Raw genomic sequence first — 288,358 nt, forward strand, 5'->3', positions numbered from 1 at the left:
GCTTAATGTAAAATGTTCACTTTCTTTAGTGTTAACCTTATAAACTAATATAGGAGATAGTTTTACTGTTAGCTGACATAGTCTGTCCATGTTATAGCATCGACTGCCTATATTACCTTTCAACAGATGTATTCTCAGTAATCTGGCAATCTACTAGAAACAGGGTGCTTTTAAATCACCAAAATACTGGGGACAACCCCGTTTGGTGTGCTCCTCAATGCTTTTAGCATTGGGGGCTAACACTAATGTTACTTTTACTTTATGACAAGTGTGTTCTGACTGACCTGTCACCTCACGTTCTCTGTCAGTCATTTCTAACTAGTATGTTATATGGCTAGCTAACTAGCTTGTTAGCTGTCCATTGTCCTTCTATTTACTTCACTAAAACAATAAGATTGACATCCACTGAACCAGAGTGCTTATGTTATCAGTAGTTAGCTTGTACTGGTTTCCTATCTGCGTCCAAGTTATAGCAGCTTAGCTGGGAGCTTCACCCACCTACAGTTAATGTTATAAGGCGGCATAAGGCGGTCCTTTTTATAGTGTCAACTTCCTATATTACCATCTAACAGATGTATTCACAGTAACGGGCCAATATGCTAGAAACAGAGTGCTTTTAAATCACTAAATTAGTCGTGACAGCCCCGTTTGGCCTACTTCTCAATTCTGTTAGCATCATTGCTGTTAACTGTAAACATCTTAGGTTAGCTAATGTTGTATTTTGGTTTCTCCCTTGTAACTAGGGCTGAACGATTTTTGAAAATAATCTAATTGCGAGTTTTTCAAAAATATTGCAATTCAATATGCGATTATTTTTTAAGCTCTTTGTCTTCTGTATTATTCAACAAAGACAAGCAATGAATCATTGTATAGTATGAACAATACAAGATTCTTGTTCTTTCCTGGAGGCCTGTATGTGATGATGAAATTAGGTGATGCAGGAATTTATATGAATGACATCTTTTATTTAACTACTTCAGTCCCAGTAGTATACTGAGCACTGACCAAGCTTGGTGGAAACATTCATTTGAAAGTCAGAAACAAATCACACAAACTAAAGGGCAGATTGGAGAAATATAAAAACAAATATGTGGCTTTACCACACTTAGTAGTATTCACATTCAATTATCATTTACTGTAATAAACATATGTAAATATGTGGATTGCACTTTTTAAACACTGTCTTTGAACTCTACTAGACAGTTAAATAAGTAAAAATATAGTATATACAGTATATACAATGGTGTATTTTTTTACAGAGCACACAGAGGAGCTGCCTCCAGCCCCACCCTCCCCTCATGAAGTGGCGTGCAGCGTGCATGACAGCGTCAACGTTGCACTCACACTCAGAGACAGAGAGGCTATCGTTACGTTAGCAGTAGCATGCTGCTGCTGGTCTTGTCGTGGGATTAACTGTACTAATAAAAGCGTTGAAACAACGCGGCCACGCTGCTGTGATAGGTCCCCGAACGGCATTTATCAGAGTCTGGTTGTTACCCCTCCCCGTGGTAGTCTCAACCACTCCATATCTTTGTAACGGAGCTAGCTAACTGGATCTAACCGCTAATCGGAGCTAATCATTGCTAACCGAGCCTTCAGTTCTGCGTGCCTGTATCCATTAACTGCATGTATGGACTCGATCCAGAATAAAACCCTTCATTTTATTAAAATGGCTGTAAAAGTTTTAAACTACAACTCAGAGTTGTTTGAATGACAGAAATCTGCTTAAGGTACGGCGTAGCGTTAGCGTGCTAAGTTGGTGCTTTCTCTGTGGGTACAGACTGATTTGCTCTTGCGAGTCACGTGACCAAATCGCAGCCTTAACATATCGCAATATTATTGCAAATGCAATTAATCGTTCAGCCCTACTTGTAACATATGCCAAAAACAGTAACAGATGAAGTAACATGAAGTCAAGTACATGTACATATAGTGTACTGTAATTGTAACCTGTACTGGATACAGTATTTTATGTTTGTCTGTTTGCTGAGCTAACAGTGTTATACACACTACTGTAGTAGCTGTATGAAAACTGGGTCATGTTTTGTGGCGATTCTCCATGTTGACATGTTGACTGATTTGGCTATATGGAGAGAAATTTATTCTATTTTCCTCAGTCTGCAGCATTGTGCTTGTATAGTGTAGGGAACTTATTGTATATTTGCTTTCTCTGTGTACTTCATTTACAGTACTATAATCACGAGAAGTAGAATTGCTAAAAGTGTTTCAGATAGCAACAGCAGTGGATAACTGGTTCAAACAGAATTAAGACATATGTTTTCTGATAATTGGGTGTGTGTTTTTGCTAATGATATGTAGCATTTTGAAAGAACTGGTCCTTGTTTTTAAAATAGTACTTAAGCAATCGAAAAGAAGAAGAAGACTGCAATTGTAACATACTGCTGTTTATACTGTTTAAACCTCTGGATTAAACAGATTCTCTTCTTAAAAACAGAAAATGTAAAGTCCCAAGTCTATCAGAAGGCTTACAACTTGCCACCCCTGAACCAGGTGATCAACTTACAGGAGGAGAAAAGTTGACATTTAATTGCCCCCCGGCCTGCAGACTAAGCGTGAAAGCAGTGGATGACTGTTTAGCAGGCGGTCAATGGAGTGACTCCTTTCCAACATGTGGAGGTAAATCAAGGCTCTTCTTTTCCCCTTGCTCTTTATCTAGATGTTTCTCACAGAGCACCGTAATCTCACAACGCATGATTTGCACTATTTAGCCTGTTCTACATTTTACAAATCATGTTTGTGATGTGCTACTTTTTCTTCTTCTAGTACACATTAATAATACTTACCGTTTCTGGTATTAACATTAATCCAACTTAAAGTTAAATAAAGTTTGAATTAACACATCTTTAAAGGGGTTTGAACAAGACCTGAACATTAAAACCTTCATGTATAGTGTGTATAGCAGAGCGACTGTATAAGACTATTGGTTTTAGCTTTTTCTATGAAATAACTTATTTTTTTATTTTTTTTGTGGGGGTGACTGGGTATGGGTGATCACAAGCACAAGGGTGTGTGAACAGTAAAGTAGCATTCAATCGTGTGTGACCTAATCTAAGTCTGGTATAGACCAGTTCTTCCCTTATGTTTAAACTCAGAGCAGTACCCCTTTTCCAGGGCACATTCTTCAGTATTTTATGATAGCACATGATTACTTTCTTTTGTGCTAACCTTATAAACCAATAGGGGGATAGTTTTTATTGTTAGCTGCCATCGTCCGTCATTGCTACAGTGTTGACTTCCTATATTACCTTCTAACAGCTGTATTCTCAGTAATGGGCATGTTTTGATGTGATTCTCCATGTTGACTGATTTGGGTATATGGAGAGAAATTAATTATATTTTCTTTTTATTCTAGCCTTATAAACCAATACGGTAGATAGTTACGTGTAAACATCCTAGGTTAACTAATATTGTATTAGTTCTCTACCCGTGTAACATATGCCAAAAACAGTAACAGATGAAGTCAAGTACATGTACATTTTAGTGCTTGTAAGGAATTGATACCTGTATGGTATATTAGCACTTCACAGAGGAAAATCCCACCCATTCCATGTGTAAAGGGTTGTAGGACTGTTTATAAAATAAGAAGACATTTGGTTTTCGGTTTTGTTGTGTGTTAGGATGTTGTATTTTAGACGGTGACGTTCATGTTTTAAACTGTACCCATTTATGTTTTTAGCTCACCTGCAAAGTTTGTCATTCCTTCACCTCAGGTATGTTTATACAAGCACTGTCGCTGTTTAAACAAGGCATTAGCTGATGAGTTGCTGATGGCATGAATAGTTTGAAAGTTACCAACGCATAAAAATAAAAGTGGTTGTACTCTGAGGTAACCTGGAGGGGGGGTTCAATTTTAATTTATTATTATTATTATTATTATTATTATTATTATTATTGATTGTGTTAAGATAGTTTAACTAGTTTGTTTTTGACAAATAGATTACTTCTGATCGTAAGCGGATGCTATTTCGCAAATTCACCACTTGGTTGTTTACTTCTAGCTAGTTAAAAGTAATATTGGAACTGAATCCTTACTAAAACAGATCACTGTTCTAACATGTGTTTAACTATCTAGAGGTGACTGCTATGTTTATAGTAGTTCTTCTTGAAATTACACCTACCAGGGACTTTTATTGTAAGATATTGATAACTCGTGTGAAAACATCAACACGGTCTATTTAGTAATGTATCACGACTGCAGATAATCAGCTCTTTACCTTGATTGCTGATTTGCTAGGTGTATGGGGCAATAGTAAAACCTAAAACTGTAATATAACTGAAAGAACACAAGAAACTGGATTGTTTGTGTCAGTTTAGGCCATGTTATGTGTTGTTCATCAGAATTTAGTCTTCATTCCTCCATATAACATAAGTCTAAAAATGATGGAATCATATCAGTCTGTATAAAACGTAAGTACAATTTCACTCCTATAATAAAAACAGATCTAGAAATGATATGATCCTTAAATAGTAGTTTTAATGAATACAAAGCAAACTGAACAGAAAAACGTATTTTCTTTTCTTTCAGTTGCGGCTGAAGGGCTCGACCAATGCTACAACATAGCAGCACAGTGTCTTATCATCAACCCATGAAAGCTAGAAGTCACGCTGCTGCTCTTCCATACTGCATCAGGTGCTATATTATTTTTCTGTTTTGTTATATTAGTAGGCTACAGACAACACTAAAAATCATTACTTAATCACAGTATATATTATTTCTGGTGTACACTGTTGACTTGACTCATGGCTATTGATTATACGTCACTTTAGCTTTGCTACTACCTCATTTAATTCAATTATTCTTAACTTGTGTTGCAATACCTGAATTATCCCTATTGTGAACCCTAAACTTATCTTTTATTTTAGTTCATATCATAACCCTGCTCACAAACTCACATGTACATGAGTCATCTGTTTGCCAATATCAATGTTCCTGCTACAGTAAATCCTACAGGCAAAGTGTACTGCTTCACAGGAGTATGAACCATACGCTTTTTAGGTTTTGTCTCAAATATTGTGCAGTTTGTTATGAATTACTCATTGGTTTTGACAAGGTAAATTAAATATGTTAAACAACCTGCAAGTGTCCACTCTGGTAAATTTAATTGGACTGTTTTTTATATTAGATTATATAAGATTACAGAACATGAAAAACCTAAATGCCTTGATAAGGGTTTTTAATTTGTTGCAAATATGACCATGACTTTAATAATCTCTTATTGCTCTGAAAAACTACAATCAATTCAATAAATGTTTATAAGCATCACTTATGATATGAACTAAAATAAAAGATAAGTTTAGGGTTCACAATAGGGATAATTCAGGTATTGCAACACAAGTTAAGAATAATTGAATTAAATGAGGTAGTAGCAAAGCTAAAGTGACGTATAATCAATAGCCATGAGTCAAGTCAACAGTGTACACCAGAAATAATATATACTGTGATTAAGTAATGATTTTTAGTGTTGTCTGTAGCCTACTAATATAACAAAACAGAAAAATAATATAGCACCTGATGCAGTATGGAAGAGCAGCAGCGTGACTTCTAGCTTTCATGGGTTGATGATAAGACACTGTGCTGCTATGTTGTAGCATTGGTCGAGCCCTTCAGCCGCAACTGAAAGAAAAGAAAATACGTTTTTCTGTTCAGTTTGCTTTGTATTCATTAAAACTACTATTTAAGGATCATATCATTTCTAGATCTGTTTTTATTATAGGAGTGAAATTGTACTTACGTTTTATACAGACTGATATGATTCCATCATTTTTAGACTTATGTTATATGGAGGAATGAAGACTAAATTCTGATGAACAACACATAACATGGCCTAAACTGACACAAACAATCCAGTTTCTTGTGTTCTTTCAGTTATATTACAGTTTTAGGTTTTACTATTGCCCCATACACCTAGCAAATCAGCAATCAAGGTAAAGAGCTGATTATCTGCAGTCGTGATACATTACTAAATAGACCGTGTTGATGTTTTCACACGAGTTATCAATATCTTACAATAAAAGTCCCTGGTAGGTGTAATTTCAAGAAGAACTACTATAAACATAGCAGTCACCTCTAGATAGTTAAACACATGTTAGAACAGTGATCTGTTTTAGTAAGGATTCAGTTCCAATATTACTTTTAACTAGCTAGAAGTAAACAACCAAGTGGTGAATTTGCGAAATAGCATCCGCTTACGATCAGAAGTAATCTATTTGTCAAAAACAAACTAGTTAAACTATCTTAACACAATCAATAATAATAATAATAATAATAATAATAATAATAATAAATTAAAATTGAACCCCCCCTCCAGGTTACCTCAGAGTACAACCACTTTTATTTTTATGCGTTGGTAACTTTCAAACTATTCATGCCATCAGCAACTCATCAGCTAATGCCTTGTTTAAACAGCGACAGTGCTTGTATAAACATACCTGAGGTGAAGGAATGACAAACTTTGCAGGTGAGCTAAAAACATAAATGGGTACAGTTTAAAAAAAAAAAAAAAAAAAAACATGAACGTCACCGTCTAAAATACAACATCCTAACACACAACAAAACCGAAAACCAAATGTCTTCTTATTTTATAAACAGTCCTACAACCCTTTACACATGGAATGGGTGGGATTTTCCTCTGTGAAGTGCTAATATACCATACAGGTATCAATTCCTTACAAGCACTAAAATGTACATGTACTTGACTTCATCTGTTACTGTTTTTGGCATATGTTACACGGGTAGAGAACTAATACAATATTAGTTAACCTAGGATGTTTACACGTAACTATCTACCGTATTGGTTTATAAGGCTAGAATAAAAAGAAAATATAATTAATTTCTCTCCATATACCCAAATCAGTCAACATGGAGAATCACATCAAAACATGCCCATTACTGAGAATACAGCTGTTAGAAGGTAATATAGGAAGTCAACACTGTAGCAATGACGGACGATGGCAGCTAACAATAAAAACTATCCCCCTATTGGTTTATAAGGTTAGCACAAAAGAAAGTAATCATGTGCTATCATAAAATACTGAAGAATGTGCCCTGGAAAAGGGGTACTGCTCTGAGTTTAAACATAAGGGAAGAACTGGTCTATACCAGACTTAGATTAGGTCACACACGATTGAATGCTACTTTACTGTTCACACACCCTTGTGCTTGTGATCACCCATACCCAGTCACCCCCACAAAAAAAATAAAAAAATAAGTTATTTCATAGAAAAAGCTAAAACCAATAGTCTTATACAGTCGCTCTGCTATACACACTATACATGAAGGTTTTAATGTTCAGGTCTTGTTCAAACCCCTTTAAAGATGTGTTAATTCAAACTTTATTTAACTTTAAGTTGGATTAATGTTAATACCAGAAACGGTAAGTATTATTAATGTGTACTAGAAGAAGAAAAAGTAGCACATCACAAACATGATTTGTAAAATGTAGAACAGGCTAAATAGTGCAAATCATGCGTTGTGAGATTACGGTGCTCTGTGAGAAACATCTAGATAAAGAGCAAGGGGAAAAGAAGAGCCTTGATTTACCTCCACATGTTGGAAAGGAGTCACTCCATTGACCGCCTGCTAAACAGTCATCCACTGCTTTCACGCTTAGTCTGCAGGCCGGGGGGCAATTAAATGTCAACTTTTCTCCTCCTGTAAGTTGATCACCTGGTTCAGGGGTGGCAAGTTGTAAGCCTTCTGATAGACTTGGGACTTTACATTTTCTGTTTTTAAGAAGAGAATCTGTTTAATCCAGAGGTTTAAACAGTATAAACAGCAGTATGTTACAATTGCAGTCTTCTTCTTCTTTTCGATTGCTTAAGTACTATTTTAAAAACAAGGACCAGTTCTTTCAAAATGCTACATATCATTAGCAAAAACACACACCCAATTATCAGAAAACATATGTCTTAATTCTGTTTGAACCAGTTATCCACTGCTGTTGCTATCTGAAACACTTTTAGCAATTCTACTTCTCGTGATTATAGTACTGTAAATGAAGTACACAGAGAAAGCAAATATACAATAAGTTCCCTACACTATACAAGCACAATGCTGCAGACTGAGGAAAATAGAATAAATTTCTCTCCATATAGCCAAATCAGTCAACATGTCAACATGGAGAATCGCCACAAAACATGACCCAGTTTTCATACAGCTACTACAGTAGTGTGTATAACACTGTTAGCTCAGCAAACAGACAAACATAAAATACTGTATCCAGTACAGGTTACAATTACAGTACACTATATGTACATGTACTTGACTTCATGTTACTTCATCTGTTACTGTTTTTGGCATATGTTACAAGTAGGGCTGAACGATTAATTGCATTTGCAATAATATTGCGATATGTTAAGGCTGCGATTTGGTCACGTGACTCGCAAGAGCAAATCAGTCTGTACCCACAGAGAAAGCACCAACTTAGCACGCTAACGCTACGCCGTACCTTAAGCAGATTTCTGTCATTCAAACAACTCTGAGTTGTAGTTTAAAACTTTTACAGCCATTTTAATAAAATGAAGGGTTTTATTCTGGATCGAGTCCATACATGCAGTTAATGGATACAGGCACGCAGAACTGAAGGCTCGGTTAGCAATGATTAGCTCCGATTAGCGGTTAGATCCAGTTAGCTAGCTCCGTTACAAAGATATGGAGTGGTTGAGACTACCACGGGGAGGGGTAACAACCAGACTCTGATAAATGCCGTTCGGGGACCTATCACAGCAGCGTGGCCGCGTTGTTTCAACGCTTTTATTAGTACAGTTAATCCCACGACAAGACCAGCAGCAGCATGCTACTGCTAACGTAACGATAGCCTCTCTGTCTCTGAGTGTGAGTGCAACGTTGACGCTGTCATGCACGCTGCACGCCACTTCATGAGGGGAGGGTGGGGCTGGAGGCAGCTCCTCTGTGTGCTCTGTAAAAAAATACACCATTGTATATACTGTATATACTATATTTTTACTTATTTAACTGTCTAGTAGAGTTCAAAGACAGTGTTTAAAAAGTGCAATCCACATATTTACATATGTTTATTACAGTAAATGATAATTGAATGTGAATACTACTAAGTGTGGTAAAGCCACATATTTGTTTTTATATTTCTCCAATCTGCCCTTTAGTTTGTGTGATTTGTTTCTGACTTTCAAATGAATGTTTCCACCAAACTTGGTCAGTGCTCAGTATACTACTGGGACTGAAGTAGTTAAATAAAAGATGTCATTCATATAAATTCCTGCATCACCTAATTTCATCATCACATACAGGCCTCCAGGAAAGAACAAGAATCTTGTATTGTTCATACTATACAATGATTCATTGCTTGTCTTTGTTGAATAATACAGAAGACAAAGAGCTTAAAAAATAATCGCATATTGAATTGCAATATTTTTGAAAAACTCGCAATTAGATTATTTTCAAAAATCGTTCAGCCCTAGTTACAAGGGAGAAACCAAAATACAACATTAGCTAACCTAAGATGTTTACAGTTAACAGCAATGATGCTAACAGAATTGAGAAGTAGGCCAAACGGGGCTGTCACGACTAATTTAGTGATTTAAAAGCACTCTGTTTCTAGCATATTGGCCCGTTACTGTGAATACATCTGTTAGATGGTAATATAGGAAGTTGACACTATAAAAAGGACCGCCTTATGCCGCCTTATAACATTAACTGTAGGTGGGTGAAGCTCCCAGCTAAGCTGCTATAACTTGGACGCAGATAGGAAACCAGTACAAGCTAACTACTGATAACATAAGCACTCTGGTTCAGTGGATGTCAATCTTATTGTTTTAGTGAAGTAAATAGAAGGACAATGGACAGCTAACAAGCTAGTTAGCTAGCCATATAACATACTAGTTAGAAATGACTGACAGAGAACGTGAGGTGACAGGTCAGTCAGAACACACTTGTCATAAAGTAAAAGTAACATTAGTGTTAGCCCCCAATGCTAAAAGCATTGAGGAGCACACCAAACGGGGTTGTCCCCAGTATTTTGGTGATTTAAAAGCACCCTGTTTCTAGTAGATTGCCAGATTACTGAGAATACATCTGTTGAAAGGTAATATAGGCAGTCGATGCTATAACATGGACAGACTATGTCAGCTAACAGTAAAACTATCTCCTATATTAGTTTATAAGGTTAACACTAAAGAAAGTGAACATTTTACATTAAGCTACATTAAGATTTTGTTAAACCTGATCATGATAGAAATGGATCATATGGCGAGAGCTTATGTGTTAAAGCAGCTTGTGATAAAGGTTTAGTCACAAACCAACCGTTTAGATAATGTTATAGCTGTAGCTTCGTCTTAAATCTACTGGACATTACCTATTGAAACCAATAAATGCCCCTACAACATGATCTTTTAGTCTTAAAACTGATATAAATTAGTTAAACAGCCACAATGCCTTGCATCTCTCACTCCCGTAACTTATTGTTACACACACACACACACACACACACACACACACACACACACCAGTATATATATGTTAAGTTAGCTAAAAACACATGGATAAGGACCTAATGATGCAGACTATCTAGATAAACATATATGCCACAAAAACGTTTTAATTCATGAATGAATGAATGAATGAAATATCTTAGAATAGGCTTAAACATAACATTTTGCTTTTTAATTTACTTACCCTGTGTAGGCATGGCTGGAAGACCTTTTGCTTTCCCCAAAAGAATTAAAGAAAAAGCACCGTTGATTGTTGAGAAGAGCCGTGTTGTGGAGGAAAAATAGCGACAAACGAGCTAACAAGATAGCTAGCAATGCTAGCTAAAAAATAGCAGGGAAAAGCAGACAGACAGGCTGAGACACTGCTTTTTAAAACACTACAAACCACACCATGTATGACAGTTGGACACCCTTTCCCTACCCCCCTAACTTTTTAACCGTTAACCATTGGTATAAACATACGTTTTAACTACAAAAATCTAAATAAGACCACTCAGAAGCTAATGAACTAACAAGCTAACCCACGCCAGACTCCCTTTCAGGAATACATGATTTTAAAACTTCACCACACTGTAACAGGCCACTCCGGGCAGTCATGGTTCTGGTTCTCACGGGCTTCCCTTCCCCTCAGCGGGCACAACAAACCGGGCACTATCAATTTCTTTTTTTTCAACGTTTTTTTTTTTTTTGTTGTTGTTTTTTTCGACCAATCAGAACGCTAGAAAGAGATGCACACACACCCCCTACCCCCCAAACCTGTGCAGTATATACTACTCATACCTAAATCATACAGTAGAAACATGCAATGACTAATGAAAAAGTGCTGTCTACAGTCTTTTTTGTGTGCCAAAAGGCCTAACTTTTCTCTGCATGACACGGTGGCAGAGTTATTATGTGTTGTAACCTGAAAATAAAGATGTCTACCGGCGGTCACTGGGACCTTTGAAAGTGTTCAACATTTAGTACTTTTGTAGCTTCTAACTGAATCTCTTACTGCTGAATAGCCAACATTTCCTGATTTTGCTGATCATACCAAAAGCTTTTTTTTTTTTAATTTTTTTTATAATATACTCAACTGTTATGTCTGATATGTTGTCTGTATGTTTATCTGTCTTGTATGTCTGGGTGAGCCAAAGAAAAATTTCCACCCTGGTGGACAATAAAGATTTATTCTATTCTATTATTCTATTCTAATAACAAAATAACGGGGGACTTTTATTGTGAAGAATTTATTTGACCACCTCCGTCGGCTTCTAAATAGAAACGGCAGACATTGCGACGTAAGAACAGGAACGTCTGTAGCAATTTCCTACATATTCGTGAGTGTGGTCCGAGTGATCGGGTCTCAATGCGTCCTAGGTGCATTCACACCTGTACTTGGAGCTTTCCACTTGTGATCGGATCACACAGGTCTGAATGGGGACTTACATTCCTGTGTCTCCTTTCCATTTTTCTTTCATCCTTCTGCTGGTCTCGCCAGCATGTTTCCTTTGATTAGGGTGGCACCTAAATCATGGTTGCAGCTGTCCCGGCGATCCTGCTCTGCTCCCTGCTATGCCCTGTTACACCCTGCTACGCTCTGCAGTGCCCTGCTACGTCCTGCTACGCCCTGCTAAGCTCTGCTGTGTCCTGCTATGCCCTGCTAAGCTCTGCTGTGTCCTGCTACGCCCTGCTAAGCTCTGCTGTGCCCTGCTACGTCCTGCTAAGTTCTGCTGTGCCCTGCTACGCTCTGCTGTGCCCTGCTACGTCCTGCCACGCCCTGCTAAGTTCTGCTGTGCCCTGCTACGCCCTGCTAAGCTCTGCTGTGCCCTGCTACGTCCTGCTAAGTTCTGCTGTGCCCTGCTACGCTCTGCTGTGCCCTGCTACGTCCTGCCACGCCCTGCTAAGTTCTGTTGTGCCCTGCTACGCTCTGCTGTGCCCTGCTACGTCCTGCCACGCCCTGCTAAGTTCTGTTGTGCCCTGCTACGCCCTGCTACGCTCTGCTGTGCCCTGCTACGTCCTGTAACGCCCTGCAGTGCCCTGCTACGTCCTGCTAAGCTCTGCTGTGCCCTGCTACGTCCTGTAACGCCCTGCAGTGCCCTGCTATGCCATGAACTACTACAACTACTATTTCTAGTCATAGTTCCATTATATTTATTGTGATTATTATTGCCACTGTTCATCACACCCCCAACCGGCACCGTCACACACCGTCTACCAAGAGCCTGGGTCTGTCCCAGGTTTCTCCCTAAAAGGGAGTTCTTCCTCGCCAATGTCGCACTAAATGCTTGCTCTTGGGGGAATTACTGGAATTGTTGGGTCTTTGTAAATTATAGAGTGTGGTCTAGGCCTACTTTATCTGTACAGTGTCTTGAGATAACTCTTGTTATGATTTGATACTATAAATAAAATTGAATTTGCTCCCCGTCACTCCTCCCCTCTTACCTGCCTCTGCAGTCTTTTTTCTCCTTCTTCCTCCCCCTCACCTTTCTGTATTAATCCCCTCTTCTCTCATTGCCCTCTAGTCTCATTTTATCTCCTCTCATCTACATCTTTTCTCTACTTCCTCCCTCTCTTTTGCGTTCTCTCTCTCCTTAAACTGCTCTTTTCTATTCTGTCCTTCGTCCCCTCCCTTATTCCACTCTTACCAGTATCTTCCATAGAGACATCTGGCTGTAGTTAACGTCTGAGCTGGAGGAGGGCGGTGGGATGGGACCGTCTCACTGTGGCCCATCTGAATCCAAACATTCCTGCTTTGCTGAGACGGGTCAGCTGAGGCAGGGAAAAATGCTCACAACCAGCAGGGGATGTAAAGGACAAACCCTGCCATCTACTCTCAATTAATCCTGCTTCCAGTTAGTTATTCTGTAATCTAGAGCCTCCCCAAAAATTTGCAAAGAAAACTACGACAACTGCTTGGTACATATGCACCAGAAAGACAGAAAAAGACCCCGTTCAGCCCCCATCACCTCATCCTAACATGTAAATACAGAAATAAGTTCTACTTTGCAAAGACAAGGGGGTGATTGAGAAAAATGCTACTACCACTTAATGTTCAACCAAATCACCGGGCTATTTTTGTAGAATGCAAGAACCAACCCGTTTGGAAACATTTGACCTATGCTGTTGGAATATCTTGTATCGCTTATTTTCCTGATCCGTTGGGTTTAGAACTTTAAATTCTGTTGTTGCCTGTGATTTTTTTGGAAATAAGAATCCATTGATGAATCAGACAAAAGTTCCGACTTTGCTCGACCAAACACACCTCTCCATCCTGCTCAAGGTTTTCCAGTCACTACCTTCTAACTTTCAGTTGGAGTTTAAACATTTAGCCTACATCTTGGGGAGAAAAAAAAACACATGACCTGGTGTATTATTGAAACTGTGACAAGGACAAAAGTTTTTTAATCATTAAACCATTACCCAACGTCAAATAGCAGACACCAGAGCAAGTCACAGACAAACCACAGCTCTTAATGAAGCATGAGTGGCAGGAGAGGAGCAATGGTGACGACAATAACGGAAACACCACCGCCACGGCATGTGTGCACAGCATGGACCATAAACCAAAATCTTTCTCCTCTTAAACTTGAAATTGGTGCTCCACATGATTCCAATACAGCAGGATAATAATGGCTTGAAGTTGGAAGCTACAACAGGGAACATTTTATTAAGTTATTAGTGAAGACAGACGGCTTAAAGGGAGGATATAATAGTGTGTTCTAATTGTACTCAGATTTTTAAGTCAGATGTTTCCAAGGCCAAAGTCGGAAACGCGCCCCCTGACCTCGGATTTCCGAGCTCAGAACTCAGACAGCCTCGCAGTACCTCGAGCTAAAAATCCAACATGGCTGCTTTGTGCATCAACAGCAGTAAAAGCTGTAGTAATATAGAATTTATTAGCACTTCTGTCTTATTTGTGTCTCACTAAATCAGTCGTACATACAGTCCTGTCCAGCTTCTATCTGCGGACATGTTGCTACACTGTTTGTATGCACAAAAACACAGCCTAATGCATTGTTATCAACTGGTATTGCTAACAATGGCTAACCTGGCTAGAGCTAACCCCACAATGAAAAATCGGACTTGTTAAATGGATCGCATTCCCAGCTCCGACTTCTGAGTACCGATGGTGAATGGATCGCACTATAGCCTACTTCTGGAGACAACGACAACTTCTGTCAGTGTTCGTTGCAGGTATACTATCTGCATATTGAATTTAAGACTATTTGAAATGCAAAGGCAAAGTGAATCAATGACATGCAAGACCAAAATAAATGTGAGAGCATCATGGGGTGACCTCTAGCTCACCCAGTAAGAGCGTTCGCCCCATGTTGGCTGAGTCCTTTGCAGCGGCGCAGGGATCGAATCCGACCTGCTGCCCTTTGCTGTGTGTCATCCCCCATCTCTCTCCCCCTTTCGTGTCTATCCACTTTCAAATAAAGGGAAAAGCCCCAAAAAAATAATCTTTAAATAAATGTGAGAGCATCAGGCTCAAAAAGTGAGACAGACAGTCTTATCTGGTGTTCCACACAAGCGAGTCAGCAGTTTGTATTTTAAGACCTTGAATAGAGATTGTTTTGTTCAAAGTGTTTGGACATGGACATGGAAATAAGGCTTTGTCAAATTTGAGAGCTTTTCTGAAATGTCATGCGTGTTTTCAAACTCAGGTTGACGGGTAGAGAAAGACCTGTGAGGAGATATGAGAGGGCTACAGACACTAAATCAGTCTTATCTTGTTGGAGCCCCACACTCGGAGGTCAGGGGCCGGCTCTCTTATCTCCTGCTCCGGCAGACAGATGGGGAGGCAGAGAGTCGTAAATCAATCGCACCCCTGCTCTGATTCAGACAACACAATACAGGGCTCCCACACAGTTTTCTTTCAAAGCACAGGGCTTTCTTCACCCACAGCAAGGTTAAAGGCCGTTTAGCATCAAGCAATGATTTGGAGAACACAGTCTTTTCCCTAGCTTTCTGGGAGACTTTTGTGCGCATATTTCCTCAAGAAAAAGTGACGTTTTTCAATTGAAAAAAATGCGATGTCCCTATACATTTTGTGTCTCTTTGTGGGTTTTTGTGTCTCCTTGTAACCGTGTTGTGTCTCTTTTTTTGGTCATTTTTGTTTCTTTGGGGTTGTTTTGGGTCTCTGTTGGCATTTGGCATCTCTTTTTAGTCAGTTTGTGTCTCTTCGTGGTAGTTTTGCATCTCTTTTTCCACATCGTTTTCGACCATTATTATTCCCTAAAACGTTGAAAAAGCTAGAGCAGATAAGAAATAAACAACGCCCAAAAAGCTTAAAAACCAAACATGCTGACACTACAATCACTAGATCTGAAAAAAGTCTTTTTGTTCCACTCATTCTGGTTAGGTGCAGCCCAAAACGGCTCGGGTGCTGCACCTAAACCTTATAATGGCGGGGAAACCCTGGAACATGACAGGGCATTGTGGGAATAGTACTTAACAAGAAGTGGTAATCAGTGCAGTCTCCGGCCTACAACTACAGGTAATTGTTGCAGAGGAGTCATCAAATCAGCAAGGAAAACGTTCTTCTCTTTGCTGGAGCCGTTGCGTCAACATTTTAAGTAAATGTTCGTCATTTCACCAGTGTGAACGTACATCATACTCAAAACATGGCTAGAATTAGTATTTTGTACGCCGTAGCGACACAATGACTTGTTTAAGTCAGACCCACTGCCCAAGGTGACGTGTTCAAATTGTTAATTTTGTACAAGTCGTCCAAAACTCACAGATTTTGAACTTTTTATTGATAAAATACTTTTTTTTTTTTTTTTTTAAAACAGCAAATACTCATATTTTAGAGGCTGAAACCAGCAAAAGTTTGGCATTTTTTGCAAGAAAAATGGCTCAAACGAAAATAGTTGTGGATGAATTTTCTCCCTAACGATAAATCGCCCCGTTGTTTCAGAGATCTGCCACAAAGTGTAAGGAGCACAATGAGAATCCACACACTGGACAAATGGACTTCCTGCAGTTTGTTGGTCACGTCCCTCACAGTGTAGATGCACAGTGAGACAATGGAAGTGGACTACACAGATTTTCTGTTGGCTTTAACAGGCTGGACACAATTGAGTGTTGTTCCTGCTGAGTGAATAGGAGGAGGAGATGCAGAAATCAACAACAGAGAATGCCTGTTAAAAAAAGAAAACCTGTGTGCATGTTATTCCAATGATTTGGGACACTTTAATCAGTTTTTTTTTTTTTAAGTGGCCATATTATGTTCATTTTCAGGTTCATAATTGTAATTTGAGATTGTATCAGAATAGGTTTACATGGTTTAATTTTCAGAAAAAAACATATTTTTGTTGTACTGCACATTGCTGCAGCTCCTCTTTTCACCCTGTGTTGAGCTCTCTGTTTTAGCTACAGAGTGAGACCTCTCACTGCTGTAACATCTTTGTTGGGAGTCGCACATGCTCAGTAGGTAGGTAAGACCACATGCTCAGTAGGTAGGTAAGATCACATGCTCGGTAGCTAGGTAAGACCACATGCTCGGTAGCTAGGTAAGACCACATGCTCGGTAGCTAGGTAAGACCACATGCTCGGTAGCTAGGTAAGACCACATGCTCGGTAGCTAGGTAAGACCACATGCTCGGTAGCTAGGTAAGATCACATGCTCGGTAGCTAGGTAAGATCACATGCTCAGTAGCTAGGTAAGATCACATGCTCAGTAGCTAGGTAAGATCACATGCTCAGTAGCTAGGTAAGATCACATGCTCAGTAGCTAGGTAAGATCACATGCTCAGTAGCTAGGTAAGACCACATGCTCAGTAGCTAGGTAAGACCACATGCTCAGTAGCTAGGTAAGACCACATGCTCAGTAGCTAGGTAAGACCACATGCTCGGTAGCTAGGTAAGACCACATGCTCGGTAGCTAGGTAAGACCACATGCTCGGTAGCTAGGTAAGATCACATGCTCGGTAGCTAGGTAAGATCACATGCTCGGTAGCTAGGTAAGATCACATGCTCAGTAGCTAGGTAAGATCACATGAGCTAGCTAGCTGTTTCTCCAACTTCAGTAGTACAAGGAAGGATTAGCCGGGAGACTTCTTCTAAATCAGGGCTCACTTCCAACTTTGTGTGGAATACCTGCAGAACAGGGACATGGAAGTAGTTCTATTCAATTTATTTTGTAGGTTAGGGTGAATTTGTGTGTTGTAGCAGTGTTTTGCCATTAAGAACGAGCTAGCATGCTAACGGTTAGCCCCCTAACCCCCTCGTCTCGGCTAGTGACGTAGAAAGCCGTGCAAATTTTGATCAGCTCACCCGGAGACTGAAGGCAGGACACGTTCAGAAACTGTATCTCACTCTAAACAGCACGGATGGGTTTTTATCAAAGTTTGTATGTGTGTGGAAGCACCAGAGACACAAAATAACACCCCAAATCCCAGAAAAAGTGATTTTTTCATAATATGGGCACTTTAACTTGGCCAAAGTTGAGGAAGTGGTGAAAGTTTGTTTTTGTTAACATGCTAATTTGCTGAATGTTTCCCTCTGAATGTCCCCATGTTAACGTCCCAACAAGTGTTAGAATTTAGCTTTAAGTAAAGCTGAGTCAAAGCAAAAACTACTGTCTTAATCGATTAATCTGTCGTCTATTTTCACTGTTAATCATTTTTTGGCCTATAAAATGTCAGAAAATAGTGAAAAAAATGTCCATCACAATTAGCTCAAGTTGATGTATTTAAATTGCTTGTTTTGTCTGACCAAAAGTCCAAAACCCAAAGATATTCAGTTTACTATCATAGAAGACTAAGCACTGCACACTGCCTGCGTGGCGTGAGCGTGTCAGCTGCGTGGCGTGTCCGTTTATATTTCGGCTCCCATGGTAACAGGTTAGAGCGTGCACACTGCCTGCGTGACACGCACATCTCAGGCGCGGCTCAACCCGCGCCGAAAACGCGTGCATGCTAGAAACAGAACCGACGCCTATTTTTCACGCGACACGCAAGAGTGTTGGAAGTGTTTCCAGTCAACATAGAATAGGAAAAGATGTTAATGTCATTTTGACACGAATACATTTAATAAATGACATGTTGATGTTTGAAAGTCTCTAGGTTTTGACATAAATGCAGATATAAATGTAATAAAAAAATAATAAATAATTATCGATTTTCAAATATTGCACCTGTCAATACAGAATGAAATATTCTGTAGCCTATTTTGCCGTCAATACTGCCGACGTTGTCTTTGCTGTAATCAGATCAGTCTATATTCATGTTTAACATGGTATTTCATTTTATCAATAGGAAACATCCATGTGTCCAGACAAGGCTAGCAGCAGCAGTGCTGCGTCAGACACCTTTCTGGTGTGGAAAGACATAGAAAACGCCACGCAGCTGACACACAACAGAAACGCCACGCTCACGCCACGCAGCTAATGTGTAGCCGGCCTAAGAAACATGGCAAATACATTTGACAAGCAGGAACCAATGAACTTTGCCATTATTGGTGAAACTACGACTTAATTGATTATCAAAATTGTTGTTGTATTTTCTGTTGATCTGGCCTCTACATTTTTTATCCATCTTTTATGCTGTGTATTAAACCGTAGCATCACAGGACTGTCAGTTGGCTGTAGAACTGCGGACTTTCAGCCTTGTTGTAAACACAATGAGCTTGATTTCACAGCAGTGCAAGCATTAAAGAGTCAACAAATGTGCTCATACAGCTCAACAGCTGCGGCTGTTGGCTTCTGTCACTGTATCCTCTGGGTCAACCGCACATTAATTGGTAAAGATGCAGCCTCAGAGGGCAGTGATCCTGTATCAAGGGTTGCCACATGGCACATCAATAGACTGTGCTGTGAGATGCTGGTGGGTATGCAGAGACAAATGCTGGAAAACGTGGCATAGGAAACTGCAGTATTTCATTTAAATACATTTTTTGTGTTGTAGTTTGTTTATATTCAGTTATTACAGGAACTGAATTGCCAGTGACGTTTAGTGTTCAAAATATATACACTGTTTTCTTAGACTTGGTTGCCAGTTTATTCATGCGTACCAAAGACGTCACTGTAGCCTAGCTACATAGAGCTAGGCTACAGATACACAAGTTTTTAGATACAGGCATGGCAACAACGCATCTAAACAGAAACAAGACAGAAAGACATCAGATATTGGTTCTGATTCATATTTATTACCTCCAATTGTATTTTGTCCCTTAAAGGATAACTACCGTTTTTTTCAACCTATGTTCCTATGTGTTTGTGTCTAAGTGACTGATGGGAACAACAATCTTTGACATTGGTCCAGTATTAAGAGAGATCGCTGCAGTTGACAGTGGAGAAACAAGCTACAATGTAAGTTAATATGACAATTGTCCAGCTTGTATTTACCTTCACAAAAGTGCTCGTTTTACCACTGACAGACTCATATAGATTAATATATTATTAATAATATTAATATTAAGTGTCTGACAACATTATGGAAAGGATCCCTTCAGAGATAGACCTTTAAATCCTCTTTAAGACCTTTCTGTTTAACCAGAAACAGCTCTGAAGTCACTAGCGCTAAACCCACCGTTTAAAAAAGCAATACTTTCAGCGTGTATAGAACCAACATATTTTCACATGTAAATTGGTAAACTATGTGTTTATTTCAACCAAAACTAGAGTTGTGATGGTTGGAAAAGTGGAAAGATGTTGTCAGACACTTAGAATATTAATCTGAGCCTGTCAGCAGCAAAACAAGCACTTTTGTGAAGGTAAATACAAGCTGGACAATTGTCATATTAACTTACATTGTAGCTTGTTTCTCCACTGCCGACTGCAGCGATCTCGCTTAAAGGTGCCGTAGGTAGGATTGTGAAGATCCAGGACTTAGCCAAAAAATTTGAACATCAACAACTTCTCAGTCCCTCCCCCCTTTCTGCTAAAGCCCAAAACGGTCTCCTAAGCCCCTCCCCCCACAAGGGAGAATGAATGTGTGTGCATGAGCAGTGATTGACACGCAGTTAGACACCCCGCTGTTGCAGGATAGGTAAAACGACACCAAGATATGGCCCAAGAAGAAAAAAATATTATATGCGATAACAGGACATCAACCGTGTAATGTCGGGGACGAAGTACTGTGACGTCAGGTGGTCCCTATGAATTACTTGTATTACTTATAATGTTTAAAAAATACTAATATTAAATTACTTATAATATTCATTATCAACTTTTGTTGATGCTGTTTTAGAGGTGTTGATTCAACTTGATGGACTTTTGGAGACTCTAGTTTGAGATGCTGTTGAAATAACTAAAAGGTGTTTCTATGTTCCACATATCCTCTTCAGTGTCTTTACTTTGACCCACCTGTTTGAGTAGAGGGCTCCTTCCCAAAAATGTTTGTCTATTGTGTGTCTGTAAAAGTGGCAATGGGCCAATATATAGGCTATTGTGTTTTTACTCTACTAGACTCACCCTGCTGCTCTATAACGCTCATGCATTTACTGGCCTGCTAAAATGGGCGTGTGATCATCCCAGGTTGATCATCATTGTTGCTAGTGTTTCCGAATATGCAAATAAAGGAACCTGTTGTGAAACATCACAAGAGGAACTTTCTCAGTTTCTTTTGTTGAAATCATGAGGAATTATCTTTGCCAACTTCCCTTTCTCTGCTACTGCATTTCAAATTCCATTTCTTTTCCTTTTTTTAACACTTTGACGACATGTAATATGGTTTTACTGTACCTCCCAGCGGCCGTAGGTCATGAAGAACAGGGAGAAGGGGATGGCGGTGCCCGACATGGCGTGTGTGGACGGCATGCTGTACTCAGAGTTGTAAAACATCTCCACTTTGACCACAGGTGGGGAAGCAGGCCGGGACCACCCGACCACATCCTTGGTGCACTGCCCCAGGTACATGACCCAGACCCACACCATGATCAGCCTCCTGCCCACAAAGGCGTCCACGTTCCACACGACGAAGGGGAAGAAGGTGATGTAAAAGAGCTCGTTTCCCAGCTCGGTTCCGAAAGTGAACATGTAGTACAAGAACCGGTTCTCGATGAGGAACTCCTGCCCGGCGTCGCCCGTCAGAGAGTTTTTGCGTAGGGGTTTCACTGTGCTGCTCTTCTCCGTTTCCCTCTCCTCTGTTTCGGTTGCCTCTGAAAAGTCCGGCCGGACCCCGCTGTGACCGCCCTGACCCGCGGCGGTGGCCCCGGCGAGGCTCCGGCCGTTACTGCCCACACCAACCGTTTCTCCCTTGGCGGTCGAAGCGGACACAAGTGCCCCGTTCTGGGGAGCATTTTCACTCTCCTCTCCTCTGTTTTTCGGAACATTTGAATCGGTGATCCTCTTTCGAACACCCACTGCTGCCGTTTGTACTTTCTCCCCTTCCCCAGCTCCTATAACGGACAAGTTTTCACTCTCATTTTCTTCGGTGATGTGATGATGGCAAGCACCGTTGTTGTGCGAGTAAGTCCGGTCTGCTTCCTTGCTGCTGCTGCTGCTGCTGCTGCTGGTAACGTTACTACCAGCGCAGACGGTTCTCGAAAATGAACCGCGCACTCCACAAAAGCGCTGAAAGCGGGCGACAAGGTGGGGGTCCTGCAGATAGCGGTACAGTTCTACAAAACGGTTACTTTTCTCCATATTTACTCCGGTTCACTCACCCCCCACACGGCTGAAAGAAAGAACACGGACTCCGCTACTTTCCCCCAAACAGTGGACGATGAACGCTAGCTGCTCTCGGCTAACGTTAGCTAGTTAACCCGTGCATCCTGGCAGAGAGAACTCTGAATCATTTTTAAACTACAACAAGTTATAACGGCGGGTAGTATTATTTAAAAAAAGAAAAGAAATGATGTTTCCGGTAAGACGATAACGGACAAACCGAACGGATCGGTTCTTGTTCGACAGCGTCCAGATGCGTTCAGTGACCCGCTATCTGAGTAGTATCCTGAATCTGACAGATCTGCGGAGCACGCAAGGGAGCGAGCCTTCCCTGGTGCCTTCTGATGCTGTCGGAAATTTAACAATTCTTTACTCACTTAAAACCAAACGGACACAGATTCTGGTATTACCTTCTTGTTCTGAAAGTGTTTTCGTTTAACAAATTATGTCAAACTCTAAAATGATTAAGTTAGAGAAGTTTCCTGACTTAAATCGGGAAATATATAATATAAGTCCAAGACCCAAGCCTGACTGAACGGAATAGATACATATAAAAATGCTGTATAATAAAAACCTTTCGAGGTGAGCTGCATCGGAGAGACTTGGGCTCATGACCTCAGTAGGCCTATTTGGAAAAACTATAGCCCTGCATGTACACTGTATTCAAACTTCCTTCCTTTTACTTTGTCTTCTTTAGTGGTGACTTTGAAGTTCAGTGTTTATTATGATGGGCTATTAAAAACACATTTTATTATCAAAGCTACATTTGTAGGCTTTGTTTGAAAACTGTGGACATTTTGTTTTTGTCATAAACTTTTGAATGCGAAGATGCAAGAAAACAACGAAATGTAAACAAAAATATAAACATGGTATAATAACAATATCGTACGATAAAGAATGAAGACTTTTCTGTGACAAATCAACATTATTATCAACATTTAGTTTTTTTTTATCTATCTGTATACTTAGCTGGGCATTTAGGATTTGAGAATCTAAATTTTGAGTTTGGTAGGAGCACTTGAAGGCAACATTTGCGGCGCGCACGCTCATAGATGTGTTCAAGACGTCACGACGTAACGTGACCGCGCTTAGCGTATCGTTTGATGTAGCCTTCACTTTTTATATTAATATGAACAAACAGACGTTTGAAACTAAATAAAGTAGATAGATAGATAGATTGACTACTTCTGCTGCTACACAATGCATCACAACCACAACACATCAAAACATTGTCACTTCACATACTTTATTTGATAATCAATCACCTGAAAAAAGTCTACTTGCCCTTTTTCAAAATAGTTTATCTTAAATATGGACTATACATTTTCATCAAAATATAAATTATTGTTTTAAAATATCAAGCTTCTCTTTAGTAGTTGCCTGCAGTTTGTTGTTGTTGTTGTTTTCCATTGTAGTGATTGTTATCAAGATGCACATTTTCAAACCCAGTGAAACTCTCCAAACACATAAGAGGATGAGAAGGATGACTCATTAATCTGCGTTGTCATACAGCAGATTAGTCAGCTTTATAAAGCACGCACTGTGCCACATGAAATTATAAAATATCTTCTGACGACTTAGCAAAACTCAGTCTCTGTGACAACACTGCACCTGCTGCTACAACCAGGGGCCCATTTCACAAAGCAGAGGCCTGCACTACGAAGCAAGATTTGGCGTTACCGAGGTAACTTCAGGTTCAACCCAGGGTTTTGTGTATCACGACGCTGAACACCTAACCTTTATGGTTATGTTGGAGAATAGAGATCAACCGGTGTAAGGCACTGACACCCCAACCCAATTATCGGCCGTAGGACAGTCTGGCGAGGTCGGGGACCCGAGTCTGTTCGGTGTGTTCCGTGCTGACGTCAGTCTGAGGAGCCGTCAGCCTTCATTTGGGCCGATTTGACTTGTTGAATCGGCCAGTGGGCAGTCGGACTCAACGACCAATCTGATTGGTGGAGAGCTAACCCGGAAATGATGAGCAGGATGAGTGTGACGGACGCCTCTCAAAATCTGACGAAAATCTTTCAAACTGACCTTTGTTGATCTGAAATGAAGATTCAGCAGCTGCATGGCCTATTTCTCTCTTCAAATGTTTTCAGAAACACGGTTCGATGAACTATTTTCATATTATGGTCTGTTTTGAAATTCAGGAGAAGCCAGACCCATGTGACGCGTTCCTCCACTCAGCTGCCGGTTTTCATTTTTTGGACGACAATACAGATTAGCGCCATCTGCTGTTATGGAGACGTATTACGTCTCACGCACGCACAGAACATACACTCAAGTCAGCGTCTCTTCAGTGTGTTCCGAGGTACTTTTTGGACCAACTCGGGGAGGCTGATCAGTCCGACTGGCTTTTCTGCCGACAGTCGGCCGTCAGGTTGGAGTGTCAGAGCTTTAAAGCACCGCCTACTGACCAATCAACACTCGGCTGATAACGGCGTCACCGTTCTTAGAAGATCCGGTGGAGTTCGGTGGGCGGTTAGAGAGAGATGCACTCTTAAAAGTTAAAACATTTAGAGACCGACAACCCCGTTAACATTCCCTGATGGGTATTTTATGAAAGATATAGATTTTCAGCGGAGGGAATTACGTTGTGTGTTGCCAATGCACACATCGGTTTGAATTATGTTTTTATATATTTTATTTGTTCTCACGATCGCTTCCACTGCCAAGGTGGCAACTGAAATAATAGGCTAAAGCAACAACAGTTTATGGAAAGCACAAGTGTAATTATGGTCAGATCTTGTGCCTGACTGATGGGGAAGTGATATTGATAAGCGTTGTAATTTACGCATTTACAGCGTTGGCTTTTTTTGCCAGCTTTCCTTCCTGGGTTAGGAAGCAGCGACTGTTTTGCGTTTTGCCTGTAAAACCGTGTCTGTGTTCTTCATATTTATGTAGAATTATAATTTGCTTTTCTTATGTAAAATATGTGGCTCTGGTAGATGTTTGTGATTGGTCATGCTGTGCAAACTCCACCTCTATGTGAACGTGCGTCGCTGGATTGGGAAACCCTGGGTTGATTGAACTAGTTGTTAACCACCGTCGTGACACAGCTTATGCAGGACCGCGGTTGTTTGGTTAGGTGAAGCCGGGTAACTGAAAGAAATCCAGGGCATGTTGATCTGGATTCATAGTACAGGTTTAGTGAGAACTCTGAGTTAGTTAACCCTGAAATGAGGGGAACAGAAAGAGAGGTTAATCTAACCTGAGAGAGGGGGAACTCCAGGCTGTTTCAGAAAGAGAGGTACTTAACCTCAGAGTCAGTTACTATGGCAACTTAACCTCAGAGTCAGTTACTATGGTAACTGAGCCTGTGAACTTAACCTGGTCGGGAGCAGGTTTTCTTCTCTCAGTCTCCTCCCTCTGACACAGCACTCTTTCATTTCCTCATTCATTCATTCAGTCTGTATCAGGCGCATTTTAGACCAGTTTGTTATCTGCATGAATAAAAAAACAGGGTTGGTTTTCTCAGGGAGTTAAACATACGTCTGGAGATGATATTGAGGCCCTGACTATAGATGCATTTTCATTTCCAGATACTAGCCTACCTATTTGAGTGGTATCGTTTTTCTTCCCAGTCTATCTTTTATGTAGCCTACATAACCTTATCCGTCCTCATATCACTAACGTCACCCATCGTGAACATGCTCTACATCCCAGCACATTCTTTGTGTTGCATTACGTTTTTCTGCAAACGGCAGTATTCTTTATAACATTGGTGAGGCGGAGCATTTTAGTAAAGCCACTGTAGCAAAGAGCCGTCAGAAGAGTGGGACTCACTCTGAAACGTTTTTTAAAAGTTTTTGTAGTGTTCTGGACACAAACCGGTGAGAGCCATTAAAAAGAATGAAATGATTATAAATTATATTTCTGTTAATGACATGGTGCTGCAGCCTCAGAATGGGATTAGTAGTCTGCAGGATTGCACCTAAATGAAATTATAGGTGTAGCCTAGGCTACTACCATTCCAGTTTTCACCAGTAATATTATAGGTTACCTGTGATTAAATATGAAATGAATACACTATATTAGAGCTTACGCATTGACCCGAGCAGCAATTTTTTCCCCCATCGATTCTCGCTATTTTGCAGCAGCAGCCGTGTTGCTATTTTTAACAAAAATATATATTCAAACTCGCTGTATGTGAGCATGAGTAGTTCCAGTTCCAGAGGGGAAAAGTATGCCGACCGATTTGTTTGTGGTTGTTGCCATGGTGAATCGTAGTATTCATGCTGCCTTTTTATAGTGGTGGTGCACGCGCTTAACTCTGAGTGAACCTACTCGGAGTTGATTGAACCAACTCAAATCAGCTGTTCTGGAACCGAAAACTCAGAGTTTCCATCTCAGGGTAAATCAACTCAGAGATCAGGGTTAGACTCAGAGTTTGGTAAACCTCCTTCCTGAAACAGACCCCAGGACTGATAGTAAAAAATATGGAATATAATATCAATCTAAAGACATTCTGCGCTCTGAAATTCAGCTTCAAAACACCATGGGGCTGAAAATCGATCACGTACAAATGATTTGGTAGCAGACAAAAAAAGTTGTTTTTTTTACTTCTTAGAGCTCAAGAGAATGAGAAGAGATGCCAGTTTCCCTCAAAACATGACTTCTATCACCTAAAAAGGGAAAACAAATAAGAAACATGATTCCCCTTTTCTGTAACACTTCACTTTAAGCCCCTCCTATTTAGTATTACAAGCACTTTATAAACCTTTAATAAACGGGTTAAAACACAGTTGTACGCAGATATAAGGGCACTTTAAGTATTTCTTAATGTATAGTATTTGTTGACAATTGTAACTTCTCCTATGAAGACATCTTATAGTATTATATCTGCGTTTTACGATATTGTCAATCATTTTAATACAGCAGCCTCCATTTATGGGTGCCTAGAGGAGGAGTTCGGTTAATAACACATATCTGCATACAACTGAATTATAATGTGTTACAAACCATTCATATATTGCTTATAAATGCTAAACAAGGGGACTTAAAGTAAAATGTTACCGTCTTTTCTTTTCATCCACTTGCATTGTAAGATTTGAACACATAAAGGGCTTCAAGTTGAATTATTTCACCAGCAGATGGCAGCCAAGTAATGCAAAACACAGGACATCAAATACAGAGAAAACAACTGTAAATGTAAATGCATCTCTCAGAGAACGGAGTACCATGAGATAGCATGACGATTCACACAGTCCAGGGAATGTTACACAGAGAATATTTCATAAATCACACAGTAGCATAAAGCATAACAGCGCATATTCATATTCTCCACGCAAGTCAAGGTGCATCAAAAGAAGTAGCCTGCAGTCTGTAAATCCCTGAATAGGCTCACGGTTCACATGAGCAACGATAACAATAAGAATCAATTACACAACATCAACAGCCGGCTTCGAGTCTCTCACATTTGCACGTACGATAAAATGGCAGTGACGCTGCGACAGAGTTTGACATCAACCATCACAGACCAACCCACGTTGATCCCGAAGCAGAAGGAGAATCTGGGTTGTTTTTTTTCTCAAATCCACTGCTGCCTCTTAGCAAAGTGAAGAGAGGAGGTGACATCCTGGCAAACCCCCACGGCACATTTTCCTTTTAAAGGTTGTACGTGGGAAAACAACGGCAGCTTTCCTCCTGGCGATTATGAACAAACAGTACATGTCCACATGCCCGTATCATGAACCTACCCTGCATTTCTAAAAACTTTGAAAAGAGGCAGCGAGGTGTGGACAGTCAGCCGTTGTCGTCCAGGTTGTAGAGAAGGACCTGGTGGTTGGGCGCGAGGCCCGGGCAGGTACCCAGGCTGTACAGGGCTGATGGGTAACAGGGCACCAGCCGGTAATGCTGCAGCTCCTCCAGGCCAAACGCTGGTGAGCAGCAGTCCATCACCAGCACCTTCACCCTCTTCCTGTCCGGGTACAACAGCTTCCGCTGCCCCCTCTCTCCCATCACCACCTCCTCTTCTCCTACTTCTTCTTCCTCTTCTTCTACCTCATCTTCTTCCTCCTCCTCCTCCTCCTCCTCTTCGGCCTCCAGCTCCTCCTCCTCATGGTGGATCTTCCTCAGCAGGTTGTTGATGAGGACGGAGCGCCGGAGGTAGGCCTCGGGGTCCTCCAGGAACCTCAGCTTCTCCAGGGACAGCTTCAGGATGCAGCTGCGGTCCTCCTGCAGTATCAGGTGCTGCACACGACAAACACAAAGGCCGTTAAAGTTACAGTAAGTGATGTTAATCCAATACACTTTTTGTCAAATTCAATTCAACCTCCTCACAGTCACCGAGCTCTCTATTTTCTGTGTGCGATAAAAAAAAAATCTTGTGTTAAAGTGAACCTAGGGGTTAATAACACATAGAAACTGGAAAATAACAATGGCTCACCTGGCTAGAGCTAATGAAAACAATGAACACAGTGACACATTCAGCTCGGGTGTGACGTCATTCCCAGCTTTGGTTTCCGAGTTCCGAGGAAAATGGAACGCACTATTATCTGTCCATGAATCTGAGGGTCTTCTGAAGGGGGGGGGGGGGGGGGGGGGTTTTTGTTTGGCAGTTGAGTTCAAATATCAACAATCTTTGCGCAGCATGGCTCACTGCACCTTTAACCGTCATCTTAAGCACTTTAGAAGGAGGATATCAGCGTACATTTTTAGCTCATTCATGCACATAACTACGGAGCCCCCCTGGTCCCACTTTGTAAAAAAAATTTAATTATAACTATCTCGTGGCCTCAAGATAGTATCTCGTGGCCTCAAGATAAGTGTATATAAAAGGAGAATGCACAATGGAGCAGCTTTTCTCCCCAAAGCAGAGAGTGCAGAGAGTTTCTCCTAAAAACCCAACCTCTGCCATCCCGTTATTGTGGCGCGTCCCCCGCGGCTGTCTCCTGGCGCGTAAGGCGCCCTTCCCCGTTAGGTTTCTCCTAAACCCAACCTCCGCCATCCCGTTATTGTGGCGCGTCCCCAGCGGGCCGCCTTGCGGCCGCCTCCCAGCTTACAAAGCATCATTTTCGGCCGTTTCCCAGCCGTCTCCCGGCGTCCTTTACCCGAGAAAATAACGTGACATTTACACGAACTGCCTTGAGACTGCATATCCATAGTCCATTATAATTCTTCTTCATATTTTATAGCCTATATTTATACTTTTTACATGTATATACTTGTTTATTTACCAACTTCTATTATTATTTATATTCCTTTAAATGTCTTGATGCACTCTCTGCTTTGGGGAGAAAAGCTGCTCCATTGTGCATTCTCCTTTTATATACACTTATCTTGAGGCCACGAGTTACTATCTTGAGGCCACGAGATACTATCTTGAGGCCACGAGTTACTATCTTGAGGCCACGAGATACTATCTTGAGGCCACGAGATAGTATCTTGAGGCCACAAGTTACTATCTTGAGGCCACGAGTTACTATCTTGAGGCCACGAGATACTATCTTGAGGCCACGAGTTACTATCTTGAGGCCACGAGATACTATCTTGAGGCCACGAGTGACTATCTTGAGGCCACGAGATACTATCTTGAGGCCACGAGTTACTATCTTGAGGCCACGAGATACTATCTTGAGGCCACGAGTTACTATCTTGAGGCCACGAGTGACTATCTTGAGGCCACGAGATACTATCTTGAGGCCACGAGATACTATCTTGAGGCCACGAGATACTATCTTGAGGCCACGAGTTACTATCTTGAGGCCACGAGATACTATCTTGAGGCCACGAGTTACTATCTTGAGGCCACGAGTTACTATCTTGAGGCCACGAGTTACTATCTTGAGGCCACGAGATACTATCTTGAGGCCACGAGTTACTATCTTTAGGCCACGAGTTACTATCTTTAGGCCACGAGATAGTTATAATTAATTTTTTTTTTACAAAGTGGGACCAGGGGGGCTCCGTACATAACAGTCTCAGGGTCAATGCTAAAACATTCATGTGCTTGGTGTTGTTTTCTTTTGCAGACGTCAGCAGGTAATCAGAAAAAGCAAACATGGCAACATGTTGTAGCACTTGTTTGTCCTTACTAACTCTTGAGCCAGACGTTCTAAATTTTATGAAACAACCACAAACTTTGAAGGATGTAAATGATGATTAACTCCATGGGAAACGATTCAAAGGAGACATGAAAAAGACACAGGAAGTCTCCAAGCTGCAACACACAACCTTTAAATCTTGAAGTCGTTTGTAGTCCATAGCCGAGAATTCAAAAAAGAAGCAGTGTGTGGGTCTTTTTTTGTCTTTCATTGATTGTTTGGAACATATGTTTTACAGTCAGCTCTGACAATGTGAGTGTGTTTTTAACTTTTCTGGACATTATCAATGAATGTAGAGAGAGAGTGTGAAGATGCTAAATTTGCATAAAGTTGAACATATATCATGAGGGTTCCACTTCAATTCCTAGATAAGAGATAAATCTGGTTGGGGGAACTGGAAGAGCACCACTAGGGGATCTACTAAATCTACTCTAGTTGAAATTAAGCCTCTAAGGATGAAAGATGCACTGGCATCCAATCGATGTTTGACACAAATCCTACTCAAAAAGCGATATTTCAAAATTTCATTTCGGAAATTTTAATATGAACCACATGGGGATCAGTTTTATGCAAATACCTTAAAAAGGTCAATTTAAGTAGATGTGTGAAAATGCCCTTAGACCTCAGAGGGTTCAAAAGGTTATTCAGTGTCACACACACAACATTTCTAATTCTCTTTTCTGTTTCTCCAAAAGGGGAACCAGCCATTCAAGAGAGCAAAACCGTTGCTATTACAGGATTGTGTTATTATTGTGATTAACATGACGTCATCTTGCTAATCTTAATATCTGATCTGGATATCAATGTGAAGTGAATTCTGACATAAACATAAACGTATCATCTGCATAGACGCGGAGAAAGAGTGGAGTCGTATTATCGACTCCTGTGTATGTAGTCATTGAAAGCTGAAGGACAACATATAGAGTAAAACAAATGTAATGGGAAACAGGCACCGCTGGAGTTGAAGGTGAGGGTAAGGGATGACAAACATGAGGCAGAAACACACAGAAATAGGTAAAAACCTGCACACAACGCAAAAGTCAATACACATTGAGATGGGTCATGGTTTCTCAACACGTAGCAAAATCAAATTACACGATTGGCCTGAAGATCGGCTTAATGGTGAAAAGAAAATGTGGACGATAAGAGGGACAGAAGAGATTCATACTTTTTGAAAATATCCATGTAGGCCTCCGTGTAAATCCTCCTCCTCCGCATATTTCCTCTTGAAGTAAGCAACTTTCGACGTTGTTGAATGGTTTGGTCTCTCTCACAGGAAAGGGGCTGCTGTAGGCAACAAACAAAAGATTACACCCTTATTTCACCCTATATTCACCCTACACCACCATTCGAAGGGACTAAAGTCAATGTTTTTTAATATGAAATGCTGAGTTTTAAAACATTAACAGTGAGCATTGAGAAAATTTGAGGACACGTACACTTGTGTGAGTGTCTCTTACAGTTTTTTTGCAAAACTAATGTACTATATAGTATGTATTCCATTTTACATTCAATCAACTCAGGAAGCTAATGAGTAAACAATGAATCAAATCATATAATTAGATGGCTGATACTGATACCTATATTTCTGGATTAATGGTGCTGAGGAACAATCATTTATTTACCAAAATGTCCTATTTTTATTCTTTTTCTTTTGTTATATTGTTAACTGTACTCTTTATACGCCTCTAAAAGGACATCTAGATTGTTAAGTGTGAAAGTTAACTCTTGACCTTTGAAACAGTAGTTTGATACAAAAAATATTTAAAATTCAGAGTTCTAGCTCTCAATCGCAAACCCAAAATGTCAAACTATTCCTTTAAAATGTTAAAGGTTCTGTCATCCAGCAGTATTAAGTAAAGAGGTATAAATATATAATAAACCAGAGTATGTTTACACCTTGTCTAGGCAAGTTCCTTTATCATTTCAAAGGGCTAATTTTGAAGCTGCAAAGAAAACTCCTGCACATTGTCTAACTTTAAAAAAAAAAAGATAATGTTTAATAGTAGGCCATCTTCAGGCAAATCAAGAACAATGTCATAGTTTAAAAGAACTTGTTGCACTGCCCACAAGTGGCCAAAGAAATAAATGAACACAGACAGGTTCAACGCTACATGCGAAGTGGTGTAAAGTCATTGGGGGTAAATGAGGAAACAGATGGGATTACCTGCTGCTGATGTTCCACAGCCAGCACTCAGCTCTCTGAATCAGTGAGTGGATCTGAGCCTCCACATTGCCCTCAGACTCCTGCAGGGAAGACACAGGTGAGGAGGAGGAAGAGGAGGATAGAAAGACAGCACCAAAACATCCGAGCATGAAACTACACATCTGCCAGAGCAGCCAACCTAACTTGGATTTATTTTCTGAATCCATAATCACATTTGTGCAACCTGGATACATTAATGTCCCACTTTTATTTAAAGTAGGACATTTGAAATACAATTTTTATTTACAACTAATGGTCTCTGACAAAAGTGCTGACATGTTTTGGTGTTAGGGCTTCTGAGAGCTTACAGGCAGCAGACAGCATCTCTGTTTGTGAAGGAACATCTAATCATCACACACCAGCCACAGGAAAAAGGTAGGCTAAAAGATGAAATCAAATGAAAATAAAGATCAATGGAATAAACTTAAATAAATGAAAAAAGGCAACTAAATAAAATAGAATAAAACTATTTTATTTTATTTATTTGTATAAAATATAATGTATAAATTAGGCTAACTCTTATTCACATCAATACAGCTGCATTTTATTTCATATATTTCCATATCAAAGCACTCACAAACTGTATGTTCACTGCTGTACAATATCCTGATTTGACCCTTAAATGTTGTGATTATCATATCTTTGCATAATATTTATAGAGCTGCCTTTTCCAAAAAAGCTGCTGTGCCTAGAAGCTCATTTAAATTCAAGAAAGAGGAAGAGGAGGATAGATAAGAGGACGGCGTGTGTGTGTGTGTGTGTGTGTGTCTGTTTGTTATTTATAACGTCAAAAATCAATCATAAACACAGAGTGGGACGCTTTATCGTTGCGAAAACATTCACCCCGGCTCCCCTGAAGCTGCTGCAGTGATTCACACAGTTTTTAACATCTGACTGCAGCCCAAATTTTTACACTGTGGGAGAATGATGCTATGATGCATGAGCAGAGAGAGAGGCTGCGTGGGAAGTGTGTGTGCGTGTGTGTGTGTGTGTGTGTGTGCGTGCGTGTGTGTAGCAAATATTTCCACTTGAAGCAGAAGGCTGTGTGCACAGGAGGTTGTGTTTCCTCCCTTAAAACCACCTTGTATTGCATTAAGATTGGTGGGAAAATGTGCCTAAACTAACAAAACTAACAGAAAAATCACCAAAACATAAACTGTTTGCCCTGTGATGGTGCATTGTTTTTGTAATCTCTTCTATTATTCAAAGTATTACCTATAGGGTTATAAGGATCATCTTATTAACCCATATAGGAACTTCAGTTTATCTTAAAGATTCAAGACCATCTCATTTGGAGTACTGCCATATTCACTGGACATCATCATGTGTTGTTTTAATTTAGTTAGAGACCATCTTTTTGTCGAATTTACATTTTATTTTGTCTAATTCTAATTCTTTTTCTCCGTTTTATTATGTTCTATCCTGTCTCCAGCAGCTAATGCAGTTTAGAAAACTGCTGTTTGAAATACAAAACTAACGTTACCACCTATAAATCCGTTAAATGTCCGTTAAAGCGTCTTACCTTTAAAAATGTCTGTCCAGCAGCGGGTCAGTAAATCCCAGTTACGCCCTCTCTTTCTGGTGATAAGCTCTGCTCCTTGTCGCCACATCTACCGTCCTCACACCGATTCAGCGACGCTCCAGCTCGGCCTGAAGTCAGAGCCTCCCTCGGTTCCCGCAGACACACACACTCACAGACAGCTCCAGCTCCTCCGGGGTGAGACGCTCGCTGCTCTCCAGCCTCCTAAAATATCCCGTTCACAGCAACAGGAGACAACACACACCGCTCTCCGCGAGCCCTCATTGGTCCTCGCGGAGGCAGATGTTTCCTGTTGCTAGGAGACTGAGTAAGCAAGGCGATGACGCTCCAGCATCAATCCTCATCTTCCCGCATGCAACGCTGCGTGCTGTGTGTTCTCCTTTACCAACACAGAGCCCCACTGAGGCCCACACAAACAGGCTACTGTTCACAAAAAAGAGGCTGTGCAGGTTTCCATGCAGGCTACTTATTGACTGCACATTTTCTTTACAAAAATGATAGGAAAACATGATTTATTATTCTTTTTTATCTCAATATCCTGCTATTTAGGGCCCGAGCACCGATAACGTCGGTTGGCAAAGGCGGCCCTATTGAAATTGATAGGATTATTATTATTCTACTTTTTTGAGGAGTGAAACGTAGCCTACATGTACTTTTACCGGACCGTTTCGGTACAGGACTCTCGGAACGGTACACAGCTTGCAATCTTTTTTTTTTTTTTTCTTTCTTTTTTTCCAAAACTCTGTTTATTAGCATTTTTTCAAGAACAACAATTTGCAGTGCAATTGTGATTTGTGTATAGGACAAAAATAAAAATAAAAAATAAAAGTAATAATTAAAATAAAATAAAAAAGGGGACAATGAAGCATGTATATATGCTAAGACGAGTCTAAGTATGTGCATGGCTACATATATACACATACATATATCCACACACACACAGACCTAAATACACTCATATAGTCACTGCACTTATACAAAAATATTATTGTATGAAACAGATGGATATAACGAACATAACATGGTCTTCATCGTTTCTTATATAACAGGGATGACTACATTAGTGCCACAGTCCAGTCACAGCTTGCAATCTTTAACAGAAATGATTAGGCTTGTTTTGCGTGTGGAACATACTTCAATTCTGAGTTCCCACACGAACATATTAACCAAAAGTTTGTTTAGTCTCCGCCCTGCACTTTGAGCAGTTTGTTAAGTTAGCTGAAGCATTAACTTGACGTCAAAGTATAAGCGCAGCGTCTGTTTTCTTTACTTATTTATTCCACACATGCGCACGGCTCATCTGTTCATCCGTCTCCATCATTGCATACAAGTGAACTGGCGTAGGGCATATACCATATACATGGCATACAGGCAGGTATGAGAAAACGTAATACCTAACGTAAACGTAAAACCGTAATACCTCAAATATAGCAACTAACACTATTCCCGTAATGTAGGCTATTGATACGAGCGTTATCCAAATATGATATTTAACACAATTCATTTAAAAGTTAGTTCGAAAAACTGTAAACTGATTGTTATTTCCATAAGTGAATAATAAACAACAAGCACATTGTGTATTGCTTCTTTAATTGTTTTTTCCCTTACTGTACCGAAAATCAACCGAACCATGACTACAAAACCGAAATCTTTTGTTGTGTACCATTACACCCCAAGGGGCTAAACGTGCATGAAAAACGCGTCAATATTTGCACTGCACTGCAACGTCTGGGTCTCGTGCTTGGGTGTAAAAACAAATGGCTCAATAGCGCCCCCTACACGATTTCAAAAAAGTAGCCCCTGCTGTGTGTTTGAACTCTAGTAGGCAGATGTATCATGACCAGACTTACAAGAAAGCCTCTTGGAGCCATACCCTAAACCCAACAGGAAGTCAGCCATTTTTATTTTTTGTAAGTTTTTGACCATTTGCAGGCATTTGACTTTAACAACCTCCTCCTACAGTTTAACCCGATAGACCTTTTTCATGGCAGACATGTTGACATGTCATAGTAGATAAAGCACAGGTGTATTCCAAACCATTAATGATGGCTGCATTCCACTTAGGAGAGGTCCTGGTATTGAGCATGCTGACTCACTGAAATAGGTCCGTGTACTTGGTGGCCAACGGATTTTCGTTTTGAAAGGAAAAAAACAAAAACGAAAAACGGCCAGTTTCCCAATTACCATTAGTAAATAGGAAAACAAAAAACGGAAAACAACCCATTATTCGTTTTTTGTTTTGATATTAAAAAACGGAAAACAAAAAACAATCTCGTTATCCGATTTTCTTTGATGTATTTGTAGATGGAACTCGGAAATTAAAATATGTGTGTATAAGTCGTATTCCTTAATTTTGCATTGGTATTTTTTTCGTGACCCGGAAGTTACTCCCGCCACGCCAAGACCCGCCCTTCAATAGCATTTATTGGCCAGTACCGCCTGTAAGATCCGTTCTGTGGATGCGCATAATTACGTAGTAGAAAACTAACAATGTCCCTGTGCGATTTGTAACTGTCGGTACACGATCCGTTCTGCCTGCACGATAGACTGTATATAAGTAACATGTGTCAACACTTTATGACCAAACATTACAACTTTTTTATTAAATCTTTTTTTATTAAATCTTTATTATACAATAGTCATAGCTACAAACATTTGAAACTTGTCACTGATCCAAAACCGTGTAGCGACATCGTTGTTGTGTTGTTTACGTTAATGTTTTTACCTTTAATACTTCGTCTTGACTAATAACCATAGACTGTCTATTATTAATGTGATGAAGTGTAAACGTACATAAGTGTCCTTTTGAAGATGGGATGACAGCTCTCCCAGCCACCACTGCTGTATACCACTATAGTAGCTACAGGCAGTAAACACTATAGTAACTACATGCTAACGGTCATCTTAGCTGGCAATGTTGTTAAATTCTCCCCAATTCCGGGTCACATTCCTGCTGAAACATGTCCGATTGTGTAGTGTTTGGTCTGCGATTTTTGACGTTAGAAAGTGCTGCTTCGTTCCACTACAATCTAACGTTAGCATACTCATAGCTAACTATTGTAGCTGCATGCTAACGCGACATAGCAGAGCATATATAGCTAGCTATGTACGTATATAGCAGGACTTTGTACCGTAAAAAATCACCAATAAAGGCTTCTAAACCAAATACTAAACAAATACAAATACAGTAAAGTGACTGGAATTAGGGGTGAAATGTCCAGCATTGAGCTACATAATAGTTAGCTAGGAGTTAGCTGGTCTCTCACAGAGATCTCATTTGTAGCCCTGTTTTACCCGATACTTTCATAAAAGTACAAACACATGAAGTGAGAGGTATACACATGCTTAAACTTTATTTAAAACATGGTTAACCTGAAGCAGGACGGAGTCATGACTTATAACACCAAAGCAAGGCTTCTAGCTCAGGCTAGCTAGCGTTAGCAAATTACCTTCAAAGTTGTAAAGAAATGACGAAACGTAAAATTTGAAGCCTTTATTTAATTTGCTACATGGTATTGTACTGGATGGCCAGACGACCCTCCGTATATCATTAACAGATACTTTAGGCAACTCCAGCAAACACCTTGTAAACTTCATCTCTGCCATCATAACGGTCTACTGTCACTGTCTAATGTTTTCTTCCGGTAACCGGGAATGTCCAAACATCCTTATGCCAATGCGTGCATAGAGCTGTGAAGTTTGCCGGTGTAGCGTAGAACTGATCAGGCAGTGCACAGAACGGATTTTACAGGCGGTACAGATCGGGTACTGACAAAGGAATAAGATTTATACACACATTTTAATTTCCGAGTTCCATCTACAAATACATCAAAGAAAATCGGATAACGAGATTGTTTTTCGTTTTCCGTTTTTTAATATCAAAACAAAAAACGAATAATGGGTTGTTTTCCGTTTTTTGTTTTCCTATTTACTAATGGTAATTGGGAAACTGGCCGTTTTTCATTTTTGTTTTTTTCTTTTCAAAACGAAAATCCGTTGGCCACCAAGTACACGGACCGAAATAGCTCACTGGGACACTTGATTGAACTGAACCATCGTTAAGGTTATCAATTTCAGCTGTGCTGTTCCTACTATGACAAGTCAACATGTCTGCTGTGAAAAAGGTCAATTAACTTCAAATTGGTCAGCCAATCTTAAGATCTTGGCAAAGCTAAATTAAATCAAAGCTTTCCCCACACGGCGTGGCTAGGCGTTGCATTTCCATGTAACACCATGATACAGGAAGTGGTTTGTAACTAGAGCTGTTGAAATTCATCAAATAATCGATGCATCACAATGCTGACACGGACGATGCTGTATCGATGCAGTGGCCGACCGTAATCGATTATAATGCAATGATGTCACTCGTATATTTTCCGGCCGCGGCATAAACATTGAAATGAAAAATAACATTCTCAGTAGCCTAACCCGTTTCATCTAGACCTATGATTGACTTTAGTCCAGGGCTGCTTTTGCAGCTGAACTAGCAAAGCTTCAGATGTCCGTGCTCTGCATCAGTCGTTGTTGGATTTCTCTGTGTGGTGTTTAGTATTGTAGTGGCGATTCAAATTATAATCCTTCAACACAGCGATCTGTTCTCCGCAAACTAAGCACACAGCTGTACTTTTGACTTCAGTAAATAAATACTTAAAGGTCCATGTTTGGTTAAAAACTCAGTGCTCTGTATCGACCTTCTCTCTTTCCCATGAGCTGACATTTTTTAGGGATAACAGCTCATTCATGTTAGAGTTTAGATTCTCTGCCCGAGCCCGAGCCTGAACTGGACCCGACCTGACCCTTAGGCCAGGCCGGGCCGATATTTTCCGCCGCTATCCTCAGGCTGGGCCAGGCCCTTGATCAAGCATTTGTGTTTTTTTAATCATGACTTTATTAGCCTTATTGGGTGGGGAGAAAGCTCTGCCTCTCCAGCTTCTCCCGTAGCTCTGGGTGGATGTCCTGACCTGATTTGAGTGTGAGGTAAACTGTGCTGTGTCTCCCCCCTCTGCAGCACTGTTCACGGCCAGTGCATCAGCATGCAGACCGTGGTGAAGGACAGTATTAATTAGGTGATGGAGACCAGAAAGTCTCCTATATGGTTCCAGGGCTTTGATTATGTTGCTGCCTTGATCTGTTACCCTCACTATTCGGCTGAGGGAGCTATGGGTCGAGGTTTTTTTTTACGTTTCTTCATTCGGATCCATTTGCATTCCATTCTATTCTGAATAAAGAAACAGCGTAGTTTACATGCTTCGTCCTTGTTGTATTAGCCTACCTGTATTTATTAAGATAATTCTAAACAGATTTCTATAGTTCAAACAACTCAGAATTGTAGTTGAGAACGTCAGTTATAACAGCCCATGTATTAAAAAATTGTCGGGTTTAAATCGGGCTTGGGCTCATAATTCCAGTTAATGTGTCGGGCCGGGCCGGGCTCGGACACAACGTGCACAGGCTCGGGCTTCATTTTTTGGGCCCGATCTAAGCTCTAATTCATGTCCATGCACTTTTTTGACTTCGGGGAGCCGAATGATCAGTCCGACTGCCTTTTCTGCCGACGGTCGGCCGTCGGGTTGGTGTGTCAGAGCCTTTAATACATCTGTCAGTACCCAATGTGAGTCGAGTGCAGATGTGAGTTGCGCATGCTAACGAGAGACTTCTGTAATGTCAATCCAATAAAAATGGACCTACATAACGAAGTTGGTTCACTGCTGGCTACAAGTTAGCAATCACACACAACAAAGGCTGCCACTTGAATGGCGTTTTGAGCTAACGTAAGCAATCAAACAATCATAGATCGAATTGAATCGAATCGCTGACAGATGAAGGTGAAGATTCACACCTCTATTTGTAACTACATTGTCCGATCTGCCCCAAATTTGTTGACAAGACTCACGGCCTGAATACGTTACCATGCCAATATAGAGTTATAGTCATGCTGTCGTTATACTTTGATGTCGTCTTCTTAGCGGGTTGACCGAATCCTCCTCCAAAGTGTTCAGGAAAGCCTTAAGACCTTGATGTGGCGCCATGGCAAATTTTGATGTTGCGACATGAAACAGGAAGTTGTTGTAACTTGAATGTACATTGTCTGATCTGCCCCAAATCTTTCATACATGATGACAGTTCAGGCCTGAGGACATCTACAGGGGTCTTGGGCTTGGGTGTGGTGAAGTGGCTCAATAGCACCATGAAGGCATACGTATCATGTCCAGACGTACAAAAAGGCCTCTTGGAGCCATACCCTAAACCCAACACAAAGTCAGCCATTTTCAATTGAAAATGCATTTCTTGGACGTTTTTGACCATTTGCAGGCGATGTAGGCTACTTTAACGAACTCCTCTCTACAGATTTAACACGATTGACTTCAAATTGGTCAGTACAATCTAAACACCTTGGCAAAGCTGAGTTGCGAAGATTTTGTTCTTTCATCGAAGGGCGTGGGTGTGGCAAGGCGTCACAGATTCATGTAACAAAGCGAAACAGGAAGTGGTTTGTAACTAGACTGTACATTGTCCAATCTGCCCCAAAATTCTCATACATGATGAGACTCCAGGCCTGAGGACATCTTCATGCCAAAATTTACTCATACTCATAGCGCCACCTACTGGCAACAGGAAGTCAGACTCATGTGACGAACGTCCGATTTACATAAAATTTACAATGTGTGGTCCACACTTTATATAGAGCAACATAATGGATGTTTCTGTAAAAATGAAATATATCAGACTTTTTACAGGACAAAAAGAATGAAGTCCTGGACTTAACTCCATCGTTGTCTCTGTTGTTTTCTATCCATCGACCTTCATCAAGAGGCATTAAATGTCTGACATCAAGAAATATGAGATATTAAAACTAAAAACTAAATAATACATTCCCTCCAAAGTACCAGCACTGTTAGCACATACAGCAATTCTTAACCATCTTGAATCTATAAGGATTTAAGCTTCAACACTGGCTCTTGCGTTATAATCTTTTATTATTTACAATATTGTTAGTAATAATCTATAATCATTTGGAAGACTTTTAGTTTAAAAGCATGCCGCCAAGCAGATACAGTATCATGCTGAAATACTCTAAATCTTATTATAGAAGTATTATTGGAATAGTACATGGTATATTGGAGATTAAAACCGAGATTAGTATTTCCTGGCTATTCATTTTCATTTACATGTCCTTGCACAGTACTTTAGGAAAATCATTTGTAGATTACAGTGAACCAACGGCAGATCATTGAAGTCAGGAACATAAAGGAGGTTTCTGCTGTTGTGTTTAAAATACAAATGTGGCCATACCACCAAACAGTATTAACTTTGAGAATGAATACATGTTAATTGAACACTTGATAGTATACAGCTAATAAACAGCAACATAAACAAGCTGCATGTTTGTAGGCTAACTCTAAATACCAAAGCATCTGCTGTCAATGATTAAACTCTCTAATCTAATCTGTAATCTGTAATGGAAATCTTTACTACCAATCACAGGGGGATGACCTGTGTTTTTGTTTTTGCTGTAACTGTGGTAACGAAAGCCCCATACTCCGAGTTAAGACATCTGAACAGGACGGAGAGACGGACCAAAGGAAACAGATGGCGGACAGACGATCCCACAGCAGGGATCTTCTGGCTTTTATTGGCAACGACAAAACTTGGTACAAAAAGTGCTTTCTGGGTACCGCAAGGGCTCAGCATGCACGGCCCAGACCAGACCAGACCAGACCAGGACTGCAGGACTAACAGTCTCTACTGAGTCGGTGTCTCATTTCTCTGTAGAACAGTTACAGGTTCCACTTTGGAATGAGGTGGAAAGTTAAGCCAACTCCATTTTCAATATATATTTTTGAAAATGGACTTAAAAAATAACTGTACATATGGTTACATTTATGTTGAAAATAAGCTCTGTTTGACACAGGCTTACGATATCTTAAGGAACAGTGCCACATTTTTGGGAAATGCTTATTTGCTTTCTTTCGAGAGTGAAGAAGATCAACACTACTACAGAGGTACAGAGCTGGAACCAGGAGGGGATTAGCCTAGCTTAGCATAAAGATGGAAAGATGACGGTTTTTTACGAGTAGTTACGTGTGACAAATGTTTAAAGTGGAATCTCTACAAAGACAGTACTGATTTAGTTCCCTAGATTTGGTTATGTGGGGAAAAAATGAACTTTTAACAAGTTTAAGAGAAGTTCTGTTTGCTGTATTTAGCGTTTCAGTTGGCTTTGGTCTTCGGTTTGACTTCCTGTAGGCCTGGTGTTGAAGTGAACCTGACTGAATGTGGTCTGACTTGGTCTTGGACCTCAGTCCTGGTCCAGGCCTTGACATTAAGGCCCTGTGGTCACCTTCCATTAGCATGCAGTCCTACAGCAGCATTCACAGGGAAGAACAGGAAGGCTTCATGCAAATTTGGATCATCTCTTTTTTTTTTTTACCATGGTGGATATGTTTCATCTTAAAAATGTTACAGGCACTTCATCATCAGAGTATTACAACGGTATCACATCTGCAGCACAATCTGATTGTCCCACATCTGGAAAACAACCTGGGATCTCAAACGGAGCATGCTGACGTGTGAATACAAATAGAACTCCTGGGAAATACTAATAAGAACATTAAACATTTACTATGTTAAAAAATAGAAATTAGATATTATAGATTCTGTACAACAACTCGACATGCATAAACTATATCTGGGCACTAAATATAGTTCATGTTCAAACTCACATGTATGAAGCCTTTTACTTTATGGTGGTGGTGATGATGATGATGATGATGATGATGATGATGATGATGATGATGAATGTGGTGAGTTTGGTAGTAAAAAAACAACAGTTTAGGATCACGTGTGTGTGCTTCATGAGGTTCAGGGTTGTACTTTTCAACAATTGAACATTTGTATGATGGATTTATGACATGTGTACACATGTGATTGTGTCTTGTAGCTATATTATATCTCATAGGTGTTCATTTGTCCAGTGGGTTCACTTTCCAAAATGAATTACAGACTGCCATCTCCTTAATCCCATACAATCTGGTGTTTTTGAGCAATTATTTGCAGTTTCCTCCAATCACAATCATCAAACTGAGCTGCAGTTCCATCATTTCTAAAGAACGCTTTGTTGTCACCTGCCTGAAGAAAACAAACGCATCTCCTGCTACCCCATCCCCCAGAGTGGTTTGGAGCTACAGTATCTGTCTACACAAACAAATGTAATCCCCCCCCCCGCCCCCCCTTCCGGGCTGAACTGCTGCCTTATGAATTAACGATGCTCAGCGGCATTACCGTCATCACACTGTACACAATTCTACAACTGGAACTACCAATTACCACAGAGCGAGTGTGTTTGGGGGGGGGAGGTGATTCACTGCATGTTATTAACAGCTGCAGTGAGATATTTAAAGCCTCTTTTTCAGCCCAGCGTTGATGGATGTTGAAATGAGCTTTGCCCTGTGAAGAGGTGCTCTCATCCCGACTCCAGCTGCTGCCACTTCCTGCCTGTAGTAGCACACGTGTCGGGAGAATATGAATGAGTGCTGAATATGAATGAGACGCCTTCCTCCTCCACTTGAATCATTAAACATCTTCACTTCTACTCTCGTGTTTGTTTCCGTCTCAGTATTTTATGGCCACGTCATCCTCCAGTGGTAACGCGAATGCTAGTGAGGTTTTCATCCAACTGTAGCTCAAATCTGAACCAAATGTTCAGAAAGATGATCAGCAAAAGAAAATGCAAATGTGTGCACATTTCAGTCCAATACTGAGAATATATGGAGTTGGTGCATTGAGTTTAACAGTTGATGGATGTAGGCCTAATTCTCCAGCAGGTGCCATTAAAACCATTGTGAAAGAAGAGAGACACAATGAGATGATGGCGTTACAAAGAGCTCCAGACAAGCTCAAATGGTTGAAAAACGGGATGAAAATATGTCATTTCTGTTTGTTACATTTGTTAATGTGAGGAAGGTTACAGTCTCCTCACCGCTGCAGTTTCTAGGAGATAGGGTTGAATTGATCCACCTCAGCCAGGCAAGATTTGCTTAATTTTGTTCAGACCGTTGGTGCAAAAAGGCTTTAGAACTAACGAGTTAGATGAACTACTTGAGTTTGGATTTGGTTTGTCATACAGCATGTCGACTATATTAGATTAAAACTCTGATGGGAAACCAGACTCATGACATTTTAGAGTCACGTTCTCTGATGTCCATTACAGGTCCACAAATGACCATCACACTACAAGTCAGATGAATGAGTTTATAGAGAACTAACTATTGGTGGTTAGGAAAGTGAAGTTACAGGTGTGGCTAGATCACAGAGCCAGTGCTATGTGAGAGATGACTTGTGCTTGAAGAAACAGATGGCTGATACATGTGAGGACTGGCAAATGTTACCGACCATATGTTACTCCCTTACTGGACTCACTGATTGGTTTGATACCATCATCACCATCATATATAGTTTCCACCATTCTCAGTTTGTTTGTGTTCAGTCTGAGACAAAACTGTGTTTCTGAGAGGAAGCGACAATAATATTTTCAATATTACGTCTTCAGGACGTTGCATCTTTCTGGTTCCTGTCTGCATGAGTTTACCAACTGAACGTCTTGCTGTGCACTTTCCTTTGCCTCTTCATTCATTTGGCAGCCAGTAAAAGCAAGATTTAGAAATAACAAGTCACACCCACACATCCACACACACACACACACACACACACACACACACACACACCTCTAATCTGTGTGTGCTTTCTAACACAGCATTTCACTAGAAAAACTAAACTGCAGCGGCCTCGACTCACAACTGAGCTGCTTTAAGCTTTAACTGAAAGGACAAATTCTCAGCTGCTCTTGGAGGCCGATGGATCTTCTACAAAGGGTTGTTTTTGTTATTGAGAAGAAGTGAATTTCAGCAAGAAAAACCTTCGCTTTTAAAAAGGTTTTACATGCCAAAGAAATAGTTGTCGTAGTAACGGACTTGGCTCTCAACTAACCTTGTTGAAGGCTTTCTTCTTTCTTTATTCACCGACAGAAATATTAACGGGTTAACTTGTGTCGGCCTCCGAAAGCAGATGAAGTTGTTCCTCGTGTTGACATCAAATAGGCAGCCAGGTTTGACGTTGATGTTACGGTAGTGGCCAGTGTGCTCTGACAAAAGCTAAGTCCTTGAATCCATCGCCCCTCCGAAGCCACATGCATCATTCTGTCAGCGGATCACATCAATCACTCAGTCCTCAGTCCTCAGTCTGGGAGGCGTTACGCCTCCAGCAGGACGTGCCAGCGGCAGACCTGCTGTCCTCGACTATCCTTCATGTCCTGCCAGTGGAGCTGCTCCTCCTCTCCGCTGCTGTTCTGGCCCAGAGCCACCCAGCCCACCATCTCCTTGCGCTTCATGCTGCGCCGGTTGTAGACGGAGACCAGCAGCGTGACGTCCGACAGCTGGAACAGCGCCACCTGGAAGACGAAGGTCTCCTTGTAGACGGGGTTGGGCTGGCCGCGGCGCACCGACGTCTTACAGCGAGAGATCTCCTGACCCACCGAGTTCAGCAGAGTCAGACGCCCGTAGGTGTCTGGGCCAGAGGGGGTGGGGGGTAGGAAGAGGTGAGAGGAAGATGGAAAAACAAAACAGAAATATCAACCTTTTTCGGTCATGTTAAAACCACATGCTAGCTCCATCTGTGGGTTTAGCAATACTCAGCGTCCATAGCAAGCAGTCTATCTACGGATCGAGTCATAAAAATGAACATTGTGATTAATAGTGGACGGGTTGTTGGTGAAATAATGTATAATTAATGAGAAAGTGAGTACTGTGAACAGAACAGAGAGCAGAACAGAGCTGCTGTCGGCTGCTGCTCCTGTGCACATTTACGCATTGTGATCATTAGATGCGTTGCATGTCTCACAGAAAAAAAATCAACGCACAGTGCGTACGGGATCAGGGCAGCCGGCGCCACTGCCTGTGAGTGAGTGAGTGTCGGTACAGTGTTTGTGTGCTCAGTGCAGACCTGGTGGTCTGTTGATGGCCAGGTTTCTGAAGTGGCTGCCCTTGATGAGCTCCACAGACATGCGGCCCGTGGTGGCGTTGTAGGTGAGACCCAGCAGCAGCTCGGGGACGCCGCCGTGGGTCAGAGACTGAGTGGACGAGGCGCTGTCGCTCTGAGACACGGCCGACAGGCTCAGCTGGGAGTCCACGCTCTGACACACACACACACACACACACACACACACACACACACACACACAGTGTCCACAGTGAAGCAACGCAGCAGGTTTTTACACAGAGACAATTCAGTGGGATGGCTGATCAGTGGTGGAATGTAACTAAGTACATTTAGTACTGTACTTAACTACACATGTTGAGGTACTTGTACTTGAGTGTTTTCTTTTCATGCCACTTTCTACTTCTATTCCACTACATTTGATTTTTTGCACACAGAACACATGTAGTTTATAAAATCTGATGTTTTATTATAAATTAAACTACCCGACAATATAACAGCCAGTTTCCAGTTTCTAAAATGTGAGGGGTTTTCTGCATTAAGTACTTTGACTTTAATTACTTTAAGTACATTTTCCTGATGATACTTACATAACTGTAAGTAAGTAACATTTTCAATGCAGGACTTTTACTTTTACAGTGTGGAATTAGTACTTTTACTTAAGTAAATGATCTGAATCCTTCTTCCACCACTGTTTGCTGATAGACCTATAACTATGTCTAAGACATGGAGTACACTTCACCTTGAGGTTATTGCGAGGCTCCAGAACCAGGGTCGTCTCCATGGTCCCTCCGTCCGGGTCCAGCCCACCTAAACGCAGCACCTTCTCACCCATCATCCGCTCGCGGGACATCCGAGAGGCTCCGAGCGCATACAGCCTGAACCTGACGGCCGACATGTGCAGCTCCGACGCCTCCAGGCGCGAGAAGCGAAATGTTTCGTTGAAGTGCGGCAGCGAGCCTTTCTGCACCGCCGTCTTGTGGCGTTGCTTCTTGGAGGGGAGCAGGACCATGTGCACCTGCCAGGAGTCCATGCCGCTGCGGGCCTTGTCCGGGATGTCCCGGGCCGCAATCACCGAGACCAGCAGCTTCTCCGTGTCGGGGCGGTACTCCAGAGAGAGGACCAGGTCTCCACATTTAGAGATGGGGGGTCGGGGGGAAGAGCTCGTTGGCAGAGGCGAGCCATCATCCTGGGGAGGCTGCTCCTGCTGAGAGGAAGAAAACCAATCAAGCTTATTCCTCATTCATTTGGCCTTCTCCCTGCTTCTCTTCACAGTTGTCAGATTCTTTGCAGGCTGGCTCAGGTTTACTTTGGACCAGCTCTCAGTTAAGCTGCTATTGTTTTAGACTGCCGGGGGACTTCCTATGACACACTGAGCTCATCTCTTTCGATCTTTGTGCATTCATGTCCCAGTAATGCTTGTTTCTTACTGAGCTCCGGGGAATTTATTCGCCTCGCAGACTTGGATTGTGGTGGCACCAGGATTGTGGTTGCAGCTTCTGCCGTGGTCCTGCTCAATGCCCTGCGACGCCCTGCACTGCTACTACTATTATTTGTAGTTATGGTTCTATTGTCTTTATTGTTACTATAATTACCACTGTCCATCATACCAACTGCTATAATTATTATGAATCATATTTCTCTATATCTGTATATCAGTGTCTCTGTGTCCCAACCGGCAGCGGCAGATAGCCGCCCACCAAGAGCCTGGGGCTGTCTGAGGTTTTTCCTCACCACTGTCACACCAAATGCTTGCTCTTGGGGGGGGGGGGGGGGCGAGACCTACTCTATCTGTAAAGTGTCCTGAAATAACTACTATTATGATTTGACACTAAAAATACAACTGAATTTGTGCTAAATAAAGTAATAAATCATCAAAATAATTTTGTATTCATGCTAAATGAAGAAAGAGATAAATAAATCAGATAAATACAGTACAAGGAGAAGTCCTCAAAGGCATTTTTATTCTAAGGTTAGACAATCTCATTTCTAACTACATCTGAACTGACGATCTCTCTGCTGCAGTCTATTAATAACTTAGCACACTATCGGCTGAGATATGAATAGAAAGGCAACAGGAGAAGAAGGGCACACAAAAGAATCGTTTAGACAGTGATTCCTTCCGGCCGCCCTGATTCCCGGCATGATGATAATCTCATCAGCTGAGCGAACAGATCCACTCTCTTCTTCAGGATCCAGGAAGTAACGTAAAGTTGACCCAAATGCAGTATGTATCTGTTGCGTATCAAACACTCCTCCTGTAGATTTGCAATGTGGTTTCAAAACATTTTCACCTTGCTGTACGGCAGCTGGAACTTGGATTCATGCAGCGGTTAAAGGAATAAGTGATTTTCAAACCACTCCTGCAGCATAATTCACTTCTGTATGATCGATTTACACCATATAATTGTATATTTTGCATTTAATTTCTGCACTACTTCAACTATGTCCACCTCACACATATATGTATACATAGGCATATATATATATATAAACAGTAAAATATCCGCTGACTGTTTATTGTTATTGTTTATAAGCATGGTCTATTGTTGATAAGTATTGTATATTATTTTGCTCTTTATCTTTATCTCTAAAGGACTAAATAAATACATGAATGAATATGGCAGATGGCTGCACTAGAACCCAGACCAATCACACTTGATACTACAAAATGGACTTTTACTGCTGCTCATGTTTTGCTAGTTATTGTATTATAAATCATATTGCTTGGATTCTGTACTTTTTATTGCTGCTATTTATTGTAAATAGTGTGTTTGTGAATACCTTAATAACACGCACCATTTGAGGCTGACGCAATTGCAACTTTGTAGTGCTTGCATAATGAAAATAAAGTTCTACAACGTGTTGGAAACGGGTGAAATAATAGTTATTAGTGGTACAAAGAAAAAGAGAAATGGATTAGTTTGCGACGTAAAAACGATAACAGATAATAATTGACAAAGTAGCTTGTTCAGTGTAAAACTGGAAAGATTTTTGATTCTCTTGTAAAGACTCCCAATCACCGAATGATTCTCCAAAAGCTATTTTCAAATGTTCAGAGACACAAAGTGAGCAGTAAACCCTGCCATGAAGGAGAAATAAACCCCCTCCTCTTCCTCCCCCTCCTCCTTGTTCTTCTCTATGCAGCCAGCCTCAGCCTCCCGTACAGTCAGCAAACACATTATTTATTATGTCGAGTGTTGACAGAGCGGGGCTGCGTGTTGCCGTCGACATGGCAACCGCAGAGACAGAGAAGATAATCAGAGAGCCACGGCTCAAGTCTATTGAACATGCAGGTCAGGAGGTCGACACATGAAGACGGAAACACAGACTCACCTGAGAAACATTTACTACTTCTTCCTCTGCAGGCGGTAGAAGTACTAAGCATTAGGCTACTGCTAGTTAGAGGACACACTGCAAAACTAGGGTGATGGGCACTTACTGGCTGACGGGCGCCTTGCTGTATCTGGGCCTTAAAGCGTAACTCTCGCCAAAATGCAACCTAGGGTCTTTTTGTGAATGTACCCGAGTCAAACTTTCGTTTAAAAGCATATTTAGGACGGAAGCGCCACTTTAAAGATCTACCATATTCTCATTTTTCGGTCAAATGGTCTTTTGAATGGGAGTGCTAGGGGCACTTTTATGCTAGCCTCAAAATAGCTATTTTTAAAACACTAAGAAGGCTTAACACAACATGAGACTTTGCTCGAAGTATCACCAGGGGCTCTACACCTTAATGAAAGCATTGAGAACACTGTTTGTGTACCCAGAGTTTACTAAAAAGAAAGGTTTTGAGCAACTCACGTTAGCTGTTGTTTTTCCGGTCTCCGTCTATCGAGCCAGTCAGAAATAATCGAAGGAGGAGAGTAAAGATGGAAAGCTCCTAAAGCTTAGTTCCATATAAATGCACGGATAATTCATTGTTTTGTCGTTAGTGAAACACAATATTGACCTTTTAGTTGAAAAAGGAGCCTCATATATGACTGACATTTCCTCCTATGGAGTCCGTTCATTCGCATTCTGAGATTGCCTATTTTGGACTGGGAAAATGGCGGATAGCGTAAACAACAACTGCTAACGTGAGTTGCTCAAAACCTTTTTTAGTAACTCTGTGTACACAAACAATGTTGTCAATGCTGGAGTTCATGTGTAGAGCCCCTGGTGATACTTCAAGCAAAGTTTCATGTTGTGTCGAGCCTTCTTAGTGTTTTAAAAATAGCTGTTTTGAGGCTAGCATAAAAGTGCCCCTAGCACTCCCATCCAAAAGACCATTTGACCGAAAAACAAGAATACGGTAAATCTTAAAAGTGACGCTTCCGTCCTAAATATGCTTTTAAACGAAAGTTTGACTCGGGTACATTCACAAAAAGACCCTAGGTTGCATTTTGGCGAGAGTTACGCTTTAAGGCCCAGATACACCAAGGCGCCCGTCGGCCAGTAAGTGCCCTTCACCCGAGTTTTGCGGTGTGTCCTGCATGAAAAGCCAATGTGCTCACAATTCGCCATGTGAATTGTGGCGGATTGTGAGCCCATTGGCTTTCCATACATTTGTCTGCCTTTTTTTGGCTAATTCAACATGTTAAATTGACGTGGGTCAAATAGTTTCCCCCCTATATTCATTCCTAGACGGAGCACTGCTGTGAATCCATGAACAAGGCAACTGTCTGTGGTTAGTAGGGTTGGCTATCGTTTGGGTTTTTCCCGATACCGGTGCTAAAGCCATACTTTTAAAACGGTGCCGGTGCCTGAACTGATACTTTTTAAAAGAAAGAAGGAAAAAAAGGGCACTAAACGACAGTCAGCGACAACGGCTTGTTTATTGCTAAGGCCATATGGTCAAAATTAAATGATTTATTAATAATGTAATAACAATAATTTATAACAATAACTTACTGCAGACTGTTGTACGTCCCAGTGTTGGAATCCTCTCCAGTGAAATACAGTCACTCTTAACACCGTTTAGCTGTCAGCATTTTAACCGTGTTTAATCCAGCTACTAGCTAGCGGTAGGCTAACGTTACCTGCTGTTAAGTGTAGTGTTGACTAGCGTCTCGTGCAGCAATGCTTCTGTTGCATCGTAACGTCTGTTTAGGAGCATTAGAGAGGAGTGCAGGCATTTCAGTGAAACCGAAACGAGGCACCAAAATGCACGTTGCTATTCGGTCCGGTAGATACCGGTTGTTTAGGCACCGGTGCCATATTAGCACCGGGTTTCGATACCCAACCCTAGTGGTTAGTTCACGTTTGTAACAGCAGGCCAGTCGAGTGTGTTATCTAAACCAGTACTTCCCCACCTTGGTCTAAAGTACCCTGTCAGATGAACTCACGTACCTCTTTATCGATTCACAATGTATGTTATAAAAACAATATTCATTATATAAAACGATAATATATTTTTTAATACAACTGAATGGTCCATATTTAGGTTGGTTTGGTCACCAATCGTACTACTACAACTTGAGAAGCTGAATCTTTCAACCATTAATCCATTACTTTTAGCTAAATATTTCGCCCGCTTATGCAATTCTTTTAGCTAACTATGTCAACTGTTTTATCACAAGTGACGATTCCCTGACCAATCAGTGCAGTGTTTTTACTCCACTTTCTTGTATCGGCTCAGCTCGCTCAGATACAACATTTAAAGAAAATGTAAGTAACAATAACATCAAATCAAGTTTAAAATAAATTTAAAAAGATTGGCTGAAATCATTTTACGGTACTGCCTGCCAACCTTAGCAGTGTTTGCTGTAATATTTGTTCACAGCAACAGTCCTTGAAATTATAGTAGCATTGCACCACTCCTGAGGCAGTAGTACTATTAGCAGCGGCAGTACTAGCTTAAGCATGAGCATTGGCAGAGCTGTTATATAACTGTATAAATAAACTGCTACAACATGGCTCCACTGATCCAAAAGTCATTAGTTATTTATGAAGCGTTTCTAGATGTGTCAGTGTCGCCCTGTGTGTGTGTGTATGTGTGTGTGTGTGTGTGTGTGTGTGTGTGTGTGTGTGTGTCTGTGTGTGTCTGTGTGGGAGGTGTTTACTGCACAGATTGCTCCCAATTTCAAAGTGTGATTCAGTGACTGAGAGGTTGATACAGTAGATTCTACATTCCCACTTTCCTACATGTACAAACAGAAATACATGTTAGTAGCTGTGTGCAAGTATTTCTGCATTATTTGTACACACACACACACACACACACACGTCTGTTAGCCAGCGCAGCGTGGAGAGCGAAGGAAATATCAACTATTTATACAAAACCTCGAGGCCTCAGTGAGCCGTGTTTGGTTTGTTTCTTCCAAAATGAACCTGAGAGGATAACATGGCAGAGTGGTAATCCTCTCACAGCTGAATGACGATGATGATACCTCTGCCAAGCATGATGGGTAACAGCAGGGCTGTGGTCAGCTCACTGACCCCGTTAAGTAATCCCTGCCTTGGTTATTTATTTATTTTCTTCAATTTTTGGGGAGATTATTGTGAACTGAGAAAGTGTGAAATGTTGTTGAAGTTTCATCAGGATTGGTCTGTAAGTTTGTGAGGTACACTTATAGAATATAAACAGAAATAAAATAATTGCAAATGACTTCTTAATTTACTTTAAATATCAATGATTGAAATTGAAAACACACTTTAATGGATTTTTGATTTAGAATAATAATCCACACCCCTCTTTATTATCTAAAGCAGATGTCTTCAACAGGGGGTCTGGGGCCCCTAGGGGGTCCTCAGAGTAACTAAATTATTGTCAATTTTTGAAAGTTTTTTCAAAAGTTAAAATGTCTTAACATAATTTCAACATATTATTAGCAAATATAAATCCCCACTGATGATAGGCTTACTGGCCTATATTGTAGGTAAGGTAGTCACTAAGCTAGCCACACACATATACAGTAAATTGTAAAGATTCAATGTGCCACATGTATGTGTAAGATTAAATGATGATTTATAAAATCATGCCGACAATTATTATTTGAATAGCTTAGTATTCTAAGCAAAAAGGTATAAAGGCTTGAAGCCGCCCTACACGTTATTGTAGGCCCAGTTTAATATGCAACTTCATGTTATACAATATATGTAGCAGGGGGGTCCCTGCTCCGTCTCTCTTTCAGTTAAGGGGTCCTTGGTTTAAAAAACGTTGAAGACCGTTGATCTAAAGCAGCGAACAGGGACAGAGAGTGTGTGCTAAACCGCAGTACCTCGGGGCTCCAGGTGGAGGAGCTGTCCTCAGCATCGTTTGTTTTGGAATCCGCAGCCTTCTCCGTGTCCTCCCTGCCATCTGCGGCCTGCCGGTTCATACTCGGGGTGGGACTGCCTTTGGCGCCCGATGCTTGCAGTGAAGCAGGTTTGTTCGGAGAGGCCGCCGCCCCCCTCTCGCTCTCCTCTACTGCTGCAGACAGCGGGTCCTGGAAACCCTGCTGCTGGCTCTGAGCCTCCATTTCTGCGTGAGGGAGGCAACAGAGGAGGGAAAGTCAGCATTAGGCTTCTCTGGTGGTGAACAGCTTGAAATCTGTAGGTGTGAGGACAGAAGCTTGGACCAATTTCACCAATTTTAGATGATATTGTGTAATCCTTCAAACGTTGGCCTTTTCCTGAGACAGACACACTCAGAGAACAGGCCATACCTCAGACCAATCAATAGCAGTTATTTCCAATTCAGCATCATTAAGGTCGGTCTGACTGTTATATCAATGGCTGCACAGAGCGTTGACCATGGCAACAGGCTGAGGTGAGTCATTTGCCTGTGTGTGTGTGTGTGTGTGTGTGTGTGTGTGTGTGTGTGTGTTACCTTGTTCATGTTCGTTAAAGATGGAAAATAAATACCAGTGGAGACAGAGTGACCGACGATGTCACTACCACCCACCACCCACCAGCTGCTGGTTTAAAAAGGAGGCAGTTTAGGTTTGTATTTGCTTGTTGGGACGATAATTAATGTGATGCTTTTTGGTGAGCTGCGGAGCAACTAGCTGTGAGGCGAAGCTCTCGTGAAACAATCATATTTTCCTGTTTAAATTGTTTTTTCGGACGTTTCATAACCTTTTTTACCCGTTATTCGTTCAGACTCTGTCGAGGTCTGATTGAACTGACATGCATTTAGGCCTTTAGCTTAGCACAGCGCTATTGCAACCATAGATACACTGGCATGGAGGATCTTCTACGTCGTCAAGAAGAGCTTAATTTCCTACTCTCCAGGTTGAAGCCTGCAGGGATCTCTCATTCACCTGTTGGCGAGACAGTCCAATACACCACCCCATGGCTTCTCGCATCGAGAGGGAAGGTAAGTGGAAAAAACAAACTTTCTCTTCCCCTCTTCGATCCCTTGGGGAAGGAGGATGGGGCTTTGCGACTAGATAATCGATTTGCCCCTCTGGCCAACCCTGAATCTAGCCGGGAAATCATCACGACACCTGACTCCAGAATCATATATCCAACAATGTCCAGGAAATCGAGGAAACGCTCCTCCTGCCATTTCTCTAGCCCCTCGCGGCCTGGATCTCCCTCGTCGCTGCCGTCCGGGTCCAGCACACCAAGGAACAAGCGATCCTGGCGGTCGATTCCGCCTGCTGCTGCCTCCAGGGAACTCCGGGTCTTTCCCGCCCCTTCTTCGACCGGGTCCGAGTGTGAGCGTGGGTTCCCACTGGCTGGAGTCTCTCTGGCACCTACTCTCTCTACAAAGTCTACATCCAGTGAACGTGCAGTGCCTGGGTCGAGGCCACAGCGCGCCGGATCGCCTGGGCCCAGCAGCTGTAATCTCCAGAATAGCCAAAGTTCAACAATTGCCTCCGTCCACAGTGACCCTCAGGGCATCCTCTTGCCTCCAGGAAGCCAAGACGCGGATAGCTATGCCAACAGCATCGCGGCTAGCCAGCCGCTTCCCTCACGCTACTCACTGAATTTTAATGGCTGTAATGGTTCAGCCCCACAGATTCTATGTATCGGTGACTCTATTGTCAGATTCGTCACCCTTCCTCGTGCCTTCACTTACAGTCTTCCCGGTGGGAAAGTGGAAAACTTTATCAAACTAATTCCACTGCTTATTCAACGATATCCATCAGTGCACACAGTGATAGTCCATGCGGGCACGTGTGACGTCATGTCCCGACAATCAATTAAACTGCAGGAGGATTTTGAACGTCTGACCTCTACCATCGAGAACCTAGGCAGATCATGCATTCTGTCTTGTCCCATTCCAACTCTAAAACATGGCAATGAACGTTTCAGCCGACTTTTCAGCCTAAATCAGTGGCTTCTAAATTTCTCTACTGCAACCGGCCAGGGTTATGTTAACAACTTTGATTCATTCTGGAAAAAATTGGGGTTGTATAATTCAGATGGTCTCCACCCTAACATGAGCGGGACCGGTCAGCTGATAACAAACCTTATACAGTTTGTCGCGTATGAGGTACCACCCAAGTATGATTGACTATCCTTCCCAGGAGCCAGCTACACCTACAGCTGTAGTCCCCCCCTCTCATCAGCTCAATCACTTTCTATCCCAGTAATAACTGCATGCAGGAGGACCAACGCATGCTCAGGACGAAGGAGTCGGTCATCTCTTCTATCTGTCCCTATCCAAAAGCATAATGCCACGCCCCACTCTTTCCATACTACAGCGCCCGGCGATTCCCCTAAGTCCCCAACTCCCCTTAAGATTGCACTACTAAATATAAGGTCGCTTTCAAGTAAGACCTTTTACATTAATGACTTGGTCTCCCAGCATGAACTGAACTTTCTCATTTTAACTGAATGCTGGTTAAGCGCTGGTGCGGTTGCAACTCTAGTAGAAGCCTCCCCTCCAGATTACAATTTTCTGTTCTCTGCTAGGCAAGGGAAAAAAGGAGGCGGGATTGCGACTATTCATTCCAACTTTTTTAATTGCACTAAATTAAATTTAGGACATTTCACAACCTTCGAATACTTAGCCGTGGTCATTAGATCGCACCAACAACGACCTACTCTTATTTTATCTGTTTATCGACCACCCAAGCATAATAATGAGTTTCTATCTGAGTTTGCAGGTCTTTTATCCATAGCAGTGACTAAATACGATAGTATACTTTTAGTAGGTGATTTTAATTTTCATGTTAATGACCTCTCTGACAATAGAGCTTCAGCGTTTGTTGATCTGGCTGACAGTCTAGGTTTCGCATTACTTGCTACTGATACTACACACATCCATGGGAACACGTTAGATTTAATTTTCACAAGAGGTATTGACGCTCAGCTCTTGTCAGTAGAAATGGTTCCTGTGTCGGATCATTTTTGTATTTTTTTCAACGTCTCTCTTCACACCCCAAATAAGAGCTTTAATCCTGATACCTACACTTACCGCTGCATTGACAGTAAGGCAAAGGCTGTTATGGCTGATCAACTACAAGACTTACTTCAGTCTTGCCAGGATGGCCCAAATTTAGACATTTTAACAGAAAACTTGAATAGTGTTCTTACCAGGACGCTTGACACTGTTGCGCCTCAGCTGACACGGAGGCGCTCCCGTGCTAAATCAGCCCCTTGGTTCAGTGACACCACTCGTGTGTTTAAAAGAACATGTAGATCATTGGAACATAAGTGGCGAGTGACGAAACGAGACGAGGACCGCCTGACATGGGTAATGAGTTTTAAAAATTATAAACGATCTCTTTCGACCGCAAGAACAGCTTATTTTTCTAATTTGATAAATTCCAACAAGAATAATCCTCGGTTTCTTTTTAACACTGTTAGAAAGCTTACACAGGTTGTTGACACCTCCCCTAGTTCAGCTTTCACTGCAAATGATTTTATGACGTTTTTCATATCAAAGGTTAAGGTTAGGTCTGCCCATTAGCCGCTTCTCATGCAGAGGAAGGGGATGTAGACTCCCCCCACTTCCGCATTTTCTCACAGTTCAATATCATCACTTCTGATGTATTAATGAAATTAGTCTCTGCTTCAAAGCCCACCACATGCCAACTGGACCCAATACCATCCGGTCTCCTTAAGGAATTATTTCCCATTCTCTGTAACCATGTTCTTTTTATTATTAATATGTCACTCACACAAGGTATGGTTCCAGCAGTATTCAAATTAGCAGTCATAAAACCACTACTTAAAAAACCCAATTTAGACCCTTATGTTTTACAAAACTATAGACCTGTATCCAATCTACCATTCATGTCCAAAATTCTGGAGAGGGCTGTTGTGGAACAACTTACTGCCCACTTATCTAACAACAGCCTATTTGAGAAATTTCAATCTGATTTCCGATCTGGTCATTCCACGGAAACTGCCCTGACGAGAGTCATAAATGATCTTCTGCTTTCATGTGATAGTGGCCATGCATCGTTTCTAGTACTCCTCGATCTGAGCGCAGCTTTCGATACAATAGACCACACTTTACTTCGCGCCCGGCTTGAGAAACATGTTGGGATTAAAGGGACAGTACTTTCTTGGTTTAATTCTTACTTATCCAATAGATCTCAGCGTGTCATTTTTAATGAATCTACTTCTGAACTGTGCAAGGTAGGCTGTGGTATACCACAAGGGTCAGTACTGGGCCCTATGCTGTTTCCATCTATATGCTCCCTCTTGGTTCTATCATTAGCAGCGTTGATGTTCAGTTTCATTGTTATGCAGATGACACACAGTTATATGTCCCTCTATTACAAAATAACCATTCACAGATTCTGAAATTACAGGCATGCCTGGCAGAAATTCAAAACTGGATGGGCAAGAATGCCTTGCTGCTTAATGCAGACAAAACAGAGCTGCTCATAGTGAGGCCAACCAAATATAGCATCCCAGTGGAGAAACAAATTTTAAATTTTAACAACTGTGTGATCACAGAGAGTGACACTGTTAAAAACCTAGGTGTCACCTTTGACAAAACTTTAACTTTCCGCCCACATATAAAGGCTATCACTAGGACTGCTTTTTACCATCTAGGCAACATTTCTCAAATAAGACCAATGCTATCAATGCATGATGCAGAAATACTAATTCATGCATTTGTCTCATCAAGACTCGATTACTGCAACGCACTGTTCTCAGCCCTCCCTGCCTGTACGACTAAAAGTCTCCAGCTCGTACAAAATGCGGCAGCCCAAGTCTTGACTAAGACAAAAAAATGTAGCCACATTTCACCAGTTCTGGCTGCGCTACACTGGTTACCTGTGCAAGCCAGGGCTGATTTTAAGGTTCTTCTATTGACTTATAAAGCCTTAAAGGGACTTGCGCCTGCCTACTTAAGTGAGCTACTTACACCATATATCCCAACACGCCCCCTTCGTTCTATGGATGCTGGTCTTCTGATCGTTCCAAATATAAAAAAAAGATCAGCTGGTCACCGGGCCTTTGCCTTTCGCGCACCCTCCCTCTGGAATGGTCTCCCATCCAACGTTAGGGAGGCAGGCTCAGTGGATATTTTTAAATCAAGACTTAAAACATTTCTTTATTCAAAGTATTATGGACATGTTTAAAATCCATAATTTTTGAACCATTGTTTTCATTCGTTGTCTTATTTCATGTTTTAACAATTTTAACCTGTGATATTCCATTTATATTCCTTTTTGTGTTGTTGATTTTATATTTTATATTTAATTCCGCCTTTTATATTGATTAATTTGTACATTTTCAGTTTCTGTTGTGAAGTGTTCTGAGACCATGGTCCATGGTGATAATTAACTATAAATAACAATAAATTGAAATTGAATTGGCTTAGCCACGTCACCCTCCCCAGCTCCACCCTTGTGTTCAAATATGGTCACTTCTGGCTCCAAAATACCAAGATGGCGACGTCCAAAATGCAAACTCCTGGCTTCAAAACCAAGTCCACAAACCAGTGGGTGAGGTCGACGATGCTACGTCCATTATTGTTTACAGTCTATGCTCTTAATCGGTGAGACTGAGGTTTCTGTATAGGTTTGCTCTGAAGTGTTAAGGTCTTTTCAGACGGTGAGCGATAGGCGTGCCTAGGCAGGTACGGGGCGCAGGCAATTTGACAGGCGGAGCAAGAAGCGGGCGCAATCTCGTAAAACTGCCGTGTCACACACACGCCCGCCTGCTGTCGGAGATGAATTGTCTTTAAACCTTTCCTACGTGATGCGACGCGCAAATCAGTGGACGAGAATCTGACTCTTGCTGTTTGTGAGTTCCCTAAAATGAATAACTGTTTGCTAAGCAGTTATCAGGAGATTAGTCTATATCCACGATGTTCCACCTGCAGGGATTGCTCTGTTTCTGACGGAAATTCCGCCAGATTTCACTCTTTTCGGCCAGATGTCCGTTACCTTCTGCTTTCTTTGTGTTGGCGTTCTAACCTCGGGTGGATTTGTGAGGACTATGTTTAACTGCTCCTCAGATCTCTGCAGGGTAAATCCAGACAGCTAGCTAGACTATCTGTCCAATCTGAGTTTTCTGTTGCACGACTAAAACTACTTTTGAACGTACACATGTTCCACCAAAACAAGTTCCTTCCTGAGACTATTTAGCAGAGGCACTGTGGCTCCGTCCAGTGCTTAGCACCGCCCAAGACAATTGTGATTGGTTTAAAGAAATGCCAATAAACCAGAGCACGTTTTTCTCCCATCCCACAATGCTGTGTGTCCACAGCGCTGTGGAGGAGGGTCTGGCAATGCGAGAGGAGATAAACAGTTGGGCTTTTGCATGGCAGTGCATCAACATAAGACTGGATGTTTCAGGTAACGTTACATACATTTTAAACTTACATTAGGCTATAAAGTTAGGACTATGCTAATTTGGATAACATTAGCTATCATTAATAATCCAAGCCGGTCCGCAGGCAAAGTGTTGCTTACCGTCTGAAAAGATCTTTACTCTTTTATATTTACGTACATTTATACATGTGGAGAATGTGCTTTGATTTGCAGGGTGGGAAAATGTAACCGGTGCTGCATGATCCAGGCTCAGTTGATAATCCAGATTATGTTTTGGAGGATGTTGGGATTATCATTAATCACAATTTTTAGGAAGAACATTTTAGGAACATTACTTTAACTTTTGGCAATCTATGTGTAATACTTGACTACAGAAATTGATAAATTCAGATGACATGCGACTGTATAATGGTGCTGTGTTCCTTCTCTAAATATCACAACTCTTTGGGTAAAACAATAAATCGAGCATGGCCTCCAAAAATAACATAAATAGCAAAAATGACTTGTGTTTTTGTATCTTGCCTTTTGGTTTTCCTAGTCCTTTGAGATTATCTTAATCTTATTAATTAGTTATCAAACCTACAAATAACACTTAAACAACAAACAAGTCCATTCGACACAAGTGAAAGAAGACTAAAAATTGTCCTGTTTTTTGCTTGTTGCCTTCCAGGTCGCTCTCCAAAACACCAGAAACCAGCTGACTACAAACAAGTGTCCTAATTAATGCTGCTGTCTGGGCACCCTCTCATCCAGCCACAGCAGTCCAATCCCACTGAGCCTCCCTGAGCTCTTTACAGCCTCTAATCTGCAGTAAAAACCTTATCTGGGGCCTTTTGGCTCATTGACACTGGGATGGATTAGTGGTGGATCCTGCTGCTTTTCTGAGTTTCAGATCTCTAGAGGCTTGACAGAGGTGCAAACAACAATCTGCTCTCCCTGAAGCCTCTCATAGAAATGTTTTAGTAAAAAAGAATCAGTTTTGACCCAGGCAAGCTCATGTTGCACTTTTTCTACTCAATGTGCAATTCTAATTAGTGAATTCTTTGCTAACAGGTTAGCTACAAGCACCTTAATGAATTCAAGAATTCTTCATGTAATTCGCTGCCCTCGAACACCCGGTTTAATTGCTGGAGATGTAGTCTATATCGACAACGTTTCACTTCTAGGATTGTTCAGGTGCCGCCAGAAATTCCGTCGGACCTCTCTCATTTTCGGCCTGATGTCCCTCTTCCTTTGTGTTGGTGTTCTAACCTCCGGTGGATTTGTGAGGACTATGGTTAACTGTTCCTCAGATCTCTGCAGGGTAAATCCAGACAGCTAGCTAGACTATCTGTTCAATCTGAGTTTTCTGTTGCATGACTAAAGCTACTTTTGAACGTACACATGTTCCACCAAAACAAGTTCCTTCCCGAGACTATTTAGCAGAGGCACCGTGGCTCCGTCTGGTGCTTAGCACCGCCCAAGATGATTGTGATTGGTTTAAAGAAATGCCAATAAACCAGAGCAGGTTTTTTTCCCATCCCAGAATGCTGTGTGGACTAGCCAGACCCTCCTCCACAGCGCTGTGGAGGAAGGTCTGGCAATGCGAGACTACGGGAGATGTGATAGGATGCCGTTTATTGTGAACTGAACCTGTGAAAATGTGACACGTGCCAATAAACAGAAGACCGTCGCGGTCAACAGCTTCCTCTTTTCCTGATGGAACTTTAACGAGCTACTGGGACTTGAATAACAAATATGATGCATGGAAACTCATTGTTCTAAAAAACAAGCAGACAGGAATATTTATCATAGACTAAAAATAGACTATAAAGATGGACGCTGCGTCTCCACTTCCTCCCGCTGTACAAAGTGAGGCCAAAATCTCCCAGATACAGACGCCGCCATCTTGTAATCTTGGAGCCAGAGTCAGCACAGTAGTGATCGGGCGACAGAGCTGCGGTCCCGCCCAAAAGTCCCGCCCATACACCCGCCCGACCAATCAGTCAATCATCGAGTCAATCCCAGCTGTCAATCATTCATAGCACTTCAGCCCGTTTTTATAGCATCAAATAACTAATCCAACCAAACTGATCAGAATAATGAACACGTGAACAAACATCAGAAACCATCTTTAGGCAAAATATATTTGACGTGTACTTTGATTTTTTTTGTTTGGCCCGTGTCCCATCTGCTAACATGGAGGGGGCGGGGCTTATGACCTATACTGCAGCCAGCCACCATGGGGCCATCCAGATGTTTTGGCTTCACTTAAACAGTCTATGCATCTACCCCTTGTATAAATGGTATGGCCAGATCGCTGACATCTTACAAATGCATATGGATACATAGATCCTAATATCCCCCACTGTTACCATAATGTGTGCAGATGAATACAGTGTGTTAAGGGAGATTTTGGCAGCACACCTTCACAGTCTGACGGCTCGGTGCTGCCCTCCTCCTGGTCCGACAGTCGGGTGAATTTGTGGCGTCGGCCCACCGACGGCTGCGTCTGCTGCGGCTGCTGCTCGCTGCTGTTTGCTGCTGCTGGGGTACGAAAAGTCTGCGAACGCGACACCGAGATCTCAAACTGCTTCAGGACCTCAGCTTCGCTGTCAGAAGAGCTGCTGCCTTCGTCATCATCATCATCGTCACCGTAGCTGCTCACTGGAGGGAGAGAAACACAGGGAAACACAGGGGGTGATGAAGGAGAGAAGCTGGGAGAGGAGAGGAGGAGACAAGAGGAGAGTAAGAGAGGAGAGGGAGAGATGATAGGAAGAGACAAGAGGAAAGGAAGAGAGGAAAGGGAAGAGAGGAGAGGAAAAGACAAGAGGAAAGGAAGAGAGGAGAGGAAGAGGAGAGCAAGAGACAAGAGGAAAGGAAGAGAGGAAAGGGAAGAGAGGAGAGGAAGAGACAATAGGAAAGGAAAAGAGGAAAGGGAGAGATGAGAGGGGAGGAAGAGAGAAAGAGAGGAAGAGAGGAGAGGGGAGGAAGAGAGGAGAGGAAGAGACAAGAGGAGAGGAGAGGAAGAGACAAGAGGAGAGGAGAGGAAGAGACAAGAGGAGAGGAGAGGAAGAGACAAGAGGAGAAGAGAGGAGGATACAAGAGAGGAGGATACAAGGATGAAAAGAGAGGAAGAAACAAAGAAGAAAGGAGAGGAGAGGATGAAACAAGGAAGAAAGAAAAAGAGATCCAGATTGAAGAAAGCATAAAACCACTTCAGTGAATTGGAGAATCACTTTGACGCTCCATTTCAGGTGGCGTCTGTCCTGGCCGGTCTCAGCCTGTTAGAGCTGGATTCTCTGACTTCAGACCAGCCGAAACAAAGACCTTAAACAAACAACGAACTAAGGAGAAGGTTTTAACTGAAGCAAACAGGTTAGGTGTGATAGTCTCTGTCCTGAAACATCCAGCGTTCTCAAACCTAGTCTTTATGTGCTCTGGTTTGTTAGTGGAGGAGTTCTTAAACTTGTTATGTTTTCTCTTCAGGTCGTTGTCTTTTCACAAAGAAAAAAATGAGACCAAGCTGACCAAAATCCATCACTAAAAGCTACATGAGAATGTTTAATTTCATTCTCTGACTAGCCACCAGCATCCCAGCATGCAAAGCACCTGGCTACAGGAGCCGCTTAGCTTAAACCATAGAACTAAACTAGATAGAAAGGCCATTGAACTGTATGCCGTGGTCATTTGATTAGTACAAAACAAAATGGTGATTGTTGTAAGTGGTGGAAGAAGTATTCAGATCCTTTACTTAAGTAAAAGTACTAATACCACACTGTAAAAAATACTCTGTTACAAGTAAAAGCCCTGCTTTGAAAATCTTAGTTAAGTAAAAATATGTAAGGGTCATCATGTAATTGTACTTAAAGTATTAAAAGTATAAGTACTCAATGCTGAAAAATCCTCCCAATTTAGAAACTGGAAACGATCCAAACACTGCCAACCAACTAAGTGTTTAACCGACTAATCATTTCAGCTGGAGACTACTTGTAGGCCGATATATTGTTAACTTAGAATAAAACATCATGTTTTGTGTGCAAAAACCTAAATTTATAAAGTAACTAAAGCTGTCAGATGAATGTAGCAGAGTAAAAAGTACAATATTTCTCTCTGAAATGTAGCAGAGTAGAAGTAGAAAGGGGCATGAAAAGAAAAGACTCAAGTAAAGTAGGCTATCTCAAAATGTCTAGGCTACTTAAGTACAGTACTTGAAAATAGTACTTAGTTACATTCCACCACTGTTGTTAGTTGTCATGGTGTAAAGTGTGACGCAGCTCAAGAGACGGAGCGGCGGAGTGAGGAGGAGGGACCGTCAGACCCAGCGGTAGACACCTAAAAACATCTATATTGGTTTAAGTGGACTCTATATTTAGAATATTTCCAGCGCTCTACCTTGCTGTCAGACGGCTCTTTACGACTGAACTGAAGCCGTTATCTCTGCTCTCTTCAAAGCCACCAGACTCCTTTGACCAAAACAGACATTTTAACTCGCAGTCGGATTAATGTAGTGGAGTAAAAAGTAAGCTATACAATGTACCTTTGAGATGAAGCTGAGTAGAAGTATACAGTAGTATAAAAAGGAACTACTCAAGTAAAGTACCTCAAATTTGTACGCAAGTACAGTAGGCCTACTCGAGTAAATGTGGACATGACACATGATCTTTTCATTGCTGTTTGTATAAATGGAACTATTTAAATCAGGCTTAGAGTGTTCATGTTAAAAGTACGTTATATATGACTATAGGATAACGTAAACATAACGTAAGCATGCATAAATGATAAGGAGCCCCTACCTCGTCCGTTGAGTCCAAACAGGATGTGTTGTTTGCTCAGGAAGTACCAGAGGCTCCACCTGCTGCAGGTGTTTGCTCACTGTTTGACTCACAGGCTCCACCTGGACTCAACCATCCTGCTGCGGGGAATGGGACTTTTTTCTTTCTTCCATTTTTGATCTAATTATAAAGCACCAACATTCTGAGCCATGCTCTGTTTGCTTCAGCTAGCCAGTGTTTGATCTGTGTTTGAGTTCTGCCATTCTTTGAGTTAAAATGACTCACAGGCAGAATTAGTGTGCAGGGTTTACCCTCTTCAGCCCACGTGGAGGAAGCTCTCACTGTAACACTGTCAACTTATCACAGCATTTTTTTAAGCATTACGGTATACGTTTTTTGTTTTGTACAGTTCAACACTGAAGTAATACTTTACTCAAACTGTTTATAGTATTTAAAACATAGTTTGGAAATGTGCCTATTCGCTTCTCTTTTGCAGAGAGTTAGATGAAAAGATTGACATATGTCTTGATATCTGTCAGGTAAAACTGAAGCTATGTCTAGCAGCTGGTTAGCTTAGCATATCTTAGCATAAAGACTTGAAACGGGAGGAAACAAAGATACCAAAATACACCTACTAGCATCTTCAAAACTCTAAATAACATGGCATATCTTGTTTGTTGTCAGTAGAAAAAGTGAAAACACAATTCACCATTTTACGGGGCAGTATGTGTGGGACCTTTCTTTGGTTGTTTAAAGGTTGTAGATTCCTCCTTTTATATTTTTGCAATTTAAAAACACTATGGAATCAAAACTGCTGCCGCATAATAATCCCTGTTAGGGTTGGTGTTTACTAAAATATGGCTAAATTCACTGACTGTCAGTAAAATCCACAAAAGAACTGGTGAGTTCATCTTGCCAACGTCCATCCATCCATCCATCCATCCATCTTCGTCCGCTTATCCAGGGTCGGGTCTCGGGGGTAGCAGATCCAGCAGGGGACCCCAAACTTCCCTTTCCCGAGCCACATTAACCAGCTCCTACTGGGGGATCCCGAGGCGTTCCCAGGCCACGTTGGAGATATAATCCCTCCACCTAGTCCTGGGTCTTCCCCGAGGCCTCCTCCCAGCTGGACGTGCCTGGAACACCTCCCTAGGGAGGCGCCCAGGGGGCATCCTTACCAGATGCCCAAACCACCTCAACTGGCTCCTTTCAACGCCAAAGAGCAGCGGCTCTACTCCGAGCTCCTCACGGATGACTGAGCTTCTCACCCTAAGGGAGACGCCAGCCACCCTCCTGAGGAAAATCATTTCGGCTGCTTGTACTCTGGATCTTGCCAACGTGATTCTGAAATTCATATTGTTGGCTATCAGCAAACTGTCTTAAAGGGACAGTTCACATGTTTGTTCAGTGTGGTTGTCTGAGCTACTGTCTGAGTTTGGAGAAGCAGGCAGGAGTAGCGACACAGAAGCTAAGCAATGTCCTGCTGTGGGCAGCAGCTAAATGGTTTTTTTTTTTTAATATCAGTTTAAGTTGACACTATATTTAGAATATTTTCAGTGTTTTACCCTTGCTGTCAGACAGCCTTTACGACGGGGAACTAAAGCCGTTATCTATAGCTTCCTAGGAAATTACAGAACGGCAAAACAAAGCATTAAAACTAGTTTTTGACATCGGCCCTTCTACCAGATAGGGTCTCAAGATTAGGTAACAAAACAGGACCTTGCCAGTTGATGCGTGTGATTGTGATCACAAAAAAGCAATGGATTCACTAGTGAAAGTAGGGTGTTTGGGGCAGTTCCTGGCTTTAATCCAACATGCATAATCCCCGGTATGATCCTCTAATTTAACATTTTGTTAACCTTTGCTCTGGGTGTTCGCAGTGTTTGACAAGTGGGAGGAAAGAAAGAGAGTTTTACTGGGTGACGGAAAATAGAAAATGAGATACCTTTTCTCTTTTTCTTTCTGTACTTTTTTTCTCTTTGTTGAACTTTTCTTCAAGGTTCTATAATGTTACTAGTTCCATTGGGAGCGGCTGCTGAGCTTTGTGGCAGCATGTGGCTGACTCACTCGACGCTTTCTCTCATACACACAGATACTTCGCCCACAGGAAACCACTGCACAAATACAAACTCACCCACGTTCTCTCGCTCCATTACTGAAGAGTTTAATTGGAGTCATACTGCATACAGGAATCACACATTCTCTCTCTCTCTCTCATACTGAGATGTTTCAGGTTGTATAAAAGGTGAACCTTGACTAGAGAGCGACAGCGCTCACAGATGCGCTCATACTGGCTCAACATTTTAGGAAATAGTCTTATTGCCTTTCTTTCTGAGAGAGAGAGATGGGCGGATTATCGTGTCCATACAGTATGTTAAAGGAAAACGCTGGTTTGTTACAACCTGGCATATTTCCCATAAGTGTGGCTCTGTGGCTAACTTTGCACTAACCTCCTCCATTGTGGAGATTGGGGGAAACAAGGACTCGTGTAAGGCAGTGTTTATCAGGGCAAGCTTTGCAGGCCTCCTAGAGCTTTCCAAATAAACAAAATGTTTACATGAATCATTTCAGACACTTGTTTCTGAGTCTGACCGAAAGTAAACACAGAAAAGAAGGCGTCTGAAACGGCCATCATGGTGCAGTTACCACCCACAAGATTGCCTCACCACTCGGCTGCTACGCAGACAGTGCAGGCAAAGGAGAGAACAAGTGAAAGAGAAAAGGTGGAGCAGAGATGAGAGTGCAATAGAAGGAGAAAAGCCTTGCAGGAAGTGTGTTGCAGAACTACTTCCTTCCGGAGTTTATTCCGTTTTATTTTCTGATTCCCAACTAGTATATACAGTACATTTGTACATTCTTTTGTATTTTTTTTCATCGTTATTTTTTGAATAGTTGATCTTGTATTCTATCCTATTTTGTATTTATAATTTTTTGTATGTTCTGTATGTGTGTCTGATATTTTGCTGCAGTGGCACTGAAATTTCCTAATTTGGGATCCATCCATCCATCCATCCACCCACCCATCCATCCATCCATCCATCCATCCACCCATCCACCCATCCATCGAACCATCCATCCACCCATCCATCCACCCATCCATCGAACCATCCATCCATCCACCCATCCATCCATCCACCCATCAAACCATCCATCCATCCACCCATCCATCCATCCATCCATCCACCCATCCATCCATCCACCCATCAAACCATCCATCCACCCACCCATCCATCCATCCATCCATCCATCCACCCATCCATCGAAACCATCCATCCACCCACCCATCCACCCATCCATCCATCCATCCATCCACCCATCCACCCATCAAACCATCCACCCACCCATCCATCGAAACCATCCATCCACCCATCCATCCATCTCAGTATGAGGTTGCACTGTGCTCCAACAACATCAAACTACATCAACCTTTGTTCCTAACAGTTCCACTTCACATGGCTTTGGGGCGTCCTGCTCAGGGTAACGGAAGCAGCTGTCACTCACCGAGGCCCTGGCGCACTTCCTGTCGTCCTTTCTTCCGGCGGCCATGTTGCTCCAGGCAGGGCATTCCACCGACGCGTGCGAAACACAGCTTCTTGTTGATGAAGAGAAAGAGGACGGCCAACGCCACGATGAAGACACCCACTGCCGACAGGAAGCCGATGGCCTGGGGGGGAACTGGCAGGAGGAGGGAGAGGGAGAGGGGACACACAATGACACACTGATCAGACCACACAAACAGACAGTCTGGAGACACACACACACACACACACACACACACACACACACACACACACACACACACAGTACGCATGGCACATGTGATGCACACAGACAAAACGAGTGATACTTTAGTATTTGAGTTACCCTCAGTGCCTTGCTCAAGAGCAGAGTCAGTGTAAAGCTGTGTGCAGCTGCTGGAAAGAGCCAGTTTCCCAGCTGGCTTTTCTGGGCTGAACCAGCAGCTTGGTGCCTTGCGCAAGAGCACTTGGGTGTTCTTAACAAGCAAAAACTAAAACAAGTAGTATGTCACGTTCTGCGTCACGTGTGTAACCTACAGTATGTCCTGATTTGAACCCAAACCACAATCTTTTTCTAAACTTAACTAAGTAGAACACACACACACACGCACACACACACACACACACACACACACACACACACACACACACACACCAGACGATTCAGACAAGACGCAGGACCACAGACTTGTAGATAATGTGTAAGTATTCACATTTGACAGTTTGTGACTTCCGTAACTCAGGACAGAGAATGCAGCCGCTCTCATCTAACGTTACTTTTTGACTAGAAATAGCACTTTGCGCATGTTGTAATAACTACATTATGCACATTTGAAAACATTTTAATAAATCAAATTCAGTCAATATACTATATTTCCCAGCCTGATGGTCAATTGGAGAAGCTTAGCTGGAGCTTTATATAGCCTGGGGGGCATCACTGGCTGAGAAGAAACAAAGCCTCCTCCATCATAAGCCCCTTTACAGTCTTGTATAAAGTACTTGAAAGCAATACTTAAAGAAAAGTACAAGTATGTTACCAGAAAATGACTTTGGTAGACGTTAAAGTCACCTTTTAGAATATTACTTGAGTAAAAGTCTTCAAGTATCTGACATTTACTGTACTTAAGTATCAAAAGCAATTTTCTGATATTAAATGTACTAAATTATTAGAAGTAAAAGTTAAAAAAATAACGTTGATTATGAACTTTACTGTGGCTCCCAAGTGAAAGGACCAAACACTGCAAATATGAGAGAGCTGACATCAGCAAAGAGACAAACAGAAATTACTCTAACTCTACTCTACTTTTTTTGCGTACGAAAACATTTCTTGCAAATACCGCCATAGGTGTTTAATGTTATCTTTATCACCACCCTATTCACCAAACCTGCTTTTTTACAGTCTAACAAATGTCTTCTGATTTTATTAACGAGTAATGCAGATGCTTAGGAGAAATGTAGTGGAGTACAAGTAAATGTCTCCAGAAATATAAATTACGAAGTAAAGTACAGATACGTAAAAAGTCTACTTAAGTACACTAACAAAGTATTTTTACTTTGTTACATTACAACCCTGCCCCTTTCACACATGCACTGCAGCCCTGAACGTATTTAGAGCTGTACGTGAGAACATGAATGAAACCTGTCCTATCAATTAAAAGGTAAAAAATTATCTTAAAAAAAACAAACAAAAAAACATAACATATGTGTAATAAGCCATAATTTAACAGATTAATTTACTTCCATCATCTTTTAGTTCAGTTAGACACAACTTGCATTAGGGATGTAAATACAGAAAATATATACATAGATTTTCCATTTACATCTACTGTGCGTGATCACGGAAGGCTTGTATCATGTGGACGCGCCGACAGTGTAGTTGTCATTACTTTGAATTCCTCATGGGGGGAGACAGAAACTACACACTATAGCTTTAAACATTCAACCAGTCACTTAAATACTTGCATATTGTCAATTACAAAAAATAATCAGTAATGCTCCATCATGAGACTCCGACCTGTCTGCAGCATGCACTTGTTTATACAGGGCCGACACAACGGACTGATTATTGACTTTTCTGCATTGTGCCGAGCCATAATAATAAATAATAACGATCGATTTTTTTTCTCCTGTTGTGTGCTACATGTGAGAAAGGGAAACTTCAGAACATGTCAGCACCTGATTCTCATAGTTCATATGAAAAGAAGTGCTTTAGTTAAAAGTAAGTGGTGACTCAGGTTTAATTTGTATTTGAGCTTGGCTTGTGAAAGTAGTTCTGGATTCTATTTTTTTATCCAGTAATGGGTTGATTGGCAAGCATTACAGAAAGAAATTAGTGAGAGAAAATAGACATAGAAAGGAAGGATGGAAAGAGCAAGTGGAGACAGTAAACAACAGATACAGAAAAAAAGAGGAGAAAACATTAAGCAGAGGAGAGAGGCAGAAAAACACCTGGACGGAAATAGAAAGAGGAAAGTTGCAGTGAGGAAACAGATGAGTGAAAAACCAAAATAGAGAGTAAATAAAAGAGTGAGAGAGACGAGGTGATACGATGTGTACTACTCTGCTCTCAATGAGGCGCCTGAGACTCAATACAGAGCAACAGAAATGCACAACGGGGGGAGGGGGGGGGGTCACCATCTCCCGTTTCCACGGCAACGTCTCAGAGAGCAGAGAACTGAATCGATGGGAGCAAACAGAGACGAGTGCACATCCTGCTGAGAGCCGACGCCAAAGAAAGGACTCAACAGCATAGGGGGGTGTGTGTGTGTGTGTGTGTGTGTGTGTGTGTGTGTGTGTGTGTGTGTGTGTGTGTGTGTGTGTGTGTGTGTGAGGGTGTACTACTGTTATGTTGTGTTTATTTCATACACCATCTTTTGTTTTTTCACTATTCATGTCGCTCTCTGGCTTTTTTATGGAATCAAATCTCCCACGCTGTACAGATGTACCTTTTTAATCTGCACCGAAAACATCACCAAGCAACACTGTATGTGTATGTGTGTGTGTGTGTGTGTGTGGTGGCAAAATAATGAGCAACGACAGCAGCTTTTTACTCCATCCTTCCACATACACCAGTATTTGAACCAGTGTTGGAAGAAGTACAGTATAGAAAGCAAAAGTCCTGCATTCAAAAGTTTACTTAGTACAAAAGTATTAGCATCAAAATGTACTTAAAGTGCCAAAGAAAAAGTACTCCTTTTGCAGAATGGTCCATTTTTGGATTACAATCATTAATAGATAAATTCAGTTTAATGTTGCAGCTGGTAAAAAATGTAATGCCATTCTGCTGTGTACCTTAATCTATAATAATATATATTGTATCTGTTGATCACATTTTGTGTTAATAATCTGAATCTGTAAAGTAACTATCAAATAAATGTAGTGGAGTAAAAAGTACAGTATTTCCCTCTGAGCTGTGGTGGAGTATAGAAGCATAAAGTGACATAAAATGGAAATACTCAAGTTAAGATAACAGAAAGGAGAACATGACGTCTAAAAGCTGCAGACACCCCCCGCATCAACATGAATTAGTTTTAAATTAGGCCTGAGCGATTCATGGAATTTTGTTTTCAATTACGATTTTGGCTGCCAACGGTTATGAAAACAAGATATTGCGCCGCATTTTGTTTCACAACAGAGAGGCCCTCTGCTTCCGGTGGATCCCATGGGGCCAATATTTCGTAAAAACTATGCGCGGTAGTGAACAAATACATTTTTTGATCCCATTTGAACTGAGCAATGAATTACGCATATGTTTGTCAATATATCAAAGGTCCTATGACATGCTGCTTTTTGGATGCTTTTATATAGGCCTTAGTGGTCCTCTAATACTGTATCTGAAGTCTCTTTTATATAGGCCTTAGTGGTCCCCTAATACTGTATCTGAAGTCTCTTTATATAGACCTTAGTGGTCCCCTAATACTGTATCTGAAGTCTCTTTTATATAGACCTTAGTGGTCCCCTAATACTGTATCTGAAGTCTCTTTTATATAGACCTTAGTGGTCCCCTAATACTGTATCTGAAGTCTCTTTTATATAGACCTTAGTGGTCCCCTAATACTGTATCTGAAGTCTCTTTTATATAGACCTTAGTGGTCCCCTAATACTGTATCTGAAGTCTCTTTTATATAGGTCTTAGTGGTCCCCTAATACTGTATCTGAAGTCTCTTTTATATAGGTCTTAGTGGTCCCCTAATACTGTATCTGAAGTCTCTTTTATATAGGCCTTAGTGGTCCCCTAATACTGTATCTGAAGTCTCTTTTATATAGACCTTAGTGGTCCCCTAATACTGTATCTGAAGTCTCTTTTATATAGACCTTAGTGGTCCCCTACTACTGTATCTGAAGTCTCTTTTATATAGACCTTAGTGGTCCCCTAATACTGTATCTGAAGTCTCTTTTATATAGACCTTAGTGGTCCCCTAATACTGTATCTGAAGTCTCTTTCCCTAAATTCAGCCTTGGTGCAGAATTACAGCCACTAGAGCCAGTCCCACAATGAGCTTTCCTTAGGATGTACCATTTCTGTGTCTGTAGCTTTAAATGCTATTGAGGAGGAGAGAGGGGGGGGGCAAGATGTAGGGTGGGGGTGTGGCCTTGACCAACTGCCATGCTTTGCTCGTTTGAAAGCCATGATGTCTCTCTCTCATGGGTGGGCCAAATTCTCTGGGCGGGCAAAGCAGAGAAAAGGGAGGTAACCTTTCCTCTTATGACGTCATAAAGGGAAGATTCCAGATCGGCCCATCTGAGCTTTCATTTTCTCAAAGGCAGAGCAGGATACCCAGGGCTCGGTTTACACCTATCACCATTTCTAGCCACTGGGGGACCATAGGCAGGCTGGGGGAACTCATATTAATGTTAAAAAACCTCATAAGGTGAAATTTTCATGCCATGGGACCTTTAAAAGATAATTTAGCAAGTGAAGAAAGTCACAGTTGTCGTAGGTTTGTCGTAGTACTACTTAGTTTTGTGAGACCGCTCAGTGAACTACATCTCTCGTCTCGCACAATGCGTCACCTCGCTCGCTGCTCAGCTTGTTCGCTGGCTAGCTAGCTTAGCTTCCACAACACGTGTAACATTATCTCACCTGATGTGTTTTATGGAGTGTTTATCAGCCGAGAAGTGAAAAGAACATGCAAGACCGGCTGCTCGTGTGAGTAACGTTACACCCTGGCTCCAAACACACAGACAGATTAGATTCAGAGAGATGTCACTTAGGCACTTTCTAATTTTTCTAGTCTTTCTAATGACGCCTTCTCACAGTCTGATACTTCCACAATTTTACCACAAACTGAAACTTTCTTCACTTGCAAAAACTATCTTTAAAATTGACAAACATCATATGTCTAATTCATGAATCAGTTCACACAAACAATCATTTGTCTGTCCTCGTTCTCTCCCGTGACATCCCCAATGCTGCTCATTTTAGCCTCGTTCAGCTCCTTGTTTTGGTTTCACAGCGTATTTACCATTTTACAAAAAAATGAAATGCCCTGCTGGAATGGACACAGTGCAATGTCTGGACGGTGTGTTCGGGTGCGGCTGTAAAGTGGAGTTTCCCCTTTCAGCTGCTCTGACAGTCAAACAGACACTGAGCTCAGTGTTGGAGACTCAGAGAGCCTCCTACTGTCTGCATCCAGATGGACAGGAAGAAACCCCGGGTCAAAGTCTGGCCTCACACCTGCTGCACACACACACACAGACAAACAGACACACAGACACACACACACACACACACACACACACACACACAAACGTGGACGCACTTCATTCCAAATGCAAAGATTCCTGTTTGCTTGGCTCCCTAACACACAACACACATATTTACAATGGTAAATGCCCATCATGTCTTCAAATATCTTGTTTCGTCTATATTATATTACATATTACATTCATATGTCATGCTGTTTTATTGTATTATATATACTGTATTACATTTTAATTAGATTTCCATATTAATACAGACACTAAAGATCATCCTGTCTGAGTATCAATTAAAGCTTGTCTTGTCCAAGCAACAGCCAAAAAGACACAAACGGTATTCAATTTTCAACCGACAGAAAACAGAGAAAAGCATCCATTCCTCGCATTTGGGAGGCTAGAATTTACGTCACGGGTAAAGGATCAGGAGTCGGTAGGAGGTTAGCGAAACACTAGTCTCCCTTTGCCAGACCTTCTGGCTAGTCCACACAGCATTCTATGATAGGAGAAAAACACGCTCTGGTTTATTGGCATTTCTTTAAACCAATCACAATCATCTTGGGCGGCTCTAAGCGCCAGACGGAGCCACGGTGCCTCTGCTAAATAGTCTCAGGAAGGAACTTGTTTTGGTGGAACGTGTACGTTCAAAAGTAGTTTTAGTCGTGCAACAGAAAACTCAGATTGGACAGATAGTCTAGCTAGCTGTCTGGATTTACCCTGCAGAGATCTGAGGAGCAGTTAACCATAGTCCTCACAAATCCACCAGAGGTTAGAACGCCAACACAAAGGAAGAGGAAGGGGACGGACATCCGGCCGAAAAGAAGGACATCCGGCGGAATTTCTGGTGCACCGGAGCTATCCTGGAAGTGGAAGGTCTTGGAAAAAGTGTAGTAATAACTGACTTAAAAATTATAATAAACATTGTTATTTTCTTTTGACCGACTTATCGGTTTATTGACTTATTTGATTAACTACTTGAAAATACTTGAAATAACATTAATTGTGAAGAGGTTGCACCAGAAGAAACATCAAAACTCTCAGCCTCCAGTAGTGGAATGTAACTAAGTACATTTACTCCAGTACTGTACTTCAGTCCAAATGTTGAGGTACTTGTACTTTACTTGAGTCTTTTCTTTTCATGCCCCTTTCTACTTCTACTCCGCTACATTTCAGAGAGAAATACTGGACTTTTTACTCCACTACATTCATCTGTTACAGCTTCAGTTACTAGTTACCTTACACATTAAGATTTCTGCACACAAAACACATGTAGTTTATAAAATCTGATGTTTTATTATAAATTAAACTACCCGACAATATAACAGCCTACAAGTCCAGCTGAGATGATTAGACCATTAAATAAGAACTGGTTGGATCCAGGGACGTCACTAGGATTGAAAGACTTAGCCCCCAGGGTATTTGTAACTTGCGTTTGCAAAATCTTTGCACTCACATCTTTTGTTACTGTATTAGAGCTACACTTATGTCAACAACCAGTCAAGAAACCAATATGTTAACAAGTAAACAGTGACAGACATATCCTCTTCTTCCATTTCTACTCTGTTCCTTCTGTCTTATCCTTTAAGATAAAACAAAACCCTGATGCTAATTTCATGACTTCGAAATGCAAATTGCTCACATGAAACAACATCCAACATGTCCAAAAACTGACAAACAGAGGCCAGACAGCTAATAAACAAATATGACAGAAAGTTAAACAAATATGACAAATAGCAGTACAAGAAAAAGAAAAGAAATAGGCATAATAGGCATCACTGCATACTTTATCATGTAAGCTATTGATACGGATCCTATTTAAAGTGGCTACTGTCTAAATACAATAACCTGATGGCAGAAGGAATAAAAGATTTGGAGTAACGTTTACTGTATGTAGGATTGCTTTCATTTTATTTTCACATGTGTATCTGTGGGCATGTCCACATCTTTAGCCTAGCTTTAGGCAACATCTACATATGTATTTAATTCATCACAGCCAATGAATGAAGAAAGTTAAATTGGTTAGAATATAGCTAGCATATATAATAAATACAATGAAATAATTTAGTTTAGGCTATGCATAGTGCCTAGACCTGCCAACAAATGCTTATTGTTACAAAACAATTCTTAGACCTATAGACCACTACTGACCTCAATCACACCGGCTCCCTCAGAATCAACTGCCCTGCCAATCTCCTGCCTCTCTTTCTCTCTCTGCTGAAATATCTTCCATATCCATCTCATCTGCTCAATGAATTGAAGGATACAACGGTACAATAGCATTAACAGGGACCCGATGACATTTAGTTTTCAGTGACAACAACATGGGGATTGATATTGTTTTAGAAAATGCCTACTATAGAGATAGGTTATATTATTGGCAATAAATAAAGAGTTGTGAGTAGCTTGCTAAATTAACCATTTCTTGTATTTCCCTCGTTCACTCTAGCTAGACTTTAGTTTTCTATAGCAAACCAAAATATCCCCTTTCCTTTACCTCAAGAAAACGTAGCTAAAGGTAAGCAGGTCATCAAAAACAACTTACAATTCCACTCTGTATCACACTAGGTGTAATCAATCTTCCTTTCACCATTAGCGTGTACCGGTGTGTGTGTTTGTGGGGGGGGGGGGTGCATAGCGAGTTCAGACCAAAGAGTAGCGATGAGATGTTACTTGCAACGCGCCAGTCTGCAACGCTCTGAAATCTTCCAGTTCATACCAATGCAACGAGACGGTGCAGTGCATCATCTTGATAGCACTACTCTCTGTACTTCTGTCTATTTTTTTGTAGCTGGATATAGATCATTTGTATATATATATATAAATATAAATGAGGACACATCGAATTGTTATTGTTGTTCTTATTATTATTTAGGGGGGCTTAGGAACATTTTGGGGTAGCTTCAGCCCCCCTAAAATAGGCCTAACGACGTCCCTGCTTGGATCCTTTACACTTTCTACACTGGGAGGAGAGTTCTGCATTGAGCTAAATGGTAACATCTGCATGCTAACATGCTAATATGCTAACATGCTTAAGTTACAGTTGCAGTGCAAACATGCAGAAGTTTACCATAACGATTACCTTGCTAGTTTAGTGTGTTAGCGTGCAAACGTGCTTATTACATCAAACACAAAGTACACAAAGCTGAGGCTGATGGGAATGTCAGTAGTTTATTTTCTTATACCACTGCCATTACTTATATACTTACTGGTTACTAACTGTTTCTGTCTCAGTATATAGATTTATTTTACTACCACTTCTAGCACAGTATTGTACTTTATATTATATTCCCATATTTAAGCTGCTGCACTAGGCTATTTTATGTCTCCGAATCTAATCAGATTAATTTATAAATTTATTAGAGATGTAAGAATGTCATTGCCAACAACTGCTTCATGAAAATAAAAAACTTGAGGTTTTCTGTTTTATTACTTCAAAACTTTTGCTGAAAGTCGTCAAATATCACACGGTTCTCATTTACCCCCAAAAAACATCCTCCCACGTTCCTCAAATCTACCACGGCGAGCGATTACCCTGCTCTACTTTCCACGCTAACAGCATCAGTACTGCAGACGCAGCTTCTGATTACCCACCTAAAGTCATTGTCTGCCCTTCTGGAGCGTCGAATCTCGGATATGTCGGCTGCGCCCAATCAGCGGGGGGTTGAGGGAGGGCTACACCGACAGAAGACGGTCAGCGACAGTTTCCAAAACTCCAGAAAGACCCAAAAGGGAAGCCTTCAAGAGGGGCTGTTCAGTCCAACACAACAACACGAGCTCCCACACTACAAAACACCAACTTCCATGTCTGGAAAGGCGTTGGCCAACCAACCACATTCCCTGACTGTTCAAATAGCCTACAACCTCTATCTACAATCCGCTATCTCCACAACACTGTGGACTAAGGTCTGGCTACACCACACATACATTCTGGGATAGGAGAAAATGCATTGGTATTTCTTTAAACCAATCAAAATCGCCTACACCCCGGACACAATGACGGTGCCTCTGCTAAATAGTCTCAGGAAGGAACTTGTTTCTGTGGAACATGTGTACGTTCAAAAGTAGTTTTAGTCGTGCAACAGAAAACTCAGATTGGACAGATAGTCTAGCTAGCTGTCTGGATTTACCCTGCAGAGATCTGAGGAGCAGTTAACCATAGTCCTCACAAAGCCACGATTTTTTAGGGATTAGGGACATCCGGTGAATTTCCAGCGGCACCTGAACAAACCTCGGAAGTGGAACGTCCTAAATATAGACTACCACACCACTGACGCATGCACAAAGGGGATAGGACGCCATTAGGAGCGTTACCATATAATGACAGATTTCTCTGGGTTTGAACATTTTTCATAAATACACAACTCAACTAAATATATAACATATGGGCTAGTTCTAAAAACTGAAAGCTGCCTCGAAAATAAAAAAAAAATACAACTGAGAGAAACTTCAGAAAACCTTTTCAGCTTCAGTTCCTTCAGTTTTCCCCCCCTGCTCACTCACAGATAACCTTTACATCAGAATACATAGATTAGATTAACTTTACATAATCTCAGTGGAAGGTTAATTGCATTATAGCACCAGCAGGGAATCCGTTGGATAGCATTGATGAAACAGTTTGTTCAACGTGTTAAAGGCAAATTATAATGAACCAACGTACAAACAAGGATCAGGGAGGTGATGGGACCCAGAAGTCAGTGAGAGGCATCGGATAAGGCTAATGAGATGGAGAGATCCAACCAACGGCGATAAAAAAAAATTCACAAACGCTAATCTGTGACAGACACGGTTGTGAAAGGTTGTTTGTGTGTGTGTGTATGTGTGAATACTAAATCCTTATCCCCTGATTACTATGCAGCTGCTGACTTTTCCACCCCGTCTTTGAAGTGAGTAGCTCCAGAGGAGAAATGAGAGCACTTTGATGTGAGTGTTAGATTAGGCTGAAAAAAAGAAGAAGATGACGCACAGCGGCGGCGGCGAAGGCCACGTTGTCACCCCTCATTAAAGAGAGATCCGAAGAAGACGAACACGCCTCTTTGTAGTTTTTTCTTTCTTCTTTTTTAGCGATGAATAAAAGGAGCGCCTGCTGCTTCTTTCAGTTCGTACTAAGGTCACTCATTAATGTGGGTAATTAGTTTTAGGACTGTAGGCCTGTGTGTGTGTGTGTGTGTGTGTGTGTATCTCCCACGCTGTACCTTTTTAATCTGCACCAAAAATATTGCCAAGCAACAGTGTGTGTGTGTGTGTGTGTGTGCGTGCGCGCACGTGCGTGCGTGGGTGTGTGTGTCCTGGTCCTGGATACCACACACCTGAATGCTCTTTCCCCAGCAGTGGAGAAGTATTGAGATCTTTTCAGTACTTGAGTAAATGTAGTTAGTTACATTTCACCACTGGTCTTTAGTCTTAGTTCCATGAACTCTGGTGGGTCCAGAAAGATTACTCCTCTGTAGTAATAAGTCTGGATGTGAGTGAGACCACGTCCATGATTATTTTGAACATTTTCCTGCGCTCTGTTTTGGACTGAACCGGGCGTTTCTTCCACTCCCACAGACAAATGTGAAAATTCTCGTCTGGTGTGCAGTGGGTGTGAAAAACAAAGCTTCTCCAAAACAATGACGTATGCCTCTTCTGTTATTGCTGGTTTAAGATGACTTTATCCAATGCCATGAATTACATACAGCATCAATAGGAAGATATACAAATAATAATGAGGCTCACAGTCGGCGTTCCAGCTCATCCCAAAGCTGTTGAATGGGGTCGAGGCCAGGTTCTTCTACACCAAACTGGTGTTTAAATCCCATTACTTTTTTTTTTATCATATCCTCAATGGGCCTCATTTACCAAATGTTCTTCAGAACAAATTTGTTCTTAAACCCCCTATTTACGCAGTATCCACAAAGATTCTGGCATTCACCAATGTTTTCTTATTTGGGATGTGTTCTTAGGTAAGAACACAATCTACACACACTCGAGAGCTCTCTTACGCACTATTGAGAGCTGACATGTTTGCGCAAAACAAGTAGCTATAGTGTTTTCGTCCGTTCTAATTTAAAATGTTATATTTCTCTCCTTTATAATTTTGTAACTAATTATTTTAATTATTTTACACATAATTATATTTTTGTTTGTTTGAATACATACACACTACACTTACACTTCTGCTCATTTGTAAACAGTGTTGGCCAAGTTATTTCCAAAATGTAATACATTATTGATTACTAGATACTGTCTATTTGAGAGTAATTAGTTACAATATTATTGTCTCTGAATTGTAATGCTTTACACAACGGGATCAACAAAGTCTCATCTTCATCCACTATATACATCATCATCTATTCATATTATATTGTGTTATTAATCTGAATCTGCAAAGTAATTAAAGCTATAAAATAAATAGTTAAGTAAAACGTACAATAGCCTACTTGACTCTGAACTGTGGTGGAGTAGAAGTAGCCTAATAAGTAGGAGAAAATTAAAATACTCAATTAAAAGCACCTTACAGTTGAACTGAAGTAGCCTACGGTAGAGTTACTTTCCACTGCTGATAAAATGTAATGATATTACGTGTAGCAAACATTAATTCCTGACATGTTATCTGTCAGTTGCTCGGGCACATTGCTGTCGGCACTGACAGGACACAGATGTCCCTAGCTTACCGTCTCTAGTTCTGGTTCTGACCACGGGAACACTAACAGGACACAGATGTCCCTAGCTTACCGTCTCTAGTTCTGGTTCTGACCACGGGAACACTAACAGGACACAGATGTCCCTAGCTTACCGTCTCTAGTTCTGGTTCTGACCACAGGAACACTAACAGGACACAGATGTCCCTAGCTTACCGTCTCTAGTTCTGGTTCTGACCACGGGAACAGTGACAGGACACAGATGTCCCTAGCCTACCGTCTCTGGTTCTGACTGACCACGGGAACACTAACAGGACACAGATGTCCCTAGCCTACCGTCTCTAGTTCTGGTTCTGACCACGGGAACACTAACAGGACACAGATGTCCCTAGCCTACCGTCTCTAGTTCTGGTTCTGACCACGGGAACAGTGACAGGACACAGATGTCCCTAGCCTACCGTCTCTGGTTCTGGCTCTGACCACGGGAACAGTGACAGGACACAGATGTCCCTAGCCTACCGTCTCTGGTTCTGGCTCTGACCACGGGAACAGTGACAGGACACAGATGTCCCTAGCCTACCATCTCTGGTTCTGGCTCTGACCACGGGACACGGGAACACTAACAGGACACAGATGTCCCTAGCCTACTGTCTCTGGTTCTGGCTCTGACCACGGGACACGGGAACACTAACAGGACCCAGATGTCCCTAGCCTACCGTCTCTGGTTCTGACCACGGGAACACTAACAGGACCCAGATGTCCCTAGCCTACCGTCTCTGGTTCTGACCACGGGAACACTAACAGGACCCAGATGTCCCTAGCCTACCGTCTCTGGTTCTGACCACGGGAACACTAACAGGACCCAGATGTCCCTAGCCTACTGTCTCTGGTTCTGACCACGGGAACACTAACAGGACCCAGATGTCCCTAGCCTACTGTCTCTGGTTCTGACCACGGGAACAGTGATGAGACAGCTCGCTTCAATGCAGCGTAATAACTCCTCAAAATAATGTCCATGTTGCATGTATCCGTCTCTACAGTTATTTCAACCACCGGATCCAGCAACAGGAAATAACACTTGCTGACTTTTTTTTCTGTGCCGAAATGTTTCACGTTGTTGGTGAATTCTCAAAAAAACAAACGCCACTTAATGTCGGGTTAAAATGCGTTGTAACTCGCGGTACTGAGATTGTAAAAGGTATAATATTACCGACATTTTATTAGTAATGCGTTATATTACTGCGTTACAGCAAAAAGGAATACATCACTGTAATTGCGTTACTTTTGTAACACGTTACTCCCATCACTGTTTGTAAAGCACTTTGAATGCCATTGTGTATGAATTGTGCTAGGCCTATACAAATAAACTTGCCTTGCTTTGCCTTCAATTCAACATCAATTATGTTAGCGGGGAACCTTGCCATCCAATAATAAGTGATTGATCACGCTATTTATACGCCCAAAGTGTGCATATTTCTGCAGACTAGGACTACCCCACACAACGGCGTATTTCTTTTTGTATGCCTCAGATTTTAGATCAAACCATTTCTTTTTTACTTCATCAGTTCTGCGCCCTTCTCCGGATACAGCGTTCATTACATGACTATTTGCTGCTGACGCTACTAAATATGATGTCTCGTATTTCGCTAACTTCACAATTACTGAAGTTTTTCTTTCTTTTGGAGTCGAGGTCTCCACCGTCTTCAACATGTCTTTTGGACATTTCTCTAAGTGTGCACACGACACTGCCCTGCCATCTCATGCCCTTTTATGAGTATTAACTGGGCGTTTACCTACGTATGCTAATTAGGAGCAACGGGCACCAGCTTTACATTTACGAAGACATTGGGATTCATCACTCTAAAAACACACGTGTGAACAATTCTGCTGTTTAAGAACACGTCACGACGTCAGACGTAGACTTTTCTTAGGGACTTTCTTAAGAACAAATTTAAGAGAAAACTTAGGAAGATATTGGTGAATGAGGCCCAATGTTTCTATGTCCACATAGAAACACAGGACTCTTCTGGATAATGTCACGGTCCTAAAGGTTTACGTTAAGGCCAGCAAAACGTGTTTTGTCCATCATTTTGAAATGGCAGACAAATACTATAGTACCCATGAGCCTCGGCAACTGTTGCTATAATGAAGAAGCCAGCCAGAGGTGGAGCGCTGCGGTGCACCATTGTAACTGAATTCATCCAAACTGACGCAGAATCTGAGTGATAGCATTTTAACCGTGTTTAAGCCAGCTACTAGCTTAACGGTAGGAAAACGTTACCTAGCGCCATGTGCAGTGATGCTTTTGTTGCCTCTAACGCCTGTTTCGGAGCACAAGAGGGCAGCGCAGTAATTTAAGAGTAGTCTATATCCACGAAGTTCCGCTTCTGGAATTGCTCCTTTGCTGCCGGAAATTCCTCTTTGTGTTGGCGTTCTAACCTCTGGTGGATTTCTGAGGACTATGGTTATGGTACTAAAACTACTTTTGAACATACACATGTTCTACCAAAACAAGTTCCTTCCTGAGACTATTTAGCAGAGGCACCGGGGCTCCGTCCGGTGCTTAGCACCGCCCAAGACGGTTGTGATTGGTTTAAAGAAATGCCAATTAAACCAGAGCATGTTTCTCTCCCATCCTGGAATGCTGTGTGGACTAGCCAGGTCTGGCAATGCGAGACCAGTTTAAGTGGCACCAAATTAAGTCACCAAAATCTGCGTTGCCATTCGGTCCGGTAGATACCGGTTGTTTATAAACCTAACCCTAACGAACAGGCACCAATTGATGATAGGCATCTTTCCATCTACTCCATCCCACTGATCTCTTTTAGAGAAAAAAACAGATCTCCAGAGCTGACATGTCATGTTCACCGGCTGTTATTGTTATCAAGACTGGAGGTCAAATCAACCCAGAGACATGAGCATGTTTATCATGTTCTCAGTCCCCCGCAAACCCACTGACCGCAAGGCACACACACACACACACACACACCTGAAATCATAGTTTCCCTGGAAACAGCCCAGTGGCTTTATTAAGGTATAATAAGCGTGCCTTTTCCCACCCACATGTAAGAAGGTCTCATGTTACCATGGCGCTGTCTGACTGTTCGTCCTGATTGGCTGGGAGGACAAGAGCATCTCAGCGTTGCGATGAAGAGACGATGAATAAGAAGAAAACAACTCAGAGTATAAAGCAAGGCATCCAAAGTGAGACAGATCGCGGGTCAGACTCACTTTCACTGAATATGCTGCATATGCATGCAACCTTAAAACATACTTTTATATACTACAGTACAATAATATATACTACGAAACTATACTACTAACACGTTTGTAAGCAACATTTTTTATTTTTTCAGGTAAGTCATTAAGAACAGGTTCCTATTTGCAATGGCGGCCTCTAAGTATTATTTATGATAAATGTACTCTTCAAAAACAAATCTTTATATTATATTTGATCTTCACTAACTGTTACTGCCATGTTTGATAGTAAAGGTTATTGTGCAGCTGTAAAAAAACCTACAACCAATAATTTCATGATCTCTGACATGTGTTTGTTACCCTCAGCTTTTAATATTGTATTTGCCTAGAACATCCAAATCAGTCACATATGATCTGGCACATAGTTCTGAATTAATCTGTAAAACACGATAAAGTGTTTCAGTAGTTTTCCTACTCGGAGGCTGTTAAAGCTCACAGTTGAAGTGAACTCAGCACCAAACTGCCATCTTTCAGTCTGTGATTGGACATTTAAAAACAAACAATGACTTCCTGACATGAAAGGACTGCTAAGAGCTGTACCAACGCCACTATTTATCCATCAATTATCCATCGTTTTATAGATACTGATCAGAGAAATTGAGGGAGCAGAGGACTTTTCGCTCCATCACCACAAAATAAGGCTTTGCAATACTGATGCTGAGGCGCCATCTGCTGGTTACAGGCTGCATTTCACCTATATATTTATATATTTATAGATATGTCATACACCTGCTGGGACATCACTGATGGAGGACGTTTGAATCAGTAAATCTCAAATAAAATTGTAAAAAAACAAAACAAACCTGGATCTATCCTTTACATTTCGACATGGTAAAATGGATCACAGGCCTACTCGGCACATCACACCGAATGAAAGAGTACTGCTGTGTTCCGATCCACCGTCTACATAAATAGTTCTCCCTACTCCCTGCTCCATGTTTAGGGAATGTCGGTTAAGGGGACTTCTTTCAACAAAATGCCTCCAAAACTTTGTCTGACAAAAAAACCTGACAAAACTGTCAAACTTGGCTTGATGGCTTTGGCTGTGATGAATGAAGCAAAGCTTCTGTTTGAATCGGCCGGCTCCAGAAATGTTTCCCGGTTGGTCAGTTTCCCGCCCAGAAATTTGGGCAGTTTTGTGTCTTTGTCTTTATCTGGCAACACTGCTTGCACTACTAATCCTACATTTCCCATGAACACTATGCCGACGTGTAGAGTTCGACCGATTAATCGGCCGGCCGATTAATCGGCCGATTTTTTACATAATCGGCATCGGCCAACATCAAGCCGATTAATAAGCAGGCGCATCTGGGGGCAGCCTAGTGTTAAAAACATGAATAGGCAACATTTTTTACAGCGCGCCCAGACCAGCTGCCTCCAGCCCCTCCCCTCGTGAATTCTTGCGCAGTGTGTCTCGCGCAGCCACTTCAGGTTCAGACGCTACCGTTAGCAGTAGCATGTTGCTGGTGTTCTTACCTTGGGATTAACTGTACTAATAAAACAGTACAAAACACCGCGGCCACACCGCTGTGGAAGCTCCCCGAATGTCATTTATCAGAGTCTGGTTGTTACCCCTGTCCGTGGCAGTCTCATCCACTCCTATAACGGAGCTAACCGCTAACGGAGCTAATCGTTGCTAACAGAGCCTTCAGTTCTCCGTTCCTGTAGGCTATCCATTAACTGCATCTATGGACTCGAGCACGACTAAAACCCTTAATTTTATTGAATTGGCAGGATGAGTTTTAAATTACAACTCAGAGTTGTTTGAATGACAGAAATGTGCTCAGATAAGATCCTGATGAGTCCAACAGGACATGTAACAGTAGGGTCCCCAAAACACAGAGAAAACACTTACACATGAACAATGATCTAACAAACAAGGTGAAGAAGAACTGACTTTAGACAGCCCTAGTCTGATGTGATTCAACAGGAGTTAGGAGGAAATAGTGTTGAGATTAATAACATGTCACTTTCTGTGAAGCAGATTTGTATTCTCAGAAGTTTAATAAATGCTGATAAGTGCACTAAACTTTTTTTTTTCATTGAAAGGTTTATTTGACAAAGTTTATTTTCTTCTTACCGGTTTCATTTATTTAATATATTTTTCATACATTATTTATACAATATAGGCTACAGTATGTTTTTACATTATACATTTTTAATTGAAGTATAGGCTACAAGTGTAGATTGGTGAAGGTAAATGTTCAATAAATGTTTTTGTTGAGAAATTCTGTGTATATTAGTGTTACATTTTATCTTTCAAATAGAGGTTTAAAAACAAGTACATATCGGCCAAAATAAATCTGCAGCATTAATCGGCAGACCCTGATTTCTAAAAATCGGCATCGGCCAGAGAAAACCCATATCGGTCGACCTCTGGTGACGTGTTATAAAACCGCTGGCTAAGTGCCTGTGGTATCGATTACGAGCTACGCTGAAACGGAGAAGACGAACAGAACGGAGTCAAACAAAGCAGAGGAGCTGAAATTAAGTAGTAAAGTTAGTTAGGATAAAAAACTAAACGTGGCTAATGGAATATCTGATTGGCTGGTAGTTTGAAAAATCTCCTAGGCGTGTTGGCTGGAGATCAAAATAGTTCATTTAAAGCCCTGAATATTGAAACAGCTTCACAGCTCTGAAACAAGCTTCTGTGTCTCGGTATCGTCCGTCCATCAATACCAAAAGGTAGAATTCTCCGTGAATAAAACAAGTAAAACAAGAGATGAGAAACTGGGCTCACTCATCACGCAGCATTTCCTCGTTTTCCCAAATAAGACTCACACTTTCCGTTGGTCGGCCTGCTGTTTGTCGCTGGTGACTGAGTCTCAGTAGTTCCTTCTTCACTGGCCATGTCTTCCCCTCCTTCTGTCCTCTTTTCCAATCAATCGTTCTACTCTTTTCTTTCTGTATTCTCTTCCCCAAAAAACTAATTGCCACTCATGCAGAGACCTCTCTCCTTCATCCGTCTGTTCTCCTTTCAATGGAGTCGGAGCTGTTCTGCGTCCGGTATGAACCGTCAATCAGCAGTGCTTTCCTGCCTGCCATTGGGCGAGGCCAACGTCTCTTCCTGAACACCACCGAGACACAACAACACAGAGGAAGGCCCGCCGAGCTCTGCTACATAACTGCTTACATTTGGTATTTGATTTCAAAATGAGAATTGATCAAACACGCTGGAGTATTTTCAGGATCAAGAGAGTGACAGCAACACATGTGGTTTGGACAATTTGTAAATCAAAACAGCTGTGTGTGAGATCTCATTAGCTCACACATTACAATATTCCACTGTTATGCTACACTAAACTTGCCTGGTCCTACCAGACTCTGGTCCATTTCATTTGTCCAGAGAGTCTGGCCTCTCTCCATTGACAAGTGTTAACTTCCTTGAAGGCGGGTACTCTGTTGAAGTTTAAAACTATTGGATCTGCCCAGAGCCACTCTGGATCTGCCATAACCAATCGCTAACGTTTGGTCGTGACGTCGGCTTAGCATCGCTAGCGTTAGCCTTAGCCAACTCCTTCACTACTAACGGAGCGAGCTGGAAAATCTAACTGTTCCCGAACCCCGCGGGGAGGAGGACCACAACATCATGGCCACCAACACAACTCAGCAAAGATTGTTCTTGCTCGGGCTTTAACTTCTGGATATTCGGCAGTGTTGCCACAACGAACCGAATGGCTTCGCTCACATATTTCTCCTCCGCCATTACGGAACTACAACTCAAACTAGCGCACAACCTCAACATCATCGTTCTCAGCCACTCCCTCTGTTCGCTGATTGGACCGGTAAAAATTTGGCTGGAGAAAACCCAAGAATATACCGCAAACCTGAAGTACTGAAGGGAAATGAAAATTGAGCGAAGTACGTAGGAGGGCGGAGCCAGGCTAACACTAAACTGGCAACTTCATATTTAATGTTATACATATTTTATATATGTATGTAGGCTGTACATTGTTGCACATATTCTACACTTGTATATACATGAACATCCATTTCATTCCTCCAAGTATTTTTTTTTCAGTAGGTGTTCTGGTATTTTGATCTTTTTTTATCTTATTTTATCAATTTTTTTAAATCTTATTTATTATTTCTAGTATATTTCTTCTATTTTCTATATGTATGTGTGTGAGTGAGTCTGTGTATGTCCTTGTAACTTGCTGCTGTAACACAATCATTTCCCAGTTTGCGATTAATAAAGTGTATCTATCTATCGATGTAACAAAAAGTCTAGGCGTCTAACTAGGACACATTTGACCTTGGCAGTTATTATTTTTTTTATCCTGGAGACAGCAGGTGACAAAATAATCTTCATTTAAGTCTATTTAGTGGGTTGGTCAGCAGCCTTTTACCGATGGAGACGGAGTTGGCTCAGTTTTAATGGAACCGTAGCTCAAACTTTCCTTTCTTCGGGCGCTCTGTGGATGAAGACCGTGGAATATGGTCGACAGCTTTACAGCCTCTTTTAGCTCATAGTGTAGTTCTGTTTTTTCAGCACATTTACTCTCTGGTTAAGAGGACACACTTTTACATTTTGAGATTTTTAGCTTTTTTACTTCCTTTCAGACTGGTGGAACAAAATATCCAAAATACACATTTAGGTGTTTATTTTACTACACTTTGTCTATTTGTGGATGTAGCTTTCTCCCAAATTTACCAAAAGTTAGCATTAGATAATGACTCATTAGCGTATTTAAACATATAAATGTCAGAAGACTTGTAATACACAAAACAATTGTCTTCATGTAAGTATCAACTGGGGTAGTTTCATGTTGATATCTTTTGGTTAAAATGTGTCACCCTATTCACCTGTAATGTCTTCAAAATGTTTACAATCCATATCTTAAAAGGCCGTTTTTCTCAGAATGATTTTTGTTCTCAGACTCTGTGCCAGAAATCTCCACTTCAGTAGCACTTACATACACCAAACTGTGCAGTTTTATTCCTACCTATATTCTTAATTTTTTTACACAGGGCTTTTGTTAAGATGTCATTCACAGCCTGATTCAAACTAAATGTTATACCTTAAAACGTGGCGAAAATTGATTTTTTTTTTTTTTCCCATGGCAGTATTTTCTGAGAGTTATAAAAAGAGATATCCAAAATCCCCTCTGTAAAAAACTTTGACTCTAATATGTCAACAAAATGAAACAAGAATTTAGAACCTGGCTTTATCCAATGTTCCCATTTCTGTTCTGGAAATGTATGCAAATTAGCGCGTATTTAATGATAAAATGTAAATGCATATTTAAAACATAAAGTTTTGATAAAAACTTTAAAAATAGAAAATGATGGTCTTAGAGTAAGGAGTAAACAGGGGAAGTTACATGGTGATACTTATTAGGTAAAATAGGTTTCCTAGTCACCTGTAGTGTCTCCCCTTAAAGCAGAGCTCAACAGGGGGTCTGGGATCCCTAGGGGGTCCTCAGAGTTACTGCAGGGGGGGGGCACCAAATTATTGTTAAAAGTTCAAATTAGAAGTTTTTTTGAAAATAAAAATGTTTTAACATGAATCCAACATACTATTAGCAAATATAAATCAGCCTATTTGTGAAAAAAACAACACATTATTGATAAAGTAGCCACTAAGGTAGCCATCCACATCACATATAATTAAGGATTCACTGTGCCACATATATATGTAACTTTAAAACATGATTTATAAAATCATGCCAACAATTATTATTTCAATAGCTTATACACTAAAAAGGTATGTAAAGGCTTGAGGCCACCCTACACATTATTGTTGGCCCAGATTAATATGCAACTTCATTTTATAAAATATATGCAGTAGGGGGTCCCTGCTCCGTCTCTCTTTCAGTTAAGGGGTCCTTGGCTTAAAAAATATTGGAAGACCCAGGCCTTGCTTTAAGCATTGACTGTATAAAAGAAGAAGCTTGGTCCTGCATTCTTTCTAATTGCCAGCAGGGGGCGACTCCACTGGCTGCAAAAAGTCTATGAGAAAATGACACTACTTCTCACTTCATCTATTACCTCAGTAAACATTTTCATTCCAAACAAGTTATGAACACAACACTGACATATCATCACATTTCAGCTGATGTGTTAGCTTGTCCACATCCAGCAGTTACGGAGCACCATGGGCTGGTATCAAAATCCGATCTGAGTGATCCTATCGCAAGTGGACAGCTCTAGGTACATGTGTGTTCACCTGTCTGTAGAATGGGTCTCCAAATGCATCCTCGGTGACCACTAATGATCGTTGATTAGGACCAACTCCTGAGGGAAATGTCTGTGTCTTTAGCCACTAAAGGAGCCACACCAGCTTCTCTCTAACTGGGTCAGTCTGCTGTTTGCTGCTGAGCAGGTAGAGGACACTGGGTTTTAACTGTAGATGATTAACCTCACCCACCACCACTTTAACTCAGACAATTTGAATATCTTCCCCTCTGTGAAAATCGTTCCGTGACTCCGATTAGCCTGCAGGGCTGAGAGAAAGTGGCTACAACTGACAGAGATGAGTCTGGTTTCCCATTAATAGGCCCACACACACACACACACACACACACACACACACACACACAGCAGCAGCATTAAATATTACTCGATGGAGTGCTCTCTCGTCTCTCAGAGAGCTGAATGAGCCATGGATGCAGTCTGTAACTAGGCCACAATAACCAGAAACAGCCTGAAAACATGGCTGACTGCTTCCTGCTGTTTAATGGAGGAGCTCTTCCAACACTCATCACCCCCAGAGAGAGGAGCAGGTTAGGAGGTTATGAACATACAGAATGAGGAATATATATATATTCCATGACCCAGAAGGTCCAGGGTTGGAGTCCGACCTGTGACGGTTTCCTGCATGTCTTCCCCCTCTCTCTCTCCCCTTTCATATCTCAGCTTTCCTCTCTAATAAAGGCAGAAATGCCCAAAAATAATAATAATAAAGAAAGTTTGACTGTATTTCACTGTAGAGGATTCCTACACCGTGACGTACAACAGTCTGTCGCTAAAGCTATGAGCTAACAGACACAGACTAGCACTGGTCACCGCTGTGAAAAACAACACAGACGGGACTACATGTTGCGTTTACTGGTAAACTGTGGTGCATTCAAAGTTATTGTAAAATAATGACAAATGTTTTTGTCTTTTAACAGCAATTTACTGGTGAAAGAAGAAATGATTGTAAAAAGTTATTACATTTTTAATAATGATTTGAATTCCCCCCCTTTTCTGTGCTGATCTGAAAATGTATCCGATCCGTGACTCCAAACCGTGAGTTGTGTGAAAAAAGGAAAAGGAAAGCAGGCTGCCAGGCAGCGATATTACGAATCCCACTATGGCCACACCAAGACCCGTCCTTCAACAGCATTTATTGGCCAGGCGGCCATGCTTACGCAAGATAACGTAACCCAATTTGTTCAAGTCCTATCCCCTGACCTATCGGCTATCCTAACCCTAACCACTCGAGGCCAAATGCCTAACCCCAACCAGCGTAGTTAAAAATTTCAGAGGTGCTGTGACAGCTTGTGGAGCCTTGGCGCTGGAAGCGACAGCCGTGGTAATGTCACTTTATGGCGCGCGCACCTCTCGGCCGGAACACCCCGGCTACCACAAACCTAGCTTTACTGTCAGCGGGACCACTTGAATGGAACAGAGCCCTTGTTAATGCTATTGGTATCACCTGTGTTTTTCCTTCTACAACAAGCAAGATCCTTTTCTAATCTGTCCCTCGCTTAACCCCAAACTCTATGGTAGTGCAATAACTAACTTTAAATCAGTGTTTTTATGTTATTGGTTTATTATTATATGTAAGCAGCACTTTCATGTTGCCATTGGTCGAGAAAGGAGCTAATGACTTTATAATCTGTTAGGTATTTGAATCTGTAACAGTGCCACATATTTTAAATTAATTAAAATCTTAATCTGAAAAGTAACTTTACATTAACAAAAGGCAAAGAGGACAATGTATAATGTAGAAAATTAAGTGGAAATACTCGAGTAAAGTTAATGTTTCTCAAAATGATGCTTGTAATGTCATAGCAGAACTGTCAGCCCCTGCAACAGTATGGCAGGAATATTAGATAGGATATTAATAATAAAAACACGCAGTGAGGCTGTCTAGGCCTGCATTATAAAACAGCACACGAGGACAATACAGTTAAATGATAGTGTCACCATTAACGCTGCGATGAATTGCAAAAACAATCCAAATCCGGATAAGAATATCTTCATAATTTAGTAGAGGAGGTACAGAAATAGGCTTCCGAGAAGTGGCCATGATGAGGCAACTATCAACTCTCCAGTGAGTACCATACACTCTGTCCCTGCAGAATACTGAAGGAATATCAACATTTTCTTTGTTTGGAGAATGCGAAAGGTCCTATAATATCAACACTATGGACAGAATGCAGAAAAACGACAGTATTTGGTAAAAAGACAATACATTGGCCTACGCATCCTGTCGTTATCAGTCAGCCAAACCTCAACAAGAAACCAAGGGGGAGAGCCTGAAAACAGCATCCATCCCCCGGCACTGACACGGGGGGAAAATCCCCATTAGAGACGGACACACGGTGAGGAGACGGTCGTACTTACTGTCCGAGGCCATGGCTGCGGTTGTTTCCCCTCAGACTACCGAGTTTGAGATCCGCGGCGCAGAGGCAGCAGCATCCCCGCCGCTCCTCATCCTCCAGACGCGCAAATCTGCACCACACAGCGGCGAACGGTGACGCCTTCATGTGCTGTCGGAAACTTGTACACTCAGTGGGTTCATACGCATCTCGTTTCTAAAAACCTTCAAATGATGATTTTTATTTTAATCCCCCCCCCCCCCCCCGTTAAATAAGTCATTCGAGCCCTTAATTCTCGAACTAATTTGCTCAAACTGATCCAATTTATGAATAAATAGGACAACATTTACCTTTTGTTGATGCATATTTGACGCCATTGCGCATGGTCTTTCAACTTGTCCATCACAGTACAAAGCCAATAACGCATTAAATAATGCGATATATTTAGGTAAATTTTAGTTAAGATCAAATATGACTTGCTTACTACTTGTTGACATTTGTTTCCACCTATAAAAAATACAATGCTAATGTATAATGGCAAAGAAAATCGCCAAAAACAAAACGAAAGCAAGAAAGACAAATCCGAACTAACGTTAGCTGGTGAGATCGCCACAGCTAGCTTTGGCTAATTAAGCTAAATTTACTTAGGCTACTTTCCCCTTCTAGCGGTTTCCCATCGTTTACATATATCAGTTTTTATTAACTAACACTTTGGTAATGTATTCTGCATAGGTAGCAATACTAGCTAAATCCAGACAGAAAGAATAAAAACAGCTAAACAAGTCAAATATAGGCTAGTCTGGAGCATTCCTGGATGGGAGAAAAAATTGCTCTGGTTTATTGGCATTTCTTTAAACCAATCACAATCGTCTTGGGCGGTGCTAAGCACCAGACAGAGCCATGGTGCCTCTGCTAAATAGCCTCTGGAAGGAACTTGTTTTGGTGAATGTGTAAAAAGCTGTTTAGTGTATAGGCTAATTTGTCCTATCTTATCCCTATCTAAAAGAGCTTTGTACTCAAGTGGAAATCAGGATTTATCATGGTTAAGGTACTTTTAAATCACATATTTAAATGCAGTTTTTTATTTTGTATTAATTCTTTATATCAATTTAAAGATACACAAATGGTAGAGTGCAGCTTTTCTTTTCTCATCTATGGTTCATGTTTTTCTGTTGCTTAATAAAGTTGTGTTGTAAAATAGAAAGTTGAAACACACTTACCAACCCTGAAACAAACAGAATAAAAGCTAATGCATAAATCATGAAACAAAGTGACAATAATGTTAATGGAAACAGCAGAAGTGGAGCGATAAAACGGGATTAACACAGATTTCTCTTCATTGTACAAGGACGTCCACATACTTTTGGCTACTCCATATGACCTGAACCAGGTCATATGGAGAACCAGAGCCATGGCTCTGCTGGCTGTGTCCTATCTACATGGCTCTGGTCTAAGCAGTGGTGGCATAAAGGTTAAAGTAGCGAGCTTGTGACCGGGAGGTCGCCCCAGACTGGCAATCTGGGTGGGGAAAGTTAAAGAGCAGCGCTTGTCTCTCCCTCATTACCACCACTGAGGTGCCCTTGAGCAAGGCCCTTAACCCCAAAGGCTCCAGTGGAGCTGCTCAGTGGCCAGCAGATCAGACTGTGGTAGTACTGGGCAGCTTCCAGGTATGAATGTGATCAGATCAGACTGTGGTAGTACTGGGCAGCTTCAGGTATGAATGTGATCAGATCAGACTGTGGTAGCACTGGGTAGCTTCCAGGTATGAATGTGATCAGATCAGACTGTGGTAGTACTGGGCAGCTTCAGGTATGAATGTGATCAGATCAGACTGTGGTAGCACTGGGTAGCTTCCAGGTATGAATGTGATCAGGTATGAATATGATCAGATCAGACTGTGGTAGTACTGGGCAGCTTCCAGGTATGAATGTGATCAGATCAGACTGTGGTAGTACTGGGCAGCTTCAGGTATGAATGTGATCAGATCAGACTGTGGTAGTACTGGGCAGCTTCAGGTATGAATGTGATCAGATCAGACTGTGGTAGTACTGGGCAGCTTCAGGTATGAATGTGATCAGGTATGAATGTGATCAGATCAGACTGTGGTAGTACTGGGCAGCTTCAGGTATGAATGTGATCAGGTATGAATGTGATCAGATCAGACTGTGGTAGTACTGGGCAGCTTCCAGGTATGAATGTGATCAGATCAGACTGTGGTAGTACTGGGCAGCTTCCAGGTATGAATGTGATCAGGTATGAATGTGATCAGATCAGACTGTGGTAGTACTGGGTAGCTTCCAGGTATGAATGTGATCAGATCAGACTGTGGTAGTACTGGGCAGCTTCAGGTATGAATGTGATCAGATCAGACTGTGCTTGCTTTTGTGATCAGGTATTAATGAATGAATGTGAACTGTGGGAATGTGACAGGTCGTCGTTGCAAATGAGAATTTGTTCTCAATCGACTTACCTGGATTCAATTATTTATTAAAAAATAAATGTCACACAAGAAGGAGATGGAGACTTATAGACGGGACAACAATAGCATTTATAAAAAAGAAATTGGTTTTATATAAAACAGTAAAACTTGATGAGGAAAATGTTTAAAGTCATTCACCTGAACGTTGCATACAGTCACAACGTATGCTGCCCTTACTGTAAAAGGCAAAGGGTGACATGTCTCTGACTAAACTGACTGAAGCGAGGCTGACAGCGGGTCCATTTTCCGAGGGATAGCTGTAAAACCGCAAAAAGGAAACTGGGAACCTTCTCGGCTCTCAGGAGTTTCTCTTTAAAACTCAGGAGTTACATTTAAGAACAATATTCTTTCTCTAAACGACACGTTTGTATGTTTATGTTTTAGACATTTTGAAAAAAAAAAAGGTTCATCAAAAAATAAGTTAAAGTTAAAACACTTTCAAATGTAAAAACATTCCCATTTTCCATGATCCAGATCATTCAAGATGATAGGAAACTCGTGACAATGACAAAACCATATCAACATTTTAAAACAAACTTGAGATCCAGTGAACACCAGCTGCCGTCAGGATGCATGCTGACCCCCACGTTGTCTTCATCACCACTTGAATCTTCTGTACATTTTGGGTTTTTCTGAACAGAGGGGAAAAGAATCACAAAAGGAAACAAGCAAGTGAATTAATGTGTGAACATTACAGAAATTACTGGCTATATTAGCCCATATGCACAACCCCTCCCTCCCTACCTCCCTCCTCCCTCCAGCCTGGACTGAGGTCTAACCTAATACTTGAACAATGGCTGTAACCCTATTACTTCAAACCTCTAATATTGACTGGTGATTTGTGTCTATCCTACTGTCTACTTTATTCTCTTATAATGCCCATATTTAATGCTGTCTTTTTTAAACTGTATACTTGCACTGCTATAGTTTTTATATTCCTATATCTACATTATTCTCTTATATTGTCCATATTTAATGCTGGTCTTTAGACTTTATCCTTGCACCATTGGGCTTATTTGCACTACCACCATGACACACCCTCTCACAGTACCTTACCTGTCCTGTCACTGCTAGCATCTCATGCTTACACATCCCTTAGTATATTCATGTGGCTTTTTAATTTAATTATTAATTTAAAATCTTGTCTTTTACTGTCCATATTATTCATGTGGATTTGTTATTTTATCATCCTGTTTTTGATGTATGTTGTGTGTGATATCTTTAAGCTACTGGAACCTTAAAGTGCTCATATTCTGCTCATTTTCAGGTTCATAATTGTATTTTGAGGTTATACCAGAATAGGTTTACATGGTTTAATTTTCAAAAAACACCATATTTGTGTTGTTCTGCACATTGCTGCAGCTCCTCTTTTCACCCTGTGTTCAGGTCTCTGTTTTAGCTACAGAGTGAGACCTCTCACTGCTGTAACATCTTTGTTGGGAGTCGCACATGCTCAGTAGCTAGGTAAGATCACATGCGTAGTAGCTATGTAAGTTCACATCAGCTAGCTAGCTATTTCTCCAACTTCAGTAGTACAAGGCAGGATTAGCCGCGAGACTTCTTCTAAATCAGGGCGCACTTCCAACTTTGCGTGGAATACCTGCAGACAAGGGACATGTAAGTAGTTCTTTTGTAGATTATGGTGAACTAGTGTGTGTTGTAGCAGTGTTTTGCCATTCAGAACGAGCTAGAATGCTAGCACTAGCTTGCTAGCGCTCGCATGCTATGGTTAGCCACTTCGTTTCAGCTAGTGGCGTAAAAAGCCCTGTCGATTTTGAACAGCTCACCCAGAGACTGAAGGCAGGACACATTCAGAAACCATATCTCACTCTAAACACCATGGATGGTTCTTTTTTCAAAGTTTGTATGTGTGTGGAAGCACCAGAGACACAAAATAACACCCCAAATCCCAGAAAAAGTGATTTTTTTTCATAATATGGGCACTTTAAATTTCCCCTTGGGGATCAATAAAGTAAGTAAGTCAGTCCCTCCAGAAAAACATGATTATGCGATCGCATAATTCAATGCCATAATCAGCCAAAGTCCGCATATTTATGCGGGGGCCGCATTTTTTCAAATACGCCGCACTTTCGCCACATAAATTGCAGATTTCCGTGCAAAATATGCGGGGCTTGCATGATTTCATAATCCCCGCATTTTCGTTGCAAAAAAGTCTGACGTGAACATCATCGAAAAGCTGCAAACGCAATGAAGCCATGATGAAACCGCAGTTTTTGCAAGTTCCCGCAATGTCATCGCATAAAATTGCATAAATATCCCGCATATTCCATCGCATTTTTTAAGAAAACGTGCCGCATAATCAAGGATTTTTGCCCGCAACAATAAAAAAAACAACTCCGCATTTTTCTGGAAGGACTGGTTAGTAAGTAAGTAAGTAAGTAAGTAAGTAAGTAAGTAAGTAAGTATCTATCTATCTATCTGTCTAAATAAGATTATTTTGGTATTTACAGTAAAATATGGTGGATGACTCAACATCCACCATATTTTACTGTAAATACCAAAATAATTGGCATTAAGAGTAAAAGAAAAAAGCAATTTGAGATAAAAAAAAAGATCATCCTGGTAAATGTTTTTGTTGCCAAAAAATAGATATATTGCCATGAAATTTGGTACAGACATCGAAGGTCCCCAAGCATGCAAGCGTTGCATGGTAATTGGCCACAGTGGACATTGTACAAGCTAATGCAGAAAGTGTAAAAGAGTAAAAGTGTACCTTCAGGAACAAAGTCCAGTTTGGTGAGACGGTTGATATGAGTTGTCCTAGTGGCTTCTTCCCACAACTCACCTAAGATAACAGAGTTTCAGTACATGAGGATTACGTCACAAAGCATTCATAAAAGACAAAGATCCATCCTCAGAGCCCTCAGAACAAGAACACAGTAAAAACCAGGAACACTTAGGGAGTGATCCTTCCTTTACCATATGGTCAAACATAAAGTCTGGCCTATGAGAGGTTATGGTACATAGTTAACCCAGTTTTCTTTGTGAGAACGTTTCTACCAGCTACCATCAATATATTCAGTCAATATTTGTCTTTTTTTCCATCAGTATTTCTACACATTATTGTGATTCTACTCATCAGCCACATCATTAAATTATGAATTTACAGGCACCATTTAAATAAATGCAGCTGCAGTTTTTTTAAAAGGGAAATATTTTACATTCTGTTACGTCGTGCTGGAGGACATCAATGGAAAGTAATGTTGCTGGCGCCTGGCAGCGGGAACTGCCGTGTTATAATTTGGACGGTAACATTCAAACAGAGATGTAACTGTGCTGCCATCAACATGTCATAATGGGACATTATGTACAATAATGGGAACCATGTACTCTTATATGACTTATACTTGGGATTTGAACATACCTAGCAGCTAACTTTAACCTGTTTGTATTTTATGATCCATACTGTTGAACTGGTTTTGCATTTTATATATTGTGTAACATTTTTGGATTTGCACCTTATTGTTATCTTAGGCCTTTACATTTGCACTCTTTCCACTTTGGGCCCTATGTTGCACCCAGCGCAGCAAAAAGCCCGACACAACTGTCTTTGCTAGTTTAAGACCGACGTAGTTGTCAGTTTCCCGTCAAGCGCCCACGTCGTTTAAATAGCAAATACACCTGCGCCCATCTGTGGCCCATGGGCGTGCTGGTCTTACAGGGAGAAGTGTTCAGGTGCATTCTGGGCGTGCTGGTCTTACAGGGAGAAGTGTTCAGGTGCATTCTGGGCGTGCTGGTCTTACAGGGAGAAGTGTTCAGGTGCATTCTGGATGTGCTGGTCTTACAGGGAGGTGTGTTCAGGTGCATTCTGGGTGTGCTGGTCATACAGGGAGGTGTGTTCAGGTGCATTCTGGGCGTATTGCTATCTTGAGGCAGCGGGAAGTGATCGCGCCATCGACCAACAAAAACCTGGTCTAAAGTCAATAACGCAGCATTTCATTATTATTTTAACAGAGCATTAGTAAAATGCTCCTAGGCTCGTGCACAGAGCGCGCACACTATGCTTGTTACACACACAGGGACGCACAGCAGCACACACACATGCAGAAGATTACAAATAAAAATATTACGGTGCAAATCCTCCATCATAATAGCAATGCTCCAAGGTCCAAATGCGCCTGGCTTTTAAAGGGAATGGGAGATGATCTCTGATTGGTTTATTGTTACGCCCAAAACACACCTATGATTAATGAAGACACTACCTACACAACCATGCGCCCTAAAAGCACCTGCACCAGGCGCCTCACACTTAGATCATTAAAATAGGCTCTAGTGTGTTGCATCTGCAGCACATAAATTTTCCACGAGGTAAAAAAACTAAAGTTTTATCTCATCTCTAAATAGAGAGACATTTAAGGCACATAACAAGCACCCATAGGAATATGGTCCACAGCTGTGGAAATGCAGAATCCAACCTGTCTTTGCCTGATTTGCATTCAGGGCTAAGTTTCATCTACTGTGAGTGTAAATGTTCTTATTTTGTAATAGTTTTTCTGTTATTTAATCTCCTCTTCAATTACATGTTGGAGAATAAAGGAAGGTTGTAGGAGGGATTTACCTGAGACATGTACGTTCTCATTGGTTCTGGCTTTGAGTGACGGCTTGTTAGTTCTGCTGTATGAGGACGAGAGGGAGGGTCCTGCCTCGTAACTGGTGAAATCCACCTCCACCTGGCGATGACGGCGGGACTTGGAGGCCTGAGAGACAAATTTATACAAAGATTATTTTTTTGCATTTAGCATCTTGACTACATTTAGCATAATACACGATCCTCCAATGGATAGGGCCGGGTATGGTTCAAAATGTTTCGATACAGCTACCGATACCAATACCGTGACGTCGATACCGGTTCCTAAATGATACTTTTTTGATACCAATTTTATAAAAACCAAAAGAAATGACAACATTAAACATAACGGCACAAATCATTTTCTTTTTGTTTCTATGTGAGCCCCGTCTCTGTACAACGTAGAATTTTTCCTGCGTGTCTCTACGAGGTGTAACGTTAGACAGCCAATCACAAACAGTATTAGATCTCGGTAGAAGCATGCTGCGTGCTGATTGGCTCGCTGTTGACAAGATTTACTCCTTGGGTATTGAAATTGGGTATTGAATGACGAGGCATTTTTCGATACTCGATACTTTAGAGCAATTCGGTCGGTGCCTAAAAAGTATTGAATTCAATACCCAGCCCTACCAATGGAAATGTTCATTTGTTACATATTTAAAAATAAAATAAAAAAAAAAAATAGTATAATGTACAAACCTCTGCTGCCTCTCCGTAAGCCTTGGATTTGATGGAGGAGATGAGCTGGGCTCTTTTAGAGCACTGTGGACAAAGAGCATGCAGTCAGTCCACAGCGCCGCCCTCTGGACAAAGTTATTATTACAGCTTCAGAAGAGGTAAAAGGGGACCGACTTCTGGGAAAGTCCCTTCAGTTTGAGCATCTCCTAGAAAGGCCTTCAGTAAGTGTAATGTGGCGTAACTCACCTCCTGCTGAGAGGACGTTCCCTCACCGCTGTCTTTGTCTTCATCTCCACCAGCCCCGCCCTAACAAGCCAAGACACATCGTCTCATCACGTCAACACTAGCCCATATCGTCGACGTTTCATTTCCGGGATATTTTGCAAATGTTGTCATTGTGTGTGATTGGTTTAAAGAAATGCCAATAAGCCAGAGGACATTTTTCTCCCACCCCGGAATGCTATGTGCCCTCCTCCACAGCGCCGTGGAGGAGGGTCTGGCAATGCAAGACTACTAGAGGTGCAACGATGAATCGACTAATTGATTAGTTGTCAACTATTAAATTAATCGCCAACTATTTTGATAATCGATTAATCGTTTGAGTCATTTTTTTATTAAAAAAAAAAAAAAGATTTCTCCGATTCCAGCTTGTTAAATGTGAATATCTTCTAGTTTCTTCTCTACTCTGTGACAGTAAACTGAATATCTTTGAGTTTTGGACAAAACAAGACATTTCCACATTTTTCACCATGTTTTGACTTTTTTATAGATCAAACAACTAATCGATTAATCGAGAAAATAATTGACAGATTAATCGACTATGAAAATAATCGTTAGTTGCAGCCCTAAAGACTACATCAACAGTGGAAAAAGGGACCATAACGTATCAACGTAAAACAAATGTAAAAACCAATAAAATAACCACATTCATCACTTGTAGATATTTTTGAACAAACTGAACTGTAAAAAGTCTAACCTTCCTTTGTTGCCACTTGTAGAAGTCCACCACAGTACTGCGGAGCTCAGGGACCAGCTCTTTGCGGATCAGGTTGATGGACGGATCCGCCTGCAGACAGGCGGAAGTCTTCAGCTTTCCATAGAGATCATCAACATTGGACAATTCCTGCAAAAAGACAAACACAATAGGGCTGCTTGATAATGGAAAAAAAACCAAACATAATCACGATTATTTTGGTCTATATTGAAATGACGACTTCGCACAAGCACAATCCAAAATCCAAAATCCAGTCCAAATGTATTTTTAAGGCATATTTGAAAACAACAACAACAACAGTTGACCAAAGTGCTGTACAATCAGAAAAAATAAACACACAGAAAGAACACAATGAACACAAAAACAACAAAAGACAACAGTTTAACAGCAAAATGACAATAATGAATAGAAAGGAAACTATTCTAATGTGTTAAAAGTAGTGCTGTCAAACGATTAAAATATTTAATCGCGATTAATCACATTAATGTCATAGTTAACTCGCAATTAATCACACATTTTTCTCTATTCTAAATGTCCCTTGATTTCTTTTTGTCCCATTATTTTTTCTCATTTTAATGCTCTTATCAACAGGATACAACGATACTTTTAAAACGGTGCCTGAACCGAAAGATTTATATATATATATATATATATATATATATATTAAAAAAACGAGCACCTTGTTCAATTGTATTTGTCTGTTCAAAAATATAAAACAATAAAAAGTTGATCTAAAAAAAAAAAATAAAAGGAGCACAAAACGGCGAAAACAACCACTGGATGTGAAAAGGGTATTTTACAATAACTTTGAATGCACCACGAGGCTGACGAGGCGAGGCTGAGTCTGTTTTTCAGACAACGGCAGCTACAGTCTGGTGTTAGAATCCTCTCCAGTGAAATACAGTCATACTTTACACCGTTTAGCTGTCAGCACTTTAACCGTGTTTACTCCAGCTGCTAGCTAACGGTAGGCTAACGTTAGCTGCTGCTAAGTGTAGTGTTGACTAGCTAACAGTTGGCTAACGTTAGCTGCTGCTAAGTGTAGTGTTGACTAGCTAACGGTAGGCTAACGTTAGCTGCTGCTAAGTGTAGTGTTGAGTAGCTAACAGTAGGCTAACGTTAGCTGCTGCTAAGTGTAGTGTTGACTAGCTAACAGTAGGTTAACGTTAGCTGCTGCTAAGTGTAGTGTTGACTAGCTAACAGTAGGCTAACGTTAGCTGCTGCTAAGTGTAGTGTTGACTAGCGTCCTGTGCGGCGATGTTTCAGTTCCCTCTAACGTCCGTTTTCGGAGCATCAGAGAGAAGCGCAGGCATTTAAGTGGCATCTAAATAAGGCACCGAAATCCATGTTACTATTGGGTCCGGTAGATAACGGTCGTTAAGGCACCGTTTGCGTTAACGCCATTAACTGACAGCACTAGCTAAAAGCCCAGGAATAAAAATATGTTTTAAAGCTATAGTGTGTAGTTTCTGCCGCCCCCATGAGGAATTCTAAGTAATGACAACAACACTTCCGGGCATCCACATGATACAAGCCTTCTGTGATCACACACAGCCCCCTCCCCCACACAGTTGCTAGTAGCCAAGGAGGACACATGATGGACTCTTCAGAAGAGGTCATTATCTTCACTCAAGTTTCTGCGTGGGAAAGTCACCGGACGCCACAATCTTCTGAACATAGTCATACTGAGAAATCCAGAGAGAGTTGTGTGGAGCTGATAGTCTTAATTAGCTTTGAGCAACTCATTTGGCAACGGCTTGAATGTAACGAACACTCATTAATATCAAAAAGTTACGCACTAAAGCTTTAAAACGGGATTTGAAAACAGGCAGTGTAGGGGCCAACCTAATATGTAGAGGCAACTTATTCCAGAGTTTGGGGGCTACTACAAAGGCGCAGTCTCCCCTGTTCTTCAGCCTTGACCTCGGGACCACAAAATCCTGATTAAAAATGGTGATTAATTGCACAGCCCTAAAACACAACGCACTTAACTTGATCCTTTTAATGATCTACTCTGAAAGTGTTGGAGTGGCGGGGGGTGCTCTGCTCACCTCCAGCAGCTCGATGTTGATCAGCTCCTGTGGACGAGATGCTCGCTCCATGAACGCCTCGCACAGCGCCACCCGCTCCATCTTCCTCTTCTTGTTGAAGACCAGCTGGCAGGAGAGGAAGAGGCATAGGGAGAAGCACAAAGAAGAGAGATTATGTGAAATTGTGAGATACAATCATGTCTTAGAATGATTTTAAGCCAAAGTCCAACTAGTCTAGATTTGATTCCAGTTTCTAAAATGTGAGGATTTTTCGGCTTTAAGTAAGTTTACTTTTAGTACTTTAGTACTTTTAGTACATCTTCCTGACGATACTTACGGACTCTCACTTAAGTAACATTTTAAATGCAGGACTTTTACTTGCAACAGAGTATTTTTATAGTGTGGTATTAGTACTTTTACTTAAAGTGACTATATGTAACTTTTAAATGTTTCTGAAACTGTGTAATGTTCCATCTGATGATCATAAATGACCTGTAACAGCAGACGAGACTAACAGTGAAAAGAATGCTATTTTTATATAGTTTTTATTAATGCCTCTGCCCAGGTCTGGTTTTTCCCTCAAAGTCACAAAATGATTTCTGGCAGGTAGACGGAGCTACAGTCACACATTCTGATGGGTCACAGATTTCTTTGTAACACCGGAAAAGTGTTAGTGTATCCAGCCTTTTGAGCCAGGTAAAAGGTAGCAGGAGATTTCTTTATATAGTCCTACATTTTATTTTATTTTTTGCTGTAGTTATGGTTGATACTGGGGCAGGACCATCACAGGAAAGAAGGAAATTAAACGAAGAACTAAAAGATAAAAGGGAAAGAGAAAGACAACAGGCGGAACCGAGTCAATCTCGGTCTGCCTTTAACAGATGGAGACAATTACGGGATTGTAAATGATTCAAAAATGTCCCCGAATTTGCCCTCAGGTATGTAATATGTCTATTTCATTCATAAAATAACTTAATGTCCGTAGCTGACATTAAATGAGGTCCCCCTTCCTTTTAGTGCCTGGTTTTTATTCCTTTCAGTCCGTGTTTGTGTTGGCCTATTATTTTCTTTTCCCTTGTCCCCCTGTAGTTGTGTAAAGCGTCTCATCGTTTCATGAAATGCTCTATATACAGTGAGGAAAATAAGTATTTGAACACCCTGCTATTTTGCAAGTTCTCCCACTTAGAAATCATGGAGGGGTCTGAAATTGTCATCGTAGGTGCATGTCCACTGTGAGAGACATAATCTAAAAAAAAAAAATCCAGAAATCACAATGTATGATTTTTTAACTATTTATTTGTATGATACAGCTGCAAATAAGTATTTGAACACCTGAGAAAATCAATGTTAATATTTGGTACAGTAGCCTTTGTTTGCAATTACAGAGGTCAAACGTTTCCTGTAGTTTTTCACCAGGTTAACACACTGCAGGAGGGATTTTGGCCCACTCCTCCACACAGATCTTCTCTAGATCAGTCAGGTTTCTGGGCTGTCGCTGAGAAACACGGAGTTTGAGCTCCCTCCAAAGATTCTCTATTGGGTTTAGGTCTGGAGACTGGCTAGGCCACGCCAGAACCTTGATATGCTTCTTACAGAGCCACTCCTTGGTTATCCTGGCTGTGTGCTTCGGGTCATTGTCATGTTGGAAGACCCAGCCTCGACCCATCTTCAATGCTCTAACTGAGGGAAGGAGGTTGTTCCCCAAAATCTCGCAATACATGGCCCCGGTCATCCTCTCCTTAATACAGTGCAGTCGCCCTGTCCCATGTGCAGAAAAACCCCCCCAAAGCATGATGCTACCACCCCCATGCTTCACAGTAGGGATGGTGTTCTTGGGATGGTACTCATCATTCTTCTTCCTCCAAACACGGTTAGTGGAATTATGACCAACAAGTTCTATTTTGGTCTCATCTGACCACATGACTTTCTCCCATGACTCCTCTGGATCATCCAAATGGTCATTGGCAAACTTAAGACGGGCCTTGACATGTGCTGGTTTAAGCAGGGGAACCTTCCGTGCCATGCATGATTTCAAACCATGACGTCTTAGTGTATTACCAACAGTAACCTTGGAAACGGTGGTCCCAGCTCTTTTCAGGTCATTGACCAGCTCCTCCCGTGTAGTTCTGGGCTGATTTCTCACCTTTCTTAGGATCATTGAGACCCCACGAGGTGAGATCTTGCATGGAGCCCCAGTCCGAGGGAGATTGACAGTCATGTTTAGCTTCTTCCATTTTCTAATGATTGCTCCAACAGTGGACCTTTTTTCACCAAGCTGCTTGGCAATTTCCCCGTAGCCCTTTCCAGCCTTGTGGAGGTGTACAATTTAGTCTCTAGTGTCTTTGGACAGCTCTTTGGTCTTGGCCATGTTAGTAGTTGGATTCTTACTGATTGTATGGGGTGGACAAGTGTCTTTATGCAGCTAACGACCTCAAACAGGTGCATCTAATTTAGGATAATAAATGGAGTGGAGGTGGACATTTTAAAGGCAGACTAACAGGTCTTTGAGGGTCAGAATTCTAGCTGATAGACAGGTGTTCAAATACTTATTTGCAGCTGTATCATACAAATAAATAGTTAAAAAATCATATATTGTGATTTCTGGATTATTTTTTTTTAGATTATGTCTCTCACAGTGGACATGCACCTACGATGACAATTTCAGACCCTCCATGATTTCTAAGTGGGAGAACTTGCAAAATAGCAGGGTGTTCAAATACTTATTTTCCTCACTGTACAGTGGCACTTATAAGTTTATGAAACCATGCTTAAGTTGACTAAAAAGAGGAATAAAAAAAACATATTTTGGAAATTGATCTTAATGCCTTTAAGGACACCAATTTTCTTTGTGAATGAATAATGTATCATAAATAAATAAATGTTCTTCCTTAAAATACAGGGGGCATAAGTCAGTACACCCCTATGTTAAATTCCCATAGAGGCAGGCAGACTTTTATTTTTAAAGGCCAGTTATTTCATGGATCCAGGATACTATGCATCCTGATAAAGTTCCCTTGGCCCCCACATCATCACATACCCTTCACCATACCCCCACATCATCACATACCCTTCACCATACCCCACATCATCACATACCCTTCACCATACCCCCACATCATCACATACCCTTCACCATACCCCACATCATCACATACCCTTCACCATACCCCACATCATCACATACCCTTCACCATACCCCACATCATCACATACCCTTCACCATACCCCCACATCATCACATACCCTTCACCATACCCCACATCATCACATACCCTTCACCATACCCCCACATCATCACATACCCTTCACCATACCCCACATCATCACATACCCTTCACCATACCCCACATCATCACATACCCTTCACCATACCCCACATCATCACATACCCTTCACCATACCCCCACATCATCACATACCCTTCACCATACCCCACATCATCACATACCCTTCACCATACCCCCACATCATCACATACCCTTCACCATACCCCACATCATCACATACCCTTCACCATACCCCACATCATCACATACCCTTCACCATACCCCACATCATCACATACCCCACATCATCACATACCCTTCACCATACCCCACATCATCACATACCCTTCACCATACCCCCACATCATCACATACCCTTCACCATACCCCCACATCATCACATACCCTTCACCATACCCCACATCATCACATACCCTTCACCATACCCCACATCATCACATACCCTTCACCATACCCCCACATCATCACATACCCTTCACCATACCTAGAGACTGGCATGGGGCACTTTCCCTAAAATCATCTCTCAATGCAAATCAAACCAGATATTAGGTTAACTAACTAAAATAAAACCATGCCAGTCTCTAGGTATGGTGAAGGGTATGTGATGATGTGGGGTATGGTGAAGGGTATGTGATGATGTGGGGGTATGGTGAAGGGTATGTGATGATGTGGGGGTATGGTGAAGGGTATGTGATGATGTGGGGTATGGTGAAGGGTATGTGATGATGTGGGGGTATGGTGAAGGGTATGTGATGATGTGGGGGTATTTTAATTCCAAAGGCCAAGGGAACTTTAAGTAAAGGATCTGAATACTTCTTCCACCACTGGACTCCAGACTCTGGGTCAGGACTCACCTTGTATAAAGGGCCTCTCAACCACTGAATCTCCACAGTACACACTCAATATTCCTACATGAAATGATATTTAGTGACTATCCAATGTGACTGTGTGTGTTGATGTGAGGCAGGCAGCTCACCACAGTGGGCATGGCGGTGAAGTTGAAAGCTTTGTGGCACATCAGCTCTCGGAGGATGTAAATGACGTCGAGGTGATGAGCGTCCATGGCGTCCTTCTCAAACTTCTTCACGTCCTCCCAGTTCTTCAGCGCCAGACGGATCTGTAGCCACACACACACACACACACACACACACACACACACACACCTGACTATTTGAACACATTAATGCACACAGGCAACTATTAACATCTCTTGTCTTGTAGGCCCTGTTTTTCTTTATTTTGTTACGTTGTTGTTGCTCTGTTGACATTTTTTGTCTTCCCTCTTGCATCATATAAGAAAATTTAAATAAAAAGGCGAGGTGCTGTGTTCCTGACCTGCTCTGGGGGCGAGGCGCTCTGACACTGATACAGGCTGAACAGCAGGTAGAGTCCTCCCACTCTGATCTGGAAGCTGAACGGAGGCAGGAAGAAGCTGTAGGCCGTGTCCAGAATCAGACGGCTGAACGCCCGCTTCTCATGATTCACTGTACCGCTGCAAAACAATCACAGCAACGCCTGTTAAATACTGAAAACGTCAAATTCAGAAGAAGAATGATACAGAAGATTGCACCACGTTTTAAACAGGAACGGTCCTGAGATTATTCCATCTCATAATTAACAGCTCAGTAGGCGACCTGTTTATTTACGGTCTCATAAATATGTGTATTTTCTCAAATATGTACCACTTATAACAAGTATTAGTATTATGAGAAACATCCAAGCAAATATAACCTAAGAGAATTTTAACGATGAAAAAAGCAGTAATACTACAGTGTAGAAATACTCTGTTACACAGTAAAGTAGTGCATTCAAAATGTAACTGAAAGTAGAGCTGGGCAGTATATCAATATTATATTGATATCGTGATATGAGACTAGATATCGTCTTAGATTTTAGATATCGTAATATCGTAAATGGTATAAGTGTTGTCTTTTCCTGGTTTTAAAGGCTGCATTACAGTAGAGTGATGTCCTTTTCTGAACTTACCAGACTGTTCTAGCTGTTCTATTATTTTTTACCTTTACCCACTCAGTAATTATATCTACATTACTGATGATTATTTATCTTAAATCTCATTGTGAAGACATTTTTTATAAGCACCAATTGTCAACCCTATAATATCGCCACAGTATCGAGATATTAGGACAAGAATATCGTGATATCTGATTTTCTCCATATCGCCCAGCCCTAACTGAAAGTACAAAAGCATTAGCATCAAAATATACCTTAAGCAGCAAAAGTAGAAAGAAAATCCTTAAATTAGGTAAAGTGCCTCACAAGTGTACTTAAGTACAGTATTTGATCTAATGTGCCACCACGACTTCAAAATAAAACAATAAAGTGATATTTTTTTGGGTTAAACTTACTAGAAAATCTGTGCGAAATTCATTTCCCTCCATATTTTGGAGAAAATCTCGAAGCGGACGGAGTCGGTGGTCTGGAAGCGGCCTAGCAGCTCCTCACAGTCGGCCTTGACTTGTTTCCGACAGAAGTCCATCCCGCTGCTGACAACAGTTCCAACTCATGAGCTGGATTATTAATTATTAATAACGATCACATGTCATCCCAGTTATACGAGGAAGCGAGTCTGGTTGAGCTACAAACATGAAACATCCACAATGTAAACACACAACTCACCAACGACCGTCGAAGGTTTAGTGCGTCATCAGTACGACATCTTCGCCATGCTTTCGTGATGCCTTCAAGTATAAGAGAGACTAGAGAAATGTGTTTATAACAAGACCGGACACTCCATAACAACTATGCCTAAAGACAGCATTGCTAGATTCGAATTAAACCTTTGAGTTACATGACATATCTTAAACGTGTAGTAGGTACATTTCATAGATATATATCTATGGGTACATTTCACATACGTAAGGCAAGTTTTCTCTAAGTCATTCCAAGATCTTAACATTTTTCTGGTGATTTCAATTTGTGCGTTGATACATTAACACTGTGAACGCAAACTATATTGTAAAAAGAAAAAAGAAAAATAATAAATAAAAAAGTTGTATTTTCTGTAGCCCGATTGTTATATTGACTCATGGATGTCATGGTTTATTTATTATGTTTAAATACCTTGTCTTTTTTTAATTTACTTTTTCATACATCATTTGATTCATATGTATTTTTTTATACCATGGGTGTATTATTACCATAAGTAGGCTAATATGTCAGAAGTTTACTTTGACGTTCTTCGAGTTCAGAAAGTGTCCCTGAACGCACCAGCCGGATATGCGTGACTCACGTCCTGCGGAAGTAAACAATCCCCAGCTGACGTGGAGCTGCAGACTGTCACCAACCAGCTGGACAAACTGAAGTGAATCCACTGGTTTAGAGGAACATTTGTCGCTCTACTCTCTGTCTTTGGTGATTATTTATTACAAGGGCTCTGCTGGTGTCGTCTAAACTCCCGGGATAAACTAACGGCCTCGTTAAGAGACGGAAAACTCCGAAATAAAAATGGCGGCAGCGGAGGAGGCCAGCAGACCGTTCGCCGGACTGTCAGACGTCTCCATCTCGGAGGACATCCCGGTGGAGGGAGACATCTCTGTGCCCGTCGGCCCGTCCACCAGGCGGGACGAGGAGTTCTCCACGCTGGACGAGCCCGTGAAGGAGACCATCCTGCGGGACCTGCGGGCGGTGGGGAACAAGTTCATCCACGTCCTGTATCCGAAGCGGAGCACGGCTCTGCTGCGGGACTGGGACCTGTGGGGCCCGCTGCTGCTCTGCGTCACGCTGGCTCTGCTGCTGCAGGGCGGCGCCGCGGACAGCGACGACCAGGGGGGGCCGCAGTTCGCTGAGGTAACTCCTAGTGATCAGTGGCGGGAAACAACTTAGTAACGTTACATTTACTCAAGTACTGTCGTACGATTTCAAGGTACTTGTACTTTAGCATTTCCATCTAATGCTACTTTATACTTGTACTTCACTACATCTCAGAGGCAGGGCCAGACTTACACTTAACACTGTCGCCCTGGGCAACAACATTTATGTGCCCCTCCCGGAAAAATAAATTGCATTATAGTCACTATCATCAAGTGCATTTTAATAATAAATGTCTTATGAAGTGCATTCAAAAGAAATTGAACAGATGCATCAATGTTCAATATTATATTATATCAATATTTGTTGAAAAAAATGTTTATATAGTACTCCATATAGTATATACCACTATACCACAACCAATATACTATCAGCCATTATGAGCAGGGAATTATTGCTTGTAGTAAACAAAAAAAGAATCCATATTGTGGCTCCCTATTCGTATAGGCATATTTAACAAATATAGGCCAACTGTTTCCACTAAGGCACAATAATGTTATGGCTCGATTTAATATAGTTAAGAGTCAGAGGTAAATATGTAGATGTACTTTTTACTCTACTACATTTGTCTGGCAGCTTGAGTTACTTTTCAGATGCCAGTTTTCCCGTCCAGTGAAAACCACGTATCTCCACGTGTTGATGTTGAATGTTTGTGATGACCTGAAGGATGAATTGTTCCTTTATGTGTTGAGAAAACTCTCCTCCTTCTTAAGCTAAATAAAGTCTTTAAAAAGCATCTAGGATCAGCTGGAAAATGCATCGTCACAAACTGAAAACGGGGCGGTTTTGCTGACTCCATTAAAAGTTTTTAAACTTTTTAGAGATCCATGATTCTCACAGGACAGCGACGCTACAAACATATGATGATTTTATATAGAATATGATGCATCGCTGTAGATTAAACTACTCAACAGCATATGAAGGAGTTAAAATGAGCACTATCTTAAACATCTACAGCAGGAAGATGCAACATACACATTATTATTATTTAGTATTATAATCCAGAAAATGATAGGGGTTTATTTTCATTTTTTTATTATCTGTCCCCATATTCACTGATAATGCTTGTTTGGTAATTTCACTAAGGTGGATCTTGCTTAGGGCTGCAGCTAATGACTAGTTTATGAATTAATTCATTAGAATCAGAAAAGGACTTATTGCCAAGTAAGTAACACTTCCAAGAATTTGCTTTGGTATCTCTTTCCTGCATTAGGACTTTATCTTGGGGCACTGTCTTTTAGAGGATATCTGCTTATTGATATGGTCTGATTAATTATGTAGCTTATATAAAGATAGTCTATATATCCACGACGTTCCACTTCAGGGATTGCTTCGTTGCCCGTGTAAATTCCACCATATGTCCTTCTTTTCAGTCGTCCCCTTTCTCTGTCTCTGTGTTGGCGTTCTAACCTCTGGTGGATTTCTGAGGACTATGGTTAACTGCTCCTCAGATCTCTGCAGGGTAAATAGACTATCTGTCCAATCTGAGTTTTCTGTTGCACGACTAAAACTACTTTTACCGCCCAAGACGATTGTGATCGGTTTAAAGAAATGCCAATAAACCAGAGCACATATTTCTCCCATCCCGGAATGCTGTGTGGACTAACCAGACTCTCTTCCTCCGCAGCGCTGAGGAGGGTCTGGCAATGCGAGACTTGATATAAAGATAAATCTCTCCTCTTGAATCTTTTCGCCCCAGGTCTTCGTCATCATTTGGTTCGGCTCCATCATCATCACCCTCAACTCCAAGCTGCTGGGCGGCACCATCTCCTTCTTCCAGAGCCTGTGTGTGTTGGGCTACTGCATCCTGCCTCTGACGGTGGCCATGGCCGTGTGCCGGATCGTCCTGGTTGGCGGCTCGGGGACGGTCAGCTTCGCCGTGCGGCTGGTGGTGGTGACGGCGTCCTTCGGCTGGTCCACCTTCGCCTCCACGGCCTTCCTCACCGACAGCCAGCCTGCCGAGCGCAAGGCGCTGGTGGTGTACCCGGTGTTCCTTTTCTACTTCGTGATTGGGTGGATGATCCTGACGTTCTCGCCGTCACAGTAGAAGAGAGAAACCAAAAATGAAGTGTTTGTTAAAGTGACAGCGACGAGGGGAGGGTTTTTTTTTTTTTTTTCATGGAGTGGAAGAATTCAAACAAACACCGGTGTCGGCCTTGGAACGAAGATGACTGACTACTGAAGTGACTGGGAGTGTTTCCGGGCCTCTGGGAAAGCATTCAGACTCACGGGACACCAACATAATTCCTTTTCAGGCGAAGCTCGTACTCCCATTCAGAGAAGTCCGGTGGACACTGTGCTGCAGATGGAGAGTTATGAAAAGCTGATGATTGTGTTCACATTCATGAGCTGTGTAGAAATAAAGTCCATAGGCTTGTGTGGAGGAATGCTCTATGAATGTTTGAACTAGCAGGGCTACAAATTCTTTTCTTCCTGGTTGGAAACCTCATACTGTCTTAACACTGACACTGTTTCAGAAATCGACCTGACAGCTCATTTTCACTCTACATTCTTCATTTTTTTTAGACATTAGCAGATGCTTTCATGCAGCTTGACTGGGAATCTTGACTGTAGAGTGTAGTTTTCAGCTCTAGTAGTCCTTTTTCGTCATGTTTGGTTTTGTATTTTGGAGGGTAATTTTTGTTTGTATTAGACAGATGACAGGAGAGAGATTGGGAATGACATACAGCAAAGGTCTCCTGCTGGATTTGAACAGGGAACGTCACGGTTCATGGCTCGGCTCCCAGAGCACTGTTATGGCTGTACGATAAATATGAAGCTACAGCCAGTTAGCTTAGCTTAGCATAACAACTGGAAAAGTAGGAGGGGGGGGGGGGGAAGACAGCCAGCCAGCCTGGCTCTGTCCAACTGTAACAAAATCCACCTACCGACACCTCTAAATCTCTAAATAATGAACACGGAAGTGTGAAAACAATAATTATTCTTTCCATTGTATGGGGGTTATGCAACAGAATATTGCTTGTCCAGGTGTAAACATGAAAGTGGTGTCTATCTAATCATCTAGCTCTCCGCAAGAAAGGTAACAAATGTATTTCACAAAATATCCCAAAAAAATTCTTTTAGGGCTGGATATAGTCTACATGATGCAGACATGGAGTAGTTTGAACTTCGTTGCGTGTCTGTATCGGTGACATGTTCACACACATTTGTCCAGTCCCTCGCAGACATGGGCAGAAGGGCGAAATATATGTTGCGGAGCCTCGCAGCCACGTGGATGCAGAGACTATAATTTGGACTCAAAGTAGTGAAAACAAAGTATTGATTCAGTCTGATAATCAGGCTAGTTATTTCCTCTAACGCAGGCATGTTCACGCTGGCAGTCAGCTTGCGTTGTGTTCAAACACTAACATAAAGTGTGTCCTCAGTCAGCCTTTGTCTGTGCTCGTTCTTTGAGGTCTTCTTGTTGTGTAAAATGACAGGAGCTCAAGTCTCTTGCTGTACAAACTGCCCAACAGCCTGTGTTAAAGAGCTCAGAGCTTCCTGTTAGAAGACAAGATTTTGGGAGAGAGTTATTCCTTTCATCATCATCATCTCTGTCTTTACCTTCGGGTTTAACCCACAGCTGAATGATGACACTTTCTTGGACTATTTATATGTCGACACGGTAACGTGCAGACAGGATGCTCCCCGGCAGGGTGGAAACAGCACTCTGGGAAATGTAGGAAGTGGACGTGGCAGGTTAACGAAAGGTGGTCCATCAGAAAAGAAAATGTCCCTTCTACTAACCTGCCTGATGACCTTAGCCCCTTGCTCTCGCTGCAGAAAACCTGTTCTTTCTGTTCTCTCCGATCACCGGAGCTTTCAACGTTGATTTCTTTTAATTTATATGTATTCATTTACATCAACAAATGAAAAAGATTAAACTGTATTTCATCAGCTGTGATTGTTTACATAGTCTTTCAGTCCACCTACAGACTAAGCTCTGTTTCAACATCGAAATAATTTCCACACATTTTTTGGATTTGCTGCGTTACACGAACACAAACTAAGTGTAAACAGGAATGTAGTAAATGTACATGCATAATGATAAATATAAATATGTACAAAGATGAAAAAAGTTGACAGTAAAATGGTAACGCGTTCACCGGTTACAATGTTACCGAACTCTGTCGACGAACCCATGACATTTGTACTTTGCCTCAACACAAAATGTGTTCACCTGACAATGATTTAAAGATCTGTATCCATCCTCAGCTAAAATGTGGTTTCATTGCAATGTGCACATTCGTCTCCACCTCCAAAACCCAGTTGTAAAGTCACTAAGAACATTCAGGTGCAGCACGGACCAAAAGTACCATCAAAGTACAGTACATGAACATACAGTTAACATTAAACACACTTCACCAAGTACACAACATACTCCATTAACCTCTCTCTCACATCGTCACCTTTGATCCAAATTGCTACAGTCAATATATTAAGATACTAAGTCAATATTTTAAAGTTTCTCATTATTTGGAGATTCCAAGTCAATATTCTGAGATTCTAAGTCAATATATTGAGATACTAAGTCAATATTTTGAGATTCTTAGTCAATATATTGAGATACTAAGTCAATATTTTGAGATATTAAGTCAATATATTGAGATACTAAGTCAATATTTTGAGATATTAAGTCAATATATTGGGATACTAAGTCAATATTTTAAAGTTTGTCATTACTTTGAGATTCTTAGTCAATATTCTGGGATACTAAGTCAATATTCTGAGATACTAAGTCAATATATTAAGATTCTAAGTCAATATATCGTGTAGTGGCTGTTCCGTTTCAAAATGATAGCCACTGCCCCAGCAATAGAAGAGCGGTTTTAACACACCTTCCTTTGTTGTTGATCCAGGCATGCGGTCGTTGCTGAAATGGTGAAAATAATAATTAAACACAAATATCCTACCTATAGAAATAAATCTGTATATGATCCTACCAAAACGTTGTAGGCGAATGTTGCATGTGTGTGAATCAGGGGAAATAAACAATACTGATGGTTTCTTAAATGATATCAAATAAGATGAAACAGGATGACTAGATGTGGTTAACAACTGTGTTTGGTCTCAACTAAAGCTAGGACTTCCAAAAACCCTCCACCAGTGTTTCCAACTTCCCTTTATCAATTATACCACACCCACAATTACTATGGTGTGGCCGATTGGCCAATCAGTGGCCTGGCTGTCAATCATAATCAGTGGCTCAGAACTATAAGTCTTAAAATAATAACTATTGTTCTTTAAATATAAACAAAAACTGCTTTTTGGGCTCCTACATATTGAGATACTTTTGAGATATTAAGTCAATATATTAAGATACTAAGTCAATATTTTAAAGTTTAAAATATATCTATGAGAATGGAGTACTTACTCTATTAATTTAATTATATGTAAGGTTAGTCTGCCAGGTAGGAAATATATATATCAAAATGGACTACTTACTCTAAAAATGTAATTAAATGTATGTTAGTTCATTCTGTATGGCTGTTAATATGAATCACAATTAACTACTTACTCTATAAATGTCATTAAAGAATGGTAGCTCATTCTGTCAGGTATCAATATATCAATCAGAATGGACTTACTCTATGAATGTATTTAAAAGTAACGTATTCTGTCAGTCAGTAAATATGTATCAGAATGGACTATTTCCTCTATGAATGTAATTAAAAGTATGATAACTCATTCTGTCAGGAAGGAAATATCTATCAGAATGGACCACTTCCTCTATAATGTAGTTAACCCTCCTGGTTTTGAAGTTTCTTTATCAGAAATGTGGGTTCCTTTCAACCAAATTGCAGATAAGGATCAGATCACTACTTTCATAGACTGTTGGGTGTTTTATCCATTTTGTTAGCATTTGAAAAAACGGTTTCCAAACAGTATTCTGACTTTGACAGGCTGAGATGATCCATCAGCATACGCTCCTCTGATCTTAACCATTAACATCATTTCATTTTTTGAACTCTAAAATTAGATATAATTTCATATAAATGAGGTTTATCGACTATAAATTCCAAGAATAACTGCAAAACTAGTAGTGGTAGTGAAAGAAAAGACACAAACGTTAAAAAAGAAGAAGAAGCAAGCATCAACAAATTGTTAATTTTCAATTTGGACCCAGGAGGACAACAAGTTAAAGATTATTATAACCTGTTGGTCTGCCTTCGGTTCTATACTGTACAAGTGTGAACAGGCTGCTTCCATGTTACAGTGAAACATGGATGCACGCACATCCAACCACAGAGCACAGGTGCTGAGCCAAAAGTGAGCCAATCTTGACATTTGCAAAGCATTTGCTTAATGCTTATAATGCCCATATTTAATGCTGTCTTATTTAAACTGTATCCTTGCACTGCTATAGTTTTTATATTCCTATATCTACATTATTCTCTTATATTGTCCATATGTAATGCTGGTCTCTAGACTTTATCCTTGCACTATTGGACTTATTTGCTCTACCACCATGACACACCCTCTCATAGAGCACCTTACCTGTCCTGTCACTGCAATTGTCTCATGCTTATACATCCCATAGTACATTCAATCTATCCATCTATCTATCTATACTAAAAATAGCTCACACTCTGCAGGGCTCAAATATTACTACAACTACTCTTCATCAGACAGGACTAAACGGATATTATTATTCCAAATATGACATTCAAATCATTGCATTTCCTATTAAATGTACTTATTAAATTAAATCAGCCTATTACATTAATTTATTAAATTAAACATGTACATTTTGCATTAAATTAGCTTATTAAATGATACCATTACATTTTAATTAATTCATCAAATGTAATTACATTTGCACAGTAACAATGCACAGTAAAGAGCAATACAAAATACATATAGGCCTATGGAAATAAGACTAGTTGGATTATATTCACAAGAGGTATGAAACATGTTACCTGTGTCCCTTATAAGTTAAAAAGAAAATGCTATTCAGAATTCTTTGATTTCTAACTTCCAGTCCTTAGTCCATCTCTCCATTTTTGATCAAGACTCACTTTAATTTTTCCACCGACGTCATCCCAGCGCGACGGCTTCAAAACGGGCGCAGTCTAAACAACAGCTAGCAGTTTCTGCAGTTATCATATCCGTTTAGCGGATTAAAAAAAAAACGATTTACACATTTTTTACATTCAAATCACACACAGTGGAGGTTTTGTAGCTTCAGTCTCAATGCGTAGCTGTTATCTTACCCGCTTCCCGCTCTCCTGAAGTGGCTCAAGCTTTAGCTGTTAGCTGTTAGCTGTGAACGGGTTGTCACTGATGGAGGAGCTGCCGCATCTTCCACCTGAAGTTTGGGTCTACGTGTTCAGCTACCTGAGCACGGATGAGAGGCACACGGTCCGCACCGTCTGCAGGCAACTCAAGAGGCTCGTCGACCACCCGTCCCTCTGGCGGGACTACACGGTGGTGCTGTCCGACCTCCGCCGCTACACCTACGGCTTCTGGGACACCCTGAACCACCGCAAGCTCACACGGGTAGCGGTGCGACACCTGCGGCGCAAAGAGTGGCGTCGGCTCGTCAAGTTCCTGCCGTCCCTCACGGCTATCGTGTTCGTGGACGGAGGACGGATCTACAAGGGCAAATACCTGGACAACCTGGCCCGGTTCCCCGAGTTGAGGGAACTAGGAGTTCGGAACGCCAACTGGGAAGAGCCGGTGATCGGGAGGAGTCTGAGCGGGCAGCTGCACGAGCGGCTGACTCACCTGAGCGCGTGTAACGTCCGGCTGCCCTGCACGGTGGAGTTCATTAACGCCGTGTCACACCTGGTCAACCTGCGGTACCTGGTGTTCCACCAGCAAGGGGAGGGCTACGGGCTGGACACGGTGAGGCCAGTGCCCTGCGGCGTCTTCCACAACCTGCTGCTGAGCCTCAAGAAGCTGAAGCACCTTTCCTGGGGGATGAGGGGGGAGCCGCCGGAGCCGCTGCCCGATGACTACCTCAGCCCCACGGACCCGGAGAATCCAGGTCAGCCGGTACCCTGCACCCGGTCCCCGGCCTGCCTGTCTTCTTTACCTGCTGTGCTGTCTCCCTGCATGTTTTCCCCATTAACTACAGATACTAATAATAACCTTAATTTATATAGCACCTTTCAAAACACAGTTACAAAATGCTTTACAATTAAAAAAAACTTTAAAAAAGTTAAAGCTTAAATACATGAAGGGCAACTAAAAAATTAAAATAACAGGAATTGAAAGGTTTTTTGATTAAGACAAGATAAATCACACGTACTTGGCAACCTAGCCCCAGTTTGAGCCAACCATAGGGCTGTAACTAATTATTACAGTTAATCACTTGATTGTTTCCAATTAATCATTTATCAAATATTAGAACAATGGTGCAGAGAAATTTAATTCAGTGATATAAAAAAGAAAAGCAGCAAATCCTCGCAGTTGAGAGGCTGGAAGAAGCTCATGTTTGACATGTTTGCTTAGAAAAATGACTTAAATGATTTATTGATTTTTTTTAAATATAGTTGCAGGATGATTGTCTGTGGATCTACTGATCAGTTATCCACCAATCGTTAGGGCTGTAGTCTTTGTTTTGGCTCATTTATTACAAACCACATGTACTGTTTGTGCCTCGCCTTAGGGCTGCAATTAACAATTATGTCAATCATCAATTAAGCTGTGACAATGAATTGATTTAGGATGGGGCCAAAGGACAGTACACACCAAAAGGCCATAAAGGTTTGACTCTTCTCCTCTTCCTCGGCTCTGTAGGAGCGCCGCGGTACGGCGGCCCAGCGCTGACCAGCCTGGAGCTGGTGGATTACCCAGAAACCATCCTGCCAGAGAACGCACTGAGGAGTCTGACCTCACTCCGGTCTCTGACTATCCGCTACAGGTACATCAGAGAGGGCATCGAGTGCCGCCTCACCTCCTGGCTGAGTCCCCTCCATCAGCTGGAGACCCTCACCATCATCGGTCAGTTAAAAGCTTTTCCTCTTCCTTTGTAAGAATATAGACGTTATTTCTCCCACACTCTGGACCCAGCAGCTCAAACGCAGAACAAATAAAAAATATGAATAAAATACACATTAAATATAATATAAAATAGAAAAATGAGAATAGAGTAACATGGTATTATGTACACTATAAACACTTGTTTTATTAACAGGTGGGAATAAATATATACAGATGAATATGTATATGAAATGGCATATTGCACAGGTCACAGTAGGAGGTACAGAGTAATAATAAATACATAAATATATATACATAGTACAGAATATTAAGTGTTGGTTAATGTTATTATGTAAAAGTGGTGTCTTTTCCTTGGTTTTAAATGCTGCATTACAGTAAAGTGATGTCATTTTCTGAACATAAATGTTTCATCATTTGCCTACTTAGTCATTATATCCACATTATTGATGATCATGTGTAAATATTTGGTGAAAGCACCAACAGTCAACCCGCAATGTATCGATGTATTTGGACGAAATTTCCCCCCCTCTGCCCAGCTCTAACACAAGGCAGTTTAAGGAATGTGGCTAAACACATGTATCCTTTTCTTTTGTGATTTCTCTTTCCTGCCCTCCCCAGGAGGAAATTCTCTGGCTGCCTATACGACCACCATCCCGTCCAGTGTGACCCGGCTGACGCTGCGAGTGGCCATAACTCTGAAAGACATGGACTCCATCGCACCTAAAGTCCCGGGCCTGGAGCACCTGGACATCGAGCAGAACCGCTCCAGTGGCAGCCTCTGCAGACGGATCCCCATGTTGTTTCCTCAGCTCAGGACACTCAGGATACGGTGAGCCGCACGGGAAACCACTCTAGCGTTTTAGCTGGAATCACTCTGAGCTGTGAGGTCTGATGACCACTTTCTTCCACCCAAAGTCCTTTGCATTTTTTGTTTGTTGGGAGGGGTAAATATAATAGAACTGTGACTAGTAATAATAGTAGTAGCAGGGCGTCAAGCAGGACCACGGCAGCAGCTGCAACCACGGTCCAGGTGCCACCACAATCCGAGAAAATCTGTGAGGCGAGAAAGCATAAGGGCTAGAAGAAGCTCAGTTAGTAACATGCATTAATGGGACATGAATGAACACAGATTGAGAGGGAGAGAGGAGCTCAGTGTGTCATAGGAAGTCCCCCGGCAGTCTAAAACTATAGCAGCGTAACTGAGAGCTGGTCCAAGGTAAACCTGAGCCAGCCCTAACTATAAACTTTATCAAAGAGGAGAGTTTTAAGCTTACTCTTAAATGTGGAGACGGTGTCTGCCTCCTGAACCCAGACTGGGAGCTGGTTCCACAGGAGAGGAGCCTGATAGCTGAAGGCTCTGGCTCCTTAACCCAGACTGGGAGCTGGTTCCACAGGAGAGGAGTCTGATAGCTGAAGGCTCTGGCTCCCATTCTACTTTTGGAGGCTCTTTAAGATATGATGGTGCCTGACCGTTAAGAGCTTTGTAGGTCAAGAGAAGGATTTTCAATTGTGGACTTTACAGGAATCCAATGCAGAGAAGCTAATACGGGAGAAATATGATCTCTTTACCTAGTCCTGTGTCAGTACACATGCTGCAGCATTCTGGCCATTGTTCATTGTATCTGGGTAAACAAGTAAACGGCAAAGGAAACTACCTTCTCTTCATTTCTTTAAAGACATCTGTGCTTCCACCGATGTGTTCATGTGGCGTTGTGTTCATGCAGGGAAAGTCGACCTCCAACTCATCTCTTGTCTCTCAGGTTCTTCCGTCGGGAACCGGAGAAAGACCTGCTGAGCCTCAACCGGCTGCGCCACCTGGTGCAGCTGGAGCTGCTGGTGGAGCGCTCCTTCATCCTGAGGGATTACCTCAACGGCCACCCGTGGCCCAGCCCCAGCGTCCGGGCGCTCATCAACCAGCTGCGAGAGCTGTCGGAGAACAGGATCACCGTCATCACAACCATGCGCCAGAGAAACCCACTACGAGAGTGTGACTGTGTGTGGGAGGGCGACTGAAGACGGCCAAGGAAACAAATCCGCAAATCCGTTTTTTATTCCTCCTGGAGAAGAAGAAGAAGACGACAGAGTCGGGAACAGAAGGTTGAAATAAAAATGTATTAAGACAGACGTACACATTTGTAGGGTTGGGCATCGTTTTGATATTACAATTCGGATTGCAATTCCCTTCGATTACTAAGGTCTTCAGACTTTGAAATCATAAAGCTTATAAAAGAGTGGAGACATGACGGTGATTGGATGACGAATCAAAGATTAGAGCAACGGCTGCCGTCTGTTTTGGCTCGAGACCCCTTCAAAAGGAAGCACCGAAGCTCACTAGAGGGTGCAAAAACCCTCTCCGCTCAGACTGCAAACTCTCACCTCTCCTCATTTAAAGCCACCAAGTTACAGTAGAGTTCAAATAAAGGACGGCTGCTAATAAAATCCTTGTTAAAAACATTGAGGGTGTTTGGTATGACCTGTAAAACTCACACAGTAAATTCAAAAGTCCTCTATCCTCCCTCTGATTTATAGGCATTCAAACATATATGAAGTAACTTTGTCTAAAAACGAGCCCGACCCGACCCACGTTATATATTTTGTAGTCTGGCTTACTGGACGTCCAGAGACGCGCCGGATGTCAGACGTTTTCTTAACCTTCTGCTATCTCTGCTATCTATTTTGTAAAGGTACTGTTGCTGCTTCCCAAGCTTAACACGGCCCAAGGTGATTGTGATTGGTTTAAGGAAATACAAACAACCCAGAGCGTCCCCCCCCCGTACCAGAATGTTCACCCATGCAGCTAGACCATACTCCAGCGCTGTAGAGAGAGGTCTGGCAGTGTGAGACTAGTTATTTACTTGTGTCTTCCCAAAAATTTCCAACAGTGTTCAAACCCATAGGAATCTGTCATTTCATTCAAGGCTACGCTGCGTTACATAAGGTCTCCTTTCAATGGCGTCCTATCCTCTTTGGGCATGTGTCAGACATTGACTCTTTATCCAGTTCTAATGCCACATTGTGTTGCACTTTTTATTTGAACTGGATGAAGGATTTGAATCATCGGACGTCGGGATCTGAAGTTCTCAGACAAACAAGCTGAGCAAACGTCAGCGGCAGCTCTGCTCACAGCCTGTCTGCCGGCCACTGAAGAAATCCTAACGGGGAGAAGCTGAGCGCGTCTTTAGTTAGTTTAGTAGGTTTTTTTATTGCAGCAGAAACTGTGAAGTATCTGCAGAAAGTCCCACAGAGGGTTGAGTTTAACATTGATCGGGAACACTAGAGAGGTGGAAAGGAGGGATTTCATTGTTGAATCAATCTAGAATTTGTGATTGTTGTACTGATGGTGCTGTTTAAGTGTACTGAGTGGATCATAAAGAGAGCACATAAACGTGGAGAACGTGTAGTTTGCATTAAGTGGAAGAAAGAGGCATTTCTAAACGTAGACATGTCTCTGATTTAAGACTGCTCAGATAAAGGCTCTGGGCAAAGTTTCAATTAGTTTTTATTTCATTTCGTTTTGACTTTTCAATTTAATTTTAGTTTAGTTTTAGTTAGTTATCAGAGTGCGTTAGTTGACATTGAGCCTTTCAGAAAGTTTTGGTTTTTATATATATTTAGTTTTTGTCAGGGCCAGGTCTAATGCCTCAGAAGTAACACATGGTTGGAGAACTGTGTAGAAATGGCCATAATGTTTAAATCTTTCTTTCAGTACCACACTCTATGCATATACACTCTGCTATTTGATCCCACCCCCCCCCCAGTTGGTTAACATCAGAGCTTTTGGTCTATGACCAGATTGAAATCCCATTGTTGTTATTGAGTTCTACAGACCAGACTGCATGTGAAAAACAACGGGCTGATTGTGAATATCTGTCCGTTTACTGTTTTTAGGGCCGTCCTCGACTAAAGAAGCTCTCTGTCGTCTGCAAAAAATGACTTGAAGCATAACTGACCAATCAACTAAAAGACAAAATGACTAATCTTATTCGACTAAGATCAAAAGGAGCGATCAGCCCTACAGCTTCTGGATTAGATGTCACCAGTTGACGGAAATATCAAATCTGAAATAAATGTATGTTCGTTTCTATTTTTGTTTTTTTTCTTGAAGGATTTAATGTTTTATGTTTTTAGTTTCAGTTTACGACGATATGTTCGCAGCTTATTTTAGTTTCAGTTTTAGTTTATGATAATAACCCCGGATCAGGGCAGCACTTTGTTTTTTTCAATGTCAAGTTTTAGGCTGCAGCTCTTCTCGCTGATCCACTTAGTTCTAAGTTCCCTCTGTTTAGTTTCTGGATGTTTAGAGCTCTGTGAATCAAATGATTCATGCTGAACGCACGGCCAACTCTCTCCCCCCCCCCCCCCCCAAATAATGCACGAATTGAATTAATGACATTTTTGTTGTTGTATTTAATTTGTTTAAAAAATAATGCACTTGTTGCTTATTGAATAAACTACCTTATTTGCTTTGTTTGTGCTGCGAAAATCATTTAAATGTTTAAAAACGGCTTTCCTCGTGGAAAGTTTAAACATTAAAACATGAACGTTCTTTAATGTTTACAGTCTATTCACGTTGATTACTAAACTCAAAGCTATCGATTGCAGCACTAAATACTGTCAAAACAATATAAAAATGTCGGTCAAATATGTTTTTCGATGTTTTTATCACCATATTAAAAATCCAGCGGCCGGGCTGCGTTTGGAAGACACTTTACGTGTAGATCCTGGCACGTTTGTTCATCTTGCACTTAAATTCTTAATTAAATATGGGAAATATATACATAAGACATTGTTATACCGTCACATTGCCCCGCCCTTTTTAAGAAGTCACAATTTTGTTTTTATTTTCTCTCAAACTGTTGAAATGAAAAAGAAAAGGAAAGCCAGGACAAGGAGTTAGTTCAATACGACTGCAGAGTATTTACTGTGACGGGAGGGAATGATTCTTATTTGGGGTTTTAACCCAGAGCGAGTGTGTTGTAGTTTATGGTCCTGTAAATAAAACGGCCAACCTTTTTTGTAGTTCGGGAATGAGAAATTTGGGTTGTCTGAGCTTTGAACTTTTTTTTCCGCAAGTAGTTCAGACGCAGACTTGCTTTGTCAGAGAACCCCCCCCCCCACACACACACACACACACACACACACACACACACTTGTTTCTCAATAAATGGACCCAAACTTCTTTTTCTTTTTTTTTTGCTGATTTAAAATCAGTGGGATATCTGTTACAACTCGACTACAGTTCCTAACACACAAGACTGATATGAGCAGCCACTTTAAAAAACATGCAAAAAAATGAGCTTTGCTGGAAAACTTGAAAGAGTGATTGTTTTGTTCAGTTGATTTTTTTTTTTTTTTTCAAATGTAACGTAATTTCAATGTAAGCTGAATTAAACGAAATTGTGTATATGTGTGTATTATTTACAATTACAAGGATTCTGAATACAAAGGTAGCAAATAATTCTCATATTGCTATTTCTTTTTAAAGTTGGTCCTTCTCTGCCACTTAGTCTTCTTGCTTCCTTGTATTCATCTAACTTTATCCACTGTTTATTTTCATGTCATGTCTGTAAATTGGAGCAAATAACCTTTGTGAATAAAGAGAATTCATTTCCAAGCACTTATAATCCATAAAATCAGAGGAATTCTAAGATAAACTATTTACAAAATCTGACTGTTAGAACTTAACCAGGACTGAACTGACCCAACTGAACACAAATAAATATCTCATGATATATTGTCTCCTGAAGTTCAACTTTTGTTTTTGGAACAGTCAAACTCGATTTGTAGACAATGTTTATATGTTTCTGCTATTCTCTGATTCTCACCCGTTTGACGATGTTTCTGAATGTATCGTGTAAAATCCATCGTTTTTTCCTTCTTTATGGATGTGAGGTAAATATAGCATTGTTTATAATCCTTTTTACGGCATTTTGAAGAGGTCTGGCCGTAATTTCCTCTTCTTTGCTACTCGATATTGACGACAAAGGGCGCAGACATCTTGGACTCGGGCAGCACGTGGCGACTGGTCCGTGAAGCCTCACCACTGATGATCAAAATAGGATTACGTGAGGAAGGTATTGCCTTCAGCAATCACACCAACTATATGAGGAACTATTCACATAAACTAGTGCTGTCAAACGATTAAAATATTTAATCGCGATTAATCGCATTAATGTCAGTGAACTCGCAATTAATTGCACATTTCTATCTATTCTAAATGTCCCTTGATTTCTTTTTGTCAAATTATTTTTTCTCATTTTAATGCTCTTATCAACATGGAAAAGTGGATCGGCTTGCTTTGTGCTTTTGTCGCCTGCCAGCTGTGTGCTCGGCCATCAGCTGTGTGCTCGGCCATCAGCTGTGTGCTCGGCCATCAAGTGGTATTTCAGACTGGACGTGCTGCGATGATAGCTCAGTTCACAACAACAAAACACACAGATCACTTTGGTCTTGTCAATGGAACCATTTGGCAACTTTTTAAAAGTAAACTTTCCATTCGGAATCTTATTGGCATCCATTTTGGCGTCTCGCACTCGCCATCCACTCAAAACGTAACATTAGCCTACTACTCTTTGGCCGGCTCGCAAGCCCAAACAAGTGTGTGCGGCGTGCCTGTTGCTTTGTTTCTGGTCTAGCTAGATCTGGTGTGGTGTTGTAGTTTTTCTAACGTTACTAGTTGTTGCAACAGCATGTGAAAAAAACTACAAATAAAACAAAAATTTAAAACGGGTCAATGTGACCCGAAGTCAACACAAGGGCTAATAAACTATAGAGAATAAGGTCATTCTGAACTCATTCAGTGACTCACATCATGAATGTATTTTGGGATGTGTGTGATATACAGTACAGTCCTGTTTGACGATAGTTGAACTGATTTATTAAACTAACTGTGTTTGAGCTCCATTTAAAAAAAAAAATGCGGTTATCAAAAAATCAATGCACACAATTTTACTAGAAATAGTTATTTAACATCAAGATTTGGTTTTTGTCTCAACTATACAGTATTAACAATATTAACAAAAGATGCAGACCTCTTTTTACACAGCAGCGTTCAACAATATCCCAGAATAACACAAGTGCATGATGTTAAAGGTACAATAAGTAACATTTCTGCATTAAAATGTCTAAAAACGACCATCCCTATGTTATATATTTTTATGACTTGTATTCTTACACTATCCCAAATGTTTCCACCACATTTCAAACCCAGAGAAATCTGTTATTTTATTTTTGACATGGGACGTTTCCTTTAGTCGCCTGTCAGTGGCGTCATATAACCTTTCACCCTCTAGTTACTCATAACGGGCACCCAGATGATACGTTTGAGAGTAATTGTAAATCATACAATATCACAGAAAGAAATACAGTGGCACTCATACATTTATGAACCCATGCTAAAGTTGATTAATATAAATTTATATTTGATAAAAGATGTGGGGGGTATGGTGAAGGGTATGTGATGATGTGGGGACCAAGGGAACTTTATCAGGATGCATAGTATCCTGGATCCATGAAATAACTGGCCTTTCAAAATAAAAGTCTGCCTGCCTCTATGGGAATTTAACATAGGGGTGTACTGACTTATGCCCCCTGTATTTTAAGGAAGAACATTTATTTATTTATTTACGATACATTATTCATTCACAAAGAAAATGGGTGTCCTTAAAGATTGGATTTTTCCTCATTTTTTTAATTAAGGCATTAAGATCAATTTCCAAAAGATGATTTTTTTATTCCTCTTTCTAGTCAACTTTAGCAGGGGTTCATAAACTTATGAGTGCCACTGTACTTGTAACCGTAATTCTGCTTGTGTTTCTGGACATATTTTGGAGACACTGATGAGAACATGCACACTGTTACGGCAACTCTTCATTCTTTTTTCTTTGTAAAAAGCAGACTGAGGATTAGAAAACGAATACATCTAGAGAACAGCACTGGAGCACAAACTAGATTTCCAGCTGCACATTTACTGACGGAACATTGTGAACTCGTTCAAAGGGCCTGAACCTTCTTTACAAAGTGGAACATTGTTTAGTATGTAATGAAGATGAGAACCCAGTACCCAAAGCTCTACTTTCAGGAACTTGAGGACCAAACACGTTTTGAAGAACTCTGGAATTAAACCTGCGTTTGGTCCGGAGGAACCAGAGAGAAACCTTTCTGATGGTTCAGGATCTGACACACAGATGGGTCTCTTTTCCATTCATTCATTACATCAAACCTAAACATGGACATTCACTCAAAAGGAAATCCAAAGAACAACATGATGTCTTTTGGTTGTTGTTCCCTTGTGTGTGAAAATTGCGTTGGATATGTCGCTGTGCTTTTATAATCATCGGTGTAGTTTGCTTCATCTTCATGGTTCTTTGGATGCAAATGCAAACAAGAACGCACAAAAGAGAGTTTTTAGTTCCTCGTTCAGTGCCTCTGGTTCCAGAACCCCAGGTAACTTCTTGGCCAAAAAATTCCCAATAATTCAGGCTACATTTACATTGCTACATTTTGGTTTTTAAGCTGAGTTTTGAGCCAAAAGCGAACTCTGTGCACACAAGTGTTTTATCTCCAGTAGAAGAACTAATCTCTGTTTAACTGATGCCCAAACCAAAATATCTCATCAACATTCTCTTATACTGGGCATGAACAGGAGGCATGTATACTCTGCCAGTTGCTGGTAGTTGCCACGGTAACGTTAGTAGCTAAGTCTCAGAGAACGAGACGTCATGAGCGATAAGACCCAATCAGGCAGCGAAATGTTGGCGTCAGTGTCGGTGTTGCCAAAGGTCTCTGTTTACGGCCATTGAGACTGCAACACAACCAAACCAAAACGGGTCAGAAGAGTTTCCAAATGTCTCCGGTTTAGGGGCTCGGAGACGCCAGAGCAGTGTGAAGGCTCAAAGAAGGTAAAGTCCGCACAACAGCTTAGTGCTCCGAAAAAATATTTTAATAGTGCAAACAAGGCACACAACGTTTCGGCCCAAATACACCTGAGGAAGGCCAAATTGTGGGCCGAAACGGTGTGTGCCTTATTTGCACTATTAAAGGGTAACTAGCGTTTTTTTCAACTTGGACCCTATTTTCATATGTTTTTGTGTGTAAGTGACTGATGGGAACAACAATCTTTGAAATTGGTCCAGTTTTAAGCGAGAAGGTCTGGACTGGCAGCCACAGAAAATACAACCCTGGGGAAATGGGGAAAATGTTTAGCGTCAGTTAGCGTCCACTAAAAGTGCTGGTTTTGCCACTGACAGACTCAGATTAATATTCTAAGTGTCTGACAACATTATGGGAAGGATCCCTACAGAGATAGACCTTTAAAACCTCTTTGAGACTTTTCTGTTTAACCAGAAACAGCTCTGAAGTCGCTAGCGCTAAACCCACCAGACTCCATTTAAAAAAACAATACTTTTAGCATGTACAGAGCCAACATATTTTCACATGTAAATCTGTAAACTATGTGTTTATTTCAAACAAAACTAGAGTTGTGATGGTTAGAAAAGTGGAAAGACGACCCAAAACGGCTTTTAATAGTTTTATTTTGTTTCTGTCGACTTTGAATGAAGTCTATTTTATGATGCTAAAATTACTGTTTATTTACATGGAGTCTGGTGGGTTTAGCGAACGCAATTTCGTGGATGTTTATATGTTTAAAAAAAGGATCTTACTCTTTAACAGAAAGGTCAACCTCCTTAGAAATCCTTTCCATAATGTTGTCAGACACTTAGAATATTACTCTGAGCCTGTCAGTGTCAAAACCAGCATTTTTGTGTATATTAGTATATATAATACTGGACCAATGTCAAAGATTATTGTTCCCATCAGTCACTTAAACACAAAAACATAGGAACATAGGGTCCAGGTTGAAAAAAAACGGTAATTAAGATAAAAGTATTTTTTCGGAGTAATGAAGCTGTTGTGTGGACTTGACCTTCTTTGAACTTATTCCCTGGATTTCCCGCCTGGCACAACGTTGCGGCAGACATCAGAACTCCAGCAGCAGCGTCAGCGGCTCCACACTGTTCAGGACCATGTCTTGTTTCTGGCCGTAGACTCCCTGCTCCACCTTCACGCCCGCTTTGCTGCACTTCTCTGAGGCGGACATGAGCTCCCTGCAGGCGGACACCAGGTTGGAGAGGAGTTGGGCGCCCCACCACGGCTCACACCCCCCTCTGTACTGTATCCTTCTCTTGGGCCCCGGCTCCCCGAGCAGGGAGTCCTGCGGGATAAACAAAACGCTCCCGGGGAGGTTGAGAACGGAAACCGAGCGCCCTGTGTCTTTTCTGAAAAGTTGTGTGGTCATCAGACTGCTAGCTGTTGATTAGACCAAAAAAACAAACCAGACTGCATTAATATGTATATTTCACTGTTTGGAAAGAAGTTCAGCCTCCCATTAAGATAAGATTAACCTATGAGGAATTAAACAAGATAGTGAAATCAGTGGTACAAACAGAGGAACGATGCTGCCATCTATTAAATTATCAGGCTACATCTACACTACTATGTTTTCATTTTTAAATGGCGTTTTGAGACAAAAACGATCGGCGTCCACACAACGGTTTTAGCTCCGATATCAGAACTAATCCGCGTCCATTTTAACACGTCTGACAACGCATATCACATGACCGTTAACTCACACTGGGCATGTGCGTGCCGATGTAAACAGGAAGCAGATTGTCGGACGTTACTCTGCAATTAAAAATCGTGGATGTAGAAGTTTGAAACAAAGAACAACGGTGGGAACGGGATATATTAGCTTGGACCGATGACGAGGTGGAACTGTTACTGGAAGGTCTGTAAGCTACCTAACCAATAAGACTGCAGCATCGTTTCCAAAGGTCTCCGTTTACCCGTCCAGACTACAACGCAAACCTGGAGTTTTTTAAACCAAAACGGGTGGGAACGCGAGGTGTAAACATAGCCATAGATATACGTTTTTAAAGCAAAAGTAGTAGTGTAGATGTAGCCTCCATCAACTAATTGTTTGATTAAAAATGTGCAACATTTGCTTTTGTCCATAAAAATAATGCCGCAAAGCAAAAACACATTCATTTTACTTTACAAAAATACAGATATCAGTTTAAATGCATGCATTTATCTGGTAATAAGATTATCAATTAGAATAACACGTTGACTAAGGAATATTATAATATTTGGTAACAGTGACACGTGCAGAGTAAAGAGACATCTCACCCATCTCATGAGTGACATCCTCTGTGGCTCCGTGGAAGAAGCACACATACACAACCATTCCCTCCTGGATCTGAGGACAGAGAGAAGAGCCATTTGTAGGTTTACTGTAGAGACACTGGGGCTACATGTATGTCCTGCACTGTATTATTCCCCACTTGGGAAAGCTGTGTGTCTTAAAGCTGCTCTGAAGCATAAAGAAATACAAATACAACAAAGGCTAAAGACATCATCATTCATAAGAGACAACATGTATTGTTGCCGTCTTCATGTGATGTTGTGATGAAACAAACTAAATCTAGAACAAAACACTTTATGATCTGGTCCTGTCTCCGTATAGTGCTGGCCTTACTGCTCACAGTATGGTGTGCATGTGATGATGATGATGATGATGTGCAGTGCCAGTGTTGCAAACTGTATGCACAAGCCAATATGCTGGCACGCAAATTTCACTCTGCTGTATACAGCCCACTTGTGGTGCAGCTATAGTAAGGCAAACATGAGAAAGCTTCAGGTGATGGTTAATGATGCATTCAGAATTTTTCTCAAACTGCCAAGATGGACAAGTGCAAGTCATATGTTTGTGACTAGTAACGTTCCCACATTTCATGCTGTACTGAGAAATGTTACGTACAAATGTATGTGTTGCTTAACTTATTAAAAAAAACACCAACGTCCCAAATTCAATTCCAGCAAAGGGGTCTTTGTTTCATGTTCCATTCATTTATCAAAGTCAGAGGATAACCAAAGTTATTACAATTTATCCTCTGAGGTCCATGTATGTTTGCACCAGATTTCATGGAAATCCATCCAGTGGTTGTTGAAATATTTGGGTCAATAGACAGACACGAATGAACGAAAAAAGAATGAACAGACCTCCACCCACTGAGCGTCGGCCCCGTCCAGCTCTGGTTTGATCCTAACCTTGGCCTTAATGCACTGCTGGACGACCGTCCGGGCCTGAAGCCTGCTGGGCCTCCGAACGGGCGCAGGGCTGCTCAGACACACACAAACAGCTGTCATTACACACGCCGCCATACGTAAGACGGCTCAGACACACACACACAAACAGCTGTCATTACACATGCCGTCATACATAAAGCAGGGTCATCAAAATTAGGAAGGGGGGCAACATAAAAATACGGCAATATATCGTCCATGTGATATGAGAATCGATATGCTGGCGCCAAATGTTGATATTTGAATGAATAAAATAAGGCGCTCTGAATAGCTGATTTCCCAGCGTCGTTGAAAAAGTTGTGAAAAGTTATTTTTCTGAGTCAGTAGTACTTGTACGTACCTGTCCACTCTAGAAAGGGGTTTGGCTGCCTGTGGCGGGGCAGAGCCAGCGATGGTGAAGACGGGCCAGGGTTTGGTGCTCGGGGCCACCACAGGCTCCAGGCCACAGCTGGAGCTCCTCTTAGCCGAAGACGCTGCCTCCAGCTCTCTCTTCCTCTTGCCCGGGTGCTGAACATGGCTCTGGGGTTGGGACTGGCTCTTCAGTCCCCTGCTTTGATTCGGAGGCTGACTTTGCTTGCTTGTGTCTTGTGGAAGTTTGGGTGTTGCTGGAAGCTCGAATGGAGGATGTGAATCTGGGAGAGGTGTGGCTAGGTCCTGGACTTTGACATAGTGATGCGTTCTGGCACTGCCCCGAGGGCCACATGTTCGCTTCTGGTCCTGAGACTGTGTCTGCTCCTCCGGCTGAACCTGGACGCTGCTTTGGCTGGCAGGCTGAGTGTTGGAGCCGTTTGTCTCCTTCTGGACTTCAGACTGTGGAAGGGCCCCTGTCCTGAGGGACCAGATTCTGGTCACAAAGGGGAGGTTGGGAGTCCTCGGCTGGAGGATTACTGGAGTTCTGGGCTGGAAGTTGATGGGAGTTCTTACATGAAGGAGGATGGGGATTCTGGGCCGAGGGCTGATGGGAGTTACAGGTGAAGGGTTCTCCTAGAATTTAGATGAGAAACAGAAAGAGACTGACTTTTTTTTCTTCATAACAATGTGTGAAGTGATACAGCATCTGTATTCTACCTCTTTCACACCACTGACCAGGGTTGGGCCAGGGTTGTCTGATCAGGGTTCAACCCTTCTTTTGAAATTCAAACAAAGCCAGTCAACACGGGTATATCCCTGGTCATGACAATAGAAATCATCTGGGTCAACCCGGGAGCAATGCATAACGATTACCTTAAGTGATAGTGATTAAGTGATTTCTCCTCCTCTGCATATTTATTGCAGAGGTGGACAAGGAAGCAGGTTACTCTAGTATCGATTTTTTGACTATTTTAAGACAAGGGGAGAACATTTCCCCACTGTTATTTCCAACTAATCACATAATTCGTCCCGCCCTGGCAACACAGTCAACCTTGGTATAACGCTGATTGAGCCATCGGTGTGAAAGGGGTATGGACCTTTTTCACAGCAGACATTTTGACTTGTCATAGTAGGAAGAGCACAGCTGAAATTGATAACCTTAACGATGGCTCAGTTCCATCAAGTGTCCCAGTGAGCTATTTCAGTGAGTCAGCATGCACAATACCAGGACCTCTCCTAAGTGGAATGCAGCCATCATTAATGGTTTGGAATACACCTGTGCTTTATCTACTATGACATGTCAACATGTCTGCCGTGAAAAAGGTCTATTAGTGTTCAGAGGTAGCTGTAGCATTCAGCATGTTAAAAGTGTGAATTTCAATAGTGCAACAGTCAATCAATGTATGCAAGTTCAGTAATTACCTCCCTATACTTATAGTAGTTTTACGTTAGTGCGGAGATTGCCTGCCTACGTATGAGGGATAGGCAGGAAACCATGCAGTGTGTTATCCGTGTGGTTTGATCTGAGTGATATGATATGAGCCTCACTGTTCACTCTCCTACAGTTCCTGCTAATGCTAACCCTGACATATCTCACTGCTGCTTAAAAGCATATGACTGAAAATGATCCAATATTAAACTGTCCATGATCATTCAGAACCTTGAACACGAACAGAACTCTGTAGTATACTTCAGTTTACTCAACGTGTTATTTATTGTATAGAAATTAAACCGCAACCTTTTTCAATCACGCAGGACGTAACGCCATGAGAAAATAAAGAACATACATGAACGTGATAGTAAACAAAAACGTTGTCACACACCCGACAGATATTAGACACATTATGTCAACCGATAGCCTACAGAAAATAAATTCAGCTTTATGTTACATTACGTTAAAGGTTATCCACAGAAGATTACTGTAGCAATTCATTTTATTAAACACAACTAAATGCCATGACTTTTCCAAAACCTTCTACTGATTTCATGACTTTTCCAGACCGGGAACATTTGATTTTGAAATTCCCTGACTATTCCTGGTTTTCCATGGCGGTGGGAACCACACTTGTATCTTTTTCTATCTCTGTAGCCGATCACAGTGAGATAAGCAGTGGGCCTGTACTTTGTGCAATTGCCTGTAGTATTTTTCTCCATTATTTTCTTTTTTTTTTTGATAAGTGTGGCTGTTCTCTAGGTTCCAAAAAGCCATAAAAATAGTGACTGAAACGTTGGTTGGCTTTTACTGTGAAGGAGCCAAAAAAGCCAGGAAACGCAACGTACTATATATGCCTGCGATCGCTCATCAAAAATGCATCTACAGACCAAGACAGCGGTCATTGTGCAGCTGCTGGAGGTTGGGATTATTTTTTGACTGACTTTTTAAAAAGCTGAGTTTGTTTGGCTGAATTAAAGTTGATCTTCTGTTGTATTTCTGCCAGTAGCTGCTCGAGCACTTGAGTTTGCTGTAGTACCACGGCTGTTGCCAAAGCAACCAGGACTGAAATCTCTAGATCAATAAAGTGGACTCTGTCGTCCTGCCAGCTGAAGCTGAGAAACCTACCACTCTGTCCTCTGAATTGGTCGCTGGCCGCCTCTCTTCATCACCGACACTCCCACCACATACATCAACATCACCATCATCACCATCATCGCTGTAATCATCGGCATCCGGCCCACTGTCAGGATGCAGATGGACACAGAATAAAAGGGAGCACACAAACAAATTCAAATTACATTAACTGTAATATAGTCTCGCATTGTCAGACCTTCCTCCACAGCGCTGCGGAGGAGGGTCTGGCTAGTCCACACAGCATTCTGGAATGGGAGAAAAACGTGCTCTGGTTTATTGGCATTTCTTTAAACCAATCACAATCGTCTTGAGCGGTGCTAAGCTCCGCATGGAGCCCTGGTGCCTCTGCTAAATAGTCTCAGGAAGGAACTTGTTTTGGTGGAACATGTGTACGTTTAAAAGTAGTTTTAGTTGTGCAACAGAAAACTCAGATTGGACAGATAGTCTAGCTAGCTGTCTGGATTTACCCTGCAGAGATCTGAGGAGCAGTTAACCATAGTCCTCACAAATCCAGAGGTTAGAATGTCTACACAAAGACAGAGGAAGGGGACGGACATCCGGCGGAATTTCCTGCAGCACCGGAGCAATCCCGGAAATGAAACCTCATCGACACAGACTAACTGTAATATTACAGCTGCTGTTACGTCTATTTTAACCGCTACACCGTACACCGTGTTACTGCTGCTGACTCTGTTAATACTGCTTCGATTACTTCGACTTCTATTACTCCTAGTTTATATAGGATGAGAAATAGTTCAGTCCTTGATGAAGCAAAGGGTTTTTAGGGTAACAGGCACACAGAAATCTACACACCTGTCTACATCCTCAGGTATGTGTGGAGATCTGGGCGCCTGCAGGTGTGACTCTGATCCTCCCGGTGCTGTTTGGATGTGTGCTTTCTTCTTCTTCTTATTGCTGCTGCACTGCGAGCAACTGTCGATCCACTGCGCCACATCAGTTCTCATGGTTTTCCAGAAGTACCTGATCATGATATGAGGAGCGGGTTATTACCACAGCATGATATTACAGTAAATATCTGCACCTCTGGCGTTAAGTGGGTGGTGGTGGGATGTATACAGATGTATGTGTCTTGTATGTTTATGTGCTTTATGTATTTTAATGTGGCAATGTTTAATGTTTGTTTTTATGACAAGGGCATTGGAAACTAGCAATAGCTATAAATGCTGTGGTGCTGTACATTGGAGATTTGTCTATGTCGTAGCATCTGTCCCTATTCAAATAAATATGGAATGAAAAAAAAATTTAAATGAAGAACATGAAAAGCTATAATTATCCCAACATTATGCCAAACTTCGCCTTTTTAATCTTAATCTTTTTTTTACTCTTAAAGAGAAGCCATACTGTATCGGGATGGTACAAACTGGATTTATAACAGTACGTTTGGTTAAAAGGTGCTCTAAGTGATGTCACGCGTTTAGGCTACAACATTTTTTGTCACATACAGCAGACATCGCCTCACTATCTGCTAGCTGTCTGTCCCCTGAACACACTGTAAAAAAACATCTCCTCACTATCTACTAGCTGCCTGTCCCCTGAACACACTGTAAAAAAACATCTCCTCACTATCTGCTAGCTGCCTGTCCCCTGAACACACTGTAAAAAAACATCTCCTCACTATCTGCTAGCTGCCTGTCCCCTGAACACACTGTAAAAAAACATCTCCTCACTATCTGCTAGCTGTCTGTCCCCTGAACACACTGTAAAAAACATCTCACTATCTGCTAGCTGCCTGTCCCCTGAACACACTGTAAAAAAACATCTCCTCACTATCTGCTAGCTGCCTGTCTCCTGAACACACTGTAAAAAACATCTCACTATCTGCTAGCTGTCTGTCCCCTGAACACACTGTAAAAAAACATCTCCTCACTATCTGCTAGCTGTCTGTCCCCTGAACACACTGTAAAAAACATCTCCTCACTATCTGCTAGCTGCCTGTCTCCTGAACACACTGTAAAAAAGTGCGCGGAAGCACGAAAGGGAGGGGACGGGATGAGGAAGAGGGAGGGCTAGCCTCGTTTTATTTGAAAATACTTTGAACGTCAACAAGAAGTGCCGTCACCCAACATCGCTTAGAGAACCTTTAAACACAGGGATCTTCAACAGGGGGTCCGGGGCCACTAGGGGGTCCTCAGAGTTACTGCAGGGGGGGGCACCAAATTATTGCTAATTTTTTAAAGTTTTTTCAAAAATGAAAATGCCTTAACATGAATCCAACATATTATTAGCAAATATAAATCAGCCTATTTGTGAGAAAAAACATTGATAATTTAGGATTACTGGCCTATAGGTAAAGTAGTCACTAAGGTAGCCATCCACAGATCCAGTTCATCCTAAAAATTCAATGTGTCACATGTATGTTTAACATTACAAAATGATTTATAATATCATGTCAATTATTATTTAATAGCTTAGTATTCTGTAAACTGAAAGGGTATGTATAAAGGCTTCATGCCCAGTTTAATATGCAACTACATTATGTAGTAGGGGGTCCCTGCCCCATCTTTCTTTCAGTTAAGCTTGGCTTAAAACATGTTGAAGACCCCTGGTTACACAGACTTAAAAGCATGACAGATTTGAGTGTAAGCCTGACATCTAATGGTAAAATATGCAGAAATAGCTATCTGCTATTGGTGGATTTTTGGTTCAAGGTGATGATGTGTTGGGTCGGGGGTTCGGGGAGGTTTTACCCTTCTGAGTTTTTGCAGGCTCAATAAAGTTTCATCTAATCTCAACAAGGATGGTTTATTCGTGAAAAAGAAGATCCGGCTCACCTTTCGTTGAGCAGTCTGAGACACTTGTTGACGTCGAGGTGGTTCAGCTCGTTGTGATAGTCCAGCAGGGCGGCTTCAACGCGCCGCCTGCTCCTCAGAACCAAACGCACCCGGTCTCCGCTCACTGCATGGAGCACGCCATCTGGGAGAACAAGTTGTCACGTCAACATGGTAACTCATGGAACTAACACACATTTCTATTGACTGTTATCATAAAAGGATCTATTTGTTTCATGGGATGCATGCTAATCCGGATGATGTTCAGCTGACACTGTCGACACGTGCATTTTATTTGGTTGGGACCCCCTTCATACAAAGAAATGCTTACTTGCAACCTGCTTGAGTGTGTGTGAGTTTAATTGATTTAATTGTTTCATTTGAATAATTATTACAATAGAGAAAATAAAAACACACACACACACACACAAAACAAGTGTGATTTTGTGTAGAAAACTTTAGTTTCATCTTCCCACACTAGTAACTATTTCAATAGCCCTAATGTTGGTACCGACCCCCCAAGATAAAGAATCCAGGAAAAAGCCCAAATGAAATTAAAAAACAAACACTGTGGACACATGGCGACAGATTAAGTCCTCCATTACCAGGCCTTCCTCCACAGCTCTGTGGAGGAAGGCCTGGCTAGTCCACACAACATTTCGGGAGGAAAACGTCCTCTGGTTTATTGGCATTTCTTTAAACCAATCACAATCCTCTTGGGCGGTGCTAAGCGCGGGACGGAGCCACGGTGCCTCTGCTAAATAGTCTCAAGAAGGAACTTGTTTTGGTGGAACATGTGTACGTTCAAAAGTAGTTTTAGTCGTGCAACAGAAAACTCAGGTTGGGCAGACAGTCTAGCTAGCTGTCTTGTGCCTGTCACTCTCTGCCCTGCTGGCTCTGCTGTCTCTCTCTTTGGGCTGCAGGCCTGTCGGACGTTCATCAGCGACATGGGACACGCCGGGGTCCTGTGTCAGGGCAGCAGCCCCCCCAACACACCTCTGCTGTCAGGGCTTTTGTGTCCTTCTCTTTGTTTTCACAAATCCAGTCCCCACAGTACTGACTACAGATTCCTCCCACCAATTTCTTTTGATTATTTAGTTGTAAATACATTTACTTTTTCATGCAGTCATTACATGTTATGAAATTTATGTCACATATGGAAAGAGGAAAGAAATATCAGAAATGCTAAACTTTTAGCTGCAGAGTCAGTCAAGTATTTTTGACCTCTAACATCACCAAAGAAAGGCTTCCTATTTTGTATACCCTTACACTGGTACAAAAGAGCCACTGACCTGTTCTAATAATAGATTCTGGTTTGTACAAACCTTTGATGGTAAACTTCTTGCAGAACCTCCTGAAGGTGTTCTTCTCTACGTAGCTCAGCCCAGGAGGATAGGTGCGTTTGCTCAGGTAGAGCTCCACAGCATCGTACTTGGCAAAATAGGCCTGCTTACACAGAAACAGATCATTACATTTCATACTGGATTTCGATCAGTGCCTAAAAAGTATTGTATTCGGTACCCAGCCTAGCTAGAACATACCTCTTCCCCCGCAGCCGGGTGGCTCGGACTTCTGGACGGAGTCTGTGGAGGAACGACACAACTCAAGCTTCTGCTTTTTAAAACTTTTGTACCGACTCGGCAAACGTTGTACTAGCAGTAGCAGTTTGTTTACAGCATTTTCACTGCTGCCACTGTCATTTTATTGATTCATCATTTAAGGATCTGATGTAAAATCAGTCCCTTGGGAGCCTCACCCCTGAGTCGCTGTGGACCAAGAGTGTGGGCACGGCGTCTGGATGGACCGTGACCTTCTTGCCGCTGCGGTCAAAGCAGTCCTCAGTGAAGTGGGTGGAACAAATAGACGACCAGAGCCGGGGATGCCAGTGTGGACGACCGACAGCCTTTAACCACTGAGCCAGCACGGCCACGTTGTGAAGAGGAAACCTGGAGGGAAGGACGGAGGAATAGATGTTAAAAGAAGTATACAGTGTTTGAAGAGCATTTCAATGGAAAAGAGTTAACAGCTACTTTAGAACCCCCACTAATCTCTCCAAAATGGATCCTAAGCTAACAAGTGCAAGTTGGAGGAAGTGTGGAGAGGAGGCTGCAAGCCATACACATACATTTTGGACATGCCCTCTCTTGGACTACTTTTGGAGGGGGATTTTTGACCTCCTTGATAAAATAATGGGTCGGCACCTGCCCAGGGACCCACTGCTAGCTATCCTCAGAGTCTTCCCAGATGTGGTGGAGAGCCAGAAAAAGAAATGCTGCAGAAATCCCGCTGCATATACTTTGTACTTCTTGCTTATGTATAAAATTGTTCAATAAACATAAAGTTGGAAAAAAAAGTAGAAGTATACAGACAAAGATGATTCAGCTGTCTAACCACAGTATCTGCCCTAGAAGACTCTCATGTGTTAATACTTATGGAAGGTGAGGCCCAGGCCTCTCTCCACTGGCCCGCAGCAGTTGGTGCAGGTGTAGACGCTGCAGCGAAGCCACTTCCTCTTGGTTCTGTTGACGCAGGTGGGGCAGCTGGAGATCCAGCGGGCCAGGTCTCGGGTCATGCTGGCCCAGTAGAAGTGCTTTGTGATCTCACGCTGGCAGATTCCCTGGCCGTAGTGACCCTGGTTGTCATGGAACTGAAGCAGGATCGAGTTTACCTGCCAATCAGAAGGCAGCACGGTCGGTTAACAGGTCATGGGACAAAGGGTTTTCCTGTGCTGTGTGATGTTTTTTTTACAGGAAAGAGTTGTTCATTTTCTACAAAGTTCCTGCTCTTATGCTGCAGTTTTTCAAAGCAGCGACCAACAAACTTTAAGATGCAGCTGACCCAACACTTCATTATACACTGTGAGTAAATCATGCAAACCTCCTCTCTGCTGCGCGGCACTCTGACAGGAGGAGAGACTCGTGTGTACATCAGCACTCCATCTGAAACAGAGGAGACATGTTTCTAAAGGCATCTCATCTTAAAAGGCATACTATGTAACTTTTCCCTCTTCGGTCCCCCTACAGGTTGTCTCATTGGAACTACAGCTCGTGCGACTGTATGCCTTTAATGAGATACTATATCAGAATCAGAATAAGACTTTATTGATCCCCCTCAGGGAAATTGTTTAGTTGCAGTTGCTAAAGCCAAATTCAAAGTAAAATAAGAGTATGAAAAGAGCGAGACAATAAGTGTATAAAGTAATATGAAGTAACATAGCTCCAGTAAGAAATAAAAAAACGTAAAGTAGAAGTAAAGTGAGATAAGGTTAAAAGTAAGATTAGGATAAAAAGATTGTTTCTAAAATAATGGATTGTACAAATTCTATTGTAGTGCAGTGTGAACATAAATAAAGTACAGTGTCAACATAAATAAAGTACAGTATGAACACAAATAAGTACAGTGTGAATATAGGTGGCAGCAGTGATATTGCACATGTAACTGATAAATTATTGCACCGAGTAATTATTGTACATAATTGTCCAAGACTATTGACATGTGATGATGACATGTTGTGAGTCCAGTTTTGACACTCTAAGCGTGTAAAGGAAGAGTTATACAGTTTGTAATCTCTGTGGAGATCATTGTGAGTGTCTGAGTCTCAGACACCCACAATGATCTCATTTATTAAGGATTAAAGGAGTGATGCTGTGTTTTGTTACTCTTTCCTCTCACCTATTAGACTGAAGCGCTTGCTCATCCTTCTTAAAGCGCCTCTGCTTTTCTTGCTGTGCATCGGTAACACTCTGTGGCTCAGATACCTGCAGCATGAAACATAAAAACATTTCAACACACGCTAAATGACATGTAACTACAGATGGTCCGAAAACTATTTTTTGCTTCCTGATACCGATTCTGATACCTGAACTTGCGTATCGGTCGATACAGAATCTGATACCAGTGTGTCATCTATTATATTATGTTTTAACAGCTATATACTACAATCAGTCCTTCCAGAAAAATGCAGAGTTTTTTTGTGATTGATGCGGGCAAAAATCCTTGATTATGCAGCACGTTTTCTTAAAAAATGCGATGGAATATGCGGGATATTTATGCAATTTTATGCGATGAAATTGCGGGAACTTGCAAAAACTGCGGTTTCATCGTGGCTTCATCACGGGGTTTGCAGCTTTTCGATGATGTTCACGTTCATGTTCATAACGTTCCCATGGCAACAGGGGAAAATAGCTGCACTTGTGTGAAGTAAACGCAACATTTTTCAACTTTCTGCTAAGATATATGTGCCTTTTTTGCAACAAAAATGCGGGGATTATGAAATCATGCAAGCCCTGCATATTTTGCGCAGAAATCGGCAATTTATGCGTGAAAGTGCGGCGTATTTCAAAAAATGCGGCCCCCGCATAAATATGCAGACTTTGGCTGATTATGCATTGAATTATGCGATCACATAATCAGGTTTTTCTGACTGTACAATCCCTGTATGGATGTGATATGATTTTTTATATTTGTTGTACGGCGTGGCTCAGGTTAAACAGCTTGTGAAGCAATGAACGCCGTAGAACTTTATTTTATTATCCAGTTTGACAGTCGGTCATAACGGGAAAAGAACATGAATAAACTACTTTAAAGTAGATTTTCTTCTGGGCTAAATTACGTGGTATCTGATCAGTGCATAAACTCCAGTAGTTACATGCTCTGGACACTGTATACCATGGATCTCTGAGGTTCATCACTGGTATGAAAGCCCTCACTCACCGTTGTGAACTGTATGAACGTGTTGGATGGCCTTCTTTATCAACACGGAGACTCCAACACTGGCATATCTTCATATACAAGGCTATTTCAGGTCTCCTTCCATCCTACCTTCTGACCTATATCAGTGTAAATAGTAACAGGACTTACAATCTTCGTTCCCAGGATCTTTTCTGACTGTCTGTTCCAAAGGTTAGAACTGAGCTGGGGAAAAAGGCCTTTAAGTTTGCTGCTCCCTCTACATGGAACAAGTTACAGAAATCCATGAAACTTAATGAGCTGCTCTCATTGGTCGCTTTTTAAGAGGATGTCGATTGACTTGGAGGCAGCCACATCTGGCTGTAGATGTTTTGCCTGATGTGTTTAGGATTCTGGTTGACTATGAGGGATTTGCTTTTAGTGTAGTGATAGTGTTTTTGTGTATTTTGTGTTTGTATGTACTGTATGTGTGGTTGTACTGCTGCCTGTCTTGGCCAGGACACTGTTGAAAAAGAGATTTTTAATCTCAATGAGTCTCTTCCTGGTTAAATAAAAGATAAATAAAAATAATAAGAAATAATAAATACCGATACCAGCATTTCAGGCAGTAACGGAGGCTTTTCTGATATGGTATCGGTCTGGGAACATCTCTACATGTAAGATGTAAAAATGTAACGTGTGGATGAAATGGACAGTAGGGGTGTTGAAATGAATCATTGCATCGATGCATCGCTATGTGGACCTGGACCATTCTGTATTTTTTAGGAGCAGATACAATAAAAAAGGGGATTTCACATACAGTATATCTGACAGTTTGAATTTGTTGATGCAAACCATGTGAGGCAATATATAATAATATTGAGGTGACGCATCGTGATATCGCATCTATTCATGGACAGGATAATGGGAATGGAATGGTGAGACCAGTGAAGATTCACACCCCTAGTGGACAGGAGGTCTACCTGGCGATCTGGTTGTAAGCCGTGAAGCTGGGCTCGATGACGGTCTTCCTCCTGTTGTCCTCCGTCCCTGTGTGGACGTCCCTGGAGTCTGGATCCGGAGCGGGGAGGCAGTACCTGTGCTCCTGCAGCTCGGCGGGGGTTTCACAGTGATCCAGGGCCAGCTCAGAGGGCTCTGAGGTGGAGAGCAGGTCTTCCAGAGGGTTGGAATGAAGGAATTCTTCATCTGAGGGGACAGGAACCTGAAAACCAAGAAGGAGGATAACAATGGAGGCTAGAAATCTTTCTGTTCCATTTAAAGTTATTACATTACACCTCTGAAATCTTTTAAATCTCAGTTTGCCCATAAAATAAGGCACATTAATAGCCAGACAGATCTCAACAAAAACAAGGTCTTTCATATTTTTTTGTGGGGGGAGAAATGTAACTCTTCTAAATATTAGGGGGGGACATATCCCCTGCACCCCCACCCCCCAAATCCAAGCCTATGGTCACACATGTATCTGTTTGTGCCTTCTACTGTATGTGTGGTCTGCCTTGTGTCACCTGGTCCTCGGGAGCTGTAGCAGGGATGGCGGTGGGTATGGCGTCTGGTGTCAGAGTTAGCTGACCCTCCTCGCTCAGCGTGAAGCAGCACGGCTCAAAGTGTCTGGAGCAGAGGCAGGAGTTTGTGCGAAGCGAGCCTTCGTCCCTCTGAGCCACCGTCAGCCACCTTCGCCGGCGCTCTGCCGCCTTGGGAAACCTGCACGGCAGAGTTCTGTTTTCAGAGCTGAGACTAAGCTGCACAGAGCCTGTAGAGCAACACACGCTGTCATCTTAGGTCCTGTTTTATTCTCATTAGATATACTCTACATCCTTTGGGTTGTATTTTTAGATAAATACATTTCCTTTTCATTGTCATGCAGACGTTTGCACATTAATCAATCTGCTGCTTTTATCTACCAACTGTTGACATCAAAAATTGTCTTTCTGTGTCTGTTGACGTGCATGTTGTTTCGTATGTTTTTATCCATGCTTATCTGGGATTTTAGTTTGCACATTGAGCTAGAGATAAATGCAACTCTTTTCAGCTGTGCACCCCTCATGTGCATGAGTATGACCTTAAATGACAATAAAGTATAGTATATCTCATCTGCATATTGACAACATGACTATTTAAAGGTTCTTTGCGCAATATGCCAGTTGTATTTTGTATACCTTAATTCATTATTTTCATGATTAACTTATTGTTATTCATTGAAATGGATTTTAATTAGCCTCTTCTATTTTTTTTTTTGCATTACCTGTTTGCTATATTTCTGTAAAGCACTTTGGGTGGCATATTTTTAGGTATGCTCAAAAAATAAGCTATGATTTAGCCTTAGCGTTGCTAACTGTAGGCTAACTTCACAACTGAGCCTTATCAGAGCAGAGTCAACAGAACATAAACAGAAAACTGAAAATAAACTCTTTGGTTCTGGTAATAATCAGACCAGACTTGGAAGAATAAGCCTTTTTTTTCCTCCTTTTTTTAGCTTATCATACAGCGTTGTAAATGTGTGGTCTGACCTGTGGAAGCTGAGCTCAGGGTAAACGTAGCTGGAGGCATCGCAGCCGTAGGCCAGGCAGAAGCGGACGGGTGGGTTGGGTGCTTCGCCGGGACTTCGGCTCTGACAAACAGCACAAGCTCTGATCCAGGTCTTCACCGCCTCCGTCACTCCCACCCAATAATACATCATCTGGACGGACAGACCACACCACCTATTTATATGTATATATACACATACATACATACATGCCTGCCTATATACATTCTTCCATGCACACATGCATACACATACCTACATACATACAGTGCGCGCGCGCACGCACGCACACACACACACACACACACACACACACACACACACACACACACACACAACCAGTGTACATGTTTTATCTGCCAGTTAAATCAAACCGACTACTAACATATCCAAACTAGACATAATAAATAAGCCCAAGAGCCATACAGTCAGTACACAATACAATCACTTCAAGTCCTTTTCGTGCCCATTCAAGATGTCACCTGAACTCACCATTATCTCCTTTACTGCCCGCACACGACCAGCGTGGTTGTTGTTGTCATGGTAACGGACCAGGATCTCCCTCACCTCCTCGTCGCTTCTGACAACGCGGAGGAGGCGGCCTCGATACGTACGCCACAGACAGTCATCTGGAGGATCCGGAGAGGAACAACGGTCACTACTTTTCATCATGTGTGGTGGACAGTGGTGGAAAGTTACTCAAGCAAGGGCGTAGGTTTTGTTTCAACATTGGGGGTGGTGGGTATTTTTTTATTTTATGCTACTTTATACTCCTCTTAAAGGAAAATACTGTACTTTTTACTCCTCTATTGTATTTGACCTTAGTTGCTTTGCAGATTCAGATTATTAATAGAGAATATGAATCAATGAACAAATTGTGACCTATCACTATAGATTAAACTGCAGTATATAAGGTAGCTGAAATTAGCTCCACATTGACCAGCTGCAACGTGTTTAGTGACACTCACACATGAATGCATCGCTGCCTAAAATCCAGTAACATAATCTATAAAAGAACTGAGCCATTCTGCAGAATGAGTACTTTTAAGTACATTTTGAGGCTAATATGCAGGACTTTTACTTGTAACAGAGTATTTTAACACCGTGGAATTGCTGCTTTCATTTGAGTAAAAGATCTGAATACTTATTTCACAAATGGTGGTGGGGTGAGTGATTTCCCCCCTTGCATGCTCCCAAATTAACTTCTATGTAATCCAGCATAGCCAGAAATTCATTTTGTCATGAATGTGTAACTGAAATTCAGTCAGCAAAATCAGTCAGAAAGGTTGAAGATAGGGATGGACCGATATGGATTTTTTAGTGCTGATACCGATTTTTTTTTTCATCAGCCTTAGCCGATGACCGATACGGGCTTTTTTGGAGCCAACACTGCTTTTGCTCCCTCAATTTACATCATAAAAATGTATGTTTTCGGGAATCTGCTCTGCCATTTCTTTAAAAATAATAAACAAAAACACAGATCAGTGTCACTTCTGCAATCATCTTACATTCATATCACCCAAATTATGTGTGCAATGTGCATCATATGGATGGGTGCACTGCATATGGTTAACTGTGCAAGGGTGAAAGGCTTTCATCAACATCTACAACACAGCCTTGATGAGGCATTGCTTGCTGACATATTATAAGACAGATATAATCAGGTCATCACAAAATGTCCTTTGTCAACACATTTAAATAATTTAAGAAAACAATAAACCTGAAAAGTAGCCATTGAAATAAAGTGCTTGATTTGTAATTTAAGACTGCCGTGGTGCTGTAAGACTGCCGTGGTGCTGAAAGCCTGCCAGGCTTCCAGCACCAGCACTCTGCTAGTGGGGGAGGGGCAGTGCATGGTCTGCACGTGAACTGCAGCGTCTCCAGCAACACAGATCTGCCTGTGGACGCCTGTCTGTAAATAATGCCGGGAAAAAACTATCGGCGAACGCAGCAGCCGCGTATCGGCCGATGCGGATACACATAAAAACGCAAATATCGGCCCGATATATCGGCCGGACGATAAAATCAGTCTATCACTAGTTGAAGACTGAGCAGGCTGTTACTCTTCAAAAACAGGATAAGGAAAACTATTTCACCAAAAAAAAGATCATCAATAGTCAATAGTTGCTTTTTGAAACCAACTGACTGAGGATTTCCAAAGGGGCTGATTATCAAGATGTTTAACAAACTCTGACATAGACCTCTGAGCACTTGAACTTGTGAATGAAATGTAGTACAGGAGGCCTACTGTCATCGGGACTGAGCCAAATGTTGTTGACAATATATATGGTAACAGTTTGGAAAAGATCCTCTACCATTTGTCTCTCTAAATCACAGATTCCAAGTAGCCTACATTTCATTTATGATTGATGGAAACACAGACATTTCCATAAACCGTTCCATAGTGTTTTAATGCCGCATCTTGCACCAATGGGAGACCACATTTTAACTGGCCACACGGAGGCAGAGCATGCCAATGAACCAAATATTCGACTAAGTTCCTCAATATGCAAAACGTTAGACATTTTTTCACATTTGAATCTATGAATTACAGGGAAGTTGGAAGTATTTTGTGGGAGGTGGTGCTGTAAATATATGTATGTAATATATGTATGTTGGGTTGTGTGTGTGTGTGTGTGTGTGTGTGTGTGTGTGTGTATGTGTGTACTCGGTGTCCGCTACGCCCTTGCAGACAGCAATGCTATGTTTATATTATATTGCAGACAGTTTGTTATTCGTCCGGTTTCTTAGATATCTGTCTGTGAGATTTTCGGCTTCCACTTTAATATCATAAAGGTTTATTTGTGATGCTCAAAGTGTGGACAATTGATGGAAACTGGACTACATCGAGGATTTAACTGCTCTGCACTGAGAGGAAACAATGTTCTCTAATGTGTAAGACGCATCGCTGGGCACACCTGCCAGTGTAGCTCTCAAATACCTTTATAGATAAAGTGTTTGCTGGCTCTGGTTACTTTCTTTGAGCTCTTTGCGTCTACAGGATGCACTCCTCCCCGCAATAACAGCTCCACCTCATCCAAAAAGTCATAAGAAGGCATCTGTGAGGGAAAGGGCAAAGATATAGAGAGGTGATGCTTCAACTCTTTAACTCATATGACAATCACAAAATACATCCTCATCAGTCAGTCTAATCTAAAGCTTCAAACATGAATCAATTTATTGATTACAATTTTGGTATTGAATTAATTGTTTGATATTTATTAAGTTAGTCTGCTGAACTTGTTTTTTTTGTGTGCAGCTAATACGCAAATGATTAAATATGCTTATCATTTCATATAGAAAGGACCTCGGATATTTAATATTTTCTCACATCCTATTGAGCTCCTATAATGTGATGAGCATGCCATTGATGACAGCTTGAACAAATTGTCAATTAGTGGTTTGTTACTTATTAAATAGGAATGCTAAACTTGTCTTAGTTGCTGCTAATAAGCACACAATTCAACATTGGCTGACTTTTCACACTTTTTATAGAATGCATTTGGGCATTTATTTTTGTATTTTAAGACTGAGCATTAGTGACGTGGTGGACACATTATTGTTAACAATTTATAAACAAATCATCCATTGATGAATTGGAAAATAGTAACAGCTAGCTAGATTAATTAATAATGAAAACGATATTCCCTGTTATAAAGTATCTAACGTTAACCCTTTAAGAGAACACATGCAGACAGACTATATCCATGACTCTGATACCACAAAAACATACATGTTATATTCAAACAACACATTTATCACGAAAATAGCTAACATTTCCCTACTGAAAACCGTTTCCCACCTTAGAACATATTTCGTCCAGTAAACACTAATTCTCGTTACACCGTCGTCAACTTTCAACAAAAACTCAACTTTCAGCGCGTTATTTTTTCGACTCAGCTGTTCCCATAAACGAGTTAAATTAGTTCAGTGCATCTAAATGCACATATCAATTCTCTAAAGTATTACATTTTAGGTCAAACTAGTAGCTAAATGTGGCGTTTGGTGGTTCGCACATTTAAGCTAGCAGTAACAACCTTGTATGTTCCGGTATCGAAAGTTTCAAAATAAAAGTTTAAATTTAGCTTGTAACTTTTGGGCACGAATATCTTAATATATTTTAAAATATATCAATACATTTAAATTAACTACTATATAAAACTGTGTATGTTGTTTATTGTATGACCAGGTTTGTAAAACTGTGACATTTTATTCCTTATAACTGAAACTAATTTATTTTTATAATTTTACTTACTTTATAATCTTTTTTTAATGTCTCTATTCATCTGTTCTTATGTATGTAATTGCACAGCTGCAACAACCGCTTCTGGGAATCAATAAAGGCTTATCTTATCTTCACTTAAGTATTTTTAAAGTTGTTGTCATCCTACACACACCAACAAATAAAACAATAAATATTTTAAACATCAATACAAATACTTTAAACATCTTTAAAATGTCCATATCTGAAATTTTTTAACAGTAGCTTACATTTTCGGTTATATAAACATAAATGTACCACAGCAATGTTATTTAATTTATTTATGGTTTACCATGATTTTTTTTAAACTGGCCTATACGGATTTCAGATACTGTAATTCTATGATAAATATAAATACATGTTTAACTAAGAAAGTCTTATCTGACAACTACTTATATGTCACACAGACAGCTCAAAACTATTGCAAATACATGTTTTAGGTTTTAAGTTTGATAAGATCTTACCTTTATTGGGTGGAGGATGGGGTCATTGACCTGACAGACCTGACAGCACCTGACCTATATCAGAAGCCAATTTACAAAAACATGTAGGCCTACATTGGTGTGGTTTGGCAGCATGTATATTCTTTAAGATAAGTGAGATTGGTACAGATGTTTTAGCTTTTTACCCATTCTTACCCAGTTCTCCACATCTTGTATTAAACTTTGCCAATAGTAACTTGAAATCACACGGTTCCGGGTGCTCCTGACCCCATTATGGTTGCTCTGGTCGTGGCACTCAGTGAGCACGGATTTCTTCTCCTGCTCTGACATCACCACCATGCGAAGGTACTTCTGAGCTGGGCCAGTGTAAAACAGCCTACCATCTGTTAGGACAGGATCATTGGGTGGGGGTACACAGGCACACAAATGTCAACTCCATTCCTGCAGCAGGTAACCCCCCCCCCCAATACACACACACACACACACACACACACACATCATCATCATCTATTATTTTTAAATTATATTTATCTACTTTTTAAAGTCTTTACACAGTCATGGAGTTGACCAGTCTTCATTTCACTGCTGTTGTGCAATAAATCAATCAATCTTGTATCTGGTTTCTTGTACGTCGGACAACAAAAATTACCCTTTAGGATGAAAGTGCAGGCGGACCGGGTGATCTTCCATCTCATTGATTTTTCCCAACTAGACAGCATTTGCCCGGTCTCCAGGTACGACTTCAAGTTGTGAAAGAACTGAAATTCTGCCATAGTCTGTGGTGATAAACACGTGACATTCACATGTGACATGTCAGTCTGTGTAACTGCAGTGTAACAAATATTAAACTCCACCGCTGTCTCGTGTTTACTGTTGAATTTATAGTCTTGAATCCAACATCACTATGAATAAATGAATATATAGGCTAAATAACAGAATGGGCAAGATTTCTCACTTCTTTCACCTTCTATCTATTCATCTCTGGGAATTAAAAGGTTATAAACTCAGATGCTACCTGTAGCCTACTACATTATCTGTAATGTATTTCCACACCCCCCCCCCCACTTACCTTATCAAACATGTCTGAAGCCACTGCTGTGTTTGATGGTCTCTGTTGTCACTACCCGATGTGAGTCGAGTGCAGATGTGAGTTGCGCATGCTCAGATTTAAACGGTTTACGGCATAACGTGTCATACCCATACCCGATGTTTTTTTTTAACTCTTTATTGTAAATAGCGATACTAACAATCAAGGCACAATTTGTTTGTACATTTGTCAAAAAAAAGTGTTGACAGCTTTGAGGTAGAGACAATATAAACAATAAAACATAACAAATAAAGAAAATAAAAGATACTGGGGGTCTTTTTAGTCCAGTAGGGAATGAAAGTCCAACAAATTAAAGAGTCTCTTGACGTTTTCCTTTGTCATGTACTGTAGAGATGTAGCAAAAAGCTTCAGCTCATTTTTCCAACCGTTAATGTGGGGTTTGACCTTTATTAGACCCCATCTCTGCAATAATAATTAATAAAGGCTGGTTTAAAGTACTTCTTCCTGCCTCTGTGTATTAATGCTCATGGGTAGCCTAGAATAGATTCAACAAGACATTTCACCTGGCTATACCCAATGTTTAGATCTGTTGTGGTATTTATGCAAATTAGCACATACGTAATTAGATTATGCACCGTTTGCCCATGTTACCAAACAATTTCAAAAAACTTGTAATACATTTTTTGTTTGTCTTGATGTAAATAATCAACTCAGTAATTTTCATGGTGATATCTAAAGGTTAAAATATTTACCCTATTCATGTGAGAAAAAGAATGAATAGGCGTATGAATAGGCTATATTTGGGTCTTTTTCTAAACTTTCCCCTAATGGGATTCTTCGGGGCTTTTTTTCCCTTACTCAGGACATATTGAGGAGACAAAATCAGTTGAGTTTGCTTCTGTTGCAATTTGTTGTACTTTTTTTCATAAAATGACTGGACTAAGTAGTCAATCCTAGATGTGTATTGTTTTTCCTCTGGGTTTAAAACTCTCCATATCTCAACCAGGCAGTTCATATTCATACATTCTCTAATTATGGGGTTGTAATGATTACTGTAAAATTGAGAGGGCCATCCATCTTTCCACTCATCAGGAGTCATGTTCCAATCCGTCATACCCGATGTGAGCATGGATGTATTATGTGAGTCGAGTGCAGATGTGAGTCGCACCTGCTCAGATGTAAACGGTTTACGGCATAACGCTGAGTCATACTGAAATTTGTGAAATCCATAAAATAATAAATTTTTCTCATTACAAACGATAACAGAAGATGGAAATCATTTTACAAACGCTGTAGCTATCTATGATTGTTTGATTGCTAACGTTAGCTCAAAACGCCATTCAAGTGACAGCCTTTATTGTGTCTGATTGCTAACTTGTAGCCAGCAGTGAACCAACTTCGTTATGTAGGTCCATTATTATTGTCTTGACATTACAGAAGTCTCTCGTTAGCAGGTTCTCGTAGCCTACTTGTCGCAAAGTGACGCATGCGCACTAGAGTGCGGATCGGGCCGCATTTTTCTGTCCGAGCCCGGCCCGCGTCCACCAGAGCAGTAACCGAGCCCGGCCCGAGCCCGACAGGCATTAAGATATTTATGTCCGAGCCCGGCCTGAGCCGACACAGTTCTAATCTCATACTAATGACACAAGTATGTTTGTTTGTGTGGAAAGCTTTTATTAAGCAGCTGTAGGAAGGCATTCAGAAATGTCAACAGATGAGGTCATCAGCTCACACGGGGCAACAAGCGCACGTTACCACAGGCACACACCTACATAATAAGCTGTTTTAAATTTTAAATGTTCAATGCCATCCTCTAATGCGCAACTCACATCTGCACTCGACTCACATCACTGAATGCTGTTTTTTGGTGTGTCTTTAAACACAGCTTAGTGCTCCCCCTGCTGGCCAGGAGGCTCACAGAGGGTGGACAAAATAAACAAAACATTTTTTTTAACATTATGCGTTTTAATCCCATGTGAAATGATGTATCTCTTTATAATGTATTGCCTTCTGTTTGTACAAAAAATAATTATGCTGGCCAGGAGTCCTTGGAAAAAAAGATGCTTTCTTTGTGCATGGGGGCATGTAATGCTGAAACAGGAAATGGCCTTCCACAAACTGTTGAAACAACCCCTATTGTCTACATTATCACTGTATGCTGGAGCATTAAGATTTCCCTTCACTAGAACCAGAAAAAACAGCACCAGACCCCCAATACTCCTTTACTACATTTACCAGACGGCACTGTGCATTTAGCAGGGGTTTTTCCAAGCTAGAGTTCTCTTACTGCAGAATTTACAAACATGTCGTGGCTTTGGGAAGACATTTTAAGACTCCTACTCCTAAGAAATTTGAGTGTGTATGTTGTCATGCACATTTGAGAATTTTTGCATTCTACTTACTCACGTCTGTGGGGCGATTCACAAAAACTGCACTAAACAACATTACACAATATTCCAATGTAGTTTGGTCTATTATACATCCAGGGCTTTAAATTCACCTTTTTGATCACCAGACAACAAGTCTGGTAGATTCTTAAAGTTTCCAGCCAATCCCATTTTTCCACTAGCCAAATTGAGTTTTCCTAACTTTACTTTAATTGCAGAGTTTGTCTCTCGCTGTTGTGTCCGTCTTCTCCGTTTCAGCGTAGCCCGTAATCGATACCACACGCTACGCAGGCAGCCGGCGGTTGTACGACACGTCATGACATGGTGTTCATGGGAGTTTTCCAAGCCAAAAACGGCCACATTTCTTGGCAAAAAACAGACCAATCTGGCAACATTTCTGTAGCCGGCCATATTTGGTTAGTAACTTCACAATGTTATCGGCCAAAGGTAATTTTTAACCCTCATTTGGCGGGTTGGCAGGTGTCAATTTAAAGCCCTGCATATATCAATACATAAAGTCTTAGGTACTGTTTCCAGCCTTGTTGGTAGATATTTGGACAATAACTAAGAGACATTTTGGACCTCCATCAGGGCACTAGTAAAGCTTCATTGATTAAAAGTCCATCAGATGTGTGTATGGTCCATTGGTGTCGAGTTTCAGCACTTGTCTGTTTCCATACGTCCCATGTTTCACCGTCACTTCAGCTGAAGCAGCGGCCGTCAGCTCCTTCTCGCACAGAGAAACAAAGGCGGCGTAGAGCCGCAGGCCGTCCTCTTTGCTGATGTTGTCGTGGTACTGCATGGCCCTGCCTTTGGCCTTCCCGCCCAGCGTGGCCTGAGGGACAATCAGCAGGCTGCCGGGAAGCTCCAACACCGACACCATCTTCCCCGAGTCGGACTCACACAGCCGCAGGTTTAACAGCGTGGACACTGGATGAGGGAGAGAGAGGGGAGGACACAATGTTTACACCAGCAGCCTTGGTATCATGGTGCATAATGAAAAACCTTGTGAGAGAAAAGAAAAAACAAGTACACAAAAGTCAAGAATCATAAAGAGTAGGGCTGCACCATATGAGGAAAATATGCGATAACGTTGTTGAATATCGCGATGACGATATTACTTGCGATAAACGGACATTAAAGTGCTCATATTATGCTCATTTTCAGGTTCATAATTGTATTTAGAGGTTATATCAGAATAGGTTTACATGGTTTAATTTTCTAAAAGCATCATATTTTTGTTGTACTGCACATTGCTGCAGCTCCTCTTTTCACCCTGTGTGTTGAGCTCTCTGTTTTAGCTACAGAGTGAGACATCACACTGCTGTAACATCTTTGTTGGGAGTCGCACATGCTCAGTACCTCAGTAAGGACTACTAGCCAGTCAGAAGCAGAGTATGAGGGCGTGCCCTGACAGTACCTAGGTAAGGACTACTAGCCAGTCAGAAGCAGAGTATGAGGGCGTGCCATGCTAGCAGCTAGGCGAGCATTATAACGTGTGTTCCAAAGTGACCACGTTTGTCTCTGAAGTAAAGGCTGGACTACAATAGAGCTGTTTGGAGCAGTTTGTGAACAGTGTTTTCTGTTGATGGTAAGTCCCTTTGGGGTGGACTTTGGGCTTTTTCACTTTATGAACCTATAACATGCACAAAAAAGATATATAACACGATAAAGGGAAGGGGGAAAGCCAAAAAGCATATGAGCACTTTTTCGATATTTTGCAGCCTTACGCGATATGGTTATTGCGCCAGTTAATAGTGCGATGACGATTAAAAAAAAACATATATTGTGCAGCCCTAGTAAAGAGAAGGATTCAAAAATATGACAAACATATCAGAAGATATGTAAAAAACATCTGTTTTAAAAAAATAATAAGAGCTGTACAGTATTTGAAACAAGGATGATGCAATGTGCAAAACTATTGACCAAGGAACGTGCAAGTGTTCACAGTATAAAGTAAAAACATGTGCAATGTTCAGAGATAATAATCCAAAAAAACGTGCATTAAGCCAAATGTGGAGACATTATGTTAATGTAATATGTAGGTCACTGACCCATCTTGGGCAGGATGACGTCTGTGGCGCCTTTAAAGAAACACACGTAGATCACCATCCCTCTGTCAATCTGAAAAACACAAAGTGGCATCAATGATGTGGACCAATAAGCAGCCAGCCGTCAACTCTTGGTCCAGGTCTCATTCATTCCCAATAACCCAATTCATCCTTCATCTTACTATTGTGATGCCAATTACTGGAGCCATCTCTTTTTTAATCATAAGTTACTCTCTACAGATGAACTCCATTTAAACCTGCCTGTGTGCTATAAAAGAACAACGGTGTCAGGAAACAGAAATGATTTGGATTTGCCCAAACACAAAATGAATTGCTTGATATAAACTTGATAAAACTTTGTGAAAGTACAGGTTCAGTCCAGCTTTTTCCAACAACAAAAAAATTGCAAAAAAAGAAAAAGAATTACATATACATTGTTTCTTGCGCCTAAAGATAAAAAAAAGTCATCCATGTTTTCCTGTTTTATCCTGATTAAGTCTACAAAGTGTAGCTGGAAGCTCAGGAAAAAAACTAACTTGCTAATTTCAGTGGTGGAATGTAACTAAGTACATTTACTCCAGTACTGTACTTGAGTCCAAATGTTGCGATACTTGTACTTTACTTGAGTCTTTTCTTTTCATGCCCCTTTCTACTTCTACTCCGCTACATTTCAGAGTGAAATATTGTAGTTTTTACTCCACTACATTACACTGACAGCTTTAGTTACTAGTTACTTTACACATTAAGATTTCTGCACACAAAACACATGTAGTTTATAAAATCTGATGTTTTATTATAAATTAAACTACCCGACAATATAACGGCTACAAGTCCAGCTGAGATGATTAGACCATTAAATACACAACTGGTTGGATCCTTTACACTTTCTACAATGGGAGGAGAGTTCTGCATTGAGTACTTTTACTTGTAATGCTTTAAATACATTTTCCTGAGGATACATAGTTTTACTGAAGTAACATTTTCAATGCATGACTGTTACTTGTAACAGAGTGTTTTTACAGTGTGGTATTAGTACTTTTACTGAATACTTGGTGGTCACCTGGACAGACTGGGCCTCGGAGTGTTCCTCTGCGGGCTTCACCTGCAGGCTGGCCCGCAGACACTGCTGCAGCACCGCCCGGGCTGCGGGAGCACGGCCTTTCTCCGTCATCACTAGGCCTCACCTATATTAATAAGTATAACTTGTTATTAATCTTCTCTGCTGTCTGTCTGATTTAACTCGCAGAAGAAACCATACAGTGTACGGAAGAAACCGATCCCATCGGAAAACTTTAACATCAAACTGACAGAAATGTATGGTCAATGAATGGAACCCGCTTCCGTGTTAACGTCAACTAAAAATGCCCAAAGGTGCTCCAAGCTGCGCATTATTTGCGCAGTCTATCCCCCGCTTTCAGGTTTGAAATCATCTGTACACTGGGGGACGTTTTTTCGTGCGATTATTCCGCACGGCCGTTATATTATCGGGTAGTTTAATTTATAATAAAACATTGTATATTTATGAACTAGATGCGTTTTGTCTGCAAATGTCTTAATATGTGAAGTAACTAGTAACTAAAGCTGTAACAGATGAATGTAGTGGAGTAACTAAAGTAACTAGTAACTAAAGCTGGAACAGATGAATGTAGTGGAGTAACTAAAGTAACTAGTAACTAAAGCTATAACAGATGAATGTAGTGGAGTAACTAAAGTAACTAGTAACTAAAGCTGTAACAGATGAATGTAGTGGAGTAACTAAAGTAACTAGTAACTAAAGCTGTAACAGATGAATGTAGTGGAGTAACTAAAGTAACTAGTAACTAAAGCTGGAACAGATGAATGTAGCGGAGTAACTAAAGTAACTAGTAACTAAAGCTGGAACAGATGAATGTAGTGGAGTAACTAAAGTAACTAGTAACTAAAGCTATAACAGATGAATGTAGTGGAGTAACTAAAGTAACTAGTAACTAAAGTAACTAGTAACTAAAGCTGTAACAGATGAATGTAGTGGAGTAACTAAAGTAACTAGTAACTAAAGCTGGAACAGATGAATGTAGTGGAGTAACTAAAGTAACTAGTAACTAAAGTAACTAGTAACTAAAGCTATAACAGATGAATGTAGTGGAGTAACTAAAGTAACTAGTAACTAAAGCTATAACAGATGAATGTAGTGGAGTAACTAAAGTAACTAGTAACTAAAGCTATAACAGATGAATGTAGTGGAGTAACTAAAGTAGTAACTAAAGTAACTAGTAACTAAAGCTATAACAGATGAATGTAGTGGAGTAACTAAAGTAACTAGTAACTAAAGCTGTAACAGATGAATGTAGTGGAGTAACTAAAGTAACTAGTAACTAAAGCTGTAACAGATGAATGTAGTGGAGTAACTAAAGTAACTAGTAACTAAAGCTGGAACAGATGAATGTAGTGGAGTAACTAAAGTAACTAGTAACTAAAGCTATAACAGATGAATGTAGTGGAGTAACTAAAGTAACTAGTAACTAAAGCTGTAACAGATGAATGTAGTGGAGTAACTAAAGTAACTAGTAACTAAAGCTATAACAGATGAATGTAGTGGAGTAACTAAAGTAACTAGTAACTAAAGCTGTAACAGATGAATGTAGTGGAGTAACTAAAGTAACTAGTAACTAAAGTAACTAGTAAATGAAGCTATAACAGATGAATGTAGTGGAGTAACTAAAGTAACTAGTAACTAAAGTAACTAGTAACTGAAGCTATAACAGATGAATGTAGTGGAGTAACTAAAGTAACTAGTAACTAAAGTAACTAGTAACTGAAGCTATAACAGATGAATGTAGTGGAGTAACTAAAGTAACTAGTAACTGAAGCTGTAACAGATGAATGTAGTGGAGTAACTAAAGTAACTAGTAACTAAAGCTATAACAGATGAATGTAGTGGAGTAACTAAAGTAACTAGTAACTAAAGTAACTAGTAACTGAAGCTGTAACAGATGAATGTAGTGGAGTAACTAAAGTAACTAGTAACTAAAGTAACTAGTAACTGAAGCTATAACAGATGAATGTAGTGGAGTAACTAAAGTAACTAGTAACTAAAGTAACTAGTAACTAACGCTGTAACAGATGAATGTAGTGGAGTAACTAAAGTAACTAGTAACTAAAGCTATAACAGATGAATGTAGTGGAGTAACTAAAGTAACTAGTAACTAAAGCTGTAACAGATGACTGTAGTGGAGTAACTAAAGTAACTAGTAACTAAAGCTGTAACAGATGAATGTAGTGGAGTGACTAAAGTAACTAGTAACTAAAGTAACTAGTAACTGAAGCTATAACAGATGAATGTAGTGGAGTAACTAAAGTAACTAGTAACTAAAGCTGGAACAGATGAATGTAGTGGAGTAACTAAAGTAACTAGTAACTAACGCTGTAACAGATGAATGTAGTGGAGTAACTAAAGTAACTAGTAACTAAAGCTATAACAGATGAATGTAGTGGAGTAACTAAAGTAACTAGTAACTAAAGCTGTAACAGATGAATGTAGTGGAGTGACTAAAGTAACTAGTAACTGAAGTAACTAGTAACTGAAGCTATAACAGATGAATGTAGTGGAGTAACTAAAGTAACTAGTAACTGAAGCTATAACAGATGAATGTAGTGGAGTAACTAAAGTAACTAGTAACAAGCTATAACAGATGAATGTAGTGGAGTAACTAAAGTAACTAGTAACTAAAGCTGTAACAGATGAATGTAGTGGAGTAACTAAAGTAACTAGTAACTAAAGCTGTAACAGATGAATGTAGTGGAGTAACTAAAGTAACTAGTAACTAAAGCTGTAACAGATGAATGTAGCGGAGTAACTAAAGTAACTAGTAACTGAAGCTATAACAGATGAATGTAGTGGAGTAACTAAAGTAACTAGTAACTAAAGTAACTAGTAACTGAAGCTATAACAGATGAATGTAGTGGAGTAACTAAAGTAACTAGTAACTGAAGCTGTAACAGATGAATGTAGTGGAGTAACTAAAGTAACTAGTAACTAAAGCTATAACAGATGAATGTAGTGGAGTAACTAAAGTAACTAGTAACTAAAGCTGTAACAGATGAATGTAGTGGAGTGACTAAAGTAACTAGTAACTAAAGTAACTAGTAACTGAAGCTGTAACAGATGAATGTAGTGGAGTAACTAAAGTAACTAGTAACTAAAGCTGTAACAGATGAATGTAGTGGAGTGACTAAAGTAACTAGTAACTAAAGCTGTAACAGATGAATGTAGTGGAGTAACTAAAGTAACTAGTAACTAAAGCTGTAACAGATGAATGTAGTGGAGTGACTAAAGTAACTAGTAACTAAAGCTGTAACAGATGAATGTAGTGGAGTGACTAAAGTAACTAGTAACTAAAGTAACTAGTAACTAAAGCTGTAACAGATGAATGTAGTGGAGTGACTAAAGTAACTAGTAACTAAAGCTGTAACAGATGAATGTAGTGGAGTAACTAAAGTAACTAGTAACTAAAGCTGTAACAGATGAATGTAGTGGAGTGACTAAAGTAACTAGTAACTAAAGCTGTAACAGATGAATGTAGTGGAGTGACTAAAGTAACTAGTAACTGAAGCTATAACAGATGAATGTAGTGGAGTAAAAAGTATAATATTTCTCTCTGAAATGTAGTGGAGTAGAAGTAGAAAGTGGCATGAAAAGAAAAGACTCCAGTAAAGTACAAGAGCTTCAAATTTGTGTGTGTGTGTGTGTAAGCGTGCGTGCGTGTAGTTTTTTGTAACCCTGAGCCAACACTGACATCAAGTGGCTGCTTGTAAGAATTTCACCATAGAAGCTGATGTCATCAGATGAATGGGTCATTGGCATTGGGAGTCTATTTTATATAGTTATAGTCATTAATGTGCCCATAATCTTCAGCATGTTAATAATTACAGGAAGTACACGTGTGACCAACTAGCAGCTGTCGAGATCAGTTCCATGCACAGTACATGTAACAGAGTACAAGAGTTTAACAAAGGGTAGAGTTGTTTCAGTCTTCATATTTCTCATATCTTTATCTTTATCTGTGACTGCTGCCAAACATCCAGCGCAAACAAAGGCAGCAGTCATTTCAGGGAATTACCAAATGTATGCTATCAATTACTTAGAACAAGAGATACAAAAAAACTTCATACTTCACAATTCGTCACATACAAGCACAATGTAGTGAAATTCAATTATTGACTTTAACCCCTCCTAAATATAATTCAATTCAATTCAATTCAATTTTATTTATAGTATCAAATCATAACAAGAGATATCTCGAGACACTTTACAGATAGAGTAGGTCTAGACCAAACTCTGTACTTTACGAAGCCCCAACTATTACAGTGGTTGCCTCAAGAGCAAGCATTAGCAGTAGCTATTGCGACAGTGGCAAGGAAAAACTCCCTTTTTTGTTAGGAAGAAACCTCGGACAGACCCAGACTCTTGGTAGGCGGTGTCTGACGGCACCAGTTGGGGGAGTGGTGAATGGTGGCAATAATAGTCATAATAAAGATAGTGAAGCAGTGATCACAATGGTAGTCATAGTAGTTCATGTCATAGTAGGGCACAGCAGGGCGTTACGGGGTGTAGTGTGGCACAGCAGCCTGGGTGGACGCGGTTGGACGCGGCAGGACGCAGTCGGACACTGCGGGGAAACGCAGAGCGTAGCAGGGTGTAGTAAGTCCATAGCGTCAGCTGCGCCCAGAACCCCGGTGTAGGTGCCACCCAATTCCAAGGCGATGTTCTGGGTGAAGAAGAAGCAAAGGGACTCCGGGGAGAAAACTCCCCAGAGCTAGGTTAGTAACAGGCATTTCTGGGACTAAGATGCACACAAAAGGAGACAAGTGAAAAGAGAGAAGAGGGAGCGGCTCATTGTGTCCTTGGAAGGAGCTTCCCACAGCAGTCTAGAGTTATAATAGCATAACTAAGAGAGGCAGGCTAAAGAGAGGGGCCCTGGACCGGGCTCGTACTCTCCCCTGCCGGAACGGGCTTGTACTTCCTGCCTCCCTCTACTCTACTCTACTGTGCTGCAACTCCTCACTCCCTAACTATAAGCTTTATCAAAGATGATGGTTTTCAGTTTATTCTTAAATGTGGCGACGGTGTCAGCCCCCCGAACCCAAGTTGGGAGCTGGTTCCACAGGAGAGGAGCCTGGTAGCTGAAGGCTCTGGCTCCCATTCTACTTTTAGAGACTCTAGGAACCACAAGTAGCTCTGAGTTCTGGGAGCGCAGTGCTCTAGTGGGACAATAAGGTACTAAGAGCTCTTCTATGTATGATGGTGCTTGACCATTTAGTGCTTTGTAGGTCAGGAGAAGGATTTTAAATTCAATCCTGGATTTTACAGGAAGCCAATGCAGAGAAGCTAATACAGGAGAAATGTGATCTCTTTTGTTAGTTCTTGTCAGAACACGTGCTGCAGCATTCTGGATCAGCTGGAGGGTCTTGAGGGACTTATTTGAGCAGCCTGATAGTAAAGAATTACAGTAGTCCAGCCGGGAAGTTACGAATGCATGGACTAGTTTTTCAGCATCGTTTTGAGACAGGATGTTCCTGATTTTGGCAATGTTACGAAGATGGAAAAAGGCTGTTCTTGAGGTTTGTTTTAAGTGGGCATTAAAGGATAGATCATGGTCAAAAATGATTCCTAGATTTCTGACAGTAGTGCTGGAGGCCAGGGCAATACCATCTAGGGTAGCTATATCTTTAGATAATGAAGTTCGGTGGTGCTTGGGTCCCAGCACAATAACTTCCGTTTTGTTTGAGTTCAACATCAGAAAATTGTGGGTCATCCAGGATTTTATATCTTTAATGCACGCTTGAAGTTTAGCTAACTGACCGCTTTCGTCGGGCTTAATTGACAGATATAATTGGGTGTCGTCTGCGTAACAGTGAAAGTTAATTGAGTGTTTCCTAATAATATTGCCTAGAGGAAGCATATATAAAGAGAATAGAATTGGTCCAAGCACTGAGCCTTGAGGAACGCCATGGCTAACTTTAGCGTATTTGGATGGTTTATCGTTAATATTAACAAATTGGGATCGCTCAGAAAAATAGGACTTAAACCAGCTTAGTGCGATTCCTTTAATGCCAACTAAATGTTCCAGTCTCTGTAAGAGGATGGTATGGTCAATAGTGTCGAATGCAGCACTAAGATCTAATAAGACAAGTACGGAGACAAGTCCTTTGTCAGCAGCAGTTAGAAGGTCGTTAGTGATTTTCACCAGTGCCGTCTCTGTGCTATGATGCATTCTAAATCCTGACTGAAAGTCTTCAAATAGACTATTTCTATGCAGAAAGTCACACAATTGATTAGCGACTACCTTCTCAAGGATTTTGGAGAGAAACGGGAGGTTAGATATAGGTCTATAGTTGGCTAAGACCTCAGGGTCGAGGGTGGGTTTTTTCAGAATAGGTTTTATCACAGCTACTTTAAAAGACTGCGGTACGTGACCCGTTAATAAGGACATATTGATCGTATCTAGTAATGTGGTGTTGACCACGGGTAGTGCTTCTTTAAGTAGCTTCGTTGGAATGGGGTCTAAGAGACAGGTAGTTGGCTTAGCTGAAGAGACCCTTAACATTAATTGTTGGAAGTCTAAAGGATAAAAGCCGTCTAAATAAGTATCAGGTCTTATCGTTCTCTCTAGCCCTCCTGCGCCCAATGGTGAGTCGTTGGAAGCTGTGGGCAGAAGGTGATGAATTTTTTCTCTAATTGTTATAATTTTATCATTAAAAAAGGTCATGAAGTCATCACTGCTCAGAGCTATAGGAATAGATGGCTCAACAGAGCTATGACTCTTTGTCAGCCTGGCTACAGTGCTGAAAAGAAACCTTGGGTTGTTCTTATTTTCTTCTATTAGTATTGAGTAATAGTCTGATCTGGCATTTCTGAGGGCCCTCCTATAATTTTTTAGACTATCTTGCCAATCCACACGAGATTCTTCCAGTTTGGTGGAACGCCATTTACTTTCAAGTTTTCGTGAGATTTGTTTTAATTTGCGAGTTTGGGAGTTATACCAAGGTGCTAGTTTCCTTTCCTTCATCATCTTCTTTTTGAGAGGAGCAACCGAGTCTAAAGTAGTCCGTAGGCAGGCCGTAGCAGCGTCTACAAAGTTATCAAGTTGGGAGGGACTAGAGTTAACATAACAGTCCTCTGTTATATTAAGGCATGACATTGAGTTAAGTGCTGTTGGAATAGCTTCCTTAAATTTAGCTATAGCACTGTCAGATAAGCATCTAGTGTAGAAACTTTTATTTAATTTCGTATAGTCTGGTAGTAGGAATTCGAAAGTTATTAAAAAATGGTCTGATAATAAAGGATTCTGCGGAAATACTATTAAATCGTCAATTTTGATGCCATATTCTAGCACAAGGTCGAGGGTGTGGTTAAAACAGTGAGTGGCCTTATGCACCCTCTGACTGAAACCAATAGAATCTAGCAGTGAATTGAAAGCAGTACTAAGGCTATTGCTGTCAATGTCCACATGGATATTAAAATCACCTACAATAAGTACTTTGTCTGATTGAAGGACTACGCATGATAAAAACTCTGAGAATTCAGATAAAAACTCAGAATATGGACCTGGTGCTCGGTAAACAACAACGAATATAATTGGCTGTACTGTTTTCCATGTTGGGTGTTGAAGATTAAGAACAAGGCTTTCAAACGAGTTATAATTTAGTTTAGGTTTAGGATTAATTAACAGGTTTGAGTCAAATATGGCTGCAACTCCCCCTCCTCGGCCTGAGCCTCTAGGAATTTGGGTATTATTATGACTGGGAGGAGTGGCTTCATTTAAACTAACATATTCGTCATGGCCCAGCCAGGTTTCGGTGAGGCAGAATAAATCAATGTGGTTATCTGATATCAATTCGTTTACCAATAATGCTTTCGATGACAGAGATCTAATATTTAATAGTCCACATTTGATTTTCCTATTCTGTTCTATCGTTGCAGTGGTTGTTTTAATTCCAATTAGGTTGTTTAGTATAGCACCTCTTTTGTTAGCGTTTGGTTTAAACGGTCTCAGTCGGGGGACAGACACGGTGGTTATGGGATTATGAATGGGTGATTGCTCTGAAGGGAGCACAGAGGGGCGTGTAGCGCTGTATCTCTGATTATTGACTTTGGGAGAGTGTGTCTGGTCAGTGTGCTTGTGGGAGTGTTTACGGGATGTAAACAGTCAATCAGAGGTCTGGGTATGCAGGGCGTGGTGCAAATTTCCACGTAGCATCTGGCTTCCGCGTGTATTGGGATGAATCCCATCCCTGCTGAACAGGGAGCCACGTTCCCAAAACAGATTGAAGTTGTCAATAAAACCTATCTTGTGAATGCTGCATGTGAGCTGGAGCCAGGTGTTAAGGGAGAGTAGTCTGCTAAAGAGGCCTGATCCGCGACCTAGAGATGGAAGTAGGCCCGAAATAAAAACCGACTTCCCAGTGCTTTTTAAAGCCTCAATGAGAGTGGTAAAGTCTCGCCTTGTGCGCTCACACTCCTGAATCCGAGTGGACATGTCGTTATGTCCACAATGGACCACGATGCGTTTGATAGAGGTCGGAAATGAGGGTATCAGGTCCATAACTTTAGCCAGGATGTCTGCAACTTTGGCTCCGGGAAAACAGTGTGTGACAGCATTATGAAACCGTAGGTCTCTAGTGATGGAGTCCCCAATAATTACTGTGGTTAGGGGGAAGAGCGGACGAGGAGTGGGGGGGTGTGGGTAGCCGGTGACGGGAGCAAAACAGTCAGTGTCGGTTTCAGATGGGCAGGGAAAAGAAGAGGAAGAATGCTTACCGTTCGGTTGTGGAGATTGTTTTTGAGGAACGTTGTCATTTGGCCGATCCAGGCAGTGTAGGCCACCGGACCGTCTGACTACCGCATCCCTCAGAAGCTTTCGCCGCGCGGTAGCAATCGTCTTCCGTGACGACGGCTGGTCAGTCTGCTTTGAAGCGGGGCGAGCCCGGTGAGCCGCACTGGCCACCACCGGCTCCGACTCCGACAAGGCATTGAAGCGGTTGGAGAGGCTGAGGGCAGGAGGCGATGGAGCCCTACCCGAGGCTCTCTTTCGGCTGCAAACCACCTCAGTCCAGGGTGGCTTGATAACCGGTGTCGAGCAGGACGATGGGCGTGGGCAGGCAGCTGGGTCCCATGGCGCGGTATCCTGGAAGGCCGCCGAGAGAGATGAGATCCGGAGCGACTGATTATGAGCCACGTCCAAGCAGGCGGTTAACAAAGCATCTTTGGTTTTTAAGTCCTCGGAAAGCCGACGAACATCTTCCCTGAGGTCAGCAATTTCTTTGTTTGTATTATTGAACAACGAGGAAATCCTGAGGGGGAGTGGGGACTCGCCAGGTGTAGAGGTAGCCATGAAGCTAGCGTTAGTTTAGCCGGTAGGCCTAGTCTTGATAAATTAGCGTGAGGCTAATACTTACTTACACGTAAAAATGTATCTTTGGTTTTAAAAACACTTTATTAGTATAATAAAAACTAGGCGATAGAGCCGACTGTTAGGTAGGAGGTTGAAGGCAGCTGCCGGCTGCCTCGTTCCCGCCGACTGCTGTCGCTTGTGGATGACGTTCGAAGGACTATATATAATATATATATATATATATATATATATATATATACGTACAATACATACAGCATCCGGTGAGCAACTTTGACAAGGGACACTTTGACATGTGGCCAGAGGAGCCTGGGATTAAACCGCCTATCTTTTGATTAATAATAATAATAATAATTGAGTAATGAGTAATGTAACAAGTAATTTAATTACTTTTGCTATGGAGTAATAACTTGTCACTGGGCTACAATTCCACCAACCACGATGCAATTAAAAGAGTAATAGAAGCAGATCCTGATGTTAATTACATACTCAAATTAAACCCCACAAAACTAAAACACAAGTGCAAAGTAAATGTAGTTTAGAGCAAACACTTTGTCTTAACTTGACAACACACACACACACTAGTGCAGTGCCCATTTAAAACAAGCCTGTTTGGGAAAAATGCCAAGAGCTGACTTTACTATTAGGAGGGCAACTGCCTGAGGGCCCGAGGTATAGGGGCCCCAAACAGCTAGAGTAATTTTTGGATATGAAAAGTATTGAATATGTTACTATTCTAACTCATTGTACCCCAACATAACTTACAGAAGGCCCTTATAAATTATGCAATATACTAATGACTTTCTGTGTACTTCAACTTCAGAGGAAAAATATATTCACCCTATCTCAAAAGGATGTGCATCGTTTTGCGGTGGTTTCTGGGTTGAATGACGGTTTCCTCAGAACTGTGTGAAACGGTGTGCACTGTGCTTTGAGGTATGTTTTCTCTTGTTTGGTGGGTATGTCAGAGATGTTATCCATTCAGCAGCGACGTGTATGTAAACTCGTGATAAAAAGGCAGTGCGCTTGCGCACACAGCAGGGTGTTCAACACACCACCGTTTCAGTTTAAATACATGGTTTGCTACGTTTTGTCGGGCTGAATGTGCCTGGTTGAATGAATATGAATACAGCTTTGCAGTTATGGTGCGTTCCATTTACCTTGGAAGCCAGAGCAGGGAATGACGTCACACCCGAGTTGACTGCGTTCCAGTAAAAGTTGGAATAACCATTATTTCACAGTGGGGTTTGCTCTATCCAGGTTAGCCATTGTTAGCAATACCAGATGATAACAACGCAATAGAATGTTTTTGTGCATACATACAGCGTAACACTGTCCACAGATAGAAGTTAGTAAAGTAGTGTGTGTACGACTGATTTAGTGAGACAGTATAAGGACAAAAGAGCTAATCAACTGTTTGTTTCTACGGCTTTCACTACTGTTGATGCATGGAGCAGCCATCTTGGATTTTGAGGTTGGGGTACTGTGAGGTTCCCCTCACTTTCCGAGTCGGAAATCCGCTTTTAGGGGGCGTTCCAGATGACATTTTCGACTTGGGAACTCAGAAATTCCGACTTCAAATTTATGGGTGTTTGTTTTGAAAGCTTCTCGCTGTCTCCTGTACCACTCTCCGCCTGAAATGTTATGCCCAGCGGGGATGCTGTTTTAAAATGCAAATATCACTAAAACCAATAGTGAGGGGGAATGACAAAAATTATATTTTAATGAAAAGAGACAACACTTCACAATTGCGTGTCATCCTTGTAAGCAGCGTGGTTTTTGATTGACATATGTCAATTGGGTATTGTGAATGATGAATGGTAGACAGAAGACAGTGACACAAGCTAGTTAATTATCAGAGCAACACTGTTTAAAATTGTTTTCTTACGTACTTACACCTTTAAGGGCCATTTTCCTTAAATGATAAATGGCAATTTTGTGTTGTGCATGATGAATGGAAGACATAGTCACATCACGACTGTTTGAATCAAATCGGCTTTAATTAGATCACTTAATCATTTATCACTCAATTTTTGTGTGTTATTTCCACCCCTCATAGCACACAATCTCTGTGTTTGACAACACAGGCCTGTGTGACGAACGGTGTATTTCTATCCGACAGGGTTCGGAGGTGCCACAGAACTAAATGAAAGGAGGATTGTTCTAGTCGGGAAGACTGGAGTGGGAAAGAGCGCAGCAGGAAACACCATCCTGGGGAGAGAAGCGTTTGAGTCTGAGCTGTCTCCGTCTTCCATGACGTCTGAATGCCAGAAAGCTAAGGGGAATGTCGGCGGTCGAAAGGTCGCCATCATTGACACTCCGGGGCTGTTTGACACTAATTTCACCCAAGAAGAAGTGTTGAAGAGGATCAAGATGTGCATCTCTCTGTCTGCTCCTGGTCCTCACGCCTTCCTGGTGGTTCTCCAGCTGGGCAGGTTCACCCAGGAGGAGAAGGAAACCGTCCAGATGATTCAGACCACTTTTGGTGAAGATGCAGCTAAATACACAATGGTGTTGTTCACCCATGGAGACCAGCTAAAGAAGCAAAGCATTGAGGGCTATATTTCAGAGAGTCCTGAACTGCAAGCCATCATTCAGAAGTGCTACCATCGATACCATGTCCTTAACAATGAAATCAAAGACCCTAAACAAACCAGTAAGCTTCTGGACAAAATTGACAAGATGTCTATGGCCAACGGTGGAAGCTACTACACCAATCAAATGTTCATTAGAGCAGAGGCAGCCATAGAAAAGGAGAAAATGCGACTCCTGACGGAGTTAAAAGCAAAGAGGCAGAAAGAACTGGACAAACTGAGAGCCAAATATGTGGAAGAGGTCTACCGTAAGGAGGAGAACAGGGTGAATATAAGATACGAGTATGAAGCCAGAGCTCAAGCTGAAAGATCAAAAGACTTCATATCTGCTCCGGTAATTGCTATAGCAACAACCTGTGGTGCTGCTGTCGGAGGTCTGCTTGGAGCTGCAGGAGGTCCAATCGGTATAGTAGTTGGAGTCGCAGCTGGAGCAGCTGTTGGAGCCACATCAGTGAAAGTTTCAGAGCATTGCCATGTGCAATAAGGACTGTAGATCACACAGTTAAATAATGATGTTTATATATGATTATTTTCTAGGATAAATCTAGCCCTCTAGTCTTGTGTAATCTTGTTGCGCATATGCGCAATTTGCATTAAAGATAACTCTCGTAATCACTTTTTGTTGATAACTGAAATATTTTGTACCTGAAATAGGAGTTAATTGACTTGTATTATGCCGCACATTGAAAGGTATCTTGACTGTAGGCTATTATATTTGTGTAACATAATTCAAATTAGTAATGTACTTACCATGATGGATTGTGACTGAATGATATGCAGCATCTAAATAAATAGTGGTAAACTGTATATGCTATATGCTATTTGAGGGAGGATCCTATGCACCTTAATAGCAAAATGACCAAAATATATGCTCCTTGTTAACCTGCCATCTCCCAGGGTATAGGGGTTGTTTAGGTAAATACGTTAGTCTAGTCTATTAGCTGAATGAGATTTGTGCAAGTTCAGTCTATGGCCCCGACCATGGCTCTGAAATATCATCAGACTAAAGGCCTTTGCACACCAAGTCTGTATTTTTCGTCCGAAATTGCCGCATGTTTAAAAATAAATACGACCTTGCATTGTGTTGATCACGTTTAGAAAACTTTCTTCCGTTTTCGGGACAGGTTTGATTTTCTGCGGGGTTTTTTTCGCATCCGGGGATCGGGGATGGTAAGTTCTGATTGCAAAACAAAGGATGTACGAAAGATTAGACAGCAAAATGAGGCAAATTTCAAGTGATCAGGTAACGAGTTCCAGGACTTTGGTCCTGTAAAAGAATAAGTTGTTTAGCAGAAAGATACCTACAAATGACCTTTGACTTTTAACAGAATACAACCCTGGCCACCTAAATGTGGGAGGAACACAAAATCGACCTCACGCGAATTTTCGTAACTAATAGAATTAAAAAATGAAAAATACGGACCTGAGGTGCAATGGCCTTAACTGTATTCTGTATTGATAAATCTGTGGAACTGTCCAAGGTGCTGAAGTAGCAGGCGGAGGGGGAGGGGCAGTTTCTTCTTCTATGTATAGATATATAGGAGTAATGGAGTCATGAGAGAATTAAGTCACACTCCCTCTCTGTGTGTTGTTATCCGAGCTTCTCTGCTTTGGTTTTGATAGGTCGCGAGTGCATATGGCATATGGCCGTGAAAAAAATTAGGTATTTTACGTAATGGGGAACGGTCTGTGACAGCCGTGTGGAGGATATTTGGAGTACAGCCCCTTAAAACTACAAAACTACATTTTATGCTTACTGTGCTTTTATTGTCAGCTTTGAATTGAATGGTTTTTTTTGTCTGCTGTAGAAATATTTCTATATTCTAGATGTGTTATTCTCATTATTATAGTGTATCCCCTGTATAATGTATAGACTTGGGAACACAGTTAGATTAGCTCAAGCTCTGATTACCATATAAATTCAGGAATCTGAGTGTGTATAAGACTCATGACACACAGAAAGTTAGCATAAGATTTGAGTACCATATAAGTCCAGGAATTTGAGTGTATGCATTACTGTACCATACGATGAAGTGGAACGGGGAAAGAGATGGAGCATCTGCCCGGAAGACAGGAGGGAGAGAGGAGGGAGGCAGTTTGGTCAGGCGGGGTGCACATTTGGACAGAGCCTGAGTGAACCTGTACCCCGTATACTTTGTCTGCGCTCAGGGATACTTAGGATCTTTTCTGTGTACCCACAATTGTGTTTTGTAATCTTAAATGCTGGACTTCAGTAAATGTTCTTGACTTTAATCTATCGTCTCAGTTTTGATCCCTGAGTTCTGGTTCTAGTCTCATTAACCAACACATGAGAATTAGAGTGTCTAGATAACTGGAGTCAGATCTTCTGCTGGCCTTTGGGCCAGTACTTTTCCCTGAATTTTCTTCACTGCAAATCTCCAAAGTACTATATAAATGTGTTTTCTCCTGTATATATTTTCAAATTCAGATGATGATACAGAATTGGTTGCACAGCGCAAATCTGCCTATTGGATTTATGGTTTATACAGTGCCAGCAACAAAAGAACAAAAAGCTGAAAACAAAGATGTTGCTATGCTCTATCCCTACAGGATCTCGGAAGCAGAAGAAAAGCGATGAACTCAGAATCATTTTGGTGGGGAAGACAGGAGCAGGGAAGAGCGCAGCAGGAAACACCATCTTGGGGAGAGAAGCGTTTGAGTCTGAGCTGTGTTCTTCTTCCTGGACAACTCGATGCAAGAGAGCTGAGGGAGGCCGAAAGGTCTCCGTCATTGACACTCCGGGGCTGTTTGACACTAATTTCACCCAAGAAGAAGTGTTGAAGAGGATCAAGATGTGCATCTCTCTGTCTGCTCCTGGTCCTCACGCCTTCCTGGTGGTTCTCCAGCTGGGCAGGTTCACCCAGAAACTGTCCAGATGATTCAGACCACTTTTGGTGAAGATGCAGCTAAATACACGATGGTGTTGTTCACACACGGAGACAAGCTAAACAAACAAACAATTGAAAGCTTTGTTTCAAAGAGTGAAGAACTCAAAGAGCTTATTCAGGTATGCTACGGGAGATATCACGTCTTCAACAACCGAGAGAACGACCGGGTACAGTCTGATCAGCTCCTGGAGAAAGTTGTCAGAATGACACTGGAGAATGGTGGAGGCCACTACACCACAAAGATGTTCAGGAAAGCAAAAAAGGCCTCAAAGAAAGAGAAACAAAGACTTTCAAAGGAAGTGAAGGCAGTAGAGCAGCAGAGGAGGAGCGCCCTGAAGGCTGAAGTTGAGAGAGAAATGACTTTAACAGGAGGGTCAATGAAACATGGCAAATGTCTCCTGCAGTAGGAGATGGAGGTATTCTGGCCATTCAGACGCATGAACTTTGATTCACTGATTAAAGGTCACTTTCCACATTTAAGTGGCATTTATTGCGCAGGATATCTTTGTAGTCTAGTTAGTATACTGTAACTACACATTTATTGAGTATGTAGGGGAGTTGTAGGATTTTCTCAGAAGGTTTTCAAAAAATCTGTCTTATATAGGCTACAAATTTCAAAACATTAAATAATATAATACAGCCAGCTTATTTTATGATCTGGGGGAATACTCAGTTCTGATTGGCTGCAGGGGGTTCATTAAAATGTGATATAGGACACCTACTTAGTAGTTCTACTTACCTACTAAGTAGCTGAAACTGTCCTAAAGGAATTGTTCACTGTTCTAAATAAATGATAAAACCCGCTTATTTACGACACTGAGCGTTTGTCTGTCAGAGCTTCGTCCTCTTAACATTACAGGATGGCGTTGTTGTGAGCCTCTTTTTTTTAATCTTTCTACTCTCACGTCATCTAAGTGAATGTAGCGATTGGTAGAAAATGTGTATATCCTTGTGTGTCTCATTAAACCTTTAGAACACTGTGAACTGAACCGTGCTTTGTGTCGCTTTGTTCTCCGAAAACTCGTAACTGCTTTCAGAATTAACTCACAGAGGTGGAGCCAGTAGATGATAGGATACGAAAATACAAAACAATCGTGATCAGATTTTATTTCATGACGACGCTACGCACAAGCTGCAAGAAGTAAGTTCCCCTCTACACTGCCACTCCGTACTGACTTTGTTTCACAGCGATCATCTCTAATCTAATCACGTGACCGAGTGTCACGTCAACAACCAGCGGATACAAACTCATGAATGAAAATGCGTTGTACCCATAGACTGTTAATATTGATGGACAGAGCATGTGTGACGTCACCCATTGGTTTGTGGAGAGCTGCTCTGAGGCCTCGAGTTTGCCATCTTGGTTCATCTCTGTGTTCCACAACCAGATGAATGGCACCAAATACACATGGCTCTATACGCCAGGTCTTCCTCCTGTAGGCTCTGGTCATTCAGTTTTCAGTGTGGATACCTTTGTAATTACAGTAAAAGACAAACATGTAGTTAAGGCATGTTGGGTCACAATGAATCATAAATATATGAGCATGTGCATGAATGTACAGTATGCTTCAGCTGAGGACTTGCAGTATTAAGTGAACCAACTCCTACAGGTCACATCTCATTCTAGACATTGTGTATTGTGTGCAAGAACACACTTTTTTGTGATATTTACATTTTGGGAATAAACAGCATTTGTGACTAGATTGTTGAGTGTGTGTGACTCATCTTAAAACAAGATAATGTGCTGACAGAAGGTCCTCATATTTAATAGCAGACAACTAAGTGGAAGAAAGACATCAGTGTAACAGCATCAACAGTGGTTAATAACTCCTGCAACAGCATGATGGTTAGGTACATTAACAGTCTGAAATAATGTATTTTGGAGGGTTGGAGAAAAGATCTTACATAGTGACGCTCCAACATTGAGCCTGGTGCTTTATACAGACATTTGGCTGCAGGACCACTGAAGATCTATCAGAACACAGCCTCATTTCCTGAAAAACACACAAAGGTCGGTTGAAGAGTGGAAACACAAGACTGGACAGAAATGGCTAAATAAAGTAACACCACACACCAAGCACTTCTTTTTTGATGATTTCATTAAATGATGCTATCCACAAATTCAGATGAATACTGTAAAGGTACTCCATGTTATGTTCTGTTTTTCAGCCACTTTCACCACTAAGTATTGGTACATTTATAAAAAAAAAAAGGACTGTGTAATTTGTGCATGAAAATGAATGTCTACCTGCTTGTCTGTGAAGAAACTTACACTCAAAGTGTTAACTGCACAGGCGTGACTTATTAGGGTTCCAGTTTTCTCTCCTTACGTGGCATCATCAGAAGGAAATCTGTTGACGCTAGAGGTCAGAGGAGAATGGGCCGACTGATTCCAGCTGATAGAAGATCAACTTTGACTCAAATAACCACTCGTTACAACCGAGGTATGCAGCAAAGCATTTGTGAAGCCACAACACGCACAACCTTGAGGCGGATGGGCTACACCAGCAGAAGACCCCACCGGGTACCACTCATCTCTACTAAAAATAGGAAAATGAGGCTACAATTTGCACGAGCTCACCAAAATTGGACAGCTGAAGACTGGAAAAATGTTGCCTGGTCTGATGAGTCTCAATTTCTGTTGAGACATTCAGATGGTAGAGTCAGAATTTGGCATAAACAGAATGAGAACATGGATCCGTCATGCCTTGTTACCACTGGGCAGGCTGCTGGTGGTGGTGGTGTAATGGTGTGGGGGATGCTATCTTATCAATATGGGCCAACATTTCTAAAGAATGCTTCCAGCACCTTGTTGAATCAATGCCACGAAGAATTAAGGCAGTTCTGAAGGTGAAAGGGGGTCAAATACGGTATTAGTAGGGTGTTCCTAATAATCCTTTAGGTGAGTATAAATCAGCCCATTTGTGAAAAAAAACCCAACATTGATTATAGGCTTACTGGCCTATGGGTAATGTAGCCATCCACCGATACAGTTAACCCTAAAGATTCAATGTGCCACATGTATGTTTAACATTAAAACATGATTTATAATATGCCAATTATTAAACGATTATTATTTTAACAGCTTAGTATTCTATGCACTAAAAAAAGTTATACATGTTATTGTAGACCCAGTTTAATATGCAACTTCTGATTCTGATCATGTGGTTTATCTCATCCCAATTTACAAAACTAAACTAAAAAGTTGTAAACCAGTAGAAAGAGAAATAAGACAATGGTCTCCTGAAGCAAGTGAGATGCTTAAAGCGTGTTTTGATCTGACTGATTGGGAATTATTCCATAATCAAAATTCCCTAGATGAAATTACTACAGTTACCACTGATTATATAAATGTTTGTGTACAATTGGTCATTCCTACTAAAAGATAATATCTAGACAAATGTTGAAGCCAAATTTAGCTGCTTCATATGCAGTCAATTTTTAAAAGCCACTTTTAATTTCACATTTTTTATTTCAGCCCTTAAACATTACAAGCAAAACATTACAAAACAGTGCAAAATTGTTCACAATTATACCTGACAGCAAATGGCAAGGGTACATGTGTTATGTTACATTATGTGCCCATTTGTTATCTTAATTCTTGTGTAAAACCTCTTAAAATCATTTAAGAGGGGGAAACAAAATCAAATCTATATTTAGCAAACTTAAGTGTTAAACTAAATTGATCACAATATTCACAGCGTGGTTTAAATCATTACTTTGCAATTTAAGGGTCTGTACTCAAAATACTGAACAAAACAGAGGGATGGGATTGCCTCCACACTGCTCTCCCAGACCGTTCCCCAGTACGTGAAATACTAACCTGCACGTGCTGCCAGACCGGCTATCAAAACAAAAAGCAGAGAAGCTTGGATTGCAACTCACTCAGAGGGAGTGTGACTTCATTCTCTGCTCAGGACGCCATTACTCCACTACATCTTTACATAGTAAAGCTGCTGTATTTATGTTCTGGATGTCGAGTTCAGCCCCTTTAGATCACTATTCTGCCACCACAGCAAAGTTATCAAACTGAGCCAGTTCAAATGAGTGTGTTCCTATGGCTGCCCAGCCATTCTTTGGTGTCAGAACCACAGTCTTCTTCCACAGTGGGTCTCCATTTAGCAGCCCTGACACATCCTGACCCTAAAGGAGAGAGGGATCAAAGTGACAAGTTACAGGAAATGGGTTTACTTCGTACACTTACCAACTTTATTAGATACAGTATGACTTTATAGACTATCTGCTTGCTCATGCTGATGGTCAGTCACATGGATGTGACAAAAAAAAAAAAAGCGTGCAGATGTGGCTGAGAGTTTCTGCTACCATGTGATTACATCGTAACCCACATTAACAAGTTAGCCTGGAAACCAGCTGACTCTGCAAGCCCATGTTTCTATGGCCCCCCCTCCCATTCAAACAGAATTCCAGCCAAAGAGAAACTGGACGGACCAATCACAACCGTTTATCTCACATTGGGCGGGTTTAAGACAATGACAAAAGAGCGTGTTGATGGAATGATGCAACTGCCATTCTCTGTCCAGTGCAACACGGCAGGCTCACTAAACTCAGTTCAAACTGTCAAAGTAGGCGCTGCTGATCGAATATCAATCAAGATTCTGTTACTGTATTGCATATTTCTCGCCTTAATTGTCTCAAACACATTTTAGTGTACCGAAATTTTGAAAAAGTTTGTGACCCAGCGGCCATCTTTTTTTCCTGCTTTAAAAACAGACCAAGCACCGCCCCCAAATTGCATGCGCCACGTCGTTTGCGATGCCCCGATTGGCTGTAGGTCACGTTCGTTGCTCTGATTGGCTGTAGGTCACGTTCCCTTGCTCGTTGATTGGAGTGTCAGTACAAAACCTTTCCAAACATTAAGAGGCTAAAGTCTCCACTCACTTCCACAGTCAGTGATAAGGTGTTCCAACCATATGCTCGGGTACCAGACTGTCCCTCTGCAAGTACAGTCTGTCCAGCTGTTGACAAAAGAAAATAACAAAACAGTCTAACACACCTGATGAGAGGAATTTAGGAAGTCAGAAAGGTTAGAGAGACGGACTAACACTTGGCTGGTTTTGGTCTTTCCACGACATTTTTTGACAATAACAAACACAGAATATTGCCTGCCTTATTCTTTAAATGTCTACCCAAAAATCTGAGAACATTTTTCTATTGAAAGATTTCCTCATTATTGGTCTCCATAATAAAAATGTGTACTACTGACCGAGATCATTGGTAACTTTGTATGTGCCATCTGCAAACACCCAGAAGAAGACTCCTTTAGCGCTGCGGACTGACTGGCCTCCTTTATCCACCCTGGCTGCTATGAACACACCACCGGTCTTAATGCTCTCCATGAAGACATCACATACAACCGTCAGATTCTGCCTGTAACAGAACAGTGTGTTGGTACGTTGGATAGAAATCTGGCACACTCCTGGATTCTAGACAGTTAAGTTAGCATAATGTATATGCCAAGTTATATTCTCACTGGGACACCAGCGCTGAAAATTAACACTATGAGGTCAGTATTTTCCCTGGGTTCGTCAAAGACTTTTGCATATTTTGCGGAGGGGTTAAGGGATCCTCCCTGAAAATTTTTTATGATTTTCAATAGAAATAAATCATCAATTTCACATCCTTTTGGAGCATTATTATCACCATATCTGTCTCTCAAACGTTGGAAAAGCTAGAGCAGATAGTAAATAAATAACACTCAAAAAGCTTAAAGACAATAGTTGCTAAAGATGTCCACTGTAGACCAAACTACAACCATTAGATCTGAGTATTTCTGAGTGTCATTTAGTTAGTTTTGATGCTCACATTGATTTGAAATTTAATTCGGCTTAGGTGGTGCCAAAAACGGCATTGGCTGCACCTAAGCCTTATAATGGTAGGATAAACCCTGGAGGTACTTAAAGGTACATCCCCTCACCACTGATAGTCTCCTATTACACTGATGGTCTGGTCAGCATCAGCCACCCATGTGACGGGTCTCTCAGTCAGAACCTGTCGTAAGGTGAAGACGTGAGGCCCAGGGTCTGTCATGTTGATGTAGTACTCAAACACTCCCGTCTGGTCAGCAAAGTTTGGAGCTTCTGAGAAGGAAGGGTTTGCTACAGGAGGTTGGATACACAGATGGAGAAGATGGAGACTATTAAGGCCTTGTTTCTTCAATTCTTTTTCAAAGATATCAGTAAAGAGTACAAGAATGATATAAAACATTGACAAAAATAAATTTGAGAAAGCTCAGTTTGAACTATGGCCCTGTCTTAACATGTACTAATTTTTCATATTTTGATCCTGTAAAATGATTATTTTTCCTTAAAAAATGTCCTTATCATTTCCTTATCTGGTATATCAGAATTCCATGATATTGCAAGAGTTCAATGACCAAACTTGTAAATAATTGGGGTTGTGTATATACCATACTTACGAACATTAAAGTTGTCCTTGTAGACTTTAGGGAAGCGAGCAGAGGGAGGGGAGTCAGGGTAACTGCCTTTCTGTCCAGTTGGAATTGTGGTTAATGTGTAAACCTCATCTTCAGCAAGGTTTAAGGTCAATGATCCATCTAAAAGCTGAAAGCATCATAGAGATGTAAAAAAAAAAAAACTGTTAAAGTTGTTGCGTGGTGCCAACATGTCTTGTATGAAGAATCTTCCCTCTTGAATCTTTGAACTGCCTCTTTTACCTTGAGTGGAGTTAGTTTCTCAAAGAAGAGGGGCTTTTTTGTCTTGAAGTTAAACTGTGATCGCCATACTTGGAGTTCCTTAATGGAGGCCTAGGAAAAATAAATAACCTAGAATGAGACAAACCCATCACTCACTAATTTTAAACAGTGTGATGACGACCTCAGAGGAACTTACAAAGGACCCCTTCAGCTGGAAAGTTGCATTCTGGGATGTCACACTGAAGGGAGGGAGTGGAGGTCGTATGCACACTGAATGATCATGAGTCTGTAAAGGGAAAGGGGATAAACATTGAGAAATTGCAGTGGTTTTGTGCAACCGTATTTAATGCATCTGCTACTTTGTGAGCATATGAAACAAAAATAATACAAGAGGCTCCACAGCAGCTTAAACATGACAGCGACGCTTGATTTCAACACTGAAAACTAAAAATTGTAGTTCTGTTTTCATATTCTGTATAGCTACACCCTTAAGAACTTTATAAGATCATTTTTAAATACGGATTTCAAAATTACACAACCAGAAGATGAAAACATTGGAAGCAAAAAAGGAAAAAACCAAAACAGGACAGCCCAACTTGCCATGGTTTCTATGACAACAGTGAGGTTTCCTTTCCCATCAGTCAGGGCTACATAGCTTCCACCTTGGGCCAGATGTCCAACAGTTTGCAGGTAGGTCCATCCTGGCTGGGTGAACTGAGTGGTGTGGGCTATAAGGAAAACAATACAGTGCAAAATTGCAACATTTATTAATTCAACCGTTTTGGATAACAAAGAAAAACCAGCTGTTTGACATGATATTCTTTCACAACCAAAGAGTCATTTCTTTAAGAGCCACAACAATCAGTCAGAGAGCCCCCATAATTGTCAACTATCAGTCTAAATCAATCACTGTAACAAAAAAATATAAACTCAAAAGTTAGCTTTTCATATCACTTCTCTATAGGTTAAATTTAAATGAGGTAATTTCTGTGTCACGTCAAACATTTGGCCCATCCCACATGGGTTCCCAAAACACACGTCAAACAGAAAACCTGTACAGAAAGGCACTTTCCTGCAACATATACTGAGCCAAAAGAAAGACACCAAACAAAGAAATTGTCCTGCAATTGTGCAGAATAGCAGAAAGAACCCTTTTTCTAAAATCCTAAATTTGTTTCCCAATAAAGGGTTTTGTATGGGAATATCTAACTCAACCATGTACAGTGACCATGTGTTAGTAAACCCTTAAATTCTGCTAGTAGAAACCCCATTGATTTCATAAAAGGTAACAGGGGAGTGGCAGATAGGTGGAAGGCTAAACATCTGCATGCAGTGTGGCCTTGTGACTACATGGTGTGTGAGGACGCATGAGCCGTGGAGACACAGGGGACACTGACTGACAGTAATCACTGAGTGTAAACATGGGAGAGCAACATGCATTCCCACGGTGCTGGTAGTCACTTTTATGCATTATCAAATCATTTGACAGAAGTCAAAGCAGAAAGTGACAGAATGAGGGAAGAGAGACAGGCAATGACATGCAACAAAGCAGGGGTGCAAGATATATCGACTCAATATCGTTATCGCAATATATCGAAAGTGTTCAATAAGTATGCAATATTTTGTGGAGTGCTGCGTCCAGTCCGTTGGCTGTGTGGCTTAGTTGTGTTTGATGTAGAGCCCGCTTGAAACACTATAATGACCGTGCCACATACAAACCCTATGTAGCGTACCATGTGTGTGCATATTTCAACAGTGACAGTCTAAGTGAAGAAATAGATACAGACAACAAAACGAATCAAACATTTACTGTCCAACCAGTAGAACATGTCCTGTTCTGTAGACATGGTCCTTATTTATTTATATTTTATACTGTCCAACCAGTAGAACATGTCCTGTTCTGTAGACATGGTCCTTATTTATTTATATTTTATACTGTCCAACCATTAGAACATGTCCTGTTCTGTAGACATGGTCCTTATTTATTTATATTTTATACTGTCCAACCAGTAGAACATGTCCTGTTCTGTAGACATGGTCCTTATTTATTTATATATTTTATACTGTCCAACCAGTAGAACATGTCCTGTTCTGTAGACATGGTCCTTATTTATTTATATATTTTATACTGTCCAACCATTAGAACATGTCCTGTTCTGTAGACATGGTCCTTATTTATTTATATATTTTATACTGTCCAACCAGTAGAACATGTCCTGTTCTGTAGACATGGTCCTTATTTATTTATATATTTTATACTGTCCAACCAGTAGAACATGTCCTGTTCTGTAGACATGGTCCTTATTTTATACCAGTCCAATATGACGGTCAGTTGAAATAAACCTTGTGTTGTAAGAAAACTTGTTTAATTTGTTATGATTCTATTTTGATGCGTTTTCCCATAACTTTTGTAATTTTACATATGTTTAAAAATATCGAAATTAATATAGATATCGCAATATTCATAATCGATATAGCAATATCACATTTTGTCAATATCGTGCAACCCTACAACAAAGGTTCCCCAGCCGTGTTTTGTGCCTTAACCCAAAAGCCACATGGACGCCTCCCTGTTAAGGCTTGTTAACAGCTACGTTACTGTTACAAGCCAGGCTGCATTTTCTTAGAACCAGAGGTTTGCGAGCCACCATTCAGAGCCACAATTCTGGCAAACTGACAGTACAAAAGCAACTCAAAACTAAAAAATAAATGGAAAACAAGGATTATAAAGCTAGAGGATATTACACAGATCAAGTCTCCTGCTCATAATTTGATACGCGTGACAATTGAAAATTGAGAGTGCATCATGATCTTGTAAATTCACAGCTTTAATTTTTAAATGAGCTGCACATCTGAAAGTTATCCGTTATCCTATCCTCCTGCTGCATTTGTAAGCACACTTCTGTCTAATAATTGCTTTGGGTGCATGAGCCACATATATGAAATAATATATGTCTTATTGTTAATTTGAAATACAGTAAATGTGTTTTACCTGTGATCCAGATAGGAGACTCCACCACATAGTTGCCGCTCCAGGGCTCCTCTGCTGTCATCAGCCCGTCTCTGCCGAAAGGCAGCTCGTCGTAGTAGCTGGCCACCAGGTTCCAGGAGATGGTGCTGGAGGAAGAACACCAGGCATCAAGCAGACAGCTGCACACAGAGGCTTCACCCAGGCTTTCCCTGCATAGTTACAGTTATTCTAGTACTTCTATCCTCACCATGGTGTCCGATTCTTGATTTTTACACCTTAAACATTAAGTATTTTCTCTTTTGTTTGCTTTAAATAAACTGATAAATAAAATAAATGGATATAAAACTATAAAATAGTTCAAACCTTTGGTAACACTTTCTATGAAGGCCATGTCTAGGAGGGTGTGTAGCCACAGTAACGGCACGCCCGCTCCCTATCTCTGCAGCTCTTAGCTATGCTGTTATAGTTTTAGACTGCCGGGGACTTCCTTTGACACACTGAGCTCCTCTCTCGTCTCACTTTTCATCTGTGTGCAAATGCTTGTTACTAACCTAGCTCTGGGAGCTTATTCCCCAGAGCCCTTATGCTTTCTCACCCCGCAGTTTTCCGTGGATTAGAGTGGCACCTAAATCATGGTTGCAGCTGTTGCCGTGGTCCTGCTAGGCGCCCTGCTATGCCCTGATACACCCTGCAATGTCCTGCTATGCCCTGATACACCCTGCAATGTCCTGCAACGTCCAGCTACGCCGTGCAGTGCCCTGCTTCACCCTGCTACCAGTGCCCTGCTACGCCACAATCTACTACAACAACTACTATTTCTAGTCATAGTTCCATTATCTTTATTGTGACTATTATTGCCACTGTTCATCACACCCCCAACCGGCACCGTCAGACACCGCCTACTAAGAGCCTGGGTCTGTCCCAGGTTTCTCCCTAAAAGGGAGTTTTTCCTCGCCACTGTCGCACTAAATGCTTGCTCTTCGGGGAATTACTGGAATTGTTGGGTCTTTGTAAATTATAGAGTGTGGTCTAGGCCTACTTTATCTGTACAGTGTCTTGAGATAACTCTTGTTATGATTTGATACTATAAATAAAATTGAATTGAAATTGAATTATAACAGGGCAGACAGTCTGTCTTAACGATCCAATTTGAGAAACAAATTTGATTTGCTTGCAGTCTGAATGTTGCCTTAAAATAGCCTTATAATCACATTATAATGCATTAAAATAGTGATTATAATGCATTATACAATGATTACAATGTATAATAACTATGAGAATTATATGATCCTTGCAAAATAAATGTCAGTGAGTGACCAGCAATTATGAAGTGTTATGATCTTGTGATTACAAGTCCTTGTAAAATGCTGTAGTGTGTTATGTTGATTGTATAGCATTATGAATATTTAGGAGTGGTTATAACTATAATGATACAGTGCTATAAGCAGATTATAACACATTATATACATGGGTTTCATTGAAGTTATAATCCATCCTAATGAAATAAACACATTTGGTCAGAAATTCAGGAGACAGAACCCCAGGAAAGCTGCTGGACCGGATGCTGTCTCCCCATCCAGCTTGAAGCACTGCGCTGACCAGCTGTCTCCAGTGTTCACAGACATTTTTAACACCTCACTGGAGACATGTCACGTGCCAGCCTGCTTCAAGACCTCAACCATAATCCCTGTCCCCAAGAAGCCAAGGACCACAGGACTTAATGACTTCAGACCCGTCGCCCTGACCTCTGTGGTTATGAAGTCCTTTGAGCGCCTTGTGCTTTCACACCTCAAAGACCTCACCGACCCCCTCCTGGACCCCCTGCAGTTTGCCTACAGAGCCAATAGGTCTGTAGACGATGCAGTCAACCTGGCCCTCCACTACATCCTCCGGCACCTGGACTCCGCAGGAACCTACGCCAGGATCCTGTTTGTGGACTTCAGCTCTGCCTTCAACACCATCATCCTGGCTCTGCTTCAGCAGAAACTCTCCCAGCTTGGTGTGCCTGACTCCACCTGCAGGTGGATCACTGACTTCCTGTCTGACAGGAAGCAGCATGTGAAGCTGGGGAAACACGTCTCCGACTCACAGACCATCAGCACCGGATCCCCCCAGGGCTGCGTTCTTTCTCCTCTGCTCTTCTCCCTGTACACCAACAGCTGCACCTCCAGTCACCAGTCCGTCAAGCTTCTGAAGTTTGCGGACGACACCTCCCTCACCGGACTCATCTCTGATGGAGACGAGTCCGCCTACAGGTGGGAGGCTGACCACCTGGTGACCTGGTGCAAGCAAAACAACCTAGAGCTCAACGCTCTAAAGACAGTGGAGATGGTTGTGGACTTCAGGAAGAACCCAGCCTCACCTGCCCCCATCACCCTCTGTGGCTCCACAATTGACACTGTGGAGTCTTTCCGCTTCCTGGGAACTACCATCTCCCAGGACCTCAAGTGGGAGCTGAACATCAGCTCCCTCGTCAAGAAAGCACAACAGAGGATGTACTTCCTGCGGCAGCTGAAGAAATTCAACCTGCCAAAGACAATGATGGTGCACTTCTACACAGCCATCATTGAGTCCATCCTCACATCCTCCATCACCATCTGGTACACTGCTGCCACTGCCAAGGACAAGGGCAGGCTGCAGCGTGTCATTCGGTCAGCTGAGAAGGTGATTGGCTGCAATCTGCCGCCGCTCCAGGACCTATACGCCACCAGGACTCTGAAGCGTGCTGGAAAGATTGTGGCTGACCCCTCCCACCCCGGACACAAGCTCTTTGAGCCACTCCCCTCTGGCAGGAGGCTGAGGTCCATCAGGACCAAAACCTCACGCCACATAAACAGTTTTTTCCCCTCCGCCACTAGTCTTATTAACAAGGCTCGGAATCCATCCTGACTCTCTCCACACCCCACCTCTGGCTCCTCATGCCACTGTACCTACTCTGCTGTAGCGTCCCTTTTCACTACTGTTTAACTTATTTTTACTATTTATTTAAATTTATTTTATCGTTATTAATACGTACTGTGTGTATATGTTTATACTTATATTGTTTATATCTTTTTATCCTTCTTATATTTGTATGTGTGACATGCTCCAACAACACCATGACAAATTCCTCGTATGTGCAACGTACTTGGCAATAAAGCCCTTTCTGATTCTGATTCTGATGCTCATTACTTGCTTTTGTATTTACTTACGAAGTCATGAGTCCGTTGACGTAGTTCTGGTTGAGGATGCGAGCCCAGCAGCCTCCTCCCACCTCATCGTTGAAAGTGCTGTAGTCCTCCGACGACCACAGCTTCTTCTTAGTCTTTACAGCCTCCATCACTGTGTTGGTGCCTGGGTAGTGGGCCCTGTATGTCACACATATAACCCACAAGGAAGTTCAGAAAACACCTGGCTCTCAAAAGTTATGAGTTATGAGATAACACATCAGTGACTGAGCATATACTAGCATGTAGTCAGATGGTTTAAATAAAACCTATAGGAAAGAGTAGTGCAGCTACACTGTGCAATGTACTGAAGCTTTACATACTGTCACTTTTACTGTACTGTCTGGCTAATATTAGAGGTGATAAGAAATCAATACTTTTTGACCAAAATATCAAAGTAGTAGTAAGTATCAAAAGTACTGAAAGTTGGCAATAATGCTTTGTCGTATTATTTTGTCTCGTTTGATTTGATCGATCTATCTATCTATCTATCTATCTATCACTATCGTAATTAATTAAATATCATTTCATTTAGCCAAGTGCCTATTTTGTTAAATGAAGACAGGTATCCAAAAATTGAAATACTGATACTGTTAAAGATGTTTGAAAATTAAAAAAAGAAGAAGCTAGTAATATATCTGCCTATATTTGTCTAACATAAATAAGCATTTGTGATAAGAATCCCTTGAATTTGGTTACTAAAGAATTTTGATCCATATATGTAGTGATATACAGTTATACACAGTTGACAAATAAACATGTGCTCTCTGGTGGACAAACTATGTAACAGAGACACTGTTTCAGAATTATTTTAAACGTATCTTTGATATTTCGATACGGACATAAAACTGATCAGAAATCGGTCACAGAAAATATGATTGGTGCTTCTCTAGTAGCTTACAAAACACAAACGGATGGAAGAATACGAGCAGATCCTCATGCACACACATACAAAACAGAAGTGCAGTGACAACAGGCATATCAGTTTTATTAGAACTGTATTATACCACGCAGGTGAAGACTAATGACTACAGATTCAGTACTTGTGTGTTAACCGTTGAGTATTTCAATCAAGTTAGAGACAGATTCTACAAGCTAATGTTACGCCGACTGGCAACAGGGGCTATGCATGCAAAGGCCACGCACGGAGGATGATCCTACCCTATCACGTCTACAGCTCTGCTGAGCTCTGGGTCTAGCAGCAGAGACAGGGCAATGGGCTCCCACAGGTTGTCACTGGCTATGATCCTGACACTCCCCAGACCGCTCTTATCCAGAGTGTACCGCAGCAGCTGGTACAGCCAGTGACAGTCACACAGGAAGACAGAGAGCAGAGGAAGACACAGTATTTCACTTTAGAGTATTTGCTGCAACCATGTAAAACTAAAACTTTGGAAATAAAGAAAACTGACTTTAAAGCGGATTTAATTGATTTGGCCACTTGTGGGCAGCCAGACGAGCTGAAAACACAGCATCTGAAATATTATCTTTTTAAGTTGATATGGCTAATATCACAATGCACGATATGAGGAAAATATGCGATATGGTTGTTGAATATACCGATAACGATATTACTTGTGATAAATACAGATATTAAAAGTGTACACAGCTCTGCATTTCTGTTGATTTCGGTATTCTGCTAAAATACAACACATTGCTTGTTGAATTTAAAACAAATGAAAGGAAATAATTTCCAACTCTCTTTTATTGAACACATTGAACATTGAATTGAATATAAAAGTCAGCACTAACCAAGTTACATTTTAAAGTAAAGTTTTCTACTGATATTCTCTTTCAACTAACACAAAAAGTGTTAGTCTTTCGCGACATGTCGCAGCCTTTCATGATGCCTTTATGGCGCCAGTTGATATTGCCATGACGATAAAAAAACATATCGTGCAGCCCTAATGGCCAACCTGTTTGAAAACCGTTGACTATTTAAACATCTAGCAGACACAGAGCAACAATTGTATTTATTCATTCATTCATTCATTCATTTCTAGTGGTCTTTCTGGGCAACTCCAATATTCACTCTCCAGAGAACTATCCACCAACTCCTGAGAAATTTAGGAGAAATTTAAAATGTAGCTGCTAAATGCTCCTCTATGTTCACCAGCTAGTCTCTAACTGTGTCTGCCATCTGGGCAGGTGTTGTACGATGGGTTTATCAAAGCTTTTTGGAGAAAACGGCTGCCTGCTGCGACAGGAAATTAGGTTCATGAGAACAGAGCTTGTGGGCTGAAAAACAAAAAACAATGACCTAAGGAATGTAGCCAGCTATCATGTGATTTACATTTTGAAATTACTAGATTTCCACGATTCTGCAGTAGCATTTATAACACCTAATGACAGCCTGCATGTAACATGATACACAAATCAGGCATGTGATTGTCAAAGGTACAAAAAGCAGGAAAATATACTGAGCGCCTGCATCCAACTGCGCACAATTACCACCACGCTCTGCATCCGCTCTGTGTGTCTGCCTGGCAGACTCTGTGTATAAAATGGCCGATTTAACACGCCAGTCCTCAATGAAACAGTGGCATGTGTGAACAAGTTATGCCACTTTGCGTGGGCAAAGTTTGCACTAGCAGATTTCACAATGCTCTGAACACTGGTTTCAACAGTTTTTTCTACCTCTATATGTGGTCATCTGCTTTAGGCAGGCACGGTACTGCAGTGTTTACATTACATACACTGCTACGTGCTAATGCCAGAGAAAGCTGTAATCTTGGCTGCAAATGTTTGTTATTTTCTCCCCACTTTCGGATCACATGTCCGGTTGTGTAATAATTGGTTAAGAAGCTTTTATTGGTGATTTTTCACAGTATAAAGTCCCGCAGTATACTCTGTTGCGATCAGTCTCCACCTGCAGTGGACTGTAGACAGGCAGCGACAGCAGAGCACAGATGCAGAGACTCCCGAGACCCAGAAACACTGCAACAGAGCGTCTCAGACACAGTGGGAATACAGGGGCAGCAGCCATGGGTAGTATGAGAAAAATAAAGTCGATTTGAACATTAAAGCACGTAAACATGTTATATTAGAAATACAAAATACTAGTATGAACCTGAAAAGTATATAATTAGTGCTGGGTACCGAAATTCGATATCAGGCACTGACCGAATTGCCTTCTTAGTATAGAGTATGATAAAACGCTTTGCCATTGAATACCAAATGTCAATACCTGAGGAGTAAGTCTCATCAGCAACAGTGAGCCAAGCCAAGCGATTGTCAACGGTATTTTCATCTGATTGGATAGAAGCCCAACGCTGTCCCAGGTTATTTTTTTTTTTACACCATCACAAACAAGAATGCGTGTCGTGTTTTCAGGTCGAAAATTTCAGAAATCCAGATTAATCTGGAAAATTCACATCCCTGACAAACGAACGCATACAGTATTTTCTGAGAGCAGAGATGCAAAGGTGGATGTTGCGATTTTAGGAATCAATACTGGATAATCAATCTAAAAAAATATGAATCAGATAACTGATTTTTCTACCCAACCCTAGTGATTGTCTGCGGATTTGTCACTGTGAGCGACGCCTTTCACCGTACACATACTGTAGTAAAACATCAAAATAACCAGCTTTAAAATCTTAAGACAAAAAGCAACATTGTCTTTGTTTTCTACATGATAGCAGCAATATACTGTACAGTTAAATACATCAAAATGTTTAGTGGTAAAAATGTCATGCTTAAGAGGAAAAGACTTTTCTGTGCATATGGTACTAATGGTACTAATTAGGTGCGGCACATATGTGGCATACCAATCTTCAAATCCAACAGAAAAAAACAGCCACAAACATTCAGCTTTGATAGCACAGCAAGAAATCGCTGAATAAGGAGTCTAGCAATGGACATTTTACCATCTGTGCATCACGTTTAGTCAATCAGTTGTCAGGGATCAGATTGTCCTTCAGTAAACTCACAGCACGTGGTTGAAACCCCAAACCTTTACATTGTAATTTCACTGTCATTGGGTAAAATGCAGTGCCTGACTTGGACCAAAAATGTATTATAATATTTTGTTACATTATTATTGCTGCGGCCGTGGGATGCACACTGGATCTGGAGACTGGATGTGAAAGACGCAGTTACGCAGGTGTTTAGCGGTGCTGCCTACTCACCGCAGGAGCTGGCGGTACTCAGTAAGAAGTAAGGGTACTCATGTGGAAATAAATCAGAAGTGACTCAGTACCGGCCCATTTCCGATACTGGTCAAATGAGTGATTATGCAGTAAGAATTTGTAAATTGTGCCACCTCTGTGTGTGACATCAAGTCAACTGTACTTACCCAATCACCTCAACAGAAGCATTTAGGTATGGGTCAACCATTATAGAATTAGCGATGCTCCAATCACCATCTGCTGCGATGATGGCAACACCAGTGAGACCAACTTTATCCAGTGTGTCCCGGAGCACCTTGGCAACAAAGAAATGTTCTCAGAGGAACCCAGCTAAAATGTAAAATCCTCTCAACCACTCAGATTCAAATGTTGGGACACAACTCAATGTTGGTGGCCGTTTTTCTCCTTTAATTTACAGTTTAGGCCAAGCTTACCCATAATGCTCATTTGTCGATCAAATAAATGACAAGACATTTTAAGATAGGAGGTTAGACTTACCTTGATGTACTTGTTGTCATAGCTTCGCTCATTCCAGATCTGAATGGATGAAAAGTGAATTTTAGTTACACAGCAAACCTGGCCAGGTTCATCTGGAATCTGCAGCTGAAACAACTCCCTTAAGCAGCATTACAAGTTCAATTTCTTCATGCAAAAGGGTTAAATGCTAATTCATTTTGTTGCATTGTGTAACCGCACCCGGATATTTACCCGGAACATTGTCACCAAGTTACAACTTGCGTAGTATTTTCATAGCTGGCCATTATTCCTATTTGTTATTTGTTTTCAGCCTGTCTGACCCTCTGACTGCTCACGCTGGTCACTGTGTTTATGGAGCTCAGCTATTAACCTGATCACAGATTAACCTTGGTTGTTATTACACACATTACACAGGCCCCAAATATACACACGTGCTCAAACAGGACTCATACATGCACTGATGGAGAGATGTCAGAGAGTGAGGGGGGGGTGCCCATTAAAGGCACCACGAGCAGTTAGGGGTTCGATGCGTAGCTCAAGGGCACAAGTCCACACTCCATACTTGGTCCACACGGGGACTTGAACCGGCCATCCTCCGGTTCCCAAGCCAAGTCCCTATGGACTGAGCTACTGCCACCCAATATTGGTCTACTTATTAAAATAAAACCCAAGTTGTACCTTAGCCACACAACCACAGTCTAAACAGGGTAAAACGCAAACAACAACAAGGAAACAGGGAATAAATTAACACAATAAAACAGGAAAAACTATAACAGAAAACCACAACCATGACAGTACACCCCCCCCCTCAAGGGATGGCTCCCAGACGTCCCAAAAACCAAGGAGTAAAAAACAACCCAGGGAGGGCGGAGGCGATCCGGATGGGGAACGAACAAAAGTCAACCCAGGGAGGGCGAAGGGAGGACAAGGGAGGAAAAACAGGAGCGCTGGAACAGGCAACAGCGGGGCTCGGGAGCTGAGGGCAGCTGGGCTCGGGGACCAGGGGCTGAGGGCAGCGGCAAAGGCAGAACCCCTCTGGCGGCCGAGCAGGACGGCCAGGGCTGAGTGTCACTGGAGGCTGGACAGGCGAAGAATCAGCTGGACTGGAGCCAGGTGACGGGACAGCTGGGCTGGAGCCAGGCGAAGGCTGCCCAAACTTGGGATGGGACTGCAAAGATTAACTTGTTCAGGCAGCCAGCAGCAGCGCTGGGTCTAACCTGTGTAACCTGATCCGTCGGGGAGGCCGAGCTGTCCGTGGTAAGCGCGTTGTGCAACAGTAATAATCATCTGTGCGAAACACACTGCACTGTATATAGTTATATAGTTTTTTTGTGTTTCTAACTTGTAGCACTTTGAGATCTTTGATGAAAAGTGCATTATAAATTAAATGTATTATTATTATTTTAAAAAAATGTAGTAAGCGAGTTACTCGTTTCAGCTGGAGCATGGAGCTTGAACAAGAATGAGATTCAAAGTAAATGAGTACACACCCCAACATACTGAATGTCCAGGTCATGGTACTGCTTGGCACCAAGGATCCAGTTCACCACGTATGCCGCAGTGATGTCTGGGTAATCATAAGGCCAGTTCTTACCATGGCCCACCCAACCAGGAAATGCCCAGGGCAAACCTACATGAAGACACACACCAACAGACACATGCAAGGATGAAGATGCATTGTTTACCACCAATATAATATAATATCAATGTCAAACTAACGGCCTCAACAATGCAGTGCTGTTTTTATTCTGAATGCCCAGTAATACCATGGTGACGGTGGCGCATGCAGATGCGGTGGCTAGTAGCTCCCATGAACTTTGCTACATTTTTGCCTTTGTTACTGGAGAACACATTCAAAAAAAGCCTATATGGTACATCCAACTGGGTGTTGTATATTTGCATAGGTAATTAAGTCATACTTCGACATTAATTGATGTCAGTTTAAACAGCTGCTTGTTTGAGCTTACAGAAAATACTTTCTTACCTATAAGTGTGATATTTGGGTTCCTCTTCTTGGCCTCTTTCATCAGCCACCACTCATACCCTCGGAAGTAGTTCTCATCATTCTCATAGTGCATGTGTGACGGCTCTGTTCCATCTTGGAAAAGATAACAAGACAACATTTTCTCAACTGCAATAAGTCAGAAATCTTAATCATTGGCCTAGACTCTGTTACCCACCACACCCACGATTTCACACTCAACATTGATGGCTCCATCGTCACCCCCTCTACCCAAATCCACAACCTTGGAGTCATCTTTGACCCCACACTTTTGTTCCTGCCCCACGTCAACCAAAACTGCCTTCTTCCACCTCCGTAACCTTGCCCGCCTCCGACCCTCACTGTTACTTACTGCTGCAGAAACACTCAGGCATGCATTTGCAACATCCAGGCTTGACTACTGCAACAATATCCTCTACAGTAACACAAACAAAGTCCTCAATAAACTTCAGGATGTACAGAACTCTGCCGCCCACCTACTTACCGGCACCCAGTACCCTCACATGAACACATCACCCCAGTCCTCCATGAGTTCCACTGGTTCCCAGTTCAACACAGGATAAACTGTAAGAGTCTACTCCATACCTACAAAGCCCTCAACAACCTGGCTTCCCCCCCCCGCCTCTCTGACCTGCTCCACCGAAACGTCCCCTGCACAAACCTCCTGCAAATCTCCAGAACCAAGCATCGACACTACTTAGTCAATCCATCTATTAGTCAAGTCACAGAAAATGAATGGACAGCAATTTAAATAATCAATTGTCCAAATTACCAAGCAAAAATGCCAACCAGCTTCCATCTCCTTAAGGCAAGGATTTGCAACTTTAATCAGTTTTGCACTCCTGTAAATGAAATATCTTTGGGTTTTAGATAGTAATTAGAAGGTGTCACCTTGGGTTCTTGGAACTGCTATTGGGCATTTCCCACTATTTTCTAGCAATTAATAGGTTGAGATATATTAATCAATTAATATATTTTTTTAAGTTGTGGAGTTTGGCTACCACATAACACTCACCAGTAGTTTGGGCATCTCCTCCAATCTCCACCTTCAGTATGTGCAAAGAGGCTCCAAAGTGTGGCTGAAGACGGGAAAAAAGGCTTTACAGTTAGCTAGTTCCCAAGTCCTAACTTAACGTCACTTTAAATTAAACTGTATGAATGACTTGCATCGGATCATACCTTAAAAAGGTAGTCCAATATCTGTCTGCGGTAAGGCTCTGCATAATTTACCAGTAAACGAGACGTCGCCTAGAGGAAGTAGACGACATGTTAACGTACAGGCTTACGTGCAGTGTAATGTCACAAATAATTTTCCAAAAACTGAGTGTCCTAAATGATGAGGGTCTTATTTGAGACAGGTTAAGGTTAGGGGTAGGGGTAGGGTAGCACAGGTGGTTTAGCAGGTTCATAATTAATGAAGGACATTGTATGGGGAATTTGGGACACTAAACTGCACGTATACTTAACGTACATGATAAAAAGAATAATGACAACAGAAATATTCAGGCAGCTTAGCTAACTTTAACGTACGTTACGTCCTCCTGTAACATAACACCGTAAAGTTTCAGGAAGTAACGTTAGCCTAGATAAAAACTGACTGAACTCACCCCTCCGCCGCTCAAACCTCCAATTCCGTCAAAGACTCTCCCCAGGCCCTCTTCATCGTCCAGGAGATAAGTCTGAGACAAGCAGAAACTCAAAGACCAGCCGAGAAACAACACCGCCACCGCCAACACTCGCTGCTCCATCCTGGTGGACTGGGGCTCGCGGCTGTATGCACGCTCACGCCTTCTGTAAGTCACATGACAATGCTGAGCAGTCACGTGGTCTCAAAAGAAATCACTTTTAATGTATATATAATATTTCTTTTAATATGCATAGAAAACACCTTGACCTTCCTTTAATTGACACCAAATAATGAAACTGTCTAGTTTGGCAACTACCAATTACATTAATACAATACATTAATGTAATTGCTACAACTACCAATTACATTAATACAATACATTAATGTAATTGATACAACTACCAATTACATTAATACAATACATTAATGTAATTGATACAACTATCAATTACATTAATACAGTGACAGTTTGCCCTTTGTGTGTATGTGAAAGCCCACTACAACATTTGAGATTTTCTCTAATACTCATTAAATAAATAAATAAATATGCCTATGACATACATCCTCAAAATAAATAAATGAGGCAATAAATATATAAATGAATGTTTTCTTATTTAAAAATGTGCGTCTTTTAAATTATTACTTTTATTTATTTCAGGGCACTCTTATTTCATGAATCCACAAATTTATTTATTTATTGAATAACACTGACTTGTATTTACATAGTTATATTTACATTTATTTATATATTTTTGCCTCATTTATTTATTTCAGGATGCATTTCATAGGCATCTTTAAATACATCCTGAAATAAATAAATGAGGCAATACATTTATAAATAAATAGGTTTTAATTATTATTTTTAAAAGATTATTTAGTTCAATTTCCTTCTCTTATTTATTTCAGGGGACTTTTATTTCTTAAGTCCGCATTTATGTATTTCAGGGGCCTTGAATGTCATAGGTCCACATTTATTTATTTATTTCAGGGGACTTCTATTTCATAATGCCACATTTATTTTACTCTGGCTGTGTTCGAAACTTACAGCCTTCTACGTTCTACCGACGAACACAGTTTGCATAGTCAGTAGTATGCAGTATGACTGTTAAATCGATTTATTTTGCAGTTTGTAGAAGTATGGTCTGTACTACAGGTACAACCATAGACTGTTAATATTAACAGTCTATGGTTGGGATGTAGCCATAGACTATAATACTAATAATATACAGTCTATGGTTGGGATGTAGCCATAGACTATAATACTAATAATATACAGTCTATGGTTGGGATGTAGACATAGACTGTATAATACTAATAATATAGAGTCTATGGTTGGGATGTAGACATAGACTGTATAATACTAATAATATAGAGTCTATGGTTGGGATGTAGACATAGACTGTATAATACTAATAATATAGAGTCTATGGTTGGGATGTAGACATAGACTGTATAATACTAATAATATAGAGTCTATGGTTGGGATGTAGACATAGACTGTATAATACTAATAATATAGAGTCTATGGTTGGGATGTAGACATAGACTGTATAATACTAATAATATACAGTCTATGGATGTAGCTAGTCTTCAGCACCCAATATTCTGGTGAGTTATACTGCTTACATTTGTGCAACTAGCAGTGTATGTTGAATGTTATGTGTTGTGATACTACATTGAGGCTACATGGCATATGTCATATTTCATATGGTGTCTCAGTTTATCTACCTCTACCCGATAGAAATAGTTTATGGCTTTAATGGCCAATCTACCGTGCGTTTGTTTGTAATCTCCATATATGGTAATCTCTCAGTGAGGACTACACCACACTTCCGCACTTTGTTGCGCGAATATGCTCGTGTCGCTGGCGCGAGAGGGCCAACTCCATGGCAACGGGACACCAACAACACCTGCTGTAAACAGGCTAATATGGAGGAGCCGAGGATTGAGAAACTCAAACTGTCACCTAAAAAAGTTTTTATCAACAACATAAACTCATACGCTTCTAAATATATTGCCAAGGTAAATATACTTCAATGTGGAATATATGAATAGAGCTAGTTAAGCTGTAGCTAACGTTAATGTGAGTCAACAGCACTGCAGTTATTTTAACGTTAACGTTACGTGGGTTGTAGAGTAAAGATGATGAAATGCTGCTAACCTTAACGTTAGCACACACACTGATAACATGTTTGTGGACAACTTTGGTCAGCAACATAAACGAGTATACGAATTTATCTTTTCTGCAGTTTTTGTGCGCATGTGTGGCCGAAGCACCTGTTGATACTGATGGAGAGATAAAGACCGAGGAAGAGGAGAAGAGGGAGACATCAAACCGCGGCGGGGAAGCAGCTTTTCACGTTGTTGGAACAGTTTCCGACAAATCTGACGACAACAGGCCATATGTCCTGGAGGAGTATTTAGTAAGTACTTAATCAATAAAAAGCTGTCCAATAGTTGTGTATGCCTACTGCAATGGTGCAACGCATTCTCATCAACGGGTCATCTACTTCATACGGTGGCCCTGAAGTGCAAACCACGACAGCAAATCCCACAACATGATGGCATTGGTGAGACTGAAATGGAAAAGGTAGATACACATGATATTGCTTGTGTGGCACATAGTATATTTTGGGGTATTTATTTTTGTTATTTTTTATTTTATGTATTATAAAATTATATTTAATATTATTAAATACAAAAATGAACGATACCACCATTTAACTTATTTCTTATCTGAGTAAGGCACGAGTTGTCCCAGCCACTGAAGATCAGCTGGACTGTCCGTTTTTTAATTATTTCTTTCAGGTGGGTAAATGTCTCCAATGCACTTTTACATGTGTTTTAGTAAAGTAATGTTAGTCCGTGTATTGTGTTTAATCTACTATTGTGCTTCGTTAAAGGAAATGGCTGTCATTCATTATACTAGTGTAGTTACCGGGGATTTGGGATTAAATAATACATACAATAAAAAAACAAAACAATGGTGTCAAATAACCCAGAAAATATACTGTGTGCCACACAACCAATCAGGAAGAGAATCAGTGTCCAAAACATACGTATCCTTTCCGTTTCAGGCTCACTAATGCTGTCGTGTTGTGCGATTTGCTGTCATGGTTTGCACGTCAGGGCCTCCGTAACTTAAGGGTCAACTTAAATCCAGGAATTCTGACATTTCTTTTTGATGTTTTGTACGTATGCAAGCAACTGAACAGGGAGGAGCTCCTTTCAAAGCTGATGGACTGTGATGTTATCATCTACAACATTAGCCAGCACGCTGATCAGCTGGAGGAAGCCCTCTGGGCTGTTTCAGGTAAGGACTTCTCTATTGGCTGGTTGATAGCTCCAAGGCTGTTCATTCTCAGTTTTCTCAACACTGTTTACACCTGTTCTATTGAATGTCTACAACTGCATTTACAGTATGTAGGCTAACATAGGTTTGATGTTTAATATTCAATCAGAAATCAATATTATCTGTCCTGTAATGATTACTTGAGGTGCTGGCATGGTACCCATTACTCTTATCTTTAATTGCCAGTAGTGTCACATTAATATTTTTTCATAATGTTGCTCACAGATACAGTCCCTTGGGGGACTATCCGTCTGTTCTCAGAAACACTACTACAATCACTAATAATATCAAAACATAAGTCCCATCAACCACATCTGTGTCTAATGTCGTACCATGTTGTACCGACTCCAAGTTCCAGAAACTGACCTAAAGTGCTGTCTAATATATCATTGCTGATACCTTTAAATATCTTATCTGTAGATAAGTTAAAATAATAATATGTAACTTTTCAAGTATGTCTGAATTCATGTTTTTTACCTTTAAAAAGGTGCCTCTTAACCAAACAATAGGGAGAGATTGGCTGCAGCCTACACCTTAGCAGAATCTGAAATGCATTGAATTTGTAGAAAATAATTAGATATAATAATATTAATAATAATAATAATTGAATTAATGAATCAGGTAATGACTCCTCTTGTATTGTGTCTGTAGCTCTCCACAATGAAATGGGCCATTTTTCTGGACCAAAGATGTTCATCCTCGTCTCCACGGTGATGACCTGGGCCTGCAGCAAGCCACTCAGTCCTGTAAGTGGACACATACAGCACCTTTGGCTAGCCTAACATGTCATTTTTGTGTGTAACATGAGGCCTTTTTTTTTTTATTCCTCGTGACATATTGTAATATAGGCCGGCTGGAACCTATTTGTGCATTAATGAATTTTAATTGTATCCCTGATGGTTAAAATTTGCTATTATCTCCAGTCCCAGCATGCACTATGTAGTCTATAACATGTATAAAATAAATAATAAAAACTAAACTGCCCATCACGGAGTATTTTCCTTTAATTGACCCCTTTTCTGACCAACAGCCTTAAAGCCCCAATATGTTCACCTTACAATGATACAGTGTAAAACAGAGAAAAGCCACAAATCTGATTCCTCACACTAGATAACAGCGATACATTGATTATCAAAATTGTAAAACACATTGATTAATTTTCTGTCAACAATATTAGCTATGATTATTTTTTATTTTATGGGAATTGCAAATATTTTTAAGAGCCATTTTTAACTTCATACATGTGAGTACCTGCTATGTGTCATTTATCTATCACAATATGTATTTGTTTTTACTGTAACCCAATGAATTACTGTTCATTTTTACTATGTCCCCACTCTGTTTACTCACTAACTCTGGTCCTACCAGATGTATGTTTAAGTATAAAGGATACTTTTGTTGTAAGTAGCATCCCTCTTGTTGTCTGTGTTGTGAAACAGGATGCCGCTTTCACTGATGAGGAATTCAGGAAAAGAAGAGCACATCCCAACTTCATACAACATATTGACCTGGAGAGGAGGGTGGTCAAGATGGGCAAAACTGTGAGTTTTAAAATTCCTTTACATTCGGTATAAGAGAGACACATGTGATTGATACGTATGGCTGTGTCACATGGCTGTTGCTTTTAGAACAGGACATTGTTCTCGACATACGTGGTGGCCTCAGGACTTCAGTACGGGATGGGAGAGCAGGTCTTCCACTTCTTTTTCAAGGTGAGATTTTCAAAACAACTGTTGCTGTTCTCATTTACGTGTCTGTCTATTTATCACTGAAACCAAAAGTCTGAATTGGAGATCCACTTGGTTCCTAATAAGTCAAACCCAATCGAGGGCCGAGGCTCGGTTTTTGGTTGGTGGTTTTGGTTTTTGGTTGGTGGTTAAAAACTCTTGGTTTTTAACCAAGAGTTTTGAGTCAAAAGCGATCTCTGTGCACACAAGTGTTTTTAGCTCCAGTAGAAGAACTAATCTCTGTTTAACACGCCCAAACCTCATATCTCATCAACATTCTCCTATACTGGGCATGAACAGGAGGCCGTGTGGAGACTCCGCCCGTTGCTGGTAGTTGCCATGGTAATGTTAGTAGCTAAGTCTCAGAGAACGAGACGTCATGAGTGATAAGACCCAATCAGGCAGCGAAATGTTGGCGTCAGTGTCGGTGTTGCCAAAGGTCTCTGTTTACGGCCATTGAGACTGCAACACAACCAAACCAAAACGGGTCAGAAGAGTTTCCAAATGTCTCCGGTTTAGGGGCTCGGAGACGCCAGAGCAGTGGGAATGAGAGATTTGTAAACGTAGCAAAAGATAGCAATGTAAATGTAGCCTGACTCATTTGATGCATCAGTTGATATGGTGCGCTGCAGGTATCAGACTCAAATGCCAAAGACCAACACCAAAGAACCAGCAGTATTTTAGTAAAAATGTCGCTATTTATGCAAACAAACTTGTACATTACATTACAGATACCCCCATTCATTTTTCATACATTTCTATTTTAAGCCGTGGAGCTGATAGTCTTAATTATCTTTGTATCAACTCATTTGGCAATGGCTTGAATGTAACGGACGTTTATTAATACAAAATAGTCGCGCACTATAGCTTTAAGTACACATTTCACACTACAAACAGTGTGTAATGTGTGAATTTGCTTCCCACGTGTCACTAATTGAACTAATCTGTATCATTAGACATCATGGCTGGGACAGGAACATGAAATACCTGTTTTTGGAGACGGCAACAACTTCGTCCCCACGATTCACGTCACTGACCTGGCAAGGTTGGACACACCTGCATGATTCTTCTTAATAGCTTCTGAACAACAAAAGGCATTAAATAATCTGACCTTACGACTTAGATTTATGACATAGACATGAGATATACAGTCATTATTTATATGCTAAAACAATATGATTTCTTTGGGATACAGTGTGATTCAGAATGTGATTGAACATCAGCCCAAGAAGTATTACCTGCTAGCTGTGGACTATTCCAACAATACCATGGAGGAGATTGTGAAGGTGTGTGTACCAACTGATCAAGAAATCTTTTGTCTAAATTAGACACGTCGGCCTCTAACAATTATTACATTATTGTCTAATTGTCAATTTCTTTACATAATCGCCGTTTTTTTTGTTAGCTAAGGTCTTAAAGCGTGTGACTGGTAATTGTAGATTTTGTTTAGATATGCCAAATTGTAAATATATAAGTGATTATTGGTTGGACTATATATTTTTATTATTATTTCAATTGTCAGTTGTTGGCACTTGACCGTTTACATGTCATAACAACAAAAATGACAAGGGGGGATACAGTTAGAAAAAATGTTTAATGATAATAAAGAGGTATGGTTTACCTCATAGGCTGTGTATCTGTGTTATTATATTATCTGGCTCACATGACAGTGATATACCCATAAGATGTATCCTGGGATTCATTCAAAACTTTATTTGTTTGAAAAAGTATTAAATAAATACATTTTTAAATTTGACTGAAAGAGACAATTACAGTATATTATTAATCGCAATTCTTTCTGAGACAATTAATTGTACAGCAAAACTTGGAATTGTTACAGCTCAAGACACATTGGACACACTGGATTGAAAATGTAATAAAGCCTGTTATGTAAAAACAAAAATTTGAATCTGTTAGAATAACTGATCAATATAGAACTTTATTGTAATATACAAACAAAACAATGTATCAGGTTTTATTACATTTGGGACACAGTGATACAGTATACTCACCTATATTTATATAAATGCTTGATACAGTATGTCTCCTACATACAGATAAAATGATATGTGAGTTCTCTGTCCACCAGGCAGTTGCCTCTGTACTTGGACCAGGGAAGATCCAGAAAAGGCCATTTGAGGAAGCCTTCCTCACACAGGACCTGAGTGTATGTTGTACCTCTTTAAATGACAATTACTTTACTGCAGTGCTCAGGAGAGTTTGTTTTGCTCCAGTATTGCTATTGAACTAGAAATGAAGGCTGACTTCCTTCTAGCTCAAAATTTCCAGAGCCTTAAGAATATAGTGCAGCATATTTTAGAAACACACTTATTTGCTTTCTGAGAGTGAGATGAGAAGATGGATATATATATATATATATATATATATATATATATATATATATATATATATATATATATATATATATATATATATATATATATATATATATATATCTCATGTTTGCGTGTTGCTGAAATCAGGACATGGTTAGTTTAGCTTAGCATTAAGACTTGAAGCAGTGTTACGGAAAACCTGGCTCTGTTCAAAGTCCAAAATACACCCACCAACAACTCTAAAGTTACTGAATAGACATATCTGGTGTGTTTAATCTGTACAGTAAAGGAAATGTAAAAATGACCGCTGAGTGCAGTGACTGTGTGCAGCTTCCTGGAGTCTCGTCATCACAGCGAGATGGCCCGGTTTGGTGTCGTTGCGTCTGTACAGAGACAAAAAAATCCAAAACCTGTGCTCTCTAACCAAATCTGGCAACCCGTCCTACAGCAAGAGGTGCTGCAGAGAGTTGCCTGGCAGATGATAAACTGCTGTGCTTAATAAAATAGCCCAAAAACCTCAATTTGTTTGGGTTGGATTCAAACCTGGGCCACTGGCAAGGACTGAGCCTACATGGGGCGCACGCAACTTTTTGGACAGAGCAGGGCTGGTTGATTCAGTTCATCTAAGCAAGGCTGACAACGTCCTGACTGTGTACTGAAGACACGGACATGAGATTGATATCCATCTTTTCATCACACTCAAAAACAATAGGGAATCAGCTTATTTCCCAAAACGTTGAATCATTCCTTTTAAGATCTATTGACATGTTATTTCCCCTTGACAGGTAATGGAAATTGATTCCTTGCTGGTCAACCTATGCATGGAGGCTGTCCATGTCAAGGAACTGTTCTCTATGAACTGGCTGTGTGAGTCTGGTCTGGTAGAGAACATAGAGCTCATTGTAGAGGAATACCAGCAGAGCAGGGGACTACTGGTACGTACTAAAGCACGAACATGTCCCTGTCCAAAGAATACACTAGTGTTAAAAAAACTAAAACTATTTAAATCATAATGAAATGGTGAACTATACAAAACGTCATAAGTATAGAGTTGCTACTTTTCCCATATGTCTGAAAATTATAATGACAATCAGGGTGCGATTTGTGTAGAAAGCAGAGGGGGGGATGTTTTTTTGATCATGCACAACATGCAAGATTAAAATCCCCTCTTCCAGTACCATGGATATAAGGCCACTCAGCCAGCCATGCCAAAAACACTTATGCACTTCAATAGCCAATGGAAAATCACATCAAAATGAAACAGCACAACTTGGTGTCAACATAAAACACAACGCTCGAGTGTTTTAATCCAAACCACCATCTTTTTACTAAACTGTCATGGCCGCATGACGCTCACTTTTTCTGGCTAAGCTCCACTACCACGGCCCCTGATAGGAGCGTCATCTGGCGGTGCCTGTAGCCGGCTCACAGTCACCTGTTGGCGGCTAAACAACTGCTGCTGGTAGCCGGTGTCCGGAGCTCTGTAGCGGCTAAATACAACCAGCAGCTGCTGCTCAGATTTGATCCTTCTGTGGCACTATACACTGTTCACGTTACAGCGCTTTACTTAGTTTAAAATACTTCTATTTTAGGTATTTAATTAAAATATCGTCTAGGCTATTGGTGAAGTATGATCACTCTGAGGGGGGGATACATTTTGTCCCCACCAGGGATAAAAATAATTCAGCAGAGGCAGGGATATGTAGACCAGAAAGGGGGAAATCCCACACAAACCCCCGGCAAACTGCACCCTGATGACAGTTGTCTTGGTTCTCATTAAGTTGTACAAGATAATGAAGTGTGTTCTTTGCAGCCCATCCGCCTGTGTGTACTGGGTCCTCCTGCGGTGGGAAAGAGCACAGTGTCCAAACAGATCTGTCGTTACTATAAACTCCATCACATCACACTGAAGGAGACCATCTCTGAAACCATCGCACAACTGGTGAGCTTCTCCTAAGGCACACAAACATGCACAAATAGGCATACATACATTTCCTGACCTGTACATGTCTTTTAATGTCCTTACAATTCCATTTCTGTCCCCATTTCTAGGAAGATAATGTGAAGAACGCTGAGCCAGATGCAGACAATGATGACATTGCAGCAGAGGCCAAGGAGCAGCTGAACAGCCTGAAGGAGAGTATGGAGCAACACGGAGGTACACACTGTGACGACCAGGGTTTACTTGCCCGCTGCCACTTGCATACAGTCCTAGAAACACCCACTTTGTCTGTCCTCACCGATTAGTCCTTGGTTCATGTCAGCATTCATCCCCTTCCTTTATCTTCAGTGTCAGTTTGAAGAGAGCAGTGCAGAAGAGAGACGTCAGGCGGAGCAAAATGCTCACACCATAGTGAAGAAAAGTGTTTAATCCCTTTCAGACACTGTTGGATTTTGGGGATTATAATCCTGTTTTGCCCAGTATTTTTGTTTTAAAGCTGCAGTAGGTAGAAAGGAAAATAATGGAAGAATTTGAAGTAGAGTGAGACCTCCCTCCCTCTCCCCTCTGTCCAGCCCCTCCCATCAGATGATCAAGGGCATACACTAACATTTACAATTTAGTTATTATTTACAGTTATTATTCTGAATAGTAAGGGGGTGATGAAATCACAATAGAATTTAAAAAACTCTGCCCCGAATCTATCTGGGCCCGTGGCCTTACCGCTCGGAAGTGATTTTATTGCCTCTTTAAATTCTCAGTGAAATTAGAGTCTAGATCAACCTTAGCAGAATCACTTAGTTTGGGTATTTACCTGAATCTGAAAAAATTATCATATCATCATCAGATGCATTACAGTTAGATGTATATACATTTGCATATAGTTCTCTAAAGTATTTATTTATATATAAAAGGATTAGCTAAAATATTCCCAGAGGAAGACTTCATTTTAAAACTAGGCTGCCTGGCCAATAATTTGCCTGGTTGATCATTTAATTCAAACTGCTTCTGTCTCAACTTAACTATTTGCTAATTGACCTGATCACTGAAGATGGTATTATATGTGTTCTTTAATTCCATGATACAGTAGAGATCTTTCATGGACAAAGAAGATGTTCAGATCCTCTCTGCTGCACGAAGCTGTACCTCTCTTTCGGCGAGCCGTTTACACCTTTCCTTTTTTTTTTTTTTTTTTTTTTTTAAGAGCTTCACAATCAATTATTTTTGCCTCCTACAACTGCTTTAAAAGATTCCCACAAAATAGAATCGAAACAGCACTGTTACCATTACCTGACAAAAACTCATCCATATACTGGTGAAAATGTGGTAAGGACAAATTAAGAGACATGGTAAGGGGATTGTGATCTGAAATCAAGATTCCCTGGTATTTTGTTTGAAATACATTTGAGATCAGCTTAGAATCAATAACGAAATAATCCGCGTGAGGGGATGTTTTACGCACATGTGAAAAGAATGACTAATCTTGGTCCGTTCGGTGCTGTTTACTCCAATATTTACTAAATCAAAGGATTATAATGAGGATATTTCCTAAATAGTGATTAGATATGTACCTGACAAATGTAAATAACAAGCCCGCCAGACTCGATTCAAGGGTGGTCTTTGTTATCGGATGTGATGACCAATAATGTAATAAACACCGTTACATTGGGGTTGACCATTCTTTTTTTTTTTTAAATCTGTTTTTCACAGGTCCTTCAACTTTATGGAAGTGCAATACTAAATCATTGAACGTCCCTTTAAGATATTTTTTTTTTTGCCACAATATGTCAACTTCTTTGTCCATTAGGTCTTTTGGAAGATCAGCTGTTGGTGAAAATGGTGAAGGACAAGCTGATGTCTAACCCATGCAGAAACCAGGGTTTTGTTCTTGACGGCTTTCCCAAGACGTATGAACAAGCCAAAGAGCTCTTCTATGGTGAGACACTGACACATACTGTGGCATAGTAGCTGCACTACTGCATACTCAGTAAAACATGGATGCATAAGATCTGTACATACATCTGTATGTTTTCTTTTTATTTCTTTTTCAGCTGAAGATCATGAATCAGAAGATGGAACATCCCAGATGTCTTCATACAGCAAGAAGATCATGCCAGGTCTCTGTAGTGCTATTTACCATGGAGGAAGTCACAGTTGAATGTTATTTAAGCATACTTGTAGACCTTCACAAGGACAAACTACAAATATTTCACTCTAAACAAAGAGCAAGTTGCACAGCTTGCACAGTTTCTAAAAAGGCCTGAGTGTTGTACTATCTGTAATGGTTTGCCTGTGTGTGCTACACAGAGTTTGTGTTGTGCCTGGATGCGTCAGATGCCTTCCTGAAGGATCGGGTGATGAACCTGCCTGAGAGGCAGGTACAGGAGCACAACTACAATCAGGAGCACTTCCTGCGACGACTGGCCAGATACAGAGAGAACAACGTGGAAGATGATACTGTTTTAAACTACTTTGATGAGCTGGACATCGCCCCTCTGTGCCTGGGTAATCCATGAAGCATGATATACCTGTAGTAAAGACGGGTTCGTTGGCTAAGCTGTATGTTCAGCATTCACCACAAATAGTGCTGTACATTTTTGACGCCTGGAATGCTGATGAGTACGGAGGCCCTAAAGGGACATGGGGAATTTTTCTTTTTCTCGTGTGTACAAGATACTTTCTGGGTCGCACGAGAAACTTTCCGGTGAGAACGTGAAAGTATCTCACGCTCACGAGAAACCAATCCAAGGCTAGCAAAAAAAAGTACTGCTAATGTTATGTGGCGAAAGTTAATGTTCAGTTAATCAGTTCAAGTAACAGTTGCCTTGTCATCTTTAAGTTTGTTGATGCCACTATCAGGTACATTTTGTTGCATTTTCAGGAAGATGAATACCTCCTCTGACTGGTACTCAGATTGGTTTCTCGTGTGCAACAGAAGAAAAAAAACTTCCCAATGTCCCTTTAGGGGCTCCGTAGATGAGGCCCAAATGAAAAATGTATTCAAGTGAATTTGCCATAGATTCAGCCTATCGCTGACAGATATTTTCATCATATTGTCAAACCTTACTGTGTTCCCTGCCGTCCTATCCAGAGATCACCAGTAGCGAAGAACCTGACTGCCTGCTGCTGATGCAGAAGATCTTCGACACGGTGGGCCAGCCCAGGAACTACGGCCCAAGCAGCCAGGAGGTGGAGGAAGAGGAGAGGAGGAAGGCTGAGGAGAAGATGAGAAGAGAGGCCCAGCAAAAGGCTGAGGAGGAGAGGAGGGAGGCAGAGGAGGCCAGACACAGGGCTGCATACTGGGAGGAGTGGGTAGGTAGCTGTGGTTTGGTTGTTGTTTGGAGAAGGATATGTGATGCTTCACAAATCAACTATCAAGCACATCTGCTGTCATCACAAAGGTCTATTACAGATAAGACATAAGACATACACTGTAAATTGAAAAAGAAGTGTGAGCTGGATAACATTTGAAAATCACACTTGATGTTAGGGCTGGGTGATATAGAGAAAATCAAATATTACAATATTCTTGACCAAATACCTTGATGTCAATATTGCAAGCGGTATTGTAGGGTTGACAATTGGTGCTTTTCACAAAATATGCTCATTTCTATCAGTATGATAACATTGTACTCACCAAAGTAGAAGCAGTCAGATCGATCAGACTGGTTTGAAATCCAGACCCAGATTAACGTAGTGAAGAAAAAAAAAAGCTGAAAGGTAAAATGATTACCCAAAATGTCCGTTTTAAATATCCATCACAGTTTACAGACCAACTCACCGCTTCAACTTTGACATTCTTCTCTTTACTTACTGTAGATGTGTTTACACAGTTTTCCTGTGCAATGAGCAACATTTCAGATGCACTCACTTTTATACTTTAATGTATGAAAGTGAGTGGTTTAGATAATCTGGCTAAACTGCAATGTTATTATTACTAATGTTATTATTACCAAACAAAATTAAGTTCTACTCAACCAGTGTATCCTTTAAGTGTTAGAGTTTGATAGAGAACGGTGTTTGATAGGTTTGTAGATTCAGTTTGATGCATTACAGTGTGTGTGTGTGTGTGTGTGTGTGTGTGTGTGTGTGTGTGTGTCAGACTCGGGGTTTGGAGGAGGTGAGGCAGCAGGAGGAGGAGCTGCTGGAGGCCCACTCCGTCCCTATGAGGAACTACCTGATGGAGCACGTCATGCCCACTCTGACCCAGGGCCTGATCCAATGCTGCACAGTCCAACCACAGGACCCTGTGGACTTCCTGGTATTACCCTCAGCGCTGCTTATCACCTAATTCTTATCATCTGGCTTCACTTGATTTTGATCATGGTCCTTTCTTTTGGTTTGTCTCATTCCAGGCAGAGTTCTTGATCAAGAAAAATCCATTTAGCTACTGAAAGTGGAGGTAATTTCTTCTAGTTGCACCTGCACACGTGTCAAATGCAAACAAACTGAAATAAAATATTTTTTTTTCTTAATTTTCCTGAGCTCTTTAGTATATTAAAACTGAAGTCAATTATGTGCACCATTTCTGTTAGAGCAAAACCTCCTGGAGTCTTTTAGACTTGTCCCAGTATTTCAGCCATCGCATGCCAAGTGTCCCTCGGTTCATGCTGGGATTTTGATTAGGTCTGATTTGTAAGTGGCCCATTCTGCTGCCCCGGTTGTATTTACACACAGCTTTGTTTGGGCTCTTGTGTGCCGGCCATTGCTTAAAAGCACCCTAAAAAAGCGGATGAAAGTGTGTATGAAGCCAAAAGCTAATTAGGAAGTTAATTTGCGTAATGAACTTGGTAAACTCCAAAGTAGACACGCTCGGGCCATAATTGCTTTGATTTGGCTTCTGATATCCAGGAAGGATAAATGTTACAAATGGCAGCTAATTTGTGTCTCTCTCATGTTGCCACTCGCGACTCCAAAGTGTACATAATTGGTTGCGACGGAACACCAAATTATTTCATTGTACATACTTAATCACCACATGGGGAAATTAGTTGAGTTTATTTGGGAAACATGGTGACGCAAGCCGCTGCAAGACAATTTGCCTGCACCATCTGTGAGTCCCAGGTACAAACACTATATGGAGAGTTTTCTAAAGTGAAACACAGATTTTGACAGTAAATATGATAATACAATATTGTCATAGTCTCATGTGAGCAGAAACATGGAGCACATTTTCTATCTTAGTGAACAGTCTGAAGATCTTGAACGTCATTGTCAAAGAGGTTCTACACTAGCACACGTATCATAACATCAGCTGGTGCACGCAACTGCAACTCTGTGAAGTACTAAGATCTTACTTCAGTACAAGTAAGTGTCTTGTATTCAAATCTTACAAAAAAGTGCTTAAGTATGGGCAGCAACATACATTAAGCATCAAAAGTAAAAGTAGGCCTACTAATTATGCACAATGGCCCCATTCATCAGCGTTAACAATTTAATAATATCACATATAATCATTTATGAGTCACAGGGACCAAGCCATTTTACTTTTGACACTTTAAGTACATCTATCCATTCATTATCTGTAACTGCTTATCCGTTCAAGAGTCACGGGGAGCTGGAGCTGATCCCAGCTGACATTGGGCGAGAGGCGGGGTACACCCTCTGGCCAGTCCCTCACAGGGCTTGTCTCGCATTGCCAGACCCTCCTTCACAGCGCTGCGGAGGAAGGTCTGGCTAGTCCACACGACATTCCGGGATGAGGTAACGTGCTCTGGTTTATTGGCATTTCTTTAAACCAATCACAATCGTCATGGGCGGTGCTAAGTGCCAGACAGAGCCACGGTGCCGCTGCAAAATAGCCTCGGGAAGAACTTGTTTTGGTGGAACGTGTACGTTCAAAAGTAGTTTTAGTCGTGCAACAGAAAACTCAGATTGGACAGATAGTCTAGCTAGCTGTTTGGATTTACCCTGCAGAGATCTGAGGAGCAGTTAAACATAGTCCTCACAAATCCACCCGAGGTTAGAATTACAACACAAAGAAGCAGAAAAAAGTCCTGAAAATTAGGGACCTGAACAATTCCGGGAATGAAATGTCGTCGATACAGACTATCACAGGGCATCACATAGAGACAGACAACCATTCACTCTCACATTCACACCTACTGGAAATCTAGAGTAGCCAATTAATGCCTATATGGTGGACTGTGTGAGGACACTGGAGCACCTGGAGAAAACCTACGCAGGCACGGGGACCGGACAGCACCTGCTGGGAGGCAACAGTGCTAACCACTGCATCACTGTGTCGCTTACTATTAGTAGCCTACATTTAGTTCAAAATACTTTTACTTGTAATGGATTATTACATGGTACTGTTGGTACTTTTACTTAGATAAGTATACGTTTTAAGTACTACCAACACAGCTATGCCTGATTTGCAAAGGCTAACAATAACTATAATGGACAATGAGAACAGCCTATGAGCAGTATTACAGCCTACACTTGCTCTGAGTTATGCATATTTAAATTTTCAGTTTCAACTTTTCCAATCCATATGTGCAATTATACCTGGATTACCAGGCAACCAAAATGTAGCTTTGACAGCCATTACATGTTCAGAGAAGATACTTAGAAGAATAGAATGCCTTTATTGTCATTGTATCATTAAAAACGTACAACAGAATATGGAGTGCTACTCCTGAAAGGAGCCACATTTAGATGGATGGTCAAGCAGGTTTCAAGTTTCTGCAAGCTGAACAGAAATTAGAAAAGAGAAAACATTTTCTCTGTCTGCCTGATTTAAAGGAAATGTACTAAAACTTGAAAACTCATTGACATGGTCCTTTTAAATCTTAAAAGTTTATCTTTAAATATTTGAATGCGGAGCACCTTAACCCACACTAATCGGATGATAACTGGCTGTAAATAGACTGTGACAACACTAAAAGCAATGAATACAGTGGTCCTTTTTGTTAGTCAAATAATAGATCCATGCTTAATGCATACTTTGCATTCGAAGCACCAGGCAGAAGATATACACACTGCAAATCATTTGAAATATGTGAAATAGTACATTAGTAAAATAGTCAAAAAATGCAACAAAAATGTCTGTGCTGTAGAAATGTTCAAGGCAGGGGTCAAATACATGTTTTCAGGTTAGGGAGACTTGAAGTGTGGAAGCAGGATGCTCCAAACCAAAGATGGCCTTTGACCTTTAGGTTCGACTTCAGTCAAGCTCCTGCCTGGGTTCAATGTTTGGATAGGTCTGGTTTGATTTGATTTCGTTTTACTACCAGTGTTGTTGCACTAGGTGGCAGTCTTAGATCATGCATTAGCTGACAGAAGTTAGTCCCTCTCACTGAAGAGGTGACGATTATGGGATTTCTCGGTGTTCTTATTCTCTAGATTATCTGGGATAAGATGTTTTTATTTCTTTTTATTAAATGTACAATTAGGATGTACGACAGCAGCTGTCCTTCCACACTAGTCTTAGTCTTAGGTCACTTGCACAAACAGCACATGATTATTATGATACCTAGAATAACAACTATTATCATATCCAACCCATCAGGAACCATCCACACTGAACTGAGTTGTGAATGAAAAAGAAGCCGAAAGGTTAAAGTTAATAAGTTTGAGTTTCTGTTGGTTCAGCTCTTTGTTGTCCTAGTCAAAATGAGTATCAGTGCTCATGTTGACAACCCAGTATGCTTATTATTCCATACATTATTCCATAGAAACATAAAATGAAGGACCTCCTGCAGCGGAGGACTTCACATCCTACCAGAAACTGTGTTTAACTGAAGCTTCCATGAACCGACTAGAGCACTGTGTTGCATCAGAGTAGATGGACATATTAGCAGACAGACATTTCTTTTGCCGGGTGCAAATGTTCCATCAAAATAAGTTCCTTCCAGAGACTATTTTGCAGAGCCACCTCCACTGCGTCCGGAGCTTAGCGCCGCCCAAGACGATTGTGATTGGTTTAAAGAAATGCAAACAACCCAGAACATTTTTCTGACGGCCACATTCTGCTTCATGATGAATCATGCATACATTAAATTGAGCTGATGGGATTACATTGCACGGGAATTGTACCTCTATGATTTCATGTGTCAAATAAAATTGATTGATTGATTGATTGATTGGATAAGCTTTGTCAAGTCAGAAAAAAATAAATGTAAATTGTATAGGTTCAGACTGATGTGAGAAAAGATGCTGTACAAAAGAGGGCTGGCTTTCCTGTGTGGTTACAAGTATTTGATAACTGCTGGCGTGTATGTGTATGTCGAGAATATAGATTGTCAGTCAAGGGTGGTGGTTGTTGGCAAAAACAAAAAAAAATCATAAGAAAGGAAGAAGTATTGATAAGAATGTAGAATAGACGAGTTTGAAAAGAAATGGGAACAAGAAATATATACTGTATATAGGCCTACACATACATAAATATATGTATACATTTATAGTAGAAAGCTCAAGTACCTTACCCATTTTCCTGTGTAGACATCCAATCTGTCAACCGTTTAAACCACTTGAGTGTCAGTCAAGTGTCAGCAATTAGTTCATGTTTTCATTTTTCTAGTCAATATTTGAAACTCAAACTGTGTCTTCACTTCCGGTCTTTGTTTGCTTTCCACCTGTGTGATCACCTGCCCCGCCCTAATGTGTTTCACCTGTGTCTGTCTCCCCGCCTCCCTTAGCCTAACCCTTACTCTTTAATGATGTTATCATAGCAATTATTTCTAACCACCCTTATGAGTTTTAAGTTTACTTCTATATATTATTCCCTTTTACTGATAGTAGGAAATGGTCTGTCAAAACCTCCTAATATATTTTATTTATTTGATATTTTCCGGTATCTCTGGGAGCTGAGGGGCTCCATGGCTGACACTTCCCTGGCCTGCCCAGTGTTGAGTTGTATTGTGTGGAGTTTTATATTGTTGAGCTGTGCTGTGATTTGCTGTTTGGTTAATGAAGTAATGCATTTAAGGATTGGCTCCTGTGCTTTCTGTTTCGTGGCTGACAGTGACAGTCATTTTTCCAGTGATATGTGTTCTGGAAAGAGGTCTATCCATTGTGAGATGAAGTGAGTTCAAGATGATAGTCTCCTTTGTGTCAGTTATCGCAAACTTTGGTACAGTGTTTGGGAAGAGTGACTGATGATAGGTTACCTTGTATACAAAAGGATAGGGAGAGTGAAATCCTGCAGTCCAAGGTGAGGGACAATTTATCAGCAACTTTCTTCCAGAAGTGTTTGAACAGGTGTGGATGTAATCCTCTGAAGTGTCAAGGGTGCAGAGTGAGCCATTTGGAGCATTGCTTGACTGGGATGGTGTTCTGTGCTTTACTGTATTCTAAATTTTAGGTTTATTTGCCATTAAGAACGATTTTGTACAGATTTTGGTTCGGGAGTCAAGATCAAGTGATATGGATAAATATTTTCTCAATTTTTTTGTTGATAATATTTTGTTGTTAATCTGAATCTGCAGAGTTACTAATGTTATTAAATACATGTAGGGGAGTAAAGAGTACAGTATTTTCGCTCACAGTTGTAGTGCAGTGCAAGTGCAAGTATAAAGTAGCAGATAATGAAAATACTCAAAATAAATTAATAATAATTAACTTTGCTCGAGTTTCTGCGCAGGAAAGTCACCGGACGCCACAATCTTCTGAACATAATCACACTGAGAAATCCAGAGAGAGTTGTGTGGAGCTGATAGTAACGTGCGTTACTTTGTAACATGTTATAATGCTCGCCTAGCTGCTAGCATGGCACGCCCTCATACTCTGCTTCTGACTGGCTAGTAGTCCTTACCTAGGTACTGTCAGGGCATGCCCTCATACTCTGCTTCTGACTGGCTAGTAGTCCTTACCTAGGTACTGTCAGGGCACGCCCTCATACTCTGCTTCTGACTGGTTAGTAGTCCTTACCTAGGTACTGTCAGGACACACCCTCATACTCTGCTTCTGACTGGTTAGTAGTCCTTACCTAGGTACTGTCAGGACACACCCTCATACTCTGCTTCTGACTGGTTAGTAGTCCTTACCTAGGTACTGTCAGGACACACCCTCATACTCTGCTTCTGACTGGCTAGTAGTCCTTACCTAGGTACTGTCAGGGCACGCCCTCATACTCTGCTTCTGACTGGCTAGTAGTCCTTACCTAGGTACTGAACATGTGTGACTCCCAACAAAGATGGAACAGAAGTGAGATGTCTCACTGAGATGTCTGTAGCTAAAACAGAGAGCTCAACACACAGGGTGAAAAGAGGAGCTGCAGCAATGTGTAGTACATCAAATATATAGTTTTTTTTTTTTTTTTTTAAATTAAACCATGTAAACCTATTCTGGTACAACCTCTAAATACAATTATGAACCTGAAAATGAGCATAATATGAGCACTTTAACTCAATAATTAGTTAACAGAAGAACTTTAGTGTATGGGATTGTATGCTGTTGGTATTTATTAAGAACTGACTTATTGACAGTATACAGCGACAGCACCAAATCCCATGGTGGTGAGAACCTTTAACATTCGGCCACAGATGATATATGTTCCTTCATATAACTAATACAAGCCATCAGCTGCAGTAAGCCATGTATGTCTGAGTGTGTGGCAGCATCTGGGCTGAATCCACTCTCTCTGATGCCGGTCACTGTTCCCTAACACCCCTTAATCCCCCCCCCCACACACACACACACACACACACACACACACACACACACACACACACACACACACACACACACTGAATCAAGCACCAGACACATGCATGCTCACACATACAGAACTGACAGACAAACATTGACAACCTGGCTGACGGACAAGCGCGCACAATCACACACACACACACACACACACACACACACACACACACACACACACAACTAAAACTACAAATTCATAGCCAAATAGACAAAGACACACTTTTTAGAGACAGAATGACACACACATCAAACTGCCGGTTTAAGTTGTCAGTGCCCCAAACACACACACACACACACACACTCCCAAAAATTCTGCCACCAGCCTCGTTCTGAGCACTCAGAGAGGGAAAATGTGTTTTGTTGCTTAGGAACAGTTTGCCTTGCATCTCGGCAGGGGGTCTCCTTTTGAATATCATTATGTCCCCCTCGATTGGGAAGGACGACACATTTTTCTTTTCTGCCAATATTTATCTTCGGCTCCACTCGCTCTCCGGAGGCCCACAAAAACGTTTTTCATTGATTAAAGGCAGTGGAAAGCAGATTCCGCCTCCAGACGCCTCACCTCTTTTAATGTAAATTTATCAAAACGACTGCACGGCGCCATAGCAGGTGTCAAGGTTAGGAGCAGCAGCGTTTTGCTTTTCTTTGAGTGGAATCCTGAGAAGGGGAAAAGGATGGTTATTAGGATAAAATGAATGTATGGTTGTTTGAGAGCCTTCATCTGGAAATACACTGCTGCTACAATACGGAGCTAGACAGAATCAGAAAGCCTAAACTCGTACGCACATACCCATTCAAACATACATGCTGACTATGGCCAGATTAACTAAGTCTGGGGAAAAATGAGCGAAAACAAATCTCAAAGCCTGTTGCACATAGCTTTACACCGTTTCCAGGACACCTGTTCAACCTGGAAAACCGTAGCAAAACGGTGCACATCGCTTTTAGAGTGAACATGCCCCAGACAAAATAGCCAAGGAGGAGGTGCAGATGTATAGTTTTCTCTCAGACCACTTGAATTACAATAAGCGGAAAGATTATTATGGAATTCTTCCCCAATGATGCCAAAAATATACTGCCTCCCATAGCAAGTTGCTTACGTCAGTTAAGTAGTCAACATAAAAACATTCAATGTTAACTTTTAGTTCCATATGGGACACAGACAGTGGTCTCCTGTGTGAAAGTATGACCTAACGTGGAGACCACTTGTGATCGGATCACTCAGGATGGATGTTAAAACCAAGTCAGAATGGGGCCTCTGTCCATGCAGACCCAGACCTCCCCCGCATGGTTTTGGTGCGTACAAATAGTTTATACATCTGGCCCCCTGGAGTCTCATTGAGGGCGCTGACATTTCCTCACATCTCTATTTTCAGCGGCAGTTGGACAGCATTTGTGGACAAGCCAAATTTGGATTTCATTGGGAGTATACAATACATGGAGCCTCAACTCGCCTGCTCCCACTTCCACTCCCGTCGTCTGTTTCCAAAAAGTTGGCACAGCCACAAGAGCCCTGCTGAAGCAATCCCCTCCTCTTCACTCACTATCTCTCCACTAATGAATGGGCATGTGTCATTCCAACAAGCAGGCCAACTTGAGAGAGGAAGAGGAGCAGTCTGCTTCCTCTTCTACCATAATGAGTACCAGCAGCTTCTTGGCTATTATCGAAGGAGAATGTATTAAGCCACGAGTCAGCACAGTGCTGCGATACATTCATCTTTGTCTATTCAACATGATGTATATACAGTATGCCCTTGGTATTTAAACGTGGGTATTATGGTCCCCAGAGGATGTTTCCAAATGATTAGAGCAACTTTGACTTTTTTTTACCAAGTGCTGTTAAGCTGGCTGGCACAGAACCGACAAAAACCCAAAAGCACAACTCGAGACAGGAAGTTAAGAGTAAAGGCCGTTTATACAGCGGGGGCGTGAGAAATAAACGACAGGAAAATGTGAAATAATCGCCTGTGAATATTTCGCATTAAAACTATTCATACCGGCAGCGATGCTATTTTGCGATAGTTGGTTAATATAAGGTTATAATATTCACGTCAGCTCATCTACCATGTCAGTGGGACAGTTTGTGGTCTTTCTGGTAGTCTCGCTTTGCCAGACCCTCGTCCAAAGCGCGCTAAAGGATGGTCTGGCTACTCCACATAGCATTTGGGGATGGGAGGAAAACATGCTCTGGTTTAATGGCATTTCTTTGAACCAATCAGAATCTTCATGGGTGTTACTAAACTCCGCACAGAGCCGCTGCAAAAGTCGTGAGAGAAAACTCAGATTGGACAGATAGTCTAGCTAGCTGTCTGGATTTACCCTGCAGAGATCTGAAGAGCAGTTAACCATAGTCTTTTAGTTTAAAATTCCAACACAAAGAAAGCGGAAGGAAACGGAAAATACATGCATCCGGCGGAATTTCCTGCAGCACCAGCGCAATCCCAGAAAGTAACAGAAGATAAGGTGTGTGCAGACAAGAGAGAGCGATCGGAACAGAGGAGAGTTAAAGTTTGGCGATGAAGAAATCAAGTGAATGTACAGTAGCTAGGGTCTGCAGTTTGAGCACAAATAAATACTGCTGCTCCTCAAAACTTCCGTAGGTGTAACGTTACCGTGTCTTGTTTCCCTGGCTGACAGGGTTTAGCCCTGGAGATCTCCCCCTGTGCTGTCCCACCACGGTCGGGAAGCCGAAGCAGGAAAAGCTAATGAAAGCTATTTATTGAATTTCCTTTTAGCAAAAATACTCTAAGTGAATTGAATTCCCTCTGGTAGACAGTACACAGTGTAAGTTATATGTCTAGTGCTTTTATTGTGAAAGGTGAACGGAGAGATTGTCTCTGGTAAACGCTGTCTTTGTCAAGGTTATAAGAACTGTAAGAATAATACAGTTTTCCGTCTGTACAGTCTATGGTTGGGACAGCCTCCATGATGTTGGTTTAATGATCCTCATAATTAAACAACTCAACATGATTGGTTGACCTTGTTTCGAAAAAGAATTCCGTCACTTTAATGCCGCACAATCTTCACGTTCTGTGTGAAAGTACACCTGACAAAAACAACGGTTCGAAAAAATTATATAGACGTGGAAATTATTCCCACTGGGCAATAATTACCCTAGTGTGTAAAGACCTTAAGTCTTAAATATTTAATCCAAACAACAGTTGAAAGGTCAGAAACAGGTCAGCAGAAATAGAGAATGCAAGCTTAACCAGGTAAAGAGCAGGCAAGGAATCGGAGTCCGGGTAAACAGGAACAAGGAATGCTGGAATGCTCATCGTAGCGCAAAAGACAATCTGGCAAATGACTAGTGGGAGTAGACCGGTATATATACTGTTGGGGCAATCAGGAAAATTGGAAGCAGGTGAGCTAATGGGAGGAGCAGGTAAAGTGATGGAAAATGACAAGACGGTCAGTAAGATAGAAAACCAAGCAGAATGGATGTATGAAAGACTCAGTGATCAGGAGCGATTCATGACAAGTGCCACATTATGATCAAACTTGATCATTCACATTCTTGATCAACACTGTCCACAAATTAGCTTTGGATATCAGGGTCTTCATGATCTTGGGGAACCCCTGACCTTTCATCTAGCACCACCATCAGGGCAAAATTGGCACTATTTTTAAGTTTTTACACTAAGAATATCAATTTTCAATGTGCAGATTTCCATCATATTTACGAAGCACATTCATGCTCCCTTTAGGATGTCCCAGTTAACAACGGATGGCAATGTTGGCTGCTCTATTTTTACCTCAGACTAAAACGAAAAATATTGGATGGATTGCCATATTTGGTTCAGACATTCATATTCCCCTCATGATGAACTTTTGTGATCCTCTGACTTTTCCTCTAGTGCCATCATCACGTTAAATGTGAATGTGTTTTTGGTTTATGACTAAACCTGCAAAAGTAATGACATTCCCATCAGCTCCAGCTCTACTTAGTGTGTAGTGCAAATTAACAAATGTTAGCATGCTAACATGCTAAGCCAAGATGGTAAACACGGTAAACAACCTGTGGACTACTAGTCTTGTTATTTTGGTGACTGTGAGGTTCCCTCTCATGCCATCCCCAGGCCAAAATGTCAGTGTGATGCAAAGGCATTGCATACTTTGAGAAAGCAAATTGACACGACACGCTGCTGAGAGGATGTACTCTCCTGATTTTCCCCGACCTTTCCTCTAACAACATCTTCAGGACATTTTTAGCCCTGCTACATTAAAAACTGTAACCCCGAGCTGTGGAGAAGTGCAGCAGGCTGAAAACTACAATGCAAAGTTATATAAAGAAAAAAAAGTTAAGTCTTGAAGGCACAGACATGTCCAGCTACCTCTCTGTCAGCTCTGCAAAAAATGTATGCTAAATCAATACTATTTAAGTAATTTCTTACATATACAAATGTGGTTGCATTTTGTGCACTCTGAATGGGTATTGTAGTAGTCTCCCTTTGCCAGACCTTCTTCCACAGCGCTGCGGAGGAGGGTCCTGTGAGTCCACACAGAATTCCTGGATGGGAGAAAAACACGCTCTGCTTTATTGGCATTTCTTTAAATCAATCACAATCGTCTTGGGTGGCGCTAAGAGCCGTACTGAGCAACCGTGCCTCTGCAAAATAGCCTCTGGAAGGAACTTGTTTTGGTGGAACATGTGTACGTTCAAAAGTAGTTTTAGTCGTGCAACAGAAAACTCAGATTGACAGATAGTCTAGCTAGCTGTCTGGATTTACCCTGCAGAGATCGGAGGAGCAGTTAACCAAAGTCCTCAGAAATTCACCGGAGTTTAGAATGTCAACACAAAGAAAGCCCAAGGTACCAGACATCCGGCCTAAATGAGTGAAATCCAGTGGAATTTCCGTCGGCAACGGAGCAATCCTGGAAGTGGAACGTCATGGATATAGGCTAGTATTGTAGTAAAGTGAGACGGTGGGGGGGGGGGACATGATTTCTGAGAAACAAAGAGGAAATAATAGAACTGATGGTGATAAGCTAAACCTATAGTATCGTTATTATCCAGGAGGAATTCACAGTATGGAAACATACTCCTGAAACCACTTTGGTAGTCGATAGCAAATGTGTCACAATGTCTGTTGCACGATCCAACACTATGTGAGTATGTGTCTCTAGGGACTGTTGATTGGGTTAAGGGTTTTAGTCTTGTTGTATTTCACCTTTAAGCCCTCTGACCAACTACATGTAAATCAAGCCTTAAACAAAGCCAAATAAATGTCAAAGTATTGACTTCACTGCAGACTATTATTAACAATGTGAAAGCTTTTGCACAATAGACCAGCTAACATTAGCTTAGTATGACAGACTTTGGACCAGCATTGTTGTCACTTTGACATATGTTAGGTTATAATGTTAAGATTTGAGACTAGTCAGGGTAAAGCTAATAACTAATATGGAATTATGGATATAGATAACTGATGTAATAAATCAAAGGTGCTCACTGGTGTCCAACGGCAAATGTGAGTGGTTGCACTTGGAGAGGGGGGAGAGGAGAAGTAGAAAGCACCCAGAGGACGCTGCAAGGGGTGGATGGGCCCCTGCCGGGCCCGGGCCTCAGGACGGATGGATGGAGGGATTGTGTTGACAAGGGGGAAAGACGAAGAGGAGGAGGAGGAGGAGAGGCAGCCACACATTCAGCAGGGAGGCTGAGAGCATCGGCCAGAAACTCATCAAAGCGCTGGAAACACCTCCAACAGCCCAACAACAGCAGGACCCATGTGTATGTGTGTGTGTGTGAGGTGGATGCTCATTTTAGGGAGCCAGCAGTTTGTGTGTGTGTGTGTGTGTGTGTGTGTGTGTGTGTGTGTGTGTGTGTGTGAGCTTGGAGAAGTCAAGGATGTTTTTGGGTGATGGATGGGAGCGTTGTGGGAGGCTTCGTTCAACCATTGTTCATTAGTAAAGTACACAACTGTCCTGCCTAATTGCTCAGCCATAATGTCAGACTGCGATGAATGATTACAACCAGTGCTGACCTATTCCTTCCATCAGTGTGGAGCAAAACTTCACCTTATCATCCCCCAGAGGGACAACATACTGTGTGCATACTTCAACAGCCTAGTCTGGGTCTTTATTCTAAGGTGTACAAAACACTTTCTTATCCTTAATGTGAATGATTACATCTTCAATATGACCCCTATGTCATTTTGTTGATGTGTGGGTACCCATGAGTACTTATGTCACATGATGTATAAATTACATAACATTGTTTAAGCTGTAGTCTATTTCTGTGTAAGGACAAAACCAGAATATTGTAGCCAAAATAAAGCTGATTCTGACATTGCAGTCCTTCTTGTGTATGCGTTTATTATAGGGCTGGGACGATATGCTTCTGTACCGATTTGATTCTTTCACGATACATGGGTACCGATTACATTTGTATTGCGATTTTCATTTATCGCGATTCTAGAAGTATTGCGATTCGATAGTATTGCTTATTTCCTACTTTAACAAAAACAAAAGTTGAATAATAGACTTCTAGAGACAATACATACAAACTAATAGTTTTCTAAGAAGAATGCACATCATATGTTAGTCAGTCTGACATTTATTTCATTTGTAAAGAAGAAACAGATATGATGTAGGTCAGCGGTACCGTATCAACAGAAACATTTTTGATCAATCAATGGTAAAAACAAAACAAAATATTGATTCTAGGAAAAAGAATCAATTTTAAAAATCGTCGCAAAAAAAAATCACAATATATACGACAGTGTCATTTTTCTTGTCACTGATGCTGCCATCAAATTCAAATTCATGTTTGTCATTTAAAATCAATTCAACGCCACTTTTCCAGTGGCCTGGATCAGACCAGTGCTTGAATTAGTACACTCCTCACTGGTACAGAGAGTTTCTGGCAAACTGGGTACCGTTTATCCTTATTACCACCACTTTCTGACTGTCTGTATAACGCAATACAGTTCAACACCACCACAAACTGCAACCTCCAAAATGATCATAAAGGGAATCAACACAAGCCTAACATAACCTTCATGGATGGAGGATTTATTGCAGGACTGTTTTATTAGACTGCATTAGTGTTAGCTAGGTGGCCCTTATAAGTGAATTTCAGGGTTTAAAGATGCATGCTGCTGGATCAGAGCTCAGAGTCCTGCTAGCACATCTAAAAACCCAGTCCAGGTATGAAGTGTTTATAACACAGAAAACAACAGTATACAATTTTGTTTGACTTCTTTCTACATTTCAGTGGAAACATACAGTCAAATTACATTTTATGAGAACTCGCAGAATACTTTGACTGTGCTGCTTGCTGTTTTCATTCAAGCATCTTTCCCTTTAGTCCTATCATATGCTGTGCTGTCAGCATGAATTTACAGTAATACTGTAGGAATTATACATTTGCATCTTACACTAGGGATTTACCTGACTGCATCAGCACTGTCACTCACTGAAAACCACTTTTAGAAGTTAAAAAGGTTGCTTTATTCTGCATTTTGTGTGTGTGTGTGTGTGTGTGTTGTATTTGTGTATGCTGATATTCATGCCTTGCCCTCACTCCTTCCTAACTATGATAAAGTAGTCCCGGTCCTGTCATGGACGCTGCCCTACTCCCACTGCCCAGGCATCTGCCTCCTCTGCCTCATGCCATCAGCACTGGATCAGGTTCAGATCGCCCGGGCGTCCAATGAGTGGGCTCGGGTTTGGCCCTGAAACCAGTTCTGGGCCCACTTTGGCTGGAGGAGGTGGAGGTTGGGAGGCCGCCATGCCCACATGGGTTATGATGGAGGAGGTCGAGGAAGAGGAGGAGGTGGATGAAGGCAATGAGCTGAGACATCAGGTGAAGTTAGTGGTGGGGGGAAGGGGGTGGTGGGGTTGAGTCACGTTGGCAGCCACATGCTGCTGTCAGTCTGCTTCCACACGTACACAGAAAAATCACATCCACCTCCCATTCCAGCTCGGGGGCAGTGGAGTGTCATCTGGGAGGATGTGTGGATTGTGTGTGTGTGTGTGTGTGTGTGTGTGTGTGTGTGTGGTGGGCTGGGGGTGTTTGAATCTCTGATCCCACAGAGGAAAGGAAGAGATCTCCCCTGCTAAATCCACTCGTCTGATCTCATCTGTCAATCATTGGATCCTTCACAAGTGATGTGTTGGTGAAGGGGGGGCAGTGCAGGTGGCTGTGTTAGTCATGAGATGGATGAAACTGATATTGTCACATCCAGCACAGCAGATCGCAGCACTTTAAGCCTACTTTATCTGATCACACCTTAGTTCTTAGTTTGATGCCCTGCAGCCTTCAGGCCATAGCAGGAAGTACAGATCTGCATCTGTCCGTTCTTCGGACTTTGGTGTGTTCATGAGCTTTAATTTGTTATTGCTCAGAGCGTGTAAACAATACATTGACAGCTGTTTCCACTTAAAGATAGCTTTATGATCGGAAACTCATTTTTTTAAGATCAACATTGCGGAGCAAGTGAGCAACTCGATTGCGTCTCTGAGAGAACCACCGTTCACTTGAAGAAGTAATCAGGACAACTTGACAACTAAAGAATCAGGACCAGCCAGACCAAATTTAATCCGTCAACCTTGAAAAAAACACTTTTTTCCCCGACGTTTTCGACGGCTTTTTTTTCACAGTTTGTTTTTGCTTTTTCCAACGTTTTAAATTGTTAAATTTTTCTTCTACACATTTTCAGCGCTTATTTCTACGTCCCATATTTTCTGATATTAAACAAAAATTTAAAACGGGTCAATTTGACTAGCTAGCGGGATGTGAAGGCTAATGCTTTATTCTGCTACCCCTGCATTCTGTCCCATCCTGATGGCAGCACAGACACCACATGGACAACTACGGGTGTCACCGACATGCATCATCTCTCGGAGAAGGTAAAAAAGCATGAAACATCAAAGATGCATATGGACAGTTGCCTGAAACTTTCGGCTTTCGGGAGGGTCAACATTGCCAAACAGTTGGATGAGAGCTACAGGATAGCTGTACGTCGGCACAACGATGAGGTGAGCAAGAACCGTCGCATTCTAGCCCGCCTTATCGACTGTGTGAAGTTTTGTGGGGTGTTTGAGTTAACCTTGCAAGGCAAAGATGAAAGCGAGGGCTCTAGCAACTCTGGGATTTTTCACGGACTGGTCGACTTAATGGCGTTGCTAAACAAGGTGTTTGAGGAGCTTTTGAAAACTGCCACAGTCTTCAAGGGAACGTCAAAATGATTTGGGAACGTATCATTGAGGAGGTGAAGTCAGCAAGTTTCGTAGCAATCCAAGCAGATGAGACCACGGACGTTTCTACACAGACTCAGTTGGTGCTTGTGTTGAGGTACATTGACGGGAAACATTCTGTGCAAGAACCTCTCTTTGAGTTTGTCCCTATCTTGGATGCAACGGCCAACTCGATTGCCACTGTGATTTTGGAGAGACTGGACAGTCTTTTCACTGAAGACAAAGGCAAACTCATCGCGCAAGCATAACAGGGCCAGTGTGAGGAGAGGAGAGAGGGCTGGTGTGTAGCAAAAGGTGCGTGAACATTATGAAAATGCCCACTATGTGCATTACTACGCACACCAGCAGAATTTGGTGATGCAGCAAGCTACTTCTCACATCTCAGCAGTAAGAGTTTTCTTCTCTGACTTGGGTGGTATTACTAGTTTATTTTCCCGGTCCCCCAAACACACCAGCATTCTGGAGCAGATTGTTGCACGAAGGCTGCAACATAAGCATAGTCCACTAGATGGTACTTCAACAGCAGAATCATGAACACTGTCTATGAAAACCTAGATGACCTTATAGAGTGTTTCGAGGCCACCAGGACAGACCACTCATTTGACAGCAACAGAGTGAGAGAGGCGTCTGGCTTCCTGAGGATGCTGCAGGATGGTGACTTCCAGTTTTTCCTGCAGCTATTTCATCAAATCATGCCTCATGTTGACATGATGTACCAGCAGTTGCAGAAGAAAGACATTGACACGGTCTTCATCAAACGTTCCTTCCAGCGCTTCACAAGCAGTGTGCAGGCCATAAGGTAAGTTCAAATTATATTGTCCAAACCTTCTCAATATAGAACCTTGTCATACTAACCAAATGTAGTATTTATGCATACATGCATGACTCCCAGAAGTTGGAAACTATTTTAATCATCTGAAGCGTATGAAGTGTTGAAAATTGTAATTACACTTAGTTTAACAAATATAAGCATAGCATTTTCAAAATCTAAAACTAACAGTTTGTATTACTTCTGGTTTTCTAAGACTGGACTTGTAGGTTTTGTCAATGACATACTGTCTCGTTCATATAAAAAAACACAGTCTGTCGGCCTTCAGGGACCAAAGCTCATCTCAGGGGCAGCAGCAGGGACCAACAGGAACCACAAGTTCAAGGAGGGCCTTGGGAGAAAATGAGAAGCAGAGGCTATCTAAAGAGGTATCTGCATGTATTATAACCATTTAAGCAGGCCATGGAAAAATACCCACTCTGTTTTTACAGGATTACAGTCAGGGATGGATGGAAGCAGTCATGTTTACTCAGTGTACTGAGTGGGAGATACTCTCATACTTATTTCCACATCGCAGAGTCAACGAGATGGGCTGATGAAACTGCTGCAGGCAAGGTTCAGCAGGCAACCCGTCTGTGTGGCAACCAGGTCCGGTGGGGGAGTCACTCCTCACAAGGCAATAGCCACAGCGGCTAATTAGCACTGTCCTCCAGCGAAGTCCTCGTCTCTCCCGGTCCTCGGTGAAAGCTGCGGCTGGCGTTTACAGCTGACTGTCTCTCCTGACGGTGCTGGCTTAAACTCCACGTTTTACAGTTAACACGTAACGCTTTTCCAAAGCTAGTGAAAACAACAAACGCGGCTAACCTGCCTGAACTTCACTTACAAACTACAGGATAACAAGTTACCAAACAGCGAGTTGCACACGACTGGTAGCCGCAAAATGATACTTGTGCCAATACTTCAGAAGTATTTTAGTCTACAAACATCGGCCACTTCAACAATTAGTTTTTCTCTCCAACATGCTCTACATGTCGTCTCAGACTTGCTAGTTTTTTTCTACTACCCAACATCCTGGTTTCTGATTGGCTTAGATTACCCAGTCAGAAAACACATTACAAGTCACATCAAAACAAAGGATTATGGTAAATAATACAATGAAAAGTAGTTTTCATTGCATTTACCCAGATATGAAATAAAACACGATTTATTCATGTATTTAGCTGTATGACACAACTGTATGACAAACACTTTTGTATTTATTTAGCGGTGTTTTTGTAGGTCCCTACACATTGATTTCCATATTGTAGGGTTGACAATGAGTGCTTTCACAAAATATTTACACAATGAGATTTTTGATAAATTATCATCAGTAATGTAATGACTAAGTGGGTAAAGGCAAATAATAGAACAGCTAGAACAGTCTGGTAAGTTCAGAAAATGACATCACTTTACTGTTGTGCAGTCTTTTAAACCAGGAAAAGACAACACTTATCATATTACCATATCCAAAATGTAAGACAATATCTAGCCTCATATAGCTATATCGATATGATATCGATATATTGCCCAGCCCTACTCTCACCCTGAGCAAGAATGCTGCGTCATCCTTCTCAGGAGTCTGAACTCATGTTTGGTGTTGTCTGTCTTGAGAAAGTTTAATAGATGGATGCCACTAAGCAGCAAACAGTGGTGGAAGAAGTATTCAGATCCTTTACTTCAGTAAAAGTACTAATACAACACTGTAAAAATACTCTGTTACAAGTCAAAGTCCTGCATTACATTTTTTTTACTTAAGTAAAAGTATGTAAGTATCATCAGGACATGTAGATATTTATTGATTCCAGTGTTGCAGCAAAATATCAGACACACAGCACACATACAGAATATACATGAAATAATAGGATACAATATACATGAAATAATAATAGGATAGAATATAAGAACAAATAATTTAAAATGTATAGAAGTTGGGAATAAAAATGTACAACTGTTTAACTAGTATTGATAAAGATGTAGATAAACATTGTGCAAGGTGCATTCAGTGCAGTTGTGATGTGTATGAGTCTTATCTCACACTCAGTGATGAGGTGTTAAAAAGTTGAACTGCCTGTGGTAGGAATGATTTCCTGTAGCGGTCCGTGCGACATCGAAGCTGTCGGAGCCTCTTAGAGAAGGTGCTCCTCTGTTGGACCAGTGTGGGGGGGTGGAGAGGGTGGTCGGGGTTATCCATGATAGATAACAGTTTGTCCAGTGACCTCCTCTCCACCACAGCTTCAAATGTACCTAAAGTATCAAAAGTAAAAGTACTCGATGCAGAACTCTCCTCCCATTGTAGAAAGTGTAAAGGATCCAAACACAGTTGTGTGTTTAATGGTCTAATCATGTCAGATGGACTTGTAGGCCATTATATTGTAGCCCATCACCTGCAGACCTCCTGCACCCCCCACCCCTCTGTTGACTGTAGCTGTATACATTGTGCTCAACTGTTTCACATTGTATTGCTGTTGAACGTCTGCCTGTCTGCGCTGCTTAGTTGATTAATGCAGATGGAACATGGCTGAGTTCATGGCTGCTGCCTCTGTCAGAGTAATGACACTACATCCCCACACACACAGACACACACACTGAGGAGTGTCCCGCAATGCATCACTGTGAACATTAAGTGATGATGGAACACAAGCAAACAGGGATTTGCGACACAGACACACACACACACACACACACACACACACAGAGCTCCAGTGTGAGCGTTGTAGGAAGGGGAGGGGGTGATGGTGGGGGAGTTCAGAACGATGAGGGTGGGAAGGGCAGTTATCTTCATTTCTAGGTGATTCACGTTTGAAGTGGGCCTGCAAAATTGCTTTATGGAAAGTGGCGAGCGGCTCGGCGGGAACATTAGGCGGGAAGCAGTGGGGAGGCCGGCGTTTCATTAGGGAGCTCTACTGTGCCTTTATTACCCGGATTTGGAGTTTTATGGTGATCATTATTTGCGATAGAATTATTATTCGCATATATCTGGCAGTCAGCTGTTTGGGTTTGGGACACTGGGACACAGCGTCTGTATGACTGAATCCATAAGTGGTTTCTGAGGTGATCTGTACAAGGATTTTTTCCTCCTCTGTGTGCTGTTTGTGTGTGTGAGCTCAGGCGGGAGTCAAGCTGTTGGCTGGTCCGTCGGCCTCGCCGGGTAAAGTCTCAGAGGGGTCCGGGGCGAGGTGGGAGCGGCTGGCGTTGGCCAGACAGCGCTGGGTGATCTCTGACTGAAGCCTTGTCTGAGTCTCCATCAGAAATTCATCCTGTTGATCATACATAAACATACAACCATCAAAATCAGGCAACAGGATTAGCATGAGAAGGGAACCACCAACTTATTTGACATCTTGATTGCAGTACTGTACAGTTTACCTAGGTTTTTACAGTGACATTTCTGTTATATCCAATTACAGTTATTACAGTAACGTCACTGTGAATCTGATCTGATCATGTGTAGCCAGTAAGCTTTTGTAAAACCCTCTGAAATGTCAAACAGTGTAGTTTTATACTTTCTTTACCTCAACCGACTTTTGCTCCTCTTCAGTTAGTGATTTCATACATGAGCTGACAGAATGTGCCTTATGACACCTTACACCCACTTATTCCCAGACAAGAAAAAAGAAGGAGCCCCTCCAAATAACATCAAAATCAGAAGGTCGCTGCACAACTTGTGTTTTTAGTTAACAAACTAAGCGTGGATGGGAGGACAGGAAGAAGAGAGGAGTGGAGAAGTCACAGAAGGAAGACATTCAAGTGTGGAGAAGAAAAAGGACAGAGCAGAGGACAGATAGTGTGTCGTCTCCTGGCTTGCTGCTAATTGCCACAACCACTGATGCACTTTCCCGCCTCATAAATTATCGCTATGACGATGGCTGTGATGATGTCAGAAGAGCCCAGCATCCCAAAACCAACAGCAGCCTCTCTACTCCTGTCACCACTCTCTGCTTGGTCTATTTAAACACATGGAAATAGATAATGATGCCAAAACCAGCTGGGTTTTTTTCTTCCAAAATTGCTGGTTTTGAAAAAGATCTATTTATGCAAATTTAAAATGTGGAAAATGCTGGCTTAGCAAAGGGAATGAAGCCTGAGGAAGGTGAGGGACATCCAGCCGAAAATGAGGGAAAGCGCCACCGATATAGACTAACCAGCAGCGACAAATAAACAAATATACAACCTACACAACAACACAAAGACATAATTAAAAGGCAACAAGTAATAGGGGTCCAATTCAATTGTATTCCATTTTATTTATAGTGTAAAAGCATAACAGAAGTTATCTCAGGACCCTTTACAGGTAGAGTAGGTCGAGTTGTGACCTCCGTGGGGTCCTGACCCACATGTTAGGAAACACTGCCATATTCCCTTTCCGTCATTAATAAAAAATGTACAATTTTTTTCAATCAGGCCTTAAAAAGGAACCTTTTTTCTTAACAAAAAACAAACTCTTAACTTTCAAGCTGCAGCGAGCTCTACTCTGTTCTCCTCTCTCCCCTCCTTTCAGTTCACCTCCCCCCCCCACCCCCCGCTCCCTCCTCCCCTCAGTGGCGGCGGTCTGCAGCAGAGCAGTTAATAAAGAGATTGATTATCGGCCTGTCAGGAAGTGACAGTTGGACAGGGCTGCTCTGCGTGAATGACAGAGGGCACGCTCACCACGCAGCAGCCCGCCCGCCTGACACACACACACACACACACAGATACTTTTGCCAACACCGGGGGTAGGTGAGGTGGTGGAGGAGGAGGATGTGGGGGGGGCTGCATGGGTGAGAGGCAGGCATGTGGAGAACAGCAATGCAACCTTCTGCTGGTGAAAGGTTTGTCTGTGTGTGTTGGAGTGTGAGTGTGTGTGTGTGTGTGTGTGTGTTGGTGTGTGGGGGTCAGGGTTCACAGCTACTGCCTTCTGGAGAGAGAGAAAGAGGGATGCCAATGACGCCATACACAGGAGCCAAAGGGATCAAAAGAGACTCAGGAACACACACACACGCACACACACAGATAATACAACATAAACCCAGGATACAGTGGATTTACACACACATCCTAGCAGCACACACACAGGTGCCCTTCTTATTGCCGCTGGCTTGTTGGAATGTTGGATTTGTGTCTCTCAGCACCAAACCACCAGGGATCGCTCTGAGCTGTCAGGTAGTTTTGGTGTAGGATTTGCTGATCATGTCACCTGCTGGGGACCAAAAGGAAGTTTCTAATACACAATCATTATAAAAAAAAAAGCAGCTGTAACACAATGAATACATTTTTCGGAGTGTCACAAATACTGTGACGTGACTCTTTAAAAGACGGACTCTAGTGCTCATGTTCTATTGGCCCAGAAATGCAGAAGGCCAGTGAACCTTTTTGGGGCGCTTAGTGAGCAACTGTGACTGGAATAAAAGGAGCGCCATGTTGAAACCCTTCCCCGAGTTCATTTAATCCATCTGTAGACACCACACAAGCAAGCAGAGCTGTGGTGACATGTGCAGGGTCAAGGTGTAAATGGGGAGTCTTCTGGGTTGGTCAAATATTTTCCGTTCTGTTACATTTGTTTGTTTTATTATAATTATTGCATTGCAGCAATAACTTACAGTAAGACGCTACAAGTATTAGTTCACAGACTTGGTAATTATGAAGGTAAATATGGTGCAAAAAGGGAGAGCTTGTAGAATACAATGTGAGAACTTGCAGAACAAAAAATCTGAACTTGTATGTTAAAATTTGCACTTGTAAAAATTTAATTTGCACTTGTAAAAATAAAATTTGCACTTGTAAAAAATATTCACACACATGTGATCTGAATTTGAAGTCATACAAAGAAAAAAAACATGAGAGCTTGTAAAAAAAATCTGAACTTGTAAGTTGAAATTTGCACCTGTATTCTGAATGTGAAGTTACAGAAGAAATATTCACAAATGTGTAGATTGATATTTACATGAACACAATGACAGCTGCAAACTTATAATGCAACATTTACTCGTATACTTTTTTTTTTACTCTGGTTCATTTTCCATCACAACCACAACTCAGTGATTACAACCTCTCGAATCTGTCACTGCAACTTCACATATGTGCTCTCTCGCATCACAAAGTGGCCAATCTGCGCACCTCGACTTTCACAACACTCTTGACGAGACATTTGGTGCAAAACTAATTAGTACCTGTGGACTTAGTCTGTGGAGCTCTGAGCTAACTTTACGGGAAAAGCAGGGTTTCTATCACCAGATGAGGGACAACTCTGTCCCGCTTATTTATGTAGCATGGAAACTTGGTGGAATAGCATGCTAGCGTTAGCTAACTAGCAGCCAGCCCGCTTCTAAATAAATACCTTTTAATTGTCTAAACATTTTTAACAGTCAAACTAAAACACTGGCGGTGAGCTCCACGGCCTGCAGCCGCAGACGGACCGTCATCAGTGGGGATCGACCAGCGTAGCAACACTGCTTTTGCCAGAAAGCTTCGCTGCCGACCTCGACCTGCAGTCGGAGCTCCAGCGGGACACGGAGAGCCCCACATCCGGTAGCAGCGGCCCATCCCCCGGCCATTACCAGAGCTTGCTTTGCTGATGTTGTGCATCCCTGCTAAGAATTGCACCCACTTGGGCAGAAACAATAATTTCTGCAGAATTCATTGCTGCCGAAAATTGCATCTAGGTAGCAAGGAAATGCTACTACAGAGTCTGATAAAACATTGATGTCTCTAAACCTTCTAAAATCCTAATCATTATTGATGAACATGACAAAGAGATTTACTATTGCCTAGTTTTTAAACAGTACTTTGCCTTATAAAATCATTATTTCCCCTAGTGGATGCAATTCTCGGCAGGGATGCGAATCTTGGCACCTGTTACCCACTGATGACGGTCCGTCTGCGGCTGCAGGCCCTGGAGCTCACCGCCAGTGTTTTAGTTTGACTGTTAAAAATGTTTAGACAATTAAAAGGTATTTATTTAGAAGCGGGCTGGCAGCTAGTTAGCTAACGCTAGCATGCTATTCCACCAAGTTTCCATGCTACATAAATAAGCCAGACAGAGTCGTCCCTCATCTGTTGATAGAAACCCTGCTTTTCCCGTTCTGTTAGCTCAGAGCTCCACAGACTAAGTCCACAGGTACTAATTAGTTTTGCACCAAATGTCTCGTCAAGAGTGTTGTGAAAGTCGAGGTGCGCAGATTGGCCACTTTGTGATGCGAGAGAGCACATATGTGAAGTTGCAGTGACAGATTCCAGAGGTTGTAATCACTGAGTTGCGGTTGTGATGGAAAATGAACCAGAGTAAAAAAAACAGTATACGAGTAAATGTTGCATTATAAGTTTGCAGCTGTCATTGTGTTCATGTAAATATCAATCTACACATTTGTGAATATTTCTTCTGTAACTTCACATTCAGAATACAGGTGTGTGAACATTTTCTACAAGTGCAAATTTCAACTTACAAGTTCAGATTTTTTTTACAAGCTCATGTTTTTTTTCTTTGTATGACTTCAAATTCAGATCACATGTGTGTGAATATTTTTTACAAGTGCAAATTTTATTTTTACAAGTGCAAATTACATTTTTACAAGTGCAGATTTTAACATACAAGTTCAGATTTTTTGTTCTGCAAGTTCTCACATTGTATTCTACAAGCTCTCCCTTTTTGCACCATATTTACCTTCATAGGTAATTGGTCCTGACTCATTCACAGTTTTTGGGGAAGACATGCAGGAAATCTGTCACAGGTCGGATTCGAACCCTGGACCTCTGCGTCGAGGCATAACCCTCTCAGTATATGTGCGCCTGCCCTACCCACTGAATCAACCCGGCCACTAGGTTGTATATTTTTGACATCATTTTTAAGGTTTCATTTCATATGTATTGCTTAGCCTATTTTATTGGTCACTTTTCTAGATGCATTACTTATGATTTGCCTTTTATTCTTAACTGATGAACTATGTTTGCATTGTTTTTTATATTTGTATTATTTTAATTTAATGTCTAAGCGGGCTCTTCACTTACATCCTTTGTGTAATAGAGTTGGCTCTGTTGTGTCAGTATGACGGTTATGAATCGTCTGCTGTTTAACTATCTGACTAATATCTCTTGTTATTTATCACTGTGCATGTGTGACCAAACTATTTTCTATAACTATAGTCTCATAGCATCATACAAATGCTCAGAAGTTAAAAAAAAAAATAAAAAAAAAAATGTTAAGGTGTTTTTTGGAAGGGAACACAAAAGTTCAAAAACGAAGAGCCGAAGAAGCCTTTATTTATATGGCTATTTCATACCAAAATTGTTAGTACATTAAAATAGAGTTGAGTAACAACTCAAGCACACAGTTTCCCCTTTTGTAGATACAATATGGTTACAAACACCTCAGCAAGGAGCCTGTAAAGTCACTGGTAACAAATGCCAAGTATGACCACCAGATGGCTCTTATAGAAAAAAAAAGTATGTATATGTATGTATATATATAACAACAATACATAACAATGTTCCAGCATTTTTTTGGGCAACAGCATCAGACCACATCCATCAGAACAACTGCAAAAAAGGGCCGTAATCAACAAGAAATAACAGCTTTAAACTGAAAGGAACTTTGTAAAGGAACAAAGAACAAATGATCTTTCTCTTACAATAAAAAAGGTCAAGTCATAAGCAGTGAAACTTATTTTGCACACATAATTTGATGCAGTGTACCAATTACTGTATGTATTTATCAGAGAGGAACATGCACTCTGAATCTGTTCACCCTGATGGACTTTGCACCTACATTAAAGCATACATTAGAGAACAGTGTTAAATGTCGGAGTGTCCCCAGCCTGTCTCCACAGTCACATGGGAACATTTTGGCAGTGCTCTGGCACAAAACAACCACCCAGTCAGCATATAGTGAGCGGCTGGTGTAGCGGTAAGGAGCATATGCCATGTAATGAGGCTGACAAGCGTCCCTCCACCCTGTGGCTTTAGCTGTAGCTACAGACAATATATCTGACCTGAGTAAAGCATGACAGGTCACAGGTTATGTTGCTTTGTAAAATGATCCTCTATGTGTTGATTATTATGAGATAGCGCTTAGAGTTGGTGAAATTTTATATTTGTCTGCTTGTCAACCAATCCCATGTGCAGATCCAAACCAACAGTGAATGTCTTTACTAACAAGTTCTGTGTGTGTATCACAGCCTGACACACACACACACACACACACACAGTCCTGCTGCCACAAATACTCACTACAGCACCAAATGTGGATTAATCAGCGGCTGTGACCTGTTGTGTTTGGAAATTACTGAGCCTTTACATTTCTTTTAAAGATGTATGTCTTCAGTAGGAACTAGTGCTGTCAAACGATTACAATATTTAATCGTGATTAATCGCATTAATGTCATAGTTAACTCACAATTAATCGCACATTTTTATCTATTCTAAATGTCCCTTGATTTCTTTTTGTCAAATTATTTTTTCTTATTTTAATGCTCTTATCAACATGGAAAAGTGGATCGGCTTGCTTTGTGCTTTTGTCGCCTGGCTTTGACTAGGGGGCGGAGAATTGGCATCAGCTGTGTGCTCGGCCATCAGCTGTGTGCTCGGCCATCAGCTGTGTGCTCGGCCATCAGCTGTGTGCTCGGCCATCAGCTGTGTGCTTGGCCATCAGCAGTGTGCTCGGCCATCAGCTGTGTGCTCGGCTATCAAATGGTATTTCAGACTGGACGTGCTGCGATGATAGCTCAGTTCACAACAACAAAACACACAGATCACTTTGGTCTTGACAATGGAACCATTTAGCCTACTACTCTTTGGTCGGCTCACAAGCCCAAACAAGTGTGTGCGTGTTGCTTTGTGTCTGGTCTAGCTAGATCCGGTGTGGTGTTGTAGTTTTTCTAACGTTACTAGTTGTTGCAACAGCATGTGAAAAAAACTACAAAAGGTTGCTAGGTCAAAAAGAACGTTAATCTCGCGATAAAAAAATTGACTCCGTTAAAATGGGTTTGCATTAACGCTGTTAATAACACGTTTAACTGACAGCACTAGTAGGAACCAATGGGCTTGGAGCTGAGAGCCACAGACAGGAAGTCAGAAAGTACTGGGGGCCGGACAACTTCAGGGGTTTCCAAACTTTTTGTGTCTGTGATCCTTTACAATTCTATGACACATATGTTAACTACATCTGCTGATGTAGATGATGGGATATGATTGAAAGCCCTGGCACTGGTGCGGTTTCTAAGGTCAATAAACTTTAAACCTCAGCTGACACAATAATCTTAACTCAAGTGCCACTAATAGCTTTGTTTTTGCATGCTTGTAAGGACTTATCCTGTTTGAAAAGAAGAACTATTAACTACCTGAGTTAAGATACTTTTGTCACACTACTGACTGACAGCTTCATGTGAAATATGTCTTTTTAAAAATGTGCTTATATCTACGGGGGGCACCGTGGGGGTTAGAATGAGTCAGGGGGGTATGCATATTTATTGGGCCTTATGCCTATAGTACAGTTTTAGCTTTTTTTCTCCATTTAGTTTTTCCAAATTATATTGTGTAAACCTTTTTCAAGAATTACATTAATAACCATCCACCTGACATTCTGACATTGAACTGAACTCATTTGGCCTTTCAGTGTCACTGCTTTCCCCCTAGCTGTGCTTCTTGCAGTTTCCAAAAATGACATTGGTGTTTGCACGAAGAAGCCTTTTTGACACTGTCTGGTCATTGTTTATGTGCAGAATGTTCCACTTTCTCCCATTTTCTTAAAAATCTTTGACATGCTATTAACTAAATGTTAGTGTCTGATTCCTTACTTGTTCATTTCGCTGTGCAAAATCGCTGTACGTCTCATGGGAGCGCCATGCTGTAATATCTTCCTACATAGGATCGAGGTGCCAGACTTTCAGCAAAGCCAAACTAATTTACTGATTTCACACACACACACACACACACACACACACACACACACACACACACACACACACAGTCCCCTAATCTACACTACATTTATTTGCACTTGATCAGCAGTGGAACAATCAATACCTAGACTGAGTAAGTGGACTGCTGAGCCTCGTATCAAGATGCCCCCCCCCCATCTTTCACACCCAGAGAGAAGGAATCAGAGTGGGGGAGGAGGAGCGGGAGGAGGAGGAGACGCAGATGGACAAGTGCTTTTACGAGTCTTCCTCTGGCTCAGTGCCACGGCCACAGACTCTCTTTGTTTGCCCGGCTACTAAACTAATAGAGATAAAGGCAGGTTCCTGCTGGCCCCGAATTAGAAAATCATTAAGGAATACAAACACACACACACACACACACACACACGTACACATGTAAATATTAAAGACTGCTTCTGCAACATCAGTACATAATACAACTCAAAATTGCACGCACACACGCACACACAGTTTATTTCACTGCTGAAAACCCAAAGAAACTCTTGTTTCCTTTTGTTTCAATCTTTCATGTAGTGGATGTCCTTACAGTGTTGCATGATGGGAGAATACTGTTGGAACTTGGATGTTGAATGAGTTTTCAGGTCCAGAAAAGCGTCAGTGAGCCTCGGCCATTGATATTGAAGCTCTAAATATTGAATTGTGTTGCGTGTTTCTGTGGGCCTTCTGCAGTCTGCTCAGTGGTCAGATTGATCTGGTCCATAGTACAGTATGTTCAGCTGATATTCCAACAGTGCTAACCTTAAACTAACCTTCTGTTTCTATTGTGAAGTTTGAAGCAGAGCTTTGCTAAATATTAATTCCAGCTTGTTATAGGCTGCATTGTTGTGCACTTGACACTGCAAATTTAAGCTAAGCTTCCAGTTTCTTTCACCAATGACTGATTTCTTCTCTTCTCATTCTGCTGTTGCTCAGAGGGATTGTTGTCTCTTTCTGCCCTTTCACTGTCAGTCTGGTTGTATACATTGTACAGCGTTTTGTTCTCCATTTAGTTTAAGCTTTGTGGCAGCAGATTATAAACTTTTGAGTAATTATGTATGCATATCGTATGTATGTATGTATGTATGTATGTATGCATGCATGCATGTATGTACTGTATGTATCAGGCTTATGCAAAATTCAGAATTTCATAATTGGCCTCCATTCAATTCATGAATTGGAATTTGAATTGCATTGACTCCGCCCCACAGGAAGTTGAATTTGAATTGGAATGACAGGAAGTGGAATTAAATGAATGGCAATTCAAAGAAATTCCACACAGTCGCACAACAGAAAGAATGTGTTGAATCTCACATACATTCAGTGTTAGGAAGGAACTGTTATAGCTTATAGTTTATTACCCATTATAAATGTGGTTTGGATTACTTTATTTGGATTACTTTATCAATGCAAAGCAATTTCCTTTTAATTTGATTAGTAACTAATTGAATTATACATTTTGCCTCAGTAATACAACTAAATACAATTACATTAATTTTGTGATTTAATAACATAATTTCATTACACGTAACTAGTCACTCCTCAACCCTGCATACACTTTGTTCCAAATTATAGATATTGATAAGCATTCTGGGAAATGGAGTCATGTTCCATCATGTTCCACAAAATTACAATTACAATAAATCAAACTTAATTATTTGTTCTGTGACTAGAGCTTTTAACATTCATTGCTGGGGGAAGACATTTCCTGTTAATGTAATCTGTACAAGTAGATCAAACTAATATCATTTATAGAATATGTAATGCAATCATATCTGACATATATTGTAAAGCTTCATTGTTAAACACTTCACTTAAATTATGTATATGAATTTCTTTGAAGGTTTAGTGAATTGTAATTCTGCTTCCTTTAATTCAAATTCGAATTGTAATTCTAGATCCTGTTTTTGATATCAATTCAAATTCAAGAATTGAATTGGAATTTAGGAGTCATTCTCAATTCAATTCTGAATTGTGCACAAGTCTGGTATGTATGTACAGTACGTATGTATTTATTGTATGTTTGTATGTATGTACTGTATGTATTGTATGTATGTACTGTATGTATTGTATGTATGTATGCACCTTTTGTATGTATGTATATATGTATGTACTGTATGCATGTTTGTATGCATGCATGCATGTACTGTATGTATGTACGGTATGTATGTATATACACATTTATAGATTATATATACAGTACATTTACTGTACAATATATATATATGGATTGTTATTATTTGTATTATTATTAGTATTATTAATATTACTGGATTATTAATACTGATGCATTTATGCAGCATTTTAATGTTGTAAGTGGTTGTGGTGGGGCTAATGTTATAGTTGGATTTTAAAACAACAAGGCAGATTTCAGAAGGTGATCATACAGTAAATCACATGACAACTAAAGCTGTCAAATAAATGTAGTGGAGTAAAAAGTACAACATTTCCTGAAATGTAGTAAAGTGGAAGTTTAAAGTAGCACACAATGAAAATACTAAAAAAAAGTACAAGTACTTAGAAATGGTACTTAAGTACAGTACTTAAAATGATAAAATGAGAAATGGTAAATGAGTAAACTTTAGAATCATTCCACAGCTGAAAAATGCAAGCAAAGAAACAGCATAGGACTGATCCAGACAGACAGCAAGATGGCAGCAGAAGACCACTAGTATCCTAATGTTCACGTTTGAATATTCAATAGTAAGCCACTACATGTCAGGTGTTTTCTGCCGCTGTGGTCAATATTGAACCCTAATTTCAACAACAACAACAACAACAACAACACATGTGGGAGGTTCTGATTTGAAAACTCTGCCTCCTCCTCACCTGATGTCTCCACGTGGGAACAGCCTCTCCCTCTCCCTCTCTGTCGTAGTCTCAACATTAGTTAAGATGGCTGCACGGTGGCTGCCGAGAACGAGCGTTTAAGGCTCTCTGAGGTGCAGGGGGCTTAAACTAGTTCATTTGTTAGCTCTGCATTCCCAAAGACAACCTTACAAATAGAACCACTTTCCACTTATTATTAGCAGGGAGGTAAAGAAACAACGGCTCCACTCTGTTAGTCTGGACCTCAGGACTCAGGACCGACCGGGACACTGAAACACACACACACACACACACACACTCTAAAGGGTCAAAAGGCTCACACTAATGCAGATACATGGGGAGGTGTAATATGAAGTCTTATTTTGAAATCAGTGTAGAGATAGAGCAACATAGAGAGGAAAGGAGATGGTGTTTGTCAAATGTGAACATGTTCAGGTTCAGAGGCAGATCAATTTGAATACACACACACACACACACACACACACACCTATGCACGCACACATGCACACACGCACAAAGCATAACAATACCTGTGCCTAAACCAGGGCTCAGCGAGCATTAAAATGTGTTCATAAAAAAAGAAAAAAAGAGAAGAAAACAGCATATGGAAGCCCCAGCAGAGGCATTCTTATTTCTATCTGTGAAAATTCATTACAGATTCTCACAATGAGTGTGTGTGAGAATTCACTGTTTGTTCTCGTCTGGGCTAAACAAAGGCACATGTGCTCATTTTCAGAGCGGGATGTGGTGCGGCCTGATTTCAAAGGCACAACTTGAAAGACGACAGACAGCTATTTACAATATTTATACATTTAGGATTCTGATACTATGCATATTACATGTCTGTCTTCCACTGTGTGTGTGTGTGTGTGTGTGTGTGTGTTAGAGACGACATCGGTGGGGAAGGGAATCGCTGATGAAAAAAGGGTTACTTTGGAATTTCTCTGATAATTGGTGCCTTTAAAAGGAGCTCATTTTTAACTATGTCACCACGACTGCTCGATGACAATTAATCTGTTTGCGGCTGCTTCCTTGGCATCTGTGCCAATTACTTTATATGCTAATATATGTAAATGACATCTCAGATGCCAGTTTCAAGTGTTATGCGAGTGGCGTATTGTGTCTTTTTTTTTAAAGTCATATTGTTGAGGCTGATCAACAATGCGAGTGCTTTAAATTTGGAGGTGTGTAAGTTATTGATTTCCTCCCTGGCCTAGTGTTTCCCCATAAACACATTTACTGACTCACATATGATACATTTCAAATGAATTTCAGAATTTGTCTTTCTGTTTCCCCCCTGAATTTGTCTCTTGTCAGGGTAGGAAAAAAAAGAAAAAGTCTTAAAATAAAATATTAATTTACACAAAAGATAATTGCACAGTTTGTACATATTAACCCTCTGGGGTCTGAGGGTGTTTTCACACACAGATGTTTTTAGCATGCTCGGATATCGTTGTGCATTTGAACTTATCGAGGTACCCTGACTGTTTTGTATTCAGCACAAGCCCAGCTACAATAATATCTAAGAAGAAATGTATTTCAGGATTTTTTTAAGGAAGGAACAATGTTTTGTCAGGTTTTGTATTCACAATGCACACATGTACTACAAAAAACCACTAAATTTTAAAATCTAATTATGCAAAAAAAAAACGGTTGATTTTACTTTTTTTTTCATAGGTGAAGGTTTTGGTCAGAGTTTCACTTATTTTATATATAAAAAAAGACTGAACAGTCCGCTATTTTTTATGTACACAAAATGTATTCAGTAATTTATTTTCCTATACATTTCCTTTAAGATCACAGTTTGACGGTATCAGCGAACACACACACACACACACACACACACACACACACACACACACACACACACACACACACACACACACACTTTATTTGACTAAATACAGGGGTATTTAGCATTTATAAGTAGTATGTATACCACATAAGAGCTGTGAGCACATATAAGGACAAGAGTGTATCTATAGGTTTGTCAATAATTATAACTCCTCCTATGAAGCATCCATAACAGGTGTATACAGAGTAAATGACAGCTTGGTATCACAGTATGGCATTATATATGATTACACAGGAACCTAACCCTGCCTTATAAAGCATTTATTAACCATACACATCATTCACTGCCAAACTTAAAACTATGAAGACAAATCACTACATAATTATGATAATAATTACAAATAATGATGACTATGCTGTATTCTGTTATTCAGCATTCATTATATGTTACACCAGATACAGATGTTTCATATGGGGTACAGGTGCTGACAAATTCATATTCATCATTTACTGCTACATTACAGGGAGTTGTAAACCTGTTTTTAAGAGTTTGCATGTAAATGTTAAATGGGGAAGGCTAAAATAAAATGAGGATTCAATTCCCCGACAGAGCAACATAAAGAGCCAAGAACCACATTGGATCAAATATAAATGTTGAACACACTAACAACCGTATTTGGCCGTGACCTTTCACCTTGTTTTTGGAAGTATATTATTGAGATATATGAGCAGATAATACTCTCTGAACAGAATCAGATTTTGTGCAGTGATGTTCTCTTTGTTTCCGTCACCAGAGTGACACAACGTGCCACAAACATCACGCCACTACTTTGAGTCGGAATTCCGTCAAATGGAAACTGAAGAAGAAAGAAGAGAAACAGTTTGAATTTCAGAGTAAGAGCTACACAGTTTCTCAACATGTCTTCGTGTACATACCTGTGAATATATTCATACAGACAATGGAGTTGTCTAAATATACGAAAACTTTGCCTAAATAAAATTTAAAAAAAATACAGTCTAAAATTAGCAAATTTACAAAACAGGCATTAGATGTCAGTTTTTGGTGCTGGGTGCTATGGACACATTTCAGTCAGTACCAAAAAAAAAAAAAGATATATATATATATTATATATTATATACCGGCTAAAAAAAAAGCTGCAGTGCAATCTCCCTACAACAGAGAATCCTGTGAAATGCTTTCAGTTATAGCAGACTGTACATAACAGCGTTAAAGTCCATCAGCTCCTTTTCTACTCCAGGAAACTTGAGCAGCTCTTACTGTACGACAAACGGAGAGAACTGACTTCATTTGCCGTTGTTCACTGGAAGTGGAATAACGCTGAGTAAATGTTAATGAATGCACTTGGAGCATACTCACAGAGCCCTGTTCTCTTTCTATAAATGGCAGTAATTACCAGCCGTTCCTTCATCGACAGACACACGGCGCGGCTTTAAGATGCCTTTCTATTGTTCTTCTCTTCCACGTCTCTGCTCTCTGCTCTGTCTGCAGCCTTCCATCACTCCGACAGAAGATGTCACTGTTGTATACCAAATATCTGCTCCCTGAGGGTGGGTGTGTGTGTGTGTGTGTGTGTGTGTGTGCGTGTCTCAGATGAGAGAATGTGTTTTCATGTTCATCAGTAAGAAACAAAGCTATGTTGTATTTAAGGCGTTTGACTGTGAAGTTTTGACAATGCAGGGGGGTACAACAGACAAAAGAAAGAAATCCATTAGAATTTATCCAGCTGGGTGATCTTTAAATAAGAGATAAAGACATGAATGTAAACCCAATACAACTACATTACATTATATATTTTTTTTTATTTGATTGTTGAGCAAATAAAGATTAATTGTGTTAAAGTGCAACTTTAAGGTATGAACACTGTCCCTTTTCTTATTATCTTCATGCATTTTTTTTTAGCACCGTACTTAGTCCTAAAATCCTACAAATGACTTAAGTTTGCACGCCACGTGCAGTACACAGACTAAACATGGCCTATGAAAATATAAAAGAAAAATTATGCCAGTATTATTCCAGTGCTAAAGTATTCATTACAACAATTATGAAAATGACGCTGGGTGTTTAAGGAGTGGGAGGTGGTGCCACGCTCTGTTTTAACACACACATTGTTATCCGGCTTCACTGCACTCTACTGTACATGTTGGGGTGTTTTTTTCTTCTTCCGGTAATTACAACACCAACATATTTGGGACGTTATGATTTGATAATTATACTGGAGGTTCACTGGGAGAGAGATGATTAAAAAAAAAAAAAAGAAAGAGTCAAAATAAAAGTCACAGGGATGAAACCAAGAGGCTGAACATGAGACGCTCCGAAGATGACGCGTGAATAAAACATAAAACATTCCTCTGACCCTGTATGCATAAACAAAAACATACACGCATGCAATAAACTACTTTCACTCTTGGAATGATATTTGAGAAGAATTTTTGTTTTATGGTGGGGTAACAGATTCAACAGGCTTTATATTTCCATTACAGACAGATTTTGTGTGTGCTTTGTCTTTTGTTAAATTGCTCTGTTTTTGTATTGGAGTTTGGTTGATGGCTTTCTTCATAAACTTGACTTTAACTGAGGCTGTTCAGGGATAAGGTTAAACCAGTCTAGCGTTTGCATTGATCCACAGCAACATGGCCTGTAGGGAATATTGAGATATTGATAAAACTGGACAATATTACTGATAAATATTGATATTTTAATACAAATAAGTATATGAATTTAAGAGACAAATATTCAAATGTTGGTCACAAAACCACAGTTGTGTTCCCCACAATGACCCAAAACTGAATCAATGTTCATCTTTAAATGACACAGTGACTATAATTGTTTTAGTGTGACATGACAAGAAATACGGAATTATTATTTTCATGAATGAACCTGAGCATGAAACATGCATGATTTTCTGCTGTTGGTTTGATAAAAAGTGAGCAGCTGTTTTAGGAAATTTTAAGTGTTTTTTTTTTCCCTTTTAAATGAAGCTACTGTATATATATGAGCTGTTTTTGAAGCTTCACGTCTTCAGTAGAAAACTAAAGGGCTCGGAGCTGAGCGCCACAGACAGGGAGTCAGAAAGTACTGTGGGAAAGTCTGGGAAGGTTCTCAGTCACCCAGGTCATAGTTCTGACTGAAGGCTAGAGAAACCCAGCTGGGTAGCGTTCAGTCAGAACTGAAGAAGTCTCTCGGATGGGACCATTGAGCCCCTGGCACTATCATGTAAAAAATATATAAAAAAAAAAAAAAAATTAAATAAAAAGAGAGATCCAATCCAAACAGGAAACCGGGCACAATCCGCACCGATACAAACAACAACCACAACAAAAGTAGTTAAAAAGCGTAGCAACACCTGATATTTTTCCAGCACTCACTCCCCATCTTGCCTAAAAAAAACACATTTCTGTATGATGCAGCACATGATCAGAACTAGAAGTGTGCTCTGCTCCACGACTTATTGACAGGCAGGCCCAAGACCTGCAGCAAGCAGCGTCTACTTCTATAGCACCTTTCACAGACTCCGGTCACAAAGTGCTTCACAGTCCAAGAAATAAAATCTAATAAAATCTAGAGATAGTCTGATACCATTTTTTTTTCTTCCTGATACCAATTCTGATACCTGAACTTGTGTATGGGCCGATACCGAGTACCGATCTGATACCAGCGTGTTAAAAAATGATTTTATTATGTTTTAACAGCTGTATACTACTATCCCTGTATGGATGTGAAATGACTTCTATCACTGTTGTACGGCCTGGCACAGGTTAAACTCTTTATTAAATATGAAACAATACATGCTGTAGAACTTTCTTTTATTCTCTAGTTTGACAGTCAGTCATAACGGAAAAATAACATAAATAAACTACATTAAAGTAGATTTTCTTCTGCGCTAAATTACGTGGTATCGGATCGGTGCACAAACTCCAGTACTTTCCGATACCGATACCAGCATTTCAGGCAGTATCGGAGGCTTTTCTGATTCTGGTATCGGTCTCGGCACATCTCTAATAAAATCTAAAAGTCAGTTAAATCAATAAGATAAGCAGCAATAGAGTGGGACTATTTCCAACCAGATCAGAGTGAATATCATTTGGATGTGGCCTGAGTTTGGACCCACGGCTGGTCTCGGATACCATTAGGATCCAGGAACTCTTCCACTCTGTGGTCTCCAGGAAGTTGCCCACTTTGCCCGGTTGGGAATCCAGCCCGGGTCCTCCTTGCAAATCCTCCTAAACAGGTGGATAGTAGCAGGTCAAATGCTTGACTTATTGATACTGACTTATCTGTTTCAATGTGAGTTTCACAATAATGCATCTCCTCTATTGTCACTGTTTAGCACTGCGTGGGAGTGCTCATCAAAGCCACAAACTGTTCACCTTAAACGTATCATTTTCTAACTTACGTCCTGCATAGTTTCATTTCTTTCCAACAAAACAGACAAGGCTGCTTCCTGACCTTAAACTACGTACACACACACACACACACACACACACACACACCTACCAGCTCGCTCTCTCTCTCTCTCTCTCTCCTCCCTCCATCCGACCCTGTATTTATCAGGCTGTGTGACTTTCTAATCCCTCTCTTTAGCAGCGGTGTGTGAAAGCTAACACTCCTCCATGTGATTATGGAGGGCCCTGGGCTGCTAGTTATCTGGAGAGACCACCGCAGAGACCCCCGGCCATGCTCTTCCAAGCCAGCGCCACTTTAATTCTTCCTAATTGATCTTCACACTTTATAACTTTTTCCCTCTCTGAATCAACACAGGTAGAGCTCCGTTTGTCGTGGCTCTGTTTCTTTATTTAAATCTAACTCCTGAAACATGGAAGCAGAATTTTGTGGGGAAAAAAAACAAACTCTTATTATATTTTAAGTGTTGTGGCTCTACGGTCAGTTGGTCCTCCACTGTGGTCCAGACTGGAATATCTCAAGAACTGTTGCCTGTATTGACATGGAATTTTGTACAAATATTTATAACATGTAAAATGTCCACTTATCCCGAGGCTCTATGAATCTGCTTCATCAAGGTATTGTTACATGGACCAGAGAAAACACAAGAGAGTCTGATGGGAAATGACAACTGAGAACTGAGCTCTGAACACAAACACACACAGGCAGACTGTTACACACTGCATCTGTTTCTTGCTAGTTTACAGCTACTCTCCGTACAGTTGTACATTGGCTGTTTGGGTCAAATTAGTCTCACATAGCCAGCTCTATCTCCACGGCACTGTGGAGTAAGGTCTGGCTACACCACACATACATTCCAGGATAGGAGGAAAAACGCTCTGGTTTGTTTGCATTTTTATTTTGGCCAATGGTCTTGGGTGGCGCTAAGCTCCGGACGCAGCAACGGTGGCTCTGCAGAATAGTCTTGGAGAGGAACTTGTTCTGGTGGAACATTTACACTCCACAAAAGAAAACGCCACATACAATATTAAATGAAGTTAACTGTTGACACAATCCAGTAACGTGAGCTATTTAAATGAGCTGATACATGGTTAAACATCATTGGCTCTTACCAGTGTATCTCCATGTGTACTTCGTCCACAGTAATCCCACCAATCAGTCCCAAAACGTCCCAGTTAGAGAGGAAATGCCCTAAACATATTCTTTGTAAATCTTTACAATCATTCCCTGAAAGAACCAAGCAGGCCTGCCTTGTTGTACCATCCAAATGTTCTTCAAAACTTGGCATTTTCAGCGTGTAGCTTGCTAGCTCGAAGTTTGTTGTTTCTCAAAACGAAAGGATTTTGAGAATGGCAACACACAGAGAGCGGTAGGTGAGGGGCAAAGCCGGACATCGTGGCTCACATGCCGGATGTCAGGCTTTATCCTGGAAATGTACAGACTAGGGTCAAATTGTCAAACTGCACAGCAGATTCGAGAGTCTTTACACAGGTGAATATGAAATCCAGGGCTCTGTAAAAAGCCTTCCCGTCTGTGACATTTCCTAAGTAGACTCCCTGAGGGCAAATCCTGCCGACTGCCTCTCCATCAGTTTTGTCTCGGTGTTGTCTATGACGGCGGCTGAATTACAGACTGTTTTAAAAGTCATACTTGTCACGCAAAACAGAGCACCACCCCCCAACGTCTTGTTCACTGTGGCCATTTAGTTTCACGCTAAAATTGGAATACGGAAGGTTGTCTTTTCCAATGACTTTTGTGTATGTTTTCTACTGTTTGGACAGAGCCAGAGGAGATGACAAGTGAGGGATCTGTGTCATCAGCTGACGGCAGCTGTTATTCATCAGCACACAGCAATTATCCGATAAAGTCATTAGTAAATATATGCAAATATTTGTCATACATGTGTACTTGCGGCTTATGTAAGAATGTCGGTGGGTACCATTTATAGTATATAAGAGTGCGTATGTATACAAATGTATTTGAAATGTAAAGGAGCAGGCAGAGGAGAAAGAAAGGGCTCATTTCAGTGGCTTCCGTCTGAGCTGAGCTGCCATATGTACGGAAATGTTTCAGGTGGCAGCAGTCACCCCCGACATGTTCTCCGAGGTTACCGTGTTGGTGAGGTGTGTTTGTGTGTTTGTGTGTGAATAGAATATAGGTCGCCGACACCTTAGTCATGCCAGGTCATCTGTCAGAGAGCATCTTAATCACCGTTAATAACCACCAAGCCATCTGTCGGGATCTGTTCTCTCACTAACTGGTAGAACGAGCCTTAAAGTAGTCATGTGCAGGAGTTAAAGTGGTTTGGAACGATCCGAAACAGCGTTCCAGCACGTCCGATTAACTGGTCAATTAATCTAATCTATCTAGTTTTTATACATCAGTGTTTCACGTCAGTTTAAAATAACGGCAAATATCCATTTCAGTGTTTCTCCTGTTCATGCATCAGCACACACAGTGAGCCCATGCTAGGGGTGTTAAAAACTAATCATTGCATCGATGCATCGTGATGCGGACCTGGACGATTCTGCATCGATGCAGTGACAGACCATACTCGATTGTAGCCTAATGATGTAACTTGTTGATTTTCCAGTCGCTGCTTTCTTTTGTCTTTGCCTGTTGTCTGCTGTGTTTAGACTCTGCTACATTCAGGAAGTGTCTTTTTTAAGAACAGATACAATTAAAGGGGGAGTTCATTTTATATCAGACTGCTTGAATTTGTTGATGAAAACCATGTTTAGCAATATATAATAATATTGAGGAGGTGACGCATTGTGATATTGAATCAATTCAAATCGTGACACCAGTGAAGATTCACACCCCTAGTCCATGCACAAGGTAACTGTCTGTAATAATAATAAAAGTCAGTTGAGCATGTGTAGATCACACTGTCGGTAGCCTACCGGTTACAAACAGGCTGGGTTGTGATCGCCACGGCAATGTGCTGCTGATCCAGTGTTTTTAGCTGAGCCCAGAAGAGAATACTCGTTTAAAACGGATCGGTGATGCTGTTCTGCCCTGATCGTTCTCCATTTAGTTAGCTGCAGGTGAATGTAGCCTCGGTGTGTTTTATGTGGAGTGACTGCATCAGACTCCGTTTAAAAAATAGCCTTAGTCATACGGTAACTTAGGAGGTGCACGATCACGGAAGGCTTGTATCATGTGGACATCTCCTCACTATCTGCTAGCTGCCTGTCCCCTGAACACACTGTAAAAAAAAAAGTGGTCTCTGTAGACAGCCCAGGCTCCACAAACGGCAACAAAAACAAACTGGCCAACCTGCACCACCAAACATAACAAACAGTGTTCCAGTGTTGCAGCCAATAATCAACAAGAAGGATTTGGGGGTGGGGGTTGGTGCGTGGACGCACGGAAGGGAAGGGGACGGGATGAGGAGGAGGGAGGGGCGAGCTAGTCTCAGTTTTGTTTGACAATACTTTGAACGTCAACAAGAAGTGACATCAACCAACATCGCTCAGAGCACCTTTAAGTAGTACTCCAGAGACACAAACACCCATTTCCTGGGTGAAAGTCTCCGCTCCCTGCTTGAAAGCCCTGTGTTTTATGTCCCAGCCATCCACGCCAACCTTCATCTCTATGCGGACCAGAGCTGTCTTATACATCGGCAGTCACTATGGTGCATTCAGCAAAAAATACGTGGAATACATACAAATTACAGTGCTTTACTTTCGTAGCTTATATGTACGAATGGTTAATAAGAACAGCCTGACCATTCCTATGGAAATGGTATTGAATTTATACACTCAATATAATATAATAAATAATAAATATAATATATAAGTTCAAGTCAAGTTCATGTTTGTTGTCATATGCATATTAGTACGAAGTACCACAGTAATGAAATACAATGTGCCTTGGCACTCTCTCAGCACCAGTCAATAATAACAATTTATTATTAGGAACACCTGTAAGATTTCTTGTTAATGCAATTATCTAATCAACCAATCACATGGCAGCTGCTTCAATGCATTTACAGGTGTCGTCCAGATCTAGACAATCTCCTGAAATCCAAACTGAATGTCAGAATGGGAACGAAAGGTGATCTAAGCAACTCTGAGCGTAGCATGGTTGTTGGTTCTAGACGGACTGGTTTGAGTATTTCACAATCTGCTCAGTTACTGGGATTATTACACACAACCATTTCTAGGGTTTACAAAGAATGGTCTGAAAAAGGAAAAACATCCAGTATGCTGCAGTCCTCAAGGAAATCAATCAAGGAAATCTGTTGATGCTAGAGGTCAGAGGAGAATGGGCCGACCAGCTGATAGAAGATCAACTTTGACTCAAATAACCACTCGTTACAACCGAGGTATGCAGCAAAGCATTTGTGAAGCCACAACACGCACAACCTTGAGGCGGATGGGCTACACCAGCAGAAGACCCCACCGGGTACCACTCATCTCCACTAAAAATAGGAAAATAAGGCTACAATTTGCATGAGCTCACCAAAATTGGACAGTTGAAGACTGGAAAAATGTTGCCTGGTCTGATGAGTCTCAATTTCTGTTGAGACATTCAGATGGTAGAGTCAGAATTTGGCGTAAACAGAATGAGAACATGGATCCGTCATGCCTTGTTACCACTGTGCAGGCTGGTGGTGGTGGTGGTGTAATGGTGTGGGGGACCCATCATGCCTTGTTACCACTGGGCAGGCTGCTGGTGGTGGTGTAATGGTGTGGGGGACCCATCATGCCTTGTTACCACTGGGCAGGCTGCTGGTGGTGGTGGTGTAATGGTGTGGGGGACCCATCATGCCTTGTTACCACTGGGCAGGCTGGTGGTGGTGTAATGGTGTGGGGGCTGTTTTCTTGGCACACTTTAGGCCTCTTAGTACCAATTGGGCATCGTTTAAATGCCACAGCCTACCTGAGCATTGTTCTGACCATGTCCATCCCTTTATGACCACCATGTACCATCCTCTGATGGCTACTTCCAGCAGGATAATACACCATGTCACAAAGCTCGAAACATTTCAAATTGGTTTCTTGAACATGACAATGAGTTCACTATACTAAAATGGCCCCCACAGTCACCAGATCTCAACCCAATAGAACATCTTTGGGATGTGGTGGAACGGGAGTTTCGTGCCCTGGATGTGCATCCCACAAGTCTCCATCAACAGCAAGATGCTATCCTATCAATATGGGCCAACATTTCTAAAGAATGCTTCCAGCACCTTGTTGAATCAATGCCACAAAGAATTAAGACAATTCTGAAGGCGAAATGGGGTCAAACACGCTATTAGTAGGGTGTTCCTAATAATCCTTTAGGTGAGTGTATATTGCATTATTAGCTTGTGTTGTTGAACAGCACTTAGCTTGAGGTGGACAGACTGAGAGTTTTGGCTGTGAGTGGCACTGTTCAAGTAAATCCTCATAAGAAGAGGTCAAATCCATCCATCCATTATCTGGAAGTGCTTATCCCAGCTGACATTGGGCACCAGTTCAGCACAGGACTGACACATTGACACCATTTACACCTGGCATTAAGATGTGTCATGTATCCAGATTGAATAGATGTCATTTAACCGGATTCCATTTACACCTGGTAATAAAATGTCTTCAGTGTCCACATTGAAATCCCATGGAGAGGCCGATGATCTAAATTGTTTATAATAATAGTACTAAAAAATAATTATGAAGTCAAATTAAATTAAATAAATAAGTAAAATAAAAATAAACATATTTGTAGCACATTGAACAAACTTTTTTACTTCATTGGACTGTGTGCTCACCACTGAACATCTAATAAAGAAGCTATAACATTCAAGGGACAGCAGCCTTTTCCTAGCTTTATGAAAAGTGAAACACACTAAAATGTCTCCTCCTTATTAATCATATTTAAATTCATAGTACGGACAAAAGTAATACATGCAGCAAATAAAGAAATAATGACTACTCCACACTTTTGCGTCCTTAAGGGCACACACATTGCTTATGCAGCACTCATGTGGTTTTCATATAGATTTTATTAATTTCTATTCCTATATTGGCCAATTTGGTTTTCATGGAGTGTTTGTTTTCTTTTGTATTTTTATTCAAAGCTTCGATTATTCATACGTGTTTTCAGGTAGAACAGACCAGGGAAGAGAAAGGAAGGATTAGATAGACTGCAAATGACTTGCAACACAGCTTACTTCTTGGATCTAAGGCAGAGATTTTGGGAGCACATAAAACAATAGTTTATCAAGGGGTTTCACTAACTGCACTTTGCCTATGATCAAGCATGTTTGCATTAAGTTTATACATTTTGAGTATATCCTTTCCAAAGCAATAACACACTCATTTCAGCCAATTCTTTAATGTGATAGATTCTTATTGGTTGATTTCATGTAATGCTTTCAAACTGAAAACTCCATTTAACAATCTGGTCACATGAAGGGGTCATACAAAAATGTGATATCAATCTCATGTTCAACATCACTTCAGTACATCCAACAGTAAGTGAACGCATCACTGTTCTAAAAAGGTACATGAAGCTCGGCTTTGGATTTACCTGAAAAATCCAACTTTTAGCAAAAAAACAAACACAATCTAAATATTTGGAGCTTGGCTTGTGGCAATCTAAAGAATGCATGGTTTGTAGGAAATGGTATAAAAAGAAATCACGAGTCAGCAACATCACACTGTCATCACCATCATGCTATCATCACATCGTCACAGCCTCAATACTGACATGCTGCACTGCCCCCACTACAACCACATCATCATCATCATTTCATCTCACTGTCTTAACTTCAGCCATCACTGCCATCACGTAATCACAGCACAGCCAACAGTATCGTGTACAGGTGCCAGGTCAGCCTCATATCCACTCATTAAGGCTTTAATATGACACGTAGTGTGATAATACTACATGTTGCAAACTGCTATGCACAAACACTGACATGCATGTTGATTACTTTCTGTTTTGTACTTCAAATTTACTATTTTCCACTGTATTTTTAAGGTAGACGCGTTTTGGCCCATAACTCAATGAATGTAAATGTAATCTCAAACGCTATCAACGCAAAACTTGAGAATCAGGTTTACCATGGCAATTTGAGGCTCTGAACTTAATTTGGTGAAGATCAGCCCTTAGGGGGCGCTATAATCGAGGTAGACGCGGTTTGGCCTATAACTCAATGAATGTAAATGGAAAATTTGCAATTGCAATGTACTACAGACCTTGCAGCTCACACCTCACGATATTTCCTGATGTTTGCCTCACCGCGTCACTCTTTGGGTTCCGCTTTCGCATGCCACGCGGGTCGTCGAGGGCGACTCGTGCCAGGGAGGCTTGGACCCCGTCATAACTGCATGCAGTTCTAGTTTCCATTGTAACTAACACCCACATCCATTTTTATAAGCTGGAAAATATTTCCCATTTCTATATCTAAGCCACACTTACTCTCAAACAACTGTACAAGCATGTGTAAGAAGATCAACTAGAAGTTCTTTTTTGCATTAATGAGTACACTGTTTAAAAAGTGTATTTTGCAGGACACTGAGAGACATAACTCATTGATCCCTGATGGGGTGAACCAGGGGACAACTGCAGTGAAGCCTAAACTACAGCCCTTGACTTTGGCTAGCCTCCTGCCAGTGCTTTAATAAGATGCCTAGCGACACAGTACGGAACAGGGGATGCCAGGACACTGGTGCACTGTGCCAGCATTGCCCGGAACCACAGACGAGTGTTTGGGGAGTGTTTCTCTGACCTTTCCAACAGAGCGAAGGGGGGACTGGCATCTGCTTTAATAAGGCTGCCCACTCTTCATTCCCCATGTCATCCCCCCCCCCCACACACACACACACACACACACACACACACACACACACTCCCCAAGCTGTGGAACGGGCACTAGCATTGGAGGAGAGGTGGCAGAGGTAACAGCTGGCTGCAGCCGTGGCGGCATGGCCGTGGCATGACCACAGCTTTATTAGTGGCGTCCAGGACACCAGCTGATCCTCTCCCAGGGTCCCTGTCACACTGATGTCTTCATCACTAAGCTGAGCAGACAGGCCAGGCCTGCCAGCCAGTGGAGGTGACAACAAATCCAATTACCTCCCCTCCATGGTGCCCGCACCAGACTGGGGGGGGGGGGCAATGGACAGTGGAGGATGTTGCTAGGACAGAGGATGAGGGACATGCAAGACAGGACGGTATGAAAAGACGTGGTATTCTGTAGAGCCTTTTAATTTGGCCTCTGGGTGATAAACCTGGGTTACCGTATTTTTCACGCTGTGACACATCTGACATCAGGACAAAGAAATGTCAAAATTGACTTGCTATATTACAGGCTTTCAGCTACGTGGGCTGAAAATGTGAAATCTGACTTAAGGACTGCAATGCAGACCAGACCATGGCATCACCAAAGCCTTAGTCTCGCTTTGCCAGACCTTCCTCCACAGCGCTGCGGAGGAGGGTCTGTCTAGTCCACACAGCATTCTGGGATGGGAGAAAAATATGCTCTGGTTTATTTGCATTTCTGTAAACCAATCACAATCGTCTTGGGTGGTGCTAAGCGCTGGACGGAGACCTGGACCTGACCAGAAGCAATATTTTTGCATTTTTCCACCATTATTGCCCATTAGCTTGCTAGGCAAATGCAAAGCATTGGCTACACACACTCTCGTTGCCTTTCCATGGGCATTTTGTTCCTGCAGCACGACACCCATGGATGCAGATGATTGGCACAGACCGAGAAACAAATAGGAACATTTCTAAATGAATTACATTTGTATATAACCAAACCTGAACCTAAACGGAGCCCAAGTTTTACCCAGCAAAATGACTCAAGCTTGAACTGAAACCTGATACTGTCATGACAAAGAGCCCATGTCTATTGTTTTATACACAAGTCCAGTGTTTTAGGATATTCCAATGTGCTATTTTCCAGCATTAACTCTGCAGAAAAGAAACTCTATTACATTGGGTTGTAATAATATATTTTTTTTATTTTTCTCAAACAAAATTGACACTATTCGGACTCTGATTGACAAAGCTTGACTCTAGGTTATTCTAGACACTAGTATCAAACAAATGCATTACTATTTGAAAATCTTGAAATTCACTGCTAAGACACTGTCAAATAAAAGCATTTCCCTCCTTGAGTATCCATCAGGTGAGGATCGCTGGCCCGGAGCACAGACAGCATGGTTTGACCGTGGCCTTGAACGTGCCAAAACTTGTTTCCCCCCCATTTAGGCCCTCCTTTTTATTTCCATACCAAGCAGGGGGGACGTGAAGGTTGGTAAAACACAAACCCAATAAGCTGACACAGGCCTAGTTTTCAAATGCTGCTTTTAAACATTAACTCAATTAAATCTCCATAAACAAATTGGTTCCTACTGATGGTCTGGGACGGAACATGTTAAGTGCTGATCATCGCAGGCCAGTATTGATCTGCAATCGACACAGCTGTCCCCTTTGTGGATTAAGGTGAAGGAGAGGGGGAACTTGTCTGGCAGTGAGGATGTAGGGAGGGCCTTGAATGGAGAGAAAAGCAAAAGGAGGCAATTTGCCAAAGCAGAACTCCTCAGCCGTTATGTTTTCCCTCACTCTGTCAGTCTCCTCTTTCCACCAGAACACGGCGCTGGGTTGAAGGAGCCTCACCTTATCATCCACAGAGCTTTAGTGTCGGGAGTTTCGCCTTCAATCTGTGACTTTGGTGCCCAACCGGAGAAGATCATTCACCACTTCCTCACCTGACATCCCTCCATACAGGGATGGGATGATCGATCCATGAGTGCAAAAAAAAAGAGGGGGTAGTGTGAGGGTGTGTGTATGCTGAGAGAGTTGGAGGGGCTCTCACTTTTGAAGGTGGTTGAAGTCTTGCCAAGATATTTCATATTCATAGTTAAATATTCAGCGCGCATGGTGGACAGGGGCAATTTCTGCAGTCAGCCCGCCATTCAAAAGTGAAAGGGATGTGGCTTGTGGATGAAGGGAGCGAGAGAGATAGACATGCATGGGGCTTCATGGTAGTCAGATGAGAGGCTGCCAGCTGCTGATGGGTGACTGTTTGAGCGTGGCGCCTCAGGACATGCCCGTTGAAAGGCGATGCGATCCGATACCCCCACTTATGCGGGGCTTATATACATATGCCCCCTTATGCAGAGGAGGCCCATATCAATTGCAGAACTTCCAGTGTTTTGGTCATTATGCCAAGATGTTTGAGTGAGCGTCTTGCATGTCTGAATGGGGAATGTGGACTTACTGGGCTATGACCACTGAGAAAAGCCTCCTCTGCATAAAACCACCTTGTGGCTGCTCGGAAATGTTGTATCGCACTGTGTGGTGTGTGTCGGCAAAGCTGCAAAGTGAATAAAGTTTCGAAGAAGAAACTTTGTTTCACCACTGAAAATGTACATTTGTTGAAGGCCTGTGTCGGCTGGGCTTACTCTATGGATGTGAGAAAAATAAACAATATTACTATGCAGTATTATACAAACAGACAATGACTATATATCTGGAGTAGGAGAAGGTCTGATACGCAATAGTGTGTGTGTCTGTTCACCCTAATTACAAAAACATGTTTCCTCTCTAAATGATATCTTTCCATGCAGATACTTATGTCCAGGTTTAAAGATATATGTCTACGACATTTCTGGCTCAGCACCAATACAATGGAGTTTAGTCCTTAATCGAGACTATTACTTCTGCTGAAATGAAAATGTGCACAGCAAGATCTGTGGATTATTCTCACCAGGGCATTGTAATTTTTGTCAATGCTGTGAGCACCACAAATGAAATCCTGTTAACCTCCTTTGTATTGGATTGAAGAAAGACAATGTAGCACAAAACTAGCATAGCATAGCTCAATACCACTAGAGGTAAGGATACGTGACTTTTCTTTCCATACAGATGAGAGGGCTGGGCGCTATATTGACTTTTTATTTAATTGACATACTTTCAGATGAGATATGTGCTGAGACAATTCCGTGCCTGGGCATCTCTCTCACACACTCGGCGAACCCCGCCCCCCACTCTCCCGCTGCATCTGCCCGGCTCACCCGCTCACTACAGGGTCCAACAATAAGGATTGCCCGTTGCCCCACAGCTAGCCTATATCCACTACGCTCCACTTCCAGGGTTGCTCTGTTGCAGACGGAAACTCCGCCAGATTTCACTCATTTAGGCCGGATATCCGCAACCTTGGGCTTTCTTTGTGTTGGCATTTTAAACTCCGGTGGATTTAGGGGTTAACTGCTCCTCAAATCTCTGCAGGGTAAATCCAGACAGCTAGCTAGACTATCTGTCCAATCTGAGTTTTCTGTTGCACGACTAAAACTACTTTTGAACGTACACATGTTCCACCAAAACAAGTTCCTTCCTGAGACTATTTTGCAGCGGCAACGTTGCTCCTTACAGAGCTTAGCCAATAAATTCCAATAAACCAGAGCACGTTTTTCTCCCATCCCAGAATGCTGTGTGGACTAGACAGACCCTCCTCCACGGTGCTGTGGAGGAAGGTCTGGCAAGGCGAGACTACCCCGCAGCCAGTAAAAGTTACATTGGGCCAGGAAATACAAGCAGCCAGTTGCCCGATCGGGCCAGTGCTTGAAAAAGTGAGCAAGCGAGCAGTAAACAGTAAAGTTGACAGCTTGTACATGTACAGTGTAGGTTTCACTGTTGAGCAGGAGAGGAAAACGTGTTATTCTACTCAATCAGTTGTTGTTATAGAAAACAGCTAAAGGAATTCCCAGACATAGGCCTGTTTTTATTTAATAAATCATTTTTTATTTACATGTGTTGCAGCTGTATATTTTTTTTTAGACAGGGAAGGAAACCCTGTCTTTGCATTTTATTTTGCATTTTGCATTTTTTATTTTAATAAAAGTGCGTGTGACATCCCACATATGGCTTTGAGTTACAACTGAACATTTAGCCGACTTTGTGGAAAATACAGAGATATATATTGTGTATCACCATTCAGCTGAAAAATACTGAGGTGTGATTTTTGGTCCATATTTTAGGTGGACCAACCCTTTAATTAAGAGTCAGCGGTAAACCAGTGTTTCAGTCTACACCCATCAGAGCTCATTAACACGTTGGGTTTGTAGCTCTAAAGAGCTGCCCTTAAGGCATAACGAGGGTTGGACACATTAACATGAACAATTGTACAATACAATTTATTCTAAAAAGATGGAGCAAGAATAAATACTATATAATCTCTATTAAACTTATATTATCCATATGCTGAAACCACAAATAGTTGTTTCTAAATTTCTGTTTGTGTACAAAATAAACAAGACAGTTCAAATTAGTGAGCTTTACAGGTGTGACGTACAGGTTCACTTTTTCAGAGCCAGGCTAGATGGTTTTGTAACTTTAAAGCTACTTGAGGGGATAAATAACACATCCCTTCTTCCTGTGATTGCGCAGGTCACACCTCTTGGTTTGGAAGAGTCGGAGGGATTAAAAATGACAAGGAGACATGTCAAGTCTTATTAATCAAAGAGCTCCACCTCGCTCCGTATCAGAACCAGCTGGTCCACAGGGGGAACCGGGGCGGGAAGTATATCTGCTCCCCTCCGGCCCCAATCCAGACCCCGAAATGCTGATCCCCCTTCCCATCCTTCCCCTGACTACACGTCCAAGTGATTACACTACACCCTCCAACCCATCACTAGTACTAGTACACACACACACACACACACGCTCAGAGGGGCTAATTAAGGCTTTAATATGCAAATGAGAGCCGCAGTAAATTACACAGCTGGCAAATATGCCTGTTTTTGCCTGAAAATACATCAGGAGTGCAGCGAGGAGTGTGTTGCTGCTGTTGTTGTTGTGTTTGCAGAGAGACAGGGGATTGCCCCCCCCTCAAACCCCCATCAACTCCCTCTAAGCAACCCAAGCCCCCTCCCTCATCTGCTGGAGAGACTCATCCAGCTTTGTCCCTTTCAGAAGGTATCAGGAGGAAAAGACGACTGCACAAGTAATGTTGCATTTTAGTGAGGGACACAACGGGAGCTGTGTAGCTTTGTAAAATGAATGTTCTGTAGTCTGATAATATGTCATCAACTAGTCTGTGAAGTCCATCTTTGATTTGATAGCAGACTCTCTGAAAACAGTGCGGGAAACCTGACGTGTCACTTTCTTGCCACATTTTATTTACGTATTCAATTGTTCGAATATGGTTTTCATAAATGTATTCTGTCTTTGGGACGATTTACAGTCTGCTTCTCTTGAACACTGGTTAGGTAGATGGATCACAATGTAATTGATTTTCTTTCTTTAAAAAAATGAATAACCTTTCCTCATTTTAAAGGGTCAGTTTACCCAAAAACACTAGTAAAAAATGACAGTGTTATCTATGCATGCAGATAGCTTCAGTTTTATCTGTCCAGGGTTTGAGATATATGGCTGAGGTTTCTTCCCCGATACAATTAATTAATACATTTTTTTTGGGGCTCAAAGCATTGAAAAATTACATTTAAAAAAATTAACACAGGGGCAGCCTCTAGCTCACCCAGTTAGAGCGTTCGCCCCATGTTGGCTGAGTCCTGCAGCAGCCCGGGTTCGAATCCGACCTGCGGCCCTTTGCTGCGTGTCTGCCCCCTTTCATGTCTATCCACCGTCACTTAATAAAGGGAAAAGCCCCAAAAAATAATTCTTTAAAAAAATGAACACAAGCAGTTTATCTTTTCAGAAACAAGCATCCTGGTTCCTTGCTGGTTCTGGGTGTTCCATAGACCTCCCTGTCAACAGTTTTCAGAGTGACTTTCTGTCATGTTTTCTGGAAAATTTGTGGTTTTACAAATCTGGAGGCAACACTGGATAACAAACCTTGCAATGCATGCATCGGCCCTGTGACCCCCACCAAAAATTGCTCAATTTGCAAGTACAATATCAACTAAGAGGTGTGCTGTATCAAAAAGTAGTTTATAGACCAGAATTTTTTTAGTGTATTTTGTGCTCACAAGGTAGCCTTCATATTCTAAAATAAGATATATTAATAAACCCGAAGAAGACCAAGGGGCAGGTCATACCTAAACAACAGAATAGGGTGATTGCCGATGACCGTTCTATTTAACATTGTCAAACAGCAGCATGGTGCAACCCGTTCTCACTCCCAACTCGTCAAATACGGACGATTGGTCAGTGGCTCTCGACGTCAGATAACGGCGCAAAGAGCACCATTCAGCGTCTGTATGGAACGCACCGGGCAGAGCAGCAGCTGCGCGGCGCTGTAAGATGATGTCGTATTAAGAGCGACAATGGTAGAGAGTAGTATGTCAGACCGAAATGTCGCGTAGGGAGAATGGTTGGTGGATGGGTCAAACAACACAGGATTTTCACTCAGGAGACCGTGATTCGTGTCCCGTTCTTGTCCCGCATGTCACTGAAACGTACATTTTATAAGCCCACCCACCATCTTTTCCTATACCTGTCCCGTTCTTGTGCCGCATGTCAGTTAAACGTACGTCCCGACCCAGAGCGTCAAAAGTGACGCCAAGAGTCCCGAACAAGCGTGTTTCGATATGATGCCAATGGAGACCTTTAGTGTCAATAACAATGCCAATGGCACATGCCCAAGCGTCCGTATGTTACGCGAGGGGAGTGAGAATGTGTTGCACGGTGGCAGTCTGAAACATGTGACTGCGGTGATCATATGACCGTTACACGTGACCGTTCTTTTTAACGGTGTGAAATGGAACTCCTTAGGTTTAGGCAACAACAAAAACTTGGTAAGGGTTAGAAAAAAGAGGTTTTCTCCCACGATAATTACTACGGGCACTAGAGGTTGCCGCAACAATGCATCAATAAACACAAATATGGGTTGTTATAACTTTTTGCTTGCACAATCGACCAATTTTATCAAATTAAAAATCTAAATGGGGTAGAAATAGAGCACAAATGGTGATGATTGTTTTGGACCATCCAGTCGTTGCCTTTTCCATGACATGACTTCAATGATGATAATGATACTGTATGTTAGGTTGCAATACAGTGTGCTTTAACTATGGTTAATATAGAGTAACTCCCATGTGTCCCTTGGTCATGCATTCTGGCTGCAGTTACATTTTGTATTTGTTAGATACTGTTGACTGAAGTGTGTTTAATTACTACTAAGAGCACATCTGATTCTGGATTAAAAATTGGAAGTGAAATCTCTGTTTCTCTTCCTATTAAAGGGTGAATTTCTTTAGTTAGGTCATTAGAAATGAGTAGTTCTCCGGTGATTCACTTGGTTAAATAGTTGTCTTTCCTTTATGCTTTCTGAACTCTGTGAGCTGTATTGTGTGCTGTGGTTCCAGTAGGTGACTGACTGATCTGGGAGCAGTGTGAACCCTGCCCCCCCGCCCCCCGCCCCTCCTTTCTCGGAGCCGTTCCCCACTGTCCTCTGAGGCGTTGCTGGGAGGCTTGTTCTGCCTGGTTGCTGTTGTCTGCCTACGCACTCTATTCCCCAGAGCACCAGTGTCATCATGATGCAACTGAAACCTGAGTGCCGACTACATGCATGGTCAGGCCGTCCTGTCACCTGGTCACCCTACTGGGACTGACCGTGACAGGAAGGGTGCCCGAAAACATACCCAGAGACCTCTTTGTTTCACGCTGTTCCTAAAATAAGACTCCACACTCCTTCAAATGGTTCCCTCTGTGCGGTACATTTCCCAGAGCAATTTCTCCACAGACCCCTACAAACACATGTATCTGTTCTCGGATCACTGCCGTACCTCTCACATTCACAGAAATGTGATCTAAAGACAGTAAACTAAACTGTGGCGTGAACAGTCAAGGTTGTTAGATGAAATAAAGAATAGCCACAGCAGATCTTTTCATGGATATGAACAGATATCAGCCAATCTGGTTTCCATCGCCATGTTTCATTATGGCTATATATTCAACTCTTATGTGGAAAAGTACTAAAGAGTACACATCAAAAACAATGTTGCATCCATTTTGGGGGTTGACAGTAGTCTCGCATTGTCAGACCTTCCTCCACAGCACTGTGGAGGAAGGTCTGGTTAGTCTACACAGCATTCCTGGATAGGAGAAAAACGTGCTCTGGTTTATTGGCATTTCTTTAAACCAATCTCAATCGTCTTTGCCGGTGCTAAGCGGCGGACAGAGTCACGGTGCCTCTGCTAAATAGTCTCATGAAGGAACTTGTCTTGGTGGAACGTGTACGTTCAAAAGTAGTTTTAGTCGTGCAACAGAAAACTCAGATTGGACAGATAGTCTAGCTAGCTGTCTGGATTTACCCTGCAGAGATCTGAGGAGCAGTTAACCATAGTCCTCTTAAATCCACCCGAGTTTAGAATTACAACACAAAGGAAGCGGAAAGTAACGGACATCGATAAAAGAAGTATTTCACCCTTGGGATGCATCGATCCAACTTTTTCTGTCCCAATACCGATTCGGATATCTGGAGTTTGGGTATCAGCGATAACGAGTAGTGATCCGATACCAATGTTTAATTAAAAAGCTGTGTGGAAATGACAGGGATCATTCTTTCATGAGTAAGGCAACATCAGGCTTGATTTAAATACTGCTTTCCTAACTTTGTAAAACAAAATGTAACAAAGAATTTTGCCTGTAACAAACACACTATCTATTTATTAGTGTCTTGATGCGTGAATCGGCTCTTCATCTGAATCCGCATGTTCACTTTAAAATCATCCACCCTCCACCCACCTGAATGAATTCTTTTTCTCTGATTTGGAGACCCACATGGACACTTCACTGCCCCTCTACAGTCCCTGTAGGCTACATTGACTTTTTAAATGATGTTTTGTAGTGATGTATGAGTGTTTTACTTTACTGATTAGAGAGGCTGCTTTCAGTGAATGACTAAAAACTCATTCTATAACTAGTTATAAACTTCAGGAAACAGGACTAAATATTTAGCTTCTGAAACAATAACAATAACAATAATACAAATAATAATAATGAAGTTATCTTGCTCTTCCTTATAGCTCCTCTGGCGAGCCTCTTGAGTACTTAAAGGAAACAGGAACTTGGGGTTCAATGGGGGTCCACAGCTGCCCCTGGGCCCCAAAGTTGGTTAGTCCAGCCCTGCTCCTGGGAGCAACTGTCCTGACACGATGACTGGTTGTTGTTTTTAAGACACAGTTTCATTAAAGTAAAGAAACTAGATACTACTACTTCAGTAATGTGAATGAAACAGAGTTTGAAACATGGTTTAAAAAATGTTTAAAGGCATCAAAGTCAGGCACTTTGAGGGGGATTTCTGTGTCATTTACACTCAGTGGCCACTTTATGTTACACCTGCACAATATAATGCAATCCAATACATGTGATGTGCCATAAAGTCTACTACTATCTTTTTTTAGTCATACAGGCGTTGATTTATTTACATGTTTTAGCATTGATGTCATAGTTAGTGATGTGTTATACGGGACTGCATTATATTCAGAGGTGTTACTAATAGTCTGACCCCCTCATGTATGCAAATAGGAAGGACAAAAAACCAGAAACACCTCTCAATATACAGTAATGTAGTACAAACACCACCTTTGACTATGACCTCAGTAATAAACATATACTTGCATTTACACATTTCTGACAACAAAACGCCACATTATAAACTTAATAACGGTGGAATCTGTGGAAGAGCTGTTGAATTGAATGGCAATAGATTGTACAGGTGTACCTAATACAGTGGCCTCCGAGTGTATGTAAAGGCTTTATTTAACAAAATACAAGTAGAGTTTGTAAAAAAATAACCCTTTAAGCATTAAACTACTTTGTTGTCCTTTTGGCTTGCTCTCAGAGAACCATATGCTCCATCCGTCCCCCCCCACCCCCTTCACAAAAACAAACTACTGAACCCCACACACACACACACACACACACACACACACACACACACACACACACACACACACACACACACACACACACACACACACACTCCATGCTGCTGTAATTATCACTCAGTGAGACAGCTCTCTAACAGCTACACCTCGCTGACATGCGACATTCAGGAGAGGACACTCTCCAGCGTTATCACTCAACTCCTCTGCTGTGGAACAGCTGACAGGACGCTCACGTCGGCTTAATCCAAAGCCAAATATTTAAGCATCAAACAGGTAAACAGGCTGCCGAGGCTCCGTCGGCCGACCCGCGATTAAGAGAGCGCCGGGCAGGGGAACTGCAAGTTTACTGCATTAGCTGGGCTGACAGAGTCCCCACGATAAGGATGTAACAGCTCCACCGTGCAATGGCTACAGACAGAACTTGCCCCTCAGAAATACTGTTTTCCACTAGGGCCAGGGTGCATGAATATTTTAGATGGGTAAATAATTAATAATTAACAGCAAACAGGCCAGTGATCAAATGGAGCAGTGTGGCAACAGACATGAAAAATCTGACTCTTGTAAACAAAGACAAGAGGACCCAGATTTCCTCCCCTCTTGCCACCTTCTTTTCTCGCCTTTTAAATATGCGCATCTTCAATCACCCCCACACCCCCCACATCGTGGTGAAACCACACACATGCAGAAGGCACATGTATGAACACACAAACTCCATATCAGTGACTCTGTCAAACACACACAACGTGCTGCCATAACCCCTCCGTCACTCACTCACATTCACACCCACACTTATTTTCCTTCAGAAGAATGAGATTTTCACGTATTCCTTGGCGACCCGGGGAATGTGACTGAGCGAGAACACTTGATCTGGCCACCCGCTGTTTTCTGATGGAAAGATTTGCTTTTTAATACAATCGTCACTCCTCCCACCTGGATATGCCACGCCAAGACAAATCCCAGCTGTGTGACTCCAAAACCTGACAGAGCTTAAAAATTCCCTTATTACCATTCCCCTAAAATATCCAGCCACACTAACTCCAACAATGGTGGGAATGCTAATCACGTCTTTCGGCGGCTTAGAGGAGCATGAAAACAGAGCCGCCAATATGGAGGCTCTGGTGTGTGAGGAAGAAGAAAAAGACGAAGAAGTCCCAGCTTTAATGACACACATTCACAGAAGCATCATGGCTCTTAAAAAAAGCTGCTTCTCCAAAATCTGGCGCATCTTGCCGCTTGACTTTCGCCAGAGGAGACATTTCATAAAAATCAGACTTAATCGTGTAAACAACACACAGACAAACAGAAAACCACTGCAAACAAAAATAAAACAACTCTGGAAGCTGTGCACGGATTGCCTTCAGAGTTAATTTTAAAGTAAGCATTCCGTTCCTTGGAGATTTTAATTAATGCTTTAATATGCAAATAAGTTAGCAGAGATAAAATCATGACAAACAGATGGCAAGTGTGGGTAATTATTTTGTGAATCCAGCAGGGGCATGTATTAAAGTTATGGCATCGTTTTCCTCGGGCCTCTGCAGCCATGGATGGTAGAGGGGGGAAAACAAGAGACACAAATGACTTACTGGTGTCTCCAAATGACAAATGTGACCACAGTGAGCCTGAATTCATCACACAATACAAGACGTTAAGGATAAGTAATCCTCAGTCACCAGTAGCCCTTCATTCTAAATTAGGACAGGAATTTAAATGAAAGCACCAATAGTTTATAATTGAAATTCCTACAGAGCTGAAAAAACAAAGTGTATCCATTTTACTATGGTATGTACTGTTTACACCAGGCAGGGTGGAGGTCAATGAACAGCCGAGGAGCAGCAGAAATCACAATTCATAACCCCAGGTCATGTTTTTATGCCTTAAATAATCCTGCTGACAAAACAATCTCACCACACGGTCCAAACCAGTGTTTTCCCTCGGTTTATGGAAGACTTAGGTGCGCAGATTTGGCGGAGGGGTTGAGGGGTCCTTCCTAAAGAAAATGTTATGTTTTTAAATAAAAGAAATGTGCGATTTGAATGTGTTATAATCATCATATCGGTGTCTTAAACATTGGAAAAGCAAGAGCAGATAATAAATTAATAACACTCAAAAAACGTAACGACAAAACTTGCTTATGAAGTCCACTGGGGACCAACTACAACCATTAAATCTGAATAGTCTTTCATTTCGTTTGATGCTTTTTCAATGTTTTTGGTGCTCGGGTGCTACACCTAAAGGCGCTGACACACCAACCCGATTATCGGCCATCGGACAATCTGAGGAGCCGTCAGCCTTCATTTGGGCCGATTTGACTTGTTGAATCGGCCAGTGGGCAGTCGGACTCAATGACCAATCTGATTGGTGGAGAGCTAACCCGGAAATGATGAGCAGGATGAGTGTGACGAACGCCTCTCAAAATCTGACGAAAATCTTTCAAACTGACCTTTGTTGATCTGAAATGAAGATTCAGCAGCTGCATGGCCTATTTCTCTCTTCAAATGTTTTCAGAAACACGTTTCGGTGAACTATTTTCATAAAATACGAGATCGTATGCTGAACGAGCCACCATTATGGTCTGTTTTGAAATCCGGGAGTAGCCAGACCCACGTGACGCGTTCGTCCAATCAGCTGCCGGTTTTAATTTTTTTGGGCGACAATACAGATTAGCGCCATCTGCTGTTATGGAGACGTATTACGTCTCGTGCATGCGCAGAACATACGCTCAAGTCGGCGTCTCTTCGGGGTGTTCTGAGGCACTTTTTGGACCAACACGGGGAGGCTGATCAGTCCGACTGCCTTTTCTGCCGACGGTCGACCGTCGGGTTGGTGTGTCAGAGCCTTAAGACTTATAATGGCAGGGAAAACCCTGCAAACTGCTCTGGAGCTTTCAGTTCTATCACACTGCACACACAGATGCAGGTGAAGTGGTCATGGATGTCGTAGATGTTCAAATGTCCATTTTTCGGAGTCTTTCAAGGACTTCCCCTCCATGCTGGTTTTCAAAGTTGAGATTGGAAGTTCATTCTTAACCTTCAAAACAACATCTATGATTTTGGCCATGGTTAGGAGGCACAGTGGGTTGTCCACTAATGCAGGGTTGGTAGTTCTATCACTGGCTCCTCCTGTCTTCACACGTGTCTATAAGCAAGACACTCCAAAGCGTTGGCCAGATCTGTGTGTGTGTGTGTGTGTGTGTGTGTGTGTGAAAAAGAATGAAAGGAAAATTGCAAAAGCGTTTAGTCCGTTTGTCCGTATGAATGATATATAAGTGCAGTCCATTTGCCGTTTGTGATAAATAGTTTACCCATTCCCTGACAACTGGGCAAACTAATGAAGATTGTATGATATGATGGAAAGCTCCACAACAGCTACCAATAATCTTTTGGTGATCACTGTGTCCACTGTGGCTTCATTATATTGTTGATAGCTAACTGCAATACAAGACAGCATGTCTAAGATCATGGAACTAACCAGTACCCGACATTTCAGCTCTGTCTACATCATTGTATAACGGCTAACATTGTCTGAGAACATGCCAAACTTGTGCAGTGTCCAGTGAAACAGACAGTGGCGTCTTATGGCTGGCGCACACTAACAGATGTAATGACAAATTAACCGCTTTGTTTCTATAGTGTGTGAAGAGCAATGATTTGGCCAGAACAGCACACTATTTCATTCACAAACAACCAGAGTCCCGTCTCTAAAAAATGTAAATCTCCCGCGATGAAACGTGGCGGACGACAGCCAGGAAGAACAGCCACGCCCGGGCCGGGCTTCTGCGGGAGATCTGTCCTCACACAGAGGTTCCCCGCTGATAACGCCGGCATCCCAGCCGGGGCGGTTAATGATGAGCACTGCTCTGTGAGTTTTAACTAACCATGAAGCTAACTCATACTCTGTTTGCACTGAAGCCATTAGCTCTGTTAGCGCTCTTCGCTTCCGCCACCCTCTTTCTCCCTTTGTGATCCGCTGATCTGCGTATGCGCTCTGTTTGAGAACCGATCTCCCACAGAAGCCTGGCCGGGTTCAACAGGAGTAGACAGCGTCCTCAACGTTCCCCACTCACAACAGGATCGTAAATATTGAACACTGTTTAATATTTACGACTTGAAATCAGTGCTGCCAGGATGGACTTCCGAGCAGATCGGGGGATGTAAAAAACATTCCTAACATACTTCACAGCAGGAAAAACTGGCAAGATAATCTTGAGAACCATCATAATTCAGAGCACTGTCGGGAGAGGGGAATCGGGCCCAAAATCAGGCTTGATTCTTGTGTGGTGTGTAGCCGGCAGTAGCTGTGTTGCAACAGCAGGTGATTCAGATCTGTGACTACATAGCTGCACCTACCTGCTCCTGCGGGAGTATGTGGTCCAAATCCAGGCTAGTGAGAGAACGGTTGATCCTCAGGGCCAGACACAAGGCCATCAGGCCTCCAACCTTCACCTCGTTCTGACGGAGGTCCAGCCCCTGAATCTGATGACTCTCTGCAAGGAACTCCGCCAACGCCACAGCACCTTCACCAAAGAAAACGTTGAAATGTTAGAGAAGGCAAGCTTGCCTAGGTAGTTGCAAGGCTAGTTTGATCTTTAAAAACCCTCTCTTGGCTAGCTTCCTTAAATAACCAACTTTGTCCAGACTGCAGTCTTTAGCCTAGGTAGGACTCCAAACTTAACTAAAAGCATCTATGTTTTGGCTTCAGACACTGGCTCACACATACATTCTGCATCCAGAGCAGCTCTGCCTCGACATTTTAATTAGGTAAGCATGCTGCTTGTCTCTTAATGTAGTTTAGCTACAGATTAGAACATTACAGGGAGGTGATGAGTTTAGATGATGGATCAGGGAGTCATTATAAGATACAGTATCAAAAGAAAATGCTTATGCAGTAGTCTGTTTACTACTAACACAGCTTTATTTATGGACAAAACAATTTTAGTGCAAAATCTCAGCAGGCTAAAGCTAGTTTTGATCCAAATTACTAGTTCAAAAACACAAAATGAATTATCTCTTTTAGAGTTGAAAGGATTACTTCATTAATTGATATAATTGGCAATAATATTGATAAACGATTCATCGATTAGGCACAAATTCAAAACATTTGTTCCACCTTCTCAAACCTACTTAGTCTTCTACAACAACTGTCTTTGAGTTTGGGACGGTTGGTTGGACAAAACGAGCCACTTATAAATAAAATTTAAATTTAAATCTAAATCTAAATCAGCTTGGGTTCTGGGACACCGCGGTGGGCATCTTCCACTCTTTTGTGACGTATTATAAAACATTTCATCCGGAAAATAATCTGCAGATTATTTCATTTAAAATGATTGTTAGTTGTGTTCCTATCTGTATTTAGAACTAATAGGACATGCAAGTGGTTGACACGGAACCAAAGATGGGAATTTGTGGCCAAATGCTACACAATCCTTATTTATTTTCATGGGCCTAATCTTTATGAAATGTCCTTTGTGTCTAGTTCAGTTGTAAATTCAATTACAATCACAAAAATAGTGCTGCATGCAAAAGGAGACCATGTTTGTGTTTTTAGTGGTGGCGCCCTCTATTGGCCATAGTAATTGTATAAAAGTATAAGAGTGCAAAGTCCCATATAAGGAGGCAGGTCGGGGGGGGTGGATGGGTCAAACAAACACAAGACTTTTTGTCCTGTTTGAAAATAAACGGTGAGCTTTTTTTTTTTTCAAACTTTATGTAACAAATGAAACAAACGGAGCTACATCATCATGTTCAGTGTCTCATGCGTAATCGGAAGTGAAGCAAACCAGGATCTTTTTATAAACGTAACTAAGTAGTTTTGGTGCCTGAACCTAACCAAACTGCGACCGTTTCACAATGTTAACGACGTGTTTAAAACCGCGACCGTTACCTTCTCTGGTTTAGATATGAGGAGGGAAACCCCTCCTGTGGGTCAGATTAGAGGGGAGGAATAAACGACCTACATCGTCGTATGGTTTGGAGGACTGGTTGTGGAAAAGAAGAGTACTGCACATGTATTGTTGTACCTTCAGATGTGATGTTGGTTTGGGCCAGGCCGAGCTGCAGCACCGAGCAGTTCATCATCAGAGGCTCCCTGATCACCTGGATCCCCTCGTCTCCCAGGAGGTTCTCACCCAAATCCAGGACCTGCAGGACCTTCAGCACGGGCTGAAAGACAGCATTCATCTCCGCTCTTACCTTGGACTAGTCTCGCATTGCCAGACCTTCCTCCACAGCGCTGTGGAGGAGGGTCTGGCGAGTCCACACAGCATTCTGGGAAGGGAGAAAAACGTGCTCTGGTTTATTGGCATTTCTTTAAACCAATCACAATCGTCTTGGGCGGTGCTAAGCGCCGCACGGAGCCCCGGTGCCTCTGCTAAATAGCCTCGGGAAGGAACTTGTTTTGGTGGAACGTGTGTACGTTCAAAAGTAGTTTTAGTCGTGCAACAGAAAACTCAGATTGGACAGATAGTCTAGCTAGCTGTCTGGATTTACCCTGCAGAGATCTGAGGAGCAGTTAAACATAGTCCTCAGAAATCCACCAGAGGTTAGAATTACAGAACAAAGAAAGAGGAAGGGGACGGACATCGGGCGGAATTTCCGGCGGCACACGGACAATCCCGGAAGGGGAAAGTTGTCGATATAGACCACCCTTGGACTAAACACTGTTCTCACTGGACCCAGGTACCAACAAAAACTGAAGACTTTTAATCCCTGTTATTAAAAGTAAAGTATGACTTTACTCGACAATGCAACCTTGCTTTAGACTCTGTGTAATGTGCTACTAACAGTGTGAAAAGGCAGAGATTTTTCAATATTATGTGGTGATTATGATTCCTTTTCTTAATGTTCCTCTCTTGTTAAATGCTCAGAACTTCTGTCTCCACTCTCCAGAGCCACATTAGCATTGAAGGTTGATTAGCTGGCGCATGAAGCTGGGGGCGTCTGGGGCACAAGAGGCCCATGTTGCCCAACAGCTTGAAGAGGAACACGCCACCCACTCCTCGGTTGCCCCCTCGCCTCGCCACCCTTGTTAAACTCCTCTGGTCACTGCTCTGAAGAGAGAGAGAGGGAGCGCGGGGGCGGAAAGCAAGCCAAGAAGGCAACAGACAGACCCGGAGAGCGTCTTCTTCGGAGTTAATTTGCACCACGGTGACAACAAACACACTTGAGAGGGTCCCCCCTCTTTTTCCTCACTGAGTCGCGGCACACAGAGGCACCGCCACATCCAAACGCGTGGCGAGAAGCTTCTCTGGTGAAGAGGGGAGGAGGAGAGGGAGGAAGAGCATCTCAAATGGATATTCACGAGGGATAATAGCAGACAATTAAAGAGGCGACTGCGTGGTTGAGAGTGTGTGAGAGTCGAGCATGGTTGAAGCCTGTCAAACGTAACCCACAGGAGGGTTGGAGTGAGAAGTTTGAGGGGGGTACGAGTGTGAAAGCACCAAAAACACAGTATGCTTTCACACATGACATGCTGGCTTTAAACAAAAAAAAACAAACAGCGGAACACACAAAGTAGAAAACAACGAGAGCCCTGCATGACATATTCACCTCAGAATGTTAAGTTTTTTTTTTTTTTTTAACAAAGAGTAAATTTAGACATCATTACCACATTCTAAAACTGGAAGTCAAGTGGATTTTGGCCCACATCTGCTCCCCTTGTCTTAGTCCTTCAAAAGACAAGCCGACAAGCCACGAGGACAGAGAGGAGAAGCACACACACCAACCAGAAAGGTTAATAACAGCTCTCCTCGTCATCATATTCGACACGACCAGCTACGGGTCTAATTATCATCATTATGGCCTGCAAGGACATCTACTTATCCCCGTGACTGGCAGGCCGCATGAGCGCCCCTCCTTAACACACATCTATTATTTAATCAAACCGTTCCTTCTTTTGGTAGCACTGGAGGAGACAGGGCTAGCGTATGTGGCAGGCCTTTAATTTCTAGCCTTTTGACTTCCACAATCGCCACTCACATGACAGGAAGGTGCAGTTTATGCTGCCAATCAGGAGGAAGGAATGCATGTTATTAGGAGTGTACAATGAAACGTGTGGAGGAGGGACTTTGTCAGAGGGGGACTCTCTGGATGGGGCCAACGCTTTTCATTCCCTCAATACCGTATAAAGGAAAGCAGGTATCAGCTGGACAGTTTAACTCCGTTTAGGAAAGCTGATACGGCTGTTCTGATCACTTCATGGTCAGAGATAGAATCAAGTGGATATCTGTCAAAGTTACAGTATTTTAAGCATGACATTCCCTCTTTCTGTTTCCTCTTTCCTGTGGAGGAGGAACAGTAACACAAAGCGGGAATTCTGTACTGAAAAAGACAGTGACTTTGTTAATATCCACTTGACTTGTCTACCTCAGACTGCTGAAGACTCAAGTTAGCTTCAGATACACTTTGGAATGAATTTAGCATGGAATGAGGTCTGTGGACCTGTCGCTGCAATTCCATTGGCTGAATGTAAACGTGTGAAGTGACCTGTGAACATGCAGCTTAATAGAATAGTTGGACATTTTAATATATGCTTACTCAGCCTTTTTCTGAGTGAGAGGAGAAGACTGATATCAATGTAATGTCTGTGCATTAGGTACAGAGCTGTCAGGACACGGTTAGCTTAGCATAAATACTGGAAGCAGGGGGACACAGCTAGCCTGGCTCTGTCCAAGCTTATAAACATGGCTTCCAACACCTCTAAACACCTCTGTCAAATTACTTGTCTAACTCAAAATGCTGAAGCCTCATGTTAACCTCAGATAAACTTTGGAATGAATTTAGCATGGAATGAGGGCTTACATGAGAATAGATAGACTGTTGGCATTAATTGATTTGGTTCCAAACTCAAAGCTGGTACTATGTTCCTCACCAGAGCCTTGGCCAGATGGACCATGCCACATGCAGTGATCTGGTTGTTCCTCAGCAGTAAGACCCTTACACCTGCCGTCTGCCACCGCAGACCATCGCACAGCTCCTCCAAACCTGCAGAGTTCGAAAAACAACAAAAAACATTCAATTATGGTAATTGGCTAAACGGGTTCAACTGAACTGCTTTGTATAAGTAGGCTAAATGGCACAGACAGATGTTTAGTGGGAGTGAGCAGCTATAAAGTTTGCTATGTGCTTAACCTTTGCACATAATCAATTAGGTAGCTGGACTGTGCTAATTTGTAAAGTGACAGTGTAGGGACCACTCCCACTGTATTTACCTTTCCTGCTGCTTTGCTGTTTTGCCTAGTAAGCTGCTGGCAAGCAAAGTTAGGTGGGTCATTCTTTAATTAGCAAACACTGAACAAGGGCTGCCAAAGGGTTACTTATAATTAATAAGATTATGTGTCACATTTGCAAACAACTTGTGCAAACATCTGCCCCTTGTTCACACAATGTTGATTATTTAAATTTGTGAAAGCATTTTGCAACGAAACTATGTTGCCTCAGGTTTTAAGGACTAGTGCAACATTCTGGCAACTAAACTAATTTGCTTTCTAGATTATCAAGAAACAAGGTTTACCATGTAACTCCTTCTAACACCACATATTGTCATATTTACATTTCTGTTTTCCCCCCCAAACATTACCTTACCCAAACATAATTTACCAATATTTATTTCCAAAATGTTGAACTAATCCTTTAAAGAATAATCACATAGGAAGAGAGAGGTGAGAGAGGAAGACTGATTTCTATCTCATGTCCGTGCATTAAGTACAGAGCTGTCAGGACACGGTTAGCTTAGCTTAGCATAAAGACTGGAAGCAGGGGGATACAGCTAGCCTGGCTCTGTCCAAGCTTAAAAACATGGCTTCCAACACCTCTGAACACCTCTGTTTCAACTTTTATGATCTGTTCTTTCTCAAATTACTATATATCCTTATTTAATTGTTATTTTATGTCGACATCATTCAGCACTCTCCACACCAAATAATGTATGTTCTCCATTAAATAATAGTGCAGTGCACTTTCTGGGCGTGCCTGTTTCGAGTGGGCTGGAAGTTTATTTGATGAATGGTACTTAAAGCAGCCATATTATGCTCATTTTCAGGTTCATAATTGTATTTTAAGGTTGTACCAGAATAGGTTTACATGGTTTAATTTTCAAAAAACACCATATTTTTGTTGTACCGCACCGCTCTCTGCTGCAGATCCTCTTTTCAGCTGGTCTCTGTTTTAGCTACAGAGTGAGACCTCTTTTCTTCTTCTTCTTCTGTACTATCTTTGATTGCACTGCACATGCTCAGTAGCTCAGATGTAGATCATGTCAGCTAGCTAGCTCCATAGACAGTAAAAGAAAGACTGTTTCTACAACTTTGGTCAGTTACAAGGCAGGATTAGCTGGGAGACTTCTAAATGAGGGCGCACATGTAAGTAGTTCTTTCGTAGATTAATATTGTGAACTTGTGTGTGTTGTAGCAGTGCTTTGCTATTGAGGACGAGGTAGCATGCTAGCGTTAGCATTAGCGTTAACGCTAACGCTACGAGCTAATGGTTGCGGTTAGTCAGCTCGTTTCGGCTTGTGACGTCACAAGCCGTGTCGATTTTGACCAGCTCACCCAGAGACTGAAGGCAGGACACATTCAGAAACTGTATCTCACTCTAAACAGCATGGATGGATTTTTTTCAGAGTTTGTATGTGTGTGGAAGCACCAGAGACACAACATAACACCCCAAATCCCAGAAAAAGTGATTTTTTCATAATATGGGCACTTTAAGATATGCAGAGGAAAATTATCCAGGGATCTTCTGTACTAAATTTGGTGACGATTGCTCAAATGTGTGGGAGAAGTAGCGACAAAACCCCCCCCCCAGATTTTGACACAATTTTAAATTGATCTAAAGGCAAATGGGTAGGGCTTTTATGGATAGATTTGTCTGGACTCACAGAATACGGAACAAAAATAACTTTGTTTCTGAGACTTAGGGTCCAAAGTCACAGGCAAAAACGTAAAGTTCATTGTCATAGCAAAACTATCTGGCCAAATTCCACCACATTCGACACTGCACTCCCTTGGGTTTCTAGCAATACACCTGCCAAGTGTGAAGTCGATCAAATAAATGGTTCTTGAAATATGTGAAGGACAGGCATATACACATATACTCACAGAGATTCCTTAATGCATAGCTAGATAGCTAGATAGATAGCAGATCCATGGGTTCTCAATTAGACAAAAGTGAGTGCTCTTGCCGACCCAGACATTTTACATATCGATTTTGCCCTGCACAATCTCTGTAACAAAGATGGACATCCTACCAGCATCTGCTACAGCATTGCTGCTGAGCTCCAGTGTCTGTAAGGTGGTGTTGTAGCGGATTAGGTCTCCTAGCTGCAGGGCGTCCTGGTAGCTGTTTAACAGGTTGTTGGTAAGGTGGAGCTCTTTCAAAGCCTTGTTTGACTTCAGTGCACCAACTACAAGCAGCAACAAAAGAAAAGATTACCAAAAGAAATATGATCCAGAATGTATATTAACTTAAGGGCAATTATACTCCTCAAACTTTTGAATTAGTTTGAAAGCTGCAAAGCAAATACTAGCAAACATGTAGCGTGACATTAACATTTGTTAAATTTCTCTGATTTAAAAGTACTAAGTAAACTTTGTCAGTTATTTAGAAAATCAATATTCAAGGAAGATTCTAGGTGGTACCAGGCAGGTAAGGTTGTCATTGCATGACATGCAACAAATGTCCCCCTGCTGGGAATATAAACGTGGGTGTTAACCATTAGGTTACTAGGGTGCCCTGTGAAACCCAATGTATTTCTTAACTTTTGGTTGGACTCAGAAATAAACTTTTAAAACTGTTAGTTTGCATGGCTCAAAGCCACAATTATGAGAATAAGACCTGGGTTGAAAAATACCAAAATCTATCTAATCTAAATTATTTTATTAACAGTATAAGAGACTAGTGATGTTTGAAAGTTATTCTGAGCTGAGTGAGTATCCTGAGTTGTAAGCTTCTTCTACTGATGTTAATTAACATACAACAGGGCAGTAGTCGTTGGTGGGAAGCCAGTTGGGGACCAGGTCTTTTTCTCACAGGGATAACATCACACACACAGATGTAGAAGCTCCTCGCTGGAAGGTAAACTGATCAGAGGCATATGATGAGGACTGGAGTGGACGGAAATTTGCTCTTCTCCCCCTCCCCAAATTAAGACATATAGATTGTTTTAAATTTATATTAGACATGGTCCATCGTACAAGTGTGGTCCTCCTAGTGCCAAACACAGGGCCTCCAGGTTGTAACTGTGATAGACTGATTGATGGCAAGTGAACTTGAGCATGAAAACGAGAGCACAGCAGGACTCGCCGCCTCCTGCAATTACTGCAGTAAAGATCAAGTGACATTCCTCCCATTCTAACATGAACCAGCCATTGTTGAAGCCAGAGCTGTGACTCCTCAGCACAGGGTGTGTTACAAAACCCCTGACAACTTTCAGGCCCTCTCTTCAAAATGTTAGTGTGCACGCCATTGTAAGGATCCTTTATCAAATCTTTGATGGTTGTTTGGAGAGATATCTTGTATTTATGTGCGTGTTTTGGGCATTCTCTGTGTAGTTGTGTAATGTGCACTCTACTGCGGTACACATGTGGCCATGTTGCCTGGGCCCTCGCTGCCCTTGCATCCAGATCGATGCCGCAGATTTGATCAAGCCTGTTGGGCTGCATGTGGAATGCCAACATTGTCATCAGGCACAGTGGGAACCAAATGGTTGAATCGGTGGGATTGATCCGGTCGAGTTCACCACGAGCACCCAATCCCGCAATCAGAGGCCCCTCCGATCGAAGGCAATGATCCTTAGCTGGGACCCCCCGCCGGGAGGGAAAAAGGGGAGGCGGCGGTGTGCTCGGTTAAGGCAGAGAGGATGGGGTGGGATGAGAGATGAGCACGGGAGGAGGAGGTGGGCTGTGAGACCCTAAAATATCAAAGAGATCCAGGAAATGGCTGAAAATGTTGGGAGGAACAAGTTGCTGTTGGGAAGAGTGGGCAGCATACTGCGTCCATTTGGTTCGTTTTCTGCTCCCAGCTGAGAGGAGATGAGAGGCTGTGTTCTCCGATTTTTTTGTCCCAAAGCAGAGTCAGAAACAGGGGTTGTTTTACCATGACATCCCATCATCTACTAGAATAAAAAAAAACATTGTATTGGGGTTTTATTTGATTATCTAATGAAAGTTAGAGTTTGGGCCTCATAATGAATATTACTGCTACATCCCTATCTATCTCAACACCTGAAGCCTAGTGTTAACTACCTCTGTTGCACATGACTTTCCATGTGTGTGTGTGTGTGTGTGTGTGTCCATGTACAGCACTCAAATCCGCTCTTAGTGTTGTGTTCACCTTTGGTGAGTGTATTTATGTATGTGTACTCATCCAGTAATTCATTGTGTATATGTGTGGGGGTTGATGTGTCATACACTCAATATCCCACTCGCCCATTGCCCTTCTCCATCGCCACGGATACAGTTCAGAGACAGAACAGCAGCCATCGATGAAGGTGAGAGAGGACAGACCTGGCCGCAGTTGTTGTGCTTTGGGTTGTTTATTTCAAATGACACTTCATTTCTGGGTAACAAATAAAGTGTGTGTGTACAAGTGTGTGGTGTTGAGATCAATGTAAAATGAAAAAAAAAATTGAATGTGTATCCCAGTTTTAAATGTTGTGTGTATAGTGAATATATATATATATATATATATATATATATATATGTGTGTGTGTGTGTGTGTGTGTTTGCGTGTGTGTCCTGGCTGCCAGAGCCTTTATAGATGTGTGCAGCGGTGTGTAAAGTGACAGGTAAGAGATTAGGCCTGTAATCCGGGTCCAGACCTGCAGAGAGGGTCACAGGTCAAAATCTGGTCCTGCTGGCCGGAGGACACACCCACACACACACACACACACACACACACACACACACTTACTACTGCATAGGCACGCATGAATTTACACTCACAGTCCACACTTGCACGTGGAAATTATTTAACAAACTCACAAAAGAGTGTTCAGTAAAGGAAAATTGCTTGTGTGTGTACGTCATACCCAGTGTGTATAGAGGCATGCCGCTGAGCTGGGCATTGTGAAGGTGCAGCACTGTGAGCCGGCTGGTCAGCAGAGCTTTAGATAGAGACTGGGCCGGGTAGTCAACCACGGGAACATTACACACATCCAGTCTGGACAGACGCACGCTCTGAAAAACACACACAACACACAACACACACACACACACACACACACACACACACACACACATTGCAGGTATACAATGAATACAGACAATTGCAAGTACAAAGAAACAGTTCAAAACCAGAATGTCATATCTGCCCAAAAGAAGAGAAAGAACAATGTTTAGTGGAAGACAGGGCTTCGCTAGCCTGGTTGACACCAGACCCACTCTCAGTTGTAACTGAGAGTGGGTCTGGGTCTCGTTCATTCGCAGCTCATTTCCAAAGGGGCGCCACCAACGGACTCCGCTCAAATGCCTCTGGGCGCAATTGGATAGTCCTTCAAACAATCAGACCAAAGATCCGGGTGATGTAGCAGCGACAATGGCATCAACGGGTTGCTGCGCTTCGGTGGCCGTGATGTTGAATGTAAACAAAAAGCTGCTCGCCGTCGCTGCGCTATCGTCAACGGTTGTGATTGGTGCCTCGATTTGGAAAAATTGGAAATGGGCTTGAATGGGCTCTTGGCCAGACTGACTTGCAGAGTAAATCTCAAATTTGCCAGAAGTTCGTGAGGGTTTTCCCAGGCTAGGGCTTCGCCATCACTCAGGCTCGTCGAAAAAGTAAAGTGCAGACGGTAGTGAGTAGGCCATTACACTCTAGAGGTGTCCCCTACTAAGAATGTTCATGGGGCGGTTGATGTATTTAACACTTTAAAAAGATTTATTAAAAGCTTCAAAGACTTGCGACAACACAAAACCTATTTAGAGCGCTGCAGGGAAAAGTTACAGCGGTCTGAACCGGCCCAGAGGCTCAACAAGCGCCCACAAGCACAGTAGGCCTATATGGTCGAGCTAGCTAGAGACTGACTGAAGAGAGCGAGCGTCGTTAAAACAAAGCGGTGAATCAGAGAAATAAAACGTCAAGGAAAAATATTCACGACACAATTAACCCTACTGCTAACCTAACTTCTTTCAGTCAAAATTTACATTTTACATTACAAATGTTACAAACTCCAACCCAAAAGTCTGTTTAAATGCTTTAAGCAAATACGTAACAAAACTCTAAAACATAACACACAGTCAGTTAAATGAATGAATAAAAATAAAAACAGTTTCCTGAAGTCTAAACATGCTTAACGTTTTTGGCAAGTGTTGCAGACTGCTAACAGAGCTGTAGCGGAGCCAAAGTAGCGCACTTTATAGTAATTAACTTTATCGGTAAAATAAAACACCAATACAGATAACCTGCTAATTGCCAATTAATTGCCCCGATAATCAGCCAGGCCAATAATTGGCCGATCCCTAGACTGATGATACCAAAGAAGTGAAGTGAAAATTGTTTTTTAGGAAGTTTATTCCAAGAACTCCATGCCGGTTGGCGCAGAGAGAGAGCCCTCACATATTTGACGAAATAATCTTAACTCAAAGTCATGCTCAAAGTCCTTCCATTGTGTTCCCTCATCCTGTCCCGCTTTGATCACACAGACACGGAAGTCAGTCAGCGGTAACATTTGGCCCGATTGTTTCTCACCCCACAGCTAATCAGTTATGCCTGCTAATGCTATCTGCGATGCTGCAGTAATGCTGCGCGTGTGTTTTGATGTGTCTATGCCGGTGTTCACAGTGGGAGAACTTCTCACCCCGTTTGCTCTGCCCTGCATCTTCAAACCATGTAATGTGCGACAAACTCACTTTCTAGGATGTACATTATGCCCCAGAGAAAGCCTACAAGAAAAGATTACTATTCCACTGCGTCAGCCAACCTGCTTTATCAAATGAGCGAGGGCCCTCCAACACAATGTTCCCATACCGCTGTTGTCAGAAATGTCAAGATGGGTTGTAGATTCATAGTACAAAATCATATCCAGCAAGGACGATGCTCCCTGGAAGAGAAAAAAAAACAGGGAAGGAGAAAAAATGAAGAAAGCAAGGCCCAAATTTGACAGGAATGTTATGAAGTTCTTTTGGAAGGAAAAAAAATGGCCTCTAATCTGATACAGGGGATAGGCCTGAATATGAAACTGCATTGGAAGATGCGAAGATGAGGAAAATAAGTTTTGCTCATAAAACTCACATTTTCTTCCAGTTGGGCTGCCTGCAGATTGATGAAATCAAAGTGCAGCGATTTCAGAACGACTTCCAGAGCTTCACAGGAGCGGTGGTCTAATCGCTCACCTTGATAGAGGCAAGCAATCAAACGGAAGATAATTGGGAGGCTGTTTGCTAACAGGCAAAATTGCACGGCTCTAAATGCGCTTCATCCTTTTTCTGAAATGAACATTTCCGCAAAAAAAAAAATCACGACAAAACAGCTTCCTTTATGGGCAAAGTTTATCTGTGTGCGTGTGTTTTTCTTTTAATAAAGTTCTGAGACTTGATGAGAAACAGAAATAACGACAGCTCCAGTTAGAGGAACACCGGGCAGGCTGTCGTGATTGGACCTCCAACATGTGAATGCTTTGATCATTGATTACTGACGGCCTGCAGAAGATTTACAATCTTACAAAACAACACACTGAAATCCAACTTTACCTCCAAAGTCACATCGAGTATGAAATGCACAATTTCAATAAATATACATACATGTATGTATAATGTATGACAATGTATAAACACTGTAGTCTTATTCACTCAAACCCAGAGGTGGAATTCCAGTACATTTACTTAGGTACAGTTACTTTGTAGGTGCAGTTTACTTGAGTATTTCTGTTTGATGCTACATTTGATACTATTGTAAAATGTGAAGAATTGGTATTGATTAAACAACCCAAAAAGGATATGAAGTAGTCAAAGGCTCCACCTTGAAAGGCTACACCATTAGAAGGCTGTTTACATGTTAATTGATCAGCAATAACAATGAGACAATATAATATATACAGTAATACTATACAGAACTATTGGGTGTCTAACTGCGTGCCAATCACTGCTCATGAACATGCATTCATTCTCCCTTGTGGGGGGAGGGGCTTAGGAGACCGTTTGGGCTTTAGCGGTAAGGGGGGAGGGACTGAGAAGTTGTTGATGTTCAAATTTTTTGGCTAAGTCCTGGATCTTCACAATCCTACCTACGGCACCTTTAATTAATCTAGTTATGTCAATGTCTTGCCATACAGTCTAAAGCATGAGTTCCACCCAGAAAGCTTTGGCAGCGGGACAGCTGTCGGTTAGCTGTACTGGGCCTGTCAGGTTAGCTCCTGGTTAACTCATATAGCCAATGTTGTTGTTGTTGTTGGTGTTGTTGAGGCGGGCACAAATTCCCATAACCATATGCCAGCGTTTGAATGGTTACAGTAAAATTATGGCCAATGTTATGTCATTTATTATTTATAACATTATTTTTTTTATTTTTGTAATCCAGCCACTAATCCTTTTGTTGTTAAGTCACTTTTGTGTTTTCAGGAGTGATTATCAGGGATCACTGGGACCATGTTGTAATCTGATTACTGTGACGTGTCGCTCTTCATGCCCCATGTCTTTTTGAAGTAATTTTATCTTTGATGTGTTCCCGTTAATGCATTTAAGGAACCACAGTTCAGACTTGGTAATCTGATTACTCTTACTCCAACCCTGATCAGGGAGTCACACTCCTGCGACTTCAAACTGTGACTGCTCAAACACATCCACGGGACTTTTCCCTCTCTCTCTCTCTCTCTCTCACATTCTTATCTCCCCGGCCAAGAAGGGGGATATGATAATTACTATCATAATTATTTCCAAAATGATTTTTTCCCTGTGTTTTAACAATAATCACTTAACTGAGTGATGGCAGAGGGCGTGTGGGGTGCAAGGGAGAGCCATCTGAAATCCCATTTTTCTAATCCGCCCTGCGTCGGGAAGATAATAAGGCAGCGGCACCCGCAGTCAGATGTCATCAGTGCGTGACGACGGTGACGCCCATCATGGCATCGCACACAACTTTCCACTGCTGCTGCATGCACACGTGTCTGCTGCTGCACTTCTTGACAACTGGCACAGTCCTTCCACCTTCAAAGCGAGGACATTCTGTCCAGCTAGGGCTGCACAATATATCGCTTGTTATCGCCATCGCGGTATCAATTGGCTAACTACTAGCTACAACTGGCTATTAGGGTTAGTTCAATGTAAGGGTTACATTCAAGTTTGCGGTTCAGGATTCAGATTTAGGTTGAATGTACAGGATACGATCGCATTTACTGTGGTTTGGGTTTAGGGTTAGTATCTGACCTAGAGTAATGGGTTGAGATTAGTATAGGATGAAGGCCGGAATATGCATTAGGTTTACAATTTGGGTTAGAAAATCAAATACCCTGAAGGATTTTCTTGGTGTTATTTTCTTCCTAGTGATCTGCCTTATTCTGTGTTGTTTCATACGTTACCATATGATCGCAATCATATACTGTCCATTTCTAGAAAATTCTTGAAAATTTGAAACTGCATCAGGAACACGTAGAATGATCCAGCCCATAGAGGCCAGGGATGGTGTCATTTTGTAAGACAACCCAGCAACCCAAAAGCCCCATTTAGGGTTTTTATGGCACAGGGTTTTTGATAAACACGTGAAAATAAGTAAATAACTGTGATATGCACTCACTCATTTCAATAAACCAACACACTGCTTGCTACAACTCTTTAAGACTAAATGTGTGTGACGTATATGGAGATAACATATCAAAAATATATACATCAAAAATGTCATTTTCTGTCAATTTGATAAATATACATTTATAAAAAAATATATATATATTTTTATTCTGTTATAACATATCTTTTTCTATAATTACACTTTGATTGAATATGTAAAACATTGCAAAATCATTCAGTGTATCACGAGTGTCACATAAAGTCCTCAATCATATTTAATAATGACGGAGCGAGGCGTTCAGCTTACCTTTGAGATCCAGACATTTCACACCGCCACCTACACACACCCCCTGCTGAGAGAGAGACAGGGAGGGGGGGGAGGCCGGAGGTGTGAGGGAGAGGCGTGAACACACACACACACACACACACACACACACACACACAGATATTTGGCAGCATCCTCCTCCCCAGTCTCTTTCCGCACGGCCTCTCCATCCATGCCACACTGTACTGGTTTGATCAGGGAGGCTCATTGGACGCCAGCGCATGAATTATGAATTTCACACAGTTTACCGCCGCCGTTGATGGTGACACGGAGTCCTAATTAACCAGTGTATAATAATTAGAAACAGCTGGTCATCAGTTGATGTGTTCATTTGCCAGAGCCAGTGTTCCACATACATCTAATTTGACTGCATCAATCACCGGAGGTGGCAGATTTGTGCGGATGGTGGAAAACAGATTGTTGTTTTTTTTCTACTGACAAGCAAAACAGGATTTGGGTTTTTTTTTGTTGAAAGCCTCCTTTTATAGATGATGGTAAAATGAGATTCTGTGACATGGGATGGTTCTGGTTTTTCTTCTTTTCTTTTTTTAAATATAAGCATGTTTCACCCCAGACCCTTACTGCAACCCAAACCTTATTTATGTCGATATTTGTTATGTATCAGACATGTACCTGAGCATTCATTAGGGTAGGGGAGGCCCACCTCTGGGTTAAGACTGTGGCCTGATATCAAATGCTGTTATCAAAGAATTGTCCCATAAGAACACAGTTCTGGAAGATATGTTTAGCATGACAACTGTTAAATGTGAAGATTAACATTAATTTTAAAATCCTGAGTGGAGACATCAATTAGAGGCCATCCACAACCACCAGGGGGCCCCAAAAGTGAGCAGATTAAGAACATCAAGTCTCTGTGGTTTCCTGTGTTCATTTGTATTTTCACAGGAAGGAAATTGTACCCAACATATTGTTTCAGGATTTTATTGAGTTTATTTGTTTTATTTGAATGCTTTTAATTCTAGTAGGGTTGTTATTTTGCACATGTATGCATCACAATGCACATTTTAGAGATGGTAAACGATGCGGTCAGCTCCTTACTCTGAGCGATGGGATCTTATGTGAACACATTTTTGCTCAGTTGAAGGAAAGAAAAAATGGTGATTTGTTTTTCTGTGCATCAGTCAGAATTAAAACATTTAAATCAAAGCGTGATCTGATCTGACAGTTGTGTGCTTCTGTTTGTTCTGTTGCCAGGCGCCTGCCAATCATACGCGATCAAGCTGCAGGGCTCCACGCAGTCAGGATGAAGCAGATTAGCTGAGTTTATGATAGTTAAACTCTTAATAAATAATGACAAATATTTGTATTGACTGTTGCTTATTTAGACATGAACATTTAGGCTAATATTATAAAGAAAAACCAAAGGTTTAAAAGCATGTTTTCAGGAACTATAATATCTTGTATGCTGGTTTGTGTCTATTAGATAGATAGTCATAAAAAAATTAGGACACCCATGCTAAAGTTGACTAAAAAGAGGAATAAAAACATAATCTTTTGGAAATTCATCTTAATGCCTTAATTAAAAAAAATCAAACCAGCTATTAGGCTAACTGAAATAAAACCATGCCAATCTTTTGCAGTTTGATTTGCATTGAGAGATGATCTTATGGAAAGTACCCCATGCCAAACTCTAGGTATGGTGAAGGGTATGTGATGATGTGGGGGCCAAGGGAACTTTATCAGGATGCATAGTATCCTGGATCCATGAAATAACTGGCCTTTAAAAATAAAAATCTGCCTGCCTCTATGGGAATTTAACATAGGGGTGTACTGACTTATGCCCCCTGTATTTTAAGGAAGAACATTTATTTATTTACGATACATTATTCATTCACAAAGAAAATTGGTGTCCTTAAAGATTGGATTTTTCCTCATTTTTTTAATTAAGGCATTAAGATCAATTTGCAAAAGATGATTTTTTCATTCCTCTTTTTAGTCAACTTTAGCATGGGTGTCCTAATTTTTTCACATGACTATAGATAGATAGATAGATAGATAGATAGATAGATAGATAGATAGATAGATAGATCTTTGTCATTGCATATATTTACACAACGAAACTTAGTTGGAGCAATCCAGTTTGCAGCATTAAAATACACTATAAAATATAAAATATATGCACACACACCTCACTCATCACCAATACTATAAATACTCTTAGAAAAAAAATAAAAAAAAGTACCTATTCCCATTCCCAAGCCACATTAGCTTTCAGTGTTGCTTGATAATATTAAAAGACTGTTAAAATGACTGTTAGACTGATTGATAACAAAAAGTAAATGGGGTGCCCGATTCTACTCAGGGCCCCAAAACCTCTGGTCTCAGCCCTGTCACCAGCTCCATGTCAGTGGAAGCCTGGCTCCTGACTGCCTCCCTACACCCACTCGTCCTGGCTGATGCTCTGGATTGCCGCCTTCTTATTTGCAGGCAGCGCCTTGTTTCCTCTCTGCTTGCTAAATATGATTCATTGTTCAAAGGGACACGCCGAGTACAAAGGACTTGGAAGGCTTTCCTTTGCTCGGCTCTCGTGCTGCAGAGAGGAGAGCAAGGCACATGACAAAAAGACGGCGGCCATAATGTGCTCCTGTTGAAAGAATTAGACAGATCAATGGGACATAAATTGCACTGTTTATGTATACAAGAGGCTGGTGTGTAATTGGTAGAGGTGGTTGAATTTCCCCCCATAATCATCTTAACTGAGACACGCACACGCACACACACACACACACACACACACACATACACACGTACACACTTATAGAAACAGAATGCGTGTATATGTGTGTGTGTGTGTGTGTGTGTGCGCGCTTTAACATGCGGTGCTTTGATATAAACAGAGCAGGATTTTTGTCACTGTGAGCTCACACAGGAAAGGAGTGCAGATCACATTATTGATGGATTGTTTTTCTGATGGTGATTTGATCCCCAGTAATATAATTCGCCACGCATGTCTCTTTGACAGCCTTATTTCACAGTTGTATTCAATCCGTTTACTGCATGAATTGTTTTTGTTTTTTTATTTCACCCTTTTATGAAGATTGGAGTCTTCCAAAAACATGTCATAAATGTGCCACGTAGGAGAGAAAAAAAACAATTCAATTCAACAACTATGACTGACTCCTTTTTAGGAAGCTGTTCTGCTCGTACAACAGAGATATGCATCACTCTGCCTTTGCATAAGACATACAACGTCTTTGTGTGGCTACTAGATGTTATTCTGTCCTATTACAACCTCCAGCTTACATGGCAAATAGTATAGTGAACTATATTCGGTTAGGTGGCTCTAGTGCTATATATATATATATATATATATATATATATATATATATATATATATATATATATATTAAAGCAAAAACCATTGATCTTCTTCATTGTTATCCTACTGTGACTGCACAACATTGCCTTCAGACAACACATTTAAAATCCGTTTAGGAATACACACAGTATGCAAATAAAGGGGCTTCTTTAGAGATTCATGCAGATGCTTGTCTCTCTCCCCCCCCCCCAAACCCCCCCAACACCTTATCCTGATTAAAAGCTGTGAAATAGTCAAATGTTATGTGATGTTTTCCTGGCTCTGTGCCACGCATGGCTCCGTGTCCCACCCCCAAATGCAACATTACGGCTCCTTATTTGCTCCATGATAAACATATCATCAGATATGTGTTTTCACACATGACTGATTTAAATTGCCTCAGGAAAACATATGCACCAGAGGGCTATTTTATTGTGTTTCTTGTAACGTTTTAGCGGTTTCAGGATCAATTGTGTCTTGTCTTGTTTTTACAAACTTGTCAATGGTGAGTGTTGCTGGGCACACACCACCCAGGATTGTTGCTCTCTCTCTCTCTGTAAACCTGGGTGGGCGGAGCATTTTCAGAACTGCCTCAAGCCTCAACAAGAAAAGTTTCAAAAATCTCCAGCAGGAGTAAAGGCATGTTTCGGGTGTCCAGCTTGCTCCATTCATCTCTCTCTTTTCTTTTCTTTTTTAACGGACTTTGCATGCATTGCTGTCACCTCAGAATTTTTGTTTGGTCTGTCGCAGCCGCAAAAAAAAGTGTCACTGTGTGCTGGCGTCCGGCTAGCGACTGCTTGTGAAACAAACGCTCTGTTTGTGGCACTGAGCCAATGAATGACGCTCAGCAACAATGTGCAGGCAACTGGCTGGCTACCCATCACACACACACACACACACACACACACACACACACACACACACACAACTTCCTCCTCCTCGCAAGAAATACAGTGGCGGCTGTTTTTCATCTTAATGAATTTCTGAACTTGTTCGCTCCCTCTCCGCTCGCTGCTGCCTCATGGTGAAAGACGGAAACTGAAGGCGCCGGCTGCCAAATCAATTGATGTGTCAGGAGGGAGAGAGGACAAAATGCAGTGATAAAAAGAAAAGTGTTCCCTCCCTCACACACGCTCTCTCTCTCACACACACACACACACACACACAGAGACACAGACACAGACACAGGCAGCAGGAGAAGACAGAGATCTGGTTTCCAAAACTTGACTTCCACAGAAGTCATCTCTGGTGCATTCTCTATATTCTTCACTCAATGGTCCAGAGCGGCGCTGCCTCTCTACGTGGGCTTTGTATTAAAAAATGGTTTGAGTGCACCGCTTTTCTCCTTTTAATTAACTGACAACAAACTATAAATAAATATATATCGTATGTATTTTTTAACGTGCATTTTCAGAGCTCTTAGGGGTTAAAAATCACCGCCTTGTTTTCCTTTCAGCATCTTTTCTCGCAATAGAGGATAAATTATTTAAAATAACACGACCTTTTATCTCACACCCTTTGAAGGCAGCAAATTAAAAATGTAAATTGGGAGCTAATTAATATGCAAATGTATTCGTTCACTGTTAACAATTAGCAATTAAAGCTGCAGTGTCTAGAAAGAGCACAGACCAAATTAGTAACTTCATTTATCATTTAAAAAAAAAAAAAGAGATCTAAAAACGTACATAAAATTCTAATTGACTTCCCCAGTATTTGCCACTGTCACTGCCTTTGTGCGTCCGCACTGCTTTTGAAATATATGATAGCGTGCCTTTAGCGACTTCATTAATGCCACTTTGTGTAAAATATACTGTCGCCTTAAATGGTTGATGTCAAAAATAATGTACACATTCAAGGCTGAGTGGCGAGTGCTTGGTTGGAAGGGTGTGTGTGTGTGTGTGTGTGTGTGTGTGTGTGTGTGTGTGTGTGTTTCAGAGTGTGTGAACGTCACGGTGTACAGCTTCAGCAGTCGGATCTGTGTGTTGTACATTTAACTCTCTGCTGAATTTTACATTTAGTTCTCTCTTACGTTTCTCACTATGTGATCCTATCAGCATTACTAATCGGCAACACAGGGAACACAGGCAATGTAGACCAATTTTAAATGTGACACAGATTGCTTACGAGAACTATTAATTTTTAACTATTATTACCGCATTTTTTAGACATCATCGTTAGAAAGGAAGGAGTCAATACAATAACAAGCTAGCCACTATATGTTTTTCATTTCTGAACGTGGGAAATCTAAGTGCGGGGTGATGGAGGACGCCTGTGTTCAGGGATCCTGGGTTGCATACATCACCAGGGTCTGTTCCGTGGCACAAACATTTGGTTTGATGTGATTCATCTTTACCTTGGTCTTTCGGATGAAATCAATTGGAGTAAGTGCTTACACGGCAACAAAATGGATGTTAAAAATGAAACGCGATAGCAGTGATGAAAAAGGTGTAGGCTGAAGATGTAGCTGATTACTCACAATACATGCATTACAGTATTTAAACAAGCTGTGCAGTCCAGACAAGAAAGAAAAGTGAGTTATGCATCTGCAGACATGTACATGCACAGTCTGCTGTACTTTTGGGGGAATTTTGGGGCCATATGTGGGAAGATACTAGGGGTGGGAATCACGATACGACATCATCACCATACTTATGTCACGGTACAGTATTATTGCGATTTTTAAACATGTTGCTATATTCTGCGATATATTGCAATTTATTTTTTTCCAACTTCAAATTTTTCCCAATTTCAAATGATGTCCCCCAAAAGGAAACTTCTGTCAACATCTGTTTGATTTCTCTGTTTGTTCATCTCACTTCAGTTTGATTGCTGCAGAATGACCAACACGTATATAATAACAGATCCATACTCGGCGTCGTGTATCCATACAGTACTGCCACGGAAAATATCGCAATACTATGCTGTATCCAATTCACGTCATTCTGCAACATCATTTCACATTTGATATTTTGAAAGATTTCTCAACAATGTAAATGTCTTTAACTTTCAATTCAAATAACTGTATTTGTCCCTGAGGGGCAATAAAAAGCTAATTAACACGAATCCAACATTATTAGCAAATATAAATCAGTGTGAAAAAAAAAAACATTGATAATTTAGGCTTACTGGCCTATAGGTAAAGTAGTCTCTAAGGTAGCCATCCACAGATACAGTTCATCCTGAGGATTCACTGTGCCACATGTAGGTGTAACATTAAAACATGATTTATACAATTATGCCAAAAATTAGTATTTTAATAGCTTAGTATTCTATTCTCTTCTCTTTATGTATAAAGGCTTGAGGCCACCCTACACGTTATTGTTGGCCCAGTTTAATATGCAACTTAATTTTCTACAATTATGTAGTAGGGGGTCCCTGTGCTGTCTCTCTTTCAGTTTAGGGGTCCTTGGCTTAAAAAAACATCGAAGACCCCTGGTATAGAATAAAAAAGAAAACTATTGTCAGGAAATAGCACAGACCTTTGGGGGCAAGTCAACCACATGTAATGGCTTTGGGGTTGCGCTGGGAGAATTTTTTGTTTTGTTTTGAATCTGATGTCCTACAGGAAAGGTGGTTGATGTTAAAATGAAAGTAGTTTGCACTTGAGTTGGTGATGAAGGATCTTTTACTGGAGTGCTCTTTTCAAAGGCCTCTCAGCACCACAAAGTGATCAGCAGGCCTTTATTAGCAGATAACACCCAAACTCTGAGCTCAAAGTCTTCACATGACATCCTTGCTTCACACACTGCCGTCTCCTTCTCTGCCTACATTTTTCTACAGTCTCTTTTTTCCCATGATGGACAAATCCATACTAAAATATGCAATGCTGCTCATTTGGGATAGATACCTTTTAACAAGCATCCTCCCAGACAATGTGTGCACTCAAGTTCTTCCTGCATTTAAAGCTCACGTCTGACATTATTCTACATTCTTTTTGATTTCTAACAGAAGCCACGAAAAGTCTAAAGGTGGCATCACGTGATCTAGGTCACTTTGGGCATGCGTTGGTCACATATACAGTTCCCCAGTCAAGAATCAACTTCCATTTCCAAATGTGTGTGTTATAGTTATAGTTATAGTTAGTGTAGTTATAGTTGTAGTTTAGAATGTAAACTCCCCCCACAATTCCAAAAAACATATAGGATATTGAGGACTGGGAGCACCACAAACTGAAGTCCACCCTCCTGCATTGTATGACAGGATTTCTGGAGGTTTCGCCAAGTCAAATTTAAGACCATTATGAATGAAAATCAAGATCTCACAACATCCAAAAAAAAAAACGTACAAAAGAAAATGCAAAGTCACAAAATGACTTGCAAATTAAATGAACATTGTTGTGTACTGAACACAGGTTAGATGCATTGTTGAACTGCAGAAAAAAAACATACAAACATATTTGATGTCTGTGGTCCAATCCGAAAGAGACTTGCGGCAACAACGCAAAAGCTGATTGGCTGCAATATAAGTTATTATATTTGGACTACTTTTTAAGGCCTACAATTTTGAAATTCTAGACTTTTTAAATACTTGTTAATACCCTAAGGAAACCCTGTATTAGGATGGAGGCAGACATCTGAAAACATGGACAAATAAAACCCAAACTATCTGTATGACTAGATTCCACAAAGTGGAAAAATACAGTTTTTTAGGATGTTGGTGAACTGACCCTTTAAACCGCCAATGACTCCTACACTGAATATTCTACAAATGCAGTCATTTCGGGGGAGTGGCTGTATGAAGTCAAGATGGCCAATCTACAGCAAATACAGATCATTCAAATGATTAACATATTGTAAAAATATGCATGAACTTTGTTAAGATTCTTCACCTGTTGACTTGTATGATTTGAGCTTTTTTTCGGTCATTTTGGTGACAGAGCGTCGCCCCTGTGAGAACCCTCAAGTGAGTGCAGGCCTGTAATATTATCCTACTTACAAAAGCACTCATATTACTTGTGCGACCACCCGACCATGCAAATTCAATTCAGCCTAATAGTGCACCACCAATAGTGCATCACACATGCCATTCAGTTTAACTGCAACTGCTCCAAATTCAATTAGAGGCAGAGAATGCAAAATAGACTCTTTTACACGTAGACGAGGTTTTATCCTTTTTCAGTTATGCACGCTGTTTCCCAAGTGGCATTAAAGCAAAATTGTGTAAAACTGCAATGGAAAGGCTGTGGAGTCGGTGTGTTTTAAATAAAGCATGTTGTGGCTGCCAGTGTGCGTGTGTGTGTGTGTGTGTGTGTGTGTGTGTGTGTGTGTGTGTGTGTCTGTGTCTGTGTCTGTGGATGCCGTCTGAATGACAGACTGGAGTGTGTTAGCTCATCCTGACCCATCCTCCCAGCTTCTCTTTCTGCTGTGTGATCGCCACGGCTGCCGCTGTATGCCATTTCAAATGCGCCACTAACTGCCCCGTTATCGCCGTCTCGGCCTGTAATGAGAGGAGCGGCACATGTCCGGTCCCCCTGCTGTTCACTGATAAGCGCTTGCATTCAGATGCATGCAGGAACACTACTCCTCCTCCACCTCCTCCTCTCTGGGCGTTTTTAGTTTGCATGCAAAACCTGCTAACAACCACTAAGGAAAAAGTGTGGCACTTAGTTAGTGACATTTACCTCGCTGCCGACTATTCCACACAGGGAGGGGGGTGCAATAACAATCAGCATGCATTTAATTTAAAAGAAAAAAATGTTCCCTTTAGAGTTACACAGGCAGGGAGAAATATAGCTTTCTGTGTGTGTGTGTGTGCGTGTGTGTGTGTGTGTGTGTGTGTGTGTGTGTGTGTGTGTGTGTGGAAAGAGCTATAACAGTTGTGCCGGCAGACTTCCGCAGTGCAACATTAATGCTAATCAAAAGAGCTGAGAAAGCAGCGGTGGTCTGTAAAAACAGATTTTCTCTTGTCTTTTCATTTATGGAGGGATTCCTCCCCCCCCTCCCCCGAAGGATTTATTCCTGGGAATTGAATCTGACCCTATGAATTTAATAGAGGCATGTTGTCATGTAGGCTATGGCGGGGTTTTTTTTTTTCCTTAGTTGTGGGATAAATAATGAAAGTTAAGTTGTGGTAATTGATTTCTCTTCAGTCCACTCAACTGAATAATCTGCAAGGGAAACAAGCACTAAGCTATGCATTAGAAGATTTGCCAACATGCAACTAATTCTGAGCTTATTCTCCAAACGTCATGGAAAGAATACAAACTCACAGTCGGAGCTTGCTTGATTTACAATCCTTTTGTGTTTGGAATGTTGGAGAATACTTCACATAAACCCTAGAAACAACAGTTTTTTTTGTCCTTTGTAAACTAAAAGAAATCCCTCAATAAATAACCCTTAGCACATGGGGGAAGAGGGAATATTGAGCCAAATCAAATCAATTTTTATTTAGAGTGTCAAATCACAACAGAAGTTATCTCAGGACTAAACCACATCTACAATTGAGTATTTAAGTTAGGCAGAATCATTTATTTCTATGAATTTGTGATGGGGAAGAGTACACTATTATTTGAACATGTCTGGGTAAAAATTCTGTCTCATAAAAAATATTTTTGCTGTGATTTCATGAAAAAAAGGAGATATCTGTTAAAAAAATAGTATTTTGGCTATATGGTTTCTTTAAATAAAAAGAGACTGTTGTCAAATGACTAAAGGTTTGATATCGCATCATGCTTTCCATCCATCCGTCCGTCTGTCCGTATTGGCCATAGTTAGTCATTCTTTAATTGTTATACATGGGCATCATGCATGTATTGTAAGAACGGGACACAACGTTTGAGGCAGAGCCCCAGAGTTGCTCAGTGGTGCATAAGAGCCATCATGGATCCAAACGTGACCCAGATGAACGAATGGATCACATTCTGATAGAGAAATGAATATATGTTGAGGGTGTTGCGACGCTAAAAAAAAAAATTATCCAATGATTTACAGACATGTCTTTTGCCATGTAAATCTATAAGAAAAGTCTTTGTGCGACCCATGGCATTGAGTGACGGACACGGAAGTTGTAATTCCACCGTTTGGCCGCAATGTTGAATTTGTTTCGAAGCCCGGTGCACTTCCTGGAGGCCTAATTCACACCTACGGGCAATTTAGAGTAAAACAATTGACCTAACATGAGGTTTTGGAACGTGGGAGGAAGCTGCAGAAAACCCACGCTAAAGACTCTGACACACCAACCCGATTATCAGCCGTCGGACAGTCTAGCGAGGTCGGTGACTCGAGTCTGTTCGGTGTGTTCCGTGCTGTCGTCAGTCAGAGGAGCCATCGCCGTTCATTTTGGCTGATTTGACTTGTTGAATCAGCCA

The 288,358-nt window shown here is 41.3% G+C and overlaps 11 protein-coding genes across 25 annotated transcripts in view; 4 read left to right on the top strand and 7 right to left on the bottom strand.

Annotated features, from left to right (window-relative positions):
* sgpp1 (sphingosine-1-phosphate phosphatase 1) overlaps window positions 1-22,439 on the bottom strand; it is a 48,353-nt gene extending 25,914 nt beyond the window's left edge. Inside the window, exon 1 of the mRNA XM_031280410.2 lies at window positions 21,161-22,439. Coding sequence (XP_031136270.1) covers window positions 21,161-22,063 — 903 coding nt within the window. The 5' untranslated portion in view covers window positions 22,064-22,439. The remainder of the gene's footprint in view (window positions 1-21,160) is intronic.
* Window positions 22,440-44,759: 22,320 nt separating this feature from the next.
* Window positions 44,760-92,655, bottom strand: syt16 (synaptotagmin XVI). Of its 6 annotated transcripts, none has more exons than XM_031280299.2 (8): window positions 92,556-92,655; window positions 91,928-92,073; window positions 67,780-67,953; window positions 61,931-62,220; window positions 53,072-53,313; window positions 46,612-47,073; window positions 45,876-46,065; window positions 44,760-45,440 (listed from the first exon to the last, which is right to left on the bottom strand). In XM_031280299.2, exons 2-8 carry the CDS (start codon window positions 92,068-92,070, stop codon window positions 45,127-45,129), a joined length of 1,815 nt encoding a protein of 604 aa, XP_031136159.1. In that variant the 5' UTR covers window positions 92,071-92,073; window positions 92,556-92,655; the 3' UTR covers window positions 44,760-45,126. The 6 variants fall into 6 exon arrangements, with proteins under 6 accessions (XP_031136159.1, XP_035850478.1, XP_031136162.1 ...); XM_035994585.1 differs by having other exon boundaries at window positions 46,612-47,076; window positions 92,556-92,648; XM_031280302.2 differs by having other exon boundaries at window positions 46,612-47,076; window positions 61,931-62,170; window positions 92,556-92,636.
* A 1,789-nt stretch (window positions 92,656-94,444) lies between these two features.
* snapc1b (small nuclear RNA activating complex, polypeptide 1b) lies at window positions 94,445-108,649 on the bottom strand. Its single transcript, XM_031280304.2, has 10 exons — window positions 108,325-108,649; window positions 107,294-107,450; window positions 106,935-107,075; window positions 102,693-102,797; window positions 100,624-100,770; window positions 99,894-99,953; window positions 99,669-99,731; window positions 98,961-99,099; window positions 97,116-97,187; window positions 94,445-95,013 (listed from the first exon to the last, which is right to left on the bottom strand). The coding sequence occupies exons 1-10, from the start codon at window positions 108,453-108,455 to the stop codon at window positions 94,979-94,981; spliced, it is 1,050 nt and encodes a 349-aa protein (XP_031136164.1). The 5' UTR covers window positions 108,456-108,649; the 3' UTR covers window positions 94,445-94,978.
* Window positions 108,650-109,183: 534 nt separating this feature from the next.
* On the top strand, window positions 109,184-112,164 carry yipf6 (Yip1 domain family, member 6). Its single transcript, XM_031280306.2, has 2 exons — window positions 109,184-109,765; window positions 111,486-112,164. Exons 1-2 carry the CDS (start codon window positions 109,424-109,426, stop codon window positions 111,831-111,833), a joined length of 690 nt encoding a protein of 229 aa, XP_031136166.1. The 5' UTR covers window positions 109,184-109,423; the 3' UTR covers window positions 111,834-112,164.
* Window positions 112,165-116,823: 4,659 nt separating this feature from the next.
* Window positions 116,824-121,492, top strand: LOC116036781. The gene is made up of 4 exons (XM_031280413.2): window positions 116,824-117,776; window positions 118,532-118,735; window positions 119,354-119,564; window positions 120,496-121,492. The coding sequence occupies exons 1-4, from the start codon at window positions 117,071-117,073 to the stop codon at window positions 120,746-120,748; spliced, it is 1,374 nt and encodes a 457-aa protein (XP_031136273.1). The 5' UTR covers window positions 116,824-117,070; the 3' UTR covers window positions 120,749-121,492.
* A 6,769-nt stretch (window positions 121,493-128,261) lies between these two features.
* On the bottom strand, window positions 128,262-149,302 carry LOC116036786. 5 transcript variants are annotated; one of them, XM_035994891.1, is made up of 21 exons: window positions 149,155-149,302; window positions 148,701-148,888; window positions 148,527-148,580; window positions 146,743-146,860; window positions 144,294-144,430; window positions 143,785-143,954; window positions 142,783-142,978; window positions 142,240-142,478; window positions 140,261-140,346; window positions 139,466-139,527; window positions 139,018-139,256; window positions 138,345-138,534; window positions 138,130-138,171; window positions 137,914-138,037; window positions 136,592-136,733; window positions 134,613-134,780; window positions 133,791-133,905; window positions 131,220-131,863; window positions 130,844-130,913; window positions 129,923-129,992; window positions 128,262-129,043 (listed from the first exon to the last, which is right to left on the bottom strand). In XM_035994891.1, exons 1-21 carry the CDS (start codon window positions 149,276-149,278, stop codon window positions 128,715-128,717), a joined length of 3,507 nt encoding a protein of 1,168 aa, XP_035850784.1. In that variant the 5' UTR covers window positions 149,279-149,302; the 3' UTR covers window positions 128,262-128,714. The 5 variants fall into 5 exon arrangements, 4 of the variants coding, with proteins under 4 accessions (XP_035850784.1, XP_035850783.1, XP_031136280.2 ...); XM_035994890.1 differs by having other exon boundaries at window positions 128,263-129,043; window positions 130,796-130,913; XM_031280420.2 differs by having other exon boundaries at window positions 128,264-129,043; window positions 130,796-130,913; window positions 137,914-138,034.
* A 2,203-nt stretch (window positions 149,303-151,505) lies between these two features.
* On the bottom strand, window positions 151,506-155,312 carry dtd2 (D-aminoacyl-tRNA deacylase 2). 2 transcript variants are annotated; one of them, XR_004895722.1, is made up of 4 exons: window positions 155,052-155,312; window positions 153,995-154,064; window positions 152,475-152,870; window positions 151,506-151,614 (listed from the first exon to the last, which is right to left on the bottom strand). XR_004895722.1 is itself a non-coding variant. In XM_031280352.2 (3 exons), exons 1-3 carry the CDS (start codon window positions 155,160-155,162, stop codon window positions 152,554-152,556), a joined length of 498 nt encoding a protein of 165 aa, XP_031136212.1. In that variant the 5' UTR covers window positions 155,163-155,312; the 3' UTR covers window positions 151,506-152,553. The 2 variants fall into 2 exon arrangements, 1 of the variants encoding a protein (XP_031136212.1); XM_031280352.2 differs by having other exon boundaries at window positions 151,506-152,870.
* An 11,179-nt stretch (window positions 155,313-166,491) lies between these two features.
* On the top strand, window positions 166,492-169,061 carry LOC116036741 (GTPase IMAP family member 9-like; the record flags this gene model as incomplete). The annotated part of the gene is made up of 2 exons (XM_035994717.1): window positions 166,492-168,013; window positions 168,075-169,061. A coding segment is annotated over one exon (969 nt), but the record flags the coding sequence as incomplete, so codon positions are not given.
* A 4,471-nt stretch (window positions 169,062-173,532) lies between these two features.
* On the bottom strand, window positions 173,533-191,126 carry galcb (galactosylceramidase b). Of its 2 annotated transcripts, none has more exons than XM_031280349.2 (17): window positions 190,952-191,126; window positions 190,524-190,592; window positions 190,360-190,423; window positions 189,327-189,440; window positions 188,833-188,972; window positions 187,364-187,402; window positions 183,897-184,027; window positions 182,721-182,876; window positions 179,551-179,675; window positions 177,159-177,286; window positions 176,755-176,844; window positions 176,580-176,669; window positions 176,322-176,466; window positions 175,821-176,001; window positions 175,110-175,273; window positions 174,785-174,861; window positions 173,533-174,028 (listed from the first exon to the last, which is right to left on the bottom strand). In XM_031280349.2, the coding sequence occupies exons 1-17, from the start codon at window positions 191,090-191,092 to the stop codon at window positions 173,885-173,887; spliced, it is 1,998 nt and encodes a 665-aa protein (XP_031136209.1). In that variant the 5' UTR covers window positions 191,093-191,126; the 3' UTR covers window positions 173,533-173,884. The 2 variants fall into 2 exon arrangements, with proteins under 2 accessions (XP_031136209.1, XP_031136211.1); XM_031280351.2 differs by lacking the exon at window positions 183,897-184,027 and adding an exon at window positions 187,033-187,160.
* A 1,678-nt stretch (window positions 191,127-192,804) lies between these two features.
* Window positions 192,805-205,239, top strand: ak7b (adenylate kinase 7b). Of its 2 annotated transcripts, none has more exons than XM_031280470.2 (18): window positions 192,805-192,993; window positions 193,221-193,394; window positions 194,176-194,284; window positions 194,975-195,069; window positions 195,763-195,864; window positions 195,952-196,035; window positions 197,007-197,095; window positions 197,246-197,336; window positions 198,140-198,217; window positions 199,172-199,321; window positions 200,200-200,328; window positions 200,439-200,544; window positions 202,133-202,261; window positions 202,377-202,442; window positions 202,633-202,830; window positions 203,417-203,637; window positions 204,428-204,586; window positions 204,681-205,239. In XM_031280470.2, the coding sequence occupies exons 1-18, from the start codon at window positions 192,901-192,903 to the stop codon at window positions 204,717-204,719; spliced, it is 2,112 nt and encodes a 703-aa protein (XP_031136330.1). In that variant the 5' UTR covers window positions 192,805-192,900; the 3' UTR covers window positions 204,720-205,239. The 2 variants fall into 2 exon arrangements, with proteins under 2 accessions (XP_031136330.1, XP_035850835.1); XM_035994942.1 differs by having other exon boundaries at window positions 202,145-202,261.
* A 5,866-nt stretch (window positions 205,240-211,105) lies between these two features.
* Window positions 211,106-288,358, bottom strand: part of si:dkey-288a3.2 (protein phosphatase 1 regulatory subunit 37) — a 91,101-nt gene continuing 13,848 nt past the window's right edge. Inside the window, exons 4-13 of one of the 3 annotated variants that reach the window (XR_004895737.1) lie at window positions 277,716-277,758; window positions 274,923-275,023; window positions 274,612-274,731; window positions 272,725-272,872; window positions 269,944-270,099; window positions 267,568-267,680; window positions 264,719-264,860; window positions 263,049-263,215; window positions 223,557-224,235; window positions 211,106-211,152 (exon numbers count right to left, since the gene is read on the bottom strand). Coding sequence is in view for 1 of the 3 variants with exons in the window: in XM_035994768.1 (XP_035850661.1) it covers window positions 224,083-224,235; window positions 263,049-263,215; window positions 264,719-264,860; window positions 267,568-267,680; window positions 269,944-270,099; window positions 272,725-272,872; window positions 274,612-274,731; window positions 274,923-275,023; window positions 277,716-277,761 (1,146 nt within the window). In the remaining 2 variants the exon portion in view is untranslated. Of the gene's footprint in view, window positions 211,153-223,256; window positions 224,236-263,048; window positions 263,216-264,718; window positions 264,861-267,567; window positions 267,681-269,943; window positions 270,100-272,724; window positions 272,873-274,611; window positions 274,732-274,922; window positions 275,024-277,715; window positions 277,762-288,358 lie in introns of those variants that run through there. The other 2 variants (XR_004895736.1, XM_035994768.1) reach the window with 2 other exon arrangements.

The sequence above is a fragment of the Sander lucioperca genome, chromosome 18 (genome assembly GCF_008315115.2).
Source record: "Sander lucioperca isolate FBNREF2018 chromosome 18, SLUC_FBN_1.2, whole genome shotgun sequence".
Taxonomy (NCBI): Eukaryota; Metazoa; Chordata; class Actinopteri; order Perciformes; family Percidae; genus Sander; species Sander lucioperca.

Excerpts from the sequence above, each read along its gene's own strand:
- syt16 (XM_035994585.1), bottom strand. The coding sequence starts at position 92,070 with ATGAAGGCGTCACCGTTCGCCGCTGTGTGGTGCAGATTTGCGCGTCTG. Across the intron at positions 47,077-53,071 it reads CCTCCACCTGGAGCCCCGAG|CAGGAGCAGCCTCCCCAGGA; the intron begins GTACTGCGGTTT and ends TCTTCCTCTCAG. Across the intron at positions 46,066-46,611 it reads AGCCTCGCAATAACCTCAAG|AGCGTGGACTCCCAGCTGAG; the intron begins GTGAAGTGTACT and ends TGTGTGTGTCAG.
- snapc1b (XM_031280304.2), bottom strand. The coding sequence starts at position 108,455 with ATGGACTTCTGTCGGAAACAAGTCAAGGCCGACTGTGAGGAGCTGCTA. Across the intron at positions 102,798-106,934 it reads TCACCGCCATGCCCACTGTG|CTGGTCTTCAACAAGAAGAG; the intron begins GTGAGCTGCCTG and ends CTCTCCTGCCAG. Across the intron at positions 99,954-100,623 it reads ACAAGTGGCAACAAAGGAAG|GGCGGGGCTGGTGGAGATGA; the intron begins GTTAGACTTTTT and ends TTGGCTTGTTAG.
- yipf6 (XM_031280306.2), top strand. The coding sequence starts at position 109,424 with ATGGCGGCAGCGGAGGAGGCCAGCAGACCGTTCGCCGGACTGTCAGAC. Across the intron at positions 109,766-111,485 it reads GGGGGCCGCAGTTCGCTGAG|GTCTTCGTCATCATTTGGTT; the intron begins GTAACTCCTAGT and ends TTTTCGCCCCAG.
- LOC116036781 (XM_031280413.2), top strand. The coding sequence starts at position 117,071 with ATGGAGGAGCTGCCGCATCTTCCACCTGAAGTTTGGGTCTACGTGTTC. Across the intron at positions 118,736-119,353 it reads GGAGACCCTCACCATCATCG|GAGGAAATTCTCTGGCTGCC; the intron begins GTCAGTTAAAAG and ends TGCCCTCCCCAG. Across the intron at positions 119,565-120,495 it reads CTCAGGACACTCAGGATACG|GTTCTTCCGTCGGGAACCGG; the intron begins GTGAGCCGCACG and ends CTTGTCTCTCAG.
- LOC116036786 (XM_035994890.1), bottom strand. The coding sequence starts at position 149,278 with ATGGCAGAATTTCAGTTCTTTCACAACTTGAAGTCGTACCTGGAGACC. Across the intron at positions 142,979-143,784 it reads CCTGAGCTCAGCTTCCACAG|GTTTCCCAAGGCGGCAGAGC; the intron begins GTCAGACCACAC and ends TCTGCCGTGCAG. Across the intron at positions 139,257-139,465 it reads TGCCGCGCAGCAGAGAGGAG|GTAAACTCGATCCTGCTTCA; the intron begins GTTTGCATGATT and ends TCTGATTGGCAG.
- dtd2 (XM_031280352.2), bottom strand. The coding sequence starts at position 155,162 with ATGACGGAGAAAGGCCGTGCTCCCGCAGCCCGGGCGGTGCTGCAGCAG. Across the intron at positions 154,065-155,051 it reads CCGAGGCCCAGTCTGTCCAG|ATTGACAGAGGGATGGTGAT; the intron begins GTGACCACCAAG and ends TGTGTTTTTCAG. Across the intron at positions 152,871-153,994 it reads CGTCATCCTGCCCAAGATGG|TGTCCACGCTGTTAAACCTG; the intron begins GTCAGTGACCTA and ends TCCCTCATCCAG.
- galcb (XM_031280349.2), bottom strand. The coding sequence starts at position 191,092 with ATGGAGCAGCGAGTGTTGGCGGTGGCGGTGTTGTTTCTCGGCTGGTCT. Across the intron at positions 190,424-190,523 it reads TATTGGACTACCTTTTTAAG|CCACACTTTGGAGCCTCTTT; the intron begins GTATGATCCGAT and ends TCCCGTCTTCAG. Across the intron at positions 176,002-176,321 it reads CAAGGACAACTTTAATGTTC|CAAACCCTTCCTTCTCAGAA; the intron begins GTAAGTATGGTA and ends AACCTCCTGTAG.
- ak7b (XM_031280470.2), top strand. The coding sequence starts at position 192,901 with ATGGAGGAGCCGAGGATTGAGAAACTCAAACTGTCACCTAAAAAAGTT. Across the intron at positions 192,994-193,220 it reads CTTCTAAATATATTGCCAAG|TTTTTGTGCGCATGTGTGGC; the intron begins GTAAATATACTT and ends TCTTTTCTGCAG. Across the intron at positions 200,545-202,132 it reads GAGTATGGAGCAACACGGAG|GTCTTTTGGAAGATCAGCTG; the intron begins GTACACACTGTG and ends TTTGTCCATTAG.